General features: G+C 48.2%; 2 protein-coding genes across 4 annotated transcripts; one reads left to right on the top strand and one right to left on the bottom strand.

The window, feature by feature from the left end:
• Window positions 1-130,086: 130,086 nt before the first annotated feature.
• On the bottom strand, window positions 130,087-168,635 carry LOC131506555 (cytosolic 10-formyltetrahydrofolate dehydrogenase-like). 3 transcript variants are annotated; one of them, XR_009259067.1, is made up of 6 exons: window positions 168,527-168,635; window positions 154,913-155,043; window positions 151,485-151,631; window positions 145,988-146,095; window positions 138,214-138,319; window positions 130,087-131,931 (listed from the first exon to the last, which is right to left on the bottom strand). XR_009259067.1 is itself a non-coding variant. In XM_058720284.1 (3 exons), the coding sequence occupies exons 1-3, from the start codon at window positions 141,514-141,516 to the stop codon at window positions 131,860-131,862; spliced, it is 288 nt and encodes a 95-aa protein (XP_058576267.1). In that variant the 5' UTR covers window positions 141,517-141,632; the 3' UTR covers window positions 130,087-131,859. The 3 variants fall into 3 exon arrangements, 1 of the variants encoding a protein (XP_058576267.1); XR_009259073.1 differs by lacking the exons at window positions 151,485-151,631; window positions 154,913-155,043; window positions 168,527-168,635 and adding an exon at window positions 146,430-146,633; XM_058720284.1 differs by lacking the exons at window positions 145,988-146,095; window positions 151,485-151,631; window positions 154,913-155,043; window positions 168,527-168,635 and adding an exon at window positions 141,407-141,632.
• A 2,175-nt stretch (window positions 168,636-170,810) lies between these two features.
• LOC131488375 (nuclear pore membrane glycoprotein 210-like) lies at window positions 170,811-232,280 on the top strand. The gene is given in 33 exon segments (XM_058690161.1): window positions 170,811-171,258; window positions 171,788-171,894; window positions 173,662-173,766; window positions 173,849-173,950; window positions 182,082-182,142; window positions 182,145-182,209; window positions 183,291-183,418; window positions 183,508-183,643; window positions 185,247-185,309; window positions 185,477-185,656; window positions 188,711-188,791; window positions 189,865-189,996; window positions 191,107-191,265; window positions 194,332-194,423; window positions 196,039-196,213; window positions 197,633-197,808; window positions 199,791-200,011; window positions 201,237-201,373; window positions 204,166-204,283; window positions 205,306-205,452; window positions 207,009-207,259; window positions 208,247-208,463; window positions 210,237-210,436; window positions 219,068-219,093; window positions 222,215-222,452; window positions 222,484-222,680; window positions 223,786-223,907; window positions 224,118-224,203; window positions 224,306-224,378; window positions 228,199-228,264; window positions 230,434-230,618; window positions 231,785-231,833; window positions 232,198-232,280. Coding segments are annotated over 33 exon segments (4,545 nt in total). The 5' UTR covers window positions 170,811-170,891.
• The last annotated feature ends 56,078 nt before the right edge of the window (window positions 232,281-288,358 follow it).

Below are 288,358 nucleotides of genomic sequence, written 5' to 3'. Positions count from 1 at the left end.
TAATGACATTGATGTTATCTTGTTACCAGATTAAAGAGACATTTATGTCTATAATAGTTTTATATCGTATTTCAAGACAGTAATAGCAGATACACAAAGGTTAAAGAGAAAAAAATCAAATTGTATCACCAAAGATGATCAAACCACTAAGAAAGACAGGAGGAACATAGTTAGGAACAAGAGAACTACAAAATATAAAGAAAATTGTTAATAAAATGGAAATAATAAGTTCTTACATTTGAGTAGTTTCTTTAAATGTAAATGGAGAATTATGCCAATCAATGCAGACATATAGATTGTTCAATGAAAAAGAAACAAAAGCAAACTAAAAAACATGTTATTTGCAGGAAACATCTTTGATTTATAAACACATAAATCTTAAAGTGAAGGTACAGAAATAGATATTTTCTGCAAATGTTTACAACAGGGGTAGTAAAACACAGGGGGAGTCAGCTATGCTTAAAATATACAGGAAGTCAATATTTGCCACAAGAGAAAACAAGTTCATTACATAATGACTAAAGGTTTGAATCAATAGCATGATACAACAGTTATAAATACATGTGTCCCCAACACCTGAATATTTAAAGCCAATATTGATACATCTGCAGGGAGAAATAGACAGCAACATCATAGATAATAGACTTCAAGAACCCACTTGTTATAATTGGTATATCATCCAGAGAGACTATATATAATAATCGTTTTAAAAACCAGACTTGAAAAAGATATAAACCAAATGTGTGAATCAATTCCATACAGAACGTTCTACCCAACAACAGCAAAATACATCTTCCTATCAAGCACACTTAAATAAAACATTGCCTACATTGGATCACATACTAGGTCACAAAGCAAATATAAAGAGATTTAAAGGGAATGTGGTTATCCCAAGGATCTTTTATGAAAAAAAATGAAAAATGATAGCGATAACTTAAGGAAAAGAGAAAATTCAAAATTATATGAAGATTAAGCAGCACACTGTTGAACAAACACGAGGGTAAAATAAAATAACATAAGAAAATTTGTCTCCAGACCATGAAGAAAAAAAAAGTTAAAACACAACATACTAAAGCCTATGAGATTCAACATAAAAAAGTAGTAAAGATGGAAAACGCCTACATTAAAAAAAAACATTTTAATAAATAAGATGCCTACATCTCACAACATTTGAAAAAGAGGAAACTGAGGTCAAAGTTGGCAGAAGGAATTAACATGGTGTATATCATAAATATCAAATAGAGAATGACAAATTTAAAAAGTAAAATCAATCCAATTAACAGATCTGTTTTTTTCTTGGAAATATAAACAGCTTCAGTTTTGTTTTGTTTTGTTTTCCTGGAGTGAGACAGAGAGTGAAAGAAAGGATAAATGCAAGGAGGAAGGGAAGGAAGGAGAGCTATAATAACAGATTATTATAACTACATGTCAAAAATGTATACAATTTAGATAAAGATAATAATTCCTATAAACACAAAATCTACCAAGATTGAGTTGAAAGGAAGTTGAAAGTTTGAACAACCCAATAATAATCAATGAACCAATATCAAATATCTTTCAATAAACCAAACCCAAAACTAGATATATTCCAGGATAATTCTATTAAATAATTTTAAAAATACTTAATTGTGGGAGATGCAGGAGAGAAGCATCAAAGGAAAAGACTTCAAAAGGGAAGGGCTGGAGAAGGTGCAAGGCCTTAGGACATGTTTACATAGCTGAACTTGGCTGTGGCTCCTAAGGAATGCCTAGAGACATTAACATCCTCCAGGGCCAGATCCTCCTTCACACCTGACCCTTCCTAGTGTTATAGAAACCAATTAACTCAAAATTCAACGTGAAAAGCTAAACCGCTAGACTGATTAACACACTTGCTTAGCTGACTTTATGCACGTAGTCTTTAGCAATTATCCTAATAAAGAGAAACTCCATTCTGGAGTCAGGGCCTCATTCTGACTCCAGTATGAGGACCTTCCCTTAACTGCATATTGTTTGCGGACTCATTTTTTGAAACTCCAGCCACACTCCCTGCAACACTTAACATTGACTCTTTCTCAACTCTTCCAAAATGATAAAGAGGAACATTTCTGAGCTCATTTTATGTGGCCTTATTACACTGATACCAAAGCAAGAAAATTACACTACAAACTAGGAAAGCTACATGTCAATACCCTGATGAACATAGATGCAGATATTCTTTTTCTTTATGTTTTTTTTTTCTTAATTTATTTTTGAGAGAGAGAGAACACAACTTGGGAAGTGCCATAGAGAAAGAGAGAGACACAGAATTTGAAGAAGGCTCCAGGCTCTGAGCTATCAGCACAGAGCCCTATACGGGGCTCAAACCCATGAACCCTGAGATCATGACCTGAGCTGAGGTCAGATGCTTAACCGACTAAGACACCAAGGAACTCATAGATGCAGAAATGATTACCAGGGATATTAATGATAAAATAGGCATGTAAAACACTCTGTATTGGCTCAGACCAATGATCCATTCAGAGCAGGATTCGGTCACTGAAAATGACACCAAGTATATTAAAGGAAGGACATTACCGTCTTTTGTGATCTCAATCTCCAAAGGTTAGGGTTAGTACCCTAAACACCCTAATTTCCTCCTAGTAGCCGATTACGGCTCCATAAAATATAAACTTGCCTAAATGATTCTTCAACCAATTTGTATTTTCTGACAGTGTCACCTCGGAGGGTAATGCATTCTGTGTGTTTACCACCCGCTCACTGTAGTAAGTAATAATAATACCCCTTTTCCTTCTCCCAAATTAAGTCTCTCCTTCAAGCTTCAAAGGATGCCCCTCATTTCTAATATTCCAAGATGTTGCGAACAAATCTATGTTCATTTAATTAGAACGTCTCTTGGCCTTCACCTCTTTAAAGAGGGCTGAACCTACCGTTACATTAAAAATTGCCTCTATTTGTTGTTGATGCTTGATGACCTCTTCAGATGCTTTCTTGGCTCTGTTTCTTGCTGGCAGTGCTCCTTTAACACCAACCTTCTTCCTCCTCCTCTTCCTCCTCCTCCCCTTCCTCCTCCACTTCTTCCCCCTTCTATCAGATACAGCTTTTGAGTGTCTCATTGCCTTGGTCTCATCTGCCTCTAAGACCCTCAGCTGCTTGCTTCCACCTCAACAGCCTCTGTGACTGATGAATTGATCCTATCCAGCATGGCCCTAACCAACGACCACCTGGGAGGGACAGACCTTCCCCCTTGGCTGGGGACATACGACCAGGACAATCAGCCATACCCCTTGAGTCTTGGCATCACCTGCAACTTCAGGATCAGATGTAGCACCACGCTTTAGGGTTGCAGACCTGACTTGCTGAGTCGCCACTGCAGGAGCCAGTTCATGCAATCCAGAAGCACAGGGGAGTAAGCTTCGACGCAGACCTTGACCAAGAGGAGAAAGGATAAGGGAAGGAGCCAGGCAGATAGATGATCTGTCCTTCCCCATTCCACAAACTATTCCAAGGTGTGGTAGAGCCCTATCCACAGATATATGCCCACATTTGGCAGGTACCAAGTCACCTGCTATGTCTTCTTGCTGGTGTCATGAAGCAAAGGCCATCATCCTAATGCATCACCACGTAACTCTTCTTGTCCTTCCTGCTCACTGCCCTGCCTCTTTTGTGCTCCATGCCTTGCCAACAATCATCAAAACTTACCCCTTAGGTCCCAATTTCTAGGGAATCTGGGCTAAGGTAAGCATGAAGAATACCATTAGGGGCGCCTGGGTGGCTCAGTCAGTTAAGCGTCGACTTCGGCTCAGATCATGATCTCACAGCTTGTGAGTTCGAGCCCCCGCCTTGGGCTCTGTGCTGACAGCTCAGAGCGTGGAGGCTGCTGCAGATTCTGTGTCTCCCTTTCTCTCTGCCCCTCCCCTACTCATTCTCTGTCTGTCTGTGTGTGTGTGTGTGTCTCAAAAATAAATAACATTTTTTAAAAAATTTAAAAGAAGAATACCATTAAAGGTTTATTAAGGACCTAATGATACCAGAAAGAAAAAGACAATATGACTGGAGATTCAAGGTATAAATGGAAAAAGGTAAATAACATTTTGAAGCTAACATATGCTCCATGCCAAATAAATAACATAAATAACAAGCAACAAAGGCATGAAGAGGGGTAAACAATCATGGGAACCATCAGACAAATTTTGTGCAGGCAGGCCATAATCATCTGAGTGGCAAAGAATGAAACTTTAATTTTTTACAAAAGTTATCTTTCAACTCCCTCGTCTAATCTTCTGCAATATTTCTGAAATTTATTTCTATTGGCTTGACATTCCTGTATGTGGAAGCCTTTAATGTCGATTGCACACTAAAGAAATTTCATTATGGCCTCTCTCTTCTATAAAAATATTAAAATGTTAAATGGAAAATTTTGAAGTAGTGGTTTCTAGAAGATCCCTCGGTTAATGCTCTTTATTCCGAGAAGCACCCATTTATCGCTTTCCTTGACATCTAGGCCAGTTCTTCACCCATGTCACCGTATTTTCTCCTGTTCTTCCCACACCCAGTACCTTCTCCACAACTGAACAGCTTCAGCACGTCTGACCCGCCGTGTCTGGCTCTGAAACCCAATATCCTAACCACTAGGCTATTCTTCCACTTTGGCTGTGGTTTTGTAGCCTTTCAATGACTCTCTCTCAATAAGTGCTCCGCCCATTTCTTGCAATAGAAGGGTGATATGCCGGCCCGGGGTCCCTTCTGCATTTCCTTAGGCATTTCTGACAGCTACACAGGCCTTCCTGTGAATCAGGTTACTTCTAGAGGCGCCATCGGACACATCTGGCCCATGGTTTTACAATTTCACTCTCAAGTTCTTTCAAAACTGTTGGATGGATGGCATCCCATTTTGATGATTTATTTAAAAGGTTTGTCAGGTCAACCACATTCTGTACGCATATGATTCAAAACATAAATGCCTGCTGTCGATGTAATTTTTCATGTCAACTTATGCACCACCAGAAAATGACCTTTATTCCAGAAAGATGCAATTTCTTTACAAATAGTGACTCGCAATGCCCCTGTGAAGCAATCATCAGGTTCCGATAAAAAAAAAAAAAAAAAAGATAATAATACAAATGTTAAGTTTCAAATGAAGAGCAAAAACGTACAGAGGCCTTCATCATTTCTTAGTTACGATCCTACCTGGGATTTAAGATTATTCACATAAGCTCTTGTCATTAGATGAATTCAAGCAAAAAATACATTTCTGAAGAGGAGTCATAACTTGGAAGTACCGTATGAAAAAAGAAAATAAGCAAGCTTCCATTTCACTCTTTGCACAACTACTGGAGAGATTCTTTCTTACCTGTGTAGGCTATACTCACCCCGAATCTTACTACGACAAGAAGGATTCTATGCCCGGAACTGGCCTTTCTATGGTGAATTCAGAGACAGCGAACCACATTTAAGGTCTGCTTAATTTGATCAAAATTCCCAAAGTCTAACATTATTAGCAAGTTAAAATGTTTACCTTCAGATTCTCCACACGTTGTTTTCAAAAGTCAAACAAGTAACTTTTGAAAAAGCCCATAATGAAAAAAATATTCTTCCCCTTAGTTTGGGGGGCTCATGGTACCATTGCTATTTTTGAAGTTGTACATGCCTGTCTGTGCACATATGCACCAAATACAAGATCTATAAGCAACTCCCAAACTGAAGTCTAGAAGAAACATCTGTGATAAAATGACTATTCCCTTCTGTGATTTCAACTGTGTGTTTATACTCCTTGGGTATTAGACAAGACTCTAAAGGACTAATTCCCCGTGGGAGCACCTGAGAGAAAGAGTTGGTTTATGTCATAGACTGGATTAAAGAGAAAAAAGTAGGTTCAACTAGCAACCCGACCCAGCAAAGTCTGGATCAGCCACTGGCCTTAGGGCATGGCAATCACTTATCTCCACTCTATGATATGAGGTTTGGAATTTCTTATCAACATGAAATAGGAATATGATAACTAGTCAAAAAAAGAAGTATGCTTTTAAGATTAGAGAATCGGCCTCTGATTGTCAAAGGTGCAGACGTGCTCCAAGAAAGATGGTGCCATTACTAGGATTACTCAGGCTTTAAGCCCAGGTCAATGTGCTCAACTAGACCAGTAGATGAAGACGCCAGGTTTCATCAAATGGTGAGATCAGATTCATCTCACTGGGGAAGCACAGTGACGAATCAGCTTCAGACAATGTAAAAAATGCTGAAGGTGTAAGAGCTGTGCAATCACTGAGTTCCTAGAACAAGGTGATGTGAATTCCAAGAAATTCATATCCTGGGTGTTAAGGACCAGACATGAATGGCCGAGATAATGATAGCGTCAAGGTCAAAGTAAAATCAGTTTAAGGATAGGAGAATGGGTTAGGGAGGTGGGGCATGCAGAAAAGAGGCTCCAGAACAGCCGTTGTAGGACCGGAGGAACCCAGTGACGAGGAAGCAGGATGTAAGATCTATGCCACTGTCAGATCTAGAAGCACTGCCAACCCAAATCTTCTGCAGCCTGGGAGTCAGAATGTCTCTGCAAAATGTGCACCTGAGGAAAAAGCGAAGTAAAGACAAGAACAGGAAAATTATGAGAACCTAACAACACCAACAAAGCACCTCCCGTTTCTGGAACCCTAAGAAGGTGCTAGAGGCCATGCTCTATTCTCTTCTTTGTGTATTCTGTCTTTTTAAAAAAATGTTCATTTATTTATTTTGAGACAGAATGAGCTTCTGCACGTGTACAGGGAAGGGCAGAAAGAGAGAGAGAGACCCAAGCAGGCTCTGCCCTGACATCAATCTCACAAACAATGACATCACGACCTGAGCCAAAACCAAGAGCCGGACACACTCAACCAACTGAGCCACCCAGGCGCCCAGGCGCATTCTGTCTTTTAACGTTAACAAGAGTCCTACAATGTGAGTGCTATTCTCTGCATTTCACAAATGAGGAAACAGACTTTGCAAAAGTTAATGAACAAGGTCACAGAGTTTGTGACTAGACAACCTTATTCATGGCTAAATCCTACTCTGTAACTTGATCTACTTTTTCAAATTCACTTGATCTTTCTTTTCTGTTGTTTATTCCTGTTGAAGTTCCTTTTTCAAAGCAGTGATCTTACCTCGTTTAACAGAGAGGATGAGGGATAAACCTTGCCCAGTGTTGGACAGGGTGGTTTATGTAACCCTGGTTATAAGGCTAGGGACATCCCTCCAGAGTACTTGGCGGGCACACCCTCCCGTCCCAGCCCTACGGCATGCTAATAAGGAGATTTGTAATGAACAGCTTAAAAGCAAAAAGAGTGCTTGTCCCCAGGAAGATGACTGAGTGGCAGAGAAAGTGGCAAGGCACCCACATAATGCTGACACTCCTGAAATCGTCCCTGCAGTTCTTACTTTCTAATGATTTAGGACCAGGGAAATATCGTGTGTCATCTCCCCACTTAGATGCATACTCTGCAGGTCACCGGATACTGCTCTGTCACTAGCACTGAGATCCCTGAGCTGGAAGCTGGTTTTCTGCTTCCGCCAGAGTCAGCCTGGGTGAGGGCCACGCCCTTCAGGTAAGGCTCCAAAACCCCAAGATGTAGCTCATTAGGGACTCTAGCTCGTTAAGGCCCATCACACACTGTCAAGGGTAATTAAATCAGGGATTAGTGTCACCCAGAGAGTTTGGCGTGAGCCTTGTCCACATTAAAGTGTTTGACACTGAGCGGTGAAGGCAGACAAGGTTACTGTTAGCTCCTAGCATGGAGGCTCCTCTCCAAGGCTCTTGGGGGCTGGCTGGTAGGTCCCCTGAGCAGGCAAAAGCTTTATATTTTAGTTTCCCTAAAAGGTTTTTTTCTTTACTCTCGGCCCCAGTTTGCACTTACTAGATTTTTAAATTAAAGTACATGGCACTTTTCACTCTTCAGACCCCATTAAAAACCACCTTCCCCTCGACTCACCCGAAGCTGCTCTCGTCCACCCTCCAGATGGATGGAGCCGCCCAAGTGGCCCTCGATGTCTGTGTTCCCTCACGATCTGCCTGGGGTATGGTGACATGTGCCCCTTTGCGTACTTCTTGTGGAAGTATAAATTAACCCAACCTTTCTGGAAAGCAGTTTGGTCCTAAGTTCCAAGAACTTTAAAAATGCTCATACCTCTTTGACCAAGTGTGTAATTATACTTCTGGGAATCTACCAGAAGAAAATAATAAGTACAAGAGAACTTTGTGATAGGTGGTTGCTGACGTATTACGTATAAAAGCAAACAAACTGGAAATGTCAATATTATCAGTAGAATACTGAACATCCATATGTCAGAATACTCCTATTCATTTTAGTCACCAAATACTTATTTGCTAGGCCCTGAGAATTTAATAGTAAACTGTCTACACCCATGCACTGCCTTCTCAGAGCTGATAAAACTGTTTTTAGGTTCTGATAACATGGGTATTTGTTTATACTAAAAATTTAAGTGGAAGCCCAAGATTTTAAGTTATATATGCAACGGTATTTCAAGTAGGTAAAAACTATGCTTAAAAAGAAGAAAATACACCTACGTGTCAACAGGGTCACCTCTCACTGGTGGAAGTTGAGTGATTTTTTTCCTTCCTTATGCTTTCCTATTTCTTCTGACACAAATGCCATGAACATGTATTATCCTTGTAATCGAAGGAGGGGAGGGAAGGACTGCGCTTCTGAAAACATGTGAACAAATGAACAGAAACACAACCTATCCAATGCCTTTCTCCCGGAATAGGAGATGTGATTCTTACCTCGGCCAAGACGAGCACTTCTTTCGGGTTAGCAGTCACTACCTTCCATTTGGACTTAGTAGTCACCAAGTAGAGAAGGGGAGAGACCAAATAAAGTCTCCAAAAAGGAGTGGGGAAGGTCTGCCTTCCTCCATCCTGTGCCTCCAACCAGATGGCGTGATCCTGGGGCTAAATCCCAGCACGCCCCCTCCTGACACCAACACTCCTAAACCCAACACCAGGAGGACAGTGCAGGTTCCTCTCAGCAGTAGGGGGCTCAGGTCCTCGCTGAGATGGCCCTTTAACCGAACATCCAGAACAGTAGTTGGGAAGCAATAATCCAGAATCCTGCCAAGGTGTGAGTACAAACCGGGAGACGGCTGGGTCCCCAGACTCCAAGGGCCCCGGTGGAAAAAACCAAGCTAATGGAGTTCCTCTCTGCCTACGACCTTGCCTCGGTACATGTTCTAGTACTTGCTCAACAAACTGCCTGTGTTTAACAGGTGTCATGCGGCACACACCAGCAGAACTGTCTGTTGAAGACCTGGAATCACACGTTTGTTTACGCGGATCCCCAGCAGGATCGTGGCATTGGTGGCTATTCGTGCCCAGAATGAGAAAGGGGTTAACGATGAAGGAGGGGGTCCAGCGATGCTGTTCTACCTTTCTGTGTCACCTGGCTTGGGTCAGATTCTCCAGGAAAAGAATCCTTTTAGGTTAGTTCATAAAGCACAACTGATCCCACCATATACTTTTAAAGATAGCTTCTAAAGAGGCCCTGATGTCCTAGAGTTATGAACATAGGTTGGATCTCGTTCTTATCACACACACAACCTTAGCTGTCAACCGAGGCATGTGCAAAGATACCTCGAAGCATTGACCTAAATAATAATCAGAACAGGCGAAGCACTTTGCTGGATCTAGACTTCCCCGTGGTCAGAGGAAAACCTATGCTCAGAGAAGTTAAGTAACTGGATTGCAATCACACATAGACCAAATTCAAAACAGGGTCTGCCTGGATACCAAGCCCAGTCTCTTTTCTTTTCACAACATTCTGTTACGTCAAAAATATATTAGGATTTTTTTGGACACTGAATTAATTCTCCTCTACCTAACAAAACACATGGTACAAAATCCCATGTGCCATGTAAGCATAAATGCCTTATAGTCCCAAATTCCTCATCCTTGCCTTTCTTTTGTCTCTAACTGGTGAGGAGTAAGGCAAGAATAGTGACAATCAAAACACAATGATGGCAAAGGAATGGGGCCGTATGTTGTAGTTATTATCACTTTCCCACTGAATATCAACAGAACAAAGATAAAGACCACCATCCCACCCACAGCCCAGCTAATGCAACGACTGAGACGTTCCTTAGTAATCGGTAGGCAAGTGTTTCTGCTTATCTGAAAGGGCGAGGATGAATGAGTTCGCAGGTTAACCCTGTAAAGGTCTAGTTTGTTTCTATTATTTTTGAGATGGAGAAAGTGAGGCACAAGAACATGACTGATCTGCTCCAGACTACAGTCTTCTGAAAGCTGATGAGGACAAGGAACAGGCCTCATTTGCCTTAGGGTACTCATTCACTCGTTCAGACACTGACCCCTTCAACAAACTTCGGTAGCTATCACGCATCAGATGCTAGCGAGACAAAATCATCTGTGCCCAGGACCATGCCGTGCCCACCGTAGTCACCCAGGGCGTGTATGCTGAAAGCACATATTGATTGCAGATGACGGTGGCAGAAACGATGGCACCGATCTCTGGATCCACAAAATCCCAATCTCCTGCACGAACATCTACAAAATTCATCATTCCACGAACGTCGCTGGCCTCTGTGCTTCCAAGGAGCACTGAGATCCACAGATTAGTAATGGATTGCAAACACAAGAATGTCATTTCGTCAACACTAAATGGGTTACGTTTTCATTTCACGGAGTGCCTTCTTGCTTCTGAAATGCAGGCCCAGGAAAGCAGTAGCACCGAACTGACATCTCCACCAATCATTATCCACTCCTGCCCCACCTCACGGGTCTAATCAGCTCTTACAGTTCTGATCTTATTAGAGAACACTGGTCTCCCACCCCTGGCGTCCTGCCTCATACACTACTGGGAACAACCTCACTCGCGTGGAGAATCACAAGGTGTCTGGATTTCAACCAGATAACCTGATTCTATTCTGGAAGTGGGTCCACTTCCCACCAGCCCGCAGGACTGAATTTAGGCCAACGCTGAAGTGCTGTGTTTCAGTCTTGCTATTATTCGAAACTGAATGAAAAGAGCTACCTTTCCTTAATAATTTAAAAGGGATCCAAAGGAGATTTATTGTCTGATGTCTGCAAAAATCCTCAAATGAAAATCCTGTGAGAAACAATGGATTTTTATTGCTTAAAATATTGATGTTTTTTCCCTCAAGTTTTAAAAATGTCTTCACCAGATGCTGCTATGGAACACAGAGAGGAAGTGTTAAGAATGGCTACGGGAGGGAAAGGAAACTTTAGCAATAATAACCATCCACGAAAAGAGGTATCATCATTATTTTTGAATGAGTTGTGAGAAATGCCTTAGGAATTCCCAGAGGGATGTCCAAAGCTAATCACGGTGGTTAGTTATAACAACGACTTGAAAAGCAACAAGATACTAGGGCAGACATTACAGCAGATGAATAATGAAGGGGTTCAAGTGAACGAAGGCAAAGGTCTGTGTGTGCTCTCCTCTCTCCCTCTCCTTGCTGCCTTCCGGTGCAATGTTAATCGAAGGACCATCCCTGGGATTCGAAGAGAACTTCCGGTACCTGTGGAGGGGCGGGGGGATGTGCTCACTGCCACGGGGCGCTGATTTTGCTTTGTTGCTTGTGTCACGGCAGCAAGGGATGCCAGTTCACATTAAGCTCTGTGCATCTCATCACATCAGCGGGGGCTCTGAGCCAGCTTGATGGGTGCCCGGATTCATTTGTGACCAGGGTGAAAGCCCACCTCAAGGCGGTGTGCTCATCAAATGAGGACGGCACCTGTGCCCCCTGCCGGCACCCCGTCACCATCCCCAGCAATCTTCGATCAGTCCAGTGTGCCTCCTGCATTCCCCACATTCACCCCCCACCCTGACCCCCGCCAGAGGCAACAGGAAAGGAGATATGAGCAGTGGTGACCGTCAGCATCCAAATGACAGAGGCACGGAGGAAATCACAGCGCAATTCATAGGGGCCACAGCCCACTTGTTTCTAAAAGGAGAAATCTGAGACCCAGCAACAACATGTGATTTGCCAAAGGTTGTGCAGTGAGGCGAGAGTGAGAAAGGGAGTGGGGACTAGGCTGGGCACAGACATCCGGTCACCATACTGTGTCTAGGACTGCCCTTGAGTCCCCAGGTCTCACTTCCATCATTTGTGAAATACAGGCTTGGGCTAAATGACCTTTAAACATACTCTCCAGATTTTAACACTCTAAAACTGTCAGTTCAAGTATGCCCACGGCCCAGCAGCACCTGTATCTATATACGGCATCACCTACAGCTTGTTAGAAATGTGGCCTCTTGGGGCGCCTGGGTGGCTCAGTCGGTTAAGCGTCTGACTTATGATTTTGGCTCAGGTCATGATCTCACGGTCATGAGATAAGAGCCCTGAGTTGGACTCCACGATGGGTGTTGAGCCTGCTTCTCCCTCTGCCCGGCTCAGGCTTTTTCTCTCTCTCAAAACAAGAAAAGACAAAAGAAAAGACAAGAAAAGACAAGAAAAGACAAGGAAAGGAAAGGAAAGGAAAGGAAAGGAAAGGAAAGGAAAGGAAAGGAAAGAAGAGGGAAGGGAAGGGAAGGGAAGGGAAGGGAAGGGAAGGGAAGGGAAGGGAAGGGAAAGGAAGTGAGGAAAAAAAAGAAAAGAGAAAAGAGAAAAGAAAAAGAAATGTGGCATCTTGGTCCCCACCCCAGAAGTACTTATAGATACTCTGAACTTTAATGATATCCCCAGGTGATTCATATGCACATTAAAGTTTTACAAGCATTGTTCTAGAACAGGTTATCACAGGCTTGGAGAGAATCATCAATTCTAACTTGAGGATTACAAAATAAAGCAAAATGAATGCCAGTCTAGCCAACCTCTCCTCTTGAAGCAAGCATCACTGTTGCCCATTAAGAGGGCCTGACACTGTGCTAAAATGTGTCATCAAGTTAAGTCTCACCCTACTCAAGGCTCTTGCTCACGGTTTTGGCTCACAGCAGGTGCACAGTGCCTCAGAAGCCATGGCTGCAGTCCTGGTGGCTGTCCTCTCCCCAAGCGTCCGCTTTTGAACACAGCTCAGTTGGACTGCCTGGGGGTCTTTAGTCTTACTGCACTTGGTTAAGAATCCCAGCAGAACAGTCTGTAGATGTTTCAAAGTATTTTAGGAAGTATCACACTGTGGTTTTAGGCAGACCTCCCTTCCTGGATGTGCCTGTACGATTGTAACACAGAGAAATGTGCCCTCACTGTGGATCCGTTTACCTCCCCAGGGGGGGTTGTTAGTCAAACAAAAATGAATAACGCCTCTCTGTCTTGTCAGGCAGCACTGTACTGCTTGCTTCTCACATGGAAACGGACATATTTGGTTTCTTCACCTAAGGCATTCAAAATGATTATACAAGGTTTTTTAAACATCAGCACTACAGACATGCTGGGCTTGGCGATTTGCTGTTGTGGGGGCTTCCCTATGCACATTGGAAGATGTTCCGCTGCACCCCTGGCCTGCACTCACTAGATGCCCGTCTCAGGGATCCCTCAGTGGTGGCCAACGGAATGTCTCCAGACAGTACCAAGTGTTCCTTGGGGAGGAGGGATAAAATCGCTGCTGGTTGCAAACCACTGGGTGAGAAAACACGAGTGTGGACAACCAGGAAGCGTAAGGAAGAAGTCTATGGAAATGTGATTCGAAAGAGCCACAACACAAACGCCCAGCACTTATATTCTTGGGTAAGATAAACAAAGAGGTATTAATAACACATGCAAGTCAACGCGCTGGTGAAGACAGAAGGAAGACTCAAGAGAGACACATGATTCAGAAAGGAGAAACCAAGGGGACTAGGCTACCTCTAATTCCAGCAAGTGTCTCTTACTGAAGAGCAGAGGTCTGCTTCTCAGCTACACGCATCATCAACTAAGATGGAAACCATAGAAGAAACAGAGAAAAGGGTTCAAGGATGTCAGACAAACAGGGGTGCTACAGTAGGAAATATCACTTTGAAGTATTAATTCAAAGACCTGTATGCAGGTCTGCTGCATACAGATTCATGAAATCTACAGCTGGAATGAGTATTAGATTCACTTACTCCAATGCCGTTATTCTATACACAATGTAGAGAAGTAAATGCACTAATCCAAGGTCACAGTTACCAAGAGGCAGAGTTAGAACAGAAACCTTCAATGTCTGTGAAGGCTGAGGCTCAGTGTTCATGGTCTCTGCTTGCCCGACGCCCAGAGCAGGGCCTGGAGAACAGAGGATCAAAGATAAAATTGAACCTGGGTCTCCTATCTCTTGGCCTGATAATCATTCTACCATGCCACTCTGCCTGTTGTGATTTATGAGGATTTGCAGAGTGTGGAAAATCTGTTAATGAAATGCTGATTAAAATCACACCTAGGGGCACCTGGGTGGCTCAGTCTGTTAAGCAACCGACTTTGGCTCAGGTCATGATCTCATGGTTCGTGGGTTCGAGTCCCGTGTTGGGCTCTGTGCTGACAACTCAGCCTGGAGCCTGCTTCGGATTCTGTGTCTCCCTTTCTCCCTGCTCCTCCCCTCTTCATGCTCCGTCTCTCTCTCTCTCTCTCAAAAATAAATAAACGTTAAAAATTTTTTAAAAAATAAAATCATATCTACTGTATTGAAAAATGTACAATGTGCATCCCTGGGTCTCAAAATAGAAAATAAAGTGGACAGGGCTTAGAATGAGGTTCAGATGCCATCACTCAAGCAAGAGGGAAGCTACCTTCCAGGGTACCAATGACAAGGAACAGAACGCTTCAGAGGCTGGATCCCAGTCCCTGCCAGCCACTACAACAAGCCCCAGAACCTAGCCCAGTCAACTCCCCTCCAGAGAGGAGGAGACCAAGCCATCGAGGAAGAAGAAAGATGTTACTACCTCTGAGTCAATATACCCGATCACCTTCAAAATGCTAAGTTTGGGATATGTCAAAGGTTGACCTTAGAGCCAGCTGACTGGGACTGCAGAATTTTCCTGCTCCAGGAAATCTCTCTGCTTCCTGATGCTGGAGCTCTCTTATCATGGACAAAGTCTCTCACACCACCAGTGTGTTGGGGTAACATACTGGCTGAAACTCATTCTCATTCAACTACAATCAGTTAATCGAAGAGTATTAATTATGTCAGATCACAGTTTCTGTGGCAGAGTGGAGGCAAAGCTATTGAGGAAGTGGGTTGTTGAGGAGGGGAAGGAAGAGGGAGAGCACAGAAAGAAAACAGTGTGAATCCAAATATATTTAAAGCACTTGGTCATTTTGCTGAGCCAACATGGCTCCCTCTTCAACTGGACTGGGACAAATAGCTCTGTCCTGGGGTGGTTTTGTCATGCTAATACAGCCAGACAGCTCTGCTTCACAAGATTTAGAGGAGGTTTTTGTGAGTTTGTTTGCACCAAGCTGAGCTTCCTTAGGAAGCTTTCATTAATCAGGACTCCACTGAACAGAATGGGCACTCGGGAGCTACTGATTAAAGGCAGTGAAGAAGGTGCAGCCTGAGTGGAGTCCAAGGGGGCAGCGAGAAGAGGTACCTCCTCAGTGCCAAACACCGTGCCAGCTTCTCCTCGAAAGTGACTTCCTACACTCTTAGGAGAAAAGTATTATCTCTCCCATGCAGATGAGACAGCCGAGGTTTCAGGGCTTTGAATAAAAACTTGGCTGTAGTCATTTAACACGTCAGTGGTGGATTCTCTGACACCAAAGTTCAAGCTTTCCACTCCAGCACACAGAAGGGCTAGGAAGAAAAGAACGGTCCACTGAAAAGCCCTTCCAGGTGTGAGTCAACAGGGAGCTCAGGATTTAGTGAATCTCAGCACAAGAGGACTCGTGGGTTTATTCTGTAACTACGTATTTGTGGAGCATCTCTGATGAGCACAGCGTTGTTCTAGCCTCTAACAAAAGACAAGGGCTCTAATGAAAGACATCTAAGAAATAGTGCTTCCCGGGGCACCTGGGTGGCTCAGTCAGTTAAATGTCCCAACTTTGGCTCAGGTCATGATCTCGTGGTTCACGAGTTTGAGCCCCGCGTCAGGCTCTCTGCTGACAGCTGGGAGCCTGCAGCCTGCTTCACATTCTGTGTCTCCCTCTCTCTCTGCCCGTCCCCTGCTCACACTCTCTCTCTTTCTCAAAAATAAATAGACATTTAAAACAATAAGAAATAGGGCTTCCCAGACATGAGCTTACCATCCAGCTGGGAGGAAACATAAACACAGAGCGAACAGTTAAGTAATATAAAGAATACAGTTAGATACCAGGAGCTCTGGGACTCTAGAGATGGGGAATATCTACATGAGAAACTGCAATTATGGGAAACCTTTATCAAAGAGAGGGACCCATGCTATTCTTTGCAGAATGACTAGTATTTCAGGAAGTAGAGAAAGGGAAAAGAACATCCTGAAAGGAAAGACATGATATGAACCAACCAGGACTGATGTCTCTCCCCTAAACAGAAGCTTATAGCTCAGGTCAAGAGGGCACTCTGGATGCAGTAATGAGGACAGGTGTGCAGAGATATTGAGGAAATGACCGAGAATCTTGACTGTCAGGAAATCTATTAGAATTGAGACAAAAACCTAGTGAATTCCTAGGACTTATCTGATAGTAATTATTATTCCAATTTTACAAGTAGAAGACTCAAAGTGGACAGTGTCTACAGAAAGCAGCAAGAGGGTGGGACACGGTCAGAACAATCTCCACTCGTCCTCCTTGTTTCTCTTCCAGGGGCTCCTCTGAGAAAATGTTCCCAACAGGATGAATCACAGACCTTGGGTCCATCTAAGTATCCCAAGCACTCTCACTGCTTTTTTCTTTTTTTTTTCTTTTCAGTTTTAATTATTTATTTTGAGAGAGAGAGAGACAGAGACAGAGAGAGAGAGAGAGAGAGAGAGAGAGAGAAAGCAAGGGAGGGAAAGAGAAAAGGAGAGACAGCAGGCTCCACACTGTCCAGCACAGAGCCCAAGGAGGGGCTCGAACTCACAAACCCTTGAGATCATGACCTGAGGCAAAATCAAGAGTCAGATGCTTAGCCAACTGAGCCACCCAGGCACCCTACTGCTTTCTTTATCATGGTATTTTTACCACCTAGAAAATAAGTCACTTTAGGAAAGTTTGCCATATATGGTTGAAAGATGCTTGCCTTGGCACAAAAAGAAGACAAGATACTCATAAATAAGTCAAATCTCCCTAACAGTCAAATGAGAGCTTCCGTAAAACACTGCCATTTTGAGCTCAAAAAGATTTTTTTTTCCCAACTGGCTTTAATCAGAGAGAGTCTTGAGAAGTAAATATATGGCTTTACAACCACCCTAAGGCACTACACTGAGTGAATGAATGAATGAATGAATGAAGTCTATCATTGTGGTGATGCTATAGGCAGTTGTGACATAGAAAGGAATATGTATTTGGGCCTCTGCCCCTGGCTGCTGACAAAGAGCTCCTAAAAGCCTTGTAATTTCCTGAGGGATGAAGATAACGCGAGTGCCTTACACGGAGCTCCTAAATACCTTGGGTTTTCCTGGGAGGTGGAGTATCTTTTGTTCCAATGAGGTGACTCCTGCTAGGCTCGTGAATGGGAACTGGTGACCAGGAAGACCACACCATGATTAGAGGCTTGGAACTTTCAGCTTCATCCCCATCATCTGGGCAAGGGAGAGGGGTGGGACAATGAGTCCAAAATCGACCACCCCTACGTGTTGAAGCCTCCATAAAACATCCCTGAACTACAAGGTTCGGAGAGCTTCTGGGCTGGCAAACACAATCACGTGCTAGGAGGGTGGCGCACCTCATCAATGCTTGGGACCCTTCCACATATGTCCCTTTTCATCTGGCTATTCATGTCCTTTATCATATCCTATACTATAAACAGGTGAACGTGTTTCCATGAGTTCTGTGAGCTGTTACAGCAAATTATCAAATCTGAGGAGGGGCTTGTGGGAACCCCAATTTATAGTTGGTTGGTCAGAATTACAAGTGACAACCTGGGTTGTGACTGGCATCTAAAGTGGGGGTAGGGAGGGAGTCTTGTGGAACCAAGTCCTTAACCTGTGGAGTCTGCACTAACTCCGGGTAGGTGGTGTCGTAAACTATGAAGACACCCAGTTAAGTGTGCAGAGAGGTGGAGAATTGGTTGCTGTGAGAAAATCCCCAGATGTCTGGTGTCCAAAGGGTTGTGAGCAGAGGAAAAGAAACAGTGTTTTACTTGTGGCAGTCAAATCAGTGAAAGTGTGTTTGAGAAGCATGAAAGTCAAGTCAGCAGAAAACATCCCTCAAGAATCCACCATGGCTGAGCAGACCTTACACCTTTCCTCTGATGGGGATCACGTGAGCATTATCTGTCCCCCTCCGAGCATGCCCTGATTCAGCCCCAAATCTCCTGGTACGGAGAGGACACCATACATGCATTTTATGGACAAAGGAATGAAAGAATCTCTCAAGCACCATGTGACCCAACTGACCACTTCCTGGGAAGCAAGGCTAACCTCTATCACCCAGCATGGATCAGCACACAAGATTAAGAACATTTTGAGGGGCGTGTGCGTGGCTCAGTTGCTTAAGCATCCAACTCCTGATTTCAGCTCAGGTCATGATCTCACGGTTCATGAGTTCAAGCCCCGTATCAGGCTCTGAGCTGACAGCATGGAGCCTGCCTGGGATTGGGATTCTCTCTCTCCCCGTCTCTGTGTCCCTCCCCACTCCCCCTCTCCCTCTCCCTCTCTCTCAAAATAAACATTTTTAAAGATTTTGTTTTAAAGAACATTTTGAAAAGCACCAGGGCACACTGTTCTCCCCAATTAAAGTGTATATCCTTCATCCATATGTGGATTCACTGGGAATCCATGTGTGTGTCGGCTAAATGTAATTTACAAACGTTCTTTATGTTATTTATGATCTATTCTTTGTAAGAGTTCTCTCCTCTAAATCAGGATAACTTGGTAGCTCTCTCCATTGAGCAGATAGTGAAACCAAGAAAATCGAGTGATGTGGCATTCTGTCCAGGTACACACCAAGGTAAGAAGTACTATGAATGTAAAACATCTGAGACTTCGCAGAACTCTGGTTAAGAGCATAGGCTTTGGCGTCTGACTTTGGCTCAGCCCTGTGTCAGGCTCCGAGCTGTCAGCCGGAGCCTGAAGCCTGCTTCAGATTCTGTGTGTGTGTGTGTGTGTGTGTGTCTGTGTGTCTGTTCCTCCCCCACTCGCTCTCTCTCTCAAAAACAAAGATTAAAATAATTTAAAAAAAAAAAAGAGCATAGGCTTTGGGGTAAGGTAGACTAAACAATGCATTTTGTTCACTCACTTTCTAGCTGTGTGATCCTGAGGACACGTCTTGCCTTATGACACCTTAGCTTCCATGTTAATACAAAGCATTTCACAGGATAGCTGTGGTGTAGGAGATTGTGCAGGTAGAGTACTTAGCAGAGGACCTGGCACACAGTGTATTGGGGGTGGTTGGGACCCGCCTTTCCCCTGGATTCATGCTTCCCTATGTCAGAAGTCCCTATTAGGACAGCAGTGCTGGTCTTTCTGCCCTTGGATTCCTTGCGAGGAGAAGGGGAATGGATCTGAGTGGTGAGTGGAGGAAAAGATCTGAGCTGGCAGGGCTCAGCCCCTCCCCTCCTGTCTGGGGATTTTTGATGTCTGCGTGCCTGGAGAAAGCATACCTTCTGCTCTGCTCTCTCTACTCAGTGGGGGCTTACCAGGGCCAGCTCCGTCTCCCAGGAGGCATGGCATTTGGGACACGAGTCTGTTTAGTCAAAAAGAATGGTATGCAAGCCTTTGGCCATAACTAAGCCATGTCTCCCAGCATAGTGTTATCAGTAACAAAGGTGGTAATTCTCATTTCCAACTGTCTAACTCTTGTCCCTCTGTCTCTCAATTGGTCCTGAACTTGGGTGACATTCATTGAGTTCACTCAACCCCAACAGTTAGTATCTCACAAATAGCACCTGCGGGCAAGACCAAAGCATAGTGGGCTTTACTGCCTCACTCGTCCATAGGAAGTCAAGTTAGTCTGCATCAGTATCAGTGGTTAGCAGGACACGAGTATAGCGGCTCCCGCCTGCCACATAAGCATAAACGTTTCAGCCAATTTGCTGAATGTCCTTCATGTGTCTATGGGGCAGTATTAGGGTCTGTGGTATAACAAGGGCTACAGGGGACTGAGTGTGCATCATGATACCATGAGCCCTAGCTCTAGTGGTTATGCAGACATACTCTGGTGACAGCTCCCTTTGGTCATATTTATTCAGTAGTTATTGTCATTTGAAGCAATAAAAATAATGACGGCACACTGCCAGCAAATTTACAAATTCCAGGCAAGGTGGTCAGCATGTGGCTCCGTGGCCATATTGCTGTCATAGTTTTTAAAATTAGGCTTGTAGCCAACAATTGTTACATGATAAACAACCACAGGAAATGAAATAAAATAAAGAAGCAAATTAGTAAACAAAAGCCATGAAAAAATGAAGGAGTGAGTTAACTACAGTTCATGTGCTTGACATTTAGAAATCAGAATCCTCTCCTGTTATTCCAGAACACCCCCAGGACTTGGTATTACTTTGCAATACCAGTTGATGTGCAATGGTCTGGAAAGCCAGGCAAATACGAAGCAAAACACAGAAGAAGACTGTCAGGTAGCACGTACCAATCAAATAGTCCTTGATACATCATTGTTACTCTTCACGTCCACGATTTTATATTTTAAATTTTTTGTAATGTTTATTTTTGAGAGAGAGAGACACACACACACACAGTGTGAATGGGGAAGGGGCAGAGAGAGAGGGAGACACAGAATCCAAAGCAAGCTCCAGGCTCTGAGCTGTCAGCACAGAGCTCCATGCAGGGCTCAAACCCACGATCCGTGAGATTATGACCTGAGCCATAGTCAGATGCTTAACCGACTGAGCCACTCAGGCACCCCTGTATTTAAAAAAAATAGGGATAATAAGCAAGAGCATCTGAGAATCACTGGGACTGAGTTTCCTTTCCTTGAGAAAGACTGAGGTTAAAAAATTTTAAGTATATCTTGTGACAAAAAGCACTTCTGCTCTATCCGATGGTCATTATTTAATCTCGCAAATTACTGACTTCTGTGAAGACAATGAAATTGGGGGACCTTAGTTTAAGCCCTATGTCTCACCAGGTGTTCACTCACTAACAATGAAAACATGCATAGGAAATCAGGATTCTTTGAGCTGGGGGGCGGGGGGGGGGGGGGACAAGAGAAGAAACACATTAAGGAAGGGTGAGTTAGAAGAGTCACAAATTATTTACAGTGAGTTTGACTCCCGAGGCAGGAAGAAAAACTGAACTTCAGAAGACAGATGTGGTCAGCAAATTCCCTTCCAGACTAAACACAGGTCTTCCTAGCCTTCTGCACACCCCTCATGGCTATCTAAACTCAAATAGCCACCCTGCTCCAGAGTTCTTGGTAATCACCTCCGCACAGAACCCGGCAGAATGTAAAACTGCCAAGCAGCCATGTGATTTACATGGTGACCTGAAGACGAAAGCGGTTTTTGCATTTATATTGGGGAAAACCCATTAACTGGGTAATTTACATTTCCCTCTCAAGTCTCCCTTTAGTACGCACATTTCCAAGTTTTTGTCAATGTCCAGGCTGAGGAAGAACATTAACTTCCATCATCACCACCATAACCATCAATCTACATTGTAACGTGAGGATTACTGGGAAGTCAACTTTGCTATGGACAGGTGCAGGGACGTCATTCTAGGCTCGACCGTCATCACTGTGCTGGATGGAGATCACAAATCATTCAGCAGTGGCATTCTGGAGCCATAACGCCTGCCCTGGGAAACCAGCATCCAAGAAGCACCCAGCCAAGCAGGAAGGAGAAGGAGGTAAATTCTTAAAATTTCCAAATTAGGCATTTACACTCACAGACATTCCCCAAATCTCACTCATTCAAGGGATACCTTCATAATTTAATTCTTCCATGTTGAAACACCACCTGAAATTTTACTTTACTTCAAATCAATTTCTGATTAATCTGAAGCTTAGTGACCAAAATCAACAAAATTAATTTCGTACACCTATTATTTCCTAGTACACATATTTTCTAATATATGCTTAATATATTAGAAAGATATATTTTCTAATATATATATTTTTCTTATATATCATATATATCATATCATCATATATATCATATATATCATATATATATGACATATATATCATATATATATCATATATATATCATATATATCATATATATCATATATATATCATATATATATCATATATATCATATATATCATATATATATCATATATATCATATATATCATATATATATCATATATATATCATATATATCATATATCATATATATCATATATATCATATATATATCATATATATATCATATATATCATATATATTTTCTAATATATGTTTGAATCTCATATATTTTTTTTAAAATAACAGCCCATGTCCTACCTAGAAATATTCTCATACCAATGCTAATTTCTTAGTTTTGGTCATTCATAACATTTGGGCAAAATGTGAATGAGGAGAAGCTGGGGAAGGGTAGATGCTGGGGGAAGGGTACAAGAGCATTACCGGCACTATTTCTGCAATGTGTCCATAAGCCTAACATTATTTCAAATAATAAGTCACCACTTATCGGGCAATAATATCATTGAACCAGGTCCCACAAGTAAACAAAATGTCAAGTGTCTTCGCCTTCAGGTTTAGCTAGAATTTTACCAAGTCTCCATGGACATTATGGCTATAACATGTTTCCACAGACCATAACCTGTTGTTGATGATGCCATCAGAAATTCTGGAAGACACTCTCTATGCGAGATTACTGGACTACATACGTACTAAATAAGTACTCTTGGGGCTGAAACCAAAACAGGTCAGGAGCAGGGAGTGGAGCCTAATGGGGTGGCGTCATCCCTGAGCTGGTTTAGCCTACTGGATAACAGTCCCAATGGTGTAGCGGCCATCTGGTCCAATTCGGAGGTGCCACAATGTTCAGATGCTTGGCAAGGTTGTTTCTGATCTCTCGCTGCACACAAGGGCTCCACACAGGCTACGATGAGACTCCACCTCCTTTCCACAAAGACGCTTTAAATTAGAAAAGAATTTCCCAGTTGGTATACCACAGCATACTGACATGCTACACACGAATTGAAATATGCCACAACGTTCACCTCCAACCTTCGGGGTAGCCGATGGGGTCTGGAGTAAGCCACAGTCACTAACCCCATCACCTCCAACCTCAAGAAAACACGTAAGGTACTCCAGGGAGACCCACAAAGACTGTCTCCTTAGAGGTGTCCTGCGATGAAAAGGTTTGGGAAGCACTGGCCTTGATGCTTTCAGAGCACGCTACGTCCTCAAATCCCCAAGTGTCTAATCCCCAGGATCGCAAAGCCCAGAATCAAGATTCGAGAAACGCGGATGATTCATTGGATTCCTTTAACCTGTGACTTTGGAGAAGTCAACTTTCAGCGCTGATCCTCTGGTGATGCATGAAGGTGAAAATGCCTCAGATTTAGAGTCTCTGTCTTAGGGTAGTGCAAACTCTTCCAAGTGGGTCTAGAACAACAGCCATTCCCCTCACCTTTAATCTCAAACCCCCTAGGAAATGAGCCGAAATTGCTTAAAATGTCATAGTTGCTCAATGGGCCTCCCCCATGACCTTTAAGTAATGATAACAGTGTGCCTTCCAGGCTCACTGTAAAATATATCCAAAGTCTTACAGAACATGACTTAAAAAAAAAAAATAATAACCACCTCTGTAAGCCAGCACCTTTAAACACCATGATTCTGAGATTCTTAATCAACCATTTTTTCTTGCTGACTGGTAAAAATCCCCCACACATGAAGGTCATGGGGGCTAAATACGGCACACCTACTTGGTACAGGTTATGATCCTATAAAGCACTGTCCTCCAGAGGAACCACAGAATACACACTAAAATTTGGTAACAAAAACGAGCTAGAGTAGAGCGAGGAGACCAGGAACCTCCATTCATTCATTCGTTCGTTCGTTCTTCTGTTCATTCACCAAAAACCATGTACCAGAGACGCGCCAGCACTAGGACCACAGGCTAGGAACAACAGGCGTACAAACTACTGTTGCTCCCTGCAAAGTGTTGTAACAGACGTAAACCAAGTGCCCACAATTCATGTGGAAGATAGTTAACTCTCCCTGGGACATCAGGGGCAGCTCTTGGCTGAGGCACCACATGAGCTAGGTGAGCCATTTTCCAGCTTCTCGGTCTCAGAAATTCTGGAAGATACTCTCTAAGCGAGATTACTGGACTACATATGTACTAAATAAGTACTCTTGGGGCTGAAACCAAAACAGGTCAGGAGCAGGGAGTGGAGCCTAATGGGGTGGTGTTATCCCTGAGCTGATGGCAAGAAATTTTCCTTCTTAAAAACTATGGGAACCACAGCGAGCTTTTGTTGTTCTATGTGGGCTATGTCTATCAGAGTTTGCGGTATTTATCTGAAGCCAGAACTGAGAAATGTTATAATTAATTATTTGTTTAGTGTTTGTTTATTTTGAGGGAGAGGGCATGAGCATGCTTGTGCGCACATGAGCAAATGAGGGAGAGGCAGAGAGAGAGAGAGAGAGAGAGAGAGAGAATCCCAAGCAGCCTCCACACTCCGTGCAGAGCCTGACATGGGGCTGGATCTCATGACTGTGAGATCACCACCTGAGCCCATATCAAGAGTAAAGACGCTTGGGGCACCTGGGTGACTCAGTTGGTCAGACGTCAGACTTTGGCACAGGTCATGAGTTCAAACCCCACATTGGGCTCTGTGCTGACAGCTCAGAGCCTGGAGCCTGCTTCAGATTCCGTGTCTCCCTCTCTCTCTTTGCTCCTGCCTCTCTCTCTCTCTCTAAAATGAACGAACATTAAAAAATATATTTAAAAAAAAAAACAGTAAGACGCTTAACTGACTGAGCCATCCGGGAGCCCCTAATTATTAATTCATTTAAAAACAATAATAAGAACCCCACCACATGTTAACAAAAACCATGTATTGTATGGAAAAAACAATATTTTTATGATAAAAGAAATAGTGAGAGGAATGACATTATCTTTCCAAAATTCTCCAAAATTCTTTTAAATATCCAGCTATTTAAATACAAGACAGTTAGGGGGTGCCTGGGTGGTTCAGTCAATTAAGCATCTGACTTCTGCTCAGGTCATGATCTCATGGTTCATGAGTTCAAGCCCCGCGTCGGGCTCTGTGCTAACAGTTCAGAGCCTGGAGCCTGCTTTGGATTCTGTGTCTCCCTCTCTCTCTGCCCCTCCCCCCACCCACGCTCTGTCTCTCTCTCAAAAATAAATAAACATTAAACAAAATCAGAATAAGAGACTCTTAAGGACTGAGAACAAACTAAGGGCAGATCGGGGGGTAGGGGAGAGGGGAAAGTGAGTGACGGGCAGGGAGGAGGGCACTTGTTGGGATGAGCCCTGGGTGTTGTATGGAAACCAATTTGACAATAAATTACATTTTTTTTAAAATCAGAAAAAGAAAGACAGTTGGATTTTCATCCCTGCTTCTTCATTAAATATACTACAAAATACTATGGCTGAAGTATATGAAGAAAATCCTGCCTCACAGAGAGATGAATTTAGAAAAGGGAGGAGTCTTTTAATAGCGATTTCAGAAAACTGTGGATATTGTTTTCTGATACTATCCCAAAGCTCAGGAAGTATTAACTTCTTAAAGGCAAATGGCCATGTGGAAACAGAAACCATACATGGAACATATCGTATACTCTTCGTTAAAGTCCATTATCCATGTTGAAATTTGAATGTACTTTTTTACTCATGCACAGCTTTGTGGTTTTTGGAAGTTTTGTGGGGGTTTTTTGTTTGTTTTCTGGGTGCTTTTAGAGAGAGAGGGAAAGGAGGGACAGAGGGAGAGGGAAAGAATCTTGACCAGTCTCTATGCTCAGCCTGGAGCCCCACACGGGGCTCGATCGCATAACCCTGGGATCATGACCTGAGCCAAAATCAAGAGTCAGATGCTCAACCAACTGAGCCACCCAGGGGCCCCTCGTGCACAGTTTTAAAACGTCATGCGCTGGTCACTTCAAAAATATTGGCTCATGGATTTCCACAGATCTTCCATGGTTCATTACACACCTGCAAAATCTCCCATTCATGAATAGCATTACCAGTCTCATGAGTCAAGTCTATAAGTACTGAAAAGCTGTCACGCTTGCTGTGACATTCACAAGTTGTTATGATATTCCTTTTTTTTTTTTTCCTCTTGAAAGCTTGGATTTTATCATTCGCTACAAAATTGTCAGTTATTTTCCAAGCTCACTTTGTTCATTTTCAAGAAATGTCGGCCAAGTTCCCAAGTCTGAATAAACACAGCTCGTTTGTTCTGTCAGGCACAAATCACGGTATGTGACAAAAGCAGATAGTTGAGCTTGCAACTGAAACACCTGCACTTGAGTTTACAGGCAGAAGTCGTATGTGTGCTCCTTCCCACTCGGTAGGTGAGAACAGAAGAGGACACATGCTCGAGGGCCAAAATTTCATAAATTAATCACTTACATTGTTTCATTCTAGGATATCCGCAAGTGAAAGTGGATTCGTGGAACAAGCGAGAGTGTGGTGAAATACTCAATGAACACTTGTACGGTTTGCCATCCCTGCGACCATTCCTGCTAAGACACCTGCAGTTTTTCCCACCACTGCTTTTGCAAATATCAACCCCGTGAAAAGGATAAAGATCATCTTGATATCATGAAGAAAACAGTTTTCACTTCCAAGAGCCTGTGGAAGGGGTCCTGTCGATCTATGGAAAGGTCAGTGGGACACTTTAAGAACCACTGAGCTCTAGGCACCTAGGTGGCTCAGTCAGTTGAGCGTCCAACTTCAGCTCAGGTCATGATCTCATGGTTCATGAGTTCAAGCCCCGCGTTGGGCTCTGACACCTCAGAGCCTGGAGCCTGCTTTGGATTCTGTGTCTCCCTCTCTCTGTGCCCCTCCCCCTCTCACACTCTGTCTCTGCCTTAAAAATAAACAAAACATTAAAAAAAATCTTTAAATGGCTTGAATATGAAGGCCATTTCAAAAAATAATAATAAATAAACAAAAAATAAAATAAAATAAAACACTGAGCTAAACGCCAGCGCCCCTCAGGAATTGGCCTGGTGAAGGTCAATGGAACCAAGCTCAAGGTGTTTTCACAACGAACGTGCTCTATGCCAAACAAGTGAGCACTGTGCTGGAAGCTGAGGATACAGAGATGATTAAGACACTGCCTGGAAGGAGCCTATTCTTTCATGGGATAGGCAAATGGGGAAGAAAATAATTTCAGACTGAGGGAGTATTACTAGGGAGGTATGCGTGGAGACAACACAGCAGGCAAACAACCCTCAGAAGAGGACGTTGTATCTACGACGTATATGGAAGAACGAAAGGAACTGGAAAGGGAGGTAGAGGTACAAGAAAAATAACAGGTCAGCATTCATCAAGCATGAAGTGGAAGGGACTGAAGTGACTCCCTCTCCCCATGCAGCCTGGGAGTACAACCTCGGCTCCAAGAATGACCCCCGACTAGTCCAAGCTGAGCCATTATTGCATCGCTCTTGGCACAGAGATTGGTCCAGGGATGGGCAGGCCTAAGTCAACTCACCCCAGTGAACTGCAAGGAGGGGCTTGCAGGGGGCTGTGGGGAGGCTTGTGCCAGCTCTCAAAGCGATCCTGACTCTTCCTCTGGACATACTCCATATGGAGGTGGTGCCTGCAACCATAGCCGCCATCTTACTACCAGTCTAAGGATGCAGACCATGCACACGGGAGGCCAAAGCCATGAGAACTGCAGAGACACAAAGTTGAAGCCCGGATAACAGTACACCTGATTACCACTTTCACAGGCCTGAGCCTATGGATCCCCTGTATCAATTACTTCAGTTCAAGTTCAGTTTTCTCTTACTCATAATGGAAAAATTCCAAACTAATGTGAGCTTGATCTGACATGGTCCTGACAGGTATGAACCAAATCATGGAGTGCCTTCCATACCTTGCTAAGAATCGTGAGCATTCTTCAGCAGGTCCAGGAAGTCAATATAATATTATAAATGGGAAAATAATAAAGCTTCTGAAAATGCCACCAGCTGATTTGGGGAGGACTCTTTCATTTTTATGCTCTGGCCACACTGGCTTTCTTTCAGTTTTACAAGGTACCTTCCCACCTATAAAGAGGTTTTGTGTTATCCAAGAAAAGGAGGAGACAATTTCAAGGAAGATCAGTAGGAGCAATCAGCAGTGGGTCACTAAGATGGGGCCAGAGAGCGTTCCCTGGATTTCACATGGCATCTCAGTGCAATGAAGCAGTCAGGAAGCTAAAAGCCATTCTGAACAGGGAGAGAGACTGATCAGGTGGCTTGCTAAGAGGGTATACTAGGGAGCAGACAATTTTTTTTTAAACCAGGATAGACTGAAGAGAGAGATCCAAGAAAAGGAACGGGCAAGACAAAGTAAAGATCTAGAAGACAGGAATGACAGATACGTGAGGCCCCAGAAGAGGCAAAATTCTTTGTTCTGTGAACACAGAGCTATCTTTTCTATTTTGCATCCTGAGAGCCTAGTATCATCACCAATACTTAGCAGCTACTTGAAAAAATATTGTCAGATGGAAATGAGAAGCTAAGAATGAATGTGGAAGCATATCTACAAGTTTGAGGGTAGGGGGTGTACAGAAACTATGCCTGATCATCAGACTCAATTTGTTTATTAGGTAAAGCATGAGACAAAGCTGTATGCTAAGTGTAAAGATATAGAAATTAGGTTGTGAGCTTAACTACCTACTAAAGATTTTAAAATAGTCACTTAAGGCAATGAGAAGAGAGGGTGATCAAGGACAATAAAAAATTAATAAGCAATGTTAAGGACCACATCAAAACTGGAATCCAGATATTTATGGAACCATCAATCCAGACAAATGGGAGAATTTACATACAAATCTTGGCATTCAGTCTAGGGCTCAAAGTAAAGCATGTCGTATGGGGAAATGGATCCAAATTTAGACATTTACTAGTAGATGCTATACAATAACAAGAAGCAATGAAATATGAGGATTCTAATAAAAAAGGTACTTCAGTAAAAGGAAGAGTTGCCAGAAGCATTCTAATAGACATGGGGAAAATAAAAGGATCAGTGAAATGGTGAATTTCAAGGGTCAAATACCAGTCAGAGTGAAAGGAACAGCAGCAAAGCGCTGGAAAGAGGAATCTGTGGTATGAGCTGACCAGTTTCAGAACTGGAGGACTTTTAGGGGTAAGGGGTTAGTGGCCACGGTTACAAGTGAATAAAATAGGGTTCTGAAGGTCAATGAAGTGCCAGAAGGCAAGGAATTTACAAAGTAGGAAATGGGATATGTTGTCCACGTCAGCGGTTGGCAGCCTATGACATATGGGCCGCTTGCCTATTTTTGAAAATGAAGCTTCGATGGAACAACCACACGCATTCATTTCTGCATTGTCTACAGCTGGTTTTCTGCTACAAAGATACAGTTAGGTAGTTGCACCAGAGACCATATGGGCCGAAAAGCCTAAAGTATTTGCTATCTTGCCCTTTAAGAATAGGTTTGTTGATGGGGTCTATATAGTTAAGGAAACGTTCTTGGGTAAAGGCAGGAGGCGAGAGAGAGAGAGAAAGAAAACAGAGTGGCAGTACAAAGAATAAGGACAAGGAGGGGCAGGAGGTGATGAAGCTGCTGATGCGTACTTCCAAAAAGGAGGCATCTTCCGGAAGGACAGGAGAATTGTATGGGTCTAGAAGGATGGGTCTTAACTTTTTTGACGTCCCTGTGACAGAGACTGCTATTTTTCCAAAACACCTATTCTGTATCCCTGCTTAGAATTTAAGTTGACCTCTTGCACTGTTGGTAGGAATGCAAACTGGTGCAGGTTATCTGGAAAACAGTCTGGAGGTTCCTCAAAAAATTAAAAATAGAGCTACCCTATGACCCAGCAATAGCACTAGTAGGAATTTACCCAAAGGATACAGGAGTGCTGATGCACAGGGCCACGTGTACCCCAGTGTTCATAGCAGCACTCTCAACAATAGCCAAATTATGGAAAGAGCCCACCAACTGATGAATGGATAAAGAAGATGTGGTTTATATATTCAATGGAATACCACTTGGCAATGAGATAGAATGAAATCATGCCATTTGCAGCAACGTGGGTGGAACTGGAAGGTATTATGCTGAGTGAAATAAGTCAGTCAGAGAAGGACAGATATCATACGTTTTCTCTCATATGAGGATACTGAGAAACTGAACAGAAGACCATGGGGGAAGGGAAGGGAAAAAAATAGATACAAACAGAGAGGGAGGGAGGCAAACCATGAGAGACTATTAAATACAGAGAACAAACTAAGGGTGGATGGGGGAGTGGGGGACAGGGGAAAATGGGTGACGGGCATTGAGGATGAGCACTGGGTGTTGTATGTAACCCAATTTGACAACAAATTATATTCATAATAAAAAAATAAAAATAAATAAAATAAAATAAAAATGTCAAGCATATTGCAACGACAACAACAAAGAATTGAAGCTGAGCACGTGGCCACTAGCTAAGACTGCATTTCCCAGCACCATCTGCCTGGACTTAGGGCAGGTGACAAAGTTCTCACAAGGGCACGGGGGTAGATGTATATATATGTACAATGTGTGTCTCACCTGTTGAAACAAAAAGAATATCGTCATCCTGTACTTCTGCCTTCTTCCTTCCTAGAAGTACAAACAGGTGCTGGTCAACCTGCTTGTCCGTGCACAAGAGGATGATGACCTGGCGGGGAGGCAGAACAGCAAGACGGAAGGACCCCGGAGTGCTGAAAAAGTGCGTGGAATGGAGCTGCCCTTCCAAACTGCACCACGTCTCTTGGGATGGTCATCTGAGAGAGAATAAACTCTTCCTCTTTAAGTTATTTTTAGAGGGCTCATTGTTCCAGAAGATTAACCTCTTTCCAACTTAGAGGACCCCTTTAAAAATCCGATTAAGCTATGGACTCTCTTTCCAGGAAACTGCACTTAACACACAAATCTTCTACTTAATGGACTCAGGAGCCCATTCATGATGCTGGGGCTAAGAACACCTGGTATGGAAGCATCAGTGAAGAAAGCAGGGCACGGCCATCCCTCCTACGTGCTTAGACAACACTCTGAGAAGGTGTTCAGAGGACACTTCTCAATCAAGTAGCCGCTCTTTGCCTCTGCACCCTTCCAGGTTGCATTCTGATTAGTGCTAGACTGAAAAGAGCCATCCAGAGGACAGTGGGAAACACAGGAGGGGGAACATGAGGAAGAGAGTAAGTCCAAGGCACAGGGTGAGACTATAAGAGGGAAAAATGAGCAGGAGAATTTTAATTCCCAACATTTGGGAGAAAAGTAGACATACAGGGGAGAACAGGACAATCTGAAGCCATCAGTGCAGGCCATTAGGTGTGCCCAGACTTGCACTGCACGTCTCCAGAGGACACTGTATGTACACAGGTTTTACTGGAAATGCTGCCTCATGAAGTTACATGGTGTGGTATAGTCACTAAAAGTATTCTCTCACTATTTAGAATTACAAAAGCCACCTAGAAGCCGGCAGCAATGAAAGAGTCTCTCTGGGCACTTCTCTGGTTTCTATCCTTAGCTTCACGCCCACTCAACCAAAGGTTGTCAACTTCTCACACAGATCCCAAAGAGGGCACTTAAATATTTCTAAACTGCACTTCTTTTCACTCATTTTGGTTTCTACACTTTCTACTTCCTGTTCCCTTAGGCTACAGCTCGTAACTTCTCCTGAAAACTTAGAATCCTCATAGTTGCCAGATTAAATCCCACTATCCTTTAACTTCAATTTAGAACACTTTCTCTGGAAAGAATTTCCTACGATCCTGTCTGATTTAGTTGTTCATTACTGACTAACAAAGCAATCAGTTCTTAACTCAAGTCATTGCATTTACCACACTGTGTAGGACAGTGGCTAAGACTATAGGCTTTACAGATCATTTGAATGTTATATAAATTGCTCTAGAGCAAATAAAGAAGGAAAAGTTAAAAATTATTTTATACAGTAAATGTAAAATTGATACCAAATCTTGGCAAAGAATACACAAAGAAAATGTGAGGCTAACTTCACTTAGGAATACTGGTGCAGAAAAACCCTTAATACATATTAGCAAACAGACTCCAACAACATATTAAAGGAAAACAACCACTCACTATTTACCAAGTGAAGATTATTTCAGGAATGCAAGGATAATTCAATATTAGAAAATCCACTTATATAATTCATCCTTTTAATTAGTCTAAGGAGAAAAATCACATGATTATAAATACTAAAGAAATTTTAGTATTTTTAAAAAATCATTCTCAACAAAGAAAGAAACACTCGATTCCTCTCTAACATGATAACGTTTATCTATCTTCACAGAAAAGCAATTACCATAATGGCAAGACATACAGTTGCTACCATTAAAGCCAGGAAAAGACAAGAAATTATATTATCATGTTTTTATTTGACATTGTATTGTAGTTACTACTAGTGTAATCAGGCAAGAAAATGAAACCAAAGAAATAAAAATTTGAGGGGACAATATACAACGATCAACATTTGCCTATATGTCTGACTAACTAAAATACGCAAGAGAACCAACTGAAACACAAGAATAGCTAAAGAATTTAGTAAGGTAGTGGCAGTTGAAAATTAACACATGAATATCGGTATCTTTGATATACACAAACTGTAATCATTTAGGAGATATATATATATATATATATATGCACAATTCATAATACATATACTACATATGTATATACAAAATACTCTTTTCACAGGAGTAAAGAAAGACAAAATACCTAGAAGTAAATCCAACAAGAAATGTACAAGAACTTTATGACAAGAAAGAAAAACCTTGAAAACCCTACTAGAGGGCAGACCAGAAGTCCCGACCAAATGCAAATATACCAAGTTCTTAAACAGAAAAACTCAACATCATAAGGATTTAATCTCCCTAAATAAGTTAGTTAAAAATTTTAACAAGATCTCAAACAAAAATACCCAGCTTTTATTTTTCCTGTTTTTTTTTTTTTTTTTTTTTTTTTTTTTTTTTTCAGGAACCGAACAAGCTTCTTGGAAAGTGTCTGTTTATTTCAGATACACTTCACACCCAGCATGGAGCCCAATGCAGGGCTCAAACTCACAACCCTGAAATCAAGACCTGAGCTGAGATCAAGAGTCGGACGTTCAACCAACTGAGCCACCCCGGCACCCATGAAAGTTTACATGAAAAAAAAAAGTGGCTAGGAAAACTCTGAAAAAGAATACTAGCAGAGGGTGACTAATCCTACAGAACATTAAAACATACTACAATATACTGTAAAGCTTCAATCATTAAAACATGGATAGGCACGTATACACACACACACACACACACACACACACACACACACAGTAATAGAAGTTCAGATAGACCTAAATGTATTAAGGAATTCAGCATGTTATAAAGATGACACCTCTAATCAAAGGGGAAATCACAAACTATTTAATAAATGGTACTGAGACATCTGAGTAACCATCTGGAGAGCTAAATTTGGTACTTCCCACAGTACATCTGGATAAGGTTATGTCTCACAGAATATGTTAGAATGTTCAAAATATATGAAATATTTAAATGCAAAGAATGAAACCAGTAGAATATAGGGATAAAAAATGATGAATCATTTTATTATCTTAAAGTGAGGAAGAACTTCCCAACTGAGACTTAAGGTGTGAAAGCCAAAAATAAATAGTAACTTACAAAAAATTCAAAAGCTGTTGGAAAACCAGCCAACTAAACAAAAACACAGGCAAAATCAAGAGACATTAATCTCTTGATCTGAGGAAAAATTTTATTTGTAACTTCTATTACAGTCAAAGGGATAATCTCCTTAGTGTTTAAAGTGCTTCCAAAAATATGAAGTGACGACGACAGATCACTTAACACTTAGCAAACTGACAAATTTGAGAACACTGGATAAAGACAAGTGTTGGTGGGGGTATGGGGGTATAGTGGCCCTCAAATACTACTGATGAGTGAGCAGACTGGTACAGCCATTCTGAGCACAATCTGACAGTATTTAGTCAAATTAAATAGACATAATCTTTATGAGTCAGTGATTCCACTCCCGTTTACACATCCCAGAGAAATTGTAACAACAGTCCTTGAGGGAAGATGCACAAAGATGACACATGCAGCATTATCTATGGGGATGAAGAGCTGGAGGCGACCCAGTGTCCATCACTGAGGGGACTGGTCAAATGTGATGCAGACCTGTCACGGAGTCCTCCGCAGCAATGAGAACCATTGGGCTACACCTGTACTGACCGATAAACCTTTCTGCGATGATGATGGTAGTGTTCTATATACATATTGTATGTAGAATTACACACGTATACACTGTATATACTATATAGTTATATCTACTACATATGTATATTCTATAGTATATACAAAATAGATACTACTGCATATATCACATGTACTATATGTGTTACACGTACCATAATGTATACGCACTATAATGTACTATAAACGTACTATTCGATGTGGTAGTCACGAGCCACGTGAGGTTCTTCAAATGCAAATTAATGAAAATTTTTAAAAAGTAAAACATTCAGCTGCTCAGTCGCACCAGCTGCATTTCAGGTGCTGAAGAGCCACGTGCGGCTCGGGATCACCATATTGCATAAGGCATATGTACAACATTCTCATTATTATGGAAAGCTCAGTTAGACAGTGTTGGGCTCTATCTGCACCTAGTGACATGAGGACATCTTAAAAACAAAGTGCTGAGCACAAAGAGTAAGAATCAGAATGTCATTATATTACATCACCATTTAGTTAAGTCACAAATGCAGGAACACAAAACAACTACTCACATTTTGCAAGAAGACATAGCCCTCCCCCCCACCAAAAGATAAACATTAGGACAATTAGAGTGCTTGCCTGTGAGGAAGGGTAGGTGGGAATTGGGAGCAGTGATAAAGAGAAACAAAGAGCCAAATATATGAACCACTGGAAGAAGGAGGGTTTTCATAGGCCTATGACAAAATGTATTGTGAACTGAGGAGTATGATTAACTCAAACCTCTGCACTGAAATTACAAAAACAAAAAGAGAACACACAAAACCGCATATGTTAATATTTACAGCATTTGTATTCCTAATTGCCCAAGACTAGAAGCAACAAAATATTCTTCAACAGGTAAATGGATACAAACTGTGGCATATTCATACAATGGAATATTATTCAACAGTAACAATGAATGAGCTATCAAGCCAAAAAAAAAAAAATCGATGTGGATGAATCTTAAATGCATAATGCTAAATGAAAAGAGGCAAGTCTGCAAAGGGTACACACTGTATGATTATAATTCTATAACATTCTGAAAAAGGCAGAACTATAGTGACAGCAAAGATCTGTGGTTGCCAGAGTTTGGACATAATGAAGGGAAGGTTGAATAGGTGAAGGGCAGGGGATTGTGTAGGACATTAAAACTATTATGTGGGATCCTAGAATTGCAGATATTTGATAGTATGCATTTCGTTTGTTAAAAACCCATAGAATCTTAGAGCACAAAGAGCCCCTCTCAATGCATGCAAATTAAAAGAAAAATCATTTAGGAGGCTGGGTGATCCTGGGATGGAATGTAGAACGAGGCAGAACTCTAATTCTATCAAAAAGATATGAAACAACCTCACAAAGGGGGGGGGGCATCCTGACTTACATACCTTCGGCTGGTCTTTTAAGACTAAAGACAAAAGATGCTGGATGTAAGAATTATACTCTAATTGATCAAGTTTGTCCCCACTGGGGTACGGGTAAACAATTCTGATACTGCCACAGATGCACAGTGGAAGTGAACAATTAAAAAAATGGATGGAAGACAGAACCAGATTTCTCAATGCTGGGCTGGGCTAAAGAAAGGCAAGAGACTAGAATGATCCATGGATTAGATAATGCGTTAGAGCCAGACACATCAGCATGAACTCATGCTTAGCTTAATAAGATACAGATGGTTACTTATAGAAATATTTGTAAATATGTGTATACATAGGAGTTAGTATATACACATGTTATTTCCTTGCTCTGTCAGCTGAGATCCTACAAGCTACAATACCCCAGAATAAATAAATACAGTGCCTAGATCTTGTTTAATACTCATCTCTAATTTGAAGAATCAGGGCTAATTAGAGAAAGAGCTGATTCTAGAACTCTGGGGGCAGGGGCTAGAGGGCGTAGTAGGCATATACAAAATGAGCTGGAGCAGAAAGAGATAAAAAGTAACAAAGTGCTCAAAAAACAAAAACAAAGCAAATGCCCACATTGATGAGGTTACCTCAAAGGCATACAGAAGCCAACTGAAAGAGCTCCCATTAGCCAAAGCTGGAACAATTTCAGCAATAAAATCAATAAAGCAGTATTGGATTATAACCCAAAGTATAAAATAAGTATTTGTGAGTCCATATGATATAAATAAATGATTAAATAAATACATTAATGAGGGATAACAGACAATTCTCTCATGTACAATGATTCAAAATAATTTATGTAGCTACTCAGCTCTCAAAATGGTAGACCACAACTCCCCAGCTTCTTAGTATATACTATACACAGTGAATTCCTTCAAAGAGTACAGCATGGAAAGGGGAGGAAAGAGAGTAACTTACAGTAGAGAAATCTGACAAATTCTACTTCAGTCAGGTGATGGAGGGCAACAGCAACAATGCTAAATCATATTGACAGAATGTGCCCTTGACATGATGTGAAAAATGGCTTCCTCCCCAAAACACATAGTTCCGGTCCCATCGTGAACAAACAAATCCCACTTAAGGGATACCCTGCAAAATACCTGACCAATACTCCTCAAAACTGTTAAGGTCATCAAAAACTGGTAAGATCATCAAAAACAAGTCTGAGAAACCGCCACAGCCAAGAAGAGTATATGGAGACTTGATGACTCAATGTAATGTCGCGTCCTAGTTAAGAACTTGGGAAAGAAAAAAAGGGATATTAGGTAAAAACTAAGGAAATCTACACAAAGGATGCACTTTAATAGTAATATATCAACATTGGTTCTTTAACTGCAATAAATACATCACACCAACATAAGATGTTATTTAACAGGAGAAAATGGATGTGGGGTATGAGAACTCTGTACTATCTTTGCAATTTTCTGTAAATCTAGAACTACTACAAAAAATTAACTTTGGGTGTGCCTGGGGGGCTCAGTCTGTTACGTGTCAACTCTTCATTTCAGCTCAGGTCACGATTTCATGGTTTGTGAGATCGAGCCCCATGTCTGCACTATCAGTGCAGGGCCGGCTTGTGATTCTCTCTCTCTCTCGGTCTCTCTCTCTTTTTCTGCCCCTCCCTTATCCACTCATGCTCTCTCTCTCAAAAATAAACACTAAAAAAATGTAAGTTTATTTTTAAACAAGAACAAAAACAAAAATGAAACACTGCCACAATGTCTGAAGCCCCTCTTCTTTCCCTCCGCCTTCACATTATCTTCCCTTTCCACCAGACAAAACACCCAACTTTTATTTTGTGGGTTTTGTTTCTTTGCTTTTCATAAAAAATGTATATCTTTATGTCCTCAAATAATGTGTTGCTATTTTGAATTTTATATAAATGAGACCGTGCTGTATTTGTTTTTAATGTTTATTTGAGAGAGAGAGAGAGCAGAGGAGGGGCAGAGACAGCGAGAGAGTGAATCCTCTGTGCTGACAGCACAGAGCCTGATATAGGGCTCGAACCCAAACCATGAGATCATGACCTGAGCTGAAACCAAGAGTCAGACGCTTAACCAACTGAGCCACCCAGGTGCCCCAATATGATGTATGAATGTTTCAGCTAGTTGCTTATTTTCTACTTAACATTACAGTTGTAAGATGCATCCATGTTGGTGTATGTGGCTGCAATTCATTTATTTTCATGGCAGGATAGCATTCCATTGGATGACTGTTACACCTCCATACTTCTAGCTTCCTATTAATGGACACTGCTTGCTTCCAGATTTTGTTATGACTGACAAGGCTACTACAACATTGCTGTGTATTGTAAAAATTACTAAAGACAAACCTCATTGAAGTGACCGGGGGAGGCTAGAAGGGGAAGCCCTACCACTCAATGTCAATCACAGGAAGAACTATCAGTCACAAACCCCAACAGGAGAATCATTCATAGGAAAGAACGATCAGTTTACAGGCCCCAACAGGAAAAGATGTACACTGAATCTTCTACAAGAAGTCCACTAGCCCTGCAACTCAGACAATGAGGAATCATCATCACCCTGAATTCTTGCTTTTCACCAATGGACTGTCATTCAAAACAACCCCTCTCAACTTCCTCTGCCTTCTCCATAAAATAATGTTCCTCTCCTTTGTTTGTTAGACTTGCCTATGGTTCTGCCATAGCTTCTATGTCCTCATTTGGAATTCTCTGCCATTCCCAAATGAACCCATTGCTGCTGGTAAAAGAACTTTATTTTTAATGCTTATTTATTTTTGAGAGAGGCACAGAGTGCAAACAGGGTAGGGGCAGAGAGAGAGAGAGGGAGACACAGAATCCAAAGCAGGCTCCAGGCTCTGAGCTGTCAGCACAGAGCCCAACATGGGGCTCGAACCCTCGAACTACGAGATCATGACCTGAGCCGAAGCCGGATACTTAACCGACTGCACCACCCAGGCACCACAAGAACTTTTATTTTAAGGTTAACAATATACATATAAAAATTCCTGTGTAGTAAATACCTGGAAGTAGAAATGCTGGATTGTGAGGCATGCATGTTCTCAACTTTACCATGTGATACCAAACTGTTTTATAAAAGTTGTCATATATCAATTTAGACGACTATCAGCAACAGTTTAATTTGTACAAATTTTGTTCCTTGGAAACCCAGGAATCAACAGAGGCACTTCATCGTGCTGCCTCAAAATTTTAAATTGTATGCAATTTGAAAAATAAGTTAATAACTATTACATACTTATAATAAAAAGAATGATAGATGACAAGTTGTGGTACATTAGAAATTACCAGAGGCCTTAACTTGTCCTGAGAGATTAACTTGCTTAAATAAAAGAGCTTTTTTCTGCCATTTGTGTGCATGTATTTCAACTCAGTGTGAAAGTGGAGAAATAAACATGGGGCGTGTCCCCGCTGAAAGGAAGTCAAGTTCTGTGCCCATAAACTGACGTTAATCTGAGAAACTTCAAGCCTTTTGGGTTTAATTGCATTTCCACCCTCAAAAAAAAAAACCCTCCAAATACATACATACATACACACACACACACACACACACACACACACACACATATGCTCTATAAAACAAGACCTCAATCTTCACTCCAAAAAACTGTAAAGAAATTAAACTTGTATTTCATTTTTTCCTTCAAAAACTCCAATGACTTGAATTCAAACCTATCAGTATATCTACAAGAGCATCTGAAGTGTTGTAAAATTCATCACCCTGGCATTCAAAATGCCTTTGATGTAAAAATCTACATTTCTGTAGACAAACTATAAATAATAATCCTCTCAATACTGTAAATTAGTGCATTCTTCTGCTTTGAGTTATGTAAGTATAGGAGACCCTACTTTCAGATTGCTACCATTCATCCTCCTGGTGTCTTAGATGGGCTGTCACTGTATATAAATTTATTTACTGTTAACCTAAGCAGCTGACTGTAACAGAGAGTAAAAGGAAGGACAAGAAATTTTAAAGTTTCTTCTCAAATGGAGAATTGGACGGACGAGTGAAAAAAAAAAAAATGTAGGGTTGTTTCCTAACAAGCAAAACTCAACTTTTGCAGAAAGGTAGAAAATTATGCCCACTATCACACTGGAAGTCAATTAAAAAGCTCAGTAAAGGGCGCCTGGATGGCTCAGTTGGTAAGCATCCGACTTCAGCTCGGGTCATGATCTCACAGTTCGGGAGTTCAAGTCCCGCCATCAGGCTCTGTGCTGACAGCTCAGAGCCTGGAGCTTGCTTCGGATTCTGTGTCTCCCTCTCTCTCTGCCCCTCCCCCACTCACACTCTCTCTCTCAAAAATAAGAAAACATTTTTAAAAAATTAAAAAAAAAAAAAAGCTCAGTAACTGCTAATCGAGCAGCTCCACGGGGCCCTGACAGTGGATTCAAAGCACAAGGCTACTTAATACAAAGGGCAGTGGCCTGGGACAAGCAGCTAAAACCTTCTGGATGGCTCCATTTATCCGTGGAGCCGTCTCTCTGGGATTCCCAGTTTGCATTTCTGCGGGGTCTTTGTAAGAAGAGCACTGGACAGGTTATCTTCATCCCCACGGATCCTACATCGTTCATCACCACAGAGGGTGCCGTCTGTACACATCATGGAACATGGGTCCCCCAACCTGGACGCTGTAAATGAAACAAGAATCCCCATCTCTGCTTCGGTGAGTAAGTATACCTGCTAAGGCAAATATTTCTTGATGAAGTTCACTCTCTTCCGCATTAAGGCTTGGGTGAGAAATCACTCAATGGGCAAGGATATTCAAAAGGTATTTACGTAGACGTCATGAAGGATTCTTCCGTACAAAGTAGGTGAGCGTACTTTCCCTATCCTACACCATTGCCGAGCCTTCTTTTATCCAATCATGAAAAAGAACAGATTTTGAAAATTTTTAAGGCATAAAATCGCCACTAAGAGAAAGGTTTAAATGTCATATCGACCTGAGTTCAAGTAATGGATCCATCAATTGTTAGCTTTGCGACCCTGAGTGAGTTATTTAACCTCTCTGATCCTTACTTTTCTCCACTGCTGGAAGAAGTGAAAAGCCAGGAGTTGACACCAGATCTGTCTTCAAAGCTTGTTCTTTTAACCACCACACTGGACTGTTCCAGACAGTTTAAACTGCACCTTGCATGTGGGAACGTACTACATCTCTGCAGGCTGATTGATTGATCTTCGGGAGTACCTTCTTCTATCAAAAGCCATGGCAGCTAAAACTAAACACCAAGGCTCAGGAGAAACAGCCTTCTTCGCTAAGTTTCACACATGCACGAGCTCAATCTTTGGGTCTGAAACACAGGAGCACCCCTCAACAGTAGTGAGACTGATAAATCTGTTCTGTTCACAGCACAGAAGACCACACTTCAATGCAGGTTAAGCAACTGTGTCAAAATCAGACATACCTCCAAAGCAAGAAGGTCTACGGTCTTAAGAGCTCGGATACAAAATTTTAGTTGAGATAGGAAATTTTAATGATTTTATCTTCTCCTGAGAGAGTAATAAGGCCTTTTAAAGAAACTTCCAACGTGAAATACACATTGCTAACAGAGTCTGTCCAAAATAGGGTGGGGAGGATACTGACGAAGCAGGGCCCACTCACTTCTTCTGTTTCAATTCTCTAGAACACCATGAACTTTTGAGTTCATCAATTGCAACCTGTCCATTACAACTGGACCACCTCCTGGAACATATCTTTCCACTTTGGACTGAAATCCAATGTAACACCTGTTAGCTTAATAGCCAACCCTGTAGCCTCTGGGTTAACTCTGTCAGCACCAATCATAATTCTTTCAAAACAAGTTTCCTCGGGGCGCCTGGGTGGCGCAGTCGGTTAAGCGTCCGACTTCAGCCAGGTCACGATCTCGCGGTCCGTGAGTTCGAGCCCCGCGTCAGGCTCTGGGCCGATGGCTCGGAGCCTGGAGCCTGTTTCCGATTCTGTGTCTCCCTCTCTCTCTGCCCCTCCCCCGTTCATGCTCTGTCTCTCTCTGTCCCAAAAATAAATAAAAAATGTTGGAAAAAAAAAAAAAACAAGTTTCCTCACCATGTGGGTTTTGCTTTTACAAACCTGTACTCTCTGCTTGCAATTTGAGCATACTTTCTTTTTCCATGGACTCTATCTCCTGGATTGCAATACCTAAGACCCATGCCCCTCCAAAAAACAAACCAAAAAACCTATGGTTATTTTATAGCCTCTTTTTAGTCCACAGGTCTATGCATCTAAAGATCTTAAATTGGAAACTGTCTTTACTTTGGAACATTATAGAGTTTCCCCAACATTTCTGAAAGCAGGTTTAGACTGCCTGGCTTAGAGTTGCTAGATAAATACCATAAAGAAAAGGGAAGCATGACAATCTAGAGATGGCAGGCCTTGACTAAAAACATTCCGATTCAAAGCATTTTAAAATTACACGTAGCAAAACAAAGCACAACTGAAAGTTACACGTGGTCCTTGCACCATTTGCAAACTCACTTTGGACAACAAGAGCTCCCACTACCCCACCCCACCCCCAACACTGCCCCACAGGATGACCCATCCTACAAGCAAAACCCACAGCATTGCTGGCTGAGCTAGCTGCTGGGAGTCAGGCTTCACGACCTTCTATGTCAAATCAGCCCTGCACTGCCTGGCTTCTAAGTGGAGAACTACGCTCCACTCTCTCGAGCCGCACACCGTCCCGACGACTCTCCTCCCACAAGGGCGATCCCAGTACTGCACCACACGCAGGCCATCCCTTATTCCTGTTCATCACCACCCACTGCTGAGATGGCTTCACCTTCCCCTTGGCCAAGCCAAATTGAATCCATCTTTAATCTTGTTCGTTTGTGTTTTACTTTTTAAATCCGCACAAAGAGGACGGAAGTGGAATACACGCATGTGCCTTGGGGGACGGGTAAAGCTTCCTAGAGAGGTGAACAAGTCTGCATGGTTTAAAAGGAAGAACAGATGGGTGCCAAGTAGAGAAGGGGGAAAGCGCATTCCAGGTAGAAGGAACAGCATATGCAAAGTCTTGCAGGGACATGAGGCTGGAGACGTTGGCTGGAGTCAGAACATAGTCTTGTTTGCCTCACTGAAAAAAACAGGACTTGATCCTGGAGACAAAAGGAAATCAAAGGAGCTGATTTGGGTCAAGGTCGCTAATGAAGCCCATGTCATCCATGGAGTCTGCTCTTACCATGCAAGTAGTTCCTTCCCCAGCATTCCCACACCCCTTAACACCCATACCACACGACCAAGTGTTATTTCTTCCAATTCTTACAGGTATTTCAGTCTGTTTTCCCTGACTAGAGAGAATCTGAGGGCAGGGGCCTTTTATTTTTTTTTCACTTGTCTATCCTAATAATGCCTACGAGTGCTGAGCAAGTGAACGATCAGTAATTTCCCAGGACTAGTGAATTCGTATTCCTCTAGAGGATGGCTTAAGCACACTTCAGTTCCAGAGATAAGAGTAGGGGAAGCTCAAAACCAAAGTCACTACAGCTCTTACTACTGGCCACGAGCGACAGAATCCAGGACCACAAAACTTAACTTCAAGAGCAATTATACACTTGAATCTTTCCTCCATGAACCTGGACTAGCTCTGCTCCCTTACACAAGCTGACAGTCACTCCTATTCCCCCTGGAAATACTGGGCCAGAAGGGATAGGCATCAGCACATCTCTGGTTCTGAACATGCCCCCACTGACGGGGGGTAGGGGGAGACACAATCAATGCATTTAGGAAATGCATCTGGCCATGAAGTGAGAGTGTGTCTGTTCCTGTATGTAAATGCCAAGTTGCAGGAGGTTACCATAGCAACTCCAGCAGGGTGCTGCAGTGGGCAGCTTTGCATAGAGGTGCAGAAACCCCATTCTTTAACATCTGGTCTTTCACTGTGCACACTGGATCCCAACAGGCTCAGGCCCTGGCTTTGGGATTCTGCAAAAAAGGACATGAAAATTTTGAAGAACTGCTAGTCCAGTTTCCCGTTTTTTATGCACCACACACAGCCCTCCTCATGCACAGTAAACACTGATTGTAGAGCCCAAAACAGGGCTCTTTAGAAACACAGAATTCCCTATACTCATTCTTGTATATTATGATGAACAGATTGTACTTGCACATCAGCATGACTTCCACACAAAATCTACAACCACTGAATAACCCAGCAATTTTTTGTACATTTTAATGAGTAGCGTGTCCCCAGCGTCCCCATTCCCAGCCAGCCCCCAGCTTTTATTAGGTTATTGGTATGTCTTTAACGCAAAAATAAATAATGCCATCCAGAGTGTAGGCTGGACTTAATGGGGTCAACTAAGCTGCACTCTAGGAAACGCAAACCAACTTTTCAAAGGATTGGGCAATTTCTGAAATTGCTTTTCTGTGCGGGTTGGAGAGTGGGAGGTTTACTCACCCACTTCTTAACGCTTTCACTATGAAGAGTTCTCTGGTGAATAAAGAGCATGAGGGAGATGCTAGATGACATTCCACATGTGGCTGTCACCTACATATGGCCATCAGGAAGCCATGTTCCTACAAAGTGAACTCCAGCTGGTAGTACATTAAGTAGACAGAACAGCCTCCTGGACGGTTTCGTTGTTTTTCAGTTTTTGGGTCTAAAGACGAACTTTGAATTGGGTTATCTCTGAATTCTCGCCTGGGCAAAAGAAGGATGATTTAGAGCATCACTAAAGAAATGGACTGCATGGTGGGCCTGCACAGCAGGGGAGACATACATCTGCACAGGGAGTAGGAAAAGAAATTTTGGTTAATGAAGTCACATGAACCTGTGGTGCTTTGCAAGATGCTGGAGCAGGACCACAAGATCTTTGCAGCCTGGTAGTGAAAAAGAGGTGAATCAGAAATGACGTAGAGGTTCCAGGATCTGAAGGAGTTTTGTGGCCTAAGAAAATTAAAATAGGGGTACTGGGAGAGAGATGTAAACAAAGGAAGGAACGGAGAGCTCTCACCCAGGGAGATCATTCTGGGTGCAGGAACGTCTATGCCTACCTAAAGTAGCACTGGGAACAAAGAAGATGCCAACATTAAGAGACTACAGTCGGATGATTTCTTTATGCGAGGAATTGGGATGTGACATGGACATGTGGAGGTGGCTGGATGAGGACACTGTTGCACGTAGGCACCGAGGGAGGACTTGCCAGGATGGACATCAGGGGTAGAGGAAACTTGAGTGTTCTGAAGGAAGGCCAGAAAGAGTGTCAGTAATCTGGTGAAAGATAAAGAACCCTCTCAGAGGGTGCAGCCTAGAGATCGAGCCGGTGCAATCCGGCCTGCACACGCCTGCCAAGGTGGGGGCCAGATACCTGTTTCTAACTCCCCCCAGGAAATGCCGCAGGTGTCCAGGGGGTGTGAAGCCAAGAACTGAGCATGTGGCCAGAGAGTGGGGAGAAGGGCTTATGGGAGTGGAGCTGGTAGCCTCCAAGAAGTGCTCTGTCAGTCTGCTCCTGAAGGAAAGCGGGGAGGTCAAGGCCGGGAAAGGTTTCAGAGAGACCCCTGCAACCCGCTTCCCTGGGGCAGGGCGGCCGCCGGAGAGGTCGAGGGCCTGGCGTCCAGGTCGGAAGCGGGGAGAAGCCGGGGGCACGGAGGCGCCGGCGGGCAGGTGGGTGTGGAGGGCGGGCCCGGCGCGGGGCTGATCCAGGAGGTAGCTGCGGGGGAGGGGAGGTCGGCGGCTAGTGGGTGTGTGGAGCTAGGGGAGGTGGGGGGTGGGGGCGCCGGGCCGCGCCTCGGGCCGCCTCGAACTTCCCCGGGACTCATCCAGCACGAAGTAGGGCAGCTCCGTGTTTTCCAGGTCGTCCACCACGACCATTTCTCCCGGGAAGTCGTTGCGCACCGAGAAGAAGAGCTTGGGCTCGGAGGCCCAGGGGCTGTGCATGATGCTCAGGTCGTTCTCGCGCAGGAAGGGCAGCGCCGACACCGTGATGCTCTTGAGCTTGCACTCCAGCTCCTTGGATGGCTCCACGTCGCCGGCGGCCGTGGCCAGCACCGCCGCCGGCCCCCAGCAGCAGGCGAGCAGGGCGCAGAGCCCGGCTAAAGCCATCTTGAGCCCCGGCCGCTTTCCTCCGGCGCCGCGAAGGTGGGGGAGGCGGCGAGCGGGCGGGAGCGAGCGAGCGCGGGAGGCGGGGGAGGCTGCGGAGGGACGTGGAGCCGGGAGAGCCCAGCTCCGCGGAGCCAGACGCCGCGCGCCGTGCGCGGGGCTTGCGCGCTGCTGCCCGGAGCGCCCGCGTTCTTTGTTCCTCGCAGCTGCTTCGCTGGGGAAGGGAAGGGGGGGAAGGAGGAGAGAAGGGAAGGAAGGACGTCGGAGGAGAGAGGAAGGGAGCTGAGGATTCTAGGGAATCAGGTCAGCCCCCAGCAGGCTGCCGGTGATGCCGCCTTTCTCCTCCTTCGCCTCCCCCGGCAGGAGCACGCTCTTGGCTAGGAACTACCTGCACAGCGTTTTTTAAAAATCGGTCTTTGCAATGCAAAACCTTCCCTCTTGCATCATCATCCGGATGGCTCGGGAAGGGCACTCAGGCACACACCTTAAAAGGCGTTTCCTGAGAGCAGGTGTGGGGGGGGGGTCTTTCTAGATGCAAATGAGCCCCCCGTTATCTTGTCGGTGTCGGTGGCCCCATTCTTTTTTACCCACTGTTTGTGCAAATATATGTTGGATAAACGGGTGCTGAGAAATCTGGATGTATATATTTTTACTCAGCACTACTTTGCAGAAATATTTAGAGGAAATACGTGGGTTGTAGATATCTCAAGAGGTAGATGTGAACAGGAAAAGAAAGCCAATGCACTGTATACAGTGAAGCTGAAGACCAGAAGTTTTATTGGCGATTTTTCTCTCCTTTATTCCATTTCTGTTACAAATGTTATCTCTGGTAACCAATATAAAAATGATGTGGGGAGTGCTATAACTTACAGAAGAAGCAGAACTAGCTGGAAGAAATAGTTGAGCCTTTAATTTTGGAGAATCCAGTAAATAGATCAGAGCTGGAAGGACATGTGGAAACAAAGTGTCTTAAGTACCCCTAACGAACTGGAACGGAATAAAGGAATGTCCCTCGGTATGGACCAAGTCAGTCCCAGCCCCATCAGAAGCAGAAGAGTGTAGATAAGGGCGATAACCCATATAAGGTGTGTTTCCATTAGTGCTGGGCAGTGTTGCCTTAACAAAACAATGACTATATGCAATAAACCGTGATAAAAAAGTGAAGTTTGTGTGTGCTGGAACCTGATGTTTTACTGAACTTTCTCTCACGTGATAACCAATCATTTCTTTTAAAAGTTTGCCCCTCCATCATTTATTCCATGCTGCTTAAATAGTGTTGTAAGTCTCTTATAGGTAGTTCCTGCTCTCCAGGAATTTAATGCACCACACTCTCCAAAGAGGACCCCCATTTTAGAAACAATTTCATTCTCACTGTACCTGGTGTTAATGTATTGGCATATATGAATGTATGTCCTTTAAAAGAAAAAAAAAAAACAACTTTTGCCACATATTTCCCGTGGCTACACTAGTTGATGGATGAGAATAGAGAAAATGAGCCATGTTCAAGGGGTGAAAGACCTGTTTCGTATGAGAAAAAGAACAAAACTACTTTATTACAAGTTGTCTTTTGAATCTGACAAGATGAGAACCATACTCTGAGAACTAACCACTGCGAAAAAGATTTATCAGCTAATGATCTTCCAAAACGCATCCTTCTCTTCATTACTTCCCTAGGAGGTACTGAGGAAGAGAAATACCCTGTGATACCTTTTTTCCTACTCTCCCTAGCATAAAAAACACTATTGAACTTAGTTATGCGAAGTTTACCATTGAAAAACTAGAGTAGATGCCAGGAAAACATACTTAGTCATAAAATGTGAGAAATGGCATAAAACTACCAAATCATCTGTTAGTTCAGTCTCTCATTTAACACAGGAGGCACTTGAGGCCAGCGAAATAGGTGATTTGCCCAAGATCAATCTAAGAAGGGGTGGAGCTAAGACCACAAAGGAGACTTCTTTGCCTAATGCTCTTTCCACAACAGTTACATTACATTTAGGTGCACCCATGGATTATCATATCACAGTAATTCATTCAGTAAACATTTAGGTACCTACCATAGGCTGGGCATTAGGCTAGGCACAGACAGATTCTAGAGGAAAAATACTGCTGCTTTTAAGTAGCATATAGTCTTACTTTGAAATCTTTTTTTTTTTTTTTCTAATTTTCTAAAGTGCCGAGTCACTTTAGAAACCCTATGTGAACCATTTTGGGTTGATTTTCTAATAAGTCAATATCTAGTATTCTTTGCCTATCTATAGTGATTTTTACACGGTTTCCTACTCACATTTACAAGAAAAAGTGTGTAGAGTAAATGGTCATTGAAAAAAATGAGTATTGAATTGGAAATAGTTGGAAGTTGTTGACTCAAGCCTTTATAGACCTCTTGTCTTTCTCTATGGAAAGATCAGTCAAAAGAACTGTACAAATAAATTGAGGTCAGATTTTTTCAGGGCACAGGATTCCTGTAAACATAGATACAATGTCACATGGCCTCCTCTTAGAGAATTAAATACCTAGAGATAGGGGAAAGGTTGAAGTTCACAAAAGCTAGACCATCTGTATCCTGTGATGTTTTCCATTTAAATGGAACTGGGAGAAACTTGTAAGCATCTCAATCATTACCTTTGTGTACAGGCAACATGATGTAGTGAAACAACAGGTTGGGATTCAAGTCTAGAGTCTGTAATTTGCTTATTTGGAAGTGAGATTGGGCCATTCTTTTTTTTTAATGTTTATTTATTTTTGAGAGGACGGGGGGGGGGGGGGGGGGGAGGACCAGACAGAGAGGGGGAGACACAGAATCTGAAATAGGCTCCAGGCTTTGAGCTGTCAGCACAGAGCCCTATGTGGGACTCAGACTCTAGAAGGGCAAGATCATGACCTAGGCCAAAGTCCATGCTTAACCACCTGAGCCACCCAGGCACCCTGAGATTGGACCATTCTTACCTTCTGTGTCCCCATCAGTGAAATGGAGTCCGTGATCTCTGCCCACACCACAAGCCACAGATAAGTGCAAATACTTATATTCACCAAGTTGTATTCAATAGCAGGTTCTGTTAATGTCTAATCTATCCCCTCTCCCCTGACAATACACATATGCATTCCATTCCAATCAAATTAAAGCCTGTTTTCCATTTCCAGTCCTCCCACGCCATTTGGTCCAACTGGGATGCACTGCTCTGTGTTCTCCAGGTCGTGTCTCATCTCCACAGACCAATCTCCAGCCTCATCTACGTAGTGGGTCCTTCTACCACATTCTTGTCTCACATAGCTCCTCACAGAGAGCATTTACATGCATGTACTCTCCACCTTACAAGGCCGAGGGCCACTTCCTAACATAATGTCTTGCGTTGGATATTCCTGTTGCAAAATAGAAACATACATACTTTTTAGAGTAGTGAGAAGAAAATGAGGCTATGTATGGAAAGGATCTGACACATTTTAGGCATTTTAGTTAGTGTTCAGTAGTGGGATAGCCTTTGACCTTATTTCTTTATTCAACTATTGCAGATAGAAAGTAAGCTTCAGAATCTCCTTCATGAAATGGTCTCCCTTGTAGTAGCCAAAAGCAAAAGAAGTGATTTACACTCTTGGTGTATACCAAGGGTAAATGACTACATGTGTTCACCAAAAGAAATGTACGTGAACATTCATAGCAGCTTTACTTTCAATAATCAAAAAAAGAAGGGAATCAAAAAATGTGTCATTAGGAAAATAGATACATGGCTTATAGTCACACAATGGAATACTATACAACAATAGAAAATACACAAGCAGACACACGGATGAGTCTCACAGACATAATGATAAGCAAAAGAAATCAGACACAAAAGTAGGCATACATGCAGATTCTATATTTATGATATTCAAGAAAATGTAGCCATCAGTCTTTGATGATGGAAGTTAAAATAGCGATTATCTCTGGGGGTGAGGGGGATTTTGACTGAGAAGTGCAGACAAGCTTCCGGGGTGCTGGAAATGATGTAGGTAGTCATTGTGGATGCATATATAGGCAAAAATTCATCAAACTCTACACTTGTGGAGTTTTTAATGTATATTATACCTTATTAATTTTTTTAACATGGCTTAGAACTCCATACCTACAGTAAGAAGAAGGAAGGTCAAACCTGTATAATAAGATACAGAGGAGGTGAAAGTGATGGATGGGTGGGGCTAAGCGGGGGACCATATGAGAAATAGTTCTAATTTTTCCCCATTCATTCAGAACATCTGGCTCCTTGATGCTTTTTAGCTAATCCTGATGTGTACTACTTGGGCATTCATTAAACCTCTGCTTTCTTTTACTTTTTTTCTAGTTTTTTATAAAATAATCTTTGATGTTGCTCTTCATTCAAGGAAGCTAAATCAAAACACTTATCTCCCTTTCTATGTGTGTTTTTTTTTCTTTCTCCCTATTTTCCCCACCACAAGACTTGGTGTGAACTCCCCAAATTCCTTTGCCAGCTCCAGCCCCTAGCTCTTCTGTAGAATTGGATTTTTCTTTAACAATTACTCTCCCATACTCTTGCCGAAATTTAGTCGAGTATGTTAGTTAGCTGGACATAAATCAGCTGTGCACCCCCATTAGGACGTCAAGAATATATTTCACACTCTTTGATCCAAAGTTAATAATTTTTTTTTCCTTAGTCTTGCCTTTTCTCCCTCCCCCCCAACCCCTCAATTCACAGGCTCAGCAACAGCACCTGCTTCACAGAAACAAGGCTGGTCCTGTTCTGATTTCTTTAGTCTTCCTTTAAAAACCAAATGGAGATCAACAGTCCCTCTTCCTGACACACACTGAAGCAAAAAGAGACACACAGAAGGAGAGCACCAAAGGCAAAACAATTCTCTTTTTTTGGAAGCAGGACATTTTTCCCCTTTAATCTCTTCCCAGAAACCTGAAGTTCTCCTCTTTGCCTTTGTCTTCACAATCCTGGTTTTGGGGACAGAACGTTTCTTGATTTAGCTGTTCAGAGTCTCTCTCTACTCTTCTTACTGAGTTCCTGCTCTTTTTCCCTCCCTCTCTCTCTCACATCTCTGGGTGTGTGTGTGTGTGTGTGTGTGTGTGTGTGTGTGTGTGTGTGTGTGTATGTGCCTGTGCGTGCGCGCACTGTAAGATAAGTATTTCTCACTTGGGGGCTCATTTCTAATTAAGCAATTCAGGACCAAGAGGCTAAAATGCACAAAACAACTGAATAAAACCTCAAATTAGAAGGAAAATGGCTCAAATGGGTCCTTATCTCTAGGAGTTCTAGTTAAGCGAGCAAACAAAATGGTCTGGGACAAATGATTATTGTAACTCAGGAAGATTAGAAGAAAATGTAATTAGCTCCCAGCTTCTTCCTGTTCGGCGGCCTTCTTACACCCTCCAACTCCCCAGCCAGCCCAGAATTTATCCAAGGCTTCGTAACCCACACCAAAAAGTCCCTGCTGCAAAGCCGGGAGGGTTAACAGAACTGGTACCCCAGCCTGCCAGCTAACCAAAGGAGACAGCCGGTGAGACTCCGAGCCCGCCCCCTGCCCAGCCGCCCAGCCAATGGGCACCTGTGGGGAGTGTGGCGCTGTGTCTCATTGGCCGCCAACCTACGTGCATAAGAAAGAAAGAGAGGGGCTGGCAGGGCAGCATTGTTATCTTAAGACACCCATCTGGTGTCTGAGTCTGCAGGTGACACTGCTTAGGTCCGGAGCGCGGAGTCGGAGCAGGGACGCGCCTGGGCTGCAGCCCTGGGATGGAATCCACCTGCCTCGGAAGCTGCTCGCGGCTGCTCCGGCAGCGCCTCCGCTGAGCTCGGAGGCTCCCGTTAACACTTGCCCAGGGACGTACACCTGCCTTACCGCGCGAGCGCAGGGGCAGGTCTGCAGGCGGCCGGCAGAGCAGTGGAGCCGGAGGAACTGTCTTCGCCCAGGTGCAAGGCAGTGATTTCGGGAGAAGGAGCGGGTGGGTGAGTCTCTTTAGAGTTGGAAGGAAAGCAAGATCTTGGGTTTCTCTTCCGTGGAGGGACGGGGGACTCCCCCAGCTGGGTTTTGCACTTTCCTTCCCTCTTCCACCCGCGTGCGCCCCGGCCTGGCGCTGAAGCCCCACTTCAGACATGCTTTGGGCGACGGGGACCCTCGCTGCTCAGCAGGAAGGCAGCAGGCAAGTGGTCTAATGGCGGCGGCGGCGGCGGCAGCAGCAGCAAAGCGGGGAGCAAGAGAATTATTTGAAAAGAGACATCAGCTCCCTCTCAAACGCTGAGGGGAAGGCATTCGCGTTTCCCCAGATGAGAAAGAGCCACAAGAAATCATGAAGTAAAAACTTTGGAAAGCTGCCACTGGAGATGTTGCACAAAACCCTGGAATCTTTTAGGAGTCTCCTCCCCGTCGGTGGAGGTTTGGGGAGCAGCTGATACAGCAAGGAGGGCTCTTGCAAGGATTCAAGGTAACAGTGCAGGGTTTTGGTAATATTTCTCTCTTCCCTTTTCGTTGTCCTTCCGTGTGTCCCTTGGTAAATGGATCATTTCGCCCTCCTACCACCCTCTTGCCCAGGTGCCTGGCAGTTAGAGGGAATGATACCACCTCTTAGTTTCTGCCTTGTGGAGCTGAGCAGTGGACTTTGGGGTTTAGCAGGAGATCGCCCTGTTACTGCCTCCCTGGTGTTGCATGGCTGTCACAGGGCTTGGGCACTCTGCCTGACCTATATTGCTTTTGCCTGGTTGAAGTCCTCAAAGTTAGCGCAACTCCCATTAGCGTCAGAAAATCCAGTCGGGCTGGATAGTTGCAGAAGATGACGGGGACTTTGGCCTGCTCAGCGGCTGCTGGGCTGAACTGTATAGGCTGTTTGCTGTGTTTGGGAAGGGCCCCCAAATGCTGAGGGTGTGATACATGGTACATCTATATTCACATGCTCCTAGAGCTGGAAGGATTCACATGCTCCTAGAGCCCGTGGCATGTCGGTTAGCAGCTTCTTTCTCCCAGGCACATGCAGCCAAGAAAAAATTTCTGAAGAGTGCAACCCTGTGGGTTGCAAATAGTCTCCCCAGGGTGGTGGCAGAGCCCCATGGATTGAGTGGAGGCTGGCAGCACTCTGGAGATACGGGGAGAGAGCAGTGCTGTGCTCGGAAGGAGGGGCAGGCTGAGATTATAGAGCGATCCCTGTCCCTGGTTCTGTGATCATCTGGGTCCACAGTCTGGTGCTGCCTATGGTATGTGCGTGTGTTTATGTGTGTGCCTGTGCTCACAGCCATATGCAGGAGGCAAGCTGCTGCCCAAAGAACCACGCGTGCACAGCTCTGCCTAGGAGAGATGCCTGGAGTGTTCCTTGCTAGTAAGAGCGTGAACTTGGGAGCCGTGGTTCCAGCCCTGAGGAGTTTTCTCCTCACCAAGCAGTCCCTCTGCATGGTACATATTTATCCAGGGTATATAGACCTAAGCCAAATATTAACTAATAATCAAGCTAATGCACTGTAACGTGATTGAACAGACCCCTCTGTAAAGAACTGTGTGTGTGTGCTCTTCTTAGCCCTGGGAGCTGGGTGCCCGGAGCAGGAACAAATGTTTTGTTAAAAGGGTAGCAATTGTAACAGGCTATGTGTATGGCTGGATAATCTGGGCCTTATTCAACAGGAATAATGATATGTCCGCGTAGACCAATCAAGGAGGATAAAAGCTTTATCATAAGTCAAGCATTTCTGCCTCTGTCCTTCTCCAGACATGTGCGTGTGGAGGGGACACTCTTTCTGACCATGTTCTCTAGGATGCATATAATGCCAGTATTAACCGAGCAGCTAAAGTATTTTACAGAATCCCCTGGGGGGGGCAGTCTGCTGACATCAGGCAACAGCAGAGTGATGCTGGAGTTGGTGTGTTTTCCCTCTTGATTTCACACAGTTGTGTGTATGTTATTTGTTTGAAGCAGGACCCTCCGGAGTTGCCTCTCACTCCCAATAAGTTGCTCTGCAGCACTGGAGACATGACCAAGCAAGGCTGCCACAGTGATCCTGAAATCTTAGCAATATCATAGCTGCTGCTCACTCTGGGGAAGGATGCATGCTTTGCTTCTTTCAGGAGGGATGAGATCTGGTAGGCGCAGAGCATAGATGCTATGAAATGTTTGAGGGGAAGGAAGCAAATGTCAGACCCCGCTCTTCCCTGCTGGGGGCAGGGGGCGGTGGGGACTGGATCCAAAGGGCTTCACAGCTGGGCAGCAGCCATGGAGAAGACAGAATCATCCTTGACACTTTCTTCTCCCTCCTCTCCAAAAATGGGGCTGGCTTTGTCTCCCAGAATGGAGTGATGTACACTCCAGTGTGGGCACCAGGAAGGAGGAGAGGAAGGAAGGACTGGGGAGGGTGCTCTACCAGCACTGGGCCAGGCTCAAGGATGGGGGCAGATCATCCTCTGGGCGTTCCCTTCTGGCCCTACTGACAGGTTGTTTACTGAGCAAGGCCAGAGGGCACAGAACATCCCTGTGTCATCAACTCCTTCTGATCGCCTGTCCCAAGGCACAGGCTGGCCACCGGCGAGCACCACATAAGAGATCCCTTCTGAGACGGTGCTCCAGAATCCCTCCCTAGCTCACAAACAAGAGGTTATCTGGAGGGACTTGAGACAGCTGCGTGGGCACTTTCTGCTGACGGGATGCTTAGTGTCGAGGTTTCCTGGTTAGTGTTTTGTTTTCCCCACTGTGCAGTGTATTTTTGGCGATTCAACTCTTTCTCTTAAATAAGAAGAGCTTGTATCCGTTTTACAGTGGCATCCTTTTCCAATGGGCCGAGAGCATTTCAGGGAGCTCATCTAATTAAGCCTCGCACAGCTGATTGTCTCACTTATCTTTGATGACCCTAAGGAGTGGAGCTTTCCTTCTTGGAAAAGCAAGGGCCGAGAACCTTGGAAGGATGAACTGCTTTACTTGGGGTCCCATGGAACGGGGTCTGGGGCTCAGCCCTCCTGGACCAACCCCAGACTCCCCCGACTTCTCCTAAGGAATGGTTTCATCTCGGTAACTGAGATTTCATTCGATTGCTCTGTGCTTCACAGGAATAGGAAGTGGCAGTGACGTAGGGCTTTGCCTCCAGCCCTGACCTAAGCGCTGCGAGGGATAAAAGTCTTAGAAGACCTTGCCTTGGCCCTCAGTGATCTTACAGTCTAGTTAGGAAAAGAGGCTACATCTGGGAAAAAGATAAACGACAATATACATTCTCAACAGCAGTTCAATACAAGAGATTCATGAGGCTGACCTAATTAATCCATGATTGATTTGTACAGATAACGAGAGCTATCAGTATTCCGAGGAAGGAGAATCCGAGTTGTGCCATGGGGGACGGGGTGGGATTTGCTTGGAGAGGAAGAAATGGAGAAAGGATTCCAGCTGACAGAGATGCCAACTGAGGCATAGTTAGAATGCTGGAAATTTCGAGGCTTGCACGTTTCCTTGGGGTTTACCCTGGGTCGTTTCTCCCTTGGATCCTGGAAATACCATACACCTGAGTTAATTACTTAAAGCATCTATTGGCCTAGAGGAAGCTACTCTCAGACCTTGGATACCTCATTAGGCGTTGAAAATTACCTAGCCTTCCAACCACCCTCAAGTCTAATCATACATGATGAAAAAAATAATGCTCAAGGTCAGGGACCTTATCAACATTGTATCAGAATTTTCGGTTGAAGATATTGGGGAAGAATCAGGCAAATTTCAAGAAAACATGAGAGAACTCTCCTCGTGGTTTGTCTCGATTTTCCTCCATTTCCGATTTCCCCACCCAGATGTCCCTATTGGGGTTTAGTTGAAACTGGCAAAATGCCAAAGCCCTTAGGCATTTAGCATTGAGCAGAAGATTTTCAATCTTAAGATTCTTGAGCACACCCATGTGCATAACCTCTTGCCTTCCCTCCTCTTTCCCTTTCAATAAAACATATGCTGTAGCTGTCACAAAGGAGGAGGCCACAGAAAGCAGGAGGGTGGGGCACAGAACGGCCCGAGGCTGTACCGGGTGCTGTGCTGCTCAGCCGAGCAGGAGAGGGAACCAGGCAGGCTGCCAGCCTGGGCAGCTTCAAGGAAGGGCCATGGGCTGCAGACTGCCAGGAGATGGCTGTGACCAGTCAGCCACACAGTTTGCTCCAGCAGCGAGCCTAGTCTCCTAGAGTAAAGGTCAAGGCAAACCATAGGTTCTGCGAGAGAACAACCACACTATTCATTGGTCTCCACTTGGCTTGAGACATCTATTCACCCTGCATGTCACTTGTTGCTTGGGTGGCCCCATTCCAAGATGGAGGCAGTTCCTAACAGGCACTGAGAGTAGAATGACCTACCTAAAGTCACACCGTAATTGCCCTCAGGTCAAGAGGAAAATCCCCAGAACTTAGTTTGTGGGATCCCTTAGCCCCAAAGGGGCTGTCTGAGGACAGTCCTAAAGGATGTTTACTTTCTGTTTAAAATCTTCCCTTAGGCCCCCCTGTCGCCTTTGTTTTCTGTGTTCAGTGATCAGGCAGCCGGACAGTGGGTCTGATGCCTTTTTCTTTTCTGTTCAAGAAGTATCCATGCCATGTCAGGGGCCAAGGCAGAGGTCCAGGCCCATGGGTGTGTGGGGAGTGGTTGTGGGGTTAAAGGCTTTTCTCTTTGGAAGTGAAGAGAGGCCACTCAGCTATGCTTCGGGCTGGGGGCTGCGGTGGGTAGGGATCATCTGGCCAATGAGAATGCTGGTTGATCTCTTTTGAGATCTTTACTCTGCCACGCAGACGGAGATAAACTTGAGTAACGTCATTACAGCATGGAGTCTTCAACACCCAGTTCTATCATCCCTTTTCCTGGAGCCCATGTGGAATGCAGATATGTCTGGAATGCAGGGTTGAGCAAGGGAATGGGCAATTTCACACCTCACAAGACTGAGTTCTAATCTGCGCTGTGCTCCTCATACAGTAGCCACGAGCCACATGTGGCTCTCGAGCACCTGAAATGCGTGCTGTGAGTATAAAGTGCATACTGAATTTTGAACACACGGTTTAAAAGAAAGAATGCAAAGTGTCTCATCACTAATTTTTAATATTGATTACCTGCTAAGATGATAATCTTCTAGATAGCTGGGGTTAAGTAAAATTTATTGAGATTAGGTTCACCCCCATTCTTTGTGCTTCTTCATGTGGCTACGAGAAGAGTTGAGATTGTGTACGTGGCTCACATCGCATTTCTTTTGGACGGTGCTGGTCCAGGGGCTGTAGAGTAGTGTCAGGTAATGTAGACAAAGGACAGAGGCGTGAGATAAGAGGAGCCAGAGACATGAAGAGAAAGAACGTGGAGGGAGCGATGCCAAGCAGCCCAGAGGGCCTCGGGGTTTGTATTTCTGAAATCGAGAGTCGAGGAGGACACACGCGGCTTACTTTGATTGACATTTGAGGGGCACCTCATCGACTATGATTCAGCCCACCCAAAGCATTTACAGAGCACTGCAGCCCTCATTTGACATTCAAACAACTCACAGATGACAGACCTGGTCATTTTATCCTAATGTTTTTGAGTTGCAGCCTGACAGTGGAAATAACCACGGAGATTATCTTGAGGGTTTCACCCCAAAGTGTGAGGACACAGCAGCTGGGACCAGCTAGGCGTGTTTGCTTTTCATATCTCCGTCTTTCTTCTCATCTCTACCACGTTATCATCTTTCCTTGGGAGAATTTTCCTTCAAACCAGATATGTTGCTCGTGTGTTAGGGAGAGAGAAGGGTCGCTGCTATGTGTTCAGTATTCTTTTGTGGACCTATCAGTAAGAAGACTGAGGGGGAAGGCATCATGATTGAATTTTGTTTAATAATTACAGATTTAAACGTTATAATTCACTCATTGTTATCATTGTTCTTTTTTAACATTTTTATTTATTTTTGAGAGACAGCACGAGTGGGAGAGGGACAGAGAGAGAGGGAGACACAGAATCCCAAGCAGGCTCCAGGCTCCGAGCTGTCAGCACAGAGCCTGACGCGGGGCTCGAACCCACGAACTGTGAGATCATGACCCGAGCTGAAGTCGGATGCTCAACCGACTGAGCCACCCGGGCGCCCTTCGTTGTTATTATTTTATTATTTTTAATTGCAGTGTGGTTTGGCGACAACTCGAACTCCACAAATTGCTCAGCATTTTATAGTTTACAAAGTGTTTTCCAAGCTTTCTCTCACCCGATTCTCTGATTTTCCCTTCAAAGTTTTCCACGATCTGTCCCCAAACTGCCTTTATTACTTTATTTTCTAATCCTTCTCTTGTAGGATTCTCTTCAGTCTTGCTTAGTCAAACTGGTCTACTAACTGTTCTTCATGGTTAACCATGTAAAGTGGGGCTTATTACCTCTCCGAGCCTCCGTTTCATCATCTAGAAAATAAAAAGTAATAATGCTGCATCTCTCAAAGTGTTGTTCTAAACGTTAGACAGGACAAATTACATAAGGTTCCAAACACAGTTCCAGGAACATGGTTGATGCTCAACACATGTCAACCTCCTTTCCTACCAAAGGTCTTCGCTTTGATATTGCCAAGATTAAAATGTCCAAAGGTGAACTCACTATGTACAAATGTCACACATAAAATGAGTCCCCTCTCTAAATTCCCTGCTTTGGCTAAAGGCTCACCCAAACCCCCAGAGGCATAATTAAGAAATACAGGTTGTCCTGGGTTCTACTTCCTCTCACAAAGCCACCCACATCCAGTCCATCCCGGAGGCCTGACAAGGTCTACCTCCTACTGGTTTCTCAAAGCCTCCCTTCCCTCCACCCTCACCACCCCCCCACTCTTTTGTCAGGCTCTCATTCCTTCTCATTTGGAGTTTCCCAATGCTCTGTCTCCCTGTTTCCTCTCTTAAAGCCTAGCCAGTCCAGTCTCCTCCCTACAACTAGGGCAAACTTTCAAGATGGTAAACTTGAGTACGCTTCTCCCCTTATTGTAATCCTCCAATGATCCCCACTACAGTCAGGGTAAGACCCTAATGTCTTCACATGACAAACAGGAGATACTTCACAAGCCGGCCTAGCAGTCTCCCCATGCCTCTGTCCACGCCCCGCTTAGCACTCCAGCCACCTGAAACGACAGACAGGACCGTTAGGTGTAGCTGTGGTTCTCCTGCAGGACCATCCCCTGACCTGTCCTGCTTCTCCAGGGTTTCAGACCTTCAAGACTCTGTCAAGATGATCTCTTCTGTGAACACCTCCATGAGATTCTGAGAAAGAATGAATTCCCTCCTCTTCTGTACTTGTACACATTTCACTCAGCCTGTCTTTTTGTGCTGTACCCACCGCACTATCATGAGTTGTTTATGTGGCCATCTCCTGCACTTAAAGGTAGGGTTGGGATTGGCTTTCAAAGACGTATTTCTCAGAAAATATTTATTTCGTTATTATTAGGTATATGTGCCACGTATTCTTCTTAGGCACTGGGGATTCCACAGAGAACAACAGACAAAATCTCTGCCAGCAAGTTGCTCACCTTCCAGGGGGAAGATAGGGTAAGAATCGTAATAATGATTATTATTAAGATTGCTGATAATAGCTAACAGTTGAATAGCACTTATGTGTCAGGCATTGCTGAAAGCTTGACATACATTAACTCGTTTACTTCACCTAAGGATCCTATAATTCTCATTTCGATAAGTCCTACATTCCCATTTCATAGATGATGACTTGGGGGCCCAGTGAGGTTAAACAATTCGTCCAAGGTCACACAGTTAGTAAACGGGGTATTTCGTGTTCTAACCCAGTTTCGATTCTGAACCTATATTGTTTCTTACTGTGGTATCCAGAAAAAATAGACATATAAACAAATAAATGAGATCATTTCATGTGTTGGTAATGAAGATTCTTAAAATGGAGTATTATAAGAGAGTGAGTGAGGTGGTGGTCAGGGAGGGTCTCTTCAAGGAGAGAACATTTTTTATTATTTTTTTAATATTTATTTTTGAGAGAGAGAGAGAGAGAGAGAGGGAGACAGAGCATGAGTGGGGGAGGGGCAGACAGAGAGGGGGACACAGAATCCCAAGCAGGCTCCGAGCTGTCAGCACAGAGCCCGACACGGGGCTCGAAGTCACAAACCACGAGATCATGAACTGAACCCAAGTCGGACGTTCAACTGACTGAGCCACCCAGAGCCCCAAGGAGGGAACACATTTAAATTGAAACCTGATTGTCAATTGAGGAAGGTAGAAATCCCAGGGTGGGGAAGGATCAGGAGAAAAGAAGTTGTATGCTGTTTGTAATCCAGGCTCTAGCTGCTGTGATGTCCACTGCTGGTGGTAGGCACTCAGTCCTGAGTGGTCTTGGGGAGTGACAAATTGTCCAACTGTTCCCCAAACCTCTGCCATCAGTCCACCTGTCCCTTCTGTTCTTTTGGTTTAAAACATATCTCACAAGGCATCTGGTTTGCTGCTCCCCAGAAAGGTAGAAGGTGCAGGGACACACACACACACACACACACACACACACACACACACACACGCATCCCTGCTCTGCTGAACCACTTTATTTCACTTCTCTCCTGTGAATGACATAACACTCAGAACCTTAGTGAAGTGACAGGCACAGGCACAGCGAAAAGGCTGGAGACAACGCAGAGGCATGAGCAAAAGGGGAAACAGCTAGCCTTTTAGGGACAGGGTATGAAAAACTATTTTTGGCACAGAAACTCGGGACACACACATTTATATAACTGAAAGAGAAGTTTCACAGAACAAATGTTGCCCCTACTGCATATGATGTGCTTTGATATTTTTTAGTGTGTGTGTGTGTGTGTGTGTGTGTGTGTGTATAAAGTTCTTTGAGATTCACTAAATTCACTTCACAACCAACTAAACCAACTATGGGTCACTTTGAAAAACACTGAAAATCTCACATCCTTTGGTTCATTTTGCATTTGGTTTGGTTGCTTTAGGTATAGATGAGAAGGGATCAGGAAGAACCCTGAAGGAAACAGCTCACTCAAAAAACCAGATATTCAGGGGTGCTTAAGTGGCTCCGTTGGTTAAGCATCCAACTTTAGCTCAAGTCATGATCTTATGGTTCATGGGTTTGAGCCCTGCATTGGGCTCTGTGCTGAAAGCTCAGAGACTGGAGCCTGCTTCAGATTCTGTGTCTCCTTCTCTCTCTGCCCCTCCCCCACTTGTACTCTGTCCCTCTATCTCTCTCAAAAAGAAATAAAACATTAAAAAAAAAGTATTTAAGGAGGTGGCTGCTAAAAACAAAACAAAACAAAAACAAACAAAACCCCAAAAACCCCTCATAGGTAGGCACCTACTGAATCTTTCAGAAGCAAAACATCTGAACACACCTCTTGCACAAGAGTTATCTTCCCTTTGGAGAGCTTTGAAGAGGCAACAAAGATCAGGCTAATCTACACAGCTCAATTACACTAGCAGTGGAAAGGGTGTTTCCTTCCTTTGCATCTGAATTATTCCTTTGCATCTGAATGCAGGAGAACTCACCCAGAGCCCAGGGTGCTCCATCTGTGTCTGGTCAAGGTAGGCATCATGGCCCCAGTCCCATGGCTTGGTGGCCAGTGCATGCCCTTCCTGGTAAAGGGAGCTCCTCAGGACCACCTGAGCATATGCAGCTTTTCAAACTGTTCAGAGAAGGGAAATGCACACCTTTTGCCCCATTTCTCTTCTCCCAAGGTAGTTTGGGTCCTTCTTACCTGATACCTGGATTATTAACATGTGGTATGGAGGAAAGCGCAGAGCAGTGCTTCTCACACTTTAAAGTGCATGTATCTCCTGTCCAGAATAAGCTGGGGCATGCAGGTGGTGGAATGAGATGATCTTACCAAACATCGTATGTCTTCATGAGATAATCTTTCTTTCACTTTCCTACCCTTGCCCCTCGCTGGGCTATTTTGAATGAGTAGTTTGCTAAATTTAGATTTCTAACTGGAGGAAGAATGGTGCCTGTCTAGGCCCAGGCTCTTAGGTCTCTTCAAAACATCTCATGGTCAGCAACTTTAGCCTGGGCGGGGCTTTGGCATTCTGGCATTACCATTTTCTACAACAGGGAGGAGAGATTTTAAAGATACTTGGTTACAACCAAATGCGGCATGAGAAAATCTTTAACAAAACGGTACGGACTGGTGGGATAGCTTGCATTTGCGGTGAAGTTTGGTACCTCTATTAATCGTGCATTCATTGATGCACCATGTGTTCATCCACTGATTTTTCTGTATGCAGAATCGACTGTTGCATGCCAGGTATTAGGAATACAGGGAAGAACAAGTTAAAGACTGGTCTTAGAGTAGAGATGGAAGGAGATACAACTGATCAGTTCATTTTTCTTCAGGAGTTTTGAGATTTTTGTTTTTTTCTACCTTTTCCTCGGTATTTTAGGAGAATTTTAAAGTAAACATTTTTAATTTAAAATTTTAATTGCTTTTATGCTAGAAAGGAATTTTAGATATTTTAATTTGGCTTTTTATTTTTAACCTTTTATTTACTTAATTCTAAGTAGGCTCTAGGCCCACAGTGGGGCTTGAACTCATGACCTGGAGATCAAGAGTCCCATGCTCCACTGACTGAGCCAGCCAGACACCTCTTAAATAATTATTTAAAAAAAATAACTTAATATTTTCAAAGAATAATTGTATGTGGTGAAGCATATATAACATGAAATTTAGCATCATAAGCATTATTTAAAAAAAAATAATGTTTATTTTTGAGAGACAGAGCATGAGCAGGGAAGGGGCAGAGAGAGAGGGAGACACAATCTGAAGCAGGCTCCAGGATCTGAGCTGTCAACACAGAGCCCTATGTGGAGCTCAAACCCATGAACAAGATCATGACTTGAGCTGAAGTCAGATGCTTAACCAACGAGCTACCAAGGCTCCCCAGCATCATAAACATTTTTAAGTGTGCAGGTCAGTGCTATTAAGAACATTCACAGTGTTGTGCAGCCATCATCTCCACAACTCTTTTCATCTTGCAGGTCTGAAACTGTACCCAGTAACAGAAACCACCCTCCCCCCCCACCCCAGGAGATTTCAACCGTCGCTAGTTTGGGTTTTTTCCTCCATGGTGGTCACCTCTTCATCCTATATAAAATGGGAGTCTTTGCCCTGCCCCCCTCTGCCTTGCATTAAATACTAATTATTTGTTGGGTTTTTATTTAGCACTATTGGGTCTTTTTCAGGGTGGGGAAGAGAAATGAGGGTTAAGAGGGTGCTGCACAAATGAGGTACAAAATAAAATCTCTGCCCTCCAGCATTTTCACTTCAGATCAAGGAAAAGCTGTGGGACAGCAGAGGCCAAGAGACTACCTATTAAAATGGGAGGCACACGACCTCAGGGACTAAAATAGAGGAGGGAGGCTTTGAGTGAGCTAAGCTGTATTTTGGAGGATAGGCAGACAAAATAGGAGTGGATTAAGGAGAGCATTATGGATTGACAGGGAGATGTCTATGGGAAGACTGTTCTTCTAGGAGAGAGGGGTAGAATTGTAGTGAGGAGGCCTCAGGCAGGTAGGGCACATATCCCTGTTTCTTTCCTTTACTGAGCATATGCTTTGCTCCAGAGTTCTGTTCGAGGCAACTCAGGTCAAAAGATGAATTCCTTCTACAATTATAGGGAGCATTTATTGAGCATCTATTCACATTTAACCAGTGTCACATCGCTGAATTCTCATAAGAACCCTGTGCGGGTATCTTCATTCTACAGAAGGAAGCTGAAGCTCTGAGTGGTTAAAGTAACTTAGCCAGTCAATACCTAGTCAATACCTTGAATAGGCAGTAGTGCTGGGATTCACATCCAAGCCTTTCTACCTCTAAGGCTGAGCTTTCTAAGAAGGAGGGAACAGGTGACCTTTTAACAGTTTGAAGAAATGTATTTATTTATTAATAATTTTTTAACATTTATTTTTGAGAGAGAGAGACAGATCCTGGGTGGGGGAGGAGCAGAAAGAGAGGGAGACACAATCCGAGGCAGGCTCTGGGCCCTGGGCTGTCAGCACTCAGGCCCGAACCCACATATCCATGAGATCATGACCTGAGCTGAGGTTGGATGCTTAACTGACTGAGCCACCCAGGCCCCTTAGCAGTTCAAAGAAATTTAATCTTGGGGCACCTGGGTGGCTTGGTTGGTGATGTCTGACCCTTAATTTATGCTTAGGTCATGATCCTGGGGTTGTGGGATTGAGCCCTGTGTCAGGCTCTGTGCTATATACAGCCCAGAAAGTGTGGAGCCTGCTTGGGATTTTCTCTCTCCCTCTCTTTCTGCCCCTCCTCGTTTTTCTGCCCCTCCCCCAATAAATAAATATTAATAAAAGAAAAAAATAAAGTGCATGTATCTCACCTGAACTTTATTCAGGAGATTCTGAGTAGGTCTGGGGTGGGGCTTGAGAAGCTGCATTTCTCATCAGGTCCCAAGTGATGCCCATGTTACTGGTCCCCACACCACACTTTGAGTAGTAAAGTCCCAGACTTCAGAGCCAGGCATACTGGGATTTGAATCCCCACGCCGCCATGCTCTGTTTGTAGTACCTGCGGGAAACACTGAATAACCTTTACGGGGGTGTGTGAGAGCAGGGTTTCTGTTTGTAATAGTAATGTGAAAAGGGACAAAATATTTCAACTCTCTGAGCCTGGTCTCCTCTGTAATCAGAAGACAACAGCCCCCACCTCAGGGGGGTGGTGGATATTAAAAGCTCTGACCTGTACTTTCTCGTCCCGTTACAGTCCTAAAGGTGGCCCCTCCTAGTCCCTTCAGTGCACCTGACCTTGCCCTCAATTTCCTTTTGACATGTCTCTCACCCAGAATGTTAGATTCCAACAGGTGTTGCTGCCCTGCTCTCATCTGGATCCCTCATGAACATCAGAAACTAGCTACCTCTTTGTGCCAAAAGGCTCTTTGGTTTGGGGAACAGCCCCCACCTCCACCTCCCGGTTTTTCTTCAGCTCCTCTGGTCAGCCCTCCTCCTTTGGAGATTCTTCTTCCTCTCCCTGTCCAAGCATCTGGAGATTCCTTAGACTCTTGCTTTTTGTCAGATTCTCCTCCACACACTTCCTTGACCATCTGGCACTTGGATTCTCCAAATGCTGGCAATTCCCAAATCTAGATCGACAGCATGGAACACTCCTCAAAGCTCCAGACCCAGAGGGTCACCAGCTCTTTGTCCTCAAGACACCCCCAACTTGACACAACTGAACATAATTTGTCTCTTGTGTCCCCATATTCAGTCCCTGGACCTGCAATCCACCCACCTTAGCTATCTGAGGGGCTGTGGCATTTACCCTACACCGGCCTGTATCATTACTTCTTGAATTCACACATGGATTTATTATCTCCCTAACAGTTATGTAGCAAAACTCCCTAATGCCTTCAGAACACTTAAACTATATCCATACTTCTAATTTAAGTCACCAATAAGTTATTTCAGAAACCAGCGTGTGAATTACACTTTGCTGCAAATGCAGAGGAAACTGCATCCACTAGTAGCTCTTGGCTTTTTTCATGTTTCTACCTAGGAAGAAAAATACTAGGTTCCATTAAATTTGTAGGTCACAAATAAAATCTCAGAAATAAAAAAGTGGGGAGCGTGGGATCCTTGTTTTCCTAGGACTTGAATAAACACTCGAGTTTTGGCTGCGGCATTATCACTATAGTCCTGGAATTATCACAGATGAGGGGTACACAGTGCATTGCACAATCACATGTCTATTTATACACCTGGCTTCTTTCCCTGACTATATACTAGGTAGACGACAGGTTACAGTCCCAGAAGCCCAGAGCTGTGCTCAATGTATTAGAGTTGCCTGACTGAGTAGATGGACAAGTAGACAAAAAACTGGTCTACTGATTCTTAAGTAGGCCTTTCCACCTTAAGTCCTAAAAATGGGCTGGAAAGATTAGAACTGGCCTCACACTTCAAGAAGCTCTCAGATGAGATCATCTAATTCAATGAATGCCAGAACCCAGTGATCCTCTTTGTGTCCGACCATGATCTCTCCTTACACAAAGCAAACACAGGCTCTGTCTTCTCCATAAATCCAGGGGTTAGAGAGTACATATATCATGGGGTACTTGTCTAGCTCCCTCATTAACTTGCTCCTGAGTGCCGATTCCATACAGTGCAGCAACATCACTGCTATTGTCCTATCTCGAGTGGCCCAGTGAGTTATTGGTTTGAACTTCATCAAGATGTTCACTCCAGCTCTGGTGGGAGTCAGCTGGCAGCCCCCAGGAGGCTCCCAGGCAGTACACTACAAATGTACAGGTGGGTCCTTTCCCAACACCTGAGCTAACTCAGTCTGTTTTGTCATTTCCAAACCTTCCACGTCACAGACTTTCTAAAGCTTTTCCTTTGAAAGCTATTCTGTATTAGAAGCCCCCACCTGGCTGAAGCCAGGGGCCAAGAATGGGTCCTGGCTCCTCCAGTGGCGTTTCTGGTGAGATATGCTTCTAAGATGGGTCTCTGAGGCCACTCCAGGCCACCTGAAAAGCCTGTCTCTCAAATGCCCCCATGGAGGCTCTTTCCAGCCTCCTGAATGATCACCCCCACCAGGAGCTGTCAGATGCCTTCTTCTCTGACAAAGGCTTGGGCTAGGAGTCTCAACCCCTCTGTAGTCAGGCTCTGTAGTGTATGGCAGAACCTGGCCCCCACCCACCCCGCAGGAAGCTAAGGTTCCAAGGCAAAGTGCCTCCCTCCCTCAACTGAAGGCAAAGCAGATGCAAGGTGGTGGGGGTGATAGCTGTTTGTGATTTCCTTCCTCTCTGTCCTTCATTGCACCTGGAGCATGCTCAGAGGGCAGTGCCACTGACCTGCAGCTAGGGTGGCATGGATCATCGGGCCTTCATCGGTCACTGACAAGCCTGATGGCTTCAGCCAGAACAAGTACCCTGCATCTCATCTATCCTGCAAGATAACACCTTTCCTGCCTTTCAGAGTGTTGTAAGGATCCAGTGAGATTAGGATTACATTTGGGAAACACTTGCTTTCATCCAGGTGTTTTCCATATTGCTATGACCAATATGCCCCACTAGTGAGAAGCCACTCTCAGGGTTCTTCCTTAAATTCAGTTACCAATAGGTTTAGGCAATATTCTCCTGGCTCCCTAGCAAACTAAACATTCCCTATTTTTCTCTACTTTCTTTGTCAATGTGCATTCCTGTGACTGCTGAGCCACACTGCCTCCAGTTCTTGAAGCCAGATACCATTAGCAGTTCAGATTCCCAAAGTCTCAGAAAATGCACAGAGGCTCTGAGTGGTCATCTAACCAATCCATCCTCTGCCTTTGGGTTGGGCTTACAAAGAATACTCCTTAAAATCAATTTCTCATCTGGCTTCCAGGGTTTAGCAGAAACGAAACCATATACAGCCCAGGAGCATGCATCCCTTGCCAGGACTGGAGTCACAGCTGCTTCTAGTCACACTTAGGATTTGGTGACCCATTGTCCCAAGGGACCATAATGCTCCGCATCCATAATGCACTTCTGAACCAGCAGCACACTCATCACTTAGCCCTCTGCAGGCGTGATCTACTCCGAGGGCCTGTTTCCTCAGTGATTCATTGGTTTTGTTTTTGTTTGTGTTTGTTTTCAGAAATGTTGGGGAAGGTTGTGTAGCAGTAGGGCTGGGGAAGGTGCTTACAGCAAAAAAGACACATGGTTTTTGTTTGTTTGTTTGTTATTTAAAGAATGGATCACTTCCTAATGTTGATTCATAAGCCTTTTCCCTAGATTCCAGTCAGAGGAAATTTGTAAGGAAAACCCCTTCAGGCTGACAGTGCTGAAGGTGCATATCTCTTTGGTAAAGGCAGAACACACAGGCCTTTGCTTAGGTTTGAGGAACAGTGCACTGCTGTGGGCCACCTACAGCAATTGGTGCAGCTAATGTGGAAAACAGTGATCAACTCCAACCCCTCCCCCACTCCCAACTCTCCCCTGCCCTTACACCCTTCCTCCCCCTCTGCCACTGCTCTGCCCTCCTCTGATAGGTGGGAAGGAAAAGAAGGATGGAACTAGGAGTGTTCAGGGAGGGCCTGCTACATGCAAGACCATCCTAGGCTCTTCAACGTGCACCATTTCACTTTGCACTGGTAGCCACCAGACTGAGAAGTCAAGGCGCCCAGGTACCAAGAAGCCAACAAAGTCCCTGAGCTCCTGAGTGGAAGATTTATGATCTGATCCACAGCCTGCCTCTAGAAGAGGTGCTCCCAGTTTCCTTTCCACTGCACAGCTGGAACCCATATGCAGTGCTGGAGAATGGGTACATTATGGTCTTCCCTCCAGATGGCAAATCCTTTCAGAGCAGGATTCCTGTCTGAGTACTCTCTAGATTCCCCACCACCACCTCTTCTCATTTCCCAGTTACCCCACCTGGAACAGTGCAGGCAGTTGTAGGGACTCCAAGAGAACTGGGTCCCAGTAACACTGGCCTTCAGAGCCCATTTTATGGTGAGGCTCTCCTTGTGCTTGGTCACTTTTTTTTTTTTTTTTTTTTTTTATACAGCAACTTAGCAGTACTTTCCTGGAATCATTAACTACAAAAGAAGCTTAGAAGGGATTGTTTTCAGGTGTCTTGTTTTGCTGTAAGTACCCTGTGGGGTGAGTTTCAGGGCCCCGCTCACACATTCCTGGGCACTCGGATGGGGGCAAGTTTACCAGCAGGGGCTGCTCACAGACATGCAGCTCTGTCACTTCCACTTTGCACATACTCACAAGTGTGATTCCAGCTCTATTTGAGGGAGAAGGCAGTAGACGGTCTCTATGGCAACTGGAAGCAGCATGTGAAATAACTTAAACAAGGTTTGGGGAAAATTCAGTTGTGGCTGGCCACCTGTCCATCCCACCTTGTCAAGGCCAGTGGCTTGAAATGCCTGCCTGAAGGCAAAAGAAAGGTATGGTGACCTGGAGGAACCATTCCAGAAAGGAGTCCAACATGCACCACACAAATGACCCCCTGCCTGGCTTTTCTAAATGCTTCCCTGAGGGATGTCAACCTTGCCAGGAAAACCAGGCAAAGTGTGTGTGCACACATGTGAAATTGAGAGAAAGTGAGAGAACAACTAACTTACAACACATTTTCTAGCTTATTTTTCTATGGCTTGGTTTTCTCTGACTTTGTTCACTGTATTCACTTTTTCTAAAAACACTTTTTTAAACTTCAGAGCATTCTCAGCTATGCACTTAAGCAACAATGTGACCACTGTCATTTCAAGAAGACTCTTAACACAGCTGCAGGAAGGCCACACTATGAGTGTCGTCTCTGGTATGGCATCACGATGCCTGGGCTGGGGTGAATTACGACCCAGGGGATCAGCAACTGGTTCAACTAATTCCACTCCATATGAATATGCACCCACATCCCAATTCTGTCTCCCCCAGCTCCCTGTGATCCTGGCAAGCTCATAAACCAATCTGAGCCTCAGTTTCCTGAAGATGATAATCTTTTATCTCATAATGGCTTTTTGAGTATCAGATAAGATAATGGCGGTGAACGTGCTTTGTAAAATAGAATATAACCGACAAATGGAAAAGAGTGCTATTATCGTATTATTAATAAATGCAGGGTTTAATGCAATTAGGTTGCATTACTAATGACGTTATTTTAGTCAAACAACTTGCTGTTTTTCCTCCCTAACCTTCTTCAGACTTCAAAGAGGCAGTGAAAGACAGAAACCTGCATGGCTGTCTGGCTGTCTGGCTGGCTTCAAGGTCAAAACTCAGGCATGCATTTTTTGTGGCACAAAGGGAGGCCAATCAATTGAACACAGAAATCAGAGCGCTAAGTAGAAAGCTACCTGAACAGATGACTGCAGGGCTCAGAGGATGGAGCAGGAGGTACCAATCTGCCAGCTGCACAGCCAGGCCACTCCCCTCTCTCTAGGGATGCACCTGCCCTGGAGGATAACACTTCCCTCTCGGGAAGAGTCGAGCAATACGCTCTCAGAGAGGTCCTCCACTTTTCCCCAGTAGGACCTCACCAGCCTGAGTGAGTTGTTCCCATCCGGCTGGTGTTGAGAAACCTGTGAGCCCAAGAAGGAAAATAAAACCCATGCACAACATAAATAGAAGCAGTGCACACTGACGGGAAAAGATACCTGGCCCATGCCCATGCACCCTCTACACCCTCACCACTAGACCAGGTTCATGAACAGTGCATGGGAAAGACTGGGAGCTGGGGAGAAATGCAGAACCTGTGGCTGTACTTGGACCCACGGAGTCAGAACCTGCATTGTAATGTGATGCCCGGGCTCCCCTGGTACAATTCAAGTCCAAGAAGCTCTGCTCTTGGGGCGCCTGGGTGGCGCAGTCGGTTAAGCGTCCGACTTCAGCCAGGTCACGATCTCGCGGTCTGTGAGTTCGAGCCCCGCGTCAGGCTCTGGGCTGATGGCTCGGAGCCTGGAGCCTGTTTCCGATTCTGTGTCTCCCTCTCTCTCTGCCCCTCCCCCGTTCATGCTCAGTTTCTCTCTGTCCCAAAAATAAATAAAAAACGTTGAAAAAAAAAAATTTTAAAAAATAAAAAAAATAAAAATAAAAAAAAAAAAAAAAAAAAAAAAGAAGCTCTGCTCTTGTACCCAAGGGGTAGGAGATGGGGTGAGCACTCCTTGGCTCGTGTTTGGTGAGCTTCTCCCCCCTGCTTTGATTCTGATGAGTTCTGGCAGCCCCTGCCTCCTGATCACTTGGTACACAGCAGGACCACCACCCGGAGTGTGCCACTTTTCGGCAAGAAGCCCATAGGCCAGATCAGCTTTCTCATCCTGTCCACCCAGGAATAATAGGTGACCTCAGCCTCTTCAGTGCTGTGGGAAATTCACCTTTCCTGTTCACTAAGCCTCTGTCCAAAGAACTTGAGAGGCTGGAGCGGTCACTTCCAGTCACACTTCCTTAGCAGTTGGGAGCAGGCTGCACGCTGGGCCTTTAAGCCTAGACTGTGGGGTTGGTCCCCTCTGCAGGCTGTGCAGTGCCTGGCCTGCAGTGCAGTCCCCTCCCCCATCAGGGGCTTGGCTGCTTCCTGGGCACTTACTTCCTCCAGGTGATTAGGACTGACTTTGTCATCTGTTAGTTTGTATTCATCCCATGCCCAGGGGTTGGGTCCCTACAGTGGATGACGAGACTGGGAAACTGAGGGAAAGTGGAGAAATTCGGATGCAATTCCTTCCCCTCTGAAGGTGGTATGGTCGATGGCTCGGCTCCTTGGTTTCCACCCTGCCCAGCCACTAACCAGCCATGGACACTCTGGCAAGTTCTCCAAAGTCCCCTTGTGTTTTCCCCATCTCTAAAATGGGGTGAAAGTCCCTCTACACCTTAGAGGTTTGTAGAAGATGAAACAGAATTACAGGAAGTGAAAACTTGGATGAACAGATCATTCTGGACAAGGTGTTTTATTCATTAAGATAGGCTGAGGGCACAGCTCTCAGCACCTTAAGCATACTGAACCTGAGTTGGCACAACAGGGCCTGGTTTAGGATGAGACCCGGAGACCCAGAGTCAAGGAGTTTGCCCACGGTCACCCCTGTGGAAACTGGCAGAGGGGTGCTGTGATTCCAGGTGGAGCTCCAGGCTGGTGTTCCACAGGGACTCAGAGAGGAGTCCTGCCTTGACAGTTGTCTAGACCGGCTCTCAGGCTGGGGGAATACACAAGATGCATGACAAAGGTCAGCCACACCCTCTTCATCCTCCTCCACCAGGAAGCCCTCAGAGAAATGTGCTCCATCCTTGGCTACCACCTGGTCAGGGACAAATCCAGGCAAGTTTAGTTTTTTTTTTTTTTTTTTTTTTTTTCTAAATGCACAGGAGAGTGACCCCCAGGAGCTCTTTAGAAAACACACAACAGCCTCAAAGAAGTTCTTGACCTCTGAACCCAAATACAATCTGGAGCATTCAAATGTTTCCTCAGTATCTAATTGGTCTTGCCTCTGACTCCTGAAAGTTGCTCAACAGGGGGTTGATTTATTTCTCCCTTTGCCAACTGCCAATCCAATTAAAACCCTGTTACTCCAAGTCTGATGCTCTGTGATATGTAAGCCTTGACTTTCTTCTTTCTCAGGCTTTCTCCTCCATTGCTGATCCAGTCACTTCTAGAGCCCATCATTTGACATTTGCTCTTGAGCAATTTAACTTACCAGATGCCCCCTGGACTCCTTTCATTTGTCTCTTACCACATACCTCCCCTGTCTTGTTCTGGGGCTGACCAAGGAGGCTTCCCCACATGGTGCCTGTGGGGAGCCATGAGAGATTTCCCCCTATGTGCCCCCTACAACTCACCAGGGGCCCCCCATCAGGTTCTCTGGATCTGGACTGACCAGCAGAATCCAGTGTGGCCTGCATGGAGGACAATAGGCAGACACCTTGCAAAACCCTGCCCCAGCCAATGGTGGTACAGTCTCCAACAGGAGTTTCAGTCAGTCCTGGTTTGGGCCCCTCCACCAGGCTTGCATGCTCAGCCAGGCATCTTGGAAGCTGCTGGAATACTGACACCCAGGGGCAGAGGCAGCAACACATCATGGTATTTGCCCCTGCTGCCCCTTAATCAAGGGACATGGGGAGGAGCACACCACCCTGTCAAGGCAGAGACAGCCGCCCCCCCCCCCCACTTCCCAGATCGAGGGGTGACCCAGAGATAAACACCATCCAGGCCTGTGTTCAGAACGAAGTGAAAGACAATCAGGGAAAACACGCACCCTGCACCCTCCTTCCCACCTGGGTTAAACCAAGGCATGCATAGCCCCACAGATAGAAAGGGCTCACCTTGGTTTAACTGTGGGAGTTTGGGCTTTCTTTTAGTAAACACACAATTTTAAATCTTCAGAGTCTCTCAGAGCAATTTTGCAGCTGGTGAGCTATAGGGGTTTAATTAGCCTAATCACCTTCAACTTCCTGCCTCCAGAAACCTGTTCTGTAAACGTTGGCAGTGACTTGGCCCTGCGGTCTCGGCCCAGGCAGGGCTGCCTGTACCCTGTGAGCTGGGCTAGACTCTCAGACTCAGCATCGTCATGCCTAGCAGTGACCCCGATGGGCAGGAGATGCCCAATAGTCCAGGGGCCAAGACTGTTCAAGTGTCCATGGCACAGCTAATTAGGAGAATCCATATGAGATTCCCACATACTACCACAAAGCACGTCCCTCTCCAGACCTAGGGACATGCAGGTGGCAGGAGCTCCACTGAAGGCAGCCCTCCTCCAGACTCCCCTCAGCCCATGCACACTTGCACACACACACACACACACATGCACACACATCATGCTATGCACAAATTGCCCTCCTCCCACTGAGACTCTTGGAATAATGGCCTTAAAGGAAATGCCTTTCCAGTGTAGATGCCATGTCTCACCCAGCCTGGGATCCTGAGAACAGAGCTGGGGAAGCAGTTCAGGGAAACACATGAGCTTCTGGACTGCAAGGGGCAAGAGCCAGTCCCCGTGAGTCCTTCAATACACATCCTGCCTTCACATCACAGTTGAGGGGCTGTGCCCCCAGCCTCCACCCTCATGTCAGGCTCCTGTTTACCCCAGTACCTGCAGAGGCTTCTGCTGGGGCCCAAGCCAACACCTCTGTCTTTTAGGAAGAGCCCACAGGGCCATGATACAGGGCTCAGCTCAGCCTGCTCTGGCAGGCTTTCAGGAAACCACAAAGGGCTCCGATGTGCGGAAGCTGTGTTTTGCTAGATTTCAGGATATATTTAGCTGACTATAAAGTCATGGTCTACAATGGCCCATCAACAACCAATTTGGCCCCACTAAAATGGATTCCAATTCCCTTAGTACTAGTCTCCTAGCAGTCAGCTCATCAATATACATCATGTTTAGAAGCTGGGATATTGTGGGGTGCCTGGGTGGCTCAGTCGGTTAAGCGTCTGACTTCAGCTCAGGTCACGATCTCACTGTCCGTGAGTTCGAGCCCCACGTCGGGCTCTGGGCTGATGGCTCAGAGCCTGGAGCCTGCTTCCGATTCTGTGTCTCCCTCTCTCTCTGCCCCTCCCCCGTTCATGCTCTGTCTCTCTTTGTCTCAAAAATAAATAAAAAACATTAAAAAAAATTAAAAAAAAAAAAAGCTGGGATATTGATTGTGGAATTTAATGGACTCATTATTTAGGATTCAGCTTGACCTCTGGAATAAACTTTTTTGGAGCTCCCCTCTCTTCCCACTACCAAATTCCAAAACGGGTGGTGGTGTGGGGCAGCAGGGATGTTGAAGGACAAGCAAAGAATTTCCTGGGGCTTGACCATAAGTGAAGGATGCTCATAATCCAGGGTTTTCCCCCGAGCCCACATGAAGTGGCCTATACCACTGCTTGGCCCCAGATTCACTGAATTAACAAGCAGCTGCCATTGCCCTAGGACACACCAAGCACCAGTGGTGTGATTAACATGGGTGGCACCAGTGTGTCACAATGCCTGCAGAGGCGACTTGCAGTCCATGCCAGTGCCTGTTCAATGATCAACAGAAGCTCCATGCCCCGACCCTCATATATGGCCCCCAAAGCCTAGTTTCCCAGTGTTCCCTGACTCCTCACTCAGGGCCACCAACACCCATTCACTGCACGGGAGCTTCCCACAACCTCCTAAGTCCCTGCTGTCAGGAGTATGTCCCACACACAGCTGGGGAAAGGTGGGCTCCTGGGGCAGAGAGGAAGTGGGGGGGGGGGGTAAGTCATCAGGAAGAGGAGGATAGCTGTGGTGGGCAGTCCAGCTACCCAGCAGGTCATGGGGAGACCTTTCCCACAAAGAATTTGGTTTGATTCTTTCTCCTCCTGATGATATCCCTGAGCAGAGACCGCTGATAAGGCCTGACCTTTTAGTAACAACCATCCCATCACTAAACATGGAACAGAGATATTCCACTTCTCAGCAGGGAAAGGGACACCAGAGTCTGTGTATCCCAACCAAGGATAGCCCTCCCTGGCCAACCTCCATTTACAGTTCTTTTGGTTTCAAGACTTGTAGGTTCAGACACCACTGGCTTCTTCCTACAAAACTATTGGCTTTTTTCATTTTCAGATCTGTGCTTTGGGGAGTAAACTTTTGATTGTGACATTTGTTTGCAAAATTGTGTGAACCCACTAAAGGCTATGACCTCTCACATACAAACTCTCCCATGCCCAGAAAATGGGGGTGAGCGCAGGGAGGGGGCTTGAGGCTGTAGTCACACATCTCCTTGGAGGGAGGGCCTAGGCTCTCAGGAACTTGGCATACATCCACTTTACCTTGCCTTTACACTGTTAGTCACTTTCTGGTCCTAGAGTGGCTAGGCTCCCCGAGCATCTCGGACAAGAGTGTAAGATTTAGAAAATAAAAATACCAGACACCTTGTGAATTTTCAATTTCAGGTAACAATGAATAATTTTTGTGTGCAATTATGTCCCATGCAGTACTGGGGGCACAGTTATACTGAAAAATTATGCAGAGTTGACCTGAAATTCAAATGTAGCTGGCATCCTGTATTTTATCTGGCAAGTCCTCTGTGCCAGCGAACCTCCGAGGCTCTGTCTCTATAGTGAGGCTATGCTGTGGATACAACATTCTTCCCCATATTTTAAGAGAAGCAAGGGCATAACAATAACAGAAACAATATTTTGTAAAGCCTATGTTATGTGTGTATTCATATCCTGGGGAATAACTTCTGAACAAAGATGGTATTTAAATCCAAGCTCCATCCTTGAAGGGCCACTTATTTGCTGGTTTCTTTAAATGAAGTCCCTCTAAAATCCTTCCAATGAATCCACTGTGGGCATTCAGAACACTGAAAACATGACTTTATTGCTAGTGACTTGCACTGAAAAAAACACATGGAGGTAAAATCATTTAGGTTAGCATTTTCCCAACTCAATTACATTCTTTGCAACCCTATTCCTGCAGGAACCTCCTGGAGAAAATACATGGTTTGTGGTCAAATAAACAGGAAACTGCATGTTATGTATGCCCATCTGGGAAAGTCACTGTGAATGTCATCATATAAAAGGCCTGAGGAGTATTGCAGTAAGGAAAATCACATTTGCTTATTCTAGCACTATCCAAACTTATTTGACCACAGAGCCCACTGGCCTCCAATTCCCCCTTTTAATACTTAGGAGCCCTACAGATAACACTTTGCATATTAGAAACAGATGAATGCTTGCGTTAACTAACAACTAACCCTGGAGTTAGTATTTCTATTCCTTACTTGGATCCGGGGTTCTTCTGGGTTCTTCCAAAGTCATTTCCTAGCCTCGCTTACAGACCTGTTCAGTTATGGCCCTCTGTCAAGGCTTCTCCAAGCTCTACATGCTCTGAAAAGGTCCCTGACCTCATACCTCTTCAGCCCAAAGTGACCATTCCTTGCTTATCTGATCTTTCAATCAGCACCTATTGTCGACACATATAGCTTGCCTTGAGGGATCCACATATCCTGCTTTGCCTTTATATGATAGCTTGCCTTGATATGATCCACATATCCTGATTTTTTAGCTATTATTTCCTGATTCTTTCATTTCTATATATTTTGGCTCTCCAACCAGACTTGAAGCTACTTGGGGGCAAGACTCGTCCTGCTTAACTACAGCCACTTAGTGCAAAATGGATTGGGCATCCAATGGGCCTTGGTAAATGTTTGTTGACAGAATTATGTCTATTCATGCACCCATATTCTAATTGTTGTAAATTTCGGCGTGGGCGGGGGATGGACAGTTTCCCTAGAAGAGCCATGAGATGGCTTCTCTCCTGCACCATGAATGATCAAAGATCAATATCAGACTTGTCTCCTGAGCCATGCACAGTGTACCCCTCACATCAGTCACTACTCCCCTGGCAGAAGCCCCAACTCTGACCCAAATCCCCGGGATGAGAAATACTTGATTTTCATCAGCTTTCCAGTGACTTTCCAGTTAGTTTATATGTCAAAATTCCCAACAATTATGGGACCCACAGCCCGATGTTTGGTCCAATGCTGTGTCTCCAGTGCCTAGGTCTGGGCCTAGCAGCATCAATTTGTAAACCACTTGCATTAAAAAACGTTTAACTTTATTGTGACAATATATATTACATAGCATGTATTAATTTAATCATTTTAAGTATACAGTTCAGAAGCATTAAGGACGTTCACTTTATTGTGCAAGGCATCACCACTATCTCCAGAACCTTCTCATCTTCCCAGACTGAATCTGTACCCATTAAACACTTATTCTCCATCCCTCCCCCCACCCCCCACCCTTCTACTCCATGTCTCTATGAATGTGACCACTCTAGGTACCTCATATTAGTGGAAAGATGCAAGATCTGTCCCTTTGTGTCTGGCTAGTTTCACTTTGCATTATGTCCTCAAGCTTCATCCCCACTGTAGCCTGTGCCAGAATTTCCTTTCTTTAGAGGCTGAAGAGAATCCCATTACAGACATATGCCACACCCTGTCAAGTCATTCATTTATCAATGGACATTTGAATTGTTTTCACCTTTTGGCTATGGTGAATAATGCTGCTATCAATGTGTACAGGTATCTGCTCAATCCCCTGCTTTCAATTCCCTGGGGTGTCCATTCGGCGGCAGAACTGCTGAATCTTACAGTAGGTTCTAGGTTTAACTTTCTGAGGAAACATCATTCTGTTTTCCACCTGCTTCTAATTTCTCATCATCAAAACTTGTTTTGCATTGTTTTGTTCATTTGTTTTGGTTTTTCATATTTTGGGTTGTGAATTGCATTTTACTTGCACCAATTGTTCCTCCTTATGTCTGTTGTAGATTAATGGATCTAATGAGAACAACCTTTGCACGTTATTTGGCGTACCACCTAGTGCATAGTCAGCAGTCCCAAGCCACTAAACAAAAATAATTTAACTTCCACGGTTCAGCCTGAGCTAATTAGCACAGGATTACTTCTGAATATTTAGACTCACCTTACACTATACCTGCCAGCAAGTGAAAGTAAAGAGAACCACTTGCTGGATAGCTTTCTCCTCATACGAGTGTCAAACAGCCCCAGCAAACAGCAAGAGGGACCTCAGGCAGTAGCTGCTCTGTGCAGCATTAACTTCAGGACTGTCACTTGTGGACGAGCATGAAAAGGACTCTGGAAATGGTGTGGTATGGGCCATTAAGACTTGGAAAGAAAAAGGAGTGAAATTATGGCCATGTGAATGCAACTGCCTGGCTTTATCTTTGCCCGACACTATGAGAGCCTATAAACAACAGCAGAGGGAAAAAGATTTAATTTCTAAAGACATAAAATTTTTAGGGCTATGTGAACTCTGAGAGTATATGGCCATCTGAGAAAACTATTTCCTGCAACTCAAACCTAGGATTCAGGGGTGAGGCCACCCGCCAAGGCTCAGTCTTCTACTCGAAATGACTGCATATCAGTCTTTCCTGCCTACCTAAACATGTTGCCACATCCCTTAGTAGAGGGCCTGATACCCAGCTGGGAATAAGTACATATTTCCTGAAGCAGTAAATGTATGGATAACAAGTCTAAGAAAACTGGGGACTTTCTGGTTACAAAGGTGAGAGAATGTTGCCTTCTTGGTACTTTCTACCCCAACTGTTGCCTTTCTCAAACACTAAGCCTCAGTGTTCCATAAAGACCAAGACAGCAGTCCTTCACAGAAATCCCTAATAACTGTCACAGTCTCACATGAGTTTATGGTCAGGACAGGCCTTCTCCATTCCTGCCTTGGAGCCAGCCCTAGGGAATACTAATCTGGTTAGAGTAGTTTTCAATCCCCAGTCCATTTTTATGCCCCACTCCTTCATCTCACAGAAGTACCTCCTTCCAACAACAACAATGGTCATGGTGATAATGATAGCGACAATCAGCTTCCTTTATTACTTTATGGTTTACACAGGGCCTTCAACTGCATTAGTTTATTTGATCCACGGCATAACCTGACAGGAAAACCAAAGAGGACCTGGATTTACCAATGGTATGTGAGGAATATATGGTAGAACCAAGTTTCTAGATTCCAAACACTCACTCCTCTTTCTTGTTAGTGGCTTCCTATTCCTGAAATACTACCCAAGCTCATACTAATCTCAAGACCAAAACTCTCATTCTTTAGGAATGTCTTCAATTACCCTCTGAGAGGAAAGATGGCTCCCAGTGAAGAGATGCTAACCATACTAACTAATGACGACTGCGAATGATCTCACATGTTCATGGTCGTTTTAAAAATCTGTGCACAAATTCATACCCCTCTCTTCCAAAGGGGGAGTTCACTACCCTACCTTTCAGTGTGGGATGGATGGACTCAGTGACTTGCCTCTAATGAATAAATAAATTGAAATGATGTGTGATTTCAGAGACTAAGTCATAAAAGCCCCCGTGGCTTCCTCCTTGCTCTCTCTCAGCTCACTCTCGGTGGGGGAAGCCAACAGCCATATTGTGACAACATTCAAACAGCTCTATGGACATGGTCACATGGCAAAACCTGAGATCTCCTCCCAACACCCATGAAAGAGTGTTTGTGAAGTGGATCCAACAGCTCCACCCAAGCCTTCAGATGACTGCAGTCCCAGCCAGAACACTGACTACCTCATGAGAGTCCCTGAGTGAGAACCAGAAAAACTAAGCTTCTCCTGAGTTCCTGACCCACAGAAATTGTAAGATAATGTCTTTTGTGTAAAGTAGCTAAGTTTGAGGGTAGTTTTTTTTTGTACAGCGATAGGTACCTAAGACAGTTTTCTACCACTTTGGGACTGTACTTTAAGAAAGTACATAAAAAATTATATTTATGCCATTAATGTATGCTTATATTAGAATTTTAAGTATACACGAGAAAAAAGACACATTTAAAAAATATCCATATTCTCCTTCAAAGATAACTAATTTTATCATTTTAATATATAGTGTTTCATGCTTTCTATTTGTGTATGTTTTTCTTACAAAAATGAACTCATATTATTTGTAATCTGCTTGATCATTCAACAATATTGAATAATATTTCAAGTCAAAGAAAATTAGAATAATATGTGGAATAGTGCCTACTATGTGCATAGTATTTTATTGGGTAGGTACACAAAATATACGTAATTTTTTAAGGAGATTTAAGCTATCATCAGTGGCTCGCCATCCATGTGGCTCTTATGTGCTTGCCCAGGTATGTCCTTAGCGGTGATTGATAGAAGTACAACTGCTGGGTAAGAAAACGCACATACTTCTTAAATGATTGACACACATATTGCCAAATTACATAAAATATTGGGCAAATTTAGATCCTTCTAGCAGTTTATCAGGGTGTTTCTCCCACCATACCCTGGCTAACACCAGTGCTCATCAGAATCATTAACGGCCAATTCTAGGGGCGCCTGGGTGGCTCGGTCGGTTAAGCGTCCGACTTCGGCTCAGGTCATGATCTCACGGTCCGTGAGTTCGAGCCCCACGTCGGGCTCTGTGCTGACCGCTCAGAGCCTGGAGCCTGTTTCCGATTCTGTGTCTCCCTCTCTCTCTGCCCCTCCCCTGTTCATGCTCTGTCTCTCTCTGTCTCAAAAATAAATAAACGTTTAAAAAAAAATCATTAACGGCCAATTCTAAATGAACTGACTCCCTAGTGGTGGAATTTATAGAAGACTAACAAAAAGATATCTGGGCGGCTGAGAAAGGATCTCTCTCCAATCATACACCATACTGCAATATTCCCTCTCATCTGTGTCCCTCTAAGCTTCCCCTTGGCTCCTCTTACTTCAGCTACACAGACCAGGGGAGGAGGCAGGGGTAATCTCTGCCATGAAAGTCCCCAAATGCGGTTGTAGAAAACGTGGCACCATGTTCTGGTGCCCCTCCAAACAGACAGCAGTTATCTTGGACAAAATGCACCTTTTTCTTCTGAAGATCATCAACTGCATGCTATTCTCTAACACTAGTTATTCATTCATCCTTTTAACCTGCGTAAACTCATTCTCTGACTTGTAAAATAAAAATTTAAAATAAAAGCCACCAAATGACTTATTTCTCTTGCCATGGACCAAGAGGGGCAGGCGGACCAAAAGGAGGAGCTTTGATTCCTCAGACCCATGGACATGCAGCCTTGAACAGTATTTACCAGGCAGGTTCTGTGGAAAATCCTACAAGAGGTCTAAAGGTAGGAGATAAGAATCTGGGGGATGCTCACATTACATGGATGGATGGACGGACAGATGGATGGATGGATGGATGGATGGATAGATGAAACCAATAGAAATGCCTATATTAGTTATGGAACTAAAGAACTTGCTAAATTATTTAAGTGTATGTTTAATAGAATTTTAGCTATTTCAAAGGACATAATATTACATGTAATGATACTACCAATCCAGTTAATGGTCATTATTTTTTTTTTTTTAATTTTTTTTTCAACGTTTTTTATTTATTTTTGGGACAGAGAGAGACAGAGCATGAACGGGGAAGGGGCAGAGAGAGAGGGAGACACAGAATCGGAAACAGGCTCCAGGCTCTGAGCCATCAACCCAGAGCCTGACGCGGGGCTCGAACTCACGGACCGCGAGATCGTGACCTGGTTGAAGTCGGACGCTTAACCGACTGCGCCACCCAGGCGCCCCTAATGGTCATTATTTTTCTCTCGTATACCCCTGCAGCACATGAAGCTATGGGCCACAGTGGGTCACTGCTGGTCACCTACAAACACGTTTATATTTATCTCAGGATTATTTACCAAGTGTGTACATTTTCTCCATAATCCATTCAAATAAAAATGTGTGTGTATTTTACTCCTTGGATAAGAGGCAATTTTGAGTTGATATACCCTTATATGGAAAATATGTATATTGCGCTGTTTGCCAGTTTAAAAAAGCCAATGTCTTGATTCAAAAGTATAAATCTGATATATATCCAAAGGCAGGGAAGGGGAATACAGAAAAGAAGCTGAAGGGGAAAAACAAGCATTCAGGTGGTTGGTCACACTATCCTTGAAGCAGGATAAGAAGGTGAGACTCCCAGGAGACAGAATGGAGCAGAGAGGTGCTTGAGCCTGTGTAGACCACCTGTAGGCAAGAGCTACCTGTATTTGAAAGAGGTTACTGCTGAGCACCATGCAGGGGCAACACGCCTTTGTGGCAGACTGCCCCGGCTCAGGCATGTCCAGGACAGCCATCCTAAAGTGCTGTGACTCTCTGTCAAGTGCCTTCGACACCTGAGGCCTTCCTCATGGACACATATTCATGCCGAGAGCCTTGGCCATGGCCCACACACCGGCTCCTCTGGAACCCTTGCTCATGCCCCCACCTTTCCATATTAGTGGCTCCATCCTCCGTGCCCCACAGCACTTCTGTACCCCTGTACCTATCTCATCTTGCCAAGACGACAACTGGTTCCCTGACACACTGGGATGGGAAGCGTGCCCTCCTCCACTTGGGCTCCCCAGCCCTTAACAGAGCAGAAGGGCTCTGTAACATGTGACTCGGCTGAGATGGCAAAGCTTACATCACCCGCCCTACATGCCTTAAGAGTAACTTCTACCAAATGATGAATAAAACGTGATCACTTTGCATAAATTCAGAGAAGCACTTTTCTCCTAACCAAACTGAAGAAGTAAAGAATGAATTAGGCTTTCCTCATGTCCTACAGTTACTCTTCTTAAAATCACCACATGGCTGTCTTTCTTGGTCCCATGCACCATTTACCCACACAGTCTGAGGGCAGTCAAATGCCATTAGAGTACCCGGAGGCAGCCAGGCCTACTCTCACCGCCGCTGGGGAGCTACCGTCGCAGCTGTCTGTGTTCTGGAGGAACACACCAACACCCTATCGTGTGACCACGAGTGAAAATGAACCAGAACAGAAATCAACTTGTGAAAACACACCCAATCTACACCCTTTATGCGACAAAAGTTACATTTCTTGGCAGACATTCTTCTCAGCATGCAGCCAAACCCTTACAACTTAATTCCGTCAACAGGCACTCCTGTCCATCTAAGTTCTTGAGTCTACCCAGGCCTAGAAAGGAGCATGGATAACAGGATTGGACCCACTTTGAAAATGGTCAGGTATTTCCCCTTCAGAGGGAAGTGGTCACATCATCTAACTGTGTGCCAGGCAGTGGGGAGAGTGTCTCACATACACAGCCGAGTCTGTATTCACATCAACTCTGAGCACGGCATTACCCCCACCCCAGGGTTAAGAAAAGCAGCTGGCACACTGAAGAAGGTGAGAAAGCTTCCTCCCTGACACCCTGCCAGGCTGCCTCATGCATCCCAGCTACTCTTCCTCTTAGGTTTATCCTATTAATTTTTATCTTTCCCTTTACTGAATGATTAACTTCCTCTCTCTTAAGAGGCCTCTACCTGGCATTCACCAGATATTCATTTCTCAGCAAAGCAATTAGTTACCTTAATCTTCCTTTATCATCAAACCTGCATCCTTAATCCCTCAGCATAAGTTCCAGGTCCCCCCAGTGATTCTAGATCCGAATGCTAGCAGGATGAAGTCAGAGCCCTAAAAGAAACCTTCAAAAACAGATGCCATTAAACTCTCATCACCATCTACCAGCATGTATCGACAGAACAACTATTAGGCACGGAACCTGTGTGGTAACATGTATGGGCTGCAGGGGAGGGGAGGGGGTGCTCATTTGGACAGCATGTGCTGAATGCCCACTATAGGTTGACCACTTTAATGAGATACATGTGTGTCCTTTTTACAAATGAACACACTGAAGGTAAAGATCTTCACCTGGAAGCAGAGAGGCAGGATTATGGCCCTAGAGCTGGGCCCTCCCCCTTCCCCCCATGCTGTTTGGCACAGTGCTAAGTACCCTAGGGCATACACAGAACAAGCCAGTTCCAGGCTCCAAGCACCAGCCTGGCTGTTGAACAAAAAGAGGACCCATAATTCAAGTGAGTCTTTGCAGAGGGATGAATGGCTGTCTGCAAAGAAGGGGCCTGCCCCTGAGGCAAGAGAAGATGGGCTTCTGGGGAGGCCCTGAGCAGAAAAGACACGAGCCAGCTGTGATGAGGGAGATAGAGGCTGATCTTGAAGGACAACCTCACTTCAGAGCCCCAGCACATTGACCCCACTGGATGGCAGTCATTCTCATGGGCCTTTCCTTCCACTGCCCACTCACCACAGGCCTCAGGAGGCACGGGTCACTTCTCTGCTTCCACCAATTGCCCAGCCCGACACTCTCTTGGTGCCCCTACTCTTCCTTCTCATTCCTTCCTACTTGATCTTTGCTGTGGACATGGCCCTGAGGGTTCTATGAGGGATGTAAATCGTCAGCCCAAACTGAGGGCCCCCTTTAAACACTTTTCTGGACAGATGAACGAGACTTATGGGAAAGTGGGCAGAAGGCCCTGGACTGCGTCAAGGTGATTTCCTGAACGCCTGAGGATGCTGCCCATGAGAAGTCACCTGTCATCAGCAAGCCCAGCCAGCAGGGTGGGAAGGTGAATTAGTGACACCTATGCATTTCTGAGCTCTCTGAACCCTCCTGCTGCAAAGACCACAATGATCTACATCAGAGTTCCCCACTGGTGCTCGAGCACATGCCACTCTTGCCTCTATCTAAACAAAAACATGCTGAAATCTCCAGAAAGCCTCGCTGCTGGACTCTCGGCCTCCTTCGGAACATCGTTTCAAACCAGGTGGTGCTCAGAGTACGCCCGGAGCACACAACCCAAGTGTACTCCACAAACAGAGCAGATACACAACCGCCCCATCTTCCCAAACTCACCTTCCATGCCAGCTTGCCTGACCTCAACTCAGGCTCATGGTTTTCTACCTCTGCGTTTTACATTTGACCTTCCCTGCGTCTAATGTCCCCTCCACTCTTCATTCCTTCTTTGAAAAAACAAAGCATCAAATGTCCGGGGATCTCCCATGTGCTCAGCACAGTGCTGGCATGTAAGAGAAATACGAGGAGCTGCAGCATGCTGTCCGATGAGCTCATCAGTCTACATGAAATATTAAATCTACCCCTGAAATCCTTGTTGCACTATATGCTAATTTGGATGTAAACTTTAAAAAATACAAAAAATAAAATCAATCAAATCCAATCCATGCTCTGTGCCTCTCCTCAAAGCCTTTGTCCCCAAACACCCAGATGGCACAGCCTCTTGTCAGTTGAACCCTTCTAGCTCCTCTGAACAGATGCTCACTAGGTACCCCCTTTGTACTCACTTCTATTAGCCAGAGATACACTGACTAGGCTTTAGGTGCCGCCAGGATAGAACCCACATTTTTTAAGGGTAGGGAGGGGCAGAGGGAGACAGAATTTTAAGCAGGCTCCATGTTCAGGGCAGAGCCCAACATGCAGCTCGATCCTGCATCCCTGGATCGTGACCTAAGCCGAAATCAAGAGTCCCACTGAGCCCCACAGGCGCCCCCACATCTTCTCTTAAACTTACCTCCGTTGCCTTTCTCTACCCCACCCATCAAAACCTGGCCCACTCCCATACTAGCACAACACTGTGGGTAGGGCAGGCACTCTGGATACACCTACCGAAGGATCTGAATTTCATTTGGTCACTCTGGGAAAAATCTGAAAAGCCTCTCACAGGAGTTAAAAGTCCACAATGATGCAATGTTTGGAAAATTTTTTGTAAAAATATTGAGAGATAAGGTAGAGAAAGAAGAGGGCTGGTAGAGTAACATCAAAATATATTTAATGATAATTTTGTCCTCAAAATAATCCAGGCGAAAGAAGAACTGCGTACAAGTATAGATTCAACATGGGATTTATTTTACTATTCTCTTTAGTTTTGATGTTGAAAATTTCCACAAGAAAAACCTTAAAAGATTCAAGATATCAAAACTGAATGGCTGTCTTGAGAGTCTAAGCATGAATGGAGAAGGGATTGAAATCTCCCATGACCGTGTGATAATTGCTCAGGTTGGATAGTAAGCAGTGAGCTCCATGCATTTAGGAAAAGCTTGCATTTAGTCATAATGCAAAAACTTCCATTTATTAAAGAGCTTACAGGGGTGGGAGGTGGGAGATAGTGCTTCAGTAACAGAATCAGCATGGAGGGATTTCAGCCCAAAGAGCACACCAAAGGGAAGCAGTGGTGATAATACCCACTGTGTAGTGCATACAGTTCCCTGCCCCATCTGCTCCTCAGGGTGACTTGGAGGAGAATGACTGATACCCATGATTTACCTTTGTATACATAAGAAACTGCCATCCATCCCATAATCTCAAGGTCAGTGAACCAGAGCACGTAAAGATATAAGGAGTCAGAAACATGCTCACGACCACCGAGACGTAACCTCCACCTTTTGATCGTGTAAATCCCATGTCCCCATTCCTGGGAAAGCTGCCTATAAATCTACTTAAGGCATGGCGGACTGACCTCCTGTGGGAACCCACCTGGTGTTCAGAAACAGAGGTGTACACTGAGATTTTTTCAAAAACCTGGTGCATCATTTCAGTGCTTTGACTGAAACTTCCTAAAGGGCTGGCTTGAGAATGACACACCCTTGCCACAGATGACCTCTGTGTCAGATGGTAAAGGCAGAAAATTAAAATCAATGGAAGATGAGCTATAAGAGAGAAGTCCATCTCTGAAGGGTTCTCCTCTTACCCTCTTCTGCATCACTGGAGTTTCAGAAGGTGCTTACTGACTACATTTACTACTGGTCCAATCCTCATCTCCATCGCTGGGATTTTGCCGCCATCCTGGCTGCAAATTCTTCTAAGCGGGGGTCTGTCTTCCCCTGCCCTCAGCTGCAGCTGTCACTCACAGAGGTCCCCTGCACTCATCCCTGCCTCCCCCTCTCTACCCAGGACACTCAGCAGAGACTCTCAGCTCCCTCTCCTGCTGACTTTATTTTCCTTGAGCTAAATGCAATTCCTTCCCTGCAGCACCACCTGCTTCTGTAACAGATCAACACACATGAGATGTGGCCTATCGCTGATTAACAGTTTATTATGGTTGTAACTTCTAGTGATTACAAGCCTACTTCCTTAGAGGCCCCTAAATGTGCCATCTGGGTGCCTAAGGGAACCCCCTCTGTCCACACAGCCTCATTTCACTAGGCAGGTGAATGTCCCCTCCTTTCTGGTTCTCCTTGAAGGACACAGCATCACCTCCCTTTAGGAAACCCTATCATTTCGATGGTAAATGTTCCTGATTGAGGCTACAGAAAAGGTTCCGTTCCTTGGAAATAAAACAAACCCCTCCTCCAAGGAACTCCCTTGCTTCCTCTTTGAATTAGAAGGAATGTGTGTTCCCCCACATATGTTAGGGAACACTACTTCTATGTCTCTTAAAAGCAGGGCTTTCCTGTGACCAAGTTGGGAGAAACTTGCATTCTGTATTCTCGCTGAGGAGAGATTCACATGCATATTAGTATAGTAAAGACTACAACTAGGGCTGTAATGGATCATTTCCCCTAATAGCATCCAGTGAGATTAGAATTTTCTAGAACTCCCCCTTGGGATGTTGCAGCTACAGCTTAATAGTCCCAAAGAAGCTAAGCAGAAACCAGAGGGCAAACCTGTGGCCTTTGCTGCTTTTAACTCCTTGCCGTCTGTTATCTGGAGTCATTAACACATAAACCCCGAAAGATTTATGATGATTCCATGCTCTGGCTATAACTTCATTTCTGTCCACGTCAGCTGACTCAAAAATCAAGGCCCATTTCTACTGACCATCAAGCATGGAGGACACAAAGGATTGGCTTTCAGCACACATGCTATTCTCCTCCCAATGTTCTCACCTGTTCTGCAGGGGATGCAAAGCCAGAACCACATCTCCCAGATCTCTCAGGGCTAAGGTTCCAGATGTGAGTTCAGCGGGGCCATTTAGACGTACTGTTGGGAAATTTGGAAAGCAAAAGTGAGGCAGAGGTCATAGTTCTGTTGTCACTCCTTCCACAGCAAGCCAAGTCCAAGAGGCACTCAGTTCTTCTATGATGGTTTTAGCCAAGGTTCCGGCATGCAGATGCCAGCTTCATGGGTGTCAGGAGCAGGACTAAAACACCCATGTGTGGGTATAGATCACAGCAGTGTGGCTGGTTTTGATTGAGGCAGCCTCTTAAGCATGGCAGTGCCAACGTGGTCCTGGGGATGCTGCTCCATCACTGTAGAAGAGGTAGCAGCTTCTTTGGTGGTCCAGCTCTCTAGTATGGCTTTCGGACACTCAGTTGTGAAACCCCCATCTGGAGAACAGCGTCATCAGAACTCTTAATAATTCAAGCCAGTCAATTCCCTGCAACAAATCCCTTCCTCCTGCAGTTTGCTATAGTGGATTCTGCTTCCTGAAACTGAACCTTGATCCATACTCCAGCTCTGTCTGTGTTCCTGCAAGGATGACCTAACCTCTCAGTCGCACTGTAATGACTGGGATTCTGAATAGTCATAGTCTACATTCCATCCAGGCAGGAAGCCTCCTGTATGGCTGACTGTGGGAAAAATGATGAAAACCTGGCCTTCTGAAACCAAGCGTGCATCCTGGGTCAGGTCGACATAGATGCCTGCCTCTCAGGTAAGTAATGATGCCAAAACTCCTGGAGTGGCAACTATATGTTGCATGCCACCAGAAGTTGAAACCATGTAAATCCCAGGCAGCAGAGTTTACCAGAAGAAGAAATATACCTGGGTTCTAACTGCAACCCATGCCATTTAAACTGTGAGTTGCAGACCCCCTGTTCTGCCCAGTGGGGGCAGTGACATCATCCACCTCAAAGGGAGACAGAAAAGAAGAGTACCCTGAAAGGTCTTTGGGCAGCAGGGGTGGCGTAGGGGGAAGGGTGTTGGTGGGAGACGAGGAAGAGTATTATTATTATCATTATTATTATTATTATTATTGAAGGGTGGTATTTATTACTACTAATTATTATTAGGATCCAGAAATCATAACCAAGAAAAGTATATTTTCCATACTTTGAAATATACTGGCTAAATCTTTAATACTCATAACTTTTCAGCACATTGGAATTTAGAGACAAAGTTTTATGAGCCTCATAAAAAGAAAATCAGAGCAATAAAGTGCAATGCTTCCTTTAGATTACAGCCAAGCATTGGAAAGGTTTTGTTTGTTTGTTTGTTTGTTTCTTTTTTCTCAAAAATCATCTGATTTCAACAGTATTATCAAGACCCATCGCAGGGATACTATTTTCAGGTCAGTTATCCTTTTGTGCTGTGCCACAAGATAGCTGGAATATTTCCTGTACCTCCGTGGCTCTGTTTGTGTTTTGTTGTTGTTGCTATTGTTTCTGTTTTTGAGCAAGAATCATTCCTGTTTCTTGTTTTTGACACAACAGGAAATTACTATGGCAGGTTTGTATCACTGCTAGCCTTAAAATGCCATGACCCCTTGAAGCAAATGCTCTTGACACAATCTCAAAGTGCTGCTCTAAGATAACAGAGAGCCACAAGGCAAAGAGTTCTTGGGAAGAATTAGACTAACAGGCCGGAAAGCAGGCAGTGGCCAGACCAAGGGGAAGGAGGTCAGTGCTGTCAGTGTGCAGCAGAGCAGCAGGGTAGGTATTGGGACAAGTGACAGAAGGGGACCGAGAGTCGTGTAGCCAGAGCTCCCTGGGCTGAGGACAGTTCTGAAGTCAACTCACCATGCATTCCAGGACCCAGAACAGAAGTCAGCCACAGAGTGGGGCCCAGAGCCCATGGGCTATGGCAGGTAAGGGTTATACCTGCCAGCAAGAGCTGGGTCCATCACAAGAGGCCAAGGGAGGCCCCTGGGGAGGTCTCTGATCAGGGAGCCCTGAGGAAAGGATCCAGACCCTAAAGAGGGGGTGGGCCCAACAGTCTCTCCACACCTGATTCTTGCACTTATGTTACCAAAAAGACTTCAGTGAGACAAAGCAAAACACATAACTCAACAGGATTCCTTTAAGGGTCCCTAGCGCATTTAAAATAGGATTTAGCTTTTTTAAAAGGTCTTACATGTAACATTTTTGGAAAATAACATAAAAACCAAAGCACCAGAACCCTGTAAATCTATGGATTTTTTTTTTTTGAGCCATAAGAGAAAACATTTCACATTGCAAAATGAAATCCTAGGAGGTGCTCTAACCCTAAAATATTCACTTTAGGATGTGTGAAGTGTTTGCTTTAACCATGGAACTAAACCCCACTTGTTGCCAATGACAGGCAAAGAAGTCAGACTAGGGGATGATTGTGTAGTGCTCAAAGAGCAGGCAGGTCCAATACAATCAAAGGGATGCATGAATTCACGTAGATTAACTGATTTTTAAAAACAAAGTTGGCTAGATTTGTGTGTAGGGAGACATGTTTTAAAAATACATGCAGCCATCTTCTACAATCCAATTAATGGCAACAGCTTTATGCAAGGACGCTGAAGAGTAGGCTGGAAATATAAATGTCCCAAGAAGGAGGGCTCTGCAAACAGGGCTGCCTCAAGACAGCTTTGCTATATTCTCTCGGATCCAAAAAGGGAAGTTTTGTCAGGTCCTTCCCTCCATACACACACATCATTTGATTTGGATGTCACACGTATGATTACATTTAACTGGGAGGACCAGTGGAAAACCATAGCATTAACAACATAGTTTTTTGAGGAGAGATTCTTTCTGCCAAGTGCAAAGGAGATAATTCTGAAAGTGGTGAGCTAAGAACTGCTTTCAGCATTTTTTAAAATCTAGAGGTACCAAGATAAAAAATCTCTGCTCATTATGGCACTGCTTCTTAATAACCAAATCCGGGGAGTGACCTGGGTTTTCATCATTTGGGCTCCTGGTGGAAAAAAAATCATAGCCCATATAGAAGAGATTATCTGTTTACATAACTTATAGAAGTTAATGTCTGTGTGTGTCCATGTGCCCAGTTTCTGGAAGGTTACAGAAGAAGTAAACAGAAGTCATCTCTGGAGAATAGAACAGATTGGGGAAGGAATGTCTTTCCCTCTCCAGTTTACACCCTTTTGTCCTAGCTGAAATTTTATGCTAAGTATTACTTTTATAGTAGAAAAACTAGCCATGAACATATGTTTAAAAATCACTTTAAGAGCCCAGAGGCCAGGAATCCCAGAAAGCTCAGTCTCAGCCCTGCTCAGTCACCAGGAAGCTATAAAGCTAGAAACGCTCTACAGCTGTAACACTCCCTACAGTTTCCAGGGCCTACACTGCCTCCCTTTATTCCTGTAACACTGTCATAGGTGTCAAGACAAGACACTACTCTGATTTCACGCATAAAGAAATGGAGGTTCTGAAGACTAAATGTCCTGCCTGGGGCCATGGGGGCTACAGCTGGGGAAGCTGCACTTGAACCCAGGCCGACTGCCTCATTGCCATCCTGCCTTCATTCTGGAAACCTTGTGCAGGTCACGTCTGGGTCTTGGACCACCCATCAATAAAATGGAGACATTATCATAGGCATCCTTTCAACAAATAAGTAAATAGTAGCTTATTTTCCTAAAGACAAAACTGAACTCAGGTCAAGTAACTTCTTGTCCAGGGACAGACAGCACTTGAACCCAGAAGCCCTCTCACTCCGTTTCCTGGCTGCTATTCCAGACATCTCTCCCAATTGTCCCTTCCACCTAAAACAGGGCTGGTTTCAGGCGCCCAGATGTTCACAACAGTCTTGATTTTCAAAAATACGTGTCCTAGTACATTCATGGCAGGGACAAGGGCTGATAACCCATCCACAGAGTCACCCACTGTTAAAGCATTTGCCTAAAATCTGCTCCGTGCCCCAGAAGACCTCAAGCAATCTCAAGGATTCCAAGCTGCTCTGCAGGAAGGAAAAAATAAACTTCAGCTCTGCATAACACTGACAATTAGGGCAGAAACTTCCAAGGAAAGATTCTCAGGACTTTTCCCCAAAGTTGGAGCCTGCACATTCCTCCAGGAGATGCTGGGAGAATGATGGTCTCCCCCATTCCCCTGCCTGAGCTATGCCCTGATCTCCAGTGCCCACTCCAGCTGTGCAGAAACAGACTTGCCAGCCCTACCTGCCCTTCCCCACAGTGTGACAGGGAGAGAAGAGAAGTCCCTCCTAAGATATGGACTAGACGTGATCCGCGCAGGGATGGGAGACAGGCACTACAGTCGTACGGGCTCACTTTTAGCACATGCCATGAGAACAGCTATCAATGTGTGAAAAATACAGTATAAATGTAATTCCTCCTGCCCAGGAAAAGCAAAACCCCATCCAGAAGAGCCGGGAGGAGGAGTCCAACAGAATGGCCAATGCAGAGGGAAGTAGCTCCATCTGTAACCCTAACACACAGGGAGCTCACCCCAGGAACCTTTCACACTTGAGGCCTAGCTCCCTTGGGGCATCAGCCACTGGCCACAGCTCAGGAGCCTGTAATGGGCCTGGGGCCCTCACCCACACCCTGGGGCCAGCCGAGGGTCATCCCTGCAGGGCCCTCAGAGTCCTCTCCCAAGTGCCCTGCAATTGCTCTACAGTTTCCAATCAGTGCAAACTCAGTGTCCAGTTAATCTCTACAAAATCAAAATCTCTACTTGGCTCTATTCATGAGCAATCTTGTAGGGAAGCCCCCACATGGCCAGCTGAAATGCTGTGAACACACACAATGACCACGCACAATGTCTGGCTACACCAGTGACAGTGAATACCTAAGACTGGGACTAAGACATTCACTTGTATATGTGAGTTGTTTTGTTTCATTTCGTTTTGTTGTCCCCCCACTAAGATTTAAAGCCCAGATAGCCAAATAGTTTTGTGGAGACTGGTCATTGCTACACATTCCTGTGGCATGTGGTTTCTGTCCAGGTCTGGAGTAGCAAATGGCAAACCTTTAGATTTCCAAATGGTGGCCAGCTTTATTAACAATATCCAAGTCCTTCTGAAGGAAGCCTGCTTTCCTCCACACAGGTTGGCCCTGCCAGGGCCAGCGACAGAAGCCAGAGATACCCAGGAACCCGTGAACTCAGAGGTGCCACATGAAGACTTCAGAAGAAAGTGCAGTGCAGGCTCCAAAGGGGCAGGTGGAATCTTGAACTCTAACTCACCAGGCACTTTCCATTCACTTTCCTCCTCATCATTTTCCTCCATTTGTGGATAGGTCCCCAGGGTCAGAGAGTTGCTGAGAATTAGGCTGGTTTTGGGGGTAATGCAGGAAAAGAAAAATGCCCACCAAAATATCAAGGTGAGGAAAGGCATTTGGGAAAAGGCGATCAATGACTTTTTATCCCACAACAGAAATTTTCCAAGCATCATTTTCCCCCCATCATTGAATGCAAATCCCCAAGACGTCTTTGTATTCTTGGAGCCCAGCTCTTTTAGGAGGACCCAACACCACAGAGTAGCCCTCCCAACGAAGAAATCCTCAGAATCCCACAGCCTCAGATCGCTGTGTGACTTACACTGTCAGGGCAAAGCTGTTGCATTAACTCCCACATGTCCCTTCCCAGCTTCTACATAGTCATGTACAACGTGACAGCCACACCATGAAAGCTGGAATCTGCTCTCCACAGAGGAGTAACTGCATCCCCACAAAATACAAAGGAAGTAGGCGAGACATGTCACCAAAGAAGAGAACCCCTTCTAACATAGCCATTTATTCTTTACACGTTAAAAAAAAAATGCTTATTTTTGTTTTTTTTTCTTTCCACAGAAAAACGCCATTTCCCTGAGCCAGCCAGACCTGACACATTAGTTTTTTTTTGAAATAACTCAAAAATCCAATGGAAGGCAGGAAAATGCCCCTGCAGAGGCCATGGCATAAAGATGCACAGAGCTCCAGAGGTCCTGGAGCTACCACTAAGCATCTTAGTCTTTGGTTCACATGCACAGCGCCACGCAGCCCTGGATAGACTCAGAAAAGCCACTTAGGATTCAATCTTGTTCCTTGCAACACTAGAGTGGGCGATTAAGAAGACACACATCAGAGCCAGAGGGAAGGGCTCTGTTCAGATCTTGATGCTGCCTCTTACTCTGTGATCTAGTTACTCCAACACACTGGGCCTCAGTTTCCTCAACTATAGAAATGGGGATGATAAGAGCATCTACCCCACAATATTGAAATGATTAGATAAATTTATAGAACATAGTTAATATACTTCTTGAGATATAGCAAGCATGATGTAAGTGTTGCTTATTATTTTTTTTAAATTAATGTTTATTTACTTTTGAGAGAGAGAGAGAGGCAGAGCATGAGTTGGGGGAGAGGGGACAGAGAAAGAGCGGGAGACACAGAATCCGAAACAGGCCGCAGTCTCTGAGCTGCATTGGCACAGAGCCCGATGTGGGGTTCGAACTCCCAAACCATGAGATCATGACCTGAGACGAAGTCAGATGCTCAACAGACTGAGCCACCCAGGTGCCCTAAGCACTGGCCATTATTAGCTAGAATTGCTTAATGCACTGAGGGCCTACTAAGGACTGAGAATACAAAAGCTTCTAAATTGCAATAATAACTCTATTCATAAATTTCTGACTCGGGTACTTGAAGGTTATTGGTGCTATGCATTATCAAAATATACTAGTGAGGCCTGCAAATTCTGTCGATTCGAAATGTGTACACCTAGATATTTTTTAAGGTGTACACCTAGACTTCCAGATGTGCTCACCCTTTGTTTTTCAGGATGTAAAACAAAATTCAAACACAGCATGTCTTATACGTGGATTGGCTTGATTCTGTGGTTTGGTCTCTTCTGGCAGATGCTGCATAGAGAAGGTGGGCATGTTCAAATGCCAGCTGCAGTCCCTGAAATCTTGAAAGACCTGTTCCAAGCCCTTAGGATCTAGCTCTCACTTACTGATCCATGAGACTGTGACAAATTGTGCTTCTTGATAGAACTGTATTCAAACCACCATAGTCCTTTGCATCTAGCCAGAACCTACATAACCAACAAATACACCGCTGCATTCATTTTCCTAGAGACCTGATATTTACTGTGCACCTACTATGAATGAGACGCCGTGCTAGACACTGATATACGTACACTCTCTGCCCCCACATAGCCATCCAGGCCGATTTTTTTAATCATGAAAATACACATAAAAGTATAAATTGAGATAAATGTATGAAGATAAAAACAGGGTTATGAAAGTTTATATGGAAGAGACATAATGGACACTGGCCTTAGCCAGTTCTCTGCTGGAGAAATGACATCCAAAGTGAGACCTCCAGTTTCTGGTAATGGTAGACTAGGTAATGGTAGTTGGGCCAACTGTACCACCAAAAATAATGAGCAGATTAAAAAAAATGTCAGATAAAATTATTCTTTAAACCACTGAAAAGTATAGGTGTGCCTGGGTGGCTCAATCAGGTAAGCATCCAACTCTTGATTTTCACTCAGGTCATGATCTCGTGGTCCATGAGATTGAGCCTGCATCGTCCGGCACTGTGCTGACAGCATGGAGCCTGCTTGGGATTCTGTCTCTCCCTCTCTCTTTGCCCCTACCCTGTTTGTGTGAGCAAGCGCTCTCTCTCTCTGTCTTTCTCTCTCTCAAAATAAATAAATATTTGAGACAAAAAATAAATAAATAAAGCATCAAAGTGTAGATGAGATAGTAGTGAAGAACTAGGGAAATTTCAGAGAAATAGGAACACAAGGAGCCACTTTTGCCCTGAGGGTATTTGCCAATTCTGAAAAATTTGTTGTTTACAAGCCACTCAATCTATGGTATTTTGTTATAGCAGCCCAAACAAACTAAGACAGAAATAGCAGACTTGATGGGATAAGACAGAGACTCCAGCCCTAAACTTGGCTTAAGTTGGCTCTGGATACGAGGCATTAAGCAGAAACAAATACTAGAGGAAGGCACCTTCGTAACAGGTCCCAAATACAAATCAGCACAAAAACCAAAGATAACTAAGTCCACAAGGAAAGAAGCACCATGAGTAAGAACTAGTTGAAAATAAAAATAATAAAAACAGAACTACAAAAACTTCAAGTATTGGAACTGTCAGACCATAAACTCTGCTTACAACATGGGAAGATTTTATTTTTTTTTTTTTAAATTTTTTTTTTCAACGTTTTTTATTTTATTTTTGGGACAGAGAGAGACAGAGCATGAACGGGGGAGGGGCAGAGAGAGAGGGAGACACAGAATCGGAAACAGGCTCCAGGCTCCGAGCCATCAGCCCAGAGCCTGACGCGGGGCTCGAACTCACGGACCGCGAGATCGTGACCTGGCTGAAGTCGGACGCTTAACCGACTGCGCCACCCAGGCGCCCAACATGGGAAGATTTTAAAAAGACCACTTGGAAAATATGTACCAGGAATAGGAAAACCAGTGACCTAAAAGATTTAAAGAAGAACCGAATAGAAATCTAGAAATTAATATAGTACCAACAATTCAAAACTCAAGATTTTAATACCAAAATAGATACAGTTGGGGAGAGATTTGAAAAATCAGACGAAATTATCCAGAGTACACCATTTAAAGCCAGAAAGGATGGAAAATACAGAAGACAGGATAGAGAATGCAGAGGAAGAGAAAATGAAGTGTTCTGTAATCAAGACCTCAGAAAGAGAAAAGGGGATGCCGTAGAGGTAATATGTGAAGAGATAAAGGCTGATCATTTTCCAGAATTTTTGTTTCTTTTTTTTAATCACAAAAATTTTTTTTACATTTATTTTTGAAAGTCAGAGCACAAGTCCGGGAGGGGCAGAGAGAGAAGCAGACACAGAATACAAAGCAGGCCCCAGGCTCTGAGCCATCAGCAAAGAGCGTGACGTGGGGCTTGAACTCACAAACCGTGAGATCATGACCTGAGCTGAAGTTGGACAATTAACCCACTGAGGTACCCACGTGCTCCTTTTTTAATTTTTTTAATATTTACTTTTTAATATAATTTTTGTCAAATTGGCTAACATACAGCGTGTAAAGTGTGCTCTTGGCTTTTAGGGTAGATTCCTGCAGTTCATCGCTTACATACAACAGCCAGTGCTCATCCCAACAAGTGCTCTCCTCAATGCCCATAACCCATTTTCCCCTCTCCACCACCACCCCCATCCAAGCAACCCTCAGTTTTTTCTCGGCATTTAAGAGTCTCTTTTTATTTTTGAGAGACAGAGCGTGAGCGGGGGAGGGGCAGAGAGAGAGGGAGACACAGAATCCAAAGAGCTGTCAGCACAGAGCCTGACACAGAGCTCGAAACTTGAGATCATGACCTGAGCCAAAGTCAGATGCCCAGCAGACTGAGCCACCCAAGTGCCCCTCCAGAGCTTTTGAAAGACATTAATAGGTAACTTTAAAACCTCATTCAGTTCTAAGAAGGAAAAATGAAAAGCCAAACCTTAACATAATACGATTAAAATGTACACCACTAAAGATAAGGAGAAAAATCTTAAAGGCATTCTGAAATAACGCCAAACATATTACCTTCAATAGTGACAGCCTGACGGGTATCCTCTCAGTGAGGACAATGCACGATAGTGGAATTTTTCCTTTAATGTGCCAAAAGAAAATAACTCCCTACCTAGAATTCTATACCAACGAAAGCAACAAAATCATCCAAGGATAAAGGTAATCAAAATATTTTTTTTAAAAACCAAGAGTGTTTGCCATCAGCATACTGAAATGTGAATTGTAAGGGCAATTTTAAAGGACGTACTTTAGGCAGAAGTATCCTAAATGATAGACTTGAAGTATAAGAAGGAACAAATGGCAAAGAAAGTGGTAAATATGCGGTACTATCAACAAAATATTGGCTATGTAAAACAATAACAATAATGTTTTATAGTCTCCTTTAATTAAAATTTTTATCATCAATAAATAGCATGTAAGATGAGCATGGGGAAAATAAATGTAATTATTCTAAGAGCCGTGTATTATCTGAAAAGAGGGTAAAAGTTTGATTAAACTTTAAAGTTTGAAAGTTTGAAAAATTAACTGTTAATTTCCAAGGTAATTACTAAGAGAAAAAGACATTTTGGAGTCATGCTCACATGTATCCCAAATGCAACTCCTTATCATCCTCACCACCATGATCCAGGCCACACCATTCCACTGCTGGCCTGACTCATGACTCTGGTTCTGCCTTTGCTCCTCTGCTTTCCACTCGTGCACGGCAGCCAGAAGGATCCTGTTAAAACCCAGATCACCTCTCCTCTGCTCAGAACATTCCAGGCTCCCCACGCTCCCCCCACCTTTCTTCAGGGCAAAGGCAAGAGTCCCAACTGTGATCTGCAAAGCCCTATGTAAGCTGACTCTCTGCTGCCCTCCGACCTTGCTTTTTATCCTTTGCCTCTTTATTCTCTCTGCTCCAGTCACACAGGCTCCCTTACAGTCTTTCCCTTGCTGTTCTCTCTGCCCAGAATGTTCTTCTTCCATTTCCGCAGAACTCATCCCCTGATTTCCTTCAGGAATGTACCCAAAGATCTCCCTGGTCCCCTAACATCTCAGGGTCTGCCACCCCCTAAAATTCATATCCCACTTTCTTAATGTTTTCTCCTTAGCAGTTACAATTAGGTAATGATCCCTCATCTTGTTCGTGGTCTGTCTCCCCCACCAGAATGTAAGTGCTTGAGGGCAGTGATTTTGTGTTTTGTCCAGGGTCCAGCCCCAGGGTCTACTACAGTGCCTGGAATAAGGTAGGTGGTCAAAACATCTGTGTAACAAGGGAAGGAGTTCTGCGGGTCACTGGTCTGGCTGGTCCAAGGTCTTCTGGTGGCCCCTTCTCCACTTGGTCACCAGACCCAGACAGCAAACATCTCAGGCCTAAGGGGACAATTCCAGCAAGGCATGATAAAGGCCCATCCCCATAGCTTGGGCACGGTCTTGGGAGGGGACTGCACAGACGTCCGCTCCTCACAAATGCCCCAGCTTCCACAGCTGCTGCTGTGCACCCTCATCTCTGCAAAGGAAAATACCCCCTGGGATGTCTTTAAAAACCAAGTCCCATGTAAACCCTTCAGCTGTTTACCTGAATTCCTTTTAATCTCCTATAGAGATGCCACTAAATAACCAGCTCTCAAGGACTCAGAGGGGGTGGGGAACACCAACTCCTCCTCAGAAAATGTTTTTATCACCCTGCTGCTGAGAAAACAGGATTTAATTTCCATCAAGAGAAGTACAAAGCAATAGAGAAATTATTCATATTTTTCCTCAGTGCTGGATTATCTAACCAGGGGTCTCAAAGCATTTAATCTCCAACAGGTAAAGGGTTTTACCCAGGCAAATGGACCTTCAGACAAAGATCTCGAGCCCCACTTGCAGGCTTGTGTGTGAACCTGCTGGACCTTCCATTTGACCTCATCGTGGAGGTCATGAAATACTCTCAAAGGCAGAGCCATTCACAAATGAGAACTTTCTCTTTTGGGGTAGGAGGTGGGGGGCAGAGAGGGTCTCTTCCATCTCTGTGGTTCATGGGATGTCTGCTGTCTCATTCCACATCCAATGGCATTACCTCTGAGAGGAGCAGGACACCCCAGTGGATCTCAAGACAAGAAGCACCTGGAAGGCCCTGAGGCACTCTACTCTCTGAGAAGTCCCTTGTACAATGTCCCAGACAACCGGGACCCCAGGTCCACTGTTTTCCCAAATGCTTCTGGGGATAGGACATTCACTCCCCGTCTTCTGGAAAGCCTGTTCTTCCTAAGTGCCATTGGTCCCCCCGGATTACTCTTTTCAAAGATCCTGGGTCTTTGTAATCACTGAGTGTTCACACTGTGCCCAGCACTTTACATAAGTTACCTCATTTAATTACTCTAGTCTGAGGAGAGAATTGCCATCCCCATTTTCAGATGGGGAAACGGAGGCTTCCACTACTTCCATCCCTTCCTAGTCGCTCTCCTTGTGACGTGGATTCTAATGCGGCATTTTATTTTAGGAACGCTGCAACCATGACTGTAATCTCTTTACCTCTTATTCTAGAAACACAGGCTAGCACATGTAAACACACTAAAGTCTTCAAAGACAGGGAGAAAAAAAAAAAAAAAAAAAAACCACAGCATGCTTAGCCTAAACACCAAGAAAGAATCTGAAGAAACTCAGGTTCATCACAATATCAAATAATGTGGCAGGTCAGCCTCTTAGCTGATATGACTCAAAATTAGATGCTGACCCTGTGCACCTTAAGTTCACCAAGGCCCTCTATCGTCTTTGAAATAGCTTTTAGAGTACTTTTAGTTTTATGGGAAAATTAAACAGGAAGTACAAAGTTCCGAAATACCCCCTGTCCCCAGAAACACAGTTTCCTCTCTTATTTACATCTTGTCTTAGTGTGGTACATTTGTTATAACTGATGAACCGATATTGATACATTAGCATCTACAGCTTCCTTTAGGGGTCACTCTGTATTATGTTCTATGGGTTTGGACAAATATATAGTGACACGTGTGCATCATTACTGTATACAAAAGAGTCCACCGCCCTAAAAACCCCCTGTGCTCTACCTGCTCATTCCTCCCTACCACCCCCCTCCACAACTCCACCCTCTGGGAACCGCTGATCCCAAATGACAAGAAACCCTGGAACTAATAAGCAATTAGAGCAAGGTTGCCTAATACAAGCAATTGCTTTCCTATATCCTAGCCATGAACGATTGGAACTTGAAATTAAAAACACATTAGCAAAAAACAAACAAAAACCAAAAAAATGCTCAGGTATAAACAGATATGAAGCTAACAAAATATTAACATGATGCATAGGAGGAAAACTATGAGCCTCTGATGAAAGAAATCAAAGATTTTCGTAAATGGCTATTCCTTCGTTGAACTTGAAGAGCAAATCCTCCAATCCCCTCTGTTACCCCGATCTCAAATTGTAGCAATAGTTAACAGACAAAATCTCCAAGCAGAGGTAGCCCCATGGATGTGCTGCTACAAAGTTCAGGCCCTCTGCCTACTGTGGGCTGTGGCAGGGAAAGAGGTGCCCAACGGCGAAGGCATGTAAAATACAAATAAGTTCTTAGTATGCATACGTCCCAAACATTGCATGGAACATATTGACACTAAAAAATTAGAAGGTAACTGTTAGTGTCAGGCGTTGTGCGGGGTAAAGATAGGAGTGAGAGTCAAAAACAATTTTTGCAGTATAAGGCCTTATTGGGAACTAAGGTTCCAGGCGAGGTTCCATGACTCAAGGAGGGAATCAGGGAAGTCTCACCCAGGTATGGTGGGGTAGGGTTTTTAAGCTGTAGCAGTTCCGGGTTTAGGCTCAGGTGGGTCTTTCTCTCCTGCCAGGTTGTGCTGTTGCTCGGTAATTGGTTGACCTTCAGTTGTTCTGGAGAGCCGCTGGGAGCTCTCTGTTGGGTTGTGCTGGCGCTCGGTGATTGGTTGCCCTTCAGTTTCTTCTGGCCCGCTGGCGATGTTTCTTCCTGTGTGCTGGCGAGAGGGCCGTCCCCCTCCAGGGACATCCTAACAGTAACTTGTACTAAAGCTAAATTTAAAATTTACCTGGGGCTCCCGTATGTTTATTTGCAGTATCTTGCAACCCTACTCCAAGGCCTCACTGAAGCCAGACTGGGGGTGGGAGGAAGGAAGACAAGGCAAAGTAACAAACCTGTTATTGTACCCAGTGCTTCATATTTTTCAAAGCTTTTTCAACTCTGTTTCTCCAGATTTGCTACATGTCTGAGAGGAAAACAAGACAACAATCTCCACCCTCATTAACCAGAGGAGAGGGGGAAGACAAGCACCAAGCAATGGAGCCAAGACTGTGAGAGTCAAGAACACAGCTGGCTCTCATTATGCCTTAGCGCACCTGTTCAATTAGTCCAGTGGTTGAAACGTGGGATCACCTGGCGAGCTGCCAAAAGCCCCTGAGGCTTGGGCCCCACTCCTAATGCCTGGGGATCTTTTAAAAAAACTTCATGATAGGGGTACCTGGATGGCTCAGTCCGTTGAATGTCTGAGTTTGGCTCAGGTTATGATCTCACAGTTCGTGGACTGGAGCCCCGCATCGGGCTCTGTGCTGACAGCCTAGAGCCTGCTTCGGATTCTGTGTCTCCCTCTCTCTCTGCCCCTCCCCTGCTCATGCTCTGTCTCTCTCCCTCAAAAATAAATAAACATTAAAAAAAAAAAAACTAAAACACTTCGTGGAGGAACTGCTTTTTTGGTTTTTAAAAATGTTTAGTTGAGGGGCGCCTGGGTGGCGCAGTCGGTTAAGCGTCCGACTTCAGCCAGGTCACGATCTCACGGTCCGTGAGTTCGAGCCCCGCGTCGGGCTCTGGGCTGATGGCTCAGAGCCTGGAGCCTGTTTCCAATTCTGTGTCTCCCTCTCTCTCTGTCCCTCCCCCGTTCATGCTCTGTCTCTCTCTGTCCCAAAAAATAAAATAAACGTTGAAAAAAAAAATCTTTAAAAAAAATAAAAAATAAAAAAAAAATAAAAATGTTTAGTTGATTTCAATCAAAAAGTCACAGGCAGCTGGTGGCTATATATTGAATACCACAGATCAATAATCTCACCCATTTCTCCCCACCACCATGTTTTTCATTTTTAAGTTTTTATTGAAATTCCAGTTAGTTAACATACTACCATGTTGTTTTAAAGCAAATCCCAAACATATTATTTAATCCATGTACCAGTATCTTTTAAAGCTTTCCAGATGATTTAACTGTGAAACCACGGTTGGAAACCAATCACTAGTCTATCAAATACTCAAAACTGTAACACTTCGTTTACTTAGGGGACTTTCAGCAACTTCACAACCTTGACAACCTGGTTCTATCCTTGAGTGCATATCCCATCACCTGATGAGCCCAGACTCCACTCCCAGAGATCTGGATTTGGGGAGATAACTTTTTCTCTCCCTCCTCCTCTTGCTCCTTCCCCATTTTCCCACAAGCTCGTTATGTGATTCTAATGTTCAGTCTGAATTGAGAAGCACTGCTTAAAAGTCTTTCTATATAAAGCATCTTCCACAGACCAGCCTCACCTGGAAGCTGGTTGAAAACAGCAGAATGTCGGGGCCAAACCCAGACCTTCTGAATCAGAATTTACATTTTAACAAGCTTCCCCAGATGCACACTGAACATGCACACTGAAGTTTAAGGAGTACTACTCTAAAGCAGTGGTTCTCAGAGTGTGGTCCCCTGACCAGGACCCTTGGGCTGCAAACTTGTTAACGGTATAAGTTCTGGAGCCTCATCCCAAGCCTACAGAATCAGAAACGCTGGGGGGCAGGCAGAGCAAGCTTTATTTGTACTTTCACCAGCCCTCCTGGTGATGCTGAGGCACATTCTAGTTCAAGACCCACTGCTCTGGAGTCTAGAACTTGGCTGTATTGCCCAAGCAGCAAGTACTGCTTACAAAAACAACACTTCACTTCAAAAGAGAAGCTGAAGCCATCCTTGGGCTTCTACACAAACAATTCTACATAAATTAAGATATCTCTTTTTAACTCTTTGACCTATGAAAACAAGGAGTGCAATTAAAAACAAAGCAACCTGGGATCCTTAGGAAAGTATAGGCCAATAACTGATGTTCCTAAAAGCATCCAAGATACTAAACATGTCGGTGATGTTCCATACATTCTCCTTGAGAAGGCACCCAAGTTTACATTTTAGAAATAGTTCTATTACAATGTTGTACATTTCTTCCAAGCAAAAAAGAATTGCTTAGAATAGTCTATTGTGTCACATAGTTCATTCCTAAAATGGAGACGTGGGGAGGGGCACAAGAAGAAAAGTCCTTCTAGGATGGCATGGGAGGACCCAACACCACTCTCCGGAGAAGCTCCTGTTAAGCTTTTTGAGGTCTTGAATTCTTCTGAGAATTGGAGCAAAAACCTTCTGCCTTTAAAATGCGTGTCCATGGGGCGCCTGGGTGGCGCAGTCGGTTAAGCGTCCGACTTCAGCCAGGTCACGATCTCGCGGTCCGTGAGTTCGAGCCCCGCGTCAGGCTCTGGGGTAGGCTGATGGCCCAGAGCCTGGAGCCCGTTTCCGATTCTGTGTCTCCCTCTCTCTCTGACCCTTCCCCGTTCATGCTATGTCTCTCTCTGTCCCAAAAATAAATAAAAAAAAAAAAAAAAAAAAAATAAAATGCGTGTCCAGAATGTACATAAAATTTTTCACACAGTGTCAGAGGAGTCAAGGCCCCTAGGCCAATGGGTATGATGCTGAGGATGCCTATTCCGGTACAGAAAGCAGGCAGAGAGAAGAGAATGCAGCTGTCTCCGGGGGAGAACCATCAGACCCCTGCCAAATCCTAGCTTATTCTCTCACCAGCTAAACAACAATCAGAGATTCATATTCCACTGAAAAAGTGGGTGCAAGAAGGCCGGTTTTACTGCTGCCATCTACGAGTAAGGAAACTGAAATCCAGAACAGTGAGAGGCTAGTCTAGGTGGGCCAGTGACAGTCAAACTCGGGCTTTCCACTGGCCCATCTCCTGCATACTAGGATGCATGAACTCTGCCTTCCTCACAGCTCCAGGACTGCCAGGCACACCGGTCTCTCTCTCTTTACTGCCCACCTTTTAGAGCCCATCTCCCACACACAGTCACAGCCTGCCATCCATTACCCTTTGTCCCCTCCTGACCAGGGAAAGCCAATTTCTGCCTCCAAGCCTCTATTCCAAGCTGGGTAGGGTTGGCCAGCCCATCCTTGAAGCCTCAATGAATCCTGAACAGGAAGAAGTCTTAAATCAATGACACTCTGGTGCTGACTGTTGTAATGCCTTTTCCCACAACTAAAAGCATGAGATCCTTGCGAGTAGAGTCATGTGCCTCATCTCTGCATCCCCAGAGTTGGTCAATGAGCACTCAACCAACCGATGAGGCAGGGAGGTCAGACACCACTCCAGACTGTGGAGATGAATAATGGAGAAGACTTCAGGCCTTTGCAAGTGTTAGTTTACCCTGGTATTGTGTTTGCAGACAAGGCTGCCTCCAGGACTAAACTTTAATCCCCTGAGGACGCAGGTGAGTTTCCTACCTTTATGTGAGAAGTACCAAGGGCCATGTTGTATAGGTGTTATATATAGAGCGGGTGGCCTTAAGACCCTCCATTTTCCTGAAGAGTCAAGTTCTTCCAAACAAAGTAGCCATAGGGTCTAGGCTGAATGCTAATGAGATATCAGGAAATGGGGAGCCTAATCCTACACACCCGCCTTTCAGGAACCCCAAACACACATTAATGGGACAAACTGCAGGTCCGGCCGCCCTCTCCCACAGCCTCACAGCTCCTCAAACCACACACGCTGTCCCCAACTTCTCTCTTCTCCTCCAGCAGAGCCCCAGCAGGCTGCTCTTTGCAAAACTGTTCTCATCCATCACGCTCTGACCTGGGGTGGGAGGGTGCCTGTGTTTCCAGCACCAATGTTGCTTCTGAAGAGCTTGCGGAGGACATGGCATCTGGCAAGCTTGGAGCCCAGGGGCACACCACACAGGTGACTGTGAATGCATGTGAATGTGTGTGTACGTGAATGTGCACAAGCATGTACAAGCACAATTCTTGGGAGCTGGAACACAGTTGACTTTAGTAACTGGCTGCCTGCCCTGAGTCCTAGCAGCAAGCAAAGCCCTGGGTATTGCGCCCTTATTCCTATCACCTGTAAGGGGATGAGGTAGTATACGTTTCCCAGCACAGCAGCCCTTGGGAATGGGCCTCAGAGGTTGTGACTCAAGTTCAGCTCCAGGAGCACAGACAGCCCAAAACGCCAGGCAAAGAGATCCTTGCCCCTCAGGCTGCAACTTGATGTCTCCTCGTACAGTGTCACTTTCTCTCCTGACAGTCTATTTGAAGAGCAGTGATAACCGTGAAATAAGGCAGAGAACAACCTAAGAGAGGCCTAATGTATTGGTAAGCTGTGCAGTCAGAGAGTTCTGTGGGGCTTCAGAAATGAGGCCAAGCTGCACCTTGCGGAGGGGTCCCGGGGTGCTATGGCGGGGGCGGGGTGTGAAACTTGCAAATGTGACGGAGGAGGTAGTAGTCATGTATGCTAGGAGACAACATGGTGAGGAGTGCAGATGAGCAGATTACAAATATATTCTCAAGATAAAAAGGACATGGGGGCAGGAAAGAGTCCTTTTGCTCCCATTCCAACTTGTCAGAGGTAAAATTTTGTGTGTGTACACATACATGTCCAGCACATACATGTGTGTGTGTTTCTTTTTGCACGATCATACCATATCTATGATTTCAACTTACTTACTTTACTCAACCATTAGTTTTGAACATCTCTCCCTGTTAATATATAAAAATCAGCCTGAAAACTTGTAATGGTTGCTTATTCCATTACAGGAGGGTACGGAATGCCCCTTAGCTGTAGGATTTTTGTTTGTTTCCAATATTCTGCTATTTCAAATCCAGCAACTTGTCTTTGCCAGTGGGATAACCCTACAGAAGAATTTCTGGGTCAGGGGCAACTCCAAGTACATTCTTACCAACAGTTCAAATGGCACTTACTGAGCATTTGCTATGTGTACACAAGTGGTAAAATAAAACGGCTTTTAATGGCACTGAAAGTGAACTGATCCTGAGCTACTGACCCCAACAAGGAGGAGACCATTTATTGAGGGATGAGTTCAGGGCCTTTCTACTCTTTGTATATATTTTTCTATTGCATGCACATATATATTTTATTATAAATATTAAATGTGCATTCTAACATGTGAGTTATGAAACATCAGTGCATATCAGGTAATTACATGGCATATTTACCCCAATCTAGTACACATCATAAATTCTTTTCACTGTCTTCAGCACAACCCAGTGTGAGATTAAATTATGTGCAAAAAAAAATTTTAACCTTCACTTTTTTAGAATTCTCTCCCAGGGGTTTCAAGAATTGCCTGTGGGTGAGAACCAAATTAGTCTGTAGCCTCAAACCCACTCCCACCCCTCATACCACCCCAGCATGAAGGAACATTAACATCAGGCAATAGTTCAGCTTGCTGATTTTCCAGCTGGAAAACCAGTGAGTAGGAAGCAGGGCTCCGTACTTGGGTTCTGATTTCCTACAAAGCCAAATTTTCATTGCTCTCCCCACGCAGACCCTTTCTCTGCACCCACCCTTTGATCAAAAGTGAAAGTCACTGCCACAGCACACAAGCCTTGGCCTCAAAGATCCGTGTTACTCACTGGTTCCCAGAAAAGCACTTGTCTGGGACACGGCTTAAGGAGCAGCCAAGAAGAGTTCATTGATCTCTGTCTCCAGGGCTCAGTGGCTTTGGCACCAAGAGGGGCCAAGACTTTCCAGATGTTCCACGGAATGGCTGGACCAGCTCCAGGAAAGCCCTGCAGACCTACAAAGGGACGCCTGTTCCCCAAGTGTGCGCCATTCTAAATCACAAGCTCTCTATGGAGAGCGCCCTCCAAAGCAGGCAGGGCCTTCATAGAGAGGTCTGCAGGGTCCTCACTCCGTGTCCTGGGCCACCACCCAGCTCTGGAGCTCTGCCACTTCCATGACACCCCTCCCCCAGCATTCACATGCACAAACATTTCCCCCAAACTACCAGCTCTGGTTTCTATAGCAACAAAGCAAAAGCCAACAGGGTTTGAAAAAGCAGCACACTTGATGGCAACCATGCAGATGGGCAGAGAAAAAATCCTGGGAAACTCTGGCCTCTTCCTAGCAATCTGCCCTCAGAGGAGTGCCAGCCCACCAGGGGCCAGAGCTACAAATCTAAAAACTGAGCTCTCTGCTCCCAAGGGTGCAATTCCCTTCCTTTGGCTCCACCTACCCTCCCTGGAAGAAGAGGGCCAGAGAATACACCGAATAATGCCCTACACAAGTTGGAAAGTTATCTGAACAGGGAGAAAATCCTAAATACAGCATTGGGACGATCACACTGCGATGATACCATGACTGCTACGAATACCACTGGCTCAAACTCACTGCACATTTTTGAGCATGTAGTTTGTGCCAGGCACTAATCCAGATTGCCAGGAATGCAATGACAACCCAGCAAGATAAAATATTTGCCCTCTACAGCCTTTATGCTAGAAAAGCAAATAGATAACAAGTGAAAAAAAATGTCAATAATAATTTCAAAAGGCACCCAGTGCAATTAAAAAAAAAAAAGCAACTCAACAACAAAAAAGATTTCCAGAGAAGATGTTATGGTATAGAAATGAAGACTGTATGACAATGTAGAAAAAAGTACACTTTCCATCTATGTGTATGGTGCTTGACTTTCAAAGTGGGTTTTCATGCATATAAACCCCTCCCGCCGTCACTCTCTGTTAGTGAGTAGGATGGGAATGCATCAGGACGCTCACTTGATTGAGCAGAAACAGAAGCCCAACCGTGTGAAATGACATGTTCTAGGTCCACACGTTTCACTCCTAGGATCTCTATTTACCAGATGGCCATAGAGAGAATGTAAATATCAGCCTCATATAAACATTAGGGGAAGATATTGACAACAAATGTAACTGACTCTGAAGCTATAAGATTTAGAAAAAAGCTATGTAAAAGTTTAAAAAGTAACGAACAACTATCTTTCAGGAGTGATCAAAAACCTGTAGATACATAAAAAGTTTCTCAATATCACTAATAATCAGAGAAATACCAATTAAAACTCCGAGGAAGCATTCCCCACCATACTAGCAGAAATGTAAAAGTCTGATAATACCAACTATGAAGCTATAAAGCGATTGGAAACCGTAAACATATCTGGTGGTAGCAGCAACTGGCATGATAGTTTGAACAACAATTTATCATTACCTAGTAAAGTTGAACATACACAAAAATATTGAGCCATCATTTCCACACGAAAAGAAACCTAAAGAAACTGTAGAAGCAAGTATGCCCCAGAACACAGTATTGTCCCTGATAGCAAAAACTTAAAAACGACCCAGGTATCCTGAATAGAACACCTAAATGAATTTTAATATATTAATGTAATAGAATAAAAAATGAATGAACTACAGCCACCCACATCAATATGGATGAATCTCAAAAATATAACACTGCATGAACCACAAAAGAATTTACATAGGATGTTACCACTTAAATAAACCTTCAAAAGTAAGTAAAAACAGGGGTGCCTGGGTGGCTCAGTTGGTTAGGTGTCTGACTTCAGCTCAGGTCATGATTTCACGGCTCGTGAGTTTGAGCCCCACGTCGGGCTCTGTGCTGGCAACTCACAGCCTGGAGCCTGCTTCGGATTCTGTGTCTCCCTCTCTCTCTCTCCTCTTCCCCCACCACTCATGCTCTGTCTCTCTCTCTCAAAAATAAATAAACAGGAAAAAAAAAAAAAAAGAAAGAAAGAAATTTAAGTAGGTAAAAAAAAACACACAATGTATTATTTAAGGAAACATACATACAGGTGGTCAAATCATAAAGAAATGGGAGAAAACAACACACAATTCAGGACAGTAGTTACCTTTGGGGATAAATGGTGAAGACAAGATCAGCAAAGGGTCACAGGGGACTACAAAGGCACCAGAAATGTGCTTTTTCTCTATCTGGATCATAGGTACATATGACCCATGATATATAATATATAATTTCCAAATAAAAATAGTGGGAAGAGAGTAAAGGAGAGAGAGCGTGTAAGGCTGATTTAAATTAACCTCAAAGGAGAGATTGATACAAGGGAAACAGATCACAAGAGGGTCTTATTTCCTCCAGTCAAACCAAGAAATTATCATTTTTCATTTTCTAAGGCAAGACAGTCTGGTGAGGGCCTCGGGCAGTATGGGAAGGAAATTGAAAGTACTCTGGTTTGATTTATGTTCTAAAAAAATTAAAAATAAGAACAAAATAGGTCCTTCTGCAGTGCAAGCTAGGTCTTTCTAGTTCGCCTGGCAGTATAGTGGCTTCAAAGGCCATAATTACAGCCAGGGAGAAGTCCAGTGGCTAGACGGACATCTGTAATTAGGCAGGTGAAGTCTGCCTTACAGGCTCCAGGTGCTTGGCCGACAACCCTGCTGACCCCAAACCCACCTATGACAGGCAGTTCTCGGCATCCATACATTTCGCATTCTGACAACACACATGGATGCTCGGCTGACAGCTGGAAATCGCGTTTCACAGTGGTGTTCTCTGCCTGCCAAGCCACTGTGCCACCTTCAAGCCTTCACCATACTTTCCTGGACAACCGTCACTCATTAATTCATGCAACAAACATTTCCTAAGTATGCCTGGACTCTGGTGCTGTGTGAGGCCATGAAGGTAGAGCAGAGAACAAAACAGACATCGTCTCGGCCTCCATAGAACTTAGAGTCTAAAGAAAGTGATTTTGCAATTATCTTAATATTTTGCTGTTTCCTGCTTTTTTTGTTGTTAAATGAAAATAATAGTAAGAAAAAATGAGGATATTGGCCTTTGTGATAAGATACATCTTTTCTACTTCGGAGAATAGATTCTAATATAGCAAATCAGCAAAGGGTCCTCAGGGGGCTGCAAAGGGCCCTAGTTAGCCTCAGCTGGACCCTCCCAGCCTGTAAACAGGTCGACAGGTTGCCCAAATGACCAAGTGGGGAAGAATGCTGGAAATAGGATTAAAGACAGTATCTAAACAACAAGACACAATGAGAGCCATTTTATAATATATTTTTGTTCTCTGACATACGTAGAAAAATGCTGCTACAGACCACGTCAAAATAAATTACTGCCTATACTTTGTTCTAATAGATTTATGGTTTTAGGTCTCAACATTTAGGTCTTTAATCCATTTGGAGTTTAGTGTTGTGCATGGTATAAGAAAATGGTCGAGTTTCTCCTGCATGTAGCTGTCCAGTTTTCCCAATATCATTCAAAAAATGATATTGAAAAGACTCTTTTCCCCACTACCTTCATCATAGATTAGTTGGCCATAAACATGTGAGTTTGTTTATGGGCTCTCTATTCTGTTCCATTGATCTCCATGTCTGTTTTTGTGCCAGCTCCGTATTGTTTTGATTACTACAGCTTTGTAATGTATCTTGATATCCGGGAGGGTGATACCTCCAGCTTTGTTCTTTCTCAAGATTGCTTTGGCTACTCAGGGTCTGCTGTGGTTTCATACAAAATTTAGGATTATTGGTTCTGATTCTGTGAAAAATGCTGTTGGCATCTTATAGGGATTGCACTGAACCTGCAGATTACTTTAGGTAGTGTGGACATTCTTTTTAATGTTTATTTATTTTTGAGAGAGAGAGAGAGAGAGAGAGAGAGAGAGAGAGAGAGAGAAATGGGGGACAGGCAGAGAGGGGGGGATACAGAGAATCCAAGGCAGACTCCAGGCTCTGAGCTGTCAGCACAGAGCCTGACACGGGGCTCAAACTCATGAACTGCAAGATCATGACCTGAGCAGAAGTCAGACCCTCAACCAGCTGAGCCACCCAGGTGCTCCAGTAGTGTGGATATTTTAACTGTATTAATTCTTCCAACCCATGAGCATGGAATATTTTTGCGTTTGTTTGTGTTGTGTTCAATTTCTCTCATCAGTGTTTACAGTTTTCAGAGTACAGAGCTATTATTTCCTGGTTAAAATAATTCCTAGGTATTTTATTCTTTTCAGTGCCACAGTAAATATTTTAACTCTCTGCAATGTAATGTCCCATTACAACATTAACTCAGTTATTCAAACTTTCACTATTTTCACCTCCAGACACCTTTTTAGAAGTGTGTACAAATTTAAGGACCTACCTACAAACATAGCTGTTGGTTCTCTGAGCATGAGGAAATTCAAGAGATACTTAGGATTTCATCTTTCTGTAAGGATTGGTCTTTTCTTTTCTTTTCCTTTTATTTCTTTATTTCCTTGTTTCTTTCTTTACTTCTTTCCTTTTATTTCTCTCTTTACTCCTCTATTTATTCCTTTCCTTACTTCTTTTTTTTAACAAAGGAATAGTTAGATATTCCATAAGTATCAAGAGGTTAAACCAGCAACACATGAAAGTTCTGAAGGTAAAATATCAAGCATTTAAAAATATATAGGTAAACGTTAAGGGGAAATGGGTCACGTGCCTTCCTGGTGCCTCAGCTCATACAGGCAATAAATTATTAATTGGAGTCTTCATACCAATACATCACAAACCATGGAGAGAATTTATCTACTCAAAATCAAACCATTTCTCAGGGCAAGAAGTTAAGTCAAGTCTAACCACAGGAACTTCCATTCTTCCTACATCTATAGCTCCTAGGCTTCTTAAATGTGAGGAGAAAGAAACTCTTTACTCACGGCACACATGAACTGATGCTGTTTCCCCAAAGCCTGAGGAGAAGATACCCTCAGCACGCATGAACTGATGATCTTTCCGCTGAGTCTAAGGAGAAACTCCTGATGCCCAGCACACATGATCTGGTGCTGTTTCCCTCAAGTCTGAGGAGAAACCCCTTACGCCAGCACAAATGAAATGACGCTGCTTCCCCTAAGTCCGAGAAGAAATTCCGTACCGGCAGCACCCATGAACTGATGCTGTTTCCCTCAAGTCTGAGGAGAAATTCATTACCCCCAGCACGCGTGAACTGATGCAGTTTCCCTTGAGTGTGAGGAGAAACTCCTTACCCCCAGCACACCTGACTTCCTACTATTTCCCTGACTCTGAGGAGAAACCCGTAGCCCAAGCACACAAACACTGAACCTGTTTCCCTTAAGTCTGAGGAGAAACTCCTTATGCCAAGCACATATCATCTGTGGCTGTTTCCCATAATTCTGAGGAGGAACTCCTTACCCAGCATGCTGAACTGATGCGGCTTCCCCTTAGTCTGAGGACAAACTCCATGCCCCCAGGATACATGAACTCATGCTGTCCCCCTAAGTCTGAGGAGAAACTCCTTACCCCCACCACGCATGCACTGATGATCTTTCCCCTAAATCTGAGGGGAAACTCCATAATGCCCAGGACCTGTGTACTGATTCTGTTTTGCCTACGTCTGAGGAGAAACTCCTTACCCTCTGCCCACGTTAACTGATGCTTTTTCTATTAATTCTGAGGAGAAACTCCTGACCCATGGCACGCATGAACTGGTGCTCTTTCCCATAAGTCTGAGGCGAAACTCCTCACCCCAAGCACACATGAACGGATGCTATTTCACCTAAGTCTGAGGAGAAACTCTGCACTACTGGCTTCCTCAACTGATGCTGTCTCGCTTCTGTCTGAGGGGAATATCCTTACCCCAGGCACACTTGAACTGATGCTGTCTCACTCCATTCTGAGAAGAAATCCCTTACCCTCAGCACCCATGAAGTGATGCTGTTTCCCTTACGTCTGAGGAGCACGCATGACCTCATGCTGTATCCTTTATGTCTGAGGAGAAACTCCTTACCCCCAGCACCCATGAACTGATGCTCTTTCCCCGAAGTTTGAGGAGAATCTCCTTATACCCAGCACACATGCACACATGAACTGATTCTGTTTGCCTTAAGTGTGAGGAGAAATCCTTAGCCCCAACCACATGAACCGATGCTGTTTCCCCTAAGCATGAGGAGAAACTCCTTAACCCTGTACACATGAACTGGTTGCTTTCAGCCTTTCTTATTGCCAAGTAGCATTCCATTGTATATACAAACCAAATCTATTTTATCCATTCATTAGTGGATGCACATTTAGGCTCTTTCCATAATTTGGCTATTGCTGAATGTGCTTCTAGAAACCAAACCATGCCATCTGCAGCAAGATGGATGTAACTGAAGGGCATTATGCTCAGTGAAATAAGTCAGGCAGAGAAGGACCGATATCATATGTTTTCACTCATATGTGGATCTTGAGAAACTTAACAGAAAACCTTTGGGGACAGGAAGGGGGAAATGAGTTACTAACAGAGAACAGAGAAAAATTAAAGAATAAAAAAATAGTTTTAGACAGATTTCTTTTTCTTTGTATATAATACTATTTTGTTGTAAATGATAGGCACCCATAGATACACATTTAAGTAATCAATGATGAGGTTCTCCACCAGGGACACCTGTTATATTGATACATCCCTTCCTTATTTAAACCTAGCCCAGGAAAACTTTGTTTGCTGTTTTATTGTTGTTGTTTGTCTGTTTTCACAAGTGTAAGCCAAATATATTCAATAAACATGTTAAAATAATAGTTCTGTTTCCAAAAAACCATTGAAGTCAAAGTGTTTTAAATTAATTCTATTTGGATTTCAATCCATCTTTCTTTGTTTTTGAATCCAATTAATACTAATTTGTGTAAGGGGCCTGGTAAAACCAGAAATGCCCTTAACCCTTTCTATGTTGGGAAAACTTTGAAGTTTATGTCACTAAGACTGAGAGTCTTTAATTATAACACTGGGAAGTACAGGGGTTACACTGCAGTGATCAAGGCACTTGTCTTTCACCATCACCTTCTGTGCTCATGTAAGTACAGGGAGGGGAATTCTCATCCACCCACTGGGTCACACTCTGATTCCATATATTCAAGAAGGCAGGTATGCCAAGGGGAACCCTGAGGTGTGCTGTGTCCCAGAAATACACCTACCCTAACAATGTATTTTTCCCTCAGGGTTCCCACGCGCTAGATCTATGAAAAGAACAGAATCAGGGCCCAAGCCTGGCACAGAATGATTCAGTGAGAAGCCAAGACGTTCCCCATGCTGCCTCCAAGGCAATGATGGGGCTACAGAAGGGGAGTTTCAACTCAGTCCTACACACTGCCCACATACTTGGCCGGCCCCCGAGCCCAAGCTCTCAGCCTGAACTGCAACCTGAACCTCCCCTCATCTCAGGCATCCTGGGGAACCACTGCCTGCTGTTGCTTTGGATCATGTCTCCGCCCAGGACCTACCCTAACCATAGCCTTGCCTCTGGCCTTAGGTGTCCCTCGTCCTAGCTCTGAGGAATCAATGGAATTGAGGCCCATGACCTCGCAAATCTTGTCAGGGAAGAAGGGGGAAGATCACCATGACATTTTCATGTATGGGATGGAGCTCCAGAAAGGGATCCCCAGCTAAAGCATAAGCCTTTCCCACAGGATCAACCAACGCCTGAACCCAAATCCTAAGGCTGACCGGCACCCTCACATTGCCCCCAACTCACCCTGCCCTGGAGATCACTGCACAGCTGGCTGTTTTCCCCTTGCCACCTCCGGGAACCGAACCCTAACCCCATGATGCCACTGCACATGCTCCTGCAGATAGGAAGAGAAAGACAAAGTCATTATTTCATCCCATGTAAATGTGAACTAAACACTTCTTTCAGATCCTCCATTCTTACTAAGGAGCTTCTATTACCATAGAGCAAAAGTCAAACTTATGAGATCTATTCAGAATTTAACCCAGAAATGACTTTCAGAAAATTTCTTTTCAGAAAGAGCTTTAAGCAGTAAAAGATAAATTCTAGATTCCTTTTGTCTATGTTCATGAATTTATTTCTTACTCAACTCTTTCCCTTACCATTTATGTAAAATGAGCTTTAGATTTCAAAAAAATGCAAAATTTTGATACCCAGTTGAAAAATACATTGATAATTAAAGACATCATAAATTAGTGCTTATAGGCACTGCATGAAAGGAAACTGGATAGTCAAACCTAATTCTGTAACCAGGCATAAACTGGTCACTTTGGGGAATAATGATTGAAAAAAAATGTCCTTTTATATTTCACTTTAATCCCCTATATTTTCAATGTTCTTAACATCAGCAAGTTGGCAATCCATAACCTGTATGCGTAAGTTCAAAGAGAGATGTCCTCCAGACATGGTCCCCTGTTTCACTGCTGGTCTAGAGAAGAAATAGGTGCAATAGCCAGAATACAGGATGAGTTGAGTGCTCAGAAAAAAATCACAGCATGGACATAGTAGGAGAAGGAAAGAACTCTTCTGACCTCTTACTCTAAAACATGATACAAATCCAGTTCCAGAATCAATTCCCTTAGTTAAAAGATGTACCGAAGGAACTGAGAATGTTGTAAGATGCTGTCCCATATTTGTAGGGCATTTCCTAAAATGATCCAATTAATATTAGCAGGGTCAGTTTATACTGAGAAGCTGGTGTCCTATACTGCATCCTGGCTTTGCACTTTCAGTCCAGGTAAAGTGGTCATGAAGCTTGTGGCCATGGTGTACTGGGAAACACATGTCTGGAACTTCATCACTGAAAACAGCTTAAGACAAAGTGCCCTCATTTCTCATCGACTGAGGCTACAGAACACCACCATGAGTTGGAGATATAAAGAAATTTAATATCTGAACTATCGAAGGGCCCATATAGTGGGAGAGGCAGATACATAAACAGATTGTTTTAAAAACACTGTGGTCAAAGGTAACACCCGAGAGTAAAAAGTTGCAAGGTAGCATAAGAAGTTGTTTTGAGAAATGACGAAATAACTCATGAAGCAGCAAAGGTTGAAAGTGGCTGCCTGTAGGAAAACATACTGTTGACTGTTGTAGACTGCTGACTGGTATTTTAAGGTTTGTGTACATGTAACTTTGATGACAAACACATAAAATTTGTTTCTTTTTCTTGGTTTCAACATCCCTGGGGGAAAAAAAAACACCCATCACCAACCCTTGATATACATTCTTTTATTTTTTTCTTCAAATTTCCTCAAAGGTGTTTTGTTCAATCCTTTGTGAAAACATACAGTGGCAACACAATGCACCCAATTTTTTAAAAATTTTTTTGAAATTTATTGTCAAATTGGTTCCCATACAACACCCAGTGCTCATCCCAAAAGATGCCCTCCTCAATACCCATCGCCCACCCTCCCCTCCCACCCACCCCCCATCAACCCTCAGTTTGTTCTCAGTTTTTAAGAGTCTCTTATGCTTTGGATCTCTCCCACTCTAACCTCTTTTTTTGTTTTATGTTTTCCTTCCCCTCCACCATGGGTTCCTGTTAAGTTTCTCAGGATCCACAGAAGAGTGAAAACATATGGTATCTGTCTTTCTCTGTATGGTTTATTTCACTTAGCATCAGACTCTCCAATTCCATCCATGTTGCTACAAAGGGCCATATTTCATTCCGTCTCATTGCCACGTAGTACTCCATTGTGTATATAAACCACAATTTCTTTATCCATTCATCAGTTGATGGACATTTAGGTTCTATCCATAATTTGGCTATTGTTGAGAGTGCTGCTATAAACATTGGGGTACAAGTGCCCCTATGCATCAGTACTCCTGTATCCCTTGGGTAAATTCCTAGCAGTGCTACTGCTGGGTCATAGGGTAGGTCTATTTTTAATTTTTTGAGGACCCTCCACACTGTTTTCCAGAGTGGCTGCACCTGTTTGCATTCCCACCAACAGTGCAAGAGGGTTCCCGTTTCTCCACATCCTCGCCAGCATCTATAGTTTCCTGATTTGTTCATTTTGGTATTCTGACTGGCGTCAGGTGGTATCTCAGTGTGGTTTTGATTTGTATTTCCCTGATGAGGAGCGACATTGAGCATCTTTTCATGTGCCTGTTGCCCATCTGGATGTCTTCTTTAGAGAAGTGTCTATTCATGTTTTCTGCCCATTTCTTCACTGGGTTATTTGTTCTTCGGGTGTGGAGTTTGGTGAGTTCTTTATAGATTTTGGATACTAGCCCTTTGTCCGATATGCCATTTTCAAACATCTTTTCCCATTCCGTTGGTTGTCTTTTAGTTTTGTTGGTTGCTTCCTTTGCTGTGCAGAAGCTTTTTTATCTTCATAAAGATAGTTCATTTTTGAACTATAAATGAACAGTAGTTCATTTTTGCTTTTTAATTCCCTTGCCTTTGGGGATGTGTCAAGTAAGAAATTTCTACGACTGAGGTCAGAGAGGTCTTTTCCTGCTTTCTCCTCTAGGGTTTTGATGGTTTCCTGTCTCACATTCAGGTCCTTTATCCATTTTGAGTTTATTTTTGTGAATGGTGTGAGAAAGTGGTCTAGTTTCAACCTTCTGCATGTTGCTGTCCAGTTCTCCCAGCACCATTTGTTAAAGAGACTGTCTTTTTTCCATTGGATGTTCTGTCCTTTGTCAAAGATTAGTTGGCCATACGTTTGTGGGTCTAGTTGTGGGGTATCTATTCTATTCCATTGGTCTGTGTGTCTCTTTTTGTGCCAATACCATGATGTCTTGATGATTACAGCTTTGTAGTAGAGGCTAAAGTCTGGGATTTTGATGCCTCCTGCTTTGGTCTTCTTCTTCAAAATTACTTTGGCTATTTGGGGCCTTTTGTGGTTCCATATGAATTTTAGGATGGCTTGTTCTAGTTTCGAGAAGAATGCTAGTGCAATTTTGATTGGGATTGCATTGAAAGTGTAGAGTGCTTTGGGTAGTATTGATATTTTGACAATATTTATTCTTCCAATCCATGAGTATGGAATATTTTTCCATTTCTTCATATCTGCTTCAATTTCCTTCATAAGCTTTCTATAGTTTTCAGCATACAGATCTTTTACATCTTTGGTTAGATTTATCCCTAGGTATTTTATGCTTCTTGGTGCAATTGTGAATGGGATCAGTTTCTTTATTTGTCTTTCTGTTGCTTCATTATTAGTGTATAAGAATTCAACTGATTTCTGTACATTGATTTTGTATCCTGCGACTTTGCTGAATTCATGTATCAGTTCTAGCAGACTTCTGGTAGAGTCTATCGGATTTTCCATGTATAATATCATGTCATCTGCAAAAAGTAAAGCTTGACTTCATCTTTACCAATTTTGATGCCTTTGATTTCCTTTTGTTGTCTGATTGCTGATGCTAGACCTTCCAACACTATGTTAAACAACAGCAGTGAGAGGGGACATCCCTGTCGTGTTCCTGATCTCAGGGAAAAAGCTCAGGGAAAAACATTGAGATAATGTTAGCTGTGGGCTTTTCATAAATGGCTTTTATGATGTTTAAGTATGTTCCTTGTACCCCGACTTTCTCGAGGGTTTTTTTAAAGAAATATTGCTGAATTTTGTCAAATGCCTTTTCTGCATCGATTGACAGGATCATATGGTTCTTATCTTTTCTTTTATTAATGTGATGTATCACTTTGATTGATTTGTGAATGTTGAACCAGCCCTGCATCCCAGGAATGAATCCCATTTGATCATGGTGAATAATTCTTTTTATATGCTGTTGAATTCGATTTGCTAGTATCTTATGGAGAATTGTTGCATCCATATTCATCAGGGATATTGGCCTGTAGTTCTCTTTTTTTACTCTGTCTCGTAAACGGTCTCGTAACGGTCTCTGTCTTGTTTAGGAATCAAAGTAATACTAGCTTCATAGAATGAGTCTGGAAGTTTTCCTTCCCTTTCTGTTTTTTGGAATAGCTTGAGAAGGATAGGTGTTATCTCTGCTTTAAACATCTGGTAGAACTCCCCTGGGAAGCCACCGGGTCCTGGACTCTTCTTTGTTGGGAGATTTTTGACAACTGATTCAATTTCTTCGCTGGTTATGGGTCTGTTCAAGCTTTCTATTTCCTCCTGATTGAGTTTTGCAAGTGTGTGGGTGTTTAGGAATTTGTCCATTTCTTCCCAGTTGTCCAGTTTGTTCGCATATAATTTTTCATAGTATTCCCTGATAATTACAATGCACCCAATTTACATGAATCAACACGTCAACAAATCGTCATACATGATTTTTGAACAAACAGTACTAAAGTAGCTCATATTCTGTTTAACTAAACTTATGGTGCTGCAACAAAGAAATAGCTAACATGAGAAAGAAGATTCCAGTTTCAATCTGAAGGAAGGTTATTTGTGACAAGTACCATGAAACAATGATTTTATCACATCACTATCTTAAAGAGTACCATTTTTCAGAAGTTACAAAGCACCAATACTCATGTAGAATAAGATCTTGAAAAGATATAAACTTAAGGCAAAAGGTCTCCATTTTTTGAAAATTAATTGTCTGAATGATTTGAATTTTTCTTTCAATAAATTAAAAGATCTTTCAACATGAAGGAAATATATACTATGTTCTGACACCTCAACTAATTCTGCAGACATTCAGCTCAGCTGAAAGCTTCTGTAGGACTACTTTCAAGACCAAAAAGTGGAAACCAACAATCAAAAGCCCTTTCAATACTCAAAGACAAGGACTCTGGATATGGGATCTAATGAATAAGAAAATTTAAGTATCACAATAAAATACTTTTTTAGAAAACAGAAAGGACTGGCAATATACAAGTTAGGAACAAAAGCATGTATATGTTTACCCCCACTCCCCAAATTGTTTAAATAAGCACTTGAATCCTATCAGCTAAAGTAACAAAGAAATTCTTTTTGGTGTGTGTGTGTGTGTGTGTGTGTGTGTGAGTGTGTGTGTGTAGTACTAGGTGGAAGATAAAACCACAATTCCGTTTAAGGAGTCAAGTTCTGTAATTCTAATTTGATCAAATGAGTCTGTTGTATTACGTGTTCATAATAAGAAAGTTATACATTAATTTGTACATTATATGATTTATTTTCTTCTTTTTCCTTGAAATCTATGATTAAAGGATAGCTTCAAATTATTTTGAAACTCACAGAGCAAAAATTATGTCAAATGGCTTTGTAGGAAAAAACAGCCCCTCTGAAAATAAGAGGTCTAAGTAATTATGTGCAAATAAAACTTCAAAATAAGGTAGCTGAAAATATATCCTTCTTAGAAGTGTCCCTTCTGTTGTCTCTATTTAGAATATAAATAATTTCAGTGGCCCAAACAGTAACTTTCTTTTTTTAAATATGAAGTTTATTGTCAAATTGGTTTCCAAACAACACCCAGAGCTCCTCCCAACAGGAGCCCTCCTCAATGCCCATCACCCAGCCTCCCCTCCTTCCAATCCCCCATCAATCCTCAGTTTGTTCTCAGTTTTTAAAAGTCCAAACAATAACTTTCACTTCACTTTTTCTTCTCCATGATGTTTACTCTTACAAGTAAGAGTAATTTTAGCATATGCTAAAAATAAAACTTATGATTCCTATATACTTATGCTATATTTCAGGTATGGAAGGCTGAACATAAGTAATTTCAACCTAGAACATTACTTGAACATCACAAAAGAAAAAAGAAGACAAAAAAGATTTCTCCTCACATCACTTGGACTACTAGACTATTCATAGAAAAAAAGCAAAATATAAAATATATAGTTTTCAGCAACATGTAATTATCCGGAAATAAAATTCACTAAATGAGATAAGACACCAGGATTATGAGTATGGAGTACTCAGAGTCGTTCAAAACAGATGAGAAGACACTTTGGGGAAACGAAATCCATCCCAAACAATATAATTTTATCTCAACCCTCTAAACACCACAACTTCACCGCTTATACCATAAGCCTTCTCAACAGTTCCCATTTTCTTCTTCTCAAAAAAAAAAAAAAAAAAAGGTTTTAGAGTCCTAATTTCCAAGTGACATTTCAACCCCCTTATTTTACCCTCATTCCATACTCCTGATTTATAAAAGACGCTAAAGTAATCATTTTCTTCACCTAAGCAGTTAGAAATGACCATGCATTGACTCAAAATTAAGGAATTAAAGTTAAAAAATCAACTGAAAATACACTTATTAACATTTATACTTTTATGTAGTAGGGACACCACATAATACCTCATTCTGATTAACCTCTGGCTCTTGAGATAGTGAGGTCAGAAAATTAAAATGAGTAATAGATATGTAAAATACTTGAAGTGTGCATCTATCTTGAATAGGATGAGTTAATAAAGTGACTGAAATTATGTGATTATAAATGTTTACTGTAAAACAGTACAAGATTGATGTTGTCAAATGGGGAAAAAAGAAAAATCTTTAACTTGACTAAATATCTTCAGTACTGTGGAAAAAGGTCTCAAGGTTGAATAGTAACTAGAGAACAACAGCCACAAAGGAAGACCCTTTCATGCATGCACACACATGAAATAACAAATAAGGAAACCCCAACTCAGTACAGTACATCAATGACTGATACTTAAATGATATTTTGATATCTAAAGAAAAGCTAAAATGTTGACTGCCATTGATAAAAAAGCATTTCACCAATTCATACAAATGATACTAAACATTTTTTAAAAGATGTCCTGTGAAAACCAAGCCACAATAAGTTACTGTTTTCCATTAAACATGCTGAATTATTTGACCCCATATTCCATACACTTTTATTGTGTTAAATCCTAACTGTTGTGACAGCATGCTTAGTAACTAGGGTACATTAGTTTACATCTTTTTATAGATAATCTAAGAGGGTTAATTTTTTGTGCTGACAACTCAGAGTCTGGAGCCTGCTTCAGAGTCTGTGTCTCCCTTTCTCTCACCTCTTCCCCACTCATCCACGCTCTCTCTCTCTTTTTCTCTGTCTCTGTGTCTATGTATCTCTCTCTCTCTCTGTCAAGAATAAACATAGGAAACTCAAAAAAGAAAAGAATGACTTTAACCAAGAAGATGAAGACCTCTGTACTTAAACCAAGAAATCAGTGGAGAAAGAATTTGGAGACAGAAATAAGCGGAAAGACATTCCATGCTAGTGGATCCCAAGAATTAAGATTGTCAAAATATTCACACTACTTAAAGCCATCTGCACATTCCCTAGGTACGATCCTTATCAAAGTTTAAGCACGTCTCCAAAACTAGAATAATCCTTCAATGTGGACAGAACCACAAAAGGCTCTGAATACCAAAGTCATTTTGAGAAGGAAGAACACAGTTGGATGCATCATGGTTTCTGATTTTAAACTAGATCTCAAAGCTACAATAACCCAAGCAGTACGGTATTGGGGTAAAAGCAGACACACAGATCATTGGAACAGAACTGAAGGGCCAGGAAGAAACCCACACATATGTAACCAATTAATTCACAACAAAAGAATCAAGAATATAACATGAGGAAAAGGCAATCTCCTCAATAGACGGTGTCAGAAACACTGGGCACAGAAAAACAACACGCACAGAAAAACAACTTGACGTCAATTTACACCACACACAGAAACAAATTCAAAATGTATTAAAGACTTAAGACCTAAAACCAGAAATATCCTGGATACAAACTTGGGCAGAAGGTGGGGTATCACACAACTACGTCCTACGTTAGGAGATTATAGGGAAGGCTTTGCAAAGCAGATCACTGCTCTCTGGCCTTGGTGCAAACAGCCAGCAGCAGTTCACTCACCTACTTGGTGTGTATCTGGGGGGCAGGCTAGACTTCACTGATCCAGTGGATGTGTATCTAGGGGTTGGGTTCTGCATGTGCTCACAAAGTCCTTAGAACATGTTGTCGCATGGAATATTTTATCCTATCTATATTTGGTTTTCACCATGTCTTCACTACGTTCTTTCCAATATGTGGCCCACTGACGTGTTGTACATTGTTTGTAGGCTTAATGAATATGGGAGCTTGAGAGCAGCTCACGGAGATGTCCCTTAAACTCCCTCTCTCTCTATGGGACGCCTGGGTGGCCCAGTCGGTCAAGCGTCCGACTTCAGCCAGGTCACGATCTCGCGGTCCATGAGGTCGAGCCCCGCGTCAGGCTCTGGGCTGATGGCTCGGAGCCTGGAGCCTGTTTCTGATTCTGTGTCTCCCTCTCTCTCTGCCCCTCCCCGGTTCATGCTCCGTCTCTCTCTGTCCCAAAAATAAATTAAAAACGTTGAAAAAAATAAATAAATAAACTCCCTCTCACCTCTCTTGACTTGCATGGAGTCTTAAGCAATCCTTTCTGCTCTCCTTGGCTCTGCTGGACAAACCCAAATGTCAAAACCACGAGGATGTTTTTCATCTCAGTCTAAACACTGAGTTTTTGGATTCGACACCAGAAGCCAAAGGTACGAAGGAAAAATAAAGAAGTGGGACTACATGAAACTAAATAAAAATGAGTTCTGCACAGCAAAAATATCTTCAAAGGAATGAAAAGGCAACATAGTTAATGGGAGAAAATACTTGCAAACTACATACATGGTAAAGGGATAATACACAAAAGATATGAAGAACTCCTATAGGACAACAATGCAAAAGCAAAGAGCAATGATGAAACTGGCAGAGTCCTCAAGAGGCATTTTTCCAATGAAGACATGCAGATGGCCACCACATACATGAAGAGATGTTCAATGTCACTCCACATTAGGGAAATGAAAAGCCAAAGCCAAAGAGATATCACCTGAAACCTGTCTGAATGATCTTATCAAAAAGACAAGAAATTACAAGGGTTGGGTAAACTGTGGAGGAAAGCGAATCATTGTGCTCTGTTGGTGGGATTGGAACTTGCTGCAGCAGCAGTCGAAAACAATATAAAGTTTCTTCAAAAAATTCAAACTAGAACATCCATATCATCCAGCAATTTCCCTCAATAACCCCCCTAGGTATTACTCAGAACACATGAAATCACTAACTCCCCAAAATACCTTCACACCTGTATTATGCCACATTGTTTTGAATGGCCTGGAGGGCATTATGCTAAGTGAAATACATCACACAGAGAAAGCCAAATACCAAATGCTCACACATATATGTAGAAACTGAAACAAAAATAAGAAAACAAAATACAAAAATCCTCAAAACATAATAAAACAAACTCATAAATACATAAAGATGATTGCAAAGGTGAGGGGCAGGAAGGAGGGAAATAGACAAAAGACATAAAGGGCAAAAGACATCAGCAAATAAAAAAAGACCATGTCAACAGGGAAATAGAGAGTAAATATGACTTCCATAGCTCAAATTCTAGCTTCCTCTATTTCAAAGACCTTAGTTCATTCCATTACATTCACCAGACCTACCTGAATAATAAGGAATTATGATGACTCAGAAGTTTTTGAAAGATGATTTCTTTACTTAGTATTTCATATCAAAGAGGACAGAGTGCTTAGATTACTAGCTATGTCAGATTTTCAATTATTTTTATGGTTTATTGAAGTATCATTATATCACAAAAATCTCCTTAGATCTAAGTGGACACTCTCATCAGTCAACATATGTACATACCACTAAAACAGTACAATAAAGGTAAGGTACATTGTCCATCACACAACAGTGAGTTTTTCCTCCTTGTTGTAGCGAGCATTTTGTGATGAAAACATTTCGGGTATCGAGCACATGTATCAAATTCCATGCGATGGGATATGAAGAATATAGCAATCATGGTAATCATGAAAATAACAATATTCAAGATAATCATAATCTCCTTAATTTCTGAGAGAGACAACTCACCCCCTGCCCCGCAAGGACAAAACAGATGCTTAGGAGCAGCTGCTGCTGAAAGTGGCCTACACCACACCATGTTACTGAAAACCTAAAGTACCAGTCATCTTGATATGTAAGTTTGTGAAAGCCTCTGCTCTTAGGCTTTTGCTTTCAGTGAGGTCATGGTGCTGCCTTCAGGATGTTTTCAACCTTTGAGACAATATTGGAACAGTCTATTGAAATGAGATATTCCCATGCAACAAAACAGTGTCTTTGGAAAGAACTGGGACCCTATCGTGGTCCAGACTACATACAGTCCACAGCACCACACACACACACACACACACACACACACACACACACACCAACAACCTGGGAGAGGGAGAACCCATGGAATGAAAGAGCATTTTCTCAAGAGCTGATTTCAAAAGGAGGCTGAGAGGTAAGCAGTGCCTGCTGACATACACATGCACTGGTTTCTAGGACATGGTGGTCTCAGAGTCAATTCTCCCTCATGCTGCCTGGTGAGTCCCAGAGGAGATGTGATTCTTAAGGTATGAAACTCTTGGAACACGGGATGAATGCAAGAGAGGAGGTGCTCCACAGAAACATGAAGCACCACGCCTCCCAGATATGAAGAACAAAACCGACAAGTCTGCCTGGAACAAGGAGCTTTTCCACCCGCCTTCCTTGGGAGACTGCGAAGAAGACGTTCCCACCGAACATTTCCCAAAGATTATTTTGTGCTGAATCCCAAAAACCCAGTCCTCTCCAGCACACAACTCCAAGTACAAAAGAGTCTGGACACCCTCTAAAAGAACGAAGCTCCACTTGTTCATCGCCCATTTGCTTTGAGTTCAGTGATTGAATGCAAATTGCCTTCAGAAATGAAGAGCTCAAAGGGAGTTGCACAACCCCTAATTCAGACTCCATACCCCATAGTCCCATTAACTCCCATGTTAGAGGGCCGCCTTTAGCCAAAAGTGGGGTGGGATCTCCCTGCCCCATCAGAGGGTGCAACCTTGCTACCAGGGGTGGGGTGGGGCAGGGCAGGGGGTGTGGAGGGGGGAGGCAGGAGGCTTGTGTTGACCTGCCGCTTCCACTCTAAATGGCTTCAACAAGTTCCTTGGCCGGGCTCCAGCAACTCAAGCCCACCACCCTGACTCTCCCCGGAATGTTGCTCTGCAAACTGAGGTCCCTGCGCTTCATTTTCACAGGCAGGATTGTTTCATCCTGCTCATGACTGCGACTTCCCTGGCCCTGCCTTGACATTTTCTGACAACCGCAAGTCCACGCGTTCTTTCCGTTTGTTTGCACCTCCACCCTCCAGCCACCAACCCAGTCAGACCTCCAAGGGCACTCAGGGTGTCCCCTCTCTGTACCTGTGCTTCTCCCCACCACCGGAGCCTAACCCCCTACTCCATCTCGGACCCTCCTCCTCCAGGGAGCCAGGGTACAACCCATAAAGGTCACTCCTATGACCGCAGCCAGAAAGGAGCCCAAGAAGAACCCCGTAGCATGAGGGAGGGGGATGGGGATGAAAGGGGAAGACAGAGAGGGGCAGGGGGAAGGCCACATGGCACCTTGTCACTAGGATCCCTACCTTGGCAGCGCCGCGACTGAGGCAGGTCCTAGAGGGAGGCTGTGGGTCTCAGCTGCTCCACCTTTAGGCTTCTCCAGATGGTCTTTTGGGGGCACCTGGGGGCATTGCATCATGCTCAGCCCCTGGCAGTGTTGGTGCTCCAGGAGTGCAGCTGCAGCTGAGAGGCGCCTTTGGGAGCACGTCCTGGGACTTGGCCTCTGCCTCCAGGAGCAGCAGGAGCAGCAGGGCCACCACCCTCCGGGGCTGGAGGTTCATGGCTCCCAGTCCTCCCTGCAAGTGCCCCGCTACCGCTACCTCCACAGCTACCTGGACACAGGTGCCAGGCAGCAGCCATGTCCCTGGTGGGGGAGTGGGGTGGGCGAAAGCCCCTGGCTGGCAGAGAGACTTGGGAGCTTGGGGTGGCAGGTGGTCTGGGAGCCAGGATGCATAGCACAGCTGCACCCTCAGCCGCATCCCTCACCGGGCTCCGCCCCTGACCCATGCTCCTATGCGCACCCGTGGGCTCACTCCTGCACACCTCTTGGATCCAGGATCCAATTCCCTCCCCGCCTCCCCCACCCCCCGCGGGGGACACAGCTGCTGGGTGCCAGGGTCTGCAACACCGCACCTCTGTGCGCCCACCACGTGGTATGACTGCCTGCCCACCAGCCTGGCAGCCAGGAGCCAGAGAGAGGGCTCCAGAGACCAGGCTAGTGGGAGAGGGACTGTCAGGTGTCTCTTCCCCAGGTGGAGACCTCCCTGTCATCCCTGAAGAGACCCAGGAAGGTTTTGAAAAGCTGGTTTCACAGGGAGGTGGCTGTACATGAACTTAGCGCTCCCTCTTGCATCCTAGGCCTCTGTGTTTGTTCCTCAGTCTCCCTCAGGCTCCTGCTAACTGTGGACATCTGCAGCTGTGCACCCTCCCCACTCGTGACCCATGACTGAAAGGGCAGCCCTGAGGGACAGGGAGACACACTGGGAATACGAGACTCCTTCCACCTCCCTCCTCCTTGAAATGTCGGTGCTTTTCAGCTCTGCATGCCTTTCCCATGGCCCTACCTGGACTACACCACCATTGGTCCCACCCTCAAGTCCACTCTGCCATCGCTGACTTTGTCATGTCCTTCAACTCTGTGGAACTGCCTTTCCACCTCCACTACCTCCCAACCCCCATGTTTTCTTCACAGTGTGCCTCGGATCCCAACTCATCCGTGTGATTTTTCTTTTCTTTTTTTTTCAATTTCTTTTCAATGTTTATTTATTTTGGTGACAGAGAGAGACAGGGCATCCTACGTGCAATTTTTCAACAGGCATCTATTGAACGTGTAAGGTGTACCAGACCCTGATCTGGCGGGCCAGTGTGCAGAGGTGGGCAAGAAAACTTATGCCTGAGGTTTCAAGGGTAGCCACAGGACTACCATACAGGGTGAGGAGGAGTAGAGAGACCAAATAGTCAAGGGTTTATACGAAAGGAGCATCAAGGGCACGAACCTACGCAGCACTGGAAGGAGAGCAGGGAGTCATGGAAATATAGATCATTGAAGGCTAGTCCCAATCTCCAGCCTTCATCACATGTCCTCACCTGAGGACTTGCAAATAGGCACCCCCAGACTGGACCGGTTAGAAGCAGGACTTACAGGAAAAGCACAAAACTCGTCTGTGGACTTCATGGTCATGGTAAGGGCGCCATCACACAAGCCCACCAAGGGACTCTGGACTCTGGCAACTTGGACATACTGTGTACAATGAGGACCTGTTAGGACTCTTTCAAGTGCACCAGTGAAGAGAAAACTAAGCCACAAGCCTAGGAGAATAGAGATGCAAAACCTTTCTCCCCCCAGGGGCAATGTAAATGATCTCATGCTATACAAAAGCCAATGACCTCTGCTAGCATTAAAAACTTTACCAGTTTTCTGCCTCATTGATCAGTCTCATCCCAGAAGTGGACTCCTGCTTCATTGGCTCTATACACACCATTTGCCTGCATTCTCCTTGGAAGCAGCTTCCTACCTACCAGAACCCTGACGTGTGTCTCCATGTCATGGCACGTATTGAAATGTAAGTGAATGATGTTTCCATTTCATTTTGAACATTATGCTGATGCCTCCCTCCTGGCTCTGCATCTCCACTGAGAAGACTGTTTAGCTGAGTTTACTTTGTGTGTGTGTGTGTGTGTGTGTGTGTATACATATATATGTATATATGTTCTTTATCACTGTGTAGGGCTCCCTAGTGTGGATGGAATGCTTTGTTTATCCATTTGAGGGACATTTTGTTTGCTTTCAGTGGTTTGGCTATTACACATTACCCTGCAGTGAACATTTGTGCTCAGTGTTTTGTGGGATTTTAAGTTTCAATTCTCTGGGATAAATAAATGTCCAGGAACCTGACCGCTAGCTTGTAGGGTTTATGTTCAGCTATCAAACTGTCTTGCCAGAGTGGCTGTGCTATTTACATTCCCACCAGCAATGCATGAGAGAGCCGCCTCTTTCCAACATTTTATCTTTTCACTGTATTAGTTGAACTAGCTCTTCTAACAGGCAGGGAGTGATTACTCAGTCAGTTGTCATTTGTATTTACCTCATGGCTAGCGATGTAGAACATTTTCTCATGTGCTTATGCCACCTGTATGTTGTCTTTGCTGAAATGTTTCTTCATGTATTTTGTCCATTTCCCATTTGGAAAATGTTTTCCTTATTATTTTTTGTTATTTTTTGTTGCATTCTGAATTTTTTTATACTGTGTAGATACAAGTTCTTTTTGTCACATGTGTGGTTTGCAAACATGTTCGTCTAGTGTATAGCTTGCATTTTTATCATATTAACAGGATATTTTTTTAATGTTTACTAGTTTTTTTGAGAGAGAGACAGAGTGCAAGTGGGGGAGGGGCAGAAAGAGAGGGAGACACAGAACCTGAAGCAGGCTCCAGGCTCTGAGCTGTCAGCACAGAGACTGATGTAGGGTTCGAACACATGAACAAGGAGATCTTGACCTGAGTTAAAGTCGGACACTTAATGGACTGAGCCACTCAGGTGCCCCTACATTATTTTCAATATAATTTACATTATAGTATCATCATTATAATTATAATAATTATATTTATTATTTATATAATTAATAAAATTATAATATATGTTATATTGTTAGCTAACAAACAGGGTCTTTAAAAGAGCAAAATGTTCTCTCTCTCTGACCCTCCCCCGTTCATGTTCTGTCTCTCTCTGTCTCAAAAATAAATAAACGTTAAAAAAATTTTCAAAAATGGGGAACCTGGGTGACTCAGTCGGTTAAGCATCCGACTTCGGCTCAGGTCATGATCTTGCGGTTCTTGAGTTCAAGCCCCGGGTCGGGCTCTGTGCTGACAGCTCAGAGCCTGGAGCCTGTTTCAGATTCTGTGTCTCCATCTCTCTCTCTGACCCTCCCCCATTCATGTTCTGTCTCTCTCTGTCTCAAAAATAAATAAACGTTAAAAAAAATTAAAAAAAAGAGCAAAATGTTTAAATCTTGATAAAGTCCAATTCACCATGTATTTTAGTTTCTGAATCTTGCTTTATTGCAATGTGTAAAAATGCACTAAGTTTAAGCCAATGGATAAATATCCATAATGCACTTTCTTACAGTTTCTAGGGTAGAAATCCAACAAGGGCACCAGTGTGGTCACGTTCTGGGGAGACTCATCTTCTTGGCTTGCGGATGGCCACCTTCTGGCTTTGTGCTCACATGACCTCTCTCTGTATGTGTGCATGGAGAGAGTGTGCCAGCTCTCTGGCATCTCTCCTTGTAAGCATGCTAACCTCATCATGAGGGTCCTAAACTTGTGACCTAACATAACCTCATTATCTTCCAAGGCCCCACATGCAAGTTTATGGGGATAGAACTGGAAAATTGTGAATGGGGTGGGAGCATAGTGTAGTCCATAGCATGTTTCTTGGTGGACTTCTTGAGGTTTCAACTCTTTGGTATTTACGCATTTTCTTAGATCATTAGGTTCATATCTTTTGTCAAATTTGGCAAATCAGCCATGATTTCCTGAAACAATTTTTTTTTTATTTTTCTCTTGAAAAATATTTTTAGTCCCTACTTTTTTGTATTTTCTCTTTCTGAGACTCCTGTGACATAAATATTAGTTTTATTCTTTGTGTTGTCTGTGTGTATGTTTGTATTTTAAAAATTGTAGTCATTATCCTTTTCAGTTGTAATTGTCCATTATGTACTTCTTTACACCTTTCTTCCTTTCCTGAGACTTATTCTCATTTGTTTCAAACACTTTTGTAATTGCTTGCCAAAGCATGTTTTTAATGATGTCTCCTTTCAAATCCATTGGGAATCCTAACTCTAGGTCATCATTGGCTTTGGGGGTCTGTGAATTGTGTGACATATTAAAGATGACATTTCTCTGGGGTTTATTTGGCGAGTGTTCTTAATTATTCACCTTTCATATTTAGGGTGTGTCATAAGACTCTGGATGTTCTTAAATCCGGTGTGTTAGCAAGTGGTGGGTCAATAAGACTGTGACTACCAAATGTAGCCCCAGTTCTGTGCCTAAACCAGAAGGAGCACAGTGAGCCCTGGCCAGACACAGCTGGGAAGATACAGGGCAGCAACCTGTGTGGAAAGTCACATCATCATGGCTTTCTTCTCTACAGGCAACGATGAGTGCATCGGGTAGCTAAAACACATTGTTTGCCAAATGTATTTCCAAAGATGGAAGGATAAGTACTTGTAAAGACCAAAAGTCTGGTTGACAGTGGGAATTATTGAGGAAAAGTGTGTTGTGTGTGTTGAGGGCATTTGAGAAGTTTAGTTTATTCTAGTAGAAGTAGGTAATGATGGGTTTTAATGGGATGGTTGTCGTTGATGTTGGGCTTGCTCAAAACTTACATCCAATTGGCTCCTCTTACTGGTGTCTTTAGCCTAAATATCATCCCTCCCAAGACCTGCCAAAGGGAGCCAGGTCAGATAGAGGAGTGAGCCCTGAACTGGTGTGCTGACTTGTATGAGACATGACACATCCACTCTAGCCACACTTCCTGAATGCCTGCTTGGGAATGAACTTTGCCTCATGCCCACACCACAGTGGAGTCACAGAGGAACATGCTGGTGGTCAGCTCATCTGGCAACCTCAAGGCCAGTCCCTCCCTCTCTCTGCATAAACTTGGGACAGGAGTGGGGTCCTCTGACATTCACCTTGGCACTCCATAGGAGATGTGGAACATTCACTATTAATCACAGGACCCGGGGTCTCATGTTCTTCCTTCAGGCATACACCCAAGACCATTCCCATCCCTAGTCCAGCCTTTTCTGGGGAGCATGCCCCATGTGCCTGTTTCCTGACAGGTTAATTCTTCCTCTCTTTAGGCAAAACCAGCATCTTCACTTACACTGGAGAACACAGCAACACAGAATGGCTGCAATAAGTTGACTTTTCAGATCACCCCAATTAGACAGGATGAGGGGAATATCCTTGTACCTCCCAATGTATGGATCAGTCATTTCAACCCAAATATCTCCCTACCAGAACTTTCCCCAATATTCCATCAGTCTGGCCCCAAAGATGGGGGAGCTCATTCATTATGGGCTAAGTAAAACATATCTTTGGGAAGTTTTTTTGTTTTTGTTTTTTGTTTTTTCCAAAATTAACCCTGACCCTTTCTTGCAAGGAGTCATTTTCCTGAAATGGAAGTGACGTCTATAACCACTTCTCAAAGTCAGATACTTCAGCTCCACATGGGAAACCTGAAGATGAGTTCAGCTTGTTCGTGCTGCACGCCCCTCGGTGTGGCAGCAATGGGAGGACCGGACTGCAGGGTGGAGGACCGGAGGGGCTGAGACAGGTACAGTTGAGCAATGGCCCCAATAGACTCACCAGAAACAGGGTTGTGAGTGTGTCACAGGACAGTGAAGCTGAAGGTGGACCATGATTGCATTGTAGAAACCTTTGTAGACATCTTCTTTCTTCTCTGAAAATGGAGAATGCACTGTGGAGTTATACAAATCCATAGAGATGTTCCCCTTCAGCAAATGGCTCACGAACCGTGAGATCATGACCTGAAGCCGACGTCGGACGCTTAACCGACAGAACCACCCAGGTGCCCCTAAAATGTAAACATCATTAATCACAATCCACTGTGATTCATTTTAGGAATGCATGGGTGGTTCACAATTCACAGGTAAAACAATTTTATAAATCATACTTAAAAAGATGAAGGGTAAATAGCATACGATCATCTCTATAGATGCAGACAAAGCATTTGACAAAATACATCATCTGTTCATTTTAACAACTCAACAAAGTGGGTTTAGAAAGTATATACCTTGGGGCACCTGGGTGGCTCAGTCAGTTAAGCATCCGACTTTGGCTCAGGTCATGATCTCACAGTTCGTGAGTTCGAGCCCCCCATCAGGCTCTGTGCTGACAGCTCAGAGCCTGGAGCCTGCTTCACATTCTGTGTCTCCCTCTCTCTCGGCCCCTTCCCTGCTCATGTTCTCTCTCTGTCTCAAAAATAAATAAACATTAAAAAAATTAAAAAAAAGAAAGTATATACCTCAACATGAAAAAGGATAAAAATAAAACATGCTAACATACTCAATGGTGACAAAGTGAAAACCTTTCCTCTATGATCAGGAAGGAAGTACAGATATCAACTTTCACCATCTTTGTTCAACATAATACAAAAAGTGGTAAACATAGCAATAGGATAAGAAAAAAAAAAAAAAAGAAAAGTCATCCAACATGGTAAGGGAGAATGAAAACTTACTATTTGCAGATGATATGATACTATATACAAAACCTTAATTAATCTACCAAGAAACCACTGGAATTGAAAATTAATTCAATAAAGTTATACAATACACAATTATTATGCAGGAGTCTGTTCATTTCTATACTCGTGATGATGTAGCAAAAAGATAAAAAATCCCACCTACAATTGCTCCAAAAAGAAATTATAGCTGAAGACTTCCATAATCTGAGACATCCAAATCCAAAAGATATAGAGAACCCCATCAAATTCAACAAAACAAGCCAAAATCAAATACATATTGTAATACAATTTGTAAAATATAGAGATACTAAAAACATCTTGAAAGTAGAAGAAAAAAGAAATCCAAATTCTAAGGAAAGACAAATGATGTTAACAGCAGACGTCCCCCACAGAAACCAAGCCAGCCGAAAGGAGTGGCATGATATATTCAACACACTGAATGGGAGAAATGTGTAGCTGAGAATACTCTATACATGAAGGCTGTCATTCAGAATAGCAGAGATACATAGTTTCCCTGACAAACAATACTATATTCGTTCATGACCATTAAACCAGACCTTCAAGAAATAGTAAAAGGGAATTCTTTGAGTGAGAAAGACAAAAACAACAAAGACTAGAAGGAAAAAGAGAAAATCTCCGTAAGCAATGACAAAACAAACATGGCAGTAAATTAATAACTGTCAATAGTCACTCTGAATGTAGACTACATGCTCCAATCAAGAGACATAGGGTGTCAGAATGCATAAGGAAAACAACACCCGTGAATATGCTGCCTTTAAGAGAATCACTTTATACCTAAAGACACCTGCACACTGGAAGTGAAGGGATGGAGAGATATTTATCATGAAAATGGATGTCAAAAGAAAGCCAGAGGAGCAATACTTACATTAGAGAAACTAGATTTTAAACCAAAGGCTAACAAGAGATGAATAAGGTCGCTCTATCATAATAAAGAGGTCTAATTAACAAAAAGATCTAACAATTGTAAATATTTATGCCCAAATTGGAACACTCAAATACACAGAACAGTAACAAATACACAGGAAGTCATTAATAGTATTAACAGATGTTAATGCCACAATTACAGCTGTGGACAAATAATCTAAGCAGAAATCAACAAGGTAATACTTGCTATGAAAGACACACTGGACCAGATGGATTTAGCTGATATAGTCAGAACTATCCATATTAAAGAAGCAGACTACACAGTCTTTTCAAGTGCATATGGGACATTCTCCAGGGAGGATCACATACTAGGTCACAAATAAGGTCTCAATAAGTGCAAAAAGATTTAGATAATACTATGATTATTTTCTAACCACAATGCTATGAAACTGGAAGTCAGCCACAATATTTTTTTGGAAAACCACAAATACGTGAATGTTAACATACTGCTAAAGAATAAATGGGCCAAATTAGAAATTTAAAAACATAATGAAAAATATATGGAAAGAAATAATAATGAGAACACAGCAGTCTAAAACCTTTGGGGGACACCTGGGTGGCTCAGTCGATTGAGCATCTGACTTCGGCTCAAGTCATGATCTCACAGTTCATGGGTTCGAGCCTCGCATCAGGCTCTGTGCTGACCACTTGCTCAGAGCCTGGAGCCTGCTTCAGATTCTGTGTCTCCTTGTCTCTCTGCCCCTCCCCCGCTCATGCTTTGGCTCACTCTGTTTCTCAAAAAAACTAAATAAATGTAAAAAAAAAATAAACCTTTGGGATGCAGCAAAAGCAGTCACAAGAATGAATGATGAGTTGAGGTGCCTGGGTGGCTCAGTTGGTTAAGAATCTGACTTCAGATCAGGTTGTGATCTTGCTGTTCATGAGTTTGAGCCCTGCATCTGGTTCTCTGCTGCCAAGCTCAGAGCCTGGAGTCTGCTTCAGATTCTACGTCTCCCTCTATCTCTGTCCCTCCCCTACTCACTCCTCTGTCTCTCTCTCAAAAGTAAATAAGCATTACATTTTTTTTTTTAATTTTTTTTTTAATTTTTTTAACGTTTTTTATTTATTTTTGGGACAGAGAGAGACAGAGCATGAACGGGGGAGGGGCAGAGAGAGAGGGAGACACAGAATCGGAAACAGGCTCCAGGCTCCGAGCCATCAGCCCAGAGCCCGACGCGGGGCTCGAACTCACGGACCGCGAGATCGTGACCTGGCTGAAGTCGGACGCTTAACCGACTGCGCCACCCAGGCGCCCCGCATTACATTTTTTTTTAAAAAAGAATGAATGATGAGTGATTTTAGCATCTTTCCATGTGTTTGTTAGCTATCTCTATATCTTCTTCAGAAAATGGCTATTACTGCCTTGTGACCATTTTTAAGTTGATTATTTGTTTTTTGGTGTTCATTTTTATAGGTTTTTTTTTAATCCATTTTGGATACTAACCCTTTATCAGGTATGATGTTGGCAATGACTTCTCCCATTCTAAAGGTTGCCTTTTAGTTTTGTTGATAATTTAGTTCACTGCGCAGAAACATTTTATATACATGAATTCCCAATACTCTATTTTTTTTATTTCTCTAGCAAAAGAGACATGTCTATTATGACGTTGCTTCCAGAGGGGAAGATGGCGGTGTGGGAGGACACTGGGCTTACCACGTGCTGCTGATCGCTGAGATTCCACCCACATCTGCCTAAATAACCCAGAAACTGCCAAAAGACTAGCAGAACGGACTCTCCGGAGCCAAGTATAGACAAGAGGCCCACGGAAGAGGGTAGGAAGGGCAGAGAGGTGGTTCGCAATACACGGATTGGCGGGAGGGAGCCAGGGCAGTGGAGGGGCAGCCCGCCATGCAAGGCAGAGCCCCCGAATTCTGGCTTGCAAAAGTGGAGGGGCTGGACTATGTGAGTTCTGACAGCCAGTGGGACTTAGCATCTGGAATGTTAAAAGTCAACAGCTCTGCTCTCAGAGAGGAGGGAGGGTGAGAGGACTCCAGGAGGGAGAGTTGTTGAGCCCAGGAAGACAGAGCTCAGCTCAGCAGGGAACAAAGGCACTGGCAAGTGCAATTTCCCTCTCCCATCCCCCAGCTGAAATTCCAAAGGGAACCAGTTTCCATCACTGAACTTGCTTGCAGCGGGCAAATGCCCAATGTTGTGCTTCTATGGATCCATCTCTCTCACTGGCCTGTCTCCCTCATGGTGCTCTAGGGCCCCTCCCACAGGGGACCACCGGTGGCAAAGCTAGCTAAGCCTGACCCTCCAGCCCCTGTGCACCTCGCAGATCCACCCCTTCTAATACGCCCTTGGCCAGTTCCCATCGAAGCAGCACCACAAGCCTGGCAGTGTGGATGTAGCCCAGACAAGGGCCACACTACTCCACAGTGAGTACTGCCCCTGGGAGAGGGGAAGATAAGATACACACAAGTCTGACTGTGGCCCAAGCAGTGGGCTGGGGGCAGACATCGGGTCTGACTGTGGCCCTGCCCACCAACACAAGTGACTCCAGACAGCACAGGGGAAGTGGCTGCAGTTTGGAGTCACCTCAGGGACTACCCAAAATGATGAAACGGAAGAATTCTTCTCAAAAGAAACCCCAGGAAGTAGCCACAGCTAATGAATTGATCAAAAGCGATTTAAGCAATATAACGAAAAAATAATTTAGAACAATAGTCATAAAATTAATCGCTGGCACTGAAAAAAGCATAGAGGACAGCAAAGAATCTATTGCTACAGAGATCAAGGGACTAAGAAATAGTCAGAAGGAGCTAAACAATACTATAAATGAGGTGCAAAATAAAATAGAGGTGGCCATAGCACGGATTGAAGAGGCAGAGGGGACAATAGGTGAATTAGAAGAGATAATTATGGAAAAAGAGAAAGCTGAGAAAAAGACAGATAAAAAAAATCCAGAAGTATGAGGGGAGAATTAGAGCACTAAGTGATGCAATCAAATGGAACAATATCCATATCAAAGGAATTCCAGAAGAAGAAGAAGAGAGCTACCCCAGGTAGCTTCCTCACAGCTCCAGGGGAAAGTGGGGAGTAAAGGTGCTCCCTCCTGTATCTTCTAGTGCCTTCTCCTAGCAGGCTCCAGGCCTGGCCCCTTCCTGAATGTTCATACCTACTTCACTCAGGGAGTGGAGTGATCCAGGACTGCCTGGAAGCACCTCAGTGCCAGGCAGTGCCAAGAGCTCCCTGATGGGTGTGAGATTCTAATTACCACCTCGTGGCTGGAGGCCGTTGCCCTCCTCAGCCCTGTGAGCAGTGGCTCCTCTTCTAACCCAGGTAATTTTCCTTGTAAAGGTTGGGTTGTGCCCCGCCACCCACGTGGTCTTAGGCTGAGCCACAAAATCTGTGGGGTGCTGGCCCTGGGAGGGCACGGGCCTACTACTGGGCCTTCTAGGGACAATTCCTGGATCTGTGCACAGCAAACCCCAATAATGCGAGAGGTTATGGGTCATCTCAGAGGGTTGTTGCCATGCTCAAATAAGCAAACGTGGGGCGCCTGGGTGGCTCAGTCGGTTAAGCGGCCGACTTCGGCTTAGGTCATGATCTGCCGGTCTGGAGTTCGAGCCCCGCGTTGGGCTCTGTGCTGACAGCTCAGAGCCTGGAGCCTGTTTCAGAGTCTGTGTCTCCCTCTCTCTGACCCTCCCCCGTTCATGCTCTGTCTCTCTCTGTCTCAAAAATAAATAAACATTAAAAAAAATCAAATAAGCAAACGTATGCAAACTTTTACTTTTCACGTAAGTTGTTATGGACTAAAATGCTGCCACAGGGTTAATACTGTAAATGCTAGCTGTCGCTATTGTTGGATTTTAAATTGTAATTTTCTTAGGTCCAAGTTGCCCCAAAGCAGCCAGAAGACCTCCTGAGCATGCTGTCCAGAGCCACATGATGGAGCATCTTGCCTTCAGTCCCTAACACCCCTGGGGGCAGGCAGGGGACAGGCTGTTACAGTCAGTATACAGGTGAAGAAGCTGAGGCTCGTGCAGGGGGTGTCCTCATCCCCAGGGGACGCTGCTCAGGCCCTTCCAGCCTGCCTGAGTGACCCTGACATCTACCTATGCAGCTTCTGTGTGAGGGGCTGGAGGGGGTGCAGGTGTACAAATCCCACCACTCCCTTGCTCCCTCCAGGACTTTCAGGCTCTGAAGCCAAATAAAGCACCAAAGCTCTCTCAGAGCCTGTGGCCTGGACAAGGGATACCAAACAGAGTTTCTCCTCTCCCAAATCCAGAGGGCTGGTGTCTATGGGAAAATCCCTAACTCTGCTCACCAAGTAGCTGCAGGTACACACACAGCTAACCTGACTCAGCCACCCCATGGTCGAGTGGACAGACACTGCATACAGCCCACACTGACCCCTGCTGCGTGCTGACTCTGCCACTGTGAGCGGAGCCCACGGAAGGCCAGCCCTCATCAGCAGTACCCTTCCTCCCTTGAGGAGGTACCAGTCCTGGGTGGGCAGAGGGCCCAACGGGGCACCTGTCTCCTCCTCTACAGTCCATAGGCCCCACCTGGAACACACCCAGACCCACCTGGGCAGGCTTGATCGCCACTGTGTTCCCAGCAGCCAGGCAGTCAGCCGTCTTCCAGGAGAGCATCAGCAGGGGATAGTTCCAGGGTATGACGATGCCACAGACCCTGTGGTACAAAGAAGTGGGTCTTTGTCTCTCCATTCGGCCTGGGTGCCAGACTGCACCTGCCAGCTGCTTCGTCTCCCCAAGCCTGACCCCTTTTCCACTCCAAGCATCTTGATATGGTGCCCAAGGTCCCCCTGAGAGAGCTCATCCCTGGCCTTCCAGTCCCTGATGGGGCAGTATGTCCGGCGTGGCAATAGCCCCTCTTCCTGGCAGGGCACAATGCCAGGGAACATGGTTTCTCATTGCAACTGTCAGACCTGCCTAAGGACAGTCCAGTCGGGCATGACACCAGGCAGTGAGGGGTTGACAGCAGGCAGGGCCAGGGAGAAGGACAGGGATCACCCAGGTGGGCAGAGAGAATATGGGAGAGAGTTGGAAATGGGTGGGCCAGGAGGAAGTCAGCGAGAGTCCTCTTGGGTGAGGCCAGGGTGTAGTTCCATAGAGAAAAGGAAGCAGTCAGCTGAGAAGGCCTAACAAGGCTTGTCTGCTCTGCATTAAGAGATTGTACCCAGCATCTCTGTGCCCTCTTGGTCCCAGACAAAGCCTCTGGGTGAGCAATGTCTCCATCAAAGGGAAGCCCCTCATGGTCCTGGGGGGCCTAATGATGACACGTGTGGTCCCAGCAGCCTGCTTTCCCCTGACTCCTGTAAAACACAGGGCACTGTCTTTATCAGTGTCAGACAATTAATGAGGCCATCCACACAGAATTGCTCAGGCTACCTAGCTTGATTTCTTCATCATATTAATGATCATAATCACCACAGAATGTTTCCCAAAAGATGACTTAGCTGAACCCAGGAAGGGGGAAGAGCGTGTGTGAAGGCTGAGGTTAGGACAATCTGGGGACCAGCACACCATCCTGGGAACAACAGGGTATACTCAGGGGTTTGGAGAGCCACTCCCCACCCCATGTACACCCAGCAGACCCAACAGGATGAGAAAGCAGAGGAAGCACGGTGAGAGTGTCTAGAGAAGAGGGTGAGGTCATCAGGATTGTGGGGGCTCCAAAGGAGAATGGACATAGGAAGTCCCACTGTCATGGCTGAACTGTACTCCCCAAAATTCGCAGTTGAAATCCTAACTCCAGAACGTCCTTATTTGGAAATTAGGCCATCCCAGATGTAATTAGGTAAGACGAGGTCATACTGAAATAGGGTGTGTACCTAACCCAATAGGACTGATGTCCTTCAAAAAACAGCCATGTGAACAGACAGACATGCACAAGGAGGACACCAAGTGAACATGAGGGCAGAGATTGGGGAACACCCAAGACTGCCAGTAAGCCACCAGAAGCTGGGGGAGACGCCTGGAGCAGATTCTCCCACATACCCTCAGAAGAAACCAACACTCTGACACCTGAATCTGGAACTTCCAGCCCCAGAATGCTAAGGCAACAAATGTGTGTTGCTTGAGTCTCTTAGTTTCAGTACTTTGTTATGGCAACTCTAGCAGACACATAAACCCGCCCATATAGGGACAACTTTCCCAGTCCCCCAACTCCTGGGAGGTTCTGCATTAGTATCCTCCTCAGTCTGATGGGGACAGACTCCTCGGGAGGCATCTGCAAGAGCAGTGACCATGCATTTCCTGTGGCTGTCAGCCAGGTGGCCCCTGGTCCCCCTGCCCAGCCCTTCTCAGGCCTGCGCCCAAGGAAAGGGCTCCAAGCACATGGGCTATGCAGGGCTCTCACTCTACACTCTGACACCTGGGCAGGGGAGTTCCTTGTTGTGGGGCCTGTCCTGGTGCACTGTCTACATATTGTGTCCTCTGGGGGACAGGCTGGGTGGGGAGCCCTGCCCTGAGTCAGTGCCACATCCCACCCAGGCTGCCCCCTCTCTGGGAGCTACAGGACAGGGTTTTCCTGTATCCACAGCCCACTCTCCCAACAGGGGCTGCTCTCACCAGCAGACCTATCCTTCAGGACCTGGTGTGGTCATCTGTACTCATTTCTCTCAATGCAAATGACATCTGAACACATTCTCCTTCTGACACCCCCCCCACATTCCCAAAGAAGCTGAGTGCCCTTGAACACAATCCACAGGGATGTGAGGTCCCTGCTGGTGGATCCCAGAGGCCCCATGTTGTAAGGGGCACAGGGTAGGTGGGAATGCTTGCTGGGTGCTGACCACACTGGGCCTCTGGTGCACATTTGGTGATTTTAGAGGGCATTCGTCAGTGTGCTTTCCTCACACGAGTTTCTCCTGGAGCTGTTCCACGTGGTCCTCATAGCTCTCACTGTCCCATGCCTTCACACAGCCACACGCCATGCCCTGGTTAGGAGGCCGCAGAGTTCAGCATGGGTTGTGCAGGGGTTTGCTGTCAAGGCCCCAGAACAGCTTCTGTGAGTGCTTTTGGGTTTGTCTCCTTGAGCACCTGTGCCAGTGAGTCACCATAGTTGTGCCTGTGGCAGGGTACATTTGGAGACTGAAAAGTCACTGCCAAGTTGCCTTTCACAAAGGTGGACCCTCTGCTTCTCCCACCCCCCACAAGCAGTGTGAGGAGACTTCTCTCTCCCTAGGCCTTGGGACCATCTGATGGTGAGGCATAGCCCCTCACGTCTGGGTTTAACATCATTTCCCCAATTCCTACTTTTTTCTATGTTGATTGGGCAGGTGCCTGTCTACTGTTGAGCACTAGTTCCCATCCTTTGTCTATTTCTCTATTATTTTTACACTGCTCCTTGGTGCCCTGTAGTTCTTAATTTTATGCATATTCATTATTATAATCTTTGCACATAAAATTTTTCAGGTGTGCCCTCTGTTTCCCACTATGTCGCTGACTGATACACGGCTATTGTGGGGCTTAAGTAAAATTATACTCATAAGGTCATTGAAACAGTGCTTGGCACGGAGCAGGTACTTTAAATGTGAAAGCTGTCTTATTTGCTAGGATATAAGTCCCCCGAGGGCAGGCAATGCCATCAGTTTTGGTCATCGTTGTATATCCTGCGCCTGAAATGTATGGCATTTAGTAATCGGTGAATAAATAGTGTTTGATAGATGCGGAAAAAGGGGATGAACACTCACACTACAAATGGCGCAAAAAGTGCCTAGTGTGTGGTGAGTCTTTGCCTGGCGCTGTGATTCACCCAATAGGCTCCTTCCTGGTCAAGGCCAGGTTGTGGCTTGCTCTGGCCTGGTTGATGGGGATGGTGGAGCCCTGGAAGAAGCAAGGGGAGTCACTGGTAGGGGGCTCCATTGCTGCCTTCCCCTTTCCCCCTGGGCAGCCAGACTGTGCTTGGGGCTCAGAAAGGAACAGGGTCTTGTCTCCATCCTGAAATCTCCATGACCGAGACAGGTAGGAGACCCAAACCTTCCAGACAGAGGTATCTGAGGACTTCAGGTCCAGGTGGAGAAGGCAGCCATGAGGGGCAAGGTGCCTCCTGCACTGAGCCTGGCAAAATCCTCAGACAAGAAGCTGGTCTGGGTACAGGTAAGGCCTCTGGTTTTGAAACTGGTGCAGAGAAGGGAGGAGTTGGGGGGCCAAGCTGTCTCTGGAGGCTGTGCTGGCCCAGGAGGCCCCAGCTGGGGGTTGGCTCCAGCCAACAGTGATGCAGCAGCAGCAGGAGAAACAGATGTTAGGCCTGCCATAATACATGCACCTCTCAGCCCCATGGAGAGGATAAGAGGCATGGAGCCCATTCTGGCAGACCCCAGTGAACTTGTTGGTGATGGATATCTCTGGGGAAGGGTTGACCCATCCCTGCCTCTGGTGGGAAAACCTCTGAAAATGGCTCCCAAGGTCACATCCTGATCCCTAGTATCCAGGAGCTGTGGGCTACCCCTTCCGCAAACATGCAGAATGGCACAGTTGACCTGAGGATAGGGAGACGATGCAGATAACCCCAGCATGGCCTCAGGAGCCTCCATAAAGTCAGAGTTTTCTCCAGTTTAAGAGACTCAGAAGGACGCCAAACCTGAGAAAGGCAAGGGGATTGGGGGGCCAGAGCGAGGTCAGAGCAGGGCCTGCAATAGCCTCGGCCAGCAACCAGCAAGGACCTGGACCTTCAGTCGTACAACAACAGGAGCTGATTTCTGCCAACACCTGAACAGGCCTACAGGCAGGGTTTCCCCAGACCTCCAGATAAAGCCCAGCCTGGTTATACCTTGACACTGACCTTGTGAAATCCTGGCATGGAACCTAGCCAAGCCTGCCTGAATTTCCCATCTGCAGAAATGAGAGCTGATGGGTTGTTTTAAACCAATAAACTGGGGTCATCTGTTATGCAGCATGTAGGCTAACACACTGCCCTAGTTTCCTGCTGACCCCAGCCTGCCTGTGTGAGCTCTCACTTGGTGGGCAAGAGCTTCAGTCCCACGTGAATTTTGTCACACCAGCAAGCAAAGTAGTGGAAGGTCTGGATGGACATGACCAGGTGGGTCTTCAGGGCAAGTGTGTAGGCAGCATCTGCATCCAGAGCCTTGATGGTGGCCAGCTCTTCCTTATGCTCTTCCATGAGGTCCGCCAATGAGGTCAAGGGGTGGGGGAGGGGAGGGAGATTGGCTCAGGATGCGACCAGCCTTGCCTATTCTTTCAGGGCCCTTCGTCAATGAACAAGGGGCTCTGGCCTGCACAGCTAGCTCTGCCACACTCAGATGTGCTGACCTCAGTTTCCTGATCTATGAAATGGGACAGTAAGGTTTACTTTGCTGGATGGCTATGAGGATGATGCCCTTCTGTCCCTCTCTCCTCTCCTCTCTTTTCCTTTCTTCCTTTGTAAAATATGGATGGAGTAACTATTTTATAACGCACGTGATTCTGCAAAGCAGTCCCTCTGCCTCTGTAATAAGGAGGTCACCATCCAAAAAGGCCACCCTCTCTGTCTCTGGACAGCCTTGACCAGGGGACAGCATGTCCAGCTCAAGCACCAGCAGATCCAGTGGAGTGAGCCCCCAAGGATGGCATCTGTCGGGAGGTAGAGGGGGGATGATGGGAGAGATTCAAGGGAAGGTTCGTCTACACAGGCCTCCTGAAGTGTGAGCTCTATGAAATCCAGTTGCCCTCCTGTGATTCCGGTGGGTGTGCTTCTGTGGACAGCCTAGGAATTAGGACTGTGCCCCCTTCTCTGATATAACGGAGCCCAAAAAGCAGAGTGCCCAGGGGACAGGGTGTCCAGAGGAAGGTGGAGGCCACAGACCCAGAGCAGCTCTCAAACTTGTGCATGGGGGAGCTCTGGCCCAGAGATAAGTCTGGGACCAAAGACTGCTGACCAGCTCCTCTCTGCATTCAGCCATGGCATGGCCTAAACACCCCAAGTACACACTCACACTCCCTGGGAAGCCAACCCTAATTCCTGCCCACTCCTCACCAATAACATATCCCTCCAGTGTCCTGATAGCATCCTCTACCTTTCTTCAAACCTTGCATGACTGTTACAGATATTCACTTAGTTGAGCATTCCAGTATTATTTGCTTCTCCCTGAGGCCTGGGACAGGATTTGGTCCCCTGCTCCCTACTGGATCTGCTACACCCACGGGGCACACAGTCAGTATGTAGCATAAGGCTTGTGAGTGAAACTGTGGGCTGGACAGACACAAGCAATCTAGTGGCGTAGCCACACGGTTACCTCACACACAGTGACACACCCAGGTAATTTTCTAGTTAAGAATAGCAAAGGTGTAAATCACTTTTTGAGAAGCTTTATAGACCAAATAAGAAAAACACCATGTTGTGGCACTTCAAAGACCAGGGTTCTATCAACTAGAAAAACAGATGTGTCACAGGTATAAATCTGTATTATAAACAAGCCAAAGTTGGTCTTTGTGTATTGGCCTCTAGTTGTTCAAGTCTTCACTGCAGGGTGAGACCTGTCAGCTTAAATGCTTGCTGGATACCCATTTATGTCTCCAATTATTTTAAATGTAGTCCAAACAAGCAGACTTTAGCTGTTTAAAGTCTTCTTGCTTTGCATCACCCACTTGACAGCTATTATCGTTGGGAGAGATGGACTATGCATTTACAGCTGCTGCCTTCCCAGACCTCTGACCCAAAGATCACTGCTCTGCTGCTGAATAACTTTGCGAGGACTCGGGAGCCCGCCCTGTCTGATCACCCAACCTCCAAAAGTTCCTTTGCACCCTTCCCATTTTGAGTAGAGACCACCCCACTACCGTCTCTGGATGGTCTCCCACTAAGGGGATGTCGCATCCTGAAGCCTGTTGCGTGTTTCTACTTCTCATAGTCCTATCTTTTCCCTCGATCAGCCCCAAATACCTCCAATTCTTCCAGACAATGTCACTTGCACGTGATGTGGCCATCTCATAAAGCCCTGAAGTAACTATCACCTGAGCACACCATTCGGGAGGCTCAACGAGAACTGAGTAGGATTGTTCACTGTCAACTTTGTTGAGCTGTACCTTTGCCTCCAGCATCCTGTCTACAGAAAGCACCAGGGGGGAAGGCATTGAAGCAACCACCATCATCCCAGAGGTCCTCAGGACAGTCATGAGGAATGGCAAGTGTGGGGTGCCACACAGGCTCAGCCTCACTCCCATCAACCTGGGCCACCACCAGATTCTTGTCTGTGAACCTAAGGAAGTGTCTAAACAAAAGGTGACAGCTTCCTACAGACTCTGCCACCAGCTCTTGGTGGCCCCACTCTGGCAGCTGTGGACACTGGCCTCTAGGTTCCTGAGAGGATCTATCTTCTCCTTCAATGGTTCTTGGGGCCTGTCTCGTGACTTTCTCTAACCACTTTTCTGGATTTTTCTTCCTAGTATCTCTCACAATTGCATAATGTCTCAACCCTCTAATGTATTCTGTATTCCATAATATGTATCCATGGTGGTCTAGTTTCCTCATTGAACCAGGGGCTGCTCCCTTCTGAGCCAGCAATGGGCGAACCTCCACCATGGGGACTGGGAGGTCGAATGAGGCAGCAAGGCCAGCACCCTGCTTGTTACCACAGGCACGGTACACCCTCCCTGCCCAAGGGCCCAGCACCCAGGCAACCCTGTCCACACAGCTTCCCTTCAGGGATTCCCCAAACAGGCCTCAAAGTGGTAGCAGCTCATGTTTCTGCCTGACGATCCCCTTGTTTGTGTCCCCACACCCGGTCTACCCCTTTGTCAATTATTTTCTTTAAACTCCCTTCAACTGACCCATTTGAGCGTGCTGTTTTTTGCAGCCCCTGAGGGATGCTATACGTAGGGCAAAACGGAAAACTGAGTAGGCACCTGTAGGAGTAAGTGTTGTTTCAGGTAGGTGTGTGTTTGTGTGTGTGTGCGTGCGTGTGTGTGTGTGAGTATGATATGCGCATACTGGGTCATGACATGAAAAGGTCAAGGTCCAGAAAATCTGACAAACATGGGATTCAAGGAAGAGTTCCCAACAGTGGGGTGTCACATATTCAAGAAGGGAACGCCCATGCTGAGATTATTGTTGACACGTGGAGGGGGAAGGAATGGCTTCATTTCTTGCATGGGGATGTTAGCTCTGGTCCCAGTCTCTGAAGCAGGCTCCAGACCTTTGGAATCCTCCCTCCTCCCAGCTCCAGCTCCCCTCTGGGCCATTCCTGTGGAGGGAGTGTAAACTGACTGCAACCATTCTGTGTGCAAGTAGAGGCTCCCTAAGCCAGGATCCCAGACAACAAGTGGAGTAGATGAGAGAGGAGGCCTTGGAGGGGGAAGGTGGAGGGAGAGCAGGAGGGAGTGCAGGAAGTGTACTCACACATCCATCCGTTGGGTTGACGGTCTCCTAGGTCTTGGCACCCCAAACACATCCCCAGTGAAGAGCTGTGGGCATCTGGAGGGTCAGCTTTTTCACCACCTTTTCCACCTGGGAAGGGAATTTTTGCACAGATTCAGTGCAGTGTGGAGTCTTCACAAGGTGCATTAGTGACAGATATGAACCCACAGAGAGACACAGGAAACACAGACAGATATCCACTCATGCACACACGTGCACGCACACACACACACAGAGCCAAGGGGCCAGGGCCCAAGGCCCCTTGGCCTTGTCAGGTCTCTTTAGCCAAATCCAGTCCTGCTGCCCTCCTTATCCCAGGGAGATATTATGTAGGCAGCGGTGGCAGCTGAGCAATAAGAAGCGATGATGAGCATGGAATCTGAGGTCAGGCTGCTTGGGCTGCAACCCCTGTCCTGCCACTTACCCGCTGTGTGATCTCAGACTGGTTGCTAGGCATCTGCAAGTAGGAAGTGCCAGTTGGCAGACAGACACTTGTGAGTCACCAGACATGACACCAACTCCATCGCTCACTTCCCTGTAGACCTGAAATTCCAGACGGAATGGCATCCTCTGAAACACCATCTGTCTCCTGAAATCTGTTCATCAGTCATCTGACCACAATCCTAAGGCCAACCTGGTATCCATCCTGGCCACCTACACTTTCTTCATCAGCTTTTGATCCAAACAAACTATCCCAAATTTAATTCCTATAGCAGCTCGTAGCCTGCCAAGACACCTCAGGATGATTTTTCAAGAGTTTCTTTTAAAAATATGCTTGCAGGGGTGCTTGGGTGATCTCAAGATTCGGGAGTTCGCACCCTGCATTGGGCTCTCCACGGTCCACACAGAATCTACTTCAGATACTCTGCCACCTGCCTCTTTGTCCCTCCCCACATACTCTCTCTCTCTAAAAATTGAATACAACACTTAAAAATTAAAAATAAGTTTGCAATTATACCATCACACTTCCATATATGCAAGTTGAATGTATAAGATCACTTGTTTCCCTTATTGGGAAAATGTTCTCAATTACTCATTCTCTGTCTCTTTCTCTCCTTCTCTTTCCATATAGCTACCTCCCTCTCTCCCTTTCTCTCTTTCTTTTGACATTTCAACAAAAAGAATTTAATGCATGCAGTTGGTTGCACAGGTGATGAAAGAGCTGAGAAGCTATGAGTCAAACCAGAGATTAATAACAGCAGGAAGCCCCTGCCATTACTAGACTAAAAGGACAAATGGAGGAAGTGGTGGTCCCAGAACTAGGGTTTAGGGTCCGCCAGCAAAACTAGAATACTGGAAGGGTGATCTGGCGGAGGCTGGAGCCACAGCAGCAAGGAGGAAACTGCTTGGAAAAAACACCATAGGACACAGAGGGTAGGAAGTACTCTGTAAATGCCAGTTCTTAATATCCTACTCTCATATCTTTGGGGGTCAGACTTTGTCCCATAGACAACAATTTCCTCTGTTGCATTTGCCTAACTGTGCTGGCAGCCTCAGGCTATCAGAGTTACCAGGGAGAGTTTGGGATATTGAAGGTGGGCTCTTGAGTGCCCTGGATTCTGGGATGCTCAGTTTTTCCCCATGTGTCATTGAGATCACGGATGTGAGTGTTTGAGAGGTCTGCAGGGCCAAGCCCACGTGGAGGGGCCCAGGACTCACAGAGTCAATGATGCACTCGCTCTCTTTGTTGTCCCCTTGTAGCTTCCTCACTAATAGTTGGATGAAGTCCCCCAAAGGTTGTTGCCACATAAACATCCTCATTTTCTAATTCCAGTTCATAACACATCTCCTTCATTTCCTCAACCAGTCTGGAGAAAAGAAGATGGGAAAGTGGGTGCATGGAAGAGGCTTGGCAGACCTGCATCATTCTAGCGGCAGAGGTTATGGTGCCAAACATTTATCCAGAAGGAAACTTCATCTCCACAACCAAACTGTCGGTGTTAATCTTGAACTGGGGTTAAGAGCCCAGTCCATGGATTCACAAGGCCCTAGTTTCAACCTATGGCTCCACTACTTACTAATACATGACCTTGAACAAGTGGAAAACTCCGAGCTTTAGTTTCTTCACCTGCAAAACTGCAATAATAGCTCCTCTACTATTTTCTGATAAGTAAATGAGATAATCTACATTTTGAGAATAATCAATAGGAGATTAAGAATAGACACTGAAAGATATGTTAAAAGAATGAAAAGGTTGACACTCCTCAGCGGCTCAGGAGGTTAAGAGTTCAACTCTTGATTTAGGCTCAGGTCATGATCCCAGGGTCATGGCATAGAGCTCCACACTGAGTTCTGCACTGAGCGTGGAGCCTGCTTAAAATTCTGTTTCTCCCCCTCCACCCCTCTCCTCCAATCTCTCATTCTCTCACTCTCTAAAAAATAATAATAATAAAAAGAATGAAAAGGCAAACCACAGATTAGGGGAAAATATTTCCAAATAAAATACCTAATAAAGGAGTTTTACTCAGAATATATAAAGATGTCTCAACTTTCAATACTAAGAAAAAAACAAACAATCCAAGTAAAAATGGGCAAAAGATTGAACCGATCCTTTGCCAAAGAAGAAATGCAGATGGAAAAGGCATATGAAAATATGTTCAACATCACAAGTTATTAGGGAAATGCAAATTAAAATGACAATGGGATATGTCTACACAATTACCACAATATCTAAAATTAAAGTCTGACTATATGTATCACTGGTAAAGATACAGAGCAACTGATCTCTCACACACTTCTGGTGGGATTGTTTAAAATGGTACTTTGGGGGGCGCCTGGGTGGCTCAGTCGGTGAAGCCTCCGACTTCAGCTCAGGTCACGATCTCACTGTCCTTGAGTTCGAGCCCCGCGTCGGGCTCTGGGCTGATGGCTCAGAGCCTGGAGCCTGCTTCCGATTCTGTGTCTCCCTCTCTCTCTGCCCCTCCCCCGTTCATGCTCTGTCTCTCTCTGTCTCAAAAATAAATAAACCTTAAAAAAAAAATTTAAATGGTACTTTGGAAACCATGCTGTGGAGCAGTTTGGCAGTTTCCTAAAAATTAAACATGTACTTCCCATTTCACTCCCAGATATCTACTCAAGAGAAGTAAAAACCTACCTACAGAAAGAAAATGGTAGAGTAGGAAACTCCAAAGATCCATTCCTCCACATAAACAGGTATTGAACTGGCATAATTGTCCTGAATCAAATGTTCTGGAACTCTACGAGTAAGTCAAACATTTCAAACACCCAGGGAAGAAGATGATGAAGAGGCTGGTAAATGTTAGCAAATTTCAGCATTTGGTGGGGTGTTACTCCCCATCCTCCTGGTAGGAGGCATTGGGGGAAGCTGAACTTGCTCCTGGTACAGCTTTCTGGAGCCAGGGTGGGCAGTAAGGACCTTCCCCTCCCTACATCTAGATTGTGTGTTCTTCGGGCCGATGCTCCTTTTGATCACTGAGGGGCCAGCACAAAAACTGGCAGCCACAGTTTTAACCCTCAAAGACTGGAGAAGCTCCCAGGAGATTTAAAAAGGCAGTACTTTCCCCCTGCTCTTTTGGGAGTCTGACATTTAAGAAAACTGTTTTTAGGCCACTGGCTGATCACAGAGATAACAGAAAGTAAACTTCAATTACTACATACAATGAGGAATTGACACTTTACAAAAAAAGAAAAGAAAAGAAAAGAAAGAACAAGTTTGGAAAAGTCACAAATGGATAAACTCAACCCTTCACAAGCAAGACTTAGCAATCACCGAAGGCTGAGAGGATTACTTTTTCAGAATTACACGACACTCAAAATGTCCAGTTTTGAACAAAAAATAGTAAAACACACAAAGAAACAGGCAAATACAGCTGATTTTCAGGAAAAATGTAAGAATTTAGAAACAATCATCCTCTAGGAAGACTAAATATTAGACTTATTTGTCAAAGATGCTAAATCAACTCTCTTAAAGATGTACAATGAATTTAAAGGAAACCTTGGACAAAGAACTAAAGGGAATAAGGAAAATAATGTAAGAAAAACATGAGAATATCAATAAAGACATAGGAAATTTAATAATAAACCAAACAAATTCTCAAGCTGAGTACAATAGCTACAACTAAACACTCAGTAGAGAGGTTCAGTATCAGATTTGAGCAAGCAGAAGAAAGGATTGGTGAACTTGAAATTATCCAGTCTGAAGAGAAGAAGGAAAAAAAGGATGAATAAAAATGAACAGTCTGTGGGACATCATCAAAGTCATCAACATTCTCATTTTAGGAGTTCCAAAGAAGAGGAGAGATAGAAAGGGCAGATAAAATATTTGAAGAAATCACGTTCCAAAAGTTCTCAAGTCTGAGGAAATACATGAATGTATACATCCAAGAAGATCAATCAATTCCAAGGAGGATAAACTCGAAGAGATTTACACCATGACACATTTTACAGTCAACTTGTTGAAACCCAAAGAAGGAATTTAGAAAGCAGGAAGAGAAAACTAATTCATCACCTACAAAGGATCCTCCCTAAAATGAAGAGCTGATTTCCCTTGGGGTGCCTGGGTGGCTCAGACGCTTGAGCACTGAGTCTGGCCCAGGTCAGGATCTCATGGCTGTGGATTTGAGCCCCATATCAGGATCTGCATTGACAGTGTAGAGCCTGCTTGAGATTCTGTCTCTTTCCCTCTCTCTCTGCCCCTCTCCCACTACCAGTTTCTCTCAAAAATAAAATTTTAAGAACGTTTAAAAAGTTATTAATACAAAAAAAAAGGAGCACTAAAGAGAATTTCTTGGGCTAAAATGAAAGGACACTAAAGAGTATAACTCCAAGTCATAAGAAAAAAGGTAAGGTTACCATAAGAACACTGGTAAAGGTAACCACAGGGGTAAATATGAAAGCCAGTATTAGTGTACTTTTGGTATCGTTTGCAACTTCTCTCTTTTTCCTATATAATAGCCAAATGCAGAACACAATTATTTTAAATCAATATTAATGGCTATGAAATGCATAAAGATTAATCTGTGACAACACTAGTTGGGGTAGGAATAGAGACATACAGGATCAGAGTATACACTATTGAAACTAAATCAGCATTATGTAAATTACACTCTTATATGTTAATTGTAATAACTTTTAAAAAAAGGAATCAAAGTGGTATAGTACCCAGAAAAGGGAGGGCAGTAATAAAGAAACTGAGGAACAGAAAGCATAAAAGATGTACTAAAAACAAACAGGTAAAGAGAAGTAAATCCTTCTTTATTACCAAACTTGTTAAATGAAAATATAACCCTCTTATTAAAACATAAATTGAAATGTGGGATAAAATACATCCTCCATCCAGATGCTAGACATTCACTTTAGATGTAAGTACACACAACAAATTGAAAGTAAAAAGATGGAAAATGTATCTCATGCAAAGAGTAACCAAAAGACAGCTGGGTTTCTATATTACTATCAGAAAAAAATAGACTTTAGGGGCGCCTGGGTGGCTCAGTCGGTTGAGCATCTGACTTCGACTCACGTCATGCTCTCGGGATCCATGAGTTCGAGTCCCACTCGGGCTCTGTGCTGACAGCTCGGAGACTGGAGCTTGGAGCCTGGAGCCTGCTTCAGATTCTGTGTGTGTCTCTCTGCGCCCCTCCCCCACTCATGCTCGTGCTCTCTCTCTCTTTCTGTCAAAAATAAATAAATATTAAACATATTTTTAAAAAGGAAAAAGAAAAAAATAGACTCTAAATCAAAACAGGTTATGAGAAACAGAGACTATTAATAAAATGTTCAACACAACAAGAGGATATAACAATTATAAACATACAGGCACCAACAACACAGCCCCCAATATATATATATAGCAAAACCTGAAGGAGAAATAAACTTTTCTACAAGAGTAGTTGGAGACTAAAATTGCCTAACTTTCAATAATGGATGCAACAACCAGAGAGATGAGAAATAAAGAAACAGAGGAATTAAACAATGCTATAAACCAATTGTATACATACAGAACCAACATATACAGAATACTCAACCCAAGAAGAGAAGAATTCACATTCTTCTCAAGAAAACATGGAATATTCTCCGGGATACTATTTGTTAGGCTATACAATAAGTCTTTTTGCTGTGGTTTTTTTATTTGTTTGTTTATTTTTCTGAGAGAGAGAGAGAGAGAGAGAGAGAGAGAGAGAGAGAGCAGGGAAGGAGCAGAGAGAGAGACACACACAGAATCTGTAAAAGGCTCCAGGCTCTGAGCTGTCAGCACAGAGCCCGACATGGTGCTCAAAGCCACCAATCGAGTGATCATGACCTGAGCCAAAGTGACATGCCTAACCACCTGAACCACCCAGGTTCCCCAGGCTACACAATAAGTCTTAATACATTTTAAAAGATTCCAAACTTATACAACATCTTTTCTGATCTCAGTGGAACACAGCTAGAAATCAGTTGCCAAAGAAAAATTGGAAAATTCACAAATAGGTAGACATTGAATGGCACATGCTTAAACAACCAATGGGTGAAAGAAGAAATCACAAGGAAAATGAAAATGCCTTTAGTCAAAGACAAACAAAAACACAACATACCAAAACTCATGGGCTTAACAAAGGTAGTGCAGGGAAATCTGTATCTGTAAATGCATACACTGAAAAAGATCTCAAGTCAATACCGTAATTGTACATCTTAAGGAATTTTTTAAAAGGGTAACCTAAACTCAAAACTAGTAGAAGGAAGGAAATAATAAAGATTAGAGCAGATACAGATAAAAGAGAGAATAAGAGGACAATACAGAAAATCACTGAAACCAAAGTTGGTTCCTTGAAAAAAAAATCAACAAAACTGACAAACAGGACTGACCAAAAAAAGAAAAACAGAAAAATACTTAAATTACTAGAATCAGAAATGAAAGTGATTATACCAATTATACATAAATAAAAAGGATAAGAGAATACTGTGATAAATTATACACCAAAAATTTGATTACCTAGGTGAAATGGACAAATTGCTAGAAACATGCAATCAACATAAACTAACTCATGAAGAAGTAAAAAATCTGAATAGACCCATAAATAGTAAAGAGATTAAATCAATAATCACAAAACCCCCAACAAAGAAAAGCCTGGGGCTGAATGACTTCACCAATCCTTCTCAAAATCATCCCTCCCATAAAAACTCTTTGAAGAAGAATGAATATGTCCCGATTAATTCGATGAGGTCAAAAATACCCTGATACCAATGCCAGAAAAAGACACTATAAGGAAAGAAAACTCCAGGCCAATATTCCTGATGAATAAAAATGCAAAAAAACCTCCATAAAATACTAGCAAGCTGAATTCACTGTGAACAAGTGGAATTCTCAGTTGCAAGGATGGTTTACCTTATGGTCAACAGGGCAAGGTTTCAGTTATACATGATGAACAAGTTCTGGAGGTCTAATGTGCATCAGATTGACTATAGTTAATAATATTCTATCGCGTACTAGAAATTTGCCTTAAGAGTAGCTCTCAGGAGCCCCTGGGTGGCTAAGTCGATTAAGTGTCCGACTTCAGCTCAAGTCATGTTCTCTCAGTTCATGAGTTCAAGTCCCACATCGGGCTCAGAGCCTAGAGCTTGCTTCAGATTCATTTCCCTCTTTCTCTACCCCTCTCTTGCTTATGCTCTGTCTCTCTTTGTGTCTCAAAAATAAATAAATGGTAAAAAAATTTTAAAAAGAGTAGTTCTCAGATGCTCTCACTGCCAAAAAATAAAAGTAACTATGTGAGATGGACATGTTAATTGGTTTGATTGTAATAATCATTTAACTATATATATATGTATATATATATATGTAACTATATATATAACTATATATATAGCTATATATATTTATATATATATATATAACATAACTATGTATGTATGTAAATATATCTCAAAGTATACTATTTTATACCTTAAATATTTACATTTTATTAAATAAAGTAAAAATAATAAAATGACTTTTAAGCTATGAAGCAAGAAAAGGCAGTAATGGAGGAAGAAAGACTTATTTGCTTACATAAGAAGCACAACTGGGTTCTGTCCTCAGTGCCTCTTGCATGGTCAGATAAAATTATCCCCAGGTTTTTGATTTAAGGTAGAAATCAGTTAGCTACAGCCTATTTTTATAAATAAAGTTTGATTGGAACACACACATGCAAAGATTTAACATCCTCCCCACTGCCCCCCCTCAAAAAAAAACCCCGGCATATTATATATTTAAAAAAGAAAAAAACTTGACATATTATTGGTGCTAAAAAGCAAACACCACAGTGTTTCAGGGTATAAAAGCAATATGTGAAAATCAGTAGCATTTCTATACAGTAGAAATGAACACTACAAAAATGGAATTAAGGAAACAATTTCACTTACAATCGCATCAAAAGGAATAAAATAGCAATAAAGTACCAAGGAGACAACAGAGTTGTGCACTGAGAACTATAATGTATTGCTGAAGGAAATTTTAAAAGGCCTGAATAAAATGAAAAAAAAAAATCTTCATTTCCCTCAATTAGAAGATTTAATATTGTTCGGACGAACCACTACGCAAAGTGATCTTCAGTTTCAACGATACCTCTATTAAAATCTGAACATGTTTGCTGGTTTTCTTTTGTTTTCCTTTGTTTTGTTTTTACGTACCCAGGCCCCCACTGATCCCCCAAGACAGCTCACAGAACTCATGAAATAGTCATAGTTGTCGCTAAGATTTATTACACGGAAAGGAAATAAGGGAAAAATAGCAAAAGAAGTAGGCATAAGATCAAAGCCAGGAGGAAGCCAGGTGCCAGGTGCCAAGGACTGTCTCCCAGTGGAGTCACAAAGGCCATGCTTACTTCTTCCAGCAATGAATTGTGACAACACAGGTCTTTACACCGTGTCCCCAGAGACTCAGCACCTTAAGGTGCCTTCTAGCCATCTAGACACCCGCTGCCTTGTACTTACCAAAACGACTCCCCAATGCAAGGCAAGTGCTCAGCATAAGCCACGTTGATTGCGTGATTTAGAGGCGATTGATTGTAGACTTCCAAATTTTGGTCCAGCATGTAAAGAGTTTGGAGGTCATCACTCCCATTCTCACAAAAAGAAAAAAAAAAAAAAAACTTGAAATCAAAACTCTTCTAGGATCCACAAGAGAATTGAGGTCACAGGGCAGAGTGCTGCCCCCAACACTGGAGTGGCACACAGAGAGAAACACAGCTTACTTGAGCAGAAAGACACAAGTAGGAGTTGCTGACAGGAACACTTTAAACCGTAATTCAAGAGTTGCTGGAGGCACCATGTGAACTAATTGGGAATTAAAATTATTGAGAACCAAATAAAAGTAAGTTGAGAACTAGTTGAGAATTAAAAACTCCTGGAGATCTGGTCTTATGGGGGACCCACACTTTTGTGAGTTTTACCTCCAGTAGTCGCAAATCAGGTTCTCATGTGAAAGATGGGAGGAAAATCCCTTACTGCTTCTGGCAAGTGGAGGGGAAAGTAACCATTATGAAATACCCCCCAACAGCGTTATGCTCTTAACAAAGCCTGCCCTCAAGAGAAACTATTTTATTGGAAGTTAACAAACCTGAGGGAAGGGTAATACCTATCTGTGGCCCTCTCCACATTTCCTGAAACCCCAGAATAGAGAACTGAAATAAAGATACTTGTGAAGGTCATATCCCAGGGGTACAGGCTAACTAAAAGACTGGCCTAATCATACAACTATCCAAGGTTTCCTTTCCCATCACATCTTAACACTGTATCAAGAGCACTCCTGCAAAATAATAGGGGGTTATTGTGAAAAGAAGGAAGCTTCTCTTTAATTAGTCTCTAGGAAGACCCAAAGACAACAGGGAACACAAAAACAAAGATGCCCCCACAGCATTCTGCTCTTAACAAGGCCTGCCCTCAAGAGAAACTTTTTTTTTGGAAGGCAACAAATGTGAGCGAAGGGTAATACCCACCTCTGGCCCTCTATACCTTCCCTGCAATACCAGAACAGAGAACTGAAAGACACTTGTGAAGGTCATATCCCAGGGGTACAGGCTCACTGAAAGACTGAGACCTAATCATACAACCACCCAAGGTTTCCTTTCCCACCACATCTTAACACTGTATGAAGAGCACTCGTGCAAAATAATAGGTGGTTATTGTGAAAAGAAGGCAGCTTCTCTTTAATTCGTCTCTAGGAAAACCCAAAGACAACAGAGAACACCAAAACAAAGATGCTGACAACAGAGAACACCAAAACAAAGATGCTAGAAGTTTTATTCTTTGACACCTACAGCTATAACACAGCCTAACCCCTAACCAGATAAACATAAAACTTCACACTAAAGGCCTATGTACTCTAGTTTCTATTACTCAATATTGTACATCCCCCTTTCAACAGAAAAATACAAGCCATGCTAAAAGTAAAAATAAACAGTCAGAAGGGACCAAGAAAGGATAAGACCCAGACTCAGATATGGCACATTTTGGGAATATTATATGGGGGAGTTAAAGATTAATATATGCAATATGATAAGGGCTTTAATGGGAAAAGTGGACAATGTGCAAGAAAGCAGTAGCAATGTAAGCAGGGAGATGGAAACTTTAAGAAAGAATTAAAAGGAAATGCTAGAAATAAAAAGTATAGTAACAAATGAGGAATGTCTTTAAGGGTTCATCAGTAGACTGGACAGAAGGAAGAAAAGGATCAGTAAGTGTGAAGGCAAGTCAACAGGAACTTCTAAAACCAAAACACAAAATGAAGAATGAATGAAAAAGAGCAGAATGTCCAAAACTGTAAGACAATTACTAAAGGAATAACATAAATATAATTAGAATATTGGAAGGAAAGGTGAGACAGGAATCACAGAAATATGTGAAGTAATAATTTCTGAGACTTTTCCAAAATCAAAGAGAGACACTAAATCACAGATACAGGAAGCTCAAGAAACACCAAATACTATTTAAAAAAAAAAAACTCCATATATACATAAGCACATCATATTCAAAGTGTAGAAAATCAAAGATAAAGAGAAACTCTGGTAAGAAATGAGAGGAAGAAGTGTCTTACTTATAGAAGAACAGGGTGATATTTACATTGGACTTCTCTTCAGAAACCATGCCAGTAAGAAGAGAATGGAGTGAACTATCTAGCGTATTGAAAGAAGTTAACATAGGGGCGCCTGGGTGGCGCAGTCGGTTAAGCGTCCGACTTCAGCCAGGTCACGATCTCGCGGTCTGTGAGTTCGAGCCCCGCGTCGGGCTCTGGGCTGATGGCTCGGAGCCTGGAGCCTGTTTCCAATTCTGTGTCTCCCTCTCTCTGCCCCTCCCCCGTTCATGCTCTGTCTCTCTCTGTCCCAAAAATAAATAAAAAACGTTGAAAAAAAAATTTTTTTAAAAAAAAGAAAGAAGTTAACATAGAATTCTGTATCCAGAAAAAAAATATTCTTTTTTTTAGATGTTTATTCATTTATTTTGAGACAAAGAGTTCACACATATGAGCAGGGGAGATGCAGAGAGAGAGAGAGAGAGAATCCCAAGCAGTCTCTGGACTATCAGTGTGAAGGCAGACATGGGGCTAAGTCTCATGAAACCATGAGATCATGATCTGAATCAAAATCAAGAGTCAGACGCTTAACCAAATGAGTCACCAGGCACCCTGACAGCAAAATTATTCTTAAAAAGAGAAAGAAGGGGTAAGTGAGTGGCTCAGTCAGTTAAGGTTCTGACTCTTGGTTTTGGCTCAGGTCATGATCTCATGCTTAGGAAGACTGAGCCCTGCAATGGGCTCTCTGCTCTCAGCATGGAGCCTGCTTTGGGATATTCATTCATTCTCTCTCTCTCTCTCTCTCTCTCTCTCTCTCTCTCTCTCTCTGTCCCTGGCCAGTTATTGCTCTATCTCTCTCTCTCAAAATAAAAATTAAAAACAAAACTTTAAAAAATGCTTTTCAGGGGCGCCTGGGTGGCTCAGTCGGTTAAGCGGCCTACTTCGGCTCAGGTCATGATATCGCGGTCCGTGAGTTCGAGACCCGCGTCAGGCTCTGTGCTGACAGCTCAGAGCCTGGAGCCTGTTTCAGATTCTGTGTCTCCCTGTCTCTGACCCTCCCCCATTCATGCTCTGTCTATGTCTCAAAAATAAATGAACGTTAAAAAAAATTTAATAAAAGAAAAAAAATGCTTTTAAGTGAAATAAAAATAGACTTTCTCAGAAAAACAAAAATTGAGGAAATTTGTTGACATTACTTGCTTTGTCTTGGAGCCCCTCACACCCTCACGACGATACACACAGATATACTAGATATAGAGGGGGGAATAAATATACATAAATGTGTGTGTGTGTGTGTGTGTATATATATATATATATATACACATATATATATATGGATAGATAGATCCACATGGGTATATATACAGAGTGATAACTATAGATCTATTTTCTTCTCTGTCATCTGGGAGAGCCAAGAAACAAAAATACATGAGTAGAGAGGAGCACACTTTTCACCCATATCTTGGTTTCTAATTCCATTCTTCAATAAAAGGAAGCAAGGGTCCTAGGAGAAATGCCTGATTCCAGGGCTATGGCAGGGAATATACAAGAACATCTTGTAGTGTCACAAAGAAAGAAGAGCTTGGAAAAGGATGGGGGACATGTCAAAGGTATACAAGACACAACTGAAAGAGCTTTCACTAGACAAAGCTTAAACAATCTGAGGGGGGAAATCCATAAATTAGTATTGGATTTAAGCCAAGAATAAGACATATTTAGAGCTCCATACTGATATAAATAAATGACTTAATAAATGAATAAGTAAATGGGAGAAAAGAGACAACTCTCCATGTAGGAAATTTTTAAATAATTTAGGTAAATACTCTATTTTCAGGAGCCTTGAACATGGGCTGCAGAGAGTAGCTTCCTTCCAAAGAATACAGTATGGAAATGTGAGGAAAAGAGTCAGTTCACAGTAGAGACACCTTCCAAAGAATACAGTATGGAAATGTGAGGAAAAGAGTCAGTTCACAGTAGAGACACCGACAAGCATGAACTCAGCCAGGTGATTATGGTCACTATCAACAGTGATACATCGTGTTGATAGCATGCTCCCTTGATATGTGAGGAGAATGACACTTCATCTCTGTTATTTCCTCAAACCCATACCCCTTTCTAATTATGACGGAACACATCAGATAAATCTCCACTGAGGGATAGTTTTAAAGGGGGCCAAGATGGCTGAACAGCATGGATGTTCTCAGCTTCTGAAACGCAGCTACATCATCTCCAAACCATTTTGCATACCCAGGAAATTGATCTGAGGATTGACATTAACAATCTGCATAACTTGGCCTCAGAATTCAGCAGGAATGTGCTCTGGAGAGGTGAACTGGGAGAGAGAAGCCATGGAGGGTAAGGAGCTGTTTTTGCAGCAAGAGGACAGAGAAGGGGGGGGAGGGTGTGGTACAAAGGGAGAGTACAGGAAAAGCACTCCCCACAAAAGTAGCTGGACAGAAAGAGAAAGAGTAGAAACAGTCACAATGGACTGAACAAGAAATCTGTTCCCCAAAACCACTGACAGTGATAAAGGAGATGGTTTCAATACCGTTAGGACTCTATAAACAGGGGAGTGCAAAGTCAGAAATTCTGGAGCTCAATACCAGGTGGTTCTCTGGTGAGGAAGCAAGGCAAATCCTCAGAAGCACGCAGTGAGATCCAAGGGGTCCATAGGTCACATGGGGAGAAACCCTTCCCCTGCATGGAGGTCATTTTTTATTTTATTTTTTGAAGGTTTGATTTTTTATTTTTTTTAATATTTATTAATTTATTGTCAAATTGGTTTCCATACTACACCCAGTGCTCATCCCAGCAAGTGCCCTCCTCCCTGCCCATCACCCACTTTCCCCTCTCCCCCACACCCCCATCTACCCTTCGTGTGTTCTCAGTCCTTAAGAGTCTCTTATGGTCTTCCTCCCTTCCTCTCTGTTACTTTTTTTCCACTTCCCCTCCCCCATGTTCTTCTGTGAAGTTTCTCAAGATCCATATAGGAGTGAAAACATATGGCATCTGTCTTTCTTTACCTGGCTTATTTCACTTAGCAAAATACCCTCTAGTTTCATCCACATTGCTGCAAATGGCCAGATTTAATTCTTTCTCACTTCCAAGTCATATTCCATTGTATATATAAACCACATCTTCTTTGTCCATTCACCAGTGGTTGGACTAGGATCTTTCCATAATGTGGCTATTGTTGAAAGTGCTGCTATAAACATTGGGGTACAAGTGCCCCTATACATTAGCACTCCTGTATCCTTTGGGCAGATTCCTAGCAGTGTCATTGCTGGGCGATAGGGTAGTTCTATTTTTAATTTTTGGACTCAACTCCACACTGTTTTCCAGAGTGACTGCACCAGTCTGCATTCCCACCAACAGTGCAAGACAGTTCCCTTTTCTCCACGTCCTCACCAGTACCTATAGTGTACTGATCTGTCCCTTTTAGCCACCCTGACTGGCGTGAGATAACATCTCATTGTAGTTTTGATTTGTATTTCCCTGATGATGAGTGACGTTGAGATCTTTTCATGTGTCTGATGGTCATCAGTGTGTCTTCGTTGAAAAAGTGTCCATTCATGTCTTCTGCCCATTTCTTCATTGGATTCTTTGTTTTTTTGGGTGTGGAGTTTGGTGAGTTCTTTGGAGATACCAGATACTAGTCCTTTATCCAATATGTCATTTGCAAATATCTTTTCCCATTCTATCCTTTGCTTTTTAGTTTTGTTGATTGCTTCCTTTGTAGTGCAGAAGCTACTCGTCTGGATGTGGTCCCAATAGTTCATTTTTGCTTTTCATCCCCTTGCCTTTGGAGATGTGTCAAGTAAGAAATTGTTATGGCTGAGGTCAAAGAGGGTTTTTTTTCCTGCCTTCTCCTCTAGAGTTTTGATGGTTTCCTGTCTCACATTCGGGTCCTTCGTCCTTTTGGAGTTTATTTTTGTGAGTGGTGTAAGAAAGTGGTCTAATTTCATTCTTCTGCATGTTCCTCTCCAGTTCTCCCAGCACCATTTGTTAAAGAGACTGTCTTACTCATTGCTCCTCTTTCCTGCTTTGTCAAAGATTAGTTGGCATACATTTGTGGGTCCAATTTTGGGGTCTGTATTCTATTCTATTGGTCTATGTGTCTGTTTATGTGCCAGTACCATACTGTCTTGATGATTATAGCTTTGTAACAGAGGCTAAAGTCTGGGATTGTGATGCCTCCCACTTTGGTTTTCTTCTTCAATATTACTTTGGCTATTCGGGGTCTTTTGTGGTTACATACAAATATTAGGATTGTTTGTTCTAGCTTTGAGAAGAAATCTGGTGCGGCAAGGTCAGCAATGCAGTGTGCAGGAGGAAAAGGTGGTCCTTTAGATCACCAGGTTTAGAAAGAATGCGTGGCCTGGCAACTTGAGGGACAATAAGAAATGAAAATGAAATAGGTCAGCTTGTGTTCACAGCTTAGCATTGCATTTTAATTAAAACACAAAATCATAATCTTTTTTTTTTTCCCCCTTGTGGTCCAGCATGTTAACTGGTGGATTACTCCAGCTCACCCAGGGGATGGATTTGGGGGATGAGGTCAGCATGTGATACATTCCGCCTCCTTGTTAGGTTCACTGAGAGCCAGTGCAGTCCTTCCATCCGTGGTCATTCCTTAGCTCCTGAGGAAGGAACAGTCCAGAGTCATTTCCTCCATCCAAATCTGGCTGCAATGCCTGATCCCGCACAACCACTGCAGGCTTCTTCCGAGGGGTCTGAATTGAGAAAATTCTCCGGAATGCATGGAAGTTGTGAGTTTGGGTCCAGAACACTGCAAAAAAAAAAAAAAAAAAATGAATGCCACCACAAAGCGGCTCAAATGAATCTTTTGGTTTCCTAATGGGTATGAAAGTCATGACTAGACTGGAGTCTATCATGCACAATAGCATTATGTTGAAAAAATAATGTACATACCATAATTAAAAAGCACTTTACACTCGTTAACATTTTTAATATATTCATTTTACTCTTGAAAGAGAGATGGAGCATGAGTGGGGAAGTGACACAGAGAGAGGGAGACACAGAATCCGAAGCAGGCTCCTGGCTCTGAGCCATCAGCACAGAGCCCAACACTGGGCTCGAACCCAGGAGCTGTGAGATTATGACCTGACCTGAAGTACATGCTTAACCACCTGAGCCAACCAGGTGCCCCTTAAAAAACACGTTCTTTTTAGAAAAAAATGCTAACCTTCACCTGAGCTTTCAGCAATAGGTAATCACTGATTGTAGATCACCAGAGCACATATAATAATGAAAAGAATATAGTAAAGGGCAAAAGTTAGCAGAGACCTGGAGGCAGCAAATGCTCTAGGAAAAGTGGCCCCCATAGACTTGCTCTACTCACGGTTCCTACAAACCCTCAATTTGCACAAAACGTAGTGTCTTCAAAGATCAAGAAAGCAAAGCACAATAAAATGAGGTAGGTGTTTCCTGGGTAAATTGGAGGGGGAGGAGTTGTCTACTTCCTTGTTTGGTTACTTCAGGCCCAATAAGGTGGAGGCACATCTCTGCCGATGTCTCCTGCATCTGCTCTCAGGGTATGGGGTCACCATGGGAAAGAGAGAAAGTGGGGGGAGATGAGTGGGGTTATTCTGGAGCTGGGGTGCAGGGAGAGGAAGAATTCCCAGTAGGTAACTACATACTTGACCACTGGCTGTCCTTCTGGCCCATTTTTGCTTGTATCATGTCCTCCTCATTTATATGGGTCCTATGAAGACACTTCTTTCACATCGCGAGTGGCCAGCACAGATGCATGGGCACTCTGAGGGACAAGGGATTTTGCAAGTGTTTCTTTTGTAAGCTCCCAGTCTAAGCTTGGATCGGCCGAGACAAGTGAGACATTAGGTGCCTTCTTAAGGTGAGATCCTTAGTTGCAGGCAGGGCACAGCTGAGATCCCCTCTTCTGTGAACTGAGTTGTGTTGCCCACAAGCACCTGTGTTGGAGCCCCAGCCCCCCCCCCCCCCCCACTGGGAAGGTATTAGGAGGCAGGGCCTTGGAGAGGTGGTTAGGGTGGAGCCCATGGGATCAGCAGCCTTATGAAGTCAGTACACAGCTTGCTGTTTTGATTTCTCTTTCTCAGCTGTGTGAGCTTTCCCCAGAACCCAAGCATGCCAGCATGCTGGCATCCTGGTCTCAGACTCTCAATATCCAGACAGTAGGACACCTTTCCCCCAAAACCAGAGGACCCTACCTCTGTCAGGTCCTAGAGAAATAATTTAGCTAAAGGACAAGTGAGGTGAGACCACAGACCACACAGAAGCTGCATGGGTGGGCAGGATATTGCTTCTGCCTGACCTCTTCCTCCAGCTTTTGTGGGATGAGGACTGTCTGACATCTTGTGTGGGCTACCATGGGGAGCATTTCTGCTGCCTGCTGAGTCAGCAACAAATCTTGCAGCAGGATAGGGTGTGCACTGCTTCAGAGACCAGCCCCTTCACTGTCTGATGATCCCACAAATTAGAAAGGTCTTCCTTGTTCCAAGTCTTAGGTTCCAGGTACTCACCTGATGCACAAAGATCAGAATCACACTTTGGCAATTCCAAGTGTCAGGTGCTATCTCGAATCCCCAAAACCCTATGGCTCACATGATTACCCCTTACAGCCCTTGGTACAGATGACATATCCAAAGCATGTAATAGGTTAAAATTGATCCCAAGCTGTGTGGCTTGTAAGTGACTGCCAGGCAGCCAGGCTTCTGGTGGTGCTCCCATTCTGGACTGGGGTGAGTACCAGATGACCAAGGACTCTTAGCTGCTTCCTCCTAGCAGGCCCATTTGGTTTTACTTCCCTCCTCTGCATAAGATACAAAAGGGGCAACAGTAAAAAGTGACCGTTAAACAAGAGGAGATATGTCAATTCTAGGCATGAAAACATATCCAGGGGAACATGGGTGGCTCAGTCAGTTAAGTATCCGACTTCGGCTCAAGTCATGATCTCGTGGTTCATGGGTTTGAGCCCCACATTGGGCTCTGTACTGACAGCACTGAGCCTGATTTGAATCATCTGTCTTCCCTTCTCTCTGCCCCTCCCTCTCCCTCTCCCTTCCCCTCCCCCTCTTTCTCTCTCTCTCTCTCTCTCTCTCTCTCTGAAAACTAAACACGCCAAAAATAAAAACACACCTAGCATTAGGAATCATTCATGTGCTGGCAAAGGAAAGTCACATGTGTTGGGATCTGTGTGCTGTATGGAGACAGGACTCAAAGAGAACTCCAGATGGGTCACAGACCTGTATAGGAGAAATCACACCAGGCCAGCTGAACAGGCAAGTGAGACTTTATTCAAGACTCCTGCAACAGGGAAGAGAGAGAGAGAACTTTACTCTGAATACAAGATGGGTTTTACAGCCACAGGCAGGGAAAGGGAGTGGATGGAATATTACCCAAGACTGGGCCTCCTGGGTGGCTTCTGACATCGGCTCAGGTCATGATCTCACAGTTCGTGGATTCAAGCCCTGTGTCGGCTGTGTGCTGACAGCTCAGAGCCTGGAGCCTGCTTCGGATTCTGACTCTCTCTCCCTCTGCCCCTCTCCAGGTCATGCTCTAACTCTCTTTCAATAAGGAAATAAATAAATAAGTATTTGAAAAGTTAAAAGGAAAATGATCCAGGTCAACCTGAGGGGCACTTCCGTCACTGGCCCGTGTGTCAACTGGACCAAATACATCATCTTCATGTCCAAGGACCCTGCCCCTGGGAAGGGATTTTATTCCAATATTCCCATTTCACCATCAAGGAGCTCTTTAAAGAACAAAGAAGCTGTGGAAGCAGAGGGTAGTCTTCATTCTGTAGGTCATCAAAGGCAGTCTAGGGTAGATAACTGTCACCACACACACCCTTGCTGTGTGCCTGGATTTTCCCATGTCATTTATGGGGCATCACTCAGCTGTGCACTTCGGTGTTCATTGTATGGAGTGAATGAGCCGAGATGCTGCTTCTTTCTCTCTAAGCAATTTGCCTTCAGGAACTCCAGAGAAACAGAACCAATAGGAAATCGTCTATCTATCTATCTATCTATCATCTATCTATCTATCTATCTATCCATCCATCCATCTATCCGTCCATCATCTATTATCTATAACCTATCTTATCTAGTTTCCTATCACCTTTCTATCACATATCTATCAATCTAGCTAGCTAGCTCTCATCCTCCTGTCACCTATCTTTCTTATTCTTCTATCTATCATCAATTATCTATCATCTTATCTATATATCTAGTATCTATCTATGTATATATTATCTATCTATCTATCTATCTATCTATCTATCTATCTATCTATCATCTATCTATTGGAGAGATTCCTTTAAAATAATGTATCTTGGGGCTGTGGAAGTTTGGTGAGTCCTACGGTTGAAGGGGAAGGCTTGCTGGCTAAGGACTCAAGAGAAAGTTGAAGTTCAAATTGGAAGGCTTTCCACCATGGAACTGGGAAGAGCCAGTGTTACAGATGGAACCCAAGGGTACTCTGCTGGAGAGAGCCTCATGGCCTGTGAGAGTTTGGCCTTTTACACAGGCCTTCAACTGATTAGATGGGGTCCACCCACATTGGGAAGAACAGTGTGCTTGACTCAATGTCCACTGATTTCACTGATAATCTCATCTAAGTAACATTCGCAGTGAAACATTCACAATGATGTTTGAACAATTATCTGGCCACTTGGCCCAGATAAATTAAAAGCAATCAACCACACTGTTTCCTAGAGCATGACTGTTCCAATTGGAGCGACTTCTCCTTTGCTCCCTCTTGGCTTGGCATCCCTCTGGATCCATTTATTTTGGGGACCTTGTGAGCACACTGCATTATTGATATATTCTGATTTTCCTCTCCTTGATTTAGCTCCCATGCAATGAGTCCCCACAGCAGAGAATGGATTTTGCAAAAATGCAATCATGTAGAATGAAATCTGTTCCCCTGGCATGCAAATATTCTCTTTATGGCCTGTCTCTGAGGCCATTGAAACTCTGGCCACATTTGGGATTTCCATGCCTCCCTCTCCCACCTCCTTGTCTGATGCACACAGTGACTTTCGTGCCTCGGTGACCCAACTTTTCTTGGCAGATTGACAATATTTTACTCATCATTCTGCACTCTGAATGTCTGTGTTCCCACAAATTCATCCATTGAGATGATAACCCCCAAGAAGATGATGTTAGGAGGAAGGGGCTTTGAGAAATTAGTAGGTCATGAAAGTGAAGCCCTCATCAATGAGATTAGTGCCCACTTCAGAGAGGTTCCTGAGAGATCCCTTGTCCCTTCCACCGTGTGAAGACACAGCACATAGACAGTCATCAGTGCCTTGAAAGAGGGCTCTCAGAAGAACCTGACCATACCACAACCGGATGTCACATTTCCAGCCTCCAGAACTCTAAGAAATAAGCTGATTTTGTTCCTAAGCTATGCAGTCTGTGGGCCAGGAACTGAATTGGTGCTCATGGCCACCTGAGATTTTTTCAGGGAGGAAGCCAGAAGTTTGTCCTGACAAATACAAGGCTGTATGGCTCTGCAGAAGTTCATCATGAGCCCAGACCTCAGCCTTTCAGAAACGCTTGGCCACACCCTGGAGCCAAATGCTATGCCTGACCAGAACACTAACACACACCCTCAACTCACTCCTCTGGGAAGGTTAATCCCTACATGGCTGTTATTTCTGAGGCTATGTCCTCCAGTGGCTTGATCCTAACCCCACCCATGGTTTTGGCCCTCAGGGGCACACCCACTAGGTCTCATCAAAGAACTGAATCAGGACCCATGCCAGGCACACAATGATTCAGTGAGAAGCCCAGAAGTTCTTCATGTCACGTGCAAGGCAATGATGGGCTAGTAAATCTTTTTTTTTTTTCAACGTTTTTAATTTATTTTTGGGACAGAGAGAGACAGAGCATGAACGGGGGAGGGGCAGAGAGAGAGGGAGACACAGAATCGGAAACAGGCTCCAGGCTCCGAGCCATCAGCCCAGAGCCTGACGCGGGGCTCGAACTCACGGACCGCGAGATCGTGACCTGGCTGAAGTCGGACGCTTAACCGACTGCGCCACCCAGGCGCCCCAGTAAATCTTTACTAGACATTGCAGAGGAGATACCAAAATAATACCAACACAATATTCATGAATCACAGTCAACCGAAGGGTGCTTGGGTGGCCCAGTTGGTTAAGTGTAGGACTCTTGATCTTGGCTCAGGTCATGAAATCAGGGTGTGTGAGATTGAGTCTCGTGTGGGGACAGCACAGAACCTGCATGGGATTCTGTGTCTCTGCCCCTCCCCTGCTCACACTCTCTCTCTCTCTCTCTCTCTCTCTCAGGTGTGACCAGACAGTTTGAAGGAATGAAGCCCCAGGAAACAGCAGCCAGATACCTTGCTTGCAAGATTCCCAGCAGCCCATTCAGGTGAGTGAAAGACCCACTTCTGGGAAAGTGCCAGAACCTCGGGATATTTTGGAGACCTTGAGAAGAAAAGAGTTAACCCAAATCAGTGGGAACTGCAGGCAACGTCTGATGGCAAATATCTGGCTTGGCCTCTGCCCTTGAGGAGCTGTTAGAAATTAATCTGAGATTTCATAGGATAAGTTCCAGCAAAGTGGGTTGAAAATAGCCTACATGATCGAGGGCTATCCTTGCTGCACTTATGTAAAGAACCAGGACAAGAATCGTGAAAATACACTTACTTTGCAAACAAATTAGTCTCACTTGCACCACAGTTGGAAGTAAGGGGAATAATTTAGGTTTTCGTAGTTGTGATTTCAGCATTTACCATGACCTGAGTAGTTGCAAATAGAGTTTCTTGTGTACAGACCTTCCTACAGTTGCTGTAAAGAAAACCCTCAATTGACAGAGACAGACAGGATGAGTGGACACAGTACCATGGTCCTCAGTCCCCACAGGCAGGACGGGGATCCCAGAAAATGGAATTCAAGTCATGACAGAGTGAGTTTGGAGACCATTAGCATGCATATTTGGGGTGGTTAACTTAAGAGAACAATGAAGATTCACCACACAGTTGTGTGGACGTTGGATTCTAAACCTGTTCGCTGTGAACTGTTTGCTATAAACTATGTGAGGGCTGGATCCTTCCACGCTCTTGCAACATCTCACAAAAAGTCTCCAAACCCACGTGTGCAATTTTCTCCTATTTCTGATTTGGAATCACTGAGGACTAAACTGGCCTTTTCCCAAAGCCATGCAGGCTGAGGTGGGACAACAAGAGGCTTCCAAACCAACATCTAGGAATTTCCACCTGCTGCCTTCAGAACTCAGAACTGGGGTTATAATCTGCCCCAATCTTTAACCTTTGTCCTTTTGTTTCCACGGAAACACCCCTTAACATCCTGATACAAACACGTACACCCCAACTTTGGTGCACCTGAACCCCCACCTCCTGAAATGAGGCACAACCACAGGGCGCTGACCTCTTTGTAGGACTAAATAACCTGACTTGATGACAAACGAAACGCCACGACTGCAGGGCATGTCCAACCCTGTTTACACCACATCTCCCAGGGCCTGTGAGCCTCGGGTCACTGACCTCACCTCCAGTTTCTCAACTGGGACAGGAAGGCTGGGCCACAGGGGAGAAAGAGCCAGGCTCTGCGCTGAAAGAGGACGCTCAAGATGCCGTCGTGTGTTGTCCCTGCACTGCGGGATCCAAGACGGCCCCTGGGGGAGGAAGGGAGGAGGGCCAGGTGAGAGCCACCAGGTGATTGGACACCTGGTTAGGATCAATATGAGAGGCTCTTGGTGACTGGGCAAGTGAGCAAGATACGTTGAGAACTTCCTCTTGATTGGATACAGGAGTGACACCAAGATAAGAGCCACCTGGTGATTGGACACAGCAGCGAGCCCATCCTGAGACAGTAGGAGATAGAAACGGGAGGTCCACTGTAAGTGGGGAAGCGCTTATAGAAGAACTTGAACAAAGAGTCTGGGTCTTCTTAAGAATGTATATGAGGGGGAGTCAAGCTCCTTCTTCCCCCGCCTTGCCAGAAATTGCTCTCTGGGACTGCCACGGAGGCGGGGGCGGGGGGTGGGGGGAGGGGTGGGCGGTCCCTGCTCTGCTCCCTGTCACTGCTCGTCAGCAAGCCAGGTCCAGGCTGCTCTGCCTGCTGAGGAGCCTGACACCCTTGCAGGTTGAGGCCTGATCAGGCCGCTGCGCCCCACCCGCAGTCTTGGTGCTACTGTGGGTGGGGGCTGCTGGTTCTAGCGGCCCCTGGTAAAACAGCCCCAAGGAGCCCATGGAGGTGCTGAACACAGCACCGGGCATGCGTGCAACTTCATGTACAACCTGTACTCCACTGAGAGGAGCTGGCTGCTCAAGGAGCCACACCCCCTCCATTCCATTACCACCGCCCAGGAAAAATTGGAAGCGCCATCACCCACAACAGGATAACTGAGATAGGTATTCATCCACATTGCAATATCTTTCATAGTGCTTGGCTTCTTGGATAATGCGAATACGATTGTTGCAGGCATATTGAGATGTCTATTGGAATTTGGGGGGAATATCAACTATGGCAGCTGCTGCTTTGGGAAATCTTGTGTCAGATTTATCTGGACTAGAATTTGCAGGCCCAGTTGAAGCTTTTGCTTTCAGATTAGGCTTGTCAGTTCCTGATTTTACAACAAAACAAGTGGACACGTGGCAAATACATGTTCGTGGAAACATGGCAAAGCTGTTGGTGTGAGTATTCTAGGAATGTTTCCTTTGTTTTTCTTTGGAAGAGGTGAAGAAGATTAAAAACTGGAAAAGAAAAATTAACCCTCTTAGATTATCTATAAAAAGATGTAAACTAATGTACCCTAGTTGCTAAGCATGCTGTCACAACAGTTAGGATTTAACACAATAAAAGTGTATGGATATGGGATCAAATAATTCAGCATGTTTAATGGAAAACAGTAACTTATTGTGGCTTGGTTTTCACAGGACATCTTTTAAAAAAATGCGCACGACCGCCCGTGTCCCTGCCTGCACGTTTGTTACAGTGAGCCGACCTCTTGCAAATGGTCTCATACGACCCTTGGTTAAAACAGAGTCCTGGGAGGTGGGCCCTGTTGTGACTCCCACTGGCTTGCCTGGGGTGGTGACAGGCCGAGCTTCCAGGCCAGGCAGGGGGACGCGGATGCCTATGTACCTAGGGTCCCTGCTTCACTACCTGCCCCACCTGCCCCCTTGCCAGGAGGCGGGGAGGGTGGGGGATGAAGCAGCGTCTGGGAGGAAGGAGGGCGACTTGGCTTGGGTTGCCCAGGGCGGGTTTGCCTGGGGAGCAAGAGGTAATGGTAGAGTGGTTAATAATTCAGGGTTTGGAGCCGAACCCTGAAGGGTGTGCCACTCATTCTCGGAGTTGCCTTTTATTTGTTCCTTTTCTTCCCTGGGACTCTGCTTCCTCACCCTTTATGTATGGACGACAGCTCCCATCTCATTGGGATATTTAAGGATCAGGTGAGAACTTGGCTCTGCAAGGAGCCTTGCAAGCCAAATGGCTCTGGAACATTTTGGAGGCTGTAACTGGCGTTCCTATGAAACCCAGGTGGGGGCAGCCTTCCTCTTGGAGGGTTGGAGGGGCTCGGTGGGGCAAGGAGGAGGTAGCAAGGATTTGGAAAGGTGAGGCCAAGAGAGGAAGGAGAGAGCAGCCTGGCTGGGGGAGGGCTCTAGGGCGGGGTGTCTTGACCTTGGCACTCCTGACCTTTGGGGCCAGATCCTTACTTCTTGAGGGCTGTCCTGTGCGTTAGAGGGTGTTAGGCAGCATCCCTGACCTCTACCCACTAGATGCTGTTGCACCCCCACCCAGCTATAAAAATCAAAAAGGCTTTCAGATATCGCCAAGGCCTCCTTGAAAGGGCAAACCGGTCCCCCCTAAAGGACCACGGGGTGGACTAAGACACCAGGTTGGACGAGCCTATGAAGCATCTTGACCGCTGCACAGCAGTAGTTAGTGACTTGCCCCCCTCCATCGCCAGGATGCCGGGAGCCCTTCCGAAGGCAGTCAGCCAGGTTCAGGGTGCACCACATGGTCAAGAGTGGCTGTGTCCAGGCCTGGGCTTGGCCACGACATCTGACTTTTGCTTCTCGCAGGTTCCAGTCTCCAGCCACCGCAACCCCCTGCTGGACCTGGCCGCCTACGACCAGCAGGGCCGCAGATTCGACAACTTCAGCTCTCTGAACATCCAGTGGGAGTCGACCAGGCCGTCGCTGGCCAGCATCAACCTTGACCTGCCCATGCAGCTGGTGGCCCGGGACGATGGGAGCAGCCAGAAGAAGTTGCACGGTGAGCTGGGTGGTGAGCCCGACGACCCAGGTCAGAAGGACAGGGTGTCGTGAAACCCCAGACAGACGAGAGGGGTGCTGAGGAGGGCTGGCGGCTACTGGGGGCTTTCGTCGGGGACTCCCCTTTATCCAGAACGGAAGGGAAGCAAGTTCACTCCTCTGCTTTGATCCTGCACAGACGTTCTGTGAGGCAGGAACTGGAATCTCTATTTCAGGGATGGGGACACGGGCTCAGGGTGCACAGCAGGTGTGTCTCCCATCCCCGGTTGTACGGATCAGCCAGCCTCTGGGACCCGTGCTGCTCTGAGTCATGCTGCCTTCACAGACCCCTCGGCAGCCACACATGGAGTCCTGTGCAGCTCCCCGAAGCTGCACCGTGGGCCTTTTGCTCAGGGCCCGCTAACTCTTATGGTGCATGCAGTTTAAACAGACTCAGTGATGTATGTTTAGGACTATGGAGATTTAAGACTGCAAATCACAGGGAGGCAGGGGGCAAAACCCGACACCCGTTTTCCTCTCCCGGGACTCAGGTTTGCAGACCATCTCGGTGCACGAGGCGTCGGGAACCACAGCCATCTCCGCCACCGCGACTGGCTACCAGCAGTCCCACCTCAGCACGGCCAGAGTGGTGCAGCCGGTGCGTTCCCAGGCCCGCCAGTGGCGGGGAGGCCCCCGCGTCTGCCTGCATCCTGTCTGGCCTCCCAGTGTCCTGAGTCCCTTTGCTGGGTCGCACCCTCTGTTCACTAACCCATCCCTGAATCGAGCGCCTTCCCTCTGGCTTCTGGCCGCCAGTACCCCTGCCCCACACGCCTGGCATTCAGGCAGTCTGGCCCTGTCACCTCGAGGCCCCGGCGCACAGCTTTGGGAGCCCTCAGCCTCGTCTGTCCAGCCTGTTTCCCCCCGCCCCCCACCCGTGGCCCTGACCTCAGACCCCGTCCGAGGTTGTGCCCAGGTGGCTCGGGCTTCTGTGCCTTTGCAGCTCCAGTCCCCGCTGCCTGGAATGCTGTCCCCTCACTCCCTTACTTCCTGTTTGTTAGGCTCAGCCACAGTGTCAGCCTCTGGGAAGCAGTCCCTGAACCCTGGGCACACAGTAGCTGCCCAAGGCCTCAGATCCCCCTGTGCGCCCCCTGGTATGGTACAGACATCCCTGCACATACAGACTGTTGCCATCGTCTGCATACGCTTGGGTCAAGGCCCGCTGACCCGAGCCTCCCCACCCCAGCATCTCATGGGCCCCCCGCAGAGGCACTGCTCCTGGGTGGCAAATGGGTGCATGGAAGGGCTCCCCAAGAGCAGTCCTGCTGAATGATACCCACACCAACGTGGGTTTTGAGTAGGGTGAAGGCAGCAGATAATGGCTGGAAGGAGAGGGTGGGATGGGGTTCCAAGGGACCCTAAGTTCCAGCAGACGGGGCTTGAAATTGTCTCCCGGGTAGGGGGGGAGCAAGGGGGTGGAGACCCCAGTGGGAGCGGCACTGAGGCTGGCCCTGAAGGAGCACACCTGTACACCCCTGGTGGCTTCAGCCCGAGGTCGTCTGTCCCCACCTGCACAGGGAGTCCCTTGGCTGTGGGTGGCCTCGCGGGCCTCCCCCTCCAGGGCATCTGCACTTAGCCTCGTTGGCCTGTGGGCTTTTCTCTAGCAGTACTGCTCACGCCTTCACTTCTGGGTGTCTGCTCATTTGAGAGTCCCCCCCCTACCCCCCTCGCGCCTACCTGGCCCTTCGTCGCCTTCACAACCTGTCCTACGCGCTGACACAGGCCATTGGTTTCCTGTCCCTTATAATGTAATCCTGTCATTGGATTAAATCGGCATCATTGCCTGAGGACCGCTGTCGAACCCCCAGGGCTAGCACAGGGCTGGGCGGGGACGGGTGCTGAAGCAGGTGAGTACAGGGCCGGGTTGGGTCCAGCAGTCTCCCTGGAAGGACAGGCAGCAGCTTCGCATACGGATACGGGCAGCACCCAGGGGAGTAAGGGCTGTGCTGCATCCCCCATGAGCCCCCCGTGAGGACGCCTCCACGCCCCCTCCTCTCAGCACCTATATGCTGTTTGCCCGTGTCCCCGTCCCTCACACAGGGCACTGCAGCAGGTCATCTGCTGTGCACCCCCACTTTCCTGGAGTGCGTGGGAATCACCACTCTCAGGGGGCCGGGCCACCTGGGGTGGGGCACCGGCCTTGGCAGAATTCTGGTTGCCTCAAAGGAATGTGTCCTCTAAGCTGGGCTTGAAACATGATGGTTTTACTGGGGCTTATATCCCCAACATAATGAGTGCCCTGGGGTGACGCCAGGACCTGGGGTCTCTATGCTCCTTCAGGGCAGGGGTCGGTGGGGGGGGCGACCCGCAGACTGGCCAGGGTTGGGCCGTTGCCTATGGATCTAATAGCACTGCCTCACCCCTTCAGCACGACCCTCTCACGCCTGTGTCGGCCTCCATAGAACTCATCCTGGTGGAGGACGTGAGGGTGAGCCCGGAAGAGGGGACCATCTACAACCACCCCCATGCGCAGGTACGGTCCCTTCCACCTGCCACCTGGGCGTGACCCACGGGGGGGCCTCGCCTTCGACACCCAGGCCCACCCTTCCTTGCAGGCTGAGCTGCACATCAGAGAAGGCTCTGGCTACTTCTTCCTCAACACCAGCACCACAGACATCATCAAGGTGACCTACCAGGAGGCCAGGGGCGTGGCCACGGTGAGTACGGGCCCACCTCCACCGTCCTTGTCATCCCTCGTCCGGTGGCCTTGTGGTTATCAGATTGGTTGTGTCAGAAGCAGGTGCTCAATCGCAGCAGATGCGACTTGTAACGTCTTTAGAGTCTCTGACTCATTGTTCGCGAAACTTCCATCATTTGTGACTTTTGTTCCTTCTCTGCAAACTACCCACACTCTTAGTTAGCTAAGGGTTTCCTGTCAATCAGTCTGTGAATTAAAACATTATCATATAAACACAAGTCTGACCACCGTAAGGAAGATTGCTTTTTTTAAAACAAAGTTTACTGATTTATTTTGAAAGAGGGAGAGAGAAGAGAGAGTGGGAAACAGGCTCTGTACTGTTAGCACAGAGGCCAACACGGGGCTCGATCCCACGAACTGTGAGATCGTGACCTGAGCCGAAATTAAGAGTTGGACGCTGAACCGACTGAGCCGCCCCAGGCCCCCCAGGAAGATTGCTTTTGAAAGATGTATCTGCTTTTTGTGTTTTTCCATATTCCTTTCTTGACCTTCTTCCTATTCTTGCAAATATTGACTTAGCTGTGCCTGTGATATGGAAGAATTTAGTATTCTGCTTTGGTCAGCGGTTACACCCTTAGTTTCCACCCCCCCCCCCCTCCGTGTTGCTCTGTAGGCTGGCTGATTATTTCTATGCTGTCATTTGTACTTAGCCATTCTCTCTTTGTAGAGCATTTCGGTTGTTTAAATCTCTCTCTCTCTCTTTTTTTAAATAGCCGTATAGTTGTAACAAAGGGTAAAAACAAACGCCAGTATCCTAAATGTCTGCATATCTGCACAATGAGTTATTTTTGCAGTTACGAAAACCGAACTTCCTTTAAAATAAACTCACTACGGAATGTGTCAGAGAACGTATCAGACCACTACCAGAAGTCATAAATGTAGGCGGCCAAGAACAAAGACATGACACCTAAGTCGTGTCATTAAATTGCCACTGTGCTGTTGCCTTTGGGCGGCTCCAGAGGTCCTTTTCTCGGTTTGCATTCACTGACCATCTTGACACGGGTGTCACGAAATTATTTGCCTCTGGAGTGGGATAGGTGGAAAGTAAATGAGGGACATGAGCAGGGTTTCCCATGAGGAACGTACCTGGAAGTGTGGGAGAGGCTTAGTTTCAGTGTCAGAGAGTAGTAGGGGGTGGTGGGGACTGTGGCAGAGTGGAAAGCAGAGACTGTGTCTAAGGGACAGCTGCGGTGTGCCTCTAGTGGCCTTTTGTTATTTTTAAAAAGGTTTTTATTTTTGTTTTTGAGAGAGAGAGAAAGCACACAAGGGGGGGTGAGGGGCAGAGGAGGAGAGAGAGAGAGAATGAATGAATGAATGAATGAATCCCAAGCAGGCTCCATGATCAGTGCAGAGCCCAGGGCAGGGCTCCATCCCACAACCCCGGGATTATGAGCTGAGCTGAAATCAAGAGTCCAACGCTCAACCACCTGAGCCACCCAGGCATCCCTTTCTGTTGGTTTTTAACAACAGCTTAATATTGTGGTATAATTCCTATGCCATACCGTCCACCTATTTAAAGTGTGCGATTCAGTGGTGTCTAATACATTCCTAGGCAGGTGCAGCCATGACCACAGTCAGTTCTGGGGCGTTTTCATCACCTCAAACAGAAACCCCGGACGGTTGAGCCATCTCCTCCCTGCTTTTACACACACACACACACACACACACACACACACACACACACAAGAGTGTTGGACTTTGTCAAATGCTCTGTGTCTCTTGAAATATTGATGTGGGTTTTTGTTTTTTATTCTGTTGATATGATGAATGGTGTTAGTTGCCTTTCAGATGTTAAACCAACCTTGCATTCTTGGGACAAGCGCTACTTGATCGTGACATATAGTTCTTTTTATATGGAACTGGGCTAATATTTTGGCGTGCTAATATTTGGCGGGTTTGTGTCGTTAAGAGTCGTAAGAGATGCTGGTCCGTGCTTTTCTCTTCTGTGATTTCTTTGTCCAGTTTGGGTATCAGGGTAACATTGGCCTCACCGAATGGCTTAGAAGTGTTCCTTCTTATTTTTGGAACAGTTTATGTAGACTTGGTAATAATTACTCTTTTAAAAAAAAATAAATGTTTATCCATTTTAGAAAGAGAGAGCAGGGGAGGCGCAGAGCAAGAGAGGGACAGGGGATCTGAAGCGGGCTCTGAGCTGACAGCAAGTGAGCCCCATGTGGGACTCAAACTCATAAACTGTGAAGTCATGACCTGAGCCAAAGTCGGACGCTCAGCTGACTGAACCACCCAGGCGCCCAGCTAATAATTACTCTTAAATGTCTGGTAGGATTAACCGGTGAAGCCACTGGGCCATCATCTTTCCTTCGTGGGTAGTTTTTTGATTATAAATTCAGTCTCTTCGTTTGTTATCGGCCTATTCACATTGTTTCTTTCTGAGTCAGTTTTGGTGGCTTGGGTCTTTTGAGGACAGTTGAGGTTTTTCTTTGTTTTTGTTATTTGTTTTTACATTTTTTTACATTCTTCCAGTGGTCGGCCTTGGTCTTTACCTGTCTGTGGAAAGGACGCTTTTCCCTGGTATGGCCCTTCAGTGAAGGGTGAGGAAACACGTCATAATGTTCCTGTTCCTCTCAGAGGCACAGTCTCACATGGCAGGACCTGTGAGGTGTGTGGCCGTAAATCAGAACAAGAAAACACGATCTCTCAGCACGTGGGAATAAATGTGTGCTGCTAGAAGCCCGAGATCATAGGAAGCTGTCCCCTGAGCATTTTTGTTCCCTTTATGAAAGAAAGAATAATTCCCTGGCCATCCCTCCTGCCATGTAAATGAGTGTTTGTTGTCACATCCTTCATATTAAAAGGAAAAGCTCAAATCGTAAATAATTCTGACTGCTTGAGATATGCCTTGCTTTGCTTTACTTCTGGAAATTAAAAATAACTCCCCTGTTATCAGGAAGAGGGAAGTTTCAGGGCCCCTGGGTGGCTCAGTCAGTTGAGTGTCCAACTTTGGCTCAAGTGTCGTAGTTCACTAGTTCGAGCCCCACGTCGGGCTTTGTGCTGGCAGTTCAGAGCCTGGAGCTTGCTTCAGATTCTGTGTCTCCCTGTCTATCTCTGCCCCTCCCCCACTCGTGCTCGCTCGCTCTCTCTCTTTCTCAAAAATAAACATTTAAAAAAATGAAGAAGAGGGAAGTTGCAGTTCAGAAAAATGTGCACAGTGCCAACAATACTTGGGGACCCCTTTACTCATATTTACCTCGCACCATACGTTTTGAGTAAGTCCTGAGGATAAACCTACAGCCAGAGAGAGAACTTTCCTCCAAGAACAACTGCTTTGAAGAGCCCGTGTTGGACTGGGCTGCCTCTGTAGGTAGTGAGTGCCCCGTCTCTGGAGGCAACCAAATGGGAGCTGGGACCCTTGTCTGGAAGACTAGAGATGGGATTTCAGCATCAGAGGCAAGTTTCCCCAGGCGACCTGTGAGCCCCTGTTCAGTCCTACAATTCTGCAGTTCCCTGTGCAGTCCCCCTCAGCAACAGATGCTAGGCTTCTCGAATCAAGACAAATATTAATGTCCCCATTTTACAGATGGTTCTAGTAGAGCTATAGCCCTTCTCTCTTGCCTGTGGACTGGCCCTTTGCTCGCATGTCTCATTGCTTCGTGGCCCTTATGGAATGGGACACGGTGCCCAGTGCAGACATCCCACAGGACAAGCCTAGCACACTATGGACGTACCAGCAGCAGCCCGTGTGACAGGCCCTACAAGAGTCGCTTTTGCCCCAGAAGGTGTCCTGAAGGCACCTTGAGCCCTGGTGTCTCTGCTTCCCATCACCTGTGCAGAGACCTCTGCACCTTGAGGTAGAGACTGGGATCCGGTTCCCCCTTGCCTCTTCTGTAACCTTCCAGGGAAGTTTTTCATGGAGCGTTGACAATCTGTGACAGATCCTAGCAGCTTCTCTCAGACGGTTGTTTCTGAAGGACGTTTACACATTTCTTTGGCATTTTCCAGCTGCTAATTAGCAACATTCTCATTTCCCTTAATCACAGAGACAAGAAAGCCCACAGGAGTTTTTCAGTTAGCTCATAGAAAATGTTTCTTTCTTGGGGCGCCTGAGTGGCTCGGTCGGTTAAGTGTCCGACTTCGGCTCAGGTCATGATCTCATGGTCCGTGAGTTCAAGCCCTGCGTCGGGCTCTGTGCTGACAGCTCAGAGCCTGGAGCCTGTTTCAGATTCTGTGTCTCCCTCTCTCTCTGCCCCTCCCCTGTTCATGCTCTGTCTCTCTGTCTCAAAAATAAATAAACGTTAAAAAAAAAATTAAAAAAAAAAAAAAGAAAATGTTTCTTTCTTTCCTATTGATACACATTCGGGATGCAAGAATGGCTTCTGGGTGTTTCGGCTTCTGAGCGTCTGTCTCTGGAAGGCAGCCGCGGAGCTCACGCACCGGGCCCATTGTGGAGGCTATTATGTCCCCACAATGCATGGAGGGCTGTGCGGAATTCTGCTCACACCCCCTAAAACTCTGCAAGGGGCCTTCATTTCAGTTTTGGCTGGGTTGCCCCTAGGAGTGTTTACCCGAGTTAAACTTAGGGTTTCTTTCTTCTCACCGATTCTTTATGTTTCAAACCAAGTCGTTCCAACAGAAGGATCTTATAATCATGCGATTATAAGAGCAGCAGGGAAGGCCCTACTGTGCGCCAAGCACTTTGTACCTGTAACTAACGCATTCATCTCTCAAAGATTGGTGGCTGTCATGTGCCTGGTCCCGGTCCAGGCACTGGGAGTCCGTGGGGAACACCTCATGAGCCACAGTGTTTCTGCCCATTTCCTTGGTCCCGTGATGCATAGCCGATCATGGTGACATTGTACGTCTGTGGAAGCGCGTCAGGAAGGAAGATGAGGCGGGTAGCAGGTGCGAGCCTTAGGGTTTGAACTTGGGTGTGTCCTGCTTTCCCCCTGAGTGTGACCCGTGGACAGAGGTACCCGTCCCAGTCCTGGCCCTGCAGGAAGGCATAGGGCTGGCTGGGGTCCCTGGCTGGATTTCCACCCAGCATCCAAGCCAGGGTTCTTCTCGGTGTCTGTGATCTTCATGGGCTCGTGGTCACCCCCTCGGGGTCTCGATGGCATCCAGTCGGGGGCACAGACCCCAGTGCTTGCGTGGCACGGCCTGACCCACCGCACAACATTGACAAGCACGCTATATAATAGGAAGCGGGAGCTGATGGCTCCTGTGACGTGTGGAAATATTTATACGGTCCTTACTCTTCTGTGAATGCTACCTATCAAGGGACAAGTCTGAAGTGTGTGGGGGCCCAGGGAAGCGAGGAACCGGGATGATGCGGGCAGACCCTCGGGGCCTGACGGGGGCCAGTAGACGTCACGGCTCCAGCCCACTCACGAGCTGCCTCCGGTGCCACTGACAGTGTCTTACTGAGCAGTAATGCATTCATTGCCTCTGAAGAGATGACAGGACTTTCCTCTGGGCTCAGTGTTCGCTGAAGTTCTCAGGTGGCACCTTCAACACTTGGAAATTAGAATTCGCTCTGGGCTTGGATTTTTCTCCTCCTCCTCTCCTTCATACTCGTGCCTCAATGTCGGTCAAGAAGCAAGTGGACCCGGAATGCCTGCAGAAACAGACGTGCACAGTCTAGAGTTTGCAGTGAGGCAGGCCCCCACTCTGCCTCCAGCTGCCTGGCATGTCCCCCCGCTTCCCCCAGAGCAGCTTCTTCGTCTCCCAAGGGGCCTGGTGAACTCTCTCCCTTAGAGCTTTGTTCGGGAGGGGGGGGGGGGTGGTGAGGCGAGCTGATGGGTGCCAGCAGGCAGGCCGGCCGGCCAGGCCACGCAGTATCTCCGTGTCTGTCACCCGGAAGGTGGCCGGACCTCCAGCCTCTGGGAAATCAAGCGGAAGACGAATAACTCAGGCACACCTCATCCGGGTTGATGTGCCCTTGAGCTCAATGACACCGGCAGGGTTTCCAGCTTGGCCGAGCTTGCTAATGGGGCTGGGGCCTGCCTCAGCTCTGGCCTTTTCCGGCCGGCCCCGCCCTCCTCCCCTGCCCCCAGTTCCATTTTGGTTGCTCTGGCAGAGTGTGGCAGAAGGAGCCCTGAGCTGGGAGCTTGGGCACCTGGGTTCTCTCCCCAGTGCTGCCCCTCCAAGGCTGGGTGCCCATCCTGAGTGGGCCTCAGTTTCCCCATATGTGCATTGAAGGAGTTGGATCACAGCACTTCCCAAAGAGATGAGGGTACATGGGGTTTGCAGACTTTTTTTTTTTTTTCCCTAGAATTTCTAGGTTTTAGCAAAGCTAAAAGTAAAGCTAAGGAAGCAAGCTGGAAAGTCAGGTTTCTTTGGTGTAACTGCAGTGACCTAGAGCTGTGATCCTGGATCTTGACCTGATTGGTACATGTTTATTGGTACTGTGCTGGGTGCCAGGCTCAGCCCTGAGGCTACAGCTGGCGAGAAGACAGCCTGAGGGAGGATGGACACTAGACCACGGTCTCCATCATGGCCAAATTATATGCAGTAAAGCTGCACTAGGAGAAGTGAACAGAGGTAGCTCTTAGCTGTCTGGTCAGGGAAGACTTTTCTGAGGAAGGATGCTTGAACAGGGGCCTGAAGGATGAGCAGGAGCCAGCAGGTGAAGACAGGGTGCAGGGGAAGAACCCCAGATCATTAAGATGGACTGTGTGGTCTGCAGGCAGGCAGGCAGGCAGGTGCTAGCTGGCTTTGGAGAACAGAGCAGAACTGTGGCTGGAGCCTGACAGTGGTGAGGGATCATGGTTTACAGTGACATTAGAGCCATGGGCAAGGGCCAGCTCATGCCAGGTTCTTCCAGGATGGGCTAAGGATTTGGACTCACTCTCTGGGCAGTCTTTGAAGGATTTAGAAAAAAAAAATTTTGAGTGCTTATTTATTTTTTGAGAGAGACAGAGTGTGAGCAAGGAAGGGGCAGAGAGAGAGGAAGACACAGAATCCGAAACAGGCTCCAGGCTCTGATCTGTCAGCACAGAGCCTGACGGGGGGCTCAACCCCACAAACCGTGAGATCATGACCTGAGCGAGAAGTCAGACACGTAACCAGCTGAGCCGCCCAGGTGCCCCGTTTTTTGAAGGATTTTAACCTGGATATGATGTGATCATTTTTGGCTATCTCATTAGGGTCAGAAATCTGCTTTTTATTTCCCCCACTGGTTCTTGATATTGAAATCCTAGCTTTGCAAGCACTGAACCATTCACTGTCAACATCCCCTGCCCCCCATGAATGTAACACCACAAGCTGCAGGCAGCAAAGCCAGGGTTAGAGACAGGAAGCGCCGCTCTGGATTCACCCACCAGCTCTGTGGCGTACCCCACTTGCCCAACCCCCAGACCACGTAGTTGAGATACATGCCTTAACAATACAACATGTCACTACAAGTGCATCTACAGTGTGGGAGAGTGATTACGGTGCAGTTTATTTGGGGAGAGATGCTTCTGAACGTGTGGTCGCAGGAAGCAGATAGGGAAAGAAGGAGGTTTAAAATTGGGGGTGGGGGGTCTTTGCAGTGAAGACCGGAACACAGTAACCCGGGTGTGTCCATCTCCTCGGAATGTTCACCAGGTCTGTACGTCAAGCACGGCTGAGGCAGAGATGAATGAGACTCACAGAGCTAAACCTTGAGACTGTGGTGGCCTCTATGGTCTCTTTGCAGGTTCTGAGATTCTGCAAGGTCAGGTTAGGACTTCCGAGTGAGAGGTTTGTTTGGAAAGGAGCTATGTCATGCATGACACTCTTCCGTCACCAGAGCTGCAGAGGCAGTGGCCTGCACAGAAGCTGGGAAATCCCGGGTTGGAATCCTCATTCTGCCTCCGAATTGCTCTGTGCCCCGTGGCCATCGACTGCCCTGCTTTAAGCAGCTTCCGTTTTCTCCTTCTCATAAATTGGAGTAAATGCTCTCGGAGATCCATCCCAGTTTTACCATTTTACATTTCAAGCACTTCCCCTGGTCGGCAGTGGGGGCTCATGGCGAGGGGTGGGCAGGGCAATGCTTGGGTTAGGATCTTCCTCTGAGCCCTGGCCCAGCCGTCTCCTGGAGATGGTGTCCCATGGGCAATGGGCCGATGCCATGAGCGGCTGCAGGACTGAGCCCCACTCCAACCTTCCAGGTGTTCCCTTTGCTCCCGGGCGTGTCGACCGTCATGATCCATGACCTGTGCCTGGCCTTCCCAGCCCGGCGAAGGCCGATGTCTACGTCTCGGACATTCAGGAGCTGTACGTCCGTGTGGTTGACAAGGTCAGTAGCCACTCCCTAAAAGGCCCCTCGCTGCTGATTCACAGAGGCTGGGAGAGCGGTGTTTCTGTGGGAGTTATCTTCCTCGTGCCCTGTTTCTGAGTCCCTGTACCCAGCTCCGCCTGCCCCCTACCCCCACCCCGCCAAGTTGCTTTGAGCTTATGATGTTGTCTCACCTCTGTCACTCCGCGTGTGTGATGTCAAGCAACCTCTGAGGTTATACTTCTTCCTGCCAGTTGACATCGGGAAAGCTCAATTGCGAATCCCGCCCGACGTCGTCTCCTCGTGAGCCCCGACTTGGGGATTCTCGGTCTCTAGCTGGTGTAGTTACTAACTGGCCAGGCATACCCCTTGCTGATGGTGAATTTTCTCCCTAGTGTGAGGGTTTTGGAATCTCATCAGCAAATGAGTAAAATGAGCTATGCCAAGTGCTTTTGCAAAAGGAATGCGTAATAGGTCTAGGCTTTTCTTTAACGTAAACAGGGAATTTTTATTACTGCAAATACCTGAAGGAGCTGCAGCCAGGCTTATAGAGGGCTGCTGTCAGGTTCCTATCTTCCTGACTGGAGAGAATGGTTAGTAATTAAAAGGGGAATGTTCGAGCAGCTTAGAGTGCTTGAAAAGCCACTATTCTCTCACACCGCCTCATATGTTCCTTCTGTGGTTTTACTTCCACTGGTAATTTGCTGATGAGAGTTCTACTTCTTCACTAAGCATTTCTGACTCTTGGTATCTTAAAGTTCTTACTGTACATATTATATGGTGCCAGATGTGAGCTGTTCAGTCAGTAAGCACTTATGGAACTCCTACTGTATGCCATTCTGGCTGTGTCTTTTCACTCTAACTAGATTCTTAATTCTTTAAGAGCGGAGAGCGTCATTTTTGCATTTAAGGATCCCCAAAGCTCTTTGTGTGCAGTAGGCACTTAATTAATTTTCATCTGTTGATTGGCTGATTGTCTGGAGTTCAAGCTAGGTCTGTGGGTTTAAGGTTGACGATGCTTTCACAGAAAGCCTTAGGGTACAGTAGGTGATGAAACTGGTCATTCAAAGGCTACCCTGAGTTTCTGTCCCCTATGATGCAGGTGGAGATTGGAAAGACGGTCAAGGCATATGTCCGGGTGCTGGACTTTCACACGAAGGCTTTCCTGGCCAAATACTTTGCCTTCATGGACCTGAAGCTCTGAGCAGCCTCCCAGATCATTACATTGGTGTGAGTCCTCCTAGGGGTCAGAGGAAGGCATCACAGGGACAGGACTGGCAGGTCCAGGGGAGAGGTCCCAGCCCTTCCCTCTGTTCCAGGGCCCTCGATGAAGCCCTTGATAACTATACCACCACGTTCCGCGTCCACGGTGTGGCCATTGGCCAGACCAGCCTCACCGCAACCGTGAGTGATAAAGCTGGACAGCGAATCAACTCAGCCCCGCAGCAGATTGAGGTAAAGCTGTTTCCCTTCCCACCTTCCTGTGTGGGATCAGTCCTGCCCTTACTGCATGCGTGCACGGGGTGGGAAGTGTGTCATTTCTGTGGCGGGCCAGGGAGTTATGGGGGTAGCCCAGGAAGCTGCCGTGGAGAAACCAGGTTAAAATCTATACCCTGCAATGTCCCCTGATTAAAAGGGAGCCATCACCAGTCCCAGGGATCTGGGGAGGCAGCTCCAGAGGGAGGGATCTGAGTGGCTTTTACCTCCTTCTGGGACAGAGTGGGCAGGATGTGGCTCAGAGAAAGGGAGCCGCTCGTCACACAGCCGGGGAGTGGAAGAACACTCTTGAAACCCTTTGGTGCCAGAAGGGAGCGGCTGGGTAGAAGCCGTGGGCAGATTTAGGCTCCTGTGTGGAAGCCCATCTTGACAGTCGGTCTGAACCCACCCTTAGAAGCAGTGGGCTTTTGTCGTGAGCTCCTGGAGCAAGCAGGTCCTGAGTGAGGGAGCTCTGGGGCACCCCGCAGTCATCTCAGTGTGTGACTTGGGACTCGTCTTGTGGCATTAGGTGTTCACACAAGCCTCCCAGTCCCCGCTGGCCAAAATTTCCCGGCCAAGTTTTTCCATCAGCTGCTTGTCTCCTGCCAGCGTCCTCCACGGGTCTCGTCCACCCAGGGGCGGATAGACTTTATATTAAACTGTGCCGGAGCTGGTGGTTCTGGTTCGTGCCTCTAGAAGGAAGGGCTCCTTTCTTCTGGTGAAGAAGAATTCATTTCTGCCATAAATAGCTCAGCCCTGCGGAGACTAATCCTGATGCACAAAGCAGCCCCTCGGCCGACCGACCGCCACACCCCTTCACTGCACGGGCTCTTCCTGTGCTCCTGCCGGGCGGGCACTGTGGGGGGGTGCAGGACGATGGTGTTGGGCTTCTTTGTGCTGCAGAGACCAGGACATCCTTGTCCTTGACCCCCCACACCCCTCTTTCTTCATCTGAGAAGTTTTGAGGGCATCGAAGTAGAGCACTATTCTCAGGCAATTTATCAGTAGAAATTGGAGAAGTTCAGCGAAATGGAACATCTTGAAGGCACTGGAATGTAAACCTTGACGTGCATCAGAATCCCCTGGAAGACTTGTTAACATATAGATTTCAGGACTCCCCCCGCCCCCCACCGCCCTGCCTCATTCTGGTTTCATAGACCGGGGTGGGCTGGAGAATGTGTATTTCTAACGATTGCCCGGTGACCCTGGTGCTGCTGGTCAGGGGACCGTGCCATGAGAACCACTGCTCTACGCAGGGGTCTCACGTGAATAAAATTGTCTTTGTTTTCATGGGGTTTCACATCTGGTGAAATGAAGCATCGTTGTAAACAACAGAACATGCCCCTGAGAACCACAGATCCTCAGGCCCATGGGCGGGCTGAAATCCTGGGGGGGGGGGGGGCGCTCAGCCCCCCCCCCCCCCCCCGAGCTGGTCAGGACCCCAGGCCCTCGCCAGTCCCTTCTAACAGAGGAGGGATGTCCAGGCACCGTGCCTCCCTGAAAATATTCAGGGGTGAATTCTGCCCAGCTGTGCGAGCTTGGAACACGATGGCCCCCTTCTCTCTTGTGTCTCCACACGCAGGTCTTTCCCCCGTTTAGGTTGATACCCAGGAAGGTGACGCTGATCATTGGGACAATGATGCAGGTAGGAACCAAAGGCCGCGTGCTCGCCCACCCCCACCCGTGGCCCCTGCCTAGCTCCAGGCTTGCCTGCCCTCCTGGGCGCCAGAGGGCTAAGATGGGGCGCTCCGGGCCCTGAGCTCTGAGGATGAGGCGGAGGCTGATGGGCACTGCTATTTCCCCCTACGCCAGATCACCTCGGAGGGTGGCCCCCAGCCCCAGTCCAACATCCTCTTCTCCATCAGCAATGAGACCGTTGCCGTGGTAAACAGTGCCGGGCTGGTGCGGGGGCTGGCCGTCGGCAATGGCACCGTGTCTGGGGTCGTGCAGGCCGTGGACGCTGAGACTGGCAAGCTTGTCATCGTGTCTCAGGTAACGAGCGTGGGCTCCACTGGACGTGGGTGCTTCCGAAGCCTCCCTGGGCATGAGCCCTCTAAGTGCTGGGGTGCACTGTGCCCCTCAAGAGCTGGGGTGCTGGTCAGCTGGGATGGGGAGGAAGTCTGTTAACTGGGTTCTGGCTCTGCTCATGAGGACCACCCCTCTCTGAGGGTCCTGCTTCTGCCCTCTGAGTCCACAGCCCCTGTCTGCCACCTGACCACCCACCAGGGCCAGCCTAGCCAACTTGGGACCCCAAGATCGCTCAGAATTCTCCAGACTGAGTCTCCCCAAGTGCTCTTTTTTTTTTTTTAATGTTTGTTTTTGAGAGAGAGAGAGCACATAAGTGGTGGAGGGGGGGAGAGAGAGAGAGAGAGAGAGAGAGAGAGAGAGGATCCAAAGCAGGCTCTGTGCTGACAGCATAGAGCCCAACATGGGATTTGAACTCACAAACCGTGAGACCATAACCTGGGCTGAAGTCGGACGCTTAACTGACTGAGCCACCCAGGCGCCCCTCCACAGCTGCTCCTTAAGGGACAGAGCCTGGTCTTCAACCCCGTCCCTGCCCTGGGGACATTCTAGTGCATGATGGTCACGCAGCCTGCAGCCCTCTAGTTCTCTCAGCACCCCTGCCCCAGGGTGTCTACGGCTACCCTGTTTCCAGACGACGGTCCTGAGGCACAGCTAGTGGGCCAGGGCTTGGGGACATTCTGATGGAAAAGGGGTTACTGTTAGTTCCGACACGCTTCGTGGATCGCAGTGTGTGTTTTCAGGGGCGTGGGTAGCCAGGCTGCTCTAAGCATGTGGACGATCGGACATCAGTAGTGTTTCAGACCCAGAGTTCTATTTCCAGGAGAAAAGGAGACCCTGAATCACGCAGCAATGAACTTAAGTTATCCCCCAAGCCTCTCGGCTGGACTCGGGGACTTTTGCTAAGCGCTTTTCTGGATCAGCGGAGACAATGGAAGGCCGAGCTAGGGGAGTCCTCCCCCCAGGAGGGTCTTCCTGCCCCTCATTAGTGGCACTGACACTAGGCGGGTGAAAGTCGGTTTCTAAGTCCGATAGTTTCCCTTGTTTCCCAGGGGGTGGAGACCTCACCGGGGTCCGGAAGGGAGACGGGAGATGGTTTCCACCTCCTGAGCAGGGCTCAGAGTGCTTGGATTCTCCCTGACGGTGCCCTGTGGAAGCGTCTCAGGGGAGACTGCAGCGTGGACATGACCGTGCCAGAAATCTGGGCTCTAAGAAGAGCATTGTTTTGTGTAACGTGACTGTGGACGGCCTTTGCAGAACCCTGTCACCCTGCTCCTTGTCCAGCATTCAGGGCCCCCTGGAAGGAGTCCATGAGCTCCCATGAGCTCATAGCATCTGAACACAGGTCACCCAAGGGAGCTGGCTCTGTGCACTGCCCTGGAGATGTGCCCTTCTTCCCTGCAGCTGACTTTGATCTGACATTGAGTTCATTGATTTACTCCTGTTTGCCCGAGTTTCAGTGTCTCTGCAAGTAACCGGTTAAGCCACAAAGTCCTTTTGCATCGTGGAGGTAGATGCCCTGATTGTACCTATTGATTTTTATAAAGACAAAGTGTCGGGAACGTGAAATCTGCCCTGTGGCATACAGCAGGATTCAGATAGACGTCTTGGAGGAGAAGATGAAGGACCAACGAGGCCTCGCCTTTTTTTTTTTTCTTTTCTTCTGAAGAAAGGATTAGGGCTTCGGGAACCAGCCTATTTTTCTCCCCCCTGGGGGCCCAGGTGGCTGAGATGGCAGCTGGCTGGAACTATGGCCAGAGGAGCTGACGGCCATGCATTTCCCTCCCAGCCACTTCTCTCTCTCTTTTCTTTAAATAATTTTTTTTTTGAGAGATAAAGTGTGCAATGAGGGGAGGAGCAGAGGGAGAGAGAGAGAGAGAGAGAGAGAGAGAGAGAGAGAGAGTCCAAGCAGGCTCCCCACTGTCTGTATGGAGCCCAATGTGGGGCCTGAACCCATCAACCGTGAGATCATGACCCGAGCCGAAACCAAGAGTCGGACGCTCAATTGACTGAGCCACCCAGGCATCCCACTTCTCTTTGTGGTCTGACCTCGCTGGGCCACCTCTCTCCGTGTGTCTCTCATCGGGTGGGGTGGGAGAGGAACTGGGGGAGGGTCTGGCACCCCTGGGCAGGTGGAGTGACTTTGCCAGCAGTTCCATCTGAAATCCATCTCCTAGAGCCCCGGCAGGCAGTGGTTCAGCCTGAGGCCCACGTGTCCACAAAGTGTAGGGGGTTCTGCTCAGTAGCTCCAGATCATAGAATAGGCACCCGTGGCCAAAGCATGGGCCAGGACTGGCAAAGGGAGACTGGGCAGTGAAAGGGACAAAGGCAAGGAAGAGAAGGAAGAGGATGGATGTTTATTGAGTACCTACTATATGCCAGGCATTAGCCTGGATCACAAGACACAGGGTGGGCTCAGTATATAAAAAAGGCTTAAGGGTTTTAGTAGCCTGGGCTCAACAGAGTCAATAGCACTATAAAGAAGCCAGATAAGGTTAATCTTTGACCAGATTAACAAGAGTATAGACTTCAGAATGAAGGAAAATATACAGTCGGCTCTAACCAGACTCTATCTGTATCCCGCATTTGTCCCAACACCCTGATCATTGACGGAGAGTAACACATTAGATTTAGGGTCGGGAGCATCTGGACTCCTGTCTTGTGAGGGCCACCCAACCTAGAGAAGAACAGTGTCCGGTCACTGCCCCCTAGTCTCTCTGGTGCTGACCCAGAACAACTCCATCTAATAGGTCTGCAGGCTCAGAGGACAAGGCTGGGAGCCCCAAGGGAACGGGAGGAACAGTGGCCAGATCTGTGTGGGGTGAGCCACCCACAAAACCAGGCTGCCTTGGGAAGAGGAGGGTGATGCTGGACATCCGTGAGCACCTTCCAGCCATGCAGCTCCCAAGCTGGCCTTGGCAAGAGCCTCCCTGTTTGGAGGGGTCCCTTGGTGAAACACCTGTTGTTGGCTGATAGTACCCCTCTGCCCCAGCCAGCCTGAGCCCAAAGCCCTTTCCCTAGGACCTCATGGAGGTGGAGGTGCTGCTTCTCCAGGCGGTGAGGATCCGTGCCCCCATCACTCGGATGAGGACGGGAACCCAGGTGAGACGGGGACCCCTCCAGCACCTGCTGCCGGTGTCGCTGTCTGAGCAGCCCCCTGGCGGGTCTCAGGCTCCGAGTTCTGGTTCAGGCTGAGCTTGTGGGGAGTGGAAGTTGCTGCTAGGTCGCTGTTTCCTCTCCTGCTCAACCCCTGCTTATCTCTGGGGTCAGACTGAGCTTTAGGACGGAGCCCTACCGTTTCCTGCTCTAGGCCTCGCAGGCATTCTGTGTGTTCTCGCTCCCGGTGCAAAGCCCTCGTGGGCATAGCATTTACCCCTCTCCAGTTCTGGGTCCCCCTCCCTCAGCACAGTTATTGAGTGATGCCTGTGTCTCCCTCCCCCGAGTCTGTCACCCTTCCACACCTGGAATAGCACCTGGCAGGGAACAGGAGCCAACGCTTGGATAGCAGGACCTCAGGGCTTTCTGTGCGGTGACTCATTGGACACTCATCAACAAGCTGTGAGGTGGCTCCTGGTGTCAGTCTCTATGTTACGGGTGGGGAAATGAAAGCCTAGAAAGCTTATGGCCTCTGCCCAAGGTCGCATGGCTAGTAAGTGCCAGAACTGGAAGTTGACCTAGGCGGCCTGGCATGGAGTCCATTCTTCCCGTTAGCGGTATTGCCTCCCCTGGTGGGCACTCAGGAAGCACGGGTTGAGGGAGCCCGTGAACCCCACCTGTGCCCATTCCACGTGAGCAGGGAGCCCCTGCTAGATTGAGAGAGGAGCAGAGGCACGGATGGCAGGGTGGCCTGGGCTGGGCTGGCCGGGGGGCTGCAGGCCCCCTGGAGCTGTAGGGGGCCACGTCACCAAGGGGGTCTGTCAGCCAAGGTGAGACGCCGTGCACAGCTCAAGAAGGACCGTGTGCGGAGGGGCTGGCTCTGTCTCTTGTTTGCTCATTTGCTATTTCACCAGAGCTTCTCGCCCCTGTGCCAGGCCCTTCTCTGGTTAGGGAAGAAGGGCCCCCATTGCACAAAGGAGACAGGAAAGCGCCTGGGCTTGGAGGTGCCCAGGGCTTGGGGGGGGGGCACTCTTGGCGGTGGGACTCTGCTGGTCACAGGCCTGGCTTCTCTCCTGCAGATGCCTGTTTACATCACTGGGATCACCAACAGCCAGAACCCTTTTTCCTTTGGCAATGCCGTGCCGGGCCTGACCTTCCACTGGTCTGTCACCAAGCGGGACATCCTGGACATCCGGGGGCGGCACCAGGAGGTAACCCCCCCCCCCGGGGTCCCCTGCCCCCTGCATGCACCGGCGTCCGGAGCCGGGAGGGTTCTCCCCACGTTTCTGCACGTGAGCTCTGCCCGCTCCCTCCCAGGCTGGTCCTGGCCCTGTCCTGCTCTCTCTCAGGGCTCGTTGGGACACCTTCTCCCAGATCCTGCCACCGCACTGTCCACCCCCCACCCCCAGTGACCTGCCTCCGTTCCCAGTCCTCTCGTGACCAGGAATATGGGCTCCTAGCTCTCCCTCCTTCCCGGTCCCGGACTGCCTGCAACCCTTTCCACTTTAAGCACATTCTTGCTAAGTGCCAGAGAGGGGCGTCGCGGGTAACCCGCTTCAGAAGGCAGCCTTGTGGGGAAGTCACAAAAGTTCCAGGCCGTCACAGGGTCTTGGTCAGGGCCCCTACTCTGTACTTCTGACCTTCTTTCTGAGGCCATGCCTCACAGCCCTGGGGCTTTTTCCAGATTTACCCCAGAGGGCAACCACCCCCACCCCCCTCCCCTTAGCCCTTCTTAGAGGGACCCTGGCCTCTCCTCAGACCTCAGAGCTGGACGAGTAGTTATAACCCCCTCGTTGTGTTGACGAGCCCATACGGAAGGGACATGCCTGTCTGGCCCAGGGAGCCAGTGGGGAAATGGGACAATGGGACCAGGTTCCAGCCCTGGTGACTCTAGTCTGCCCTCCCTGGGTCATACAGGACTCGAGTGTGGGGTGGTTTTGAGAGGTTTCTTCTTGCCTTGTCTGTGCATGGTGGGGAGGGTCCTGTCTCCAGTGCCAGGGGCTTCCTCAGACTGTTCCCATAACACGGACATCCCAGAATAGAGGGTCCCTTCGCGGAAAACTGCCAGGTCTAGCAAATACCTCTCGGTTCATCACCCACCCCACATGCTAAGGGCTCTGAGAAGCTCTGCCCGCCTAGGTTGGGCCAACATCCCCAACATGCACCCATGAACCTCGTGAAACTCCGCCTCCCGCACCCGTGACGGGTTAGCGGGCCCTGGCTGGAGCGGTGAGGCAACGGCCTTTGAGAACAGGCAGGTGGATGTCGGGGGGACTGGAGCCCCTGGCCCTCCCTGAGAACCTATTTGGTGTCCATCCCAGGCTTCGCTCTGGCTCCCGTCACAGTACAACTTTGCCATGAACGTGCACGGCCGGGTGAAAGGCCGGACCGGGCTGAGGGTGGTGGTCAAGGCTCTGGACCCCGCTGCTGGACAGCTGCACGGCCTCGCCAAAGAGCTCACTGACGAGATCCAAATCCAGGTGAAGGACAGGTGGGCAGAAGCCGCCGTCAGAGGGAGAGGAGGTGCCAACCCAGCAGCCTCTCCCCCCGGGGACCATTCGGGGGCACATCAGCCCTTCTGCCACCCCACACCTGAGGAGTTCTCGGGCTGCAGGGGAGCCCGCAGATGGGGCTGCCTGAGGGCATAGGGTGGGGGCGGGTGGCTGGCAGTCCAGGAGGTCCGAAATAGCTTGATGTATTCCCTAAAGAGCGGGTAATCCTGAGCTGGGAGTCTGAGGCACCTTCATGGTAGAAAGAAGCCAGAGAACTGTCTGAGTGGGGCATTAATTGAATTGTCTGTGTTTATTTCGCAAACACTCACAGACCACTTACCAGAGGCGGACTTGCCATTCCCCAGTCCCCAGTGTTGCCTCACCCGTGAAGTGCCTCCCGAAGCCTGTGGGGCAGGCGCTGTGGGCGTTGCTGCTTGATGATGAGCCCGAGGCCTTAGAGGGGAGGGGTCAGAGTGTGTCCCCAGGTTGCAGTGAGTGGGTGGTGGGTCCTGAAAGGCCTGGAGGGCTGTGCTGTGTGTACGGCCTGGGAGACGGTGTGACCCATCGATTCACAGATGGAAACCGAGCCTCAGAGAGGGAGGGGGCCTGCTCCAAGCCTCCAGAGGAGCCCTACTGAGTCAGGACCAGGAGCTCAGCAGTTTTTCTCCCACCCAGGCCTCAGTGCCTGCATCTCTCTCTCCAGTCTGCCCTCCTCCCTCCCCTGACTATCGGAGCCCCTCAGTGAAACTAAGGATCTGGGACCCAATAACTTCTGGGATACCTTAAATGGCAAAGAAAAATTGGGGGTACTTGGGTGGCTCAGTCAGTTAAGCGTCCGACTTGAGCTCAGGTCATGATCTCACGGTTTGTGGGTTCAAGCCCTGCGTCAGGCTCTGAGCTAACAGCCCAGAGCCTGGAGCCTTCTTCGTATTCTGTGTCTCCCGCTCTGTCTGCCCCTCTCCCACTCATGCTCTGTCTCTCTCTCTCAAAAATAAACGTTAAAAAAATTGCAAGAAAAAATTGAAAGCAGCTCCTGAACGTGAGAAAAGAAACAGATCAGGTCCCCTCTTCAAGAAGAAATAAAGCATTTTCTAACCTAGGTGCCTACCTAGTCAGGGGTAAAGATTTTCAAAGAAAGAAACTGTCATTTACCAACCCCCCTCACCTCGGGCCGCACATGTGTGCATGCACACACACACAGACACAAACACACACAGACACGTAACATACATACGCATGCAGAGACACAGACACGTATGTATACACAGATAAATACAAACACAGACACGTGCAAATAGATGTTCTTCCCAGTTAAAAATGAAAGCATGTCTGGCACCTCCTCATTGGATAAAGACGGGGCTTTGCAGCCTTCGAATTCTGTGACCTTGCATGAGTCACTGAGCATCTTTGTGCCTCAGTTTCCCTAGCTGATAGCAGTTGGAGGTTTGGGTATGTCAGAGACTTAGCGATGCTGGATCCAGCCCACAGATGTATTTGATTTGGCTCATTCTGTGCTCTGAAACCATTTTTATTTGTTGCGAACATTGAAAAATAGGAAGATGTATAAAAATCCAATAGGCAGCTTGTCCTGAAGATACATGGCATTTTTCCACATGTGCCCAAATCAGCAGGAGATGGGAAGCAGCCCCTCCTGGCCCCATTGCCCCCCGCTTCTCCCCGATGGTGAGACCACCTGTCAGTTGCCATTGACCGTGGTGCTTGCATTATTCCTTTTCTTAAACTTGAGTTAACAGGAAAGTAATATCTCTCTTGCACCTTAATTTACCTCTAAAGAGGGACAATAGGGGCGCCTGGGTGGCTCAGTCACTTAAGCATCTGACTTCGGCTCAGGTCGCGATCTTGCAGTTCGTGAGTTCAAGCCCTGCGTCGGGCTCTGTGCCGACAGCTCGGAGCCTGGAGCCTGCTTCGGATTCCGTCTCCCTCTCTCTCTGCCCCTCCCCTGCTCATGCTTTGTCCCTCTCTGTCTTTCCCTGAGAAATAAACATTAAAAAAAATAAAATAAAGAGGGACAATAAAGAATATGCATTTAAGACAAATAGGAAGTAGGAGGAGACATTTTTGCATGTACTTCCTGTGCAGTGCATGCATCCGAGTCAAAATCAGGCTGCTCCACTCTGGGTGCCACCTGCCTAGTGGAAGGACTCCCCTGATGCCAGAAGCCCATCTAGCTCCCAAGGTCATTTATCATTCACCATTTCGGAAGTGCTGCCACGCACATTGCTACTGGAATCCTGCGGCTCTTTGAGACAGACATGGCAAGGATTATTAGTTTTAGACCCATTTTACAGATGAAGAAATCTAGACTTACATATACGATCAGAACATAGCAGTGCTGGGAGGGAGGGAGTTTTCTTGGAAAACCGAGCCCTTGGGATCCAGCCAGTCTGATCAGATCGGAAGCCAGTGGGGAGCTCAGAGCTGTGCTCAGCATCCAGACCCGGGTGCCAAGGAAGGTCCTTCCAAGGGTTCCTAGAGAAAGGGACTTGGAAGGGTGGTGGGCAGTTAGGGTGCATGTAGGGAGGGGTCTGGAGTTACCATAAGTGCAGCAACCATGGGCTGGGGAGCCGTCGAGGGCCCCGGGGCTCCTGGGGAGCGATGATCAGATTCACTCGGACATTACCAGGTTTATCATCTGCCCTGGTTCGCCAACATGCCCCGTACCCACACTGTGCGGATCCCGCAGGACCGTGGCAGGAGGGAGTGAGATGGGGGTTATTCTGAGATGGGCACACTGAGGAGCAGCTGAGCAAGACCCTGGGTCCTGTAACTCTCTACGCTGCCTTCTGTGCCCAGAGAGATGTCCCCACCACCGGGAGTCTAGGGAGGGGCCCGTGCTTCCTGGCTCCGTGAAGCAGATGCCGTCGGGGCCTCTCTTAAAAGTCAGCCCTCCCCGTCCCATCCCCAGCCACCTGACAGGTGCTGGCAACAGTGATCCTCCTGTCTCCACCCCGTTGGTCTCCCTCCCTGGAGGGGAGCTGGTGCCTGGCCGTGACTCCAGTCGCATGACAGGAAACAAAACTCCCTCCATTCTAGGTATTCGAAAAGCTGCTGCTGCTGAGCCCTGAAATAGAAGCAGAGCAAATATTAATGTCGCCCAACTCGTTTATAAAGCTTCCGACAAACAGGTACGTGACTCAGCGCTTGTTTGCAGCTGGGCTGAGACGCTGCGCTCGGCACCCGACGGCTCATTTGTCAAAGTTGTCAGGAGCCGTGGGTGCTTCAAGCGAACGGCATCTTCCTGGGCTTGAAGTGGGTGCGGCTTCTGCATTTCCCCCTCTCTCCGCCATGGATGGCGTCTTCTGCTGTTCCGAATCACGTGTTCCCAAGGGTCCTTCTTATCTTCCCCGTAGCCTCGAAAGGTTTTGATGCCCACTGCTCAAACCCGCTACCTTAAAGGGAAAGAAGTGCTACCTTGGAAGAGTTAAATTTTCAAATGCCCCTTTGTCTTCAAGGCTTGCTGTTCAGTGTGAATAATTCCTGACCCAGCAGCATGGGCATCACCTGGGAGCCGGTTAAAATGCAGACCCCGGGCCCCACCCCAGACCTGCACGTAACAAGACCCCCACTTGATGGGGATGCACATCGTTGTCTACAAGGCACAGGTGTAAAACACGTCTGCCAATGTCATTCCCACCTTGCATTCAAATGGGGCGCCTTTGGTGGCAATGACTTGCACGTGACCTACAGTTGCACGGTGGGGGAGGGGCTGTAAGGACCACAGGAGTGCTCGCGTGTTCCGTGGAGCGCACACATGTGGTGGTCATTCGTGCACGTGTCTAGATGCCAGGCTGTGTGCTAGGCTCTTGGAACAGGTGCATGACGTGCTGGTGGGGAAGCGAGAAGTACGGCACGAGAAGGGGACAACGAAACAAGGTATAACGGTTAAGCCAAGGCCCAAAGAAGGGCCTTCTGTGCAAGGATTTAGGGGAGGCCTGTCTGAGATAGTGAGGCTTGAGCTATTAAAGGATGAAGAGGAATTCTGCAGGTTCCCAGCAAGGGGTTACCGATGGGGGAGAAAGTTGAAGCAGAAGCAGTAACATTTACTTTAAGGTCATCTGAGGAGGGTCTGTCGGCCTGCACGCAAAGAGCACGGGGAGGGGGACAGGCCCTGGGGGCTGAACACCTTTGCTCCCTGCTGTTTCTTTGTTCTGTAGTAAGCCTGAAAGAGAGTATGAAACACTGAGATGTGTCTCCCACCCAGCCCAAACCACTTTCTGAGCCAGCAGCCCATTTTCATCCCGTTCCCTGCCCTTGGAAACAGGACAGGGCAACACCATTGCTTCCCTTTCACAGCTGGGGAGACCGAGGCCAAGAGAGGAGGCAAGCAGCTGTTTGCGGGGCATTGGGACTGCACTCAGCTTCTGCCTGGCGATGGTCTTTCACTGTGCCAGGCTGCCTTATGGCAGCAAATGGGGAAGTTTGCCCCAGAAACGATCTTTGACAGCATATGTCCCATGCAGCTGATGAGAGGAGCTCAGGCCTCAGCCTCTTCTCCCAGAAGCAGCGCCCTCTTTGGAACCATCGGTTTTGCAAATTAAGTTTCCCGTGGGTGACTGATGAGGCTGAAGTTGAGCTGAGCACCCAGGTCCTAATGCACAGTGGGGCTAAGATCAGGCCTTTTCCTTCTCCCAGGAGCCATCGGGAAGCCCAGATGGCTGGATCTCAGGGCAGGGATTTCGGGCCCCTTGCTGTGACCGGCTCCCACACTCTGAAAAACCGAGTCTGTTTTTTTTTCCAAAGGGACGGAGCAGCATCTCTGAGCTGCCGCGTCCTGGACGGGCCGGAGAAGGTTCCTGTCGTGCATGTTGACGAGAAAGGCTGCCTGACGTCAGGGTCCGTGATTGGGATGTCCACAATCCAAGTGACTTCCCAAGAGCCTTTTGGGGCCAACCAGACCATCCTCTTTGCTGTAAAGGTAGGTTCATGCTTTCCTGCTTTTTGGAGTAATAAAAGCAATCGTGTCGAGGTAAAAAAAAAAAAAATCTCCCCTCGCAGGTATAAAATAGATCTATCACCTTCCAGCTGAGAAATTGTAGGTAAGAATTTATTGAAGAATAACTTGGGAGCAGAGGTCCTAGCTGAAAAGTTCTAGCATCTTCTAGATGTCAGAGCGGAAGATCCTTGGAGATGGATTGCAGTGGCCTCATTTCATAGATGGGGAAACTGAGGCCCAGCGAGGCCCGTGATTTGCTGGGACCAGCACCCATGTCCTGACTGGGCAGCCGGCACCTGGAACGTGATAGGTGCCTATGCACATTGACTGCATGTGCTGGGCACCCGACACAGAAATGGTTGCATTATACACGTGGCAGCATGTGCAGTTCAGTGACCCATTTTACAGGCAAGGACACTGGGACTCACCATGGAAATGACTCGCTCAGTGAGTCACTTCAGTGGTGGAGAGTCAGGGTCTGGTCAGCCGGAGTCAGGTCGTGTCATCCGGCCGCATCACGGCGCTTCCCATGTCCCTCTGCCCTCCGTGCTCCGTGGTGACGGGGACTTTCTCCTCCTCGAGCATCCTCGGGTCGGGTCCCCGGAATTTCCTTCCACTATCTCGTCATAGCCACTTTCTGAATCCTGGGTGACAGACAAGATACATGACTTCACGTTTGAGATTTTGCCATGGTCACAGATCTGTTTCCTTAATTAATGTCTTTTTGTGTCCGTAATTAATGCCTGGCAGGGAACCTTCAGCCTGGTTTTTGAGTCGGTGAAAGCAGCTTCCTGCTCATCCTACCTCAGCAAGTATGTACTGAGCACCAGCTGAGTAGAGGTCGCTGCACCCGCCGATCTTTATCCAAGAAATTGGGTCTTCTGAGCGGAGCTAACTTTCTGGCCAGGATAGATTTTACCCGGAGTTGGAGGGCCAGGGCTGCTCTCCCTGGAGCTTGGGTTTCTGGGCTCTGGGATTCTTTCCCTGGAGCACCTGTCAGCACGTCGTGGCTCCTGGTTAATACTTCCTCTGCCGTCCAAGTGGGCATTACTTCCACTTTAAACACCCAGAGAGCCAGGTTTTCGAAGGAAACTGAACATCGAAAGCCCAGGGGAAATTTTTGCCAATGTGAATAACGATCTAATTTTTCAAAGTCATGGGTTTTGACTCTTGTAGATTGGGGGGTTTTCTTCTAGTGAGGCCCGCCCACTGTGTGGGAAGGTGGGATTCTTGTCGCTAGGTTGGGACGCTTAGCGGACCAAGGCCTTTTCTCTTTCCATGACCCCTGAGTCGATCAGCCTCCCGATCCCTCCCGAGGCGGGCCCCACTGGGGGCAAGTGACTCCTCCCTGGGAGGCTGGTCCCCAGGGCAGTCATCACCACACCTGCTCACTGTCCCCAGGTATCTCCTGTGTCTTACCTGAGGCTCTCCATGAGCCCCACCCTGCACACCCAGAACAAGGAGGCTCTGGCAGCCCTGCCTTTGGGAATGACCGTGACCTTCACCGTCCACTTCCACGACAACTCCAGAGATACCTTCCATGCTCACAATTGGGTCCTCAGCTTTGCGACTAACAGGTAGGATGTGGGTGATGCTCATCTCCCCCGTGAAGATGTGTGTCAGTTGTACTTGGATTTGATGTATGGGGGTGGCTGAGTCCACTAGACCCTCCGTGCCACTGGAAGGAGAGCTTTGTTCCCTGCAGTCTTGAGGAGGGAGCGTGTCGTGCTTGCAGGACCACAGGGGGAGCACTGGGCTTGGGCAGGAGGCAGCGGTGAGGGGAAGGCAGGGCACAGAGCCTGTACTACCTCGTGGCGGGAAGCTGTTGGCGATATCCCGTGGCGGGCCGGAGGTGAGACACAGGTGTTGGGGTTTGTGATAAACTTTGGTGTACCCGTGAAAGCCGACTGCAGGGGAGACGTAGCCACCCTGGCCATTGCACTGGCCCTGTGATCAGCGGACGCAAATCAGTGATCACAGACTTTATAAAAGTTGGTCAGAGCAAGGCACACACATTCCAATGCTCTGGTGCCGGGGAGGAAGGGGTCTGACCTTCACTGCATCCCCTTGTGGGTGTACAGGCCTTTCCACGTGACATCTCGCTGACTCCTCACTGCCGCCTGTTTGTAGAGGCCCAGAGAGGTCAAACCACTTGCTCAGGGTCACGCGGGGTTTGAACACCAGGCTCCACATGAGGTTCATTTTGGCTGGCCCTGTAAATACCCCAACAACCTGGGGTTTCTCTTTAATGTTTATTTTTGAGAGACAGAGCGTGAGTGCGGAGGGGCAGAGAGAGGGGGACACAGAATCCGAAGCAGGCTCCAGGCTCCGAGCTGTCAGCACAGAGCCCGAAGCGGGGCTTGAACTCACAAACCGGGAGATCATGACCTGAGCTGAAGTGGGACGCTTAACCCACTGAGCCACCCAGGGGCCCCACCATCAGTCTGTTTTAATTAGACCTCCAGGCGATTCTAAAGGTTGAGAACTACTGCCCCGGGGGCATGCAGACTAGCTCAGAGGAGGAGAGAGAAGCATCAGGCATAGGAAGAAGAACGGCTTGGGCAGGGGTTCTAGGGCCTATGGGGGGGCAGAAGATTGTATTCAGGTGTGGGTGACCATTGCAACTTGGCCTCCTCACAGGCCTGCTTAGCGCGCCCAGGGCCAGGCGTAGGGGGGCTTAGCATGGTGGGGGAACTGGGGCTTGGAGTTGGAGCCCGTTCAAGCCCTAGCTCTGGCCTTTGTGGCACCTTCCCAAACAAGGCGGCTCACCACTCCAGGCCTCTGTTTCCACACCTGTCATGCGGGGAACATGCCTAATCCTCGGGGCCGGCAGCTGAAGCCATAGTCGTGAAGGCGTCTGGCAAATTGTGGAGCTCTTTGCACATTGTACGGGCCATCCATGAGTCTGGGATCTAGGCCACCCTGGAGGAAATGGAGCCAGCTCCTCCCAGCCCCTCAGCTACCCCACAGAAGTCCCGCCAGCCCTTGAGCCTCTCTCCTAGAGACCAGCGGGAGCTCCGAAGAGAGACGGCGTGGCGGAGGAGACGAAGCCAGAGACCCTACCCCTCAGACCTGCCGGTCTGGGCCTTTCCACCAGAGCGACATTGGCTGGTGTTGACCAAGCACTCACTGTGCCAGGCACTGGTCTCGGTGCTTTATAGCTACTGACCTGGTTTAGCGCTTACATCCAGCCCTGGACGTGGGTACATATTATCCCCGTTTTACCCATGAGGAAGTGGGCAGAGGCCATGCCTCCTGAGAATGTCCTTGTTCCCTGTTGGGAAGGGACCAGCAAGCATCTGGAAGCTCGCCTTGCCCTCTGACCTCAGCTTTCCCTCCTGGGACGTGGGGCATGTGCTGTGGGCCACGGGCTCCTCCCCGGGGGAGATGAGATGAGACCAGGTTTGGGCAGCTGCTTGGTAAACTTAAGCTGGAGGGACGCCCTGGAGCCACCGTTAGCAAGAAGCTTCGCCCAGCAGAGGACTCAACTACGTTTCTCCCTCCGGAGTTGGGGGCTCTTTCCTGAGACTGAGAGCCCGCATCCCCCTCCTGTGCCTAGAGACGAGTTCGTGCAGATTGGGAAGGGCGTCGCCAACAACACCTGCATCGTCCGGACCATCAGCGTGGGCCTGACGCTGCTCAGCGTGCGGGACACGGAGCACGTCGGCCTGTCCGACTTCGTCCCGTTGCCCGTCCTACAGGCCATCTCCCCGGAGCTGTCCGGAGTGGTGGTGGTGGGGGACGTCCTCTGTCTGGCCACAGTTCTGGTTGGCCTGGAAAGTGAGAGAGAGAGAGAGAGATACTGGCCGGGGTGGGTGTGAGGGGCTTCCTTTTGAGTCCGGGGCAGCCCCAAAGGTGGGAGCGGGCTCCTGTCGTGGGGGTGAGACAAGCAGGGCTGGCATGACGTTCAAGAGCAGGAGTCAGAAAACCACAGGCCAAATCCAGCATGCTGTCTCTTTTTGCAAACACAAGTGCCTGGGAACTCTGGCACACCCTCATTTACATGTTGTCAGGGGCCGTTTTTACCCTCCAACTGCCGGGTTTGAGCGCTGGCATCAGAGACCTCTGGGCCCGCACGGCCCAACAGATGTGCCATCTGGCCCTTTGTGGAGGAGGCTGGCCAACCCGTGCACTCGTATGGCTCTGTCCGCTAGAAGTTTCTAGCACTGTGGAAACATCCCGTATCTACACTGTCTGCCACGGGGCACTCACGATCCAGTACTCTAAATGTGGCTAATGCAACCGAGGAGCTATGTGTTTCATTTTAATTCATCTGGTGGCTAGTGGTTACCATGTATCGCCAACAGCCTACATCTGGAAGGAAATGTAAGGAGAGAACAGCTATCGGGCCTGTTCCCATGCCACCTGTAGATTCACCACCTATGTTACTCAACTTCTTTTTTCAATTTGACTCCCTGGTTTGTTTTTTTTTTTTTTTACCTAATTAAATTCATTTCAAAAAGACATTCAACACTGCCCTTAAAAGAAAGCAAATACAATTTGCCAGAAATAGAACGTGGCTGTTGAGTTATTTTGTTGTATCTGTTATATAATGCAATTGGCTTTTAACTGAGAAACGCTCTTGAACCTGACACTTGCTTTGTTTGCACAAAGGGGTTGATAAACAGTCAGGGGTGGGCAGGGGTGGTGCGTGGGGAGGTTCGGCACCCGGGTCATCCCGGGACAAGGAAGTGATCAAGAGATTCCAAGCAGGGAAGCACTGGAGTGAACATAGGGCCAGAGGTTCGGTCTGGGCAGGGTCACAGCCGGGCAGAGAGCAGGTGTGCTCCGGGGGGCCGCAGCCAGGAGCCAGGGGAGGTGAGGGGCGGGGGCGAGAGCCAGGGTGCAGAGGCCAGTGGCGTGGATTCTACCCTGAGGGTGATGAGTGAGCTCCCCCGGGAGCAGGGTGGAGCATGGTGGTGGGGCAGTGTCACCCAGATGACAGGGCTGGGCGGGAATGGCAGACGTGGGAAAGATGAGTGACAGCCAGGGCTTTCTCTCCCAGGCCTCTCCGGAACCTGGAGCTCTTCAGCTCACAGCATCCTCCGCATCGACCCCAGGACGGGCGTGGCTGTGGCCCAAGAGGCGGGATCTGTGACGGTTTACTATGAGATTGCTGGGCACCTGAGAACCTACAAGGAGGTAGGGCTTCGGGGCATACGTGGCTCACCCTCTTGGGGTAGAAGCCTCGGCTTTCTATCCTGAATGGCACCCTTCCCTTAAAAAAAAAGAAGCACCAGCACCCTGCTAGGCAGTCAGGATCCGGAGTCGTGAGTCTGGGGTCTGCTCCCCACTTCCTCCGGGATTGGAACAGGTGCCCTTTCCTTCCCAGGCCCCTGCCTCCCACGCTCAAAATGGTGTCATGACAAGGGCTGACCTCCTGGGGCCGCCCCCCAGCTCCCACGCACGCTGGCGTAAGGGCACGAGTGTCCCCTGTGGGCGCTTCCCCAGGAGTCTCGGGGCGGGCGGGCCGGCGTGGCCATTTGGCATCACCGGCAAAGTCACTTTTTGAGTCTTTCTGGAGGTGAACAAAACCGTTCTCTCTTCTATTTATCTCCAGCTGAGAATGAATCAATGAGCAGCGTCTGGCTGCGTTCCAAACGTGTCTCATTTTAGAGCCAGCGTGCACGTGATCGAATCCAGCAGTTTAACCTAATAGCTTGCATATTTAGTGCCAGGGCTCTGCAGTGGGTGAGCGGATTGCAGATAGAGGCACCTTGTGACTAATAAAGCTGTGCTCTCCCAGGAGGAGCCGCGGAGAGTGGGCAGGGGCGGGTGGGAGGGGGGCTGGAGGAGAGGGCACAGTGTAGGCAAAAGTGTGCAGGGCTCAAGAGTCGAGCCCTGATGGCTGGAACATAGGCAGTGGGGGGAGTGTGGAGGCTGGCGTTGCAGTCAGATCGTGTGATGCACATTGTGTTCTGGGTAGTTCCTGGTTAAGCACGTGAGCTCTGGGGCCAGGCTGCCTGGGTTCAAATCCCAGCCAGGCCACTGAGAGGCTGTGTGGCATTGGATAAGTTATTTCACCTCTCTGTGTCTGTAAAATGGAGGTAAGAGGGCCAAGAGGATTAAGAGTTAACCTATGTGAAGCACTTAGAATGGTACTCAGCACCTAGCAAATGTTCAGTAGGTATTAGCTGCACCTGTTACTATTCCGGAGCAAAGAGGAGAAGCTTATGCCAGACCCAGTAGGGATTTATCAGGGTTTTGGGTTTTTTTTTATTTTATTTTATTTTATTTTATTTTTAATTTTGTAAAAAAAATTTTATGTTTATTTATTTGGAGGGAGGGACAGAGAGAGGGGGTGACACAGAATCTGAAACAGGCTCTAGGCTCTGAGCTGTTAGCACGGGGCCCGATGCAGGGCTTGAACCCAAGAACCGTGAGATCATGACCTGAGCCAAAGTCAGACGCTTAACTGACTGAGCCACCCAGGCATCCCTATCAGAATTTTTTTTTTTTTAAGTAAAGAGTGATCCCAATCAGAGGTAATGTTTGGAATGAGTATCCAGTGCCTGGTGGAGTCTAAGAGCCCAAGAGATGGGGAGTAGCTGCAGGGGTAGTGAGCCAGGAGACAGGATGGGCACTCTGCTGGCCCTGTTGGGTGGGCAGAAACTAAGGGAAGGTCATCAGAGCTTGGTGACCATTTGGAAGTAGGGGTTGAGGGAGAACCCTTTGGGGGATGACCTCCCCGGCGTCCGGACTGAGTGACAAGGTGGATGTCGGTCCTTTGCCCTGATGGCGGTAGGGGGTTGCAGAAGGAGGGGCCGGCACTGGGGAAAGATGATGAGTGGATGGAGGCGTGGCCAGTTGGAGGCGTGGCCAGTTGGAGGCCTTTGCAGCTCCTCTAGGTGAGGCCGGTGATGAGGCGGCAGGTGTTTCTGGAGCTCCAAGACAGCAAGCTGGAGATGGGGTGGGAGTCCACAGCACAGACGTGGTTCTGGAAGACCTGAGAGTGGACGGGTGCACATACATGCAGCACATACCACGGCAAGGCCTTGGGCCCCCTCTGCCAGGTGTGGGGGGAGGAGGCAGAGGAAGCAGGGACAAGATGGCAGGCAGCCAGGAGTACAGGAGAAGGTGGGAAGAACCAGGGCCCGGATGTGAGTGCCCACCAGCGAGCGTGGAGGTGATGGGGCCAGCCTGATGGCCTGCCTGTGCTCTTGTGTCAGCCACAGGAGCTGCCTGGGCTTTGGGGAGGAGTGAGACCCCATCCCTGCTCTTTACAAGATCACGTCCCGCTAGAAATCCTGTGGGAGGCAGGAAGTGCTCAGCGCCTGCCCAGAGGTGGGAGGACAGGCTGCCGGCTGGAGGGGACCATGCTGGAGCTGGGCCTGTGAGGGCCGATGGGGTCAGGCTCTGTGGGGGGAGGGGGGAGGGTGATCCCAGCTTAAGAGGGGCGCACGACTGGCATGTTTGGGTGCAGCCAGTGCAGGCTGGGCCAAAGGGAGTGAGCAGGGGAAAGTCTGGGAAGACTGGAGTCTGGAGGGGCGTTCAATACCCAAGCTATGTGAGTTGCCTTTTGGTCAAGTTGATTTATTTTGAATAAATGACGGTAAAGTAAAATGGCTCCTTCTCTCATTGCTGAAAGACTAATTAAGCAAACTGATGAACAGAGAAGTGATCTGCCGCTGTCCCAGGAGCCAAACCCCACAGCCCACCCCGGACTGAATGCATTCACACCTGCTGTTCAGCACCGCACTCTGCTGTTAGGAAAAGCAGCTCGTTCAGAGGGAGGCAGAGTCTGACCGGCCTGGGGTCTAAGCCCAGATCTGCCACATCTGGCCAAGTCTCAAAAAGACGTGGAGCCTCAGTTTTGTCCCCTGTGCAATGGGCAGTGCCTGCATCCCGGGCAACGGGGTGAGGTCACAAAAATGCCCGTCACTGAGCCCACACGTGGTCGGTGCTCAGTGCAGCTGCCTCGGCTCCCTCCCCAGATAGCGATCGGTGTCCCTCAAAGGATCGTGGCCCATTCCGTCCGCCCAGGCCAGACCAGCTTCCAGGAGGCCTCCAAAGTGACCGTCACCTTGGGAGACAGAGGCTCTAACCTGAGAGGTAAAGAGTGAGGGGCTTGCTTGGTCTGGGGAGGGGCCCCGCCAGTCCAGTCGCAGGAGCAGGGAGGAGGCTCCCCGTGGCCCTGCTTAACCTCACGCCAAAGGCAGAGAGAGCATTTAACCCCTGCTGGCCCATTCCTTCCAGCTTTTTCGAAATCCGAGTGTTCTTTCTAAAAGAGCCCAGCACCCAGAAGCTGCCTGTGTCTGAGCTGGAAGTGCCACTTCAGCCCCAGGGCAGCCGAGTAAAGAAAGCCCCAGTTGACTGCTGGTAATCCCAAGAAAGTAATGATTTAGCAGGCCTCGCCGCCGATTTTGATTTTTGTGATTACCTTTTCCAAGTCATGCATAGAACATCCGACCCTGGCCCTGCCCGTGACAGCCCTGGACAGCAACTGCCAGAAGTAAATACATCGATGTGGGCTGGTTTGGTGTTTTTTGTTTTTGTTTTTGTTTTAAACCACGTACCCAGTGGAATTAAATACCACTGTTCTTGTTCTGATTGATGACGTAGCTTTTCTGCATCATATAACCTCTCTTTTCCTACCTCAGGGCACGGGGCCAATACTGCACAATTGCCGAGATGATACTCAGTGTATTAGTGGGAAACTGTTGCCCTCCTGAAGTCGAGAAATAAATTGCCCATTTTCCCCCTGCCGACAGGAACAGACGATGTGCATTAGTGGGCCCGACCCATCTGCTATGCTGCGGGACGCAGGCTCTGTAGCCCAAATGCTGAAATTCTGATCTGAAATTGCCCACGATGCGGAATGACCCTCCTCCCCCATAGAATTCTCCCCAGCTCTTATAAACCGTGGTGCTGTCACGAAGCTTTGGGCAGCCCTCGGGGGGCCCTGTGTGGAAGGAATGTGGGGCGTTTCACGGCCCGGCTAGCCTGCACCTGGCCTGCTCTTGCTCCCTCGTTTCGGGGCTCTAACAGACGGATGCAGAAGCCTGTGCAGGGGGGCCGGGGTGGGGCGCCTAGTAGGTCTGGCCCATGCCCTTCTCACCCCTTCCCCTCTCCAGGTGAGTGCTCTCCCTCCCAGATGGAAACCATTGAGACTCTGCACCCAGAATCCCTCATTAGCTGCCACCTCCAGTTCAAGCAAGATGCCTTCGATTTCCCAGCGCGTGACGTTTTCACGGCAGAACCAGGATTTGACGCCACCCTGGGTACGTTTGCAGGGGTTTGCATGGGACGACTGGCTTGCATGGAAGGTTCCTGTTGGCGTGCCGGGCTCACGGCAGCCATCTGTCCGGAAGGGCCATGTCTGTCAGGAGCCCAGCCTGGCGGTCGATGCCACCACTCTGGCCTGTCATTCATTTTGGCCGCCGGGCGGGGTTGGCGGTCCAATGCTGGGCGCTGGCTGTCCTCGGCACCCACCTACATGCAGCAGGCAGGACACATTTCAGAGTTGGAAAGCCCGGGTTTAGGTCCCTTTCTGCTCTTCCCGCCTCAGGGCCAGTGGGTGTTAAGGCTGCCTCCCTCTGTGAAATGGGAAGGATGATGCCTTAGAGCTGAGCGGTGCAAGCGAGAGCTGGGCAGAAGGGCCCTCGTTAACTAGCCAAGGGCCCCACAGTGTGTCCAAACAGAACTTCCACTGCCCCTGATGCCCGCGCCACGGGCTGGAGTGACTGCCTGGCCCCGGGCATGCCGGCCACGTGGTGCGGAGTGTCTGAGAAGGGGGGTGCCCACGTGGGGTGCTTCGAGGGTTCAGTAGGATAGTTCCTGCCATATGCTGAGCACAGTGCCCAGCATATACTATCGAGTCCTCGACAGTAGCTGCCCAGTGTCATTATGATAATGAGTGTCGATGAGCATTCGGACCATTCTTCAGTTCCTTCCAAGAACATGCAGCCCGGTCTTAATTAGGAGGCGTTAGCGAGGGCACAACACCAGACCATAATAAGCCCAGCCTGCAGCTTGCCATGGCCCGGGGTCAGCACCCAGGCCGCTGCCTAAGATGCAGGAGGTATGTCCTCAGGGCACCTGTGTGGGGCCCAAGTGCAGGGACAGAACAGGTATTTGATGGTCCCGTGCCCTGTTTATTGGCTAATGCAGCCCCGTGAGGGGGTGTGAAGTTATTCCCACTTGATCCGAGAAAACCAGGCCAGCAAGGAGGCTGACTCACCCAGGGGCACTTGGCTGGCAAGGGCACGGAGGGGACTCCAGCCCAGGCATCCGGGTTCCAGGTACTTTCCAGGGCATTGCTCAACAGTGTGCATTGAACGCATTTATCTACTCAGGGCCAGGCGTGGAGGGTCCAACAAACACCAAGGTAGCCCCAATCCACACCTTCACAGGACTTCCTGCTGTTATCTGGGGCCACGGGCCATCCTGGGAGTCCGCTCCAGCTCAGCCTGTAGCTCAGCATCGGGTCACGGTATCCGTTCATTATTTACTCACCCCCATCCTGAGAGCCAGGATGGCTAGGCCCTGAAGTGCAGAGCTGGCCCAGACGTTCCTTCCCCAGGCAACGTCAATGCAGTGGGGATCTGGCGAGCAGAGGATTCTGAGGAGTGAGCGAGAGTGCTGGTCACAGAAAGGGTGTCCAAGCTGGATCAGGGGTGCTGAAGAGGGACGTCCCTGGAGGTCCCTGGAGGAGGTGACGCCTCACCTGGGCTCTGAAGGATGCGTAGGAGTTTTGCAGTTAGAAGAGCAAGGAGAGAGTGCAGCGTCCGGGCGTGGGTGGGAGAGGGGACAACTCAGAGCTTGCTTGTCTCCACAGGCCGGTACCTCTGCTCAGTCACGATGCACAGGCTGACGGACAAGCAGCTGAAACACCTCAGCATGAAGAAGACAGCGCTGCTGGTCACCGCCTCCATCCCCGGCAGCCACATCTCTGGCGAGCACGTTGGTGCCGAGGTGCCCTTCAGCCCGGGGCTTTACACTGACCAGGCTGAAATCCTTTTGAGCAACCACTTCACCAGCTCTGAGGTCAAGGTCTTTGGTACCGTGGAGATTCTCGAGAACCTGGAGGTGAGTGGCGTCCATGCATGAGCCGGGGGCCTTGGAAAGGACCGGAAGGCAGGGAAGACGAGGTGAAACGTGGAAGTCGTGGACCACCTCTCTTTAAAAGTGAAAAAAAGATTTTTTAAACGTAGATACCCTTAACCTTTTCTTTTCCCCCATACCATTATCTGTGAGCTTGTATCATTGAATTAGTTACTGGGAATGCTGCCAGACTTCCCCAACCAGGAGCTCGGTATGCGAGGGCAGTACTTAGCACAGAGCGTACCTAGCACATAGTATGTGCTCAGTGAACACTTAGTATGTTCAGTGAATGAAGTCAGTGCAGGAACGTACACTGACATGGGGGAGGAAGAAACGCTATAATCCCTAACTTATCACCGATGCCCGCGCAACTGGGGACGAGTCCCTAGCCCTGGGCCTCAGTGTCCCCATCTGCTGAATGCCGGGTGAACGATGTCCTAGGTCCCGCAGCCCAGCAGGCCGGTAAGAGATCTGGGGTGATGTGACAAAGGGGTTTTTGGCTCCTCCGTTTGCCGTATCCCTGGTCTCACTGCAGCAAACGTGGACGTGGATGAACGTTCTTGGAGCGAGACGGCGATGAATTCATTGCTGCTGATGGAGGGTCTGCCAGTCCAGGGGTTGAGCTGCTGGCGATCGGCCATTAACAGAGCTCCAGGCTGCTGCCTTGGAAAGTTGGCGTTTGGTGGTAGTTCATGTTGGTTTAGCGTTTTTTTAAAGAGCACTTGATTAGAATTCAATGATATTGATTTGTCCTTTCCTTAAAAACACTCCCAAGTGTAGACAGTATGCTCCTTCCCTGACTTTGCAGATTTCACGCTGTCACTTAGAAGTACCCAGGCGTCATCGCCTACCTAGGAAGGTGGACCAGGGAAGGGTCCCCACCCCTACCGTCTGGGCCCCAGAGGGAAGCACAGCATGTCAGGTGGAAGCGGGGGTGGGGGTGCCGCTCTCCAGCCGCATTGTCTCTCCCAGGTGAAATCAGGGTCCCCGGCTGTGCTGGCCTTTGAGAAGGAAAAGTCTTTGGGGCTCCCCAGCTTCATCACATACACAGTCGGCATCTCGGATCCCACAGCTGGCAGTCAGGGGCCTCTGTCCACCGCCCTGACCTTCTCCAGCCCCATGACTAACCAAGCCCTCACCATTCCGGTCACCGTGGCCTTTGTGATGGATCGCCGAGGGCCTGGTCCTCGTGAGTCATGGGATGGGACACCGCTGGGATGGATCTGGGCGAGGAGGGCCGGTCCGGGTGGTCTTGGCTGTGGGTGGAAATCTGGGCAGGAGAGCAGGGGGGGGGCGGGTCAAGACCTGGAGGACTCAGAAATGCAGATTGTCCCACAAAGTGGATTTGGCCCATTCGGGTAGCTAGAGGGATCCTGTTGAAATGTGACTGGATTGTACCCCCTCCTCTGCTCAACACTGCTTTGGCGCCCACCTCCCCTGGGGGATAAAGCCCAAGCCTCTCCAGTGTCTTGAAAGGCCGGCCCCACATAATCTGCCTCCCCAAAGCATTGATGACTTGTCTCCCCGCTTGGGCACCTTGCTACAGCCACGCTGGCCTTCTTCCTACTTTGGGAACACGTGCAACTCCCAGCTAAGCCCTTGGCATACACTGTTCCCTCTGCCTGGGACGCCTCTCTCCCCGATAGCCCCTTGGCCACATCCCCACCTCAGTCAAACCCGCCTTTCCTCACACATTCCCTGCTCAGATATTAGGAAATTCTGAACCTTACTCCCACGTAAATCCTTCTCCTTCTTCCATAGCCCTGTTCCCCACTGTCAGCCTAGGGAATAATTACTACAACTAATTATAATTTCCGCTGGTCTTCCCCAACTAATTATAATTTCCGCTGGTCTTCCCCAACTGGGAGCTGAGTACTGCATGTGGGGACAGCACTTAGAACAGGGCCTACCTAGCATATACAGTAGGTGCTCAGTAACGGATGCTTCATTTATCCCACAGTCGTGTACGAGCACCTGTTGCACAGCAGCGTGTGTGCTGGGCAGATGCCTGAGAAGCCCTCACCTCAAACAGGGCATGGACTATTACAGACGCAGCGAGAAAGGAATGATCCTAAACATGGGGCTCAAGAAGTGGGGGGCACACGGAGCGGGTGATTTTACACTTGCTGGCCTGAGGGTGTGGTTCAAAGGGACTGCTTCCTTCAGGTCTGGAAGGATGAGTAGCCAGGGGGAGGGCCGAGCAGTCAGAAGGGCCCTGGGGTGAGGTGCAGGGTGAGGGGGCGGGCCACGAGGAGCCTTGAACCCCCGGCCAGGGGCTTGGGCTTTTTCTTGAGAGCAGGGAAGTGGCCTGGTCAGGTCTGGAGAGGAACAGCCTGAGGGGTTAAGGCCAATGTCAGGGGCACTTGAAGAGGCCACCTCTTTCCCCCCATCAAGCAGGGATGTGTCCTGACTCAGGACAGCCCATTTAGGGGAGGAGGAGGGGCCCAGGATGAGGCAGAGGGAGATGCAAGAGGAAGCCACAGTCTGGGCCACCCCGAGGCAGGGCCCCAAAGGAGGAGTGGCTTTGGGACAGCTGATGCCAGGCTCCCGTGGTGCATGGGGCTCAGTTCTGAGGGCGGCAACATCCCTGTCCAGAGCCTCTGCCCAACCCTGACCTCCGTTTTCATGACGGCAGCTCCTGGCTTGACATCTTCCACACTGCCTTGCCTTTCCGGGCACGTGGCTGACTCCCGGGCCACCCTTACCCTCCGAACTCCCCCAGACAGCTCTGCTCTTCCCTGGAATGGGTATGGAAACTGAACCCTCCTCCCAGCAGGGCCTCGGGTGGACGCAGGTTGGTTCAAGTGGCCCAAGATGGAATAGGACGGATCGCTGGAGTGACAGCCCCATAGGACCGGCTGCTGCCCCAGGCCTCAGGCAGGCCGCCTCACCCTCCAGCCACGCACAGACGCAAGGGGACTCCATGCGGCCGTTTGGTAACTTGTCTTTCCATTGACTACAGATGGAGCCAGCCTTTTCCAGCACTTCCTGGATTCCTACCAGGTCATGTTCTTCACACTTTTTGCCCTGCTGGCTGGGACTGCTGTCATGATCATAAGTGAGGCGGGCTGCATTGTGTCCCCTGGGCTGCCCCCCACCCCTGACCCCAACTCTAACCAGCCATGTTGTCTTGCAGCCTACCACACAGTCTCTCTCCCACAGGCAATGGGGAGCCATGGATGGTGCTTGAGCAGGAGCCTGATATGTTTGGGCTAATAAGGGTATCCTAGGGGTGAATGTGAGGGTTGAATCGCTTTGGTGGTAGCTGGCGGGATGACTGGTGAATCAAGGGAGTGGATGGGCTGTATCTGGGGAAAACACTGTCTCGCCTGTGCCCCTTTCTCTTCCCCAGGCTTCTACTTCTGGTCCTTTCTGTCTAGTCCCCTCCTCTGTCCAGGGCTCAGTGTCCCCCTCAGTTCTGATCAGGTGCTCCCAGTTCTGCAGTGCTGAGGGTCCAGTGAAGGAGTAGCCCCAGTGCCCAGGCCCCAGGCTGCCTTCTGAGCCAGGTCCTCAGGCAGCACATTTGCTGTCCTCAAGGGGCTGCCCTGTCCTCCGCAGCAGAGAGGTTAGACGGCAGAAGGATAACTGAGCTGGGCTGGACAGGCCAGCAGGCCAGCTCCCCGCCAAACCCTGGCCCCATTTACCCAATAATGACCACTGTGAGGGGCTGAAGCCCCTGGCTCTCCTTGCCTGATTCTGGACATCTGAGAGAGAGACAGAGAGAGAGAGAGAGAGAGAGAGAGACTAGCCCTTAGATTGAGAGCATGGGCGTCACCTGGAGCCCCGCCCCAGACCTGCTGGATCAGAACCTGTGCTTCAAAGAGACCCCCCGGGGACTCGTATGCACTTTTCTAATTACCGAGTAATCTGAGCTAGTTGAAGCAGAAACTATAGATAAGCAAGAAGAAAAGAAACATCCCCTCACAGCCCCTCTGCTGATTGCATTTCGATTTCCTGTTCTTCCTTCCAAGATTTTTTTCTTTTATATAAATGCTTACAGAAAAATTGTGTTTCTTGCAAAAGCATCAGCAAGCAGTAGAGATTTTGTAACCTATGTTCTTCATGCATGTAAATATATCACAGGCATCTTGCCACATCGGCAAGTGTGGGTCTGTATCCATTAGTGATTCATTAATGTAAACATCCTTTCAACAAATATTGAGCACCCACTGTGTGCCAGGCGCTGCGCTAGATGGGGAAGTGAAACAGATCAGTTCCTACCTTTGTGGAGCTTACGGTCCAATCGGGGAAAAAGATAAACCAAGAATCACACCAATCAATCCAGGGACCACGGCGCGTATGACGGGTTCCTGGGAGGCCCACATTATTGCGGGATGTGATCTGGGCAGGGAGGGCCCCCACAAGGAAGTGAGGACTGGGTTGGGATTTGAGGAGTGAGTGGTAGTGACCCAGGCAAGGAAGGGAGGGAAGAGTGATCCGGGCAGGGGGAACAGCGTGAGCAAAGGCTCTAGCTGGAGGGGATGTGGCTATTGTGGCTGACGGAGAACAGGACAAAAACGGCACAAGAGAAACAGCTGATGCAGGCAGATAGATGCAGCACAAGTCAGAAAACCAGTCCCTGGGGAGTGGGCAGCAGCTGGTCTCCGATGTTTTATTTATCATTCTAAAAAAAAATTTCTTAATGTTCATTTTTGAGGGAGTGAGTGGGGGAGGGGCAGAGAGTGAGGGAGACACAGAATCCGAAGCAGGCTCCAGGCTCCGAGCTGTCAGCACAGAGCCCGGTGTGGGCTCGAACCCACGGACCGCGAGATCACGACCTGAGCAGAAGTCGGACACTTAACTGACTGAGCCACCCGGCTGCCCCTATACCATTTTCTTGTTATAAATGTTTCCACTGTTTTGCTGGTCCCCGAAATGTGCATCCTCATTCGTCTCTGTGCACTTGTCTGATTATTTCCCTAGGATAACTTTCTTTTAAAAAAACTGTTTTAATGTTTGTCTTTCAGAGCGAGGGCATGCAAGCAGGAGAGGGGCAGAGAGAGGGAGGCAGAGGATCTAAAGCGGGCTCCACACTGACAGCAGAGAACCCGACGTGGGGCTCGGACTCAACAAACAGTGAGATCATGACCTGAGCCGAAGGCAGATGCTTAACCAACTGAGCCACCCAGGTGCCCCTCCCTAGGATACCTTTCTAAATATGGGCATGGGCTTTCCTCTGGGTGGGTATTGAGAGTTGTTGAGCCAAAATCCCAACCTGGATGTAATTTCTGGAAGCCCCTCCATGAACCAGCTGCCCCAACTCAGTGGCTGTCCCTGTTCCAGTTCGACCGGGGGAGTCAGCTCCAGGTGGCCGGGGACAGCCCGAGATGGGAACCAAAGTCCTGCTGAGGACAGAAGGGACAGAAGCAACTGAGGTTCCCTGCTGATGGGAGGGGTAGTGCTCACAGTCCTGAACTTCTATTACCCTCTCAGCCCGGTCTGTACTGGGTGCTGGGGCCCTGGGAGGCCTCCGGCCCACTTCTGCCCTTCCAGAGCTCATGGTCTAGCACGGAGAGAGCCCAGGCTTGGACCAGGGCCAGAGTGGGAGAAGTCCTGAGGAAGCCCCGGAGGAGGCCCCAGCCTAGTGCTAGGACGGAGGGGATGGTCAGGGAGGGCTGCCTGGAAGAGGGGACGCTTGTCAGACATCTCGATGAAATAGTAAAATATTTTCTGGTAAACAAGAGAAAGAAGGGTCCCCAAGAAGAGGGGCGGCAGTTGCTAAGTTGACGGGGACAAGACAGGGGATTGCGTGGGCGCTGGGTGGGCGATGGTGGGGGAAGAGAAGTGTCTGGCTGAGGTCAGGAGGGTGTTGAGGTTCTGCGGCGGGGGGCGGGGCTTCTGGGAGTCTGCTGTAAACACGTAAGAGAATGAAGCCAGGCGCTGGGCCGGGCCGCTGTTTTCCACGTGCAGGCTCTGGAATCAGGAGGCCCGGCTTTAGATTCTGACTCCACTTCTCCTGAGCTCTGTGACTATGAGCAAGCGGCTGAATCTCTCTGTGTCTCCGTTGCCTCCCCTGGGAAATAGAAGCAGTAGTGGTGCCTCCGTCACCTGGGCTGATTTGAGGTTAAATGAGTCAACCGATGGAAAGTACTGGGCGGAATTGCTGGCCTACAAAGGGCCAGCTGGAGGCCAAGGACATATCGGTCACCCCCCTGCTCAGGTTTCCGGTGCTACAGTGTAGACGAAACGAAAGCTCCTTGCAAGGGGGGGTAACTTGTACATACTGAACAACATCCAAGATGCAGGCGTGTGCCCGGCCCCCTGCTGGGCAGACTCACTTCTCCCGTGGAGCTGACGCCGTGGGGGGAGAGACAGAAAAACACAGACACGTAAGATCACCTCAGAGATCATGCTGAACGCTCCAAGAGGCGTAAGACCGGATCGCGGAAGAGAGGACGATGGCAGTGACGGTGGGATAGTGCTCCAGTCTGGTGGTCAGGGAGGATTTCCGCAGCAGTGACGTTTGAGTTGAGGAATCTGCAAAGATGGGGCAGGAAGAGTGTTCCGGACTGCAGGAACAGCACGTGCAAAGGCCCTGAAGTGGGAATGCTAGCGGGTGTGATCGTGGAATAGCATGGGGACAGTGTGGCTGGAATAGGGCTGCCAGATTTAGCAAATACAAACATAGAGCCCCCAGTTACATTTCTGAAATGAGAATTTCAGATAAACGGCAAAAGAGCTTTTAGTATAAGCATGTCCCCAAATGTGGCACAGGGCATCCTCATACTAAAAAATCATTTGGTCTTCTTGGGAGATCCCAATGTAGCTGGGCACCCTGTATTTCCTCTGGCAATCCTAGGCTGGGGGGGAGGGGCAGGAGGGAGAGTTGGAAGAGAGAAGTCAGCAGCAGAGGCTTGGCGGGCCTGGGGAGGCGGCTGGGTTTTATTCTTAGGGTCATGGTTAACAGGGACCGTGGCCTCCAGCCCCCAGCCTGGCCCAGGTGCTAACTGGGTGGGCGTTCTTCACTTAATGGAGGACGCATCCGTCGGGGACCCCAGAACAAGGGATTCAAGTCGCCCACGTTACCAAGAGCCCTCCAGAAGATGATTCATCCCAAGTACCAGACAAGAGAGCTAGGGCCGCACGTGGTCTCTGGAGGCGAAAACATCCCTTGTAGAAGCGACAGGGAGGGTCAGAGGTAGTACGGGACTGATGTTAAAATTAGAACAACCGTGTTCTCTTAATTAGAAATGCAGGCGGTGCCACATGAATCCGTAATGGGCTTCCTGGCAGACTTCTGGAAGGAGGGGAGGCTGGATGGGGTCAGCCGCGTACATATTCATGAGGATCCAGGAGAGGGTCCCTGGGGGACGTAGGCCTGCCTGCTTGCAGGAGAGGCACAGCGGGGAGGTGTGGGTGCTAATCCCTGCTCTGCCACCGACGGGGTGAGCCTCCGTGACCTCATGCCTGCCTTGCTCTCTCCGAGCCTCCGTTTCCCCATGTGTACAGGAGGGACCCTGCACTGGGGGGAGATGGAGGGAGGAATCGAGTTCAGGATGAGATACTAAGAGATGAGCACTGGAGGGAGGCAGTGACTCTGAGCGACCACCCAGCAGAATCAGGGACTGTCATGTGGGCTCTGCTGAGTTCGCAGACTCTCGGCTTGCTGGGCGAATGAATGAATGGGTGAATGAATGAATGCAAGTGGACTCCTTGACAAACCTCTTCCTTTGTGTGGGCAGGCCTATCTTAAGGCTTCTGCCAGGTCCTGTTTGGCCCATCCACACCACATCACGTCAAACGTATTAAAAGGCACCCACATGCCTCATTAAATAGAATTTATATATAACTGTATCAGAGCTGAGTTGAAATGCCATTGACTAGTTGACTAATGTTACGTTCTCTGGACATTTAATTAAACATTCATTCATTTTGACGTGTTTGTCAGTGTGTTTCTTTCCTCCCTTCCCCACTCCCCTTCTCAAACATATTCATGGGCCCCTGAGAGGCTCCTGGCTGAAGACGCCTAGGGGAGAAGGCCTTGTCTCAGGGCCTCAGGCTTCCTGTCTGTAAAAGGGCAGAGATACGCATGCCTCCCATGGTGGGTGTTGTTAAAGCTGTTCCCCCTCAGATTTATTGCAGCAATGGCAACTCTAAGTCCCTCCCAGGGCGACACTGTGCTGGGCAACTCACGTCTTCCTTCCTTCCTTCCTTCCTTCCTTCCTTCCTTCCTTCCTTCCTTCTCCCCTCCCCCCTCTCTCTTTGTTGTTTATTTTGAGAGAGAAAGAGAGAGAGCACATGAGAGCACAAGCCGGGAAAGGGCAGAGAGAGAGAATCCCAAGCAGGCTCCTCACTGTCAGCGCAGAGCCCGACGTGGGGCTCGATCCCATCAACCATGAGATCATGACCTGGGCCGAAGTCAAGAGTCAGATGCTCAACTGACTGAGCCACTTGAGCGCCCCTATTTCCTCATTTGATTGCATGGCCTCCACCAGCTCTCAGAAGTAGATATTCTTATGTCCATTTTACAGATGAAAGACGGAGATTTGGGGTGGGGTTAGGACCAGCCCTGCGGGGCCCTCATACACCTGAGACCAAGTCCCCAAGGGTCGTTTGAGATGCGGACAAAAGCACACCAAACAGCATAGGGTCATAGGGAGAGAAAGGTCTCTCTTCTTCAGTCCCTCTGATTATATGAAGGGAAGGGCTCAGCTATGTGCTACTGGGCCTTTAACACCTCTCTAGCCCTTGTTAATCTAGAAAGAACAGCCATCAACTCACAGTGTAGAATGACAACACCTTCTATCCAGATACTAACATTTTTTCCATCCTGTTGTATTATATAGATAAACTTCTAATTATGGCAAGTGCTACAAAGCTTTATTTCAAAAAGTTTCTTAATGTTTATTTATTTTTGAGAGAGAGCACGAGTGGGGGAAGGGCAGAGAGAGAGGGAGACACAGACTCCGAAGCAGGCTCCAGGGTCTGAGCTGTCAGCACAGAGCCCGACGCGGGGCTCGAACTCACAGCCCGTGAGACCACAGCCTCAGCCAAAGTTGGACACTTAACCAACTGAGCCACCCACGTGCCCCAACAAAGCTTTATTGCAGACTAAATATGTTTCGGTAACAAAACTTTTAAATTAAAAGTATTTTGTTAAGAAAAGTAAATCAAAGAAAAAAATCAAGAATGCATTTAGGAGTATCTGGTGATGGCAAAATTCACAAAGGCAGCATTAATGACCAAATTTGGGGTTACGTTGAGGGTGGGCTGCGTGTCCTCGGACAAGCCACACCCCCTCTCTGGGCCTCTTCATTTGTCATAAAGGGATTGTTTGCCTAGACAGGCGTCAGTGCTAACAATGTAATTCTGAAGATTCCTTTTTCTGAAGGGAAGATCAAAGGCTTCCATTTAGGCCCAGCAGACAGTGGACCAGGGGCACTTGGAACAGGCCTGAGTCCTGATACTATGCTCTGTGCTCACACACTCCAGGAGCTTGGCACTGGGGGTGTCAGACCTCGGGAGGGTCTTCAATCCTACTTGTTGTGGGCAGCTGCTCCCAGGGGCCCTGAAAGCAGTTACCTGTTTGTGAAAGGCGGGACAGCTGAGGGATGAGCACCCTTCTGATTTGCAGAAAAATGATGACTGACAAGGTGACTGCATCCACCAGCGGGCCCTCATCTGGGCTGACCACAAAGTGCTCCCCAGCCCCCCACCGGGCAGGGCCAAATGGCCAAGTTTGAGGATTGGAGGTCTGGAACATCAGCACAGGTGAGGCGGGGGGCGGGGGGGGCAGGAGGCGGGAGCTCCAACCTGGAGGGGGTCTTGCGATGCCTTTCCTCTTGTAAATACAGGCAGCTGGGCATCGGGACAGTCCTGAGAGTCTCAGCCTTTTAATAAGGGAGTTGAAAACATTAATGTTTATTGCACTTGTTGATCTGTTTGGACTCATTTGGCCACCTTAGTTTATGTTTTTAATTATAATTTCATTGTTTCATTTGTAAACCGATCAAACTGGTTTTGTTCCATTTCTCCCCCCTACTGCTTTGAAAATCATGCCTTGTCTCTCTATTTTTCTAATGGCTACTTTGATATTTTTAACATACATACTTAGTTTCCTAATCATGCTTACTGTTTAGTGGTGTCTCTATTCCAACTCCATCGTGGTGACACTGACAAATCAGAGTGTGGAGTGCGGAGATCAGAGTGTGGAGCAGGGGACGATGTTACAACATCTACCATGTGCCAGGTTCTTTCTAAGCGTTTCCATACGTGACCCCATTTTGCCGTCAGAGCAGCCTGGAAAGGGGGCTTAGTCTGCCCATTGACAGATGAGGAACGTAAAGTTTAAAGAGACAGTTGAGAGGAGAGTTACCCTGGGTTAAATAGCAAGTTGGTGGCCAAACGGAATTTCTGAGTCCTGATCCACCATTTTTTGTTTGTCTGCCTGTCTGTACTTTCTCCTACTTGTCTGTGCTTAATAAAGGGTCAGGCAAAGCAGAGAGTGAAGACAGAAATGCCAGGGGTAGGGATGAGGATGTGCAGGGGGAGGATGGAGCTTCCTCCCTGATCATCTGGCCCCTAATTCCTGCCAGCGAGGGTTCAGGGAACCAGGGAGCCCAGCAGAGCTCTGGGAAGGATCCCTGTGCTGATTCGGGTCTGCACTAGGAGCTCAGGGACTGCCCCTGCCTCGTAACACTGCAGGCTTCTCGGTCACTTATTCCCTCCTCCATGCATTCGTTCATTCGTTTGTTCATTCGTTCGTTCTTTATTCATCACATATCTCCTGAGCCCTTCTTTGTGGCAGGATGTGGGAGTGGAGGTACAGGGATTCATCATACATGGTTCCAGCCTGCAGAATGTGGTGGAAATGACAGACAGATGTGCATAGAGAATGTAATGCCCTGAGATTTTTTGTTTTCTGTCAGTTAATTATTATGGCTGTGTTTTGAAAAGGCAATACATGTGCGAATGGAAAACGATATCCGACCTCTACGAAAGTCTGTAGGGTCAGTCTTCTTCCTGCTGCTAGGCTCTCAACACTTTGTAAAATGGTAAAATATACATGAGGAAGTAGAAGAATTCAGAGGCATCACTTTCAGCACTATCTGGAGTGTATCCTTCTGGAAATAGTCTATACATATTCAAGCACTCAATCTGCATATCCCTTCCTATCGTCACACTGGTAGAAACATCCGTGTCTACCGTTCCTGTGCCCAACTTTTGTCACTCCCTCTGTCCTGAGGTCACTCTCGTCAATCCATAGGGAGCCACCCAATGTCCTCTAAGGCCGCAGAAGGTCCTCAGAGCAGACTCTCCATGATTCCTTTGAGCACGCGAGTGAGTTTATCATGGGCTAGGCTTCTAATACTGGAGCTTTCGGGTCAAAGGGTGCGTGCATTTGACATCTGGAGGACAGTTCGATTCTCCAGTTGTCCCTCGAGGAGCTTGTGCCAATTGTCACTCCAGCAGTGACTAAGAGTTAGTGCTTGTTTCTCTACAGCCCCATCAAACTGGTAAAGACCATCTTTTAAATATCACAAAGAACCAAAAGGAGCCTTCAAGTGGGCCAGGGAAGAAGTCTGAGAGGGCTTCTGGAGGGAGGAGTCACTTGGATTGGGTCTTGTAGGATGGGTAGGAATTTGCCAGTCTGGGGAGTACGGGAAAGGGAAAGGAGTATCTGGGAGAAGGAACAGCATGTGCAAAAAAGCAAAGGCATTAGAGCATGTGACGTGTCTAATGTGAGGAAATGCAGAATGGTAGAGTGGGGAGGAGGGAATGTGGGTGTCCAGTAATGGGGGGGGGCACTGGTAGCTGTACCTTGACCCCTTTTCTCTGTCCCCTCTATGATAGAGTACGAAAGAAGGCTTCACTTCAAGGTGAGGTCTTGTGAAATAATAAACCACTGGAAATGGTGCAGGGTGGGGGGAAACCATGTATATAGAGCCTGGAGTTTAAGGACAAAACCCTCTGCCTCTAACCTGCTGGGTGGCGTTGGGCAAGTGACTCTTGTCATGGGTTTCAACCTCATCATCCGTACCCAGGAATCCATGCTGGGCTTGTTGGCACGGCCCCAGCTCGGGGTGAAGGGAAGGTGGCTGGAGCCAGGGTTTAGCAGGCAGTTGCTGTCCTGGCATGCGGGGACTTCAGCTCTCCTCAGGCTCCACTCATCTTGCCTCCACCTCCAGAGCCCTCTGTGCTCTTCCCATGGCCTTCTACAGTGAGACCCAAGCAGACACTGCGTGTTTCAGCAGGTCCGCTAGCTCCTCACGCTTGCCGGGAGTGGGAAGATGGGAAGGGAGCCCCATGACACAGTGTCCCCCCGGGTAGGCAGACGGCCGCAGTAGCACCTAACGTCATAGTCACCGACATCAATGGAGGGCACATGGAAGGCGACAGCTACAACAGAGATTGGTCCTGCCGAGGAGGGGCCGGTTTATGATGCCATCAAGGGGCCCTGGCCGCTGGGGTGTCCTGAGAAAAAGCCCCTTCCCTCATCCCACCACAGTCCTGGCTTCAAGCTGCAGGAAGCGATGGATGTGCCCTTGAAATGAAATGTGAGCCTCACTTACGGAGCCCCTGTTGCGCACCTGGTGCCACGTTAGCCACGATTACACCAACGGCCTGATGCTGCCCCCTTCCTGTCTCCACACCCTTGGCGGTGCACGGCATCTCCCATCCAGGGGCTTCCTTTGAACCTGGCTCGACTCAGGACTTTGGCCAACAGAATGTGTCCAAGTGACAGGCCAGCGATGCTATTTCTTCAACAGGAACACAATGATCTACGGCTCCTCTGGGCCAGGCCTCTGGTGGGAGGTTGCAGATGTGCACTGGGGTCAGGCAGGCCGGGTCTCCCCCACGGTCACATCGATGTCCCCAACTGGGCAGGGGTTCTGGAAGGGATTCATGCTGAGCCTGGAGAAACTGGTTACCCACCCCTGGCTCCCCACCCCACCACCCTGCACCGCATGGGGACTCTGGAAGAATGGTCAGTCTTCTTAACTAAAGCCATTCTAGTAAATAATCATTTTTTTTTCCTTTTAGCAGCTTCATCAAGGTTCAATTAACATACCACACAGTTCACCCTTTAAAAGTATACAACTCAACAACTTTCAGTACAGTCAGGGAGTTTTACAAACACCATCACAGTCCATTTCAGGACATTTTCTTTACCCCATAAAGAATTCTTCACCTACCCACTACCCCCAGCCCAGCCCTTAAGTGACCACAGATCTGCTTTCTGTTTCTGTGGATTTACCTGTTCTGGGAATTGTGCATAAATGGAATCATACAATACATAGTCTTTTGTGCATGACTCCTTCCACTTAGCATAACGTTTGGAAGATTTATCCATATTAGAGCACATGTCAGTATTCTATTCCATTTTATTACCAAATAATACTCATGGTATGGATATACCATTGTTATGTATCCATTGTTCAATTGACGGACCTTTGGATTTATGTATAAGATTTTGTGTGAATGTATGTTTTCAGTTCTCCCGGCTGTACACTTAGGAGTGGAATTTCGGGGTCATATGGCTTCAATGTTTGAGGAACTGCCAGATTATTTTCCAAAGCAGCCATACCATATTACATTCCCACCAGCAGTGTCTGAGTGTTCAATTTCTCTACATCCTTGCCAACACTTATTATTTTTTGTATTATTAATGTTAGCCAACCTACGGGCTAAATTAATTTTAGCCACACCCACAAGGTGTGAAGGGATATCTCAGTGGTTTCGATTTGCGTTTTCCTGAGGGCTACTGAAAGTGAGCATCTTTTCATGTGCTTATTATATCTGCTTGGGGAGAAATGTCTATTCAGATCCTTTACCCATTTTACATCGGGGTTATCCCGCCTTTTTAGTTATTGAGCTATAAAAGCTCTTTAGATATTCTAGATACAAGTCTCTCATCAAATATATGATCAGCAAAAACTCTTTTTCCCTGTTCTGTAGGTTGTCAATTCCAGTTTCTTGACTGGTGTCCTTTGAAGCACAAACGTTTTTGATTTCGGTGATACTCAACTGATCTGCTTTTCCTTTGGTTGCTTACGGTTTGGGTGTCATTTATAAGTCGCCGTGGTGTTGATTTGCATTTCTCTAATGACTAATGATGTTGAGTATCTTTTTTTTAAGGTTTATTTTTGAGGGGGGGGAGAAGGAGAGAGAGGGAGAGGGAGAGGGAAAGACTGAGAAAGGGAGGGAGGGAGGGAGAGAGAGAGAGAGAGAGAGAGAGAGAATGATCGGGGTAGAGATCGGAGAGAGAATTATCTCTCTCCAGGCAGAGAGAGAGGAAGACACAGAATCTGAAGCAGGCTCCAGGCTCTGAGCTGTCAGCACAGAGCCCTACATGGGGCTCGAACTCATGAACTGTGAGATGATGACCTGAGCTGAAGTCAGATGCTTAACCACTTGAGCCACCCAGGTGCCCCTTGGGCATCTTTTTATGGGCTTATTTGCCACTGGTTTGTCTTCTTTGGTAAAATGTCTGTTTAAATCTTATGATGCATTTTATATTGGGTTGACATCTTGGAGGCATCAGGGCCACCAACCCGTTAGAACGCAGAATGGACGGTCTAGGAAACTTGTAGAGGTCTGCAACCAAACAAACCCGGCGCTTAGGAGATCGATGTTTTTTAAAAATTCAAAGTTCTTCTGAATTTATTAACTATTTTTCTACTCACCCTGAAAATCGTTTGCTGATGGCAATATGAAGATATATTTTGCCGAATTTCTTTTTAAATTAAATGTATACATCAGAGCGGCTGGGAGGCGGCGGGTGATGAGGCGGTAGTGGTTCGCGCGGGGGCGCGGGGGCGCGGGGGCGCGGGGGCGCGGGGGCGCGGGGGCGCGGGGGCGCGGGGGCGCGGGGGCGCGGGGGCGCGGGGGCGCGGGGGCGCGGGGGCGCGGGGGCGCGGGGGCGCGGGGGCGCGGGGCCCTCCCTCCCGCCTCCTCCCGCGCCGGCCGCTCCGGATCCCTCTCCCCCTCGCGTCGCAGCCGGCACTTTGCAAAACTCCTCGCTTGCCCGCGGCGGCCGCAGCGCCGCGCCGCCGCGCCCCCCGGGCCGAGCCCCGCGCCGCGCCGCGCCGAGCCACCGTCCCCGCCGCGCAGCCATGGCCGCCCCGCCGCCGCCGCCGCCGCCGCCCCGCCGCCCGCTGGCCTGAGGCGCTGCCGGCCGCCGGGCGGGGGCCATGACCAGCGCCGCCGAGCCCCCCGGCATGGCGGCCGAGTACCTGTAGGAGCTGACCCGGATCGTCGCGGCGCAGCAGGAGCTGCTGGCGCGCCGGCGGCGGCGCATCGAGGAGCTGGAGCGCCAAGTGGCGCGGCTGAGCCGCGAGGACGCCGACCTGCTGGAGCGGCACCGGCGGCACCTGGCCGCGTGCGCTCGCCGCCCGGACCCCAGCCCTGGCGCCGGCCCGCAGCCGCTCAGCGTCATCCCGGAGCTCGGCTGCCGCCGCGACAAGTAAGCAGGCACCGGGGGCGGCGGGCGTGTCGAGGGTGCGCGAACTTCTTGGGGAGGGGGGCCCGCTCCCCTCGGGGCTGGGCGGGGAGTTGGGCGGAGGCGGGGAGAAGCCAGTCCAGAGGGCGCGCCGGTGGACCCCAGACCCGGGGCTGGAGCTGGGGCGGGGACCGGGTTCCCTGGGAAAGAGGTTCTGGGGCGCTGCCTGGCGCTTCCACCCGCCCGCTCTCCGAGGACGGACGGCTCCGGACTCGGGCTCCAGCGACCCCCGAGGCTCGGTGGCGGGATCGGCCTCGCTACGGGGTGCTTGCTGTCCGCGCGCAGAACTGGGGCTCTGGGTTGTGGGGCCAGAACTCCTGACCCTGAGAGCCCGAGACCCAGTGGGAAGGGGGTGCGGGAGGCGCAGATCCCGCCCTCGAGCGGGCCTGGGTCACTCGCGTCTCTGTCCCTCCGGGAGGGACCGTATACTCCCTCTAGCCGGAGATGAGCGAGTCTCTTCCCTCTGGACGCCTCCGTCTCCTCCTTCGCGGCCCGGGGGTTATACCCCGCCCGCCTCACCCTGGGATTACCCCTGGCTATTTCGGACCAAGGATTAAGCGGGGGGACAGGATGGGGGCGGGATTGCCCGGCCGCGCTGGCCCCAGGCGTCCTGGGGTGAGCTCACAGCTTGCGTGAAGCAGCCCGTTCGCTTTCCAGGGTTGCCCAAGTCGGGTGCGGGGCTCCTCTCCGCAGAAGTCCGGGTGCCTTTCTGGGGAGAGACAGGGGGCACGGGGGCTTCAGGTGACTCCAGAGTTGGATTCCGGGGTGCTGTGAGCCTGTCTGCCCTCTCCGTCCTTCTGTCTTTGGGACCACCTGGCCACACTCCATGGTTTGGACCCGGGGCAGAGGAGAAAAACACTGTGTTGGGCGGGGTGGGGGGGACGGAGGGAGGAAGGAGGATAGTGATCAGTAGCTTCAGGAAAGGTTTCCTGGGAGGCTGGGGGTAGGCAGGGATGATGGGGGAGGAGTTGACCCTGACTCCCAAATCCTGTTGGGGGTGGGGGGGGAGGGGCTCCTGATTCCCAGAGTCCAGGTACAGCCATCTCAGACCTGGTATCTCCCCCACCAGGAGCAGCTGTGCCAGGCTGTGGTGGTGGGACAGAGGACCCCTGCCTGTCACCCTGCTTCCTGCACCGGTTCTGGGCAGTGCTTCTGGGCTTTCGTGGGCCCTGAAGAAGGAGGGCTGTGAGGGTGAGGTCAGGGCGTGGGTCAGCCTCATGGCTCTGGGGTGGCAGGCCCACTAGCAAACTCCTGCTTTCTCTTTATCCTGGGAAGGTTTCGTGAGGCGTGTGGATAGCTCCTAGCTGGTGTCAGCGAGAGAAAGCAGAGACCCTGCTCCCTCCGTGCGCCCCACCCCTGGCTCTCTGGTGTCACTCAGGTGTCACTCAGTCCCTCCCACAGTGGCTGTGGGTTACTTGGTGCTATTGCAGGAGATCGAGCCCCGCACCCTCCTGCAGGGACTGAAAGAGAAGCTGGGGATGGCCCAGGTGAGGTCCTCAGCAGCTCAGGGAGGCGACACACAAGGGCAGGGACGCACGGTCCACTTTCACAGGCAACAGTGACACACGCTGTTGGCAAATGCCTCCCAGCACCGTCCTGGGGAATGCATTCCTTTCTTCTCTTCAGAGTCACCTCTGGTGACCAAGAGGGAGGATGGAGACTGTGAGTCCTGCTTGCTGTGGGGAATCCCCAGCGTTGCATCTGGGCGGTGGCCTTGGAGGGGGGAGCTGGGGATGTGGGTGTGGGGTTTATTTCACAAGTCCCCAGCTCTGTCACACTGGCTTCCCTCCACTGAGATACAGCCAGAGCCTGTGATGGCATCCCCTTTCAGAGGAACCGCAACCAGTCAAGTTCTAAGTCAACTTGCATGTGCACACCAAGTGCCTGGGGATCCTGCTAAAATCCAGATTCTGACCAGTAGGCCCAGGGCAGGCACACAAGCTCCCAGGAGCTGTGGATGCTGCTGGCCCCCAGAACGCACCGTGACAAACGAGACTGTGTGGCACCAGCATATTAACAGAACAGGTTGGTCCGTCGAGATGGAGCGCGCCGGCCCATTTCTAGCATCCACTGCATGTCCCAGCCTTTTGGGAGGCCGCCTCCCTCCCTTCATAGGAGGCTCTTGGGGGGACGTGGTATCATACGTGCCTTCTCACACCCTTGGGATTCTGGGTCACTGGACCGTGTAGGGGGAGTGAGCTGAGGGCTGCTTTTCCACACCTGGTTTTGACGTGCCCACCCACTGTCCATCTATGTAGCAAAATGATCTATGCCTGAGGAGCATGGTTTCACCAACCCCCTTGAGAGCAGCCAACTTTTATGAAGTGTCTACTGTGTGCAGAACTGTTAGTGATGTGCTTGGAGACACAAAGGCAAGGGCAGAGAACAGAGGAAGAGGAGAAGGGGACACGTGCAGACTTGGGACCGATGGCCGGCTCTCAGCCAGTGACCATGGGACAAGTCATGCCTCCTCATTTAGCCTCAGGGTTTTTTTTTTGTTTTTTTGTTTTTGTTTTTGTTTTTGTTTTTGTTTTTAATGCACACAAAGCAGGGACGATCACAGCTGCCTCCCATACTTTTTCTGAGGGTTAAGGGAGGATAATGGGCATGGAGGAAACTGGCATACAGTAGGTGCCTAATGCATTTCAGATTCTTCCTTTGTCCATCGGTTTCTCTGTTCTTTGGGGCCCACGGTGCCCTGGCAGGAGGTGAGTGAACTTCCTGACAACCTGCCTGAGACCCCCTGGGGCCCGGTGCAGGGGGTGTGGAGCTAGAACGGCTGTCCAGAACTCGAGGGCAACTTGGGGTTGGCCACCTGGGATGGAGCAGGGAACACCTGCGCGTGAGCTTCCCGAGGCGACGGGCAGTGCAAGACCACAGCGTCGGGATGACTTCCTGCTGGGGCACTTGGCTCCACCTTCTCCCAGTGCTGGTGCACCCACCAGTGGGCACTGCCCGTGCCGGCTCCCAGGCCCTCCTGCCTGCAGACAGGGGTCCTTGTAGGCAAGGGTGCACAGAGCGTGTCAGGCTAAGGCACGCCTGGCTACCCATTTCTTCAGCAGCCGCCAGCTGCTCTGGCTGGAGTCAGGAGCCCTTTGGCCCCCGCCACCACGTGGACAGGCTGCACCTACGTATCCAGAAGGGAGAACAGATAGATGCAGGGGAGAGACCACTGAAAAGGCTCATCCTGGGACAACAGTGATCTCGTACCACCTCCCCCGAGCGTGGTAGATACTCTCAAACCCCAAACTTGAAACCCTTCCTCGGAAGTCCTCTGCTGGAAGATACCATTGTGAGTTTCTCAAGTTTGGGGACAACGGGAAGATGACAGGAAAAAAAAGAGGGTAACTTTGTTTCCGTTGGATTATTTAGTTGACGTTTTTCTGACATCAGAATTCATATCCAGTGTTTAGCGGGCTACGTTCTCATGATGTTTCTAGGACTGTTCCCTCCCGCTAGAGATTGGGGTACATAATAGACACTCAATAGATACCTGTTGAGTGGATGAAGGTAGGCAGGATTGATTAGAACTGCTGTGTTTTCCTTTCCAAAGTCAGCTTGAACTTGAGCCGGCCCCACTGACACGGAGCCAGATCTCTGGTCAGCAGGGATGAGTGCATTATGGCTACATGCACTGAAGGCCTCCCATGTGCCCCGCACTGCTGCGGGCATGTGCATGTGTCAGTGCGCTGCAAGGGCACGGCGCTACCACGAGGCAGGAACGGCTGCTGCTCCCATTTTATGGATGCGGAGACTGAAGCTCAGAGGTCATGTGACTTACTCAGGTTCTCTCACCCCCTAGTAACGGAGCCGGGATTGGGGCTCAGGTGGCCTGGCTCTAGCCCCCTGCTCTCACCCACCCCCCAACAGCCCTCCCTGCTGCAGAATGATCAGGCGACCCTCCCCCTGCCGGGATCCTGCGTGACTCCTAGTGCCAGAGGAAGCCCAGCATACGTGGCTTTTGTCCTGCCGTGTGGGATCCCATCACCGAGTCCGGGCCCTCAGCATCACCCGAGGTGGCAGTGAGTGGGGCAAGGGTTGAGCGTGGTGACCACTCCCAGCCTCCGATCTTCCAGAGTCTCCCAGCAGACGTAAACACCAGCCTGCAGAGGTTGGAGAGAGGGCCCTGTGAAGCGGCCTCCCTCGCTTCCCCGTCCCCTCCGGCCCTCAAGAGCTGTCACATCACTCCAAGAGGACGTTTTGCTGAAGCTCTGAGTTGGTGACTCACTCTGGGGGAGGCTTCCAGTGGCATTCAGTCTCTGTTGACTTACCAAACGAGCGCTCTCCCCGGGTCTGTGGTGACATTCGTGGTGATGGTGGTGTAGCAGTTCAGAGGGAAGCTTAAGGGTGGCCAGCGGAGAGAGGGGGTGGCAGGCAAGAAGTCACTGACGCAAGAAGCTGTACTCGGGAGGGTCCCGGCAAGACGCCTCTGAAAGCATGCCGTTCTGTTCTTCAGGGTAGCTGGAAGTACCAGACCTGAGCTTCAGGGTCTGAAGCCCCGAGAACCTTCTGTCCCTGTCTCCTTTCCCCCCTCTTAGCAGAGAGTGGGAACTGCGTACGGGCTGAGAGAGGCCTCAAGGGTTTTCCTGATCTGAGAGGGCGGCGGAGAAGGTGGCCGAGGGAGACACTGTGTTCACGGCTTCGTGAAAGAATGTTCTTGTTCTCCCGGCCAAGATAAAGCCGAGTACCCAGTGCCGGGGAGGATGTCCCCCGGCCAGCACGAGCTAGAACATGCTCAGAGAAGCTTGTCCTGGTTGGGCAAAATGCATTCAGCTCCGAGGGCGCGGGGTGAGGCGCTCTGATTTTTCCAGCAGATGGTAGAATCCGCAGAAAGATGAGGAAGAGCGTTTCTCTGAAGTTCTCCCCCAGCCGTCTGACAAGCTAAGCAAATTATTATTTTACAGCCTGGAAGATAAATCGTGAAAAGCTTCTTTATCTGGCTAGGCTTGGGAAGAAACAGGGAGCAGTGCCGTGCGTGTTCTCGTTCCCATGTCTGTTTCCCCCTCGGCTCTCTGGGTTCAGGCCTCCCGGAGCCTGTAGAGATCTCGGGGCTGTGCCGTGGGGGGGGGGGGGGGGTGAGCATCGGGAACTTGGGGGCATCAGCATTTTTTGTCATCTGGGTGGCTACTAGTCAGCTGTTTTGTCTGTGACAGTGTTTTGACAGCTGATCGTGGTTTTTGTTCTTTGCTTGCTGTTTGTGTAAGAAAGAGCGACGCTTTGCCTAACTTGGGAAGGGCACCATTCTGAGCTTGTCAGGGTAAGTGTCATCTGAATAATTGCCACAGAGCAGCAGAAAAAACAAACAAACAAACAAACAAACACAGACAAGCTGGGTGTTCAGCAAGAACTGGGGTGGGGAAAGTGCACTGACCTAATTGAAGCAGAACAGAAGCGGCGGATGAGGCCGAGAGGTGGTCCGGGGTCGCACTCATGGCCTGGAAGTAATCTGGGCCTCGACCTTGCCACTCCCCACCCGGTGCAGACCCAGGCCAGGCCGTGGCTGACACGGGCCCGGCTGTGAACCAGACTTGGCTGAGTGGCAACATCAGTGAGTGGCCTTTGGAGTCTGAATCCTGAGCCTCCGTAGGGTTTATATTTCCAGGAGGATATGCCAGACCAGTTATTGTAAACGCCGAGTGCTTCTGTTTTAAAAGGTGAGGAGCTGCAGCCTTGAGTTTTTCCAATGTGTCCCCAACCCCAGCTGCCCTGGCCTTGCTCTCAGGACCCTCTAGGCCGCCCAGTGACCAACACCTGAGCAGTTAAACCCTGCTCCAGTAGCCAGGGTGCAGGAACCCCGTCCTGCCTCCGCCACCTCCCAGCAGCGCGGGCTTTCCAAGTAAGGCAAAGCGTTGCCCTTGGCCTCCTGAGGCTGAGTATCTCCCTCCTCTCCCATGTAAAGTGGGGGAGGGCTGCTTCTGTTTGGTAAGATCAGAGTCAGCTGATAGCTGGTAGCTCCAGGGGCAAGAACAGCTAGCATACTGAGAATGCTTTTGAGGGTTGTTTTCCCTAACGTTTTATTACGAAAATTTTCAAATATGCAGAGAAATGGAAAGAACCGTACAAGGCAGAACACCCTCTCAGCTTCCGCAATCGTAGTTTGTTGTACTCTCCGCCGTATTACATGCCTGTCCGTTCTTGAGGGTATTTGGAACCATGCTGATGGAGAAGGAACATTTATGGAGCGCCTGTTGTATACCAGGAACAGGCTGAACAGTGCACACGTGCTTTGCAGTCTGCATGTCCTTTCATTCGTGAACTGTCGAACACTCGGGCACCTGAGCCCGATTCTTGTCCTTGATCCGGGCAGCGCCCCCACTGCCTCTACTTGGACACCCTTGAACAGGGACATAAGCCTGTGAAGAAGGTTGTGGAGATATCGGGCCGGGTAGGAAGTGGGGTCTAGTGGTGTGGCGCCCTAGAGCAGGAAGCAGATGGCCGCCCTCGGGCATCAACAGAGGCTTCCTGGAGGAGGTGACATTTGAGCTAGAAAGAGAAGGAGGAGGATGATATCAAGCCAGGGACACAGCACATGTAAAAGGGGAGGCGAGAGGCACCTGGCAGGTTTGGAGGGTGGGAGGTGCTATATGGCCACGCCAGGCCTGTGAGTGGGAACAGCTGGGCCAGGTGAGGTCCAGACAGGCAGGGACCAGCCCCGGGGCACCTGCTTAGGGCCTAGATTTCAGCCGGGTAGTGGGGGTGGGCTGGTGAACAAGACCGGCTCCCCCCTGCCAAGCTGTGCGTGCCGTGTCTGAGCCCTGCGTGTGAAATGCTTGCCTTTCCTTCTGGGAGGAGGCGAGATTCACAGAGCAGCAGGACAGAAACCCTGGGTTATTTTGCGCCTAACCTTAGAATACTCGATTGTAGTCAAACCGCGGTAATAACTGAGCCTGTTCCTCTGTGTCTCCATTGACGCACCAAGCCTGTGACAGCCGTGAGCTGTTGACATCCCATTTTGCAGATATGAAAACTGAGGCTCAGGGAGTTCTGAAGCAGGTTGTGCGCCATCACCCAGTGGCAGAGGCCAGGTTCCCACGCAGGTCTGTCTGCCGCCAGAGCTCACGCAGCTCACGGAGCCACACTGTGTGCCTTTGAAGCCGTTCGCTGCTCTGAGTAAGTGTTTTGTGAAACGTGTGCAGCTATTTCCAGATCTGTATGGCCGGTTCACCCAGACCACCCAGAATTAACTCCAGCATGGTCACCCGCCCAGGGGACGGCTATGGCTTTTCCCTCTAGGTGTCAGAATCGGCCTCTCGTTGTTGTGGTCCCCTTGGAGAATTTGTTTCGCCGCCAGGAGCCCAAATCCCTTTTTGGCAAAATTTTGATGGAGGCCTGCCGCTGGCGGGGTGGTCGTGGACAGCAGGTGCACATGTGCGGGGGAAGGGTCTCTCTAAGCTGTCAGGCGCCACCCAGCCCGTGCCGGGCATTCCGCTGTGAGTTGGCTTCACTTCCCCACTCGGAACATGCGGGCATTTGCTAGCCTGCTGGAGAGCTCTTCGTGAAGCAGCCTCGGGCCTCTCTCCATGTGTTCATTCATCAGGACACACTGGGACGCTTGGTCGTACGGTAGGGTGGACATATGTGCCCCTCTTCTGGCTCTGCTCCCTCCCCTTGTTGATTTGAATGGCCTGCTTGCTCTGAGGCAGCCCTTGCATGAAGAGTGTCAGGCCTTCTGGGGAGTCAAGGCACCTGGGCCTGGCCCCCCTCACCTCAACCACAGGGAAGCGGGCTTCCGAGGAAGGTGTCCTGGATTGGCAGATCCGGAGGAGCCTCGCGGCAGGTCATTTGCAACCTGCCTGTGAAGTGTCTGATGTCGCAGGCTTAGATGCGGTGCTGCATGAGACCCCACTGCCTGCCCGGATGGTCTCAGTGCTCACACAGAAAGTCCTCAGCCCGTGTCCAGAGGTACGGGGGAGGGGGCAGCTGCTAGGGAGCCTTGCAGAGACATCCTCGAGTGCATGAGTGTGGATTATTCGGGGACAGGTTGCAAGGGTCTCTGGACAGCCTGAAACTGAACGTGAATGGGCCGGTGGTCCATGTGGTCAACTTGGGGGTAAGAATCTGATAGGGTCCTGGCCAGGGCACCAAGCTCTTCTTCCTGTCCCCGGGCCTGTGAAATGAACCTCTCTGAGCCTCGGCTTCGTTTTCTCCAACAGGGGAGAGTGGATCCAGGGGGACGACTGGATTTCCCTTTTGGGGTTGCCCTCAGAGGGGAGGGTGCCTGGCATGGCCAAGATGCAATGAAGAGACAGGTGTATCTGGAACAGAGTGAGCAAGGGGACAACAAGGGAGAGAAGGGGTACGGGACGCACAGCAGTGGGCAGGGCAAGCAGGGCTGGAGAGTCCCAGAGGGACTTTGGGAGACAGGCGTCCCTGGGGGGTGCCTCCCAGAGGAGGGCCAGGACTGGACTCAGGTGTGGATGGGACCCCTGTCCCCGGCGGAAGCAGGGGCCAGCGAGTAGGAGGCTTCAGGAGACGCTACAGGACTGGGGGCATGGGGTGCTGGTGGAGCTAAGCAGAAACACGTGGGTTGTGGATAAAAGGAACGTGGTCCCATCCTTTCCCCTCACCCAACAACTACCTGTCCAGATGGGAAGGAGAGAGCGTTGCTTAAGCAGGAGAAAAGCCTCCAGATGGCAGAGTGCATGTAGGTGTTTGTTGCCTGCAGTGCTCTTGGACAGGGGAGTGAGTGGGGGCCGGCTGACGTCCCTGGACCCTGCCTCCAGCCCGCCCCTCTCACTCACCCCTCTGGAGAAGCAGCCCATGCAGGGACACTCAGCTCCCCCAGGGTGGTTGGTCTAGATAGCTCCTGGTTGGGGCACACACATAGTACATGCTCATACGCAGGACAGGCACCGTGGGACCAGGCCACCCCCTCCACTATGATCTGGCTGTACTGCCTCTGGCCGGTTACTCAGCCTCTCTGGGTCTCAGTGTTTTCACTTGTAAAACGGGGTTATAAAATATCACCTCCCTCCGAGAGGGGCTGTGAGGATAAATCTGTATTACGGGTGAAGCACATTGCCCCTCATCCTTGCCAGCTTTTGTCGCTGCTGTTCCCTCTTACCTAGGCGGAGAAGAAATTTGATGTTCGAGAAAAGTCGCGGGATTTAGGATCCAGTGAGTGGGTTTTGGCGTTTATCTCTCTATCGTCTGTCTGACTTCTGCACATTTAATGTAGCCGATCACAAACCCAAGCCTTTGTAAGAGAGGCCGTGGCCATCCCTGTAACCCACAGTGAAAGGGGAAACTTAGGTTATTTCAACAGAATGGAGGCCTCCCCACAAAAAGCAGAGGCATCTGGAATGCTCTGCCTGCCCCCACCCTCCCCAGCCCATTATAGGCTCACAACTCTGTCTAGACTTCTTTGAGGCTTTACTGTCACCCAGTTGAGCACCTCTAAACTTTGAGGTACATAAGATACTCCACACCCACAAGGGGTGTCCGGGTAGCTGATCAGCCCCCACTCCATGCCCACCCATAGGCCAACCTGCCCCCTTCCTGGCGCCCACTGTGCCACCATACTGGGGCCTCACCACTACCAACTTTTTCCCATTTAGCGGGTGATCCTGCAGGACTGCAGTGAGGACAAGATGAAACAGGAAAAGCGAAGGCATTCTGAAAGCCGTAACCCGTTGTATGAATGAATGTCTCCTCACCCCGAGATGGAATGTGAGGGATTGTCATTGCCACCCTCTGTCGACAATGAGTAATAGTAGTGACAGCTGACTTGTTTATTACACCCACTTACTACAGCTCTGGGAGGTACCACTGTCGTACAGGTGGGGAAACTGAGGCACAGAGAGACGAGGGTGGCGGGGAAGGTTGTGGTTTGAGCAAGGATGAGCCAAGCACATTCCCCCGAGAGCTATCATCTAGACATCGGTAGGGGGCTCTTTAAATTTCAGCCTGTTGTGCTTAGAGAATACACTTTGTACGATGACCACCTTGTGAAACGGACTGAGACTCCTATTGAGGGCTAAGATAGGATCTGCCCTGGAGAATGTTCCAAGTACACTTGAGGGAAGTACGCACCTGCTGTTGGGAGGTGTTCTGTGTCTGTCTGCTAGGTCTGGTTGGTTTCCGGTGTTCGAGTCCGCTGTTTCCTTGCTGACCTTCTGCCTGGTTGTTCTACCCATTACTGAAAGCGGGGCATTGATGTCTCCAACTGTCCATGGGGAACTGTCTATTTCTCGCTTTATTTCTGTCAGTTTTTGTTTTATGTGCTTTGGGGCTTTGTTGCTTGGTGCATGTATGTTTGTAAATGTTGTATCTTCCTGATGGATTGATCCTTTGGTCCTTATAAAATGTCCTTCTTTGTCTGTAATAACAGATTTTGTCTTAAAGTCTGTGTTTGATATCTGCTCTCTTTGGCTATTTGTATGATATCCATTTTTCCATCTGCTTGAAAAATGCGTATTTATGTTTTGAGAGAGGGAAAGAGAGCAAGCCAGGGAGGGGCAGCGATAGAGGGAGAGAGAAATCCCAATCAGGCTCCACGCCGTCCATAAAGAGAGCCTGATGCCCAGGCTCGAATCCATGAGCCGCGAAATCATGACCTGAGCCGAAACCAAGAGTCAGATACTTATCTGACTGAGCCACCCAGGCACCCTCCTTTTTCCATCTTTTATATTCAGCACCACAGTGTTTTTGAATCTAAAGTGGCTCTCTTAGCACATAGTTGGATTATGTGTTTTTAATCCATTCTTCTGGTCTCTCCCTTTTGATCGAAGTGTTTCATATATTTCAAGTAATCCTTAATAAGTTCGGATTTATGTCTGCAACTTTGTTACTCATTCTCAGTATGTCTTATCTCTTCTTTTCTTCCCCTGTCCCTCCCTTACTACTTTGTTTTTTGGTAAAAGGTATTTTCTAGTGCGACATTTAAATACCCTTGTTGTTTTAGTACGCAGATGGCTTTTCCAAGCATACTAAAACCTGTTTGAGAGGCAGAACATCTCCTTGCCCAGAGAGAATGAAGGCAGGGGTGGGAACTGGACAAGAGTGCGTTGGTCATAAAGGCCAGAAGTGACAGGCCCCCAGGGAGAAAGCTGCCAATCAGGGAGACGGGTAGATGGGATGGACCCAGACAAACTGGGTGGGTGCTGATGATCCAGCCCAGAAGCTCCTTTGGGGAGGAGGAGAATGATTTGTCTCTGGTGTTCCTGTAAGGGGCCCTGCCTCAGGGTGGGTTTTAATGAATGTGTTGAATGAGCGAATGAATGAATGAATGACTCACTCTCCCACTCGCTGCAAAAGCTCTGGTCATCGGTGGCTGTGTAACAAATTATACTCCTGAGATTCTGCAGGTCGGGGGGTGGGCCGGGCTTCATCGGTAGCTTCTTCTGCTCTCTTTGTCCATGGAAGTTACTCCGTGGAATTCACGTAGCAGGTGAGCTGGTCTGGAGGGTGCAGCACGACCTCATGTTCGTATCTGGGAACTTGTGGACATGTCTGGAAGGCTGGGCTCAGCCGGAACTGCTGACCGGAGGGTGTGCGTGTGGCTCCTCCAACACGGCGGTCTCAGGGGGTCGGGCTTCTCGCGTGGTGGCCCGGGGCTCCCAGAGCCGGTGTTCCAAAAAGTCTGGTGGGAGCCGCAAGGCTTTGTGTGACTCGACCTTGGGAGCCCTGGACGGTCACTTCTGCCCCCTCCTGCTGGTCTCAATGGGAGGAGGAGCAGGGGTCCGCAGCCGGCCCTATTAATCTGCCGTGTCAGGTGTGCTCATGCCGTGTTGTCGCTTCCCCAACCTAAGGCTGTCAGAAGTTTCCCTAGTAGCTTGCCTGCGGCCCCCCTCCCTCTGAGCTGTATTTTTAACTCCCGCCATATGGCGAAGCAGCCAAAACATCCAGGGAGGAGAAAGGGGATCTGGAGGAAATCATCGCCGCTAATGCGTTTTGGATAACTGCAGCAATTAAGAGCATGGCGTTCTCCTCCCACCATCTCCCCCCACTCCTGCCCCCCCACCACTGGTGCCTTGTGTGAGCACCACTCCTGCCTGGAGAGGCTGCTGTCCTGCGGGGGCAGGCGGGGGTTCCCACAGACTTGCTCCTGTCTTGCTGGGGACCTCAGGGGACTCTCTGGGCAGGGCAGTCACACACACGTCCTGGACTAGCTCCTGGGAGAGGATGCCCCAGAGTGCACTGAGGCCTGAGCCGCCACTCAGTGAGCAGGCAGGGGCCGTGTACCCTCCCCCGATCCTGTTTGTCCTAGCCACGGGCACGGGGATCTCTCTTGCTCTGAAACCTGCCCAGGTGGGGTGGCCAGGCGGCTACCTGCCACCCACGCCCACCTGTGCATTGTCACACCTTGGTGCCTTTGCCCACGCTGCTCCCTCTGCCCGGAATGCCCTTCCCACACCTCCACGGCTGCCTCCAGAAACCCCACGTGTCCTTTAAGGACAGGCTCCCATCTCAGAACTCTTCCTAATTTCATATACGTCGGAATCAGTGCTCTCTTTTTTGTATAGACATATTTTTGATGTTTGTTCATTTCTTGAGAGAGACAGAGACACAGCACCAGCAGGGGAGCGGAAGACAGAGAGGGAGACACAGAATCGGAAACAGGCTCCGGGCTCTGAGCTGTCAGCACAAAGCCCGACACGGGGCTCGAACCCACGAATCGTGAGATCATGACCTGAGCCGAAGTCGGATGCTCAACTGATTGAGCCACGCAGGCGCTCCTAAAATCGGATATTTTAGATAAATCCTTGATTGTTATGTGGACATGTCCAGGGTCTCCAAAATGGAGTGGGCACATCCTTGGGGGCAAAAACCACCATCGTTTGAGGTACAGGACAAAAATGTTGGAGCTTCTATTTCCCTTGATTATTTAATTTCATCTTCAATGTCATTTTGGTGGACTGGCGATGTGCTATCGTGGCGTGGCGATGTGTTATCAGTGGGCTTACGTTTATTGTGCGGACGTGTGTTCAGACTCTCATTAAAAAGTCTAGTGTCTGACTTTCTACTGCTTTCCTCCTCCAGGCAGCTACTTTCCTGGCCTCCACCGTGAGACTGGTTGAAATAAGCCTTTCTTGAGCACCTGCTATGTGCTGGCTGATCCCCTCTTTATCTGCATGGCCCCACTTTATAGATGAGGACCCTGAGGCTCAGAGAAGTGAAGCATCTTGCTTGCGGTTGCACAGCTAGTAAGGGCAGGGCCCACCATGAACTGTGACTCCCAAACCAGTGCTCTTCCCTTCTGCTCTGTGTCTGGTGGCCCCGAGGCCCACCGCTGGCCAAGCTCTCGGGCTGTGCCTGTGGTGGGGCAGTGGCAGTGATGGGAGCTGGCCTCCTGTGTGTTTCTGTGGCCTCCGGGAGAGAGGGGTGGTCCTGCTAGCCATGGTCTGGATGTGGCATGCAAAGCCTTCTCCCTCGTGGACAGGACTCCACAAGCGTGGTCTCTTTCGTCTCCCCAGAAACCTGAAAGCAGGGGCCCAGGAGGAGAGGACATGGACAGATCTGGAGGACAGTGGTTCAGCAGGAACGTCTGTTGGGTACGGCCCTCTTGCTTAAAAAACATGCAGACTCCGGCCCCCGGGAGCTCAGGGCGGCATGGGGGTGAGATGGCGGGAGCTGATTCGTTGTGTCTTCCCAGATTCCCCTTCACCAGATGCCAAAAGCCCTGTCCGCCTCAGCTGGAGGAGACCAGAGGGATGGGAACGGCAGCTTTTATCATGTCAGAATGTCAGCCCCTCTTCTTTGCAAGGACTGTTTTTATTGTACAAGGTAGTGTCTTTAATCTCTCTACTGAACTGGAACTTGAGGTCCAATCCAGTAAGCGGTTACGGAACCTTGTGCATGCAGACGTGTGCCAGGGAGGGGGACAGGTCTGGGGGCACAGGGCGGTGGCCTCACGGCCTGGTAGGGAAGCAGGTGGCCTCTCCCCTGTGCAGGCGTCTGTGAGGAGAGTGTGCTGGAAAGTGTGCTGGGCTGGGGAGGTGAGGGAGAGTGTTAGGAGGGACGGGGAGCCCCAGATAGTCTCAGCACGCCCTTCCCCACTGCCCTTCAGGGACCCCACATCCTGGGTTTTACCTGTGTCCCTCTAGGCGGGAGGGTTGACTTTCTTTTTCTTCTCAAGGTGACAGCTGAAGCTGAAGCTTACGATTTTTCTCCCCGAATGGTTCTCCTTTGCTTTAATTTGATTGAAACAAACCACTTCCTTCCCCACGTATGAGCTGGTGGCCAGCCTGGGCTCCCGGGTTCAATGGAAAAGTCCCCGGCCGGGGTCTGTGCCTCTCACGCTGCAGGCTGAGCTTGGCTTTCTGTCTGAAAAAGGCCAGTGCTGCTGTAGTGAGACCCATGCTGGGTCCTCGGGTATTTTCCACGGTTGAGACGCTGTCTCAGGCAGTGGCCTAGATGTGGTCTCGATCGCACAGGGGGATGTCAAGGGCTGTGGGGTTGGGATGGAACACTGTCACTTCGCCTGCCCCGTTTGCCAAGTGCAGTTTGATGAATGAAAATCGCTGAGGTGGTGGGTGTTTGCAAGTGTGGGTTTGGAGGCTGGCTCTGTCCTGAGCAGCTGGGGTGAGTTTCCTCCTCCGGAAAGGGGGCACAATGATAGGGAACGGCGCTGTCGTTCCAGGAAGTCCAGCACTGGCTGTGACAGCCCACAGCCATTATTGTTTGGGAAATTGTGGGAGAAACGGTACAAGGGGTCTTGGAGGTGATAAAAGGCGTGATCTTTGTACTGCATGAGGGTGGGTGTATGAGCCAGACAGCTACCTCCAGGGTCTGCTTTCCCTTGTGTTCTTTAACATTGAAACTTCTGTTGGGTGTGTGCATGTGTTTTGTTTTTTGTTTTTTAATATGGCCACGAGGCCAGTCAGAAATACAGACTGCATTTCTTAGTCTCACTGGTACTTAGAGATGGCCGTGTGACTCTGTTCTGGCCAAAAAGAGGAAAGCATAAGTGTGGTGTGCAGCTTCCAGGAAGTGTCTTTAAAAGGAAGGGGTGGGTCTTTGGCCCCTTGCTCCTTCCTGCTGGCTAAAATAAGAATGTGATGGCTGATGCGTAGGCAGCCATTATGGGTTGTGAGGACAAGGGCCGCCCCACAGGGATGCAGTGAGTTGCAGGGAGCCTGGGCCCCTGATAACCTGGGGGAACCACAGCACACACCCTGGACTGCCCACCTCGAGGCTCTTACATGAGAGACTAAAACCATGTGTGGAAGCCCGTGTTAGTGTCTTTGGTTTTGGCCTCTCTTCATCAGTCCTAAGGTTACAATGAAGGTGGTTTTACAGCCGTAATTTGAAGATGCTTGGGAGCCTGAGGCTTCAGAGTTTGAGTCATTCGGAATGGAGGTGGGTCCCCCAGGGACCCTAGTGTTGGGGTAGTTGCTAAATTTAATCTTATTGAGTGAATGAAGGCCAGTTACTTCATACAGTATGAGTCACAGAGGCAGAGGATTGGCTGAGGCCCGTGGCCCCTGATGCTGGTGGATGGTGGCACCCATGGGAAGTGCTGGGGCCAGCAGGGTTCTCTCAGGGTAAGACTCGATGGGTTAGCTGGGTGGCCGCTGCTCCGGCCAAGAAGAGGGGCAAGAGGCTGGCCTTTCGGAAAGTGGGGAGGTGGGCAGATGGACAGACCTTCTGGAAGGAGAAGGGGCAACACAGCTGCCTGCTGGGAGAGAGGCAGACAGGCTGACAGATCCTGATGGGTTGTGGCGGGGTTTAGAAATAGAGACAGAGGGACAGAGGGAGACCCAGGGAGAGGCAGAGGCTGCGAGATGTGTGGGCAACCACATGTCTGGGACTGTCCTTCTCGCACTGCCTTCTTTTCTTCCCACGTGTGTTGAATTCGTCATTGATTTATTCATTTATTCATTCACTTAACCAGCACTCGCCCAGGCTCCTAAGTGCCAGCCTGCAGCCTGCGACGCTGGAGTCAGCCCTCAGGGGGATGCCCGCTGGTGTGAGGGAGGGGGAGGGAGAGAGGGAGGAGGTGGACGGGGTGGGGGTGGGGAGGGTTGCTGCACAGCCATCGGAAAAGGCCTCTGCCGCTTGTTCTGGAGGTGCCTTATGTGCCAGAAGATTCTGAGACTAATTAGAATCATTATAAGAGTTGGGGTAAAAGCGAGCCTGAAAGGGGGTACATTTTTACTGTCTGCTCCCAGCCCCACCCCTTCCCTGTGCCCCAGGTGTCCTTACATAGGAAAGCAGGTGTTTTCCACGGGCAGGGGAAGAGACTACTTTGATTTAAAAGCCAATTTGAGTTTTAAAAGAGGAATTGTGATAGGTCGTGGGGAGCCTGAACCCTGAGAACACAGGAGGATGCAGCCTCAGCAGCCGGAGTCCGTGCAGTGGCCGCTCCGGGAAGACGAGTTTGCTGCCGGGCTTTCTGGGGGCCCCCTGGTCTGCCCGACCAGTGCCCGGCTCAGCAGCAAAGCCAGAGCTTTGGGGCTATTTACATCCACTCCAGCAAATCTTTTGATCTCAGTGATCCTGCGCAAAGCTGAGTTGTGCTGGCTTCTACACGCCGGCCCCCTGGGTGGACAGGCTGAGGGACGAGGACTGAATTCAGAGAAGGGCTAGAAGGACCTCTTCATCCACACCTGAACTCAGGCAGGCCGAGAACTTGGCCAGAGTCACCAGCTTGTGTGTGCCAAGCCCTGTGCTCCTGTTTCTCTGTCCTGAGGGGGGAGGCAGGGGTGGGGCGCTGGCAGGGACCAGGCATTAGTTGAGCACTTATTATGTGCCAGGTACTTTTCTTGTCCAGAGGAGTGTGGTTTATTTTAAATATTTTTTTAAATTTTTACATGTTTATTTATTTATTTTGAGAGAGCGAGAATGAGCTGGGGAGGGGCAGAAGAAAGAGAGAGAGAGAGAATCCCAAGCAGGCTCCACACTGTCAGTGCAGAGACCGACGTGGGGCTCAATCTCACAAACTGCGAGATCATGACCTGAGCCACAGTCAAGAGTCAGATGCTTAACTGACTGAGCCACCCAGGACCCCTATTTTTTATTTTATTTTATTTTATTTTATTTTATTTTATTTTATTTTATTTTTTAAGGAGCCTCTATTTTTAAAAGCTATGGTAAATACAGATGACATAAAACTTCTCATTTGTAGCCATTTTTAGGTGTCCAGTTCAGTGGCATTAAACACACAGCGTTGTGTGCACACACACACACACACACACACAGAGTACTCACCAGCCGACTCCAGAACTCTCTCCATCTTGCAAAACTGGAACTCTAGCTCCCCACTCCTCCTTCCCTGGCACCCACCACCCTACTTTTCCGTCTCTAGGAATCGGACCCCTCTAGGGACCTCGTGTAAGTGGGATCGTACCATAGTTATCTTTCTGTGACTGGCTGACTTCACCAGGCGTAATGTCCTCAAGGTTCATCCATGCTGTGGCCTGCGTCAGGACTTCCTTCCTCTTTAAGGCTGAGTAATATTCCACCGTACGGAGAGACCACACTTGGTCCATTTGTTCGTTGGTGGATGCTTGGGCTGCTTCCACCTTTTGGTTACTGTGAATGATATTGCTGTGGACATTGACATCATACTTTCACTTCTTTTGGGTGTGTGCCCAGGAGTGGAATTTCTGGGTTCTATGGGGATGTGCTGGAGACTTAAAAGCAATTTTTTTTCAATGTTTATTTATTTTGAGAGACAGAGAGAGACAGAGCATGAGTGGGGGAGGGGTAGAGAGAGAGGGAGACACAGAGTTCAAAGCAGGCTTCAGGCTCTGAGCCGTCAGCACAGAGCCTGATGCGGGGCTTGAACTCACAAACTGCAAGATTGTGACCTGAGCTGAAGTCAGGTGGTCAACCGACTGAGCCAACGAGGCACCCCTACAGACTTTTATTTTTATTTATTTATTTATTTATTTATTTATTTATTTATTTACTTATTTATTTATTTAACGTTTATTTAATTTTGAGACAGAGGGAGACAGAGCATGAATGGGGGAGGGTCAGAGAGAGGGAGACACAGAATCCGAAACAGGCTCCGGGCTCTGAGCTGTCAGCACAGGGGCCCGATGCGGGGCTCGCACTCACGGACTGCGAGATCGTGACCTGAGCCGAAGTCAGCGCTCAACCGACTGAGCCACCCAGGCGCCCCTAGAGACTTTTAGGTATAGGAACTGAGCTGTTGCGTAACTGCTGAGGTAAGTGTTGTCTGTGTTTTACAGATGAGGAAACTGAGGCAGAAGAGTGGGCAGGAAGCTGGTGGAGGTAGGAATGGTTGGAGGGGAGCCATACGATGCCTCCATTTCCTGGCTCTTCCCTGGGGAGGTGCGTGGCTCCCTCCCCCACTTCCCTCTGGGGGTCCGCCTTCCCTGAGCACCCTGTCTGAGCCTCTGGCTCTCCCCTCAGATCCTTCCCCCTTGCCCTGCTCTCCCTCTGGGCACAGAGCCCTGCACCCCATATTCTGGAGGTGTTTGCTTATTACCCTGAAGGATGCTGGTTTCATAGGGGCAGGACTTTCCATTTGCTCATTCTTTTTTTTTTTAATTTGTAATGTTTGTTTATTTTTGAGAGACACAGAGAGAGAGAGAGCGTGAGCAGGGGAGGGGCAGAGACGGAGGGAGACACCGAATCCGAAGCAGGCTCCAGGCTCTGAGCTGTGAGCATGGAGCCCGATGCGGGGCCCAAACCCACAGACCACGAGATCATGACTTGAGCCCAAGTCAGCCAATTAACCGACTGAGCCACGCAGGCGTCCCTGTTTGCTCATTCTTGAAGCCCCAGCAGCACACAGTAGACCCTCAGGAAATACTCAGTGACCGATTGCACACAGTGGGCATTCCCTCCCTCTCCTGCTGCTTCTGCACAGCCCTGGCCCTGCGGGAGCCCCTGGTAGCCCAGCTGAGGGGCCCTGCACCTGCAGGGACGCCTGGCCTGTGTCCCCATTCACGGAGCTCCTTCCTCTGCACCTGGAGCAGCTGCCAAGGGCAGCCCAGGCCTGGTGGCCTCTCGCAGGTCCCTGCCTGGCCCTGCGCTCAGGGCTGACGGTGACGAACATCCCTCTACCCTTCCGGTTATTAACTCGGCTTCCGATGGGGCTCTGGCTGCTCCAGACTCAGGGGTGCTATTTGGTGGTTGAGAGCGTCTGCGATGCAGTGACCCCATCTGCAGTGTGCGGGCGTCCCCACCGTGCACGCAGCACAGTGACTGCGGCCACAGCCCTCCCGGCTCCGCGGCTGACCTCCCGTGAGGAGGGAGAGTTAATCACACTCAGCAGGCGTGGTGCATTTATCATCGCCGTCCAGCCAAGGCCGCTCTCTGCCTTCATCCATTCGTTTCTCCCCCCACCCTGCGCCCGCTCCGCGTGGGACCGTCCCCTCCCCCTGGCCCCTGGCGTGGTGGCCGTCTGCTCTTCTAGGCCCCTGCCCCTCTGTGTCTGCCGTCAGCACCCATAACGATTTCTGTACGCGGGTCTGGTTAGTTGTGGGCAGACCCCCTTAACACCCTCACTCCCAGGGGCTGCAGCCGGTGGGAGGGGGGTCTTCTTGGAAGAAATGGTGAGGGGGACCTCACCCAGATAGGCTCACCCCACCGGGCCCCAGTGGACCATGCCTCGCTTCCAGGCAGGACGTCTCCAGTGACTTTACTCTCTGGGCCCCGTGGCCCCTCCTGGAGCCCCCACCCTGCCTGGCTTCCCCTGAGAGCCCCCCTCAGTTGACGGGGTCCCTGCTGCCGGAAGCCCACCCTTAACATCTCACCCTTCTCGTGTCCCCTCAGCTCTGTGTTTTCAAGGTTCGTGGTGAGGCTGACGTGCACCCCGCTGGTTGCTTCTCCCTGACCAGAATCCCCTGGGGCAGGGAGTAGGGTGTCTGCCATGATCCAGCAGCCCCTCCCGTGGGGTCAGACACTGGACCGCGTCCACAGCAGGTTATGCTCACGAATCGCCATCCTGCTGAGTGTCCCCTCAGGGGTCTGTGTGAGCATTTCCTTCACAGGAGTAGACACATAGCAGGGGCAGCACCCCCAGCAGGGTGAGGTGGTTCTCCAGAAAGGCGGCCCAGGCTGTGCTCCTGTTGCAGGGCTGTGTCCCCACACCCGTGCCGAGCATCGTCCCCCTCCCTGCTGTTTATCTGCTTCTCATCCCCTTCTGGCTTTAAAGCCGTCTTTGGGGGGCGCCTGGGTGGCGCAGTCGGTTAAGCGTCCGACCTCAGCCAGGTCACGATCTCGCGGTCCGTGAGTTCGAGCCCCGCGTCAGGCTCTGGGCTGATGGCTCAGAGCCTGGAGCCTGTTTCCGATTCTGTGTCTCCTTCTCTCTCTGCCCCTCCCCCGTTCATGCTCTGTCTCTCTCTGTCCCAAAAATAAATAAAAAACGTTGAAAAAAAAAATTAAAAAAAAAAAGCCGTCTTTGGGGTGCCCCCGCCTCCCCTCCTGCCTGCTGCTCAGTGGGGGTTAAATGAGCCCACCCCGTAGGGCTGGAAGGAGGACCCAGTGGGTTACTGAGTGTCAGGAGGGCCCGGTGCCCTGTAGGCGCTCAGGGAGACCTGCTCCTACCTGTTCACGGAAGGACCACCTGGGCGGGTCCACCCTGCAGCCAGACTGCCTGCAGTCCAAGGCCAGCTGTGCGACCTTGGCACGCTTATCTCCTCTGTGCCTCAGTTTCCTCATCTGTAAACTAGGGGCAATGGCTGTGCTTCGGAAGACTGTGGAGGGGGAAGGCATTCAGTGTGAGCACAGAGGCCCTGGCGTTAACGATTCACCCTGCGGGAGATTCACCGCAGACCTTGGGGATAAGGCTTTGGCTCTCAGCTCTTGTGGGGCCCCATGTTCCTGGCCTCTCCCCCTTGCCCCAGGAGCCCAGGGGACAGGAGCACGGTCCCATGTTGCCACAGTGGGGAGTTTCCAGAGGGCAGGGAGGGCCGGGGCGATGTTGGGCCATGCAGAGGCCCTTCCAGCAGAGGGCTTCCTCAACCAATGCCAGTGACAGCTCCAGAGCTGGGATGACCCTGCAGAGATGCCTCTAATTGAGGCAAGGAGACTGGCCCTTTGTCCCTCTGCATGGACCAGACGTTGGATGTGGTTGCCCCTGGGGAAGCGAGTCCTAACCTTGGTCAAAAGCGGCTTGCAGAAAGGGACGTAGGCGAGAGGCCCCAGCCAGCAGCCCCACTGGCAGGTGTGGGATGCGAGCCCTCTGCCAAGGTGGGACCTCGGTGGCCACCACAGCATCCACTGTATCTGGGCAGGCAGATCTTTCCATGTGCAAAGCAGAGGACATCCCTTCTGCTCTGAAAACCTTTCCTGTGTTCTTTTCCTCTGAGTTGGCAAATCCGGCCCCACGGACTACGCCCAGATGATAGATCTGTATTTTTAAAACCTGCATTAGTTGCCAACGTTTACAGATCAAGAGATTTCACGCGAAGCCTGAGATTTCCAGCTTTTCTTGAACACTGAGCAGTGCCCCCGCCCTTGCGCAGGAGGGGCTCCGGCTGCAGGGTGGCCCAAACCATGCCTAGATGGTACGGCTCACACGGCCGCAGCCACTGGCTTCCCTCAGGTCCTGCCAGGGGCTTTGCGGTTATGCCCCTGCAGGCTGCAGATGAATTTTCCATTCTTTATTCCTCAGTATGCACTCCTGGGCGAATACTTTGTCCCCACACTAAGCTCACATCATCAGTGACGTTTTGTACTTCCTTCATTTTGCTTCCTTAATGATATGCTGTGTCTGACATCAACTATTCTAGGTTGAGGTCACCCAAAGGCCCCAGGTCAAAAACTTTGGGAAGAGGCTGGAGGAAATACAAAGTGCAATGTGTATGCACTGATGAACTTGAGCTTTGAGTCTCTGAGAGGAAGAGATCCATCCATCTGGATATTCTCTGTTCTCTCCCCTCCACTATGCTCTGTGCCCAGGAAGGACACCCTCTGTCACTGGCTCCTGTGCCCACTGACCTCCTGTTTGTCTCACCCGGGGAGGCGGGGATGCAAGATCAGTGGGCGGGATGAGAAAAGGCTGGAATATTCATTCTGCTGGGTCAGGCGTAGGCTGCGGCTGCGTCCCTCTGTGTCCAGCCACAGCCGCTGTGGAGACGGTCTCCCCTTGCAAACCTTTCAGGCTCTGTAAATGCTCCCTCCCCTGTCTCTTAGGACAAGGGGCTTAGCAGCTCCCCACTTGTGCCATCCCTGCGAGCTTTATCCTCTCTGGATGGCTCCCCTAACCTGAGCCCTTCAAATAGCTTGCTCCGATGACCCTCCCTTTTGAGGGCCTTGTGTTCCCTGATGGGTGTCATACCCTAAACGTAGTTGACCTTGTGCTTCTTCTCCAGGAGGGCAGATGGGCTGATGGTGTGTAGGACTTGCGTTTGGGAAAGGTCATTCTACAGCAGCGTTTAAGTAGACATACCATTTCCCGTACTACGCGTGTGGTATCGTTATATATTTAATCTTCTGCTGTTGAAGAGCTGGCCACTGCCACTATTTTTTTGCATGTTGGGCAATGATTATGTGCGTTGGATAGATTCCTAGAATGTCTGAAGGAATGCCCACTTAAATGTATTTCCAGGAGATATTGGACAGAGCTCTTGAAGGTGGCCCAGCTCCAGGGGTGTGACTGCACCACTGCAAGGCACGGTCCCCTGGGACCCCCTCGGGTCCCCCGAGTCCCTTAGGAACACGGGCTCCAGCTGTGACAACTGAAAACAGCAATTTGGTTTGGGGGGCCAGTTTATTCGGGAGCCTTAATGATGCCTGTTCCGTGAGCTCACGCGCAGGCCTTGCCTTGAGCGCCCTGCGCCAGTAAATCACAGGTGTTTTGGAGGGACCTGGCGAAGCCCAGGTAGAAAGGAGCCCACGCTCCAGCTATGTGACATTGGCTGTCCAGGGCTCCGCTCTGAGCTCCGAGCCTTGCGGAATTGTAGAGCCAGTTGAAATGAATGGACCGTGCCAAGCCCTTTGCCCAGCCATACCGGCGGTTAAGATACAGGGGATGTGTGTGTGCCTTTTCTGAGCTGTCGACACGTCCACATATCTATGCTGCTGACAGTGTGTTATAATATATCGGCTCTTTGGTATCTCTGTGGCTTTGCCTCCCCCTGCCCCAGCCTCAAAGAGGCGCTTATCAACACCCTCACGTGTGCAGAATGCTCAGTCTGCTCTTTATGACTTGGAAGCCATTGGGCTTTAAATAATTTTAAAATAAAAATCCTGCTGTTTGCGGTCCTTTGCTTTTCCGAGGGATCCCAAGGATGATCTTCACAATGACCTCGAATTTGCCCGGTGGGATCGTTGTCACTGTGTGTGTGTGTGTGTGTGTGTGTGTGTTTGTGTGTCCAGAGCACAGGCCCTGGGTGGTGCTTTTGGTGCTGAGCTGATTGTTCTCCCTAACTTCCTTGTTGATTTCACCGGGCGGCAGCGTGTGGCACGCCGTGTCCTCTGGGCACATCTGCACGCCCTTCTGCACCTTGGCCGATGGCTTATTCTGGAATCTCTTTCATTCCCCAGGTTGAGGGTTTTCGTTCATCTTTCCCCACGTTCCTGTCTTATGTGCTGTGGGAGCCTTTCCTTGGGACTGTCTCTCGGGGACGAAGGTCATACTACCTGCTCTGTAGGTGCAAATGGAAGTGAGGGGTGAGTCAGGAGTCACCTTCTTTTCTATTGCCAGACGGTGAACCAGGAGCTGAGCCCCTGCCATCTGCTCCTCTCCTCTCAGCCCTCGGGAAGCATCCCCGAACCTTCTGTAGGCACTCCCTCTTCATCCCGCCAGCCCTCAAGCGTGTCCTGGGGCTACTCCGTGCCAGGCCCTGGGGCTCACAGTGTAGTGAGATACCCGTCCATTCATTCAACGGCAGAAGCTGTTCTTTCAAGTTTAAGCAGAGAAGTTGTTGAAGGATGTCGGGTGCTCTGTGCCACCCGGGAGGCCCAGAGAATCTGGCTGCATGGTCAGGGACAGCACCCGAATGAGACGGCACGTCTGCCCCCAGGAACCCTGCCCCGCTGGTCTCCAGCTGTCTCCCCTGTCGTGTTCTGTCCTCTTGCTGGGATGGATTCCTCACCTGGCAGGTGTTTCTGGCCCAGTTCCTGCACAGGTGTGCCCGCCTGGCAGAGCAGGGCGCCGTGCTGTGCCTGAGCTGTGGTGGGGTCTCTGAGAGTGAGTTTCTCATTTATGCCTCAGAGAAGGGAAGGCTGACAAGGAGAGAAGTTCCCCCAAACTTGGCAACGAGGTCACGGCCAAAAGTCACAACCGCGGTTTGCCGCGGCAGACGGGGCACACAGAGCTGCCGAATGGCCCTTGGCAGACGCGGTGTGGGCAGCAGAGAGCCAAGGGGGATACGCGTTTATGGATCCTCTGAGGAAGGTTTCTGTGGGTGAGTTGGGGGCACAGAGCCTGTAAGGACTCAGTCAACCTTACCTGGGGCCGGGGGAAGGTGGGGCTTTGCAAAATGAGATATGCAAATGCATGGCAAACAAACAAAGACGCCCTTGACTTCATTTGTAATCAAGGAAAGGAAAGATGAAGGATGTTGACTGATTGTACCAAGTTGGTGAGGAGGAAGAGCCAGGGCAGCCCCCAGGCCCCTGCAGGGGCAAGAGCAACAAGGCTGGTGAAGTTGTTTGCCATTTACTCCTCCTGTTCAGTTCACGGGTGCTTTGTGCCCCCGCCTCCGTGGGTTCAGGTGTCTACTTGTGAGCTGTCTTACCTGCCAGAATGGAGTTCCCATGAAGGAGGAAGCTCTTTTCACCACTGTATCCCCAGTACTGATGTTGCCTGACTCAGGCGCTGCATAAATAGAAGAGATGAACTCTGAGAGAGGAGTTTGTCATGTTGGGGATTGGGGGCTATTTGGCAGTAGGAGGCGGACGCTGGAGTGCTAGAGTCTGTGGTGGTGCTCGTCCCCGGTTTGGGTGCCTGGGGTGGGAATGGGGGGTGATGGCCATTCCTGACATGGCCCGGGCGTCTGTTTGTTTTCCATCCAGCCATCTCTTACGGCTTTATGTTCTCAGTCCCACACTGGGCGGCATCGGTCACTTTAATTTGCAGTGTGGTCATTACTAAATGTGCCGACTGATTGGATTTGATCAGGTTTAATAGGATCTTTTATAGCTGAACATTTGACTCAAAGAGAAGGGCATGAAGTTTTTTGTTGGTTTTTTTTAAATTTTTTTTTTAACGTTTATTTATTTTTGAGACAGAGAGAGACAGAGCGTGAACAGGGGAGGGGCAGAGAGAGAGGGAGACAGAGAATCCGAAGGACATGAAGTTTTAAAGGAGTCCTGCAGGTGCAGGTTGATCAAGAGTGAGGGTAACAAGTGGACCCTGTGATTCACGTGGAATTGCAAGGGGCCCAGGAGAGCCACAGCAATCCTGAAAAAGAAGCAAAGGAGGAGGACCCACACTTCCTGATTTCAAAACTTACTACAAAGCAACAGTAATTTAGACTATATGGTACTGGCACAAGGATAGACATATAGATCAATGGAATGGAATTGAGAGTCCAGAAACAAATGCATAAATCTGTGGCCAGCTGTTTTCCACAGGGTGCTGAGATCATTCAGTGGGAGAAGAGAGTCTTTCCAACAGATGGTGCTGGGACAACTAGATACCCACATGCAAAAGAATGAAGTCAGATCCCTACCTCACACCATAAACAAAGACTCTCTCAAAGTGATCCAAGGCCTGAATGTAAGAGCTAAAAATGATAAAACTCTTACAAAAACAAAACAAACCAACAAAACAAACAAACAAACAACAACACTTGGGGTCGATCTGTGTGACCTTGGTTTTGGCGAAGGATTTTGTTTTTTTTTAATATTTATCTCTGAAACAGAGAGAGACAGAGCATGAGCAGGGAGGGGCAGAAAGAGAGGGAAACACAGAATCCGAAGTAGGCTCCGGGCTCTGAGCTGTCAGCACAGAGCCTGACACCGGGTTTGAACTCACAAACTGTGAGATCATGACCTGATCTGAAGTCAGATGCTTAACTGACTGAGCCACCCAGGTGCCCGAGGGATTCTTATATATGACACTAAAAGCATGAGCAGCTAAAGAAAATTAGATAAATTTAATCGAACTCCATCAATATAAAAAAAACACTTTTATGCTTCAAAGAACACTACCAAGAAGGTGAGAAGACAACACACAGAACGGAAGAAAATATTTGGATATCATGGATCTCATAAGAGACTTGTATGTGGGATATATAAAGAGCTCTTACAATTGAATATTAAAAAGACATATAACCTGGGGCGCCTGGGTGGCTCAGGTGGTTAGGCAACTGACTTCGGCTCAGGTCATGATCTTGCAGTTTGTGAGTTCGAGCCCCGCGTCAGGCTCTGTGCTGACAGCTCAGAGCCTGGAGCCTGCTTCAGATTCTGTGTCTCCCCTCTGTCTACCCCTCCCCTGCTCATGCTCTGTGTCTGTCTCTCAATAATAATAAGTAAACGTTAAAAAAAAAAAAAAAGACATGTAACCTAACTAAAACGTGAGCAAAACAATAACAAAAAACCCAGCCGGCTTTTAAAATGGTCTGAAGACTTGAATAGACGTTTCTCTAAGCAGGATACATAGCCAGTAAGCACAGGAGATGTCTGACATCATTAGCATCAGGGAAATGCAAATCAAAACCACAATGAGAGACTACCTCACACCCAATAGAATGGCTCAAATCAAAAAGACAGGCAATATAACAAGTGTTGGGATGTGGAGAAATTCCTCTTACTCTGCTGGTGGGAAGGGAAAACGGTGTCACCACTCCAGAAACCAGCCTGGCAATTCCTCAAGCAGTTTAACATAGAGTTATATGGCCCAGCAATTTCACTCCTAGGTGTAGACCCAAGAGACGTAAACCCTATGTCCACACACAAACTTGTACACAAATGTTCACGCCAGTATTATCCAGAGTAGTCAAAACGTGGAAACAGCTCAAGCGTCCATGGTGAGTGACGGATGAGTGGATAGAAAAATATGACCTATCCATACCATGGAATATTACTCAGCTCGGAAAGGAGTGGAGTGCTAGCACATGCCACAACATGGATGGACCTAGAAAGCACGATGCCGAGTGAAAGTAGCCAGGCACAAAAGTCCGATATGATCACTTGTATGTGGAATGTTCAGCGGCATATCTGTAGAGACAGAAGTAGCCTGATGTTTACCAGGGGCTGGGCTGGAGGAAATGGGGGGGGGGGGAATTGAGGGTTTCTTTTGGAGATGATGAAAATGTTCTAAAATTGGGCAATGGTTGCACAACTCTGAATCAACTGAATACCACTGACTTGTACATTTCAAATGGGTGCATTGTGTGGTATGCGAATTATACTTCAATGAAGCTTTTGTCAAAAAAGAACGAGGGTGAGCTGCTCATCCCTAGAGGTGTTCAAGAAGCATCTCATGGCTCACTGTAGAGGAGATTCCTGCCTGGCCTTGTTGGGAGTTGGATGGGTGACATTTTCAAACACCTTTATGGAGATACAACTTTTCAATCTTTCCCAGCCCCACAGGGGATCCCTGTGACCTTGACCTCTTTGATTTGCTGACCAGTAGATCAATGGGATTAATGATGTATTGGGGGCAGTAAACACCTGCTAAGTTATGCTGAAGCTGGCCGTGGGAACCTGGGGACACAGAAGTGGATGGGCCTCCGACCTCTCGTGGCCTACATCCCATAGGCTGGCTTTCTAAAATCCTGGAGGATCGGTTTCCTTATATGTACAGTGAGGTTGCTGAGAGCTTTATGGAGGGAGCTGTGCAGAGTCTAACACCTCTCTGCTGGCCAGGCCCTTCCTTTCACTTGGTGCCCCCCCGCCCCGCCAGCAACATGCGGGGATGACCCTATACGGTGGAGCCATCGCGAGGGGCACATGGAGACGCCCCAGGCCTGGCCACTGGGCCAGAAGTCGCTGCTGTGGAGATGGCTGTGCTCTCCCCGGCATCTGGGGCGGGCCAGATGAGCACCAGCCCCCTTCTCCCCCACCCCGGCCTCCCCCAGTCCTGTCGATGTAGAAGCTGGAGGAGTGGGCTGTGTGGACACTCAATGAACCATTTCCATGGTGGACAGAGAGCCCCAGATGCTTGGGCCCCAGAGACAGCACAAGTGATGTACAGGGGCCGGCACGTGCCTGCTGGGCCAGGGCTGTGTCTCAGGTGAGCACACACACAGCTGTACCTCTGGGGGGGCGGAGCCACAGTGGTGGGCGTGGTGACCTCTAGGCTGCCTAGTACTTGAGGGAGGGCGCCCATCAGGTGTCCCCTGTGAAACATAACCAACATAATGGTGAGTTGCATTTTGCCGGTCATCAGGGAAGGCACTGGGTTTGCAGCCTAGCCCTGCAGTGGGGGAGGTATGTGTGATTTCTTGTTGGGACTAGGGGGTAGAAATGTGATGTCTTTGGTGTCTGTCTTGCTTTTTGGCTTATCCATTATGGGAGGGCATTTGTTCTCTCTTCCATCCTTCCGACCTGCCTGCCTGCTACAAACCCACTCCACGCCAGACCTGTGCACCTCGGGTGTGGATGCACGGCAGGCCTGCCCATCCAGGTGCAGGGAGAGTGGGAGGCTGGCGGCCGGCTCTGAGTTGGAACTTTACCACCCATTCCAGCAGAAGGAGGCCGGAAAGAGAGGAAGAACTCCCAGTCAGGGGTGGGAAGGCCTCACAGAGGAGGGGGTCGTTTAGTGTTAACTCAGAAGGTCTCTGACAGAGGGCCAGAAGGCCCCCAGGAGGAGCAGGTGCAGAGTCTTGGGAGGAGGAGGGGAGAGGCTGGGGGAGGGGCGGCAGAAGGGACGGAAGGGGCAGTAGGACCAGGGAGGAGGACAGCCGGGTCACAGGAGCTTAGCTGCCTGTGCAGATTCTTATAAAAGTGCCCTAAAGGGAAACTGGGAGCTGGCCTGGGGCTGCGGCCACCCCCACCCCTTGGAGGCTCTGGCCAGGCATTCCAGGAGGAGGGAATTTCAAGGGCAAAGGCCTGGAGGCAGGGCGGCTCTGTTTGAGTTGTCAGTGGCTAAGGAGCAGGACCCAGGTGGTAACAGAGCCCTGGGACCTGGCCTGGCCCTCAGGGATGTGCTAAGGGGATTAGTCCTTCTTTTGGGGCCCTTGGAGAGCCGAGGAGAGTGCCTCATCCACCCGTCCTGGGTTGGGAGGGACCTGTCAGGGGGGGATGGCCGAAGACCCTAATCCTGAAAGGGAATCAGAGCATGGACACCAGAGGGGCCCCGGACCCAGCGTCGGGGTCTCTGTAAGATGACGTGGGCCAGGGAGCAGGTGGGTCTGTGGGGGCCCAGAGCGCAGGGTAGGGACCGCTGGCAGGGATAGGCCCTCCCTCCCTTCCTAACTCAGTAAGTGTTATGGAACGAACATTATTGAGAATAATGGGTTCAGGAACAAAAAGATGAAGAGAAGAGCTCACTGCTGTCCGGTAGGTAGTGAGGCCCTCATCACCACAGGTATGAAAGCAGGGGCTGGACCCTCACTTCTCCAGGCTGTGCTTTTCCAGCATGCCGTGATCAAATGGAGGCGCACTGCTCTCCTGCTCTTCTGTCTTTTCCTCACACTGTGAGCGCCTGAGGGTGGCGGTCACTTAGTCATTCAACAAACCTTCACTGCGTACCTAATATGTGCCAGGCACTGTGCTGGACGTTGAGGCTACAATGGGGAGCAGAGCACCCAAAGTCCTTCTATATCAGGGGACTCTTGTTGTCTCTTTGTCCCCAGTCTCCAGCCTCAGGCCAACCCCCTGGGCACTGGGAACAGATTGGTAATGTTTGTTGAGCGAGAATGTTACCAGGCGGGATGTATCTGCTGTCTGTGCCACCGTGATTGTCGATTCACAGCCTGCTCCCCTCCCGCCAGACCTCCCGGACCTGCCTCATTAACCAGGCAATTGTCATCTCAGTCCAGAGCAGGCCAAGCCCTCCACACGGCGGCATGTGTTTAAAGGGCCTTGGGGCCAGTCTCCTCACCCTCTCCTCCCAGGAATGTCTCCCTTGGGATGCAATATACGAAGAACGCCCCTACATGGTACCTGAGGATCCCTGAGTGTCCACTGTGCCTCTTGGAGATCTGCCACCCAGCCTTCCTCCTTGTTAGGCAAAGTCAGAGCAGAGGTGCCTGAGGGCTGTAGCAGGCTCTGGATGCTGTGACAGGGTCGGCCTACAGTTTTCAGGGGCCAGGCTTCATCTTGTAAATTGGAATCATCTGGAGTAGTAGCTGGGGCTCCCGGGGTTAATGTACCCTGGCACGGATTAGCTCCTGCTCCCTGGGGCTCAGCACAATCATCCCAGGGAAGGAGCAGGTGGCCTGGCAGCTTGGCGCCTCTGCAGGGTTGGGGTGGGGGGCTTGGGGTTCCCCTTCTTCCCAGGGCAGCACAGGGAGGTGCAGACCCCGCCAGCTTCATGCAACACCTCCCACCATGAGCATGTGGGAGACTAGATGGGGGCAGAACTGAGGTCCTTGTGTGTGTCGCCTGGGGATAAGGGCAACTTGCCTTCATTGGGAATACGCCAGGCACTTGACACGTGTGTTGCTTCATTGGATCCCCCAGCTGGGGGTGGCTATTAAACCCCCCATTTTACTCATGCAAAGACTAAGGGCTGGGAAGGTCAAGCCACTCTGCCCAGGTCACATCCCTGGCGTTTGGCGGAGCCAGGATTCGAAACCTGGTGGTTACTCACCTGCCAGGCTGTGCCGTGCCCCCCCCCCCCCCGGCTTTGGATCCAAGGCTCGGAGGGGTGAAGCGACCTGCTGAAGGTCACACAGCCATCGAATGACGTTGCTCAGTGAGCTTCCACTGCAGTGTGTCTAGTGAAGGCTGGATGATGTCCTTGCTCCATTCCGACACCCAGAGGTGTCAAGGGGATGGGAGCCGTGGCCTCGGGGGGTGTGAGGCCCAAGTGGGTCCCGTGCAGAGTACCTGGAGAGTGGGAAAGAAAATTGCCGACGGAGAAAACCCAGCGGTGTTCGGCACAGGCCCACCCGCCCTGGGCTGTTAGGAGGAGGTGCCGTGAGCTTGGAAAAGCCCCCCGCCGCCAGTCTGCTGGAATGAGCAACGCACAGCACAGGCCACCGGAAAGACTCCTGTGTGGTTCCCCGAGGAAGGTTGTGGAGGTGGGGGCAGCTGTGGGCAGGGGAGGGCATCGGGGTGGGCCAGGCTGCCAGAGCTGATACCCTACCAGACCACCCAAACTCAACCGGTCAAGAGGGGCCAGCCCAGCTGGCTCAGGGAGGCTGGCTTCTCCACAGACGCCCCAGGGAATGATTCCACAGGCGGTCAGCAAATTGTGGCCCGGCTGCTTAACTGGACCCAGAAAGGAATGGATTACAGGGGATCTCAGCACAGGCATGTTTAGTCTGTGCTCCTCTAACCACACTGGAGGAGAGGGGAGGGGTGGAAAGACAGAGGACGACTTAAAGAGTGGACATTGTTCGCTTCTGCTTCTCCTGGCGTGTTTCTGCCCAGAGTCGGGAAGCGGCGTCTCTAGGTTCCAGGTGCCCGCGTGCTGCAAGCTTGTGGCCTGCCGAGTGTGGCCCCAGTGTCTGCCAACACGCGCTCTGACCCCTGAACGTTGTTTCACCTGGCTTCAGCCAGAGACAGCTAGCCTGTAGACGATGCTCAGGGTTGCTCACCGCATCCTTGGAAGCCGCTCTTTGCGGGTGACTCACGCGCTGTTTTTCCCATAGAGCGTCGGTCCAGGTATGATTCTTGTCCCCACGTCTGCCTTCTGGTCAGGTGTGACCCTGGTCCAGCTGCCCTGCCTTGACTTAGATGTGGCCTTTGCCTCCCCGGGAGGAAGGGATCAGAGGGCAAATCCTGCCAGCTCCCCACCCTCAAGAGGTGGATATGAAGCAACTGGAAAACCAGTGTGGGGCTTGTGTGGGCAGCCTGGGGAGGGAGGCGGATAAGACACGGGAGCGAGGGGAGAGGCTCGCCCGAATCAGCACACCGTTGGACGGTGGGGAAAGTTCAGCCACCCACTTCGCTTTGGAAACCCTCCATTTGTTCCCTCACGCGGGAGCTGTTTATGTGGCCCTGGCTGTGGGTCAGGCGTGAGCTGACCGGGAAGGTGGACATGAATGAACCTGTGCAAGAAAGCCTGGGTGCAGGCACGGAGGCATGGGTGTGTTTGAGGGGCTTGGGCTGGGAAAGACGAAAGGAGGCATCCCCAGGTGGGTTCCTGGGCCTGGGTTCTTACAGGTGAATAGGAGTTCACCCGGTGGACAGGGAGTGAGAGGGAACAGGGGGAACAGCATGGGAGGGTAAACAATGACATTAGGGTCCGAGAAGAGCTCTGGGGACTGGGAGGGAGAAGATGCTGGTGGCCAGATGCTGAAGGGCCCCGTGGTCCCTCTGGATGTGGTGCTTTTGGCTGCAGCAGTGGAAAGCTGGGAAGTTGTCTGTAAACCTGGGAAGAATTTATTCTGCCGAGCTATTCTCCAGCTTGACCAGTTCAGTTTAGCCTTGAGTGGCTCTTCCAAGCTTAGTTAACTGTCACTCTTTACTTTGCTCATATCCCTCTCTGGCCACCCACCCACCCACCCAAACTTCACTAGGTTCCAAACTAGTAGATACTTCTAAAAACCTGAATTTTAAAGTTGTGTGATTAGGCAAAGTGTTTGGTGAGTCAGAGTACATACATAATATATGTGTATATATATATATATATATATATATATATATATATATATAATATGTGTTAAAAATAAAACTTGTACATTAGTGCATATTAAAAACAAAATATATATAACATATTAAAAATAAAATCTCATTTATATATGTATATATGTGTGTGCGTGTATATATATATATATATATATATATATTCAGTGACTTATTCATTCAAGATTCATTCACGGTCTATTTATTGAGCACCTACTGTGTGCCAGGCTGGGAATATAGCAGTGAGAAAGATCTCTTGTCTCTGGGACTTATGCTGTAGGTAAATGGAGTTGACAAGTAAGTAAAAAGTCAAAGCAGAGGGGCGCCTGGGTGGCTCAGTCGGTTAAGCGTCCGACTTCGGCTCAGGTCATGATTTCACGGTCCGTGAGTTCGAGCCCCGCGTCGGGCTCTGTGCTGACAGCTCAGAGCCTGGAGCCTGTTTCAGATTTTGTGTCTCCCTCTCTCTCTGACCCTCCCCCGTTCATGCTCTGTGTCTCTCTGTCTCAAAAATAAATAAACATTAAAAAAAAAAGTCAAAGCAGAGCACACGGGGTGATGTGACAACACGACTGGGGTGGCAGGGATGTTTGTTAGGGGTCAGGGAGGGCTTCCTGAGAGAGATGAGGTTTGCACAGCAAACAGCAGCAATATTGAGAATATTATCAGTGAGTTGTACCTACACACATGCTCCTCCTACCCCTAGCTCCACCGGGATGACCCAGGTGACCGCTGTCCTCAGTCTTGTGTCTAACCCTCACCTTGGTTTTGTTTTAGTACATCATGCACACAAAAGTATTAAAAAAAATTCTTTAATGTTTATTTATTTTGAGGGAGAGAGACCGAGAGAGAGAGAGAGAGAGAGAGAGAGAGGGAGAGAGAGGGAGAGAACGAGCAGGGGAGGGGCAGAGAGGGAGACAGAGAATCCAAAGCAGGCTCCAGGCTCCGAGCTGTCAGCACAGAGCCTGACGTGGGGCTCGAACCCACAAACCGCAAGATCATGCCCTGAGCCGAAGTCGGACGCTCAGCCGACCGAACCACCCAGGTGCCCCAGTTTTTTTTTAATGTTTCCTATGATTTTACAATTTTTATTAAAGTATATTTGCAGAGAGTAAAGGGCACACATCTTAGCTGGTTCTTCCCTTCATGTACACCTGTGTGCCTGTCATGGGGATGAAAACTGACAGCCTCTCCAGGGCCCCAGAAGACCCCCTCTTGACCCCTGACCAGCCACTGGCTCCCCACCCCAACCACTGTTTTGACTCTCAGCAGCATGGATGAGTTTTGTGTGATTTTGGACTTAACATACATGGAGTCATGTGCTATATAGCCCTTTGTCTGGCTTCTTGCACGCACCTTTGTGAGAGAGGTGCCAATTTTTGTGTATAACCGTGGCTGGTTCACTTTCACGGCCCGTCAGTATTCCGTGTCTTTTGGTGGATGCACGCGCACTGGGAGTAGAGTTGCAAAGGGCTCTCATAGAAACAGTTTTCCAGATTGCTTTCTGCACTCCCCCGACAAAGAATGAGGGTTCCTGTTGTTTCAGAGTCTCAACCACATTTGGGGTTGTCAGCCTTCTGGCTCTTAGCTGCTCTGAGAGTATGCTGGGATCTCACTGTGGTTTGGTTTGAGTACCTTGTCGAAGCTTTCGCAGCCGTTAGAACTTCCCCCTTATGAAATGCGTCACCCAGTGTCTTGCTCACTGTTTTTATTGGGTTGTCTTGTTATTGAACTGCAGGAGGTACAGGTATTATGGGTGCAAGCCCTTTGTGAGATTTATGTATGGTGAATGTCTTTGCCCAGTCTGTGGTTTCTCTTTCATTCTGTTTATGGTGTTAGGGTGGACGGAATTTCTTACTTTTACGAAACTTCACTGCGTAGGTGTATATAATTCTTTATTGGTGACACAGGTTTCTTTGGACACCATCTGCTTTTTCATTGACTTTGAAACATATTTTGAAGTATAGGTCAGGCACTCTGCTAGGCACGAGAGGTATATGGTGAAAAAGACCCAGCCCCTGCCGTTTGGACATCCACAGCCTAAGAGAAGACAGATGCATAATTCATCGGTGACATCTCAGGTGATAAGGGTGGTGACAGGGAAAATCCTTAGGGCAGTGGGAATATAGAGGCAGATCCCCTAACCCAGTTTGTGGGGATATAGACGGCTTCCTGGGGGAGGTGACATCTTAGCTGAACCCTGAAAGATAGAAAAGGTTAGGCAAGCAAAGAGGAGGGTGAGAAGGGAAGAAGGAGTCCAGGCAGAAGGAATTATTCACGTAAAGGCAGAAAGTTCTGAAATGCCCTTCCCTGGCTATTCTAGCCCTATGTAGGGAGCCTCAGGATGACTCAGGATTGCTGCCCTTGGCCCAAGTATGACTTGGGAATTTGGTTCCCACCCTGTGTTGCACACAGAGCAAAGCTTGGGTGTCCTGATCAGTCTCCCTTGGCTCTGTGGAAGTGGGGGTGGGGCCCCAGATTCTCGGCCCTTCCACTGTGCCTGGGAGAGCACAGCAGACCCATGGAGAGAGAGTGAGGGTCCACACCCACCACATCAGAGCAAGTACACTGTCTGCACAGAGCTGCCCAGGCATGTGCCAGATGGCATAGGTGCTGTGCAGATACATCCGAGGGTAAAATAAAGTGAGAAATATGGAAGGAAGGGAAGATGGAGGGAGCAGAGTCATGGTTTTCATAGGGCAAGGTTGTTCTTAGGAGACTCCTGCTCAAATCTTTAGAAGCGAAGTATCTTGAGCCTGGTAACTTATTTTTTTAGCAGAACTAAAAAGTGTGTAGATAAGTATTTAACTGGGTGTTCATGGTATTAGGTTGAACCATGAAATTACTATTTTTAAAGATGGAAAATGGTCACATATCAGCAATTTCATACGGTTCAACCTAAAGCTATTTTCCGATCGCACTCTCTAAAAATTTTTGTAATGTGATGTTAGGAAAAAAGAAAAAGGAATCTCACCTCGAAAAAAAGGAACGTAATGAAATTTTCTCATAATTGCTCCATGCTATAAAGCAACTTAATAAGAACTGCAGTTGAGGAGCTCAAAAAATAGAAGATTAAAAAAATCAGGGTGAGATGAAAAGGGAGATTGAGGACCGAAGGACAAAATTGAAGATCAAGGCAGTATTATTAAGGACGAATAAAGAAATTAGGAGCAGTGAGGAATAGAAGATATACTGCTGAAATGGAGAAAATGTCAGAAACGGAAGACTTAAGATAACCAGAATGAATGTGGTTCGGGAAAAATGAGGGGAAGAGATAAAAGCAATTAGCAAGAACCAGCCGGTGTGCAAGAAAACACCGGTGATGCTCAGAAGCTTAGTTTACGTTTCTGAAGGGGGACGGTGGCTAATGCTCAAGTGGAAGAAGCATCCAGGAGAAGATGCACTAGAGAAGCAAAGGTTGGACAAGCCCGCTGCGTTCCAGAAACATCTGATCAGATAGATCCAAGCTCAGACAAGAGGAAGAATTCTCCAGGCATCTATGCAAAAGCTAGTAGTGAACAATTAATCCATTTAAATACAGAGTGAAGAGGAAACCAAGTTATGAACAGAATGTGAGTTTGAAAACTGGACGATGTAAAAATAGTGAGGTCATGAAAATTGGGAGGTAGGGGAGAGGAGGGGCATGGATGTGATCATGTGAGTGTCCTCATCTTTTATCTGCTATGTGCAATGGCCCCACCTCACCCCACTGTGTTACCTTCTGCAAGGTGGGGGTTCCTCTCTGTTTTGTTCACTGCTAGTCTGCATTGCCTTAGAACGGTGCTTGGCACATGGATGCTGAACAGATGGATGCATGGGTGGATGGATGGATGGATGGATGGGTGGGTGGATGGATGGATGGATGGGTGGATGGATGGATGAATGGGTGGGTGGATGGATGGATGGATGGATGGATGGATAGACAAGGTGGCCAGGAAGCATCTCCTACATGAATATTGGGCCCGTTTAAGCTGTGAGGCCTCAGTTTCATGGTCTTGGGATGTGGTGCAAATGAGTGTTTATATACCAGTACAGTGGTTCTGGGATGGGTAGAGTGGCTGAACTAGTCTGGCATATCCCACCTGGAGGTGGACTTGTGGCACAGGATGGTCCCTAGTGTTTGTTTCAGGGGGTCCGATTTTGAAATGGATAGATGACACGTTGCCTTTATGCTTTTGTCTTTTTTTTTTTAATGTTTATTTATTTTTGAGCGAGACAGTGTCTGAGAAGAACAGAGAGAGAGGGAGACACAGAATCTGAAGCAGGCTCTAGGCTCTGAGCTGTCAGCACAGAGCCCGATGCGGGGCTCGAACTCATGAACCGCAAGGTCATGACTTGCACTGAAGTCCGACGCTTAAGTGACCGAGCCAGCCAGGCGCCCCTGTGCTATTGTCTTATTGTTCAGGATGGGAATGGGAAACACATGCCTGTCTAGTTCCAGGTGCCAGGATGAGCATGAAAACATTTTCTGCATCAAACTTGTGACCTGGGTGGACATAAGAGATTGCACAGCACAGAAGAGCAGGAAAGGGGACAGGGAGCCGCTCCTGCTGAGCTGAGCTCCTGCAAAGTGCCAGGCCCGGCGCTGAGAGTTCCTCACACCTACTTATGCCATTCGGGCCTCACAGAGCTCCTCAAAGCCAAGCATCGCTGTCCCCATTTTGGAGATCAGAAAACTGAGGCTCGACATCAGCCACCTCTCGCTGGTTTCGAGCCATCTGGGTGTGGTACGTCACCTGATCTGTAAACTGAGGCTAAGCCTGGCACCCCCACCTCGTGGGACTGTGGGGGCCAAAGCACCACAACAGTCGTGGAAGGGGTTCTGCAGATCACACAGCCCACTGCAGATGCCACCCTCACTGCAGCCACGACCCGGAAGCTGTTTCTTGGTCTTCCCCAGCTTGCAGCTCCAGTGGGCACAGCCGCTCACTGTGGTTTCTAATTCCTTCTTGACTCAGGGGCTCTGGCGCCCCAGCTGCTTGCTGAGGGTTTTCTTTATCACAGTCCCACCTGGGACCTGGCCATGGTGCTGGAACCTCCTGCACCCACCCTCCGCAGCCCCGCGAGAGTGCTCTTGGGGTTTGTAATCTTCCCCGACCAGCAGGGACTTAGCACCACAGCCTATTATGGTGGGAAATGCCAGCTCCTCACTTTTGAAGACTGGACAATACCCACTCTGGAAGGGGTTTCACAGACGGGCGGGGGGAGGTACGACTGGAGCTACCCTCGGAGCGTGGTGGGGGAGGAGTCCACCTCCACAAATCCGCTTGGCCTGGACGCAGGCCAGGGGACTAGGGCAGGGAAGCTGAGCACAGGGACAGAGGGATGCCCAAGTCCCCACAGACACCCACCCAAGTCCTTGTCTGTTCACGGGCACATTCCTGAGAGCCGGCATGGGGGCCGGCACATGGTGAGTAAACTTGAGACAAAAGAGGCACAGAAGAAGGAAGACTTGATCTTTGGACCTGGGCCATGTGACTAAGGTCAGTCTTCACCTGCTGATGGGCAGGGTCCTCTGTCAGTTTACCCAGAATCCTTCACTTATCACTTGCTGACAGATCGGTTCCCAGACTTAATTTTAAGCCTGCCACATTGTGTCTCTACAACTTACTAATTTGCTTGGCAAGTACATTTTTGTTGCCGCTGCTGAGGTAAGGTTTGTTCTGGGACGGCGGAGCCTTCTCATCCTGCGTGTTTCCTGTGTCTCACGTACTCTGTTCACATCCCACTCCCGATGGCAGGCCTGGAGTGTGGGCATCGCAGGGACAGGATCAAGAGTCTCTGCAATCTGCGGGCACCCCGACTACAAATCTGTCTTTAAGTTTGTTTGTTTTTGAGAGAGAGAGAGAGAGAAAGAGAGAGAGAGAGAGAGAGAGAGAGAGAGAGAGAGAGAGGAAGAGAGAGCATGTACAAGCAGGGAAGGGGCAGAGAGAGAATCCCAAGCAGGCTCCCTCCTGTCAGCGTGGAGCCCGATGTGGGGCTTGAACTCACTTACTCTGAGATCATGACCTGAGCCAAAACCAAGAGTCGGATGCTCAACCGACTGAGCCATCCAGGTGCCCCTAGAAATCTGTCTTATGCCTGTGGGCTGAGAGGTGTATAGGGGTGCTAGGGAAACTGAAGCATCGTCACAGGGAGGTTTAACGAAGGGACAAGTTTCAGAGATGTGAGTGAAGTAAAGGAAGCCAGCAGGGCTGATGCGGCACCCAGAGTTGAGCAGCAGTGGGCAGCCAGCCATGTGCATATGTATAAGTACGTGTGTGCACGTGTGCAGGTGGTGTTTGTGTGTGCCTGTGTGGCATTAATGGAATCCAGTGAGCACTGTGGCTCTAAGAGAAGGCTTCACAGCATGACCTGTGTGCATAGGGAGGGGAGCAAAGCTCCAGACCAGCAGGAAGGGAGCCTGGGACAAATACCCCAGCCCCTCCCTCCTCTGTCCTTCCAGTCTCCTGCCGGGGCCTCCACGGGCTGAAAGAACTCAGCCAAGAGCACAGGGGAGCCTGGCTGATTCCATCTGTGGAAATGAACCTCCCGGAGGTCGACTCCCAGCTCCATGTTGGGGTTGAGCAGAAATGTCATTTATAAAATGGCCACAGTAAGAGTATAGACCTTAATGAGTGTTGCAGGGAATAAATGAGGTATTGGCTGTAACATGCTCGTAATGGCGCCTGGCCCCCATGAACACTCCTATCAGTGGTCTTTCCCATTATTATAACTCTTTATACCCTCATAGAAAGTATCCAGTACAGACGTTTTTGTGGTAAAATACACATGACATAAAATTTACCGTTTTAACCGTTCTTTAAGCGTCCAGTTCAGTGACAAGCCCATTCACACTGTTGTGCAACTGTCCCCACCATCCTTCTCCAAAGCCTTTTCATCTTCTCCAACTGGAACTGTCCCTCCTGAATACTAACTCCCCATCCCATCCCCCAGGCCCTGACACCCACCCTCCTACTTTCTGTCTCTAGGAATCTGACTTCTCTAGGGACCTCATGTAAGTGGGATCACATGGTGTTTGTCCTTTTGTTACTGGCTTATTTCACTGCATAGTGTCCTCAAGATTTGTCCGTGTTGTAGCGTGTATAAGAATTTCCTTTTTAAGGCAAAATAATATTCCATTGTATGGGTATTCTACATTTTATGTATCCATTCATCACTAGGAAAAAAATGTTGATGGTCACTTGGGTTGTTTCTGCCTCTTGGCTATTGTGAGAATTACTACTATAAACATAGGTGTGCAAATACCTGCTTGAGACCCACTTTTCATTCTTTTCAGTAAATACTCTGAAGTGGGATTGCTGGATCACATGGTAATTCTATTTTTAATTTTTTGAGGAACCACCGTACTGTTTTTCATAGTAACTGCAGCGTTTTGCATTCCCACCAGCAGGACATATGGGTCCCAATTTGTCTACATCATCACCAACACTTGTTATTTTTTGTTTGTTTGTTTGTTTGTGGCTTTTTTTGGATGATAGCCATCTAATGGATGTGAGGCTCCAGCACAGACTTTTGTACATAGTAAAAATGGATGGATGGATGGATGGATGGATGGATGGATGGATGGATAGATGGATAGATGGATGGATCGATGGCAGGTGGATGGATGGATGGATGGATGGATGGATGAATGGGTGGATGGTTGGATGGATGCTAGGTGGATGGATGGATGGATGGATGGATGCTAGGTGGATGGATGGATGGATGGATGGGTGGATGGGTGGATGGGTAGATGGATGGATGGATGGGTGGATGGATGGGTAGATGGTAGGTGGATGGATGGATGGATGGATGGATGGATGGATGGATAGTTGGATGGATGGATAGGTGGATGGATGGATGGATGGATGGATGGATGGATGGATCGATGGGTGGGTGGGTGGATGGATGGATGGATGGATGGATGGATGGATGGATGGATTGACCGACTGACGGATGGATGGATAGATGGATGGATGGATGGGTGGATGGATGGGTGGATGGATGGGTAGATGGTAGGTGGATGGATGGATGGATGGATGGATGGATGGATGGATAGATGGATGGATGGTTGGATGGATGGATAGGTGGATGGATGGATGGATGGATGGATGGATCGATGAGTGGGTGGATGGATGGATGGATGGATGGATGGATGGATCGACCGACTGACGGATGGATGGATAGATGGATGGATGGATGGGTAGATGGATGGATGGATGGGTGGATGGATGGGTAGATGGTAGGTGGATGGATGGATGGATGGATGGATAGATGGATGGATGGATGGATGGTTGGATGGATGGATAGGTGGATGGATGGATGGATGGATGGATGGATGGATGGATCGATGGATCGATGGATCGATGGGTGGGTGGATGGATGGATGGATGGATGGATCGATGGATCGACCGACTGATGGATGGATGGATAGATGGATGGACGGATGGGTGGATGGATGGATGGATGGATGGATGGATGGATGGATAGATGGATGGATGGTTGGATGGATGGATAGGTGGATGGATGGATGGATGGATGGATCGATGAGTGGGTGGATGGATGGATGGATGGATGGATGGATGGATCGACCGACTGACGGATGGATGGATAGATGGATGGATGGATGGGTAGATGGATGGATGGATGGGTGGATGGATGGGTAGATGGTAGGTGGATGGATGGATGGATGGATGGATAGATGGATGGATGGATGGATGGTTGGATGGATGGATAGGTGGATGGATGGATGGATGGATGGATGGATCGATGGATGGATGGATGGATGGATGGATGGATGGATCGACCGACTGATGGATGGATGGATAGATGGATGGACGGATGGGTGGATGGATGGATGGATGGGGCAGATGTTCATTAGTGTAAGAGTCCTGTTGGTAACACTTGGCTACCAGTTAGCTAGAGTGTGTCTATGGATTAGAAAACAGTATAATACTTCTTTTAAAGTGCTCTGTAAGAGTTTCCCTTCTTTCTCCATTTGTCCTACTAACAGAATTCTGATGCAAGGAAGCTATCTAAAAAGCCACAGCATCTGTGACTGTAGATGAACCGACTTAGCAACGCAGATGCATGGCGTCGAGACTGAATTGGTGGGTGTGCTTTGGTGTGGCTGTTAGAATGTACCCCACCTAGTTACAGTGCTAGAAATAAATATGATGTTTCCCCTACAGAGAAAGCTTCATTCTTAAACCATCCCTGGGAAAGAAGTGTGGTGCTTCTGTCCAGGATGCCTCCTGTGACCTCGAGGTCTGCGTTTTGCACACAGAATCCTCTTAAATCAGCCCTTCCCTGTGTCCCCTCTCTTGGCCTCCTGCCCAGCTTTGAAACAACAGACAAGGATGGCCCACAAGAGCACAGGAGAAATTAGGGGGTGTAGTGGGAAGTTAGGGGCCCCTATGTTTGACTTCCAGTCACCTTCCTTCCTAGTTGTGTGCTTTGGGCAAGCTGATTTCGGTTTCTTTGTGCACCATCAGTCGCGTCTAGTGCAGGGTAAGAACAATGGAACTCATCTTGCAGGTTTGCTTGAAAACAGTATGAGGTGATCCTAGGTGGTCCCCCCAAAGGTGAGTTAAATGCAGCAGTGCACTAAGGTAGGATGCAGGAAACCTGGAATGTAATGTGGTCTTGCCTCGATTTCCCCATCTTGCACACACTTTTGTTTCTTGGCCCGTGTTACAGCCTTCCACACTTACCTCTCTCACTCAGGATCTCATTTGATTGTCCCAAGAAATGGTCACCTCTGATTTAAAAATGAGGGCATGGAGGCACAGAGAGGTCTAGTGACTCACCAGAATCACACAGCAAGGCAGTAAGTAAAAAGAGCAGATGAAACAAAGCCAGGGCAGCATGGGGCATGAAGGTATAAGGCGTCGGAGACGGCTGGGGGCCAGTGTGGTGATCTGTCTCCTTGTTTGACCACCTCCCGTTAGAACATCCCCAGTCCTGAGAGCGGAAGACGGGCCTTCTTACTCCTGTCTCTGCCCCAGAGTCACCTGCCAGGTGGGAGTCAGACACACCTGGGTTTCCTCCTTTCCCTGCCAGGCATCAGCCCTGTGACCTTGGGCATTTAGTTCACCAGCTCAACTTCCTCATCTATAAAAGGACCCGACCTTGAATTCTGATGAAAGTCCTCCTTAATAACTCATTAAGAGTTATTGTTGGTGATTACAAAAGTAATGCCTGATCACCACCGTTTCAGATTTAGAGAGTCCGGGAGAGCAGAAAGAAGAAAATAAACCTTGCAGGGCTCCACTGAGGCGAAGCAAAGGCCCTTCCAGTCTGTTTTCTATGCATTTCTAGGTTTTTCAGAGTCGAAAACACTTGGTAGAGTGCTGGTAAATGACAGGGACGGGAGGGAGCTGTGTTCCCCAAGAATTCTGTAGGGCTGGATAATATTCCACTGTGGGCATAGCCCATATTTTCTTGATCTGTTCATCCATCGAGGGACACTTAGGTTGTTTCCATGGCTTGGCTCTTGTGAATGTTTTTCAGCCATAAAAAGGAGGCAGTCCTGCCATTTGCAACAACATGGATGAACCTGGAGGGGATTATGCTAAGGGAAATAAGCCAGACAGAGAAAGATGGCATCACTTATATGTGGAATCTAAAACAAGTGTCAGACTCAGAAGCGGAGAGCAGGATGGCCGTTGCCAGGGGCTGTGGGTCGCGTGGGAGGAGGGGGTGGTGTTGGTCAGAGAGCACGGACTTTCCGCTGTAAGATGCGTAGGTGCTGAGGATCTGACGTACAACATGATGACTGTAGTTAAGAAGACAGTAGGGTGGGGCGCCCGGGTGGCTCAGTCAGTTAAGTGTCTGACTCTTGGTTTCGGCTCAGGTCATGATCTCTCGGTTTCATGAGGGTTTGGTGAGTTCGAGCCCCGAGTCGGGCTCTGCAATGGCAGCATGGAGTCTGCTTGGGATTCTCTCTCTCTCCCTGTCTGCTCCTTCCCTACTTGTGCTGTCTCTGTCTCTCTCAAAAATAAATAAACTTTAAAAAAAAAAGAAGACCATATTATATACTTGAAAGTTGTTAAGAGAGTAGATGTTAAGTGTTCTCAACACACAGAAACAAACAAACAGGTAATATGAAGTGATGGATGTGTTAATTAACCTGAGTATGGCAGATATTTCACGGTGTATGCATGCATCACATCATCACGTTGTGCGATGAATTATGCTTCTGGAAAGCTGGGGAAAAACAGAATTCTTTAGGATTGTTTTTGCCCTCAGTGCCAATTACTTGCAGGGAAGGGGGCCTTCCCGGGTAGGGGGAGGCTTTGACGCTGGGCAGAGGGAAGGATACCCTTCCTAGTTCATGGTCAGCCTAGCTGCCTCAACTGCAGGGGGGACAGCCAGCTGAGTGAGGGCAGAGAGGTCTGGGGAGGGGGGTTCCCTAAGGGCAGCAGGTAGGACTCCTAAGTGGCCCCTACAGGCTTTGAGAAAGGAAGCCTGTGAGACCCCCCTGAGCAGAGGGTGGGGGGCCACCCACTCTAGGGCTGGGGGACAGGAAAACTGAAGGGCAGGGTTGGCAGGGGCTCACTTTTGCACTTGGAGAGAGACAGCCCTGGAGGCAGGTGGTGAAGAATGGCCAGTGCTGGTGGCCCACAGATCTGGTCTGGATCTGTGCCCTGAGTCACCTTGGATAAGCCCCAGAGCTCACTGAGCCTCAGTTTCCTCAACTGTAGTGGGGGATGAGGAATCCGACCTCACCAGGCTGTTGGAGAATCTGAGGTGCTGGCCACGAAGTCCCATGTGAGGTGCTTGGCTCAGAGGGGCTGTTACTCTGGGGTGAGGCTCGTGTGACCCCCACCCCGGGATGTCCCCACTGAGGAAGTTGGGGGTGCTTGGCACATGCCTCACGATAGAGGTCACATTTCTGAGTCGTGAGCCCTCGTGTCCACCTGTGAACCTCTCACAGGGACTGCATCAAATGGCCTCCTCCCCTCTAAGAAGGGGTAAGATGTCATTTTCTCCAGGAAGCTTTCTCACTCCCCACCTGACTCTCCACCTTACACTGGGCCAGGGGCCTCCTCCCACCCAGTAGCTTCCTGTGACACAGGGTTGATTCCGGTCTGTTTTGTCACCTGACCCCACCCGATCTCTTCCCAGTGCCACCTGCAGACAGCACGTGGCTCCTGAGTGCAGGAATGATCAGATGCACTATTTTTTTTAATTTTTAATATTTGAGAGAGAGAGAGAGAGCAAGCAGGGGAGAGGGGAAGAGACAGAGAGAATCCCAAGCAGACTCCTCGCTCAGCACAGAGCCTGATGTGGGGTTCAATCCTGCAACCCTGGGATCATGACCTGAACTGAAATCAAGAGTCAGATGCTCAACTGACTGAGCCACCCAGGCGCCCCTCAGATGCACTATTTTCATGTCAATGTGTTTTTAGTATCAAAGAAGATAAAAACACTACAGAAAGTTTGGGAAATAATGTCTAAGGAAAAAAAAAAAAAGACCCATCCACCTCCCCAGAGCACAGCTATTACCACTCTGGTGTATTTCCTCCTAGTGAATTTTTTCCTCAGCATGCTTTTTATTTCCCAGTAGCAGAAAATTCGGGGCTCTGCTTTAATAATAACACCCAGTCTGTGGGTGTTAACTCTCGGCCAGGTGTGGGCTTAATACTTTGGGGGTAGTAGTTAGTCTTCACCCCATTTTGTGGCCAAGGAGCTTAGGCGTGGACAGTTGTCATGACTTGTCCAGGGTCGCGTGGAAACAAATGGACACAGCCAGCTGGCGTCAGGGCCAGAATTGAGAGCCAGATGGCTGTGCCAGGATCTTGGCTCTGTAGGCCACGGGGCCACACTCACTGCCAGAACATGGATATTTTCCCGGGTGCCCAGAGCATCAAGCACAGGACTCCCAGTGGCTACAGAACATTCCAGCAGGCCAACACCATCTGGGTGCTGGGCCCCATGACATACTGGGTGCCGAATTTGCTTCTGACCCTGGGCTGAGGGCCTTCCTGTGCCACGCCTGCCTCGGTTGGCAAGTTCAGCTCGAACCATGGAATTGCTGTTTGAATGTTTTATTTTACAAGGATGCAAGGTTTGTGCTTTTGGGGGGAAAAAAGCCCTCGCATAGGCCATGATAGGTAGGAGGAACAGAGAAGAAATTAACTTTTAACGTCCAGATAAGCTTGCTGACCCTAGGACTAAATTACAGAGATCCTCTGTGGGAGGGAGCAGCAGAAATTGTTAGAATTAGAGAAAACAGACAGGTCACTTGGGCCCTCTGGGTCTAGGGTTCCCCTTTCTACTGACTGGGGTTCACTCCTACCAACCTCACCGCCAGCCTTGTGCTAAAGCTTGAAGAGCTGGCCTGCTGTGAGGGGTGAAACACGTAGCTGGCTGACAGGGCAGTCCTCGATTCCCGGGTGCCTGTCTCGGGCATGTAAGCTGGGAGAGTGGGGCTGTCCCCGCAGGCCGGGGCACGAAAGAATAGGTGGTCGGCCACTAGGGGGCTCACCTAAGGGTAGAAGCTGGACCTTCATGGCCTTGCTAGGACACCTTTTCACCAAATACATTCAGCAAACAGAACATCACTCCCTACTGCTGCCACACAAGGCTGTGTGACCTTGACCTTCTTCATGCCCTCTCTGGACTTCAGCATTCCCACCTGTAAAAGGGGCCTGGAGCTCCCCACCGGGTTGGGATGCCAGACACCAGCCCGTGCCTGGCAGGTCACCTCTCTGAACCTCAGTCTCCTTATTTGTAAGATGGGGCCCCACCTGGTGACCGCCTCGACGTAGTCACGATAACCTCAGGGCCTGAATCTGGGTACTTGTAAAGAGGCCACTGCCTAGCGTGGCTTCGTCCCAGGGGTCCTGGTCATTCTCCAGCCATGACGTCTGAGGCCCTAAGGACCCCGTGGCCAAGTTGGAAGTAGGCTCCTAAGTCACGTCTGTAGCTTGGCCCTGAAGTCAGCTTGAGCGAGGGGAGTGCCCGGCCCAGGAGGGGAAGCCGGTACCCTCCCTGCAGGAGACGGGGCCAGGTGCGGTGTTTCCCGTCTGCCAGACAGGAAGTCAAGGGAGGGTTCACACAGAAAGCTCCTTCTCCCAGCCTTAGACTGGGGAGGCGGGATCCAACCTGCCAGTGCCCCTTCCACCGGTCCTGTTCTTGCAGGAGGCCGCCCTTCGTGAGCATGGCTCCTCGTGCTGCTGTAGGCGCTCCACGTGGGTTGGCAAAGTGGATTTTGTAAAATCCCACTTGTGTGCCATGAGCGAGCATTTCCCATCCTAATGAAGGGAGACACGGGTTCATTTGCATCCTCTGGATCTTCCTCTAAGAAAACCCATCAGGAATTCTGCAGGGTCCCCCTGAGAGGCCGACAAATCTCTACAGCACCAAGAGGAGGCTGCCTTTGAAGTTCTTGCCATCCTGGCCCATGATCTGCAGCCACTGAGGCTCGGGGGGTGGGGAGGGGGGTGCCCTCCAACTACAGGTCAGGGTGGGCCTCAGGGGCAGGGGTCCCGTCTGCAGCAGCCCTCAGGATCCCCCTCAGTGATCCCTGCGTGTCTCTGCCTGGTTCTGGGCTGGGTCTGGGGCCCTGTGTCACCCCCACCCGGACCCCGAATGTGGCTGTTGGCTCTGCTCTGTGGTCTTTCCTGCCTGGGACTCCCCTCACAGCTGCGCTGCAACTTCCGGCTCTTCTAGGATGGGCTCTCCAGCCCCCTGCCCCTCACAGGGTGGGGCCTAGAGCTGACCACAGGCTGCAGGGTGGGGTGGGGAGTGTGAAGGGCGGGGACAAGGTGCTTTGCTCCTTCCCTCCCAGAGAGAGTCTTGGCCAGGACATTGATGCACACTCCAAGAAGAGGAGTGTTCCCCCGAGGCTTGCCTTTTGCACTGTGGTGTGTGAGGGGGTTGGAAATGCACAGTCATCCAGTGGGGAGGGAAGCGAGGAGCCTTGGTAGGCTGCTCGCACGGCCCTCCCCCCGGCCGTCCCCTCGGAGGTGGGGCTGTGTGAGGGCTGGATGGTGCCAGTGAGCAGAGCGTGTAACGCCTCAAGGACAGCAGGCCTGATCCGGAGGTGCCGACCCGGCCCGGAGAGCAAGGCTCCCAACCTTTCGTGCCTTCCAACGATGATATTCCTGTGTTATCTTTCACACACCCAGTGGGTCTGTGCCCACAACAGCTGCGGCACCGGCTGGAAGGCTCACAGTCTCAGGGTGACTTGGTGCTGAGGCCGGGGTCATCTGGAGGCTTTGTCGCTGTCGTGTCCTGCTGATGATGCTGGCGTCGTCTCGGGGTCTAGCCGAGGCTGTTGGCTGGCTCACCCACACCCTGGGGTGTGAGCTTCCTTACAGCATAGCGGCTGCGTCTCAAGACAGAGAGAGAGGGGAAGACAGAAGGCAACAGAGGGACAGAGGGAGAGAGATGGACCGTTCCGTCCTATCAGCCACCAGTCAAGATACAGAATGTTCCCGGGGCGCCTGGGTGGCGCAGTCGGTTAAGCGTCCGACTTCAGCCAGGTCACGATCTCGCGGTCCGTGAGTTCGAGCCCCGCGTCAGGCTCTGGGCTGATGGCTCGGAGCCTGGAGCCTGTTTCCGATTCTGTGTCTCCCTCTCTCTCTGCCCCTCCCCCGTTCATGCTCTGTCTCTCTCTGTCCCAAAAATAAAATAAAAAATGTTGAAAAAAAATTTAAAAAAAAAAAAAAAAAGATACAGAATGTTCCCATCCTCACAAGGTCCCTCATGGCGCCCTTCTTATAATCATATTCCTCTCCTTCCTGCCCCTCTCTCCCTAGCAACTACTTGTCCGTTCTCCATCTTTATAATGTTGTCATTTCGAGAATGTCATATAATTGGACTCATAGAATATAACCTGTTGGGATTGACTTTCTTCACCCCGGAAAATGGCTTTAGGATCCATCCAGGTAGTTGTGGGTACCTATAGATTATTCCTTTTTTTTTTTTTTAAGTTTATTTATTTTGAGAGAGAGACAGTGCAAGTGGGGGAAGGGAGAGAGAAAGAGAGAGAGAGAGAGAGAGAGAGAGAGAGAGAGAAGCTCAAGCAGGCTCCGCACTGCCAGCGCAGAGCCCGATGTAGGGTTCGAACTCGTGAAACCATGAGATCACGACCTGAGCCCAAACCAAGAGTCAGACTCTTAACCGACTGAGCCACCCGGGCACCCCCTAGATTCTTCCTTCTTACTGCCGTGTGGCATCCTGTGGTATGGATGGATCACGGTTTCACCATCAGCCATGGACAGGCATCTGTGTTGTTTCCATTCTAGGGTTATTACAAACACAGCCGTGATGAACGTTTGTGTAGAGGTCTTTGCGTGAGCGTAGCTTTTCGTCTCTCTGGGCTAAATGCCCAAGAGTGCCGCTGCTGCTTCTGCGGTAAGTTGCACGTTTAGTCTTGAAAGGAAATGCCAACCTGGTTCCCAGAGGGGCCGCACCGTTTTGCCGGCACCTTCTGTCCAGCATCAGTGTTGCGCTGTGGTTCGTGTTCGTCGCCAGCGTGCGCGTGCACCGGTTTCCCACCGTGGTTGCAGTCCACGCTGCTCCAAGGGCGACGATCCTGAGCGTGTTCACGTGCTCCTTTGCCACCTGTATGGCTCCTCGGGCAAAGTGTCTGTTCGTGCCCATCTTCCGGTTTGAATTGTTGGGTTTCGTACCGTGGAGTTGTGAGCGTTCTAGCCGCCCATCCTTGTCGGGTGTGTGCTTTGCAGGTGCGCTTCCCAGTACGTCACCCTCCTCCTGGCGTCTTGCGTGGGGCAAAAGTGTTGAATTCTTCGGAGGTCCCGCTTACTGACTTTCCCTTCCACGGGGCACCCTTTCCGTGTAAAGTCTAAGAGCTCTTTGCCTAGGTCTGGGTTGAGGTCCCAGGTCCAGGTCCCTAAAACCTAAAAGCTTTATGAATTCACACTTTCCACTTAAGCCCACGACCCGTTTACAGGTCATTTTTGTATAAGGCGTGAGATTTAGGTCTCGGTTTGCTTTTATCACCTGTGGGTGTCTGAACTGGAAAGTCACTCAGCGTCCCGATGTTCACTGGTCAGGGCAGCAGGGAAGGCGGGAGCATAGACCCCACCCCTCAATCTCTGGGAAATACCAGCACAGGGGTGGGTCCTTGGGTTTCTAGGAGCTCCTTTGGGATTTCAGGTCTGTGATAGGCTCCTAAGATTCCTGTAGAAGTTAGCCTAGAGCCGAGGGATGGAAAGTGGGTGGGCGGTCATGGGTCTTGGCAAGGAAGAGCTGACACAGTGGAGGGGAAACCGAAGAGAGGTTAATGAAGAGATTAACCTGGTGTGGCCGTGTTGGTGGAGCTAAGGGACAGTATGGCACTGGGGCCTGGCAACATCCCCCTGCTCCCCCAGGATCCGTGCTCCCCCAGGCTGAGGGGTCCCAGGAGGGGGCCTTGTTACTAGGGCTCAGCGACTGAGCCGGCTGTGTTATGGGCAAAATTCATACACTGAAGCCCTAACCCCCCCATGCCTCAAAATGTGACCCTATTTGGAGGTGGAATCTTTAGGGAGGTAATGAAGTTAAAATGGGGTCATCCTGGTGGGCTGTAATCCAGCCTGACAGGTATCCTTATAAAAAGTAGAGGTTAAAACACTACCGGCACACAGGGACGACCCTGTGAGGACACAGGGAGAAGACGGTCATCTGTGAGCCGAGGAGAGAGGCCTCAGGGGAAACCCCTGCGGGCACCTTGACCTCAGACGTCCAGCCTCCAGAACCGTGAGCCAGCGCACGGCTGTTGCGTAAGCCCCCGGTCTGCAGTATCATTTATGGCAGCCGGAGGTAATGCAAATGGCAAGCCGGTTGGCCACTGGTGGAGTCACGTGTTCAGGCCACAGGTGCAGGGCGCGTGGACAGCGTGTAGCACAGGAGGTCAAGGAAAGCCTGAAGAGGAGGAGTTCAAGCTCAGACATAAGTGTTGCCGTCTCTGGCTGCCTCTTAGCTCCTCGAGAGTGTTCTAGACACCTTGGCCTGGCGTGCCCCAAACTGGACCCAGCCACACTTTCTCTCCCCCGCCTGCCCAAACCGGCATGGCTTCTCTCCTCCCTCTCTTAGCATAAACCCACCAGCCCAGGTGGGAACTCCTGGTCTGCCCCCTTCTGGCTGTCCCCTCCCTCCTCCCTGAATCACCCAAGAGCTGCTGGTTCTTCTTCCAGATCTCTCAGTTGCTCCCACGGCCCCGTGCCGAGTCGTGTCACATGGCCCCCGCCCCTGCTCTCCTTGCCTGCCACCTCTGCTCTGTAGCCAGAGCCCCCTTCAAAAAACCACATCTTGGTCTTTCCACTCCTTGTCTGTGCTCACCAGTGGATGTCGGCACCTGTCCCCCCACCCCCGCCCCCACCCCACTCCTAAATACGTATTCGGAAACGGAAAGGGCAAATCTCCACAAATGAAGACAGACATTGCCCTGGACCAGACGAGATTCAGAAACACAAGGTTGCCAGTGAGTCTGAAGCTGTGGATCCGATGAACTCTGGATTCAGATGCAGCAGCAGGAACTGGTGGGTAGTGGAGACTCAAGCTGGCCCATGACAAGTGGGGGACAGGAGCCAGGCCCACTGTTGGAGCTCTGGGCAGGGCGGGCCCCACTAGCTAGCTCATAGGAGGAGACTGAAAATAGCTCATAGGAGTGCTCTTACCACTGCAGGGACGGGGGCATCTGTCCGGCTGCCAGAGGCTGAAGGCAGGGGTGCGGGGAGAGAGTCAGTGGCAGGGGGCGGGGCAAGCCACCTGCTGGCCACAGGTGCAATCTGCCGACATCACCGTGGAGCAGGGGTCCTGGGCACCTGCGTGAGACCTGGTTCTAGCCGAGTCTAGGCTTCATGGGACGGAGAGGGTACTGGTGTAGGGCAGTGCACTCCTGCAGGGGAGGGAGACCAAGCATCCCACATGGCATGAGTCTGTACACCAGAATTCCAAAACTAACGCCGGGTAGGGCCACCCCAAAACCACATGGAAGGTCATCCAAAATGTCCGTGACATGAGGGATGTTTGGGATCTGTGTCAGCTTCCTGCAGCTGTTATAACCAAGTGTCACAGACGGGGCGGGGGAGGGGGATGGCGAAGGCAACCAAAGTTTGTTCTCTCACAGTTCTGGGGACTGGGAGTCCTGAAACCAGCGGGTCAGCATTGGTCGTGCTGAGGGCTCCGAGGGAGAACCCACTCTGTGCCTCTCTCCCCTCGCTTCTGGCGTTGTGAGCAGTGCCTGGGACTCCCTGGCTTGTAGATGAGGCATCACCGCGGCTGCGGCCTCTGTCTTCCTGTTTGCACACCGTCTTCACTCAGCGCCTCTGTCCAATTCTCCCCTTGCCTTTTTTAATGTTCATTTATTTATTTTTGAGAGAGAGAGGGAGAGGGAGAGAGGGAATCCCAAGCAGGCTCCCAGCAGTCAGCACAGACCCCAGTGCGGGGCTCAAACTTAGAAACTGCGAGATCATGACCTGAGCCAAAATGGAGAGTCAGATTCTTAACTGACTGAGCCACCCAGGTGCCCCCAAACCTTCCCCTTTTTATAAAGACACCAGTCACGTGGGATTGGGGGCCCACCCCAATGACCTCAACCAATTACCTCTGCAACTACCCTATTTCCAAATCAGGTCACATTCTGAGGTTCTGGGGGCGAGGACTGCAGCGTGTCTTTGTGGAGGAACACAATTCAACCCATAACAGGATTCTTTAAGAGAAAAAGGAGGAATCACATCTACAAAAAGAACAAACACTTGTGAAAATCAGAACGGAAAGCCGAAGAGACAGGGATAGAGGGATATGAAAAAGGCCCAGTTAGTCAGCCTAAACATTAAAAACATCATCTCGGAAATTATAGCTGTAAAACCACCATAGACAGTCAGAGGAAGAAAATCATCAAAGACAGAAATAGTAGCTTTGAAATGAGTACTGAGGAATTCACCCAAAACACAGTCCAGGGTATCTCTTTATCTAAGAATGTTTCTTAAAGAATTAAGAATAAATGTGTGAAAAGCCAGGTGAGGGACTTGGACGCCAGGCTGAGTGGCTCTGATGTGGTAGTTCCAGAAGCTGAGATTTGAGGGAATAGTAGAAGAAGCCACAGAAGGGATTATGTCTGAATATTTTTGAGACTAAGTGGACTCAAAAGTCCTTCTTCGGTAAAACACACACATGCAGAGCAGAGCGTAATAAATTAAATCTTTCTGTGACTTCCCATTGCCTTGTGGTAAAATCCAAAATCTTCCACACGGCCTGTGAGACCCTTTGGTCTGTGCCCAGCTCAGCACCCATTTTCCTCCGGAACCCCCTGGAACTCTGAGCTCCAGCCACTTTGGTTAGCTCCAAGTTTCCCAGATGCAGCCTGCTGTTCCTGCCTTCAAGCCTTTGCTCGTTCTGTTCTCTATTCCCAAGAACCCTTCCAGCTCTTCTCCCTGGAAAATGTCTGCTTTTTCCTGTCCAGGCTCAACGGAGAGGCTGCCTCCTTCAGGAAGCCCTCTCTGACCTCCTGGGCTGAGTTAAGGATTTCACTTTTCTGCTCCGTATGCAGATCGATGACGCGTCTTTCAAATTGAGGGTTCGCTTGTCTTCCCCAAGAGTGGGCTCCTCTGGGTTTCTCAGTTGCAGCCAGCACATGTTTGTTTCTAGTACAAAGTACCATTAAAATGCAAGTTACTATTATAACAAGAACAGTAATAATAATTATCATTATTATGGTCTTGGGCTTTGGGGCGGTTGGCGGTTTGTTTATGGGGCTTGTGTTTGCCTGAAGGGCCTATTTCATACCAGTCAGAAATGGATAGTTATTACAGACAATTGGTCTCCTGCCTGTGCATGGTTTTGTTTCGCTTTGTTTTGTTTTAATTCTTGGAATGAAAGTGAGACCCCGTCTAGCCCATTATAGGGGCATCCTTAAGCCATCAGTAGTCCTCAAAGTTGCTTGTTATGAAGCAGACAGACTCATTCCCAGGCATTGCCAGCACCACACCCTGCTTCTCCTTGATGCCCCTCTTCTCTTTAGGGCAAATGAAATCAATAGGGATGACCAATGGGAAGATGTAATAGCATTTTGGCAGGATGGAAAAGTGTGTGTGCAAATATTTGCAGGCGAAAGAGGACCCTGACAGCCAAGTGCACCAGGGCCGTCTCCAGGGGCTAAGGAAATGATTCCTGGCATCCTTCATAGGCATGGAAAATTCTGCAGCCCCCACCCTTTCGAGAGGGCTTTCTGGGACTGGAGGGTGGGGAGTGTGTCCCAGCTGCACTTGGCTGACAGACATGTCTCCATTCATGGGGCCCCGTGTGGGAGGTGAGAATGGGGCAGCTCCCCTCCCCCCACCCCACCCCACCCCTGTCCCCAGCCTGGGGCACATGGTCACTTAGGCAGCACAGATACTGCTGGAGTTTGCATTTCAAGGTGAATGCCCCACGGGAGGGTCCACACCCCTACAAGGAAGAGTGAAAGTGATCAGCAGCTTAAAGGTTATCACCTAGAAGCATGCTGTTAGTTTTTGTTCTCAAAAATACTTACTGACTTTGTCAAGTGAGTCAAAAAGGACACTGAAGCATCTGGGGAGGATCAGGACAAATGACCTCAGGGACCATCTAGTCCCTGGCGTCCAAGATTCTCAGAGATTTAATAGAAAAAAAAGGAGAAATGTAATAAAAGAGCTGAAGAATGTTTGCACCGTCTTGGAAAGAAGAAAGATAGTGCTAAGCTCTTGTCTCTGTCCCCTGGGACGCAGCTGCTTCTGGAGCCTGTGTGCCCCCGGGGTTTGTGGGCTGGGATTTGTGACTTTCAGGAGTCAGCCCCACCTAGAGCCTCACAGCAGTGAAGCCAGGGGTGGGGAGGTGGGGGGAGGGGGCTTTCTGAAGAGTCACATGTCTGGGGTCGTAGTGGGGTATATCCAGCGTCGTGATGGGTGTCCAGGCTTGCCCTGAGACCCCGCCCCCACCCCAGACTCTGCCTTCCCAAGAGCACCCCCTTGGCTGTGCATCCTGGACACAGGCCCATCATGTGTGTGTGTGTGTGTGTGTGTGTGTGTGCGCGCGCGCGCATCCTCAACACTGTCTTCCATCAGACCTCAGAGCCTGCATCCAAGGTCCCACCCCAGGACTACCAGAGGGCACGCGTTCCAAGAACGGTTACAGAATAAACGCAACTCAGGGACCAGACTGGGATGCAGGTGCATGTTTGAGATATTTAACCGTGGTTCTTGAGCACAGGCCATTCACAAAGGGCCAGCTGTGGGTCTCTGCTGCAGGGGTTAATTCTGAATCATGGGAATGTCCTGGGTCCCCGGGGGAGGGACGCCTGGTGGGGGGGGGGGGCTTGAGGCAGCTGCTGTTTATCCAATGATATGCTAGCATTTCCAGCTGCTGCTCTGGAATATAAGGCCTGCCCTGGGGACCAGGACCTTCAGGACAGTAGATGAACTTGTGCTCAGAAGTCCAGGTGGAGACAGCGTCTGGAAACACAGCTGTGGGTGTGCCCTGAGGCTCACACCAGGCAAAACAATCAGATGATGAAAAGAACCTTGGGAATGTGAGGAGGACAGTCCCCGACTGTGCCTGGCTCTAGAAAGGTTTGGGGTCCGGTGTTAGGGAGGCTACATGTCTAAGCTGGTAAATGAGGAGAACAAAGAGTAGAAACAGGGTGAACCAGAGCAGGGGTGTCATGGCAGGGCGCTGGGCGGAGGGGCATCGGTTTGCTGAGGATGCTTCTGGGCGCTGGGGCACGGTGGAGAAGGGCCCAGAAACGTCCCCTCAGGGCCCAGCCCAAGAGGTGTTTTGCTTCTAGATGGGCTGTCCGGGGACAGAAGATGCAGCCCTGGGCACTGGAGGCCTGAGATGGGGAGAGCCTAGGAAACTGCCTGAGTCCAAAGTGTGCAACCTGTCCCAGTTGCCAGCTCAGGCGGTCAGGGTAGGTGGAGCTCTGTGCCCTTGGGCAGTTTCAGAACTGGCTCTCAGGGACAGCCAAGGGCAGAAGGGAACCTCAATGAAAGGGGCCGGGGGTTAGCAGCAAGGTGAGGAGCTTGGAAATTGACTTATAGGAGCAAGACAAGGCCTCAAGGTGGGCTGCCTGCTAAGGGATGGGGACAGCTACAACCTGGCTCGTGTCTCCGGCATTTGGGGGCTGGGTGGGGGATGCAGACAAGGCCGTGGTCAGCCCTCTGCTTTGAGCCCTGCTGCCTGGTATCCTGACCTCCTGGGAGGGTGGTGTTGCTGTCCAGAGAGCCAGCTTTTCCAGTTTGACATGCAGCTGTTTGGGCTCGGGCTTCTCTGATGCTCCAACCGCCCGCTCGAGGCGTGAGGACGCAGGGTCCCTCGGATACTTCCAACAGGAAGAACTACCAAATCCCACTAAGGGTGCCCGAAAGAGAGACTCGACGTCGCCTCTGTGGGCTGTTGTGCCACCCTTTCCCGCTCCAGGGAGTCCCCCAGGCTGCACAGCTCCCTGGCCATTGTGACCTGGGTCACAGCTGACCTGGCCGTGCCAGCTTGCGTCTCGGAGCGTGAACAACAGCGGTCCCTCTGCTAGGGCTGCCGAAGGGGCCCAGTGTGTCTGGCACTGTGCTGGGCCCCCAGGGTGCTCTCAGTGCCTGGTGCCTGGGATTTGCTCTGGGGAACCTGGGCCTTTCTGGGGGCTTGTTGCCATTCATGTAACTCTCAGGGAGCCCTGGGCAGCCCGGGAGGAGCTGAGAGTCAGAAGCTGTGAGCCAGGTTTCTGGGCCAGGTGCATCTGCCCTGGGGGGGGGGGGGGCACTCACCAACCAGGGCGGCCTCTCCTCATCCTGCTGCAGCAGGCTCAGAGTGGGCCATGTCTTCATTCAGCAGACATTTATTAAGCGCTGACTGTTTATATTACCGATGCTGGGATAAGGCAGTGAACAGGGCACATAAGGTTCCTGTCCTTGGGGGCTGGCATTCCAGCTGGAGACGGTGAGACAGTCCTTGGTGCACAAATTAAGAAAGTCATTTCCAACAGCGCAGGCACCATGAGGAACGTGGGCCAGAATCCAGTGGAGGGTGGCTGGGTGCCCATCTTCTGAGGAGCGGCCTTGGAGCTGAGAGCTAGGTGGGAGGGCACATGGCAACAGCATTGTAGGACGGACAGCAGGGCAAAGGTGTCCAGGAGGGCAAAGGGTGGGCGCTGCTGGGACTCGTGTGAGCACATGCCAGAAGACGGGGCTGTGGCACAGCCTGTCCTCTGAGCCTTGTGCAGTTTGCTGTGCTTGCCACTGGGTGCAGGGAGAGCCTCGGGGTGTGCCCCGAGGGGTCTTTGGAGGACTTGTTATGGGAAAGAAGAAGGAAGCAGGGAGGGATGGAGTCTGGAGGAGGGTCCAGACTCGGTGGAGCAGGGAGGGGGAAGGCCTTCAGATGTCTCCAGACCAGGGTATTTGGGAAGGAGGCCGGTGTGGGCCCATTGGCCTGGAGCAGGACTGCAGGCAGTGTCTGGGGGGTAGGGAATGGGGCCCGCTCTAGGGCAGTAGCTACCAGCATCCCCAAACCCAGGGGGATGTTGTAGGGCTGTAAGGGAGACTGAGGCAGAAGTTAATTAGCCCAGTGGGAATCGATATCATGGGGCACAGGCAGAGAGGTTGCAGTGTGGAGAGCTTATGGGCTCTAGCGGTCCCCAGTTAGCAATTTTGAGCCCAACAGCACAGCTCCCCACAGCCTACCCCGGGAAGGGGTGGGACTGCTGCAGGGTGGGCTTAGTCCTGGACAGGCTGGGCTAAGAGATGGAAGGAGCTGGGGATGCAGGTGAGAGAGACAAGGCAGAAGCCAGCATGCGAAATCTAAATTCCTCATGAGGGGATGGCCTCAGGTTTGGGTCTCAGGCTTGAAGCAAGTGGTAGTGATCTAGCTTATCAGTCTGAGCAGAAACCAAATTCCAAATGCCAGGAAAGGAATTGGGGCCCATGAACATTAAAATTCCCAATGGCCTCAGGCGTTGATGGATCCAGGGGCGCAGAGGCCGGCCCTGCGTCGCTTTCCCGCTCTCAACTTCCATTTGCCTCTAGTTGGTTTCTTCCTCTGGAGCCTCTTTCTTTGTCAGTCTGAGAGCATCAGGCTTGCAGTGAGGAGAGGACACCTGTCAGTAGATGGAGCCCAAGTCCAGGGACCGAGTCTCTATTGTATGCGTTTGGCATTTGCTCAAAAGACATGGTAGTTTAGAGGCGCTGGGTGGCTCCGTCAGTTAAGCATCCAACTCTTAATCTTGGCTCAGGTCATGATCTCACGGTTTGTGGGATCCGGCCCCATGTCAGGCTCTGTGCTGATCGTGTGAAGCCTGCTTGGGATTCTCTCTCTCCCTCCTTCTCTGCCCCTCCCCTGCTCATGTGCACAGTCACACTTACACACACCAGTCTCTCTAAACAAACAAACAAACTTAAAATAAAAAAAAAAAAAAGACATGGTAGTTTGGAGTTTGAACTTTGGAGCCAGACAGCAGGGATAAAGGTCCTGGCTTTGCTACTTTAGGGCTGTGTGACCTTGGGCAGGTCACTTAAACTTTCTGGGTCTCAGTTTCCTCATTTGTGAAATGAGGATAATAATAGCACGTTTACCTTAGAGTGTTTCTGTTATAAGGATGGAGAGAGACAGCAAATGAAAATTTCTTCAAACAGTACCTTGTCTCTGAACTAGTCCCGGTGATCAGGAAGGCAGGGATCTGATTACCTGGACTGGCATGGAAGGAGGGAGAACCACAGGATTCCAATTCCAGGCCCTACAAAACCTCTAAAAGGCAGATCTGCAGACCAAGAGTGGTTGACATACTCCAAGGCAAAAAGAATGGCTGAAAATAGGAGACAAAGTTCGGGTCAGGAAGCAGAAAGGATGTTTCTTTAGCATATAAATGTTTCTTGAGTACCTACTATGTGCCAGCCATCAGTCTGAGTCCCGAGGTTTAGCAGTAAACAAGATAGGAGCAGTCCCTGCTCTCCTGAAGCCACATTCTGATGGTGGGGGGGAGGGGGGGGCAGGGTGGTGGATGGACAATGAACGAGATAACAAATAAAATATATTCATAATTTAAAAATATGTTTCATAATATGCTTCATATTAAAATCATTATTCAAGACACATTCAAGATCAATAAAACAAATTCATTCATCAGGCATTTACTGAGGGCTTTTGCTGGAGCTAGGTGCTGGGTATATGAGCTTCACGCCCCTCTCCCCCCTCCGTGGTCCTGCTGTTCCATTTGCTTCCGTCTGTCTCATGACACCACCCGTGACACAGGAGGAGTGATCTATCTACAGGTCTGTCTACCTGGCTGGACTGTAAACTCCCTGAGGGGCTTGATGCATCTCTGCTTAGTATAGTGCCTCACCCATGATAGATGCCCAGTATGGGTTTGTGCAATGGTTAAATGGGTGGGTGGATCAGTGGATGGACGGATGGATGGATGGATGGATGGATGGTTGGGTGAGAGTATAAATGATGGTGGATGGATGGATAGATGGGTAGGTGGATGGGTGGGTAAAGGGTGGAAGTTATGGATAAATTAGTGCATGGGGTAGATGGATAGGTGGATATAGGGATAGTGGGTAGGAGGACAGATAGAAGGAAGGAAGGAAGGAAGGAAGGAAGGAAGGAAGGAAGGAAGGAAGGAAGGAAAGATGGATGAAGGAACTTGTCCACCTACTCCATTTCCCAAACTCTTCCAACCTATATATTTAGACTTAAGGGACAGCAAGTCCAGAGCATCTTGGTATAAAAGATTTTTATAGTATCTGAATGTGCTTACCCCTTATCAGATGACTTCGGGGTATTTGGATTCTATTCTTGGCTGTTAGATGTCTCCTTTGGGGTTTGGGGTAGGGGGTGTGTTATAGGAAAGGCTGGATTCCAGCTAAAACTTAAATCCCCAGTGGAGTTTGGGCCTGTCAAAGGGTTCAAGTCCTTCCTGGGTGCCCAGGTCACTGTGCCATAGATAAGGAAACACCATTCGACCATGTGCAGAGTGGTGGGGCCAGCACTTCCTTGCTGGGATCAACCACGGTGGCTTAAAAAAATTTTTTTTTAATGTTTATTATTTTTGAGAGAGAGAGAGAGGGACAGAGAGAGAGCAAGCAGGGAAGGGGCAGAGAGAGGGAGACACAGAATCGGAAGCAGAGAGCTCTCTCAGCACAGAGCCCGATGTGGGGCTCGAACTCACAGACCGCGAGATCATGACCTGAGCCGTAGTCGGCCGCCCAACCGACTGAGCCATCCAGACGCCCCAACCATGGTGGCTTTTTAGGTCACCTCTGCCACATGCTTGGGTCATCAGGGAACTGGCAGGCCATTCTGCAGACACTCACTCTGCATGGAAATGCCTGAGACATTTCAGCCAGGCTGACAAGTGGGTCCTCTCAGGGTGCCGGACCCTCCAACCCAAACTAGGGATTCTTTTTTTCAAGTAAGGAAAGTAGGCAAGTCTTTAAAATGTAAAAGAGCCCAATTTTCCAGCTTTTCCCACCCCCAAATGACTTCTTTCCAGGTGTGGGGTATTTTAAGCAGTTGTAAACACCATTTTTGTCAGACTTTTCATTTCTGGTAATGATCGTATTTATACAAATTCTGTCACTGTTCCTTCCTTGATCACAATTCATGGTCTAAGAAAAGATCTTTTCCAAACTCAAGTTTTAGGATATTTTTAGAGCTTCCATTTAGAGGCAGGCACAGTGCTGGGCCCAATGGGGTCGAGATGGGCCTGGCCTCATCATGGCCCTGCCATTTCAGTGGGTGGCAGGTAATCTACAAGTAAACAGGACATCATTTCAGGTAGTGCTAAGTGTAATGAAGGAAAACAAGCCAGAGGCAGGAGTAAGAGTTATGGGCATTGAGAGGTTCTCTAGGACCCACTGGCTAGGAGTGGATTTCTTGATGAGATGATATTTGATCAAATCTGATGTGAAGAAAGAGAGTAGGACACATGGAAGTCTGGCAAAGGCCCTGGGCAAAGAATGTGCTTTGTGCGTTCAAGGCCCTGCACCAGGAACAGCCAACAGTAGCATTAGAAACCAGGAAAGGACTCCCCAGGGGGCAGGGGTGGGAAGACAGAAGGAAGGTTCAGGGAGAAAGAACATGATGTAGGAGGATGAAGGGATTATGTTCTCAACTGGAACCAGAGTCCAGAAAGAAGACACATAGGTGAGGGATGCCTGGGTGGCTCAGTTGGTTAAGTGTCCAACTCTTGGTTTCAGCTCAGGTCATGATCTCACACTTTGTGAGTTTGGGCCCCTGTCAAGCTCAGCACTGACAGCACGGAGCCTGCTTGGGATTATCTGTCTCCCTCTCTGTCTGTCTCGCCCCACTTGCTCTCTATCTCTCTCTCCAAAAAATTAAATAAATAAAATAAACTTTAAAAAAAAAAAAAAAAAGAAAATACATGGGCCAGCTGTACACAGGTGGATGTAAGAACTCTATTGCAAGTGAAAGGCCAACTGAAACAGACTTAAACAAAAAAAGCTGGGGAGGGGAGTAGCTTAATGTACCAGTTCATGGAACTGAGAATTCAGGACAAGGTCTGGTTTCACTTATGGCTTGATCCAGGTTAGGAGCGCCTGGGTGGCTCAGTCGGTTAAGCGGCTGACTTCGGCTCAGGTCACGATCTCGCAGTCCGTGAGTTCGAGCCCCGCGTCGGGCTCTGGGCTGATGGCTCAGAGCCTGGAGCCTGCTTCCGATTCTGTGTCTCCCTCTCTCTCTGCCCCTCCCCCGTTCATGCTCTGTCTCTCTCTGTCTCAAAAATAAATAAAACGTTAAAAAAATTAAAATAAAATAAAATAAAATAAAAATAAAAAAATAAATACGTACACCTTTGTGTAGGTCAGTTACACCTCAGTAGAGAGGTTAAAGAAAGAAGTCGACGGAGGGGACTCTGATTCGGTCCAGGTTGCTAAAAGCCTCAGGAACAGGGTCACTGGGGTACATTTCTAATCCACATTAAGTGAGCAAAGCTGGCATAGAACAGTACAAACTGTCTTTTGACTGTATAAAAAGATTAAAAAAAAAAAAAAGCCTGGACATAAACCTGCAAAAACGTTATAGTCATTACCTCCAGGTGGTGGGATTGCAGATGATTTATACTTGTTTTTCTTTAGCTTTTCTGTATTTCTTCCACACGAGAAAACACAGTAGAGGTGATTTCAGAATCTGAATTTGTATCCAGTCGCAGTGATTAGCTGCAGACACCAGAATCCACTCTTTCTGGTTTGAGCAGAGTGGAATTTATTCCTGGGTGTTCGGATTGAGATTCCAGAACCACCAGGGGAATAAACTTTGATGCGCCATGGCCAGGGACAGCATAGCCCGGACAGTCAGCTAACCCTGCCTGAGACTGTTGCCACGGAAACACCACTGTCTGTGATGCTCAGGCCCAAACACTGGAGCCAGCTGCTGGCTGGTCTGAAACCAGACCTTTCTGTTGCCTGCCAGCCGGGGCGTCCCATCTGTCCAGCGCTCTGTGTTGCTCACTTCCACCTTCTATACCTTGGACAGGCATCTACCTAGAGCAGCTGAGACCACCCACAGAAACCTAGCTGCAAGGTGTCTGGGAAATGTAGATTTCAGTTTTTTGCAGAGACCAACTACCACAGGGCATGGAAGGAGGGGCTTGGCACCCTTGTTTAATGACTCAGTCCGCAAGGTCCACCACAGAATCAAAACAAGAGTGACCAGAATGGTTCCTTACACCCTTGACTTTCTGAAAGGCACATGAAGGCTTAATCATCCACTGTGTTGTCATAAGGACAACGGGAGGCTTTCTCTCAGTCCAGAGAGCGCTGGCCACCAGCGTCCCTTGCCCTAGCCTCCTCAGTACACACTGGCCTGACTTCTAACTGCCAGCACCTCCTTGCTGCTGGAGACCCCTTGGCCACTTGGGCGGTAGGCCGAAGTGTGGAGACGGCGTTCCCGGGGCACTTCAGCCAGTACCCCAGCTGCCTTGCCTCTTGGCTGGGAGAGCTCTGCACACGGTTTCCTGGTGGCCCGGTTCCTGTTTTCCACAGTAGTGGGCTCCTGCACGGTGGGTGGCTTGATAGCCTTGATCCGCTGCTTTCCCTTCCTTTTCTCACTTCGCTTCCCCCCTCGCCTTCACCTCCCAAATAAACAACTTGTGCCACAATCCTTGTCTCCAGGCATGTCTGGGGCCACTCAAACTAACGCGTCCGTGGCCTACGCATGCACACATGTGACGCCTCATGCTGGCTCTGGGTGTTGGTTGAACACGTGTGAGGCTGCGTTTGTGACCTTGCATCTGTTCGTGCCAGTTTGGAAAGGCGCCCTATTCCTGGTTCTCACCCCCTTCGGCAGGGAACCAGTATGCTCCCCGCCGCCTGCCACCTCACCCACGCTGACGCCACGGCCAAGCGTGCACGTGTAGGTGTCGCCCTCGCCAGAGTTCTGCCCAGCAGCTCTCTGCCCCTTCTTCCCACAGCATTTATTACTCCTTCTGCCCTAAGACTGTGCTGCTATGCCTTGAGGTTCAAACATGAGCATGACCATCCTCGGTTTAAACAGGGACCGCTGTGCGCCGCTCTTAGCGTGTGAGGTGGCAGCCAGCTCCGTTACGGGCTCACGTAACAAACATTCCCCCACCCCCTGCAGCCCGCTGGATGCCAGGCCCCACACTGGGCTCTGGCACTTGGGGACACATCATCTACTACAGAATCACCCCTCCCTCCTTCCCTCCTGCGCTGCAGGTCTGCCCATGAGCGACCACCCAGCAGCCTAGCGGCAGGGAGCCCGCGTTCTCAAGTGACGCCTCAGGCAGGTGGCAAGAGAAGCGGCTTTATCAATCAGCTGCTGTGTGTCATACTCGAGCCTTGTCTCCTTACAGCACTCGTGGGGGTCGTTATCATCCCCGATCCACAGATGAGGAAACTGAGGCTCATAGAGGTTGAGTGACATTCTGAGGCCACTGGGCAGCAGTAAGTGGCAGTGCTGGGGCTGGGACCAGGAAGCTCTGACTAAGGGTCTGTTCTTGTTTCCCTGGCACGTCCTGGCTTCTCAGACACGGGACATCCCAGAATGATGGGCTCCTGGCGTTGCCGCGTCACTGTAACTCAGCCACTAACCAGCAGCCTCTACATTGTCTTAGCACTGGAGATGCCACAGTGAACCTAACAAAGCCCTTGTCTCCTTGGAGCACCCCCTTACTGAGGAATAGATACAGTAAACAAGTAAGATCACTTCAAATGGGGCGGAGTGAAGGCTACCCCGTGGGGTGATGCGAGGGAGATGCGTTGAGGAGCATTTTCTACTGCTGTGTAACAAACGACCCCAACACTTAGCGGTTTACAGAGGCGACTTTTTCTTGTCTTGGTGCACGTGGGTCAGGAGCCCAGGAGCAGGGTAGCTGGGTGGTTCTGACTCACGGTCTCTGAGATCGCCAGCAAGGTGTCGGTTGGGGCTGCATCAGCCGGGGGGCTGGGAAATGTACCTATAAGCTACCAACACACGGTTGGTGGCCGGGGCGTCAGGACCTTACCACGTGGGTCTCTCCGGGGCTGCTCACAGGACAGTTCAGCTGGCTTCCCGCAGGGCGAGGTCAAGGTGGACATTAAGAGTGAGATGCGCACATGCACGTGTGCTCGTGGGCGTGCACACACAGGCTCTGCTTGCTTGCTTTTCCGCCACAGCTCTGAGGAAATGGAGAACAAAAACAAAACAAGAACCTTCTATAGCTGCTCCTAAGGATGGCGCCTCCTGTGGCTCCAGGCCCCCGGAGGACGGCTTTGGAGCGTCTTCCATCTAATGGAGGCCTCATCGGCTCCTTGCTGCGTCCCCCGGGGTGAGGAAGCATCACACGCTTCTGTTGGCCCTTCTGGTCATCCATCACCTGCCACAGTGGGGGGCAGTGTGGCCTGTGTTGACTTGCGCTGATGCCACTTGGAATTGCCAGGCAGGAGTCCGTGGCCCTTCTAGAATGAGGGTTCAGGCAACTAGAACACACGTGGCTGGGGGACACCTGCTTTTCACCTTACTTGCTACCGGCGAGGGCGCAGGGGCGTCTGGGTGTGGCCAGAGGAACCCACCTGTGACAGTGGGCCCGGATGTTTGAGGAACAGAGTGGGGGCTCTGGCCCTCTTTTGAAAATAACTCGTCACCTTGCCGAACAGTCTGTTCCTGTTTTTCCATTTTAAAATTGCGGCTTCTATGTATGGAGGACATACGAAGTGTCCATGTACATATGTAGGTGTGTGTGTGTGTGTGTGTGTGTGTGTGTGTGTGTGTGTAGGTCACAGATTCACTATGGTACAGACACCTTCCCTCACCACCCAAGTCCACAAGGGGGGGGCCCCCAGCAGCCCGGCGACCACGTACTGTTCCCCCGACAGCAACGTCTCTCTGGGGGAGGACTGGTGGCCCGACTTTTGTGGCTTCATGGTTTAACTCCCAGGTGGGCACCTCGCAGCAGAGGCACCGAGTTTTGGCTGCTTTGCTTCATTCAGGTGGATTGTGACATGTGCCTTCTCTGGCTGCCTCGGCCACTCCCCCCGTGCTGGGGGTGGCCAGGGTTTGTGTGTTCTCCTGGGGGCTTAGCATCCCTTGTTTGGTGTGGATGGCACACCCATTTTCCTGCCGAGACACAGGAGGCCTCTTGCAGCTCAGGGCTCAGGGAGCACATCACTCGGGCCAAATCGGTGCGGGATTATTTATTACCTCAGTACCCGGGGTTTGTTGTCTCACCACTTCGAAGAATGAAGAAGGAGACACAAAAGGAGCAGCAGGCCAGTTGATTAGAGTAGAGGATCAGAAAGGAAGGGCAGTAGCAAAGGTCTCTTTGCAGAGAGGGGGCGTTCAAAAGTGAATGCCCGAGGCCTCTAGGTGAGGGTCTCTGTTTTAAAAGGTTCCAGTCAGCCCTCTCTTCCCTTCCCCCTCGTTCCTTCTCAGGTCCCACCCTTATTGACTTGATCACTCTAGGTGCTGGGTTGTCCATTCCCGATCGTCTCGACCCCCTTGTGTGTGGGGTGGTCTGTGGCCGTATCGATCCCTTGTGGGTCATACGTTTAATGGCCTGCTACTTAGTTTTAGCCAGGTCTTTTGTCACATTCCTGAGGGGGACCTGACGGGGAGGAGGTTGGTGCGTGGTACATGCTTGAGGGGAACCACACACCTGAAGGGGTTCGCTATGGTCAGACCCTCCCAGCATTGTTCCC

This window comes from Neofelis nebulosa, chromosome 1, assembly GCF_028018385.1.
Source record: "Neofelis nebulosa isolate mNeoNeb1 chromosome 1, mNeoNeb1.pri, whole genome shotgun sequence".
NCBI lineage: Eukaryota > Metazoa > Chordata > Mammalia > Carnivora > Felidae > Neofelis > Neofelis nebulosa.
This window is presented reverse-complemented; position numbering and strand designations above follow the sequence as displayed.

Bases quoted from the DNA above. Each gene is read 5' to 3' on its own strand.
- LOC131506555 (XM_058720284.1), bottom strand. From the start codon at position 141,516: ATGGAGCCCCCTACCAGTGACTCCCCTTGCTTCTTCCAGGGCTCCACC. The intron at 138,320-141,406 runs GTGAATCACAGC...TTTGTACCACAG, and splicing joins ACCAGGAAGGAGCCTATTGG to GGTCTGTGGCATCGTCATAC. The intron at 131,932-138,213 runs GTGGGTCTGGGT...CTCCATTTTCAG, and splicing joins TGGCGATCAAGCCTGCCCAG to AGAAGAAAGAAGATGTCTAC.